General features: G+C 34.0%; 10 protein-coding genes, 1 long non-coding RNA gene and 5 pseudogenes across 16 annotated transcripts in view; 7 read left to right on the plus strand and 9 right to left on the minus strand.

Annotated features, from left to right (window-relative positions):
• Positions 1 to 2,336: 2,336 nt before the first annotated feature.
• On the minus strand, positions 2,337 to 9,636 carry LOC138333610 (heat shock 70 kDa protein 12B-like; annotated as a pseudogene).
• A 6,174-nt stretch (positions 9,637 to 15,810) lies between these two features.
• Positions 15,811 to 23,057, minus strand: LOC138333611 (heat shock 70 kDa protein 12B-like; annotated as a pseudogene).
• Positions 23,058 to 24,399: 1,342 nt separating this feature from the next.
• Positions 24,400 to 32,514, plus strand: LOC138333612 (heat shock 70 kDa protein 12A-like; annotated as a pseudogene).
• A 2,979-nt stretch (positions 32,515 to 35,493) lies between these two features.
• LOC138333616 (uncharacterized) lies at positions 35,494 to 133,236 on the plus strand. The gene is made up of 19 exons (XM_069282093.1): positions 35,494 to 35,640; positions 46,193 to 47,007; positions 47,532 to 47,618; positions 48,107 to 48,229; positions 49,701 to 49,823; positions 118,657 to 118,728; positions 121,709 to 121,836; positions 122,209 to 122,304; positions 123,123 to 123,212; positions 123,626 to 123,733; positions 124,005 to 124,344; positions 125,937 to 126,731; positions 128,235 to 128,360; positions 128,660 to 128,715; positions 129,210 to 129,229; positions 129,559 to 129,896; positions 130,541 to 130,676; positions 130,802 to 130,875; positions 131,426 to 133,236. Exons 2-19 carry the CDS (start codon positions 46,194 to 46,196, stop codon positions 131,473 to 131,475), a joined length of 3,576 nt encoding a protein of 1,191 aa, XP_069138194.1. The 5' UTR covers positions 35,494 to 35,640; position 46,193; the 3' UTR covers positions 131,476 to 133,236.
• Positions 66,103 to 71,271, minus strand: LOC138332795 (heat shock 70 kDa protein 12B-like). Its single transcript, XM_069280754.1, has 4 exons — positions 70,923 to 71,271; positions 70,103 to 70,318; positions 69,284 to 69,434; positions 66,103 to 68,139 (listed from the first exon to the last, which is right to left on the minus strand). The coding sequence occupies exons 1-4, from the start codon at positions 71,241 to 71,243 to the stop codon at positions 67,049 to 67,051; spliced, it is 1,779 nt and encodes a 592-aa protein (XP_069136855.1). The 5' UTR covers positions 71,244 to 71,271; the 3' UTR covers positions 66,103 to 67,048.
• Positions 78,538 to 90,525, minus strand: LOC138333613 (heat shock 70 kDa protein 12B-like). Of its 2 annotated transcripts, none has more exons than XM_069282091.1 (5): positions 90,419 to 90,525; positions 82,518 to 82,888; positions 81,744 to 81,959; positions 81,235 to 81,385; positions 78,538 to 80,940 (listed from the first exon to the last, which is right to left on the minus strand). In XM_069282091.1, exons 2-5 carry the CDS (start codon positions 82,839 to 82,841, stop codon positions 79,853 to 79,855), a joined length of 1,779 nt encoding a protein of 592 aa, XP_069138192.1. In that variant the 5' UTR covers positions 82,842 to 82,888; positions 90,419 to 90,525; the 3' UTR covers positions 78,538 to 79,852. The 2 variants fall into 2 exon arrangements, with proteins under 2 accessions (XP_069138192.1, XP_069138193.1); XM_069282092.1 differs by having other exon boundaries at positions 90,433 to 90,495.
• Positions 92,071 to 96,874, plus strand: LOC138333614 (heat shock 70 kDa protein 12A-like; annotated as a pseudogene).
• Positions 97,146 to 98,571, plus strand: LOC138333615 (heat shock 70 kDa protein 12A-like; annotated as a pseudogene).
• LOC138334001 (uncharacterized PE-PGRS family protein PE_PGRS20-like) lies at positions 102,768 to 110,246 on the plus strand. Its single transcript, XM_069282726.1, has 3 exons — positions 102,768 to 102,918; positions 109,141 to 109,955; positions 110,242 to 110,246. The coding sequence occupies exons 2-3, from the start codon at positions 109,142 to 109,144 to the stop codon at positions 110,244 to 110,246; spliced, it is 819 nt and encodes a 272-aa protein (XP_069138827.1). The 5' UTR covers positions 102,768 to 102,918; position 109,141.
• A 9,247-nt stretch (positions 133,237 to 142,483) lies between the features above and the next one.
• LOC138333617 (uncharacterized) lies at positions 142,484 to 149,834 on the minus strand. The gene is made up of 2 exons (XM_069282095.1): positions 149,676 to 149,834; positions 142,484 to 146,114 (listed from the first exon to the last, which is right to left on the minus strand). Exon 2 carries the CDS (start codon positions 146,031 to 146,033, stop codon positions 144,933 to 144,935), a length of 1,101 nt encoding a protein of 366 aa, XP_069138196.1. The 5' UTR covers positions 146,034 to 146,114; positions 149,676 to 149,834; the 3' UTR covers positions 142,484 to 144,932.
• A 189-nt stretch (positions 149,835 to 150,023) lies between these two features.
• LOC138333618 (katanin p60 ATPase-containing subunit A-like 2) lies at positions 150,024 to 173,664 on the plus strand. 5 transcript variants are annotated; one of them, XM_069282096.1, is made up of 18 exons: positions 150,024 to 150,177; positions 152,516 to 152,586; positions 154,721 to 154,887; positions 158,230 to 158,278; positions 160,633 to 160,665; positions 161,859 to 161,912; positions 164,870 to 165,035; positions 166,075 to 166,191; positions 166,502 to 166,579; positions 168,266 to 168,343; positions 168,749 to 168,847; positions 169,246 to 169,309; positions 169,572 to 169,690; positions 170,134 to 170,231; positions 170,709 to 170,816; positions 171,223 to 171,391; positions 171,917 to 172,022; positions 172,367 to 173,664. In XM_069282096.1, the coding sequence occupies exons 1-18, from the start codon at positions 150,112 to 150,114 to the stop codon at positions 172,498 to 172,500; spliced, it is 1,776 nt and encodes a 591-aa protein (XP_069138197.1). In that variant the 5' UTR covers positions 150,024 to 150,111; the 3' UTR covers positions 172,501 to 173,664. The 5 variants fall into 5 exon arrangements, with proteins under 5 accessions (XP_069138197.1, XP_069138198.1, XP_069138199.1 ...); XM_069282097.1 differs by lacking the exon at positions 161,859 to 161,912; XM_069282098.1 differs by lacking the exon at positions 161,859 to 161,912 and having other exon boundaries at positions 158,233 to 158,278.
• An 11,402-nt stretch (positions 173,665 to 185,066) lies between these two features.
• On the minus strand, positions 185,067 to 189,958 carry LOC138332796 (uncharacterized). Its single transcript, XM_069280755.1, has 4 exons — positions 189,810 to 189,958; positions 188,574 to 189,365; positions 187,554 to 187,658; positions 185,067 to 185,488 (listed from the first exon to the last, which is right to left on the minus strand). The coding sequence occupies exons 2-4, from the start codon at positions 189,347 to 189,349 to the stop codon at positions 185,344 to 185,346; spliced, it is 1,026 nt and encodes a 341-aa protein (XP_069136856.1). The 5' UTR covers positions 189,350 to 189,365; positions 189,810 to 189,958; the 3' UTR covers positions 185,067 to 185,343.
• Positions 189,959 to 205,005: 15,047 nt separating this feature from the next.
• LOC138332797 (uncharacterized) lies at positions 205,006 to 209,721 on the minus strand. The gene is made up of 4 exons (XM_069280756.1): positions 209,447 to 209,721; positions 208,031 to 208,353; positions 207,611 to 207,715; positions 205,006 to 206,813 (listed from the first exon to the last, which is right to left on the minus strand). The coding sequence occupies exons 2-4, from the start codon at positions 208,351 to 208,353 to the stop codon at positions 206,651 to 206,653; spliced, it is 591 nt and encodes a 196-aa protein (XP_069136857.1). The 5' UTR covers positions 209,447 to 209,721; the 3' UTR covers positions 205,006 to 206,650.
• A 21,172-nt stretch (positions 209,722 to 230,893) lies between these two features.
• On the minus strand, positions 230,894 to 251,828 carry LOC138333619 (arrestin domain-containing protein 2-like). The gene is made up of 7 exons (XM_069282101.1): positions 251,123 to 251,828; positions 243,405 to 243,539; positions 240,483 to 240,727; positions 239,745 to 239,933; positions 237,261 to 237,437; positions 233,764 to 233,866; positions 230,894 to 232,630 (listed from the first exon to the last, which is right to left on the minus strand). The coding sequence occupies exons 1-7, from the start codon at positions 251,235 to 251,237 to the stop codon at positions 232,359 to 232,361; spliced, it is 1,236 nt and encodes a 411-aa protein (XP_069138202.1). The 5' UTR covers positions 251,238 to 251,828; the 3' UTR covers positions 230,894 to 232,358.
• A 29,237-nt stretch (positions 251,829 to 281,065) lies between these two features.
• On the minus strand, positions 281,066 to 285,164 carry LOC138333620 (induced myeloid leukemia cell differentiation protein Mcl-1 homolog). The gene is made up of 2 exons (XM_069282102.1): positions 284,430 to 285,164; positions 281,066 to 283,244 (listed from the first exon to the last, which is right to left on the minus strand). The coding sequence occupies exons 1-2, from the start codon at positions 285,141 to 285,143 to the stop codon at positions 283,128 to 283,130; spliced, it is 831 nt and encodes a 276-aa protein (XP_069138203.1). The 5' UTR covers positions 285,144 to 285,164; the 3' UTR covers positions 281,066 to 283,127.
• LOC138333622 (uncharacterized) overlaps positions 285,145 to 288,358 on the plus strand; it is a 3,713-nt gene continuing 499 nt past the window's right edge. The window contains exons 1-2 of the long non-coding RNA XR_011210005.1: positions 285,145 to 285,420; positions 286,422 to 288,358. The exon at positions 286,422 to 288,358 is cut by the window's right edge and continues 499 nt beyond it. This is a non-coding gene — a long non-coding RNA (uncharacterized lncRNA). The remainder of the gene's footprint in view (positions 285,421 to 286,421) is intronic.

The following is a 288,358-nucleotide window of genomic DNA, read 5'->3' on the forward strand; positions in this document are numbered from 1 at the left end:
GTATGTATGTATGTATGTATGTATGTATGTATATATGTATGTATATATGTATGTATGTGAGGGTGAGGGTGTGTGTATGTGAGGGTGTATGTACGTATTTATGAATGTATGTATGTATGGATTATGTATGTATGTATGTAAGTATGTATATACAGTGTTTTTTGCATGTTTGCTTGCATGTAAACGTATAATAGACAAGTGTTAAAAGTTTATATTGTATATTGTGTAGGTGTATGTGTTTTAGTAGAATAGATAAAATTCAGTTTAAAAAAGGAAAATTTGCTGTCAGCTGTTGGTTAATTGATTCTCTGCTGCTCTGAGTGAAAAGAAAAAAAAAGAAAAGAAAAAAATTATAAATCAATTGTTTCTTTCATGACGTCACTATCGATTGTCTGCCCGGCGCAGTCAATGAAAATTATTTCAGGTCATATTTCACAAGTAACACATGCAAACGTATTACACAGTCGATATTACTGGCTAACATGTAGTTTATGTGTTAAAAGCAGATACTTCTGTTTACTTTCATATAAAAACCTCACCACCACTTATCAAAATCACTGTCATAAAATATTTTGCAATTGTAATCTTTATGAAAATCCAAAGACAACATATCTAATATCATATCATTTACTAAAAAAAGTGTCATTGTTAGCAATACTTACAAACAAAAATCATCATCATCATCATCATCACCATTAATCGTCATCATCATCATCATTACCATCACCATTTATCATCATCACCATTCATCATCACCATTCATCATCATCATCATCACCATTTATCATCATCATCACCATTCATCATCACCATTCATCATCATCATCATCATCATCATCATCATCATCATCATCATCATCATCATCCATCACCACCATCATTCATCATCACCATTTATCATCATCATCATCATCATCCTCTTCAGCAGCAACATTCATAATAGCCATCGTCATTACCATTCTTCATCATATTCATCATCACCATCATCATCATTTACAGTCGCAGTTTCATACACCATCATCATTGTCTGATGCATCAGCTTCATTCATCTACATCATTATTTTTCATCATCATTCATCATCATCATCATCATAATCTGCAGTAGCGGCTTCTATTTACGAACATGATCCTCACTCCCACATCCACACAGACACACATACGCCACACACGCCTACATACACACCCTCGCCCGCAAGTTCTTACAGAAGCACTTCTAAGGAAAAGGGTATGATACATATTAGAGAAGGAGAGAAAGAGGGAGGGAGATCGAGAGAGAGATAGAGAGAGAGGACTAGAGATAGCAACAAGATTTATGTGGTGTTATAAACTCCAGGAGCTCAATGAAGGATAACTAATTTATGTACATGGTAAAAACGTTATAGTACATGATACATAGTTACATGTATATATTGCCATGACATGACTATCATAGATTGTCGCATTAAATAAAGAAACATACAAATAGTTAACTAGTCAGCTAAATCAATAAAGTTTTTACCAATTTTCTCCATTCATTTTCACATTTCCGCTGAGCACCTCCACCTTTACTATTGGCAATATGTTTTTGAGAAATGTAATGTTCTTTAATTAAGTTGAGTAGAGCATGTGGACTTAAAATTTTATGCAAACATCTGGTTTTGTATATGTAATACTTAATAATAATCAAAATTTCATTGTCTACTCTATTTATAGTATGATATCTATTTTGTAAAAACAAACCAAAAAGAAAGCTTTGTTTATTGTATTGAAACGGGATATAGAGTGCATCCAGGAATGTCTCTACGCTTTGCAAAAATCTCTGAGTTTCTCTGCATTCCCAAAGAATATGGACAATGGTTTCTCTTTCAAGATTGCACAAGTTACATATTGGATTATTGGCTAATCCTACTTTACATAAAAACGTGTTTGTTGTTAAAATATTTTTGTACTATCCTATACTGAAACCATTGTAGTTTTGTGTTTTTTGTAACCTTGAAAGGATTATTATATATGTTGACCCAATTTAGTTCAATATCTTCAAATAGATCATCCTATTTTCTTCTACCAGTTGAAATGAGATTATGTTTAACCATAATATTATAAAAATCTTTGTCCCATTTAAATTTTTCATGAAAAGTAAGATATTATTAGGGATATTTGGATAGACTATTTCATGGTTCATATTTACAACATTAAGTCTCGTTAAAAGTCTTTTGATAGATGAGATTATTACCCTGAAATTGAAGGAAATTTATATATTGATATTGTACACATGCATGAATTCTTGATATGTATAGAAAAGAACATGTAGTGGGATCTTTAACTAAATCATTAATTATTGTTACACCTCTATCATACCAGGACTTATAAAAAACTACATTTTCTCCAATAGTTATATCTTTTTTTTTTTATACCATAATGGCTTTGTCTGTGTACATGATAATGTATCTATATTTTCTCTCACCCCATCTACGTCATTGAATTTTTTCCATGCTTTAAAAGTATCTTTCCAGAAATTATTCATGCAATGTGACCTACATTCCTCAATATACTCACTACTGCATATTGATAACTTTTCGCAAATCAGTATGTGATTTAAAAATAATTTGCCACTTGCATGTCTTTTTTAAAAGCCGACCTACCCAAGTACTTTTCAAGGAATCAAGGAATAGTTTTACATTTACCATTCTTAGACCGCCTTCATTAAAATTTTGCACCAAGACATCCCTCTTTATTTTATCTACCTTACTGTTCCATAGAAAGTTAAACAGAATAGTGTTAAGTTCTTGAAGAAATTTTTTTATTAGGATTTGGTAATGAAATAAATAAGTGAATAAATTGAGACAAGAAAAGAGACTTAATTAGGGCTATTCTGCCAATGGGTGTGAGAATTCTTTTGCTCCATGTCTTTATTAGAACTTTAAGTTTAATTTAACTTCTTATCGAAATTTAATTTTGGAATCTCATGCATGTTCACACTAAATTCAATTCCAATCAGTGTAAATTTAGTTTTACCCCATTGTAAATTTAACTCCGGTAACAAGGTATCACCGCTATAACTATTGCTCCCTATCCAAATGACCTGTGTTTTATCAACATTAAGTTTTAACCCAGAGATTTTTGCAAAGGAGTTCAACTCACAAATAGATTCCTTTAACGATACTTCTGAACCATTTAGTATAAGTGTGGTATCATCAGCATATTGGGAAATAAGAATGGGAAAACTACCTACATCTATACCCTTAATCTTTTGTTATTTCTTATCCTGATACCTAGAATTTTAACACACAGAATAAGATGTACGGAGCGATCGGGTCCCCTTGACGGCAGCCTCTTCTGATGTGGAGAAAAGAAGACAGATTCCCACCCCGGTTCACAGCAGCAATAATATTAGTGTTAAACAATTTAACCCATTTTTGAATATCTGGACCAAAATTGAAATATTTCAAAAACAAATTTCCAAGACACAGAATCAAAGGCCTCTTCAAAATTTAACATGAGTAACATACCTGGGATATTTTTTCTTCGGCATATTGCATGATATCGTAGACAAGTCTTGTATTTTCTCCAATATAGCGACCAGTAAGAAATCCTGTTTGATCCTCACTAATTAATTTATCTAGAACTTTTTTAATCCTGCTTGCTATACATCCTGAAGCTATTTTATATGCTATATTTAAAAGAGTAATAGGACGCCAGTTTTTCAAAAATTGCCTGGGTTTATCTCCCTTAGGAATACATGTGATTACACCTTCTCTTTGAGTTACAGACAACATTCCCTTTATATATCAAAATTTCAAAAACTATTAAAACCCCTAACTGCTTCCAGAAACATTTAAAAAATTCCGCAGTGCAACCATCTGTGCCCGGACTTTTATTGCTTTTCATATTTTTCAGAGTTTTAGCTGCCTTATCTAAAGAAATTATCCCTTCCAAACTTCTAGCCTCGTTATTATCTAATTTTGCAACATCATACATACCTAAATAATCTGTTAAGTTAGCATCTTCTGTATCACAGTTTTCATCATATAGCTTTTCATAATAAGAATGAACTTCATTGAGAATATCATCCTGATCAGTAAGTATAATATTATTTTTTTCTATCTTAGGTATAATCTTAGATGTAAAATTCCTATTTTCTAAACTAAAAAAGTATTTTGTTGGTTTCTCACCTTCTTCTTGCCATCTTGCCCTCGATTTTTTTCCAATTCCCTTTTCTTATTCTCTAATTCCTCAATGTCTACCTGATCTTGTTCTTCTAAACTTTGAATAGCTTTCTTGAGATTATCTTCATTTCTATTTAGCTGTTTCTTTTTATATGATGAATAGGAGATGGTTTTACCCCTAATTTCCATAAGCAATGTTTCAAGGAAAAACTGGTCATTAATCAAAAATTCAATATCTGTATCTGAAATATTTCCTATCTCATCCCAATTGTATACTGGTAAGAAGTACTGACTTTTTATATATAAAATAACTTTATTGATTAACTTAAGGCAATCTTCATCATACAATAGGGAAGAGTTAAATTTCCAAAGCCCTTTTCCACGTTTAAAATAATTAAATTTTAAATTAATCATAGAAAAGAATGATTAGATCTATATCCAGCTTCAATTATTGCATTAACCGTACTAGTTAACAAATTATCAGATATCAGATAAAAATCCAGTCTTGCCTGTTTTAATGGTGATTTCTTTCTCCAAGTATAGCGTCTGGCATCAGGGTGAAGATCCCTATAAATATCTACTAGTGACAAATTTCAATAATTTCTAAAACTTTATCTCTTGCCTTGAGGTTATTTATATTTTTGTAGCTACTGTCATAGTCTAGATCTGGGTTGATGACTAGATTGAAATCTCCACATATAATGTACTTATCATTACCAAAATCTTCTAAAGTATTTGAAATAGTATCAAAGAAGGTAGGTGTATCAATGTTAGGACCATACAGTGTTATCAATGTCATTTTAGAGCCCTCCGCTACAATATCTAGCGCCAAAAAAAATCCCAGACAAATCTCTTTTTTTTTCTTTTACAACACTGATTTTACAATTACTGTTAAACAAGATTGCAACCCCTCCAGAATTAGACTTAAAAGAACTAAAATAACAGTCAAAACCCCACTCACTTCTTATAATGTTATGATAATCTTCTGTAAAATGGGTGTCCTGTAAACAATAGATACTGCAATTTTTTGCCCTCAAGTAAGAGAAAACATCTTTTCTTTTCATTTTATCCCTGAGCCCCTGACAGTTTCCCGACAGGATTGATATACACTTCATCATCTTATACTGTAATTAAGTAGATTAAGTATCACAAACATAGTCTCTAGTCCAGAAAAAGAAGAGGGAAGAGAAAGTAGAAGATTAGGAGAATAAAACATTACAAAAAAAAAACTTGAAGAAATAGTACAATAGCAGCCTAATAAAATCGGTGATTCTTCAATCCGGATCCCTTTCTGTTCCGGTTTAATTGAAATTCGGCATGTCTATACAAAAATTATGTTAGTGTGTGTTATTCAGAAGAACGCTACACACTTTATGAGACAACACATCGTGATGTTGTCGTCACTCCCGTCCTCGCTGTAGATTGGGGAACGTATGGAATTTCCTTTTCTACCAGCAAATCAAACTTGTATTCATATTCTTCTCCAGTGGCATCGTTGTAAACTCGAACATCAAACTCAGTTCTTCCGAAGTAAACTTCCAGGGAGTAGTTGACTGAATTTGGCCATCCAGCGGTGGGTGGTCTGATGGTTATGATACCAATCTGTTGACAGCTTGGACCAGTCGTGTATTCGGGATCGTCTCTCGTTGAGGCAAATATTGGGATTTCCATCTCAAGATGTTTTCTTGTTTCTTTCCAATGTTGAGATACCAGATTCTTCGCTTCGCGTTTATCATTTATCTTGACGATTTCTCCTTTGGAAACAAACTTTTGGAAAATATTTATACAAACGTCCTGCTGGCTGACAACACGACGATACTCAGGTTTATGTTTCTGTGTGGCAAATGGCTTTATGATGCGGATACCATATGTATGCCTGCACATCCGTGCGGACACGGTGTGTGGCTCGAATCCGAACAGAACAGCTCCATCCATGACAGCTACTTCTGCTTGAGATGGAACCCAGACTGAGAGTAACCACCTACCATCATTATCAGCTTGACACCTTCCACTTGTTCCAAGATGTACTTAACATGCGCTATAATCTTATCTTTCGAAGAAAAGAACATTTTGAAATCTTTGTTGGAAATATCCATTTCATAGGAATTCGATAATTTTATACCTAAATTTCCGTCAAGAACTAACACTGTTGGGATATCAACTCGGATGCCATTTTTAGTCGTCTTCTTAAGTGTCCTTTTCTTAGCTTCAAAATTGCTTTCTAGCTTCATCCAATAATATTTCATTGTCTTCCTTAAGTTTTTGGCATCCTTTTCCCCAATTGTTTTGTTGATGAATTTGTTAAAAGCCTGGTCAACATTGGTACCTCCCCAGTCTCCTCCGGATGCCGGGATGATTTCTGTCAGAGTCCCATCTTCAGATATCTCGTGAACAGTGATGTCAACAGTGCCTCCTGGACAATATGCAAGTGATATGCGCATACATAAAATGTGTAATGTTTTCATTCACTTCAATGTTGCTTGAAAAATAGGTTCCCCAACGCATGACTGTTGTTTTGAAAAGACACGAGCTTTAGCTAAACTAACGAGAGTGGAGATAAACATGATAAATAACAGTCATGCGTTGGGGAACTTATTTATCCCATAATTTTAACTTTATATTCATACCGCGGTGATCATTTTCTCGTCTTTATTCAGGGAGACTTATCACCATACAATGTGTAATGATATCTTTCCGCCATTAGATATAGTGCCTTAATAGAGAACCGGTATTCTATTGTTTAATACTTTGAATAAGCAACTAACTATTATACAGTAAATACAATGCTATTTAAAAGAAAGTGCGCTATGAAAAGTAGCCTAAAGTTGAAATAAAATAGGAATCAAGAGATCTTGGAATTGACCAATTAGAGACGCCATATGTGTTTACATACCAGAGTGTAAAAAAATGGTAACCAACCACTATGAAATTTATCACATGGCTTTTCTATTGTGAAACATGCATAGTTATGGGATAAATACACTTTCAAATATATCGTATAGTCTGTAACGTTCGCATATGTATCATATTTCTTGTTTCGTTTTCGTGGGTATTTGTTTTGGTCGCGAAAATTTCATTCGCAAGATAATATAATAATAGTATGTAAACCTTATGCACTTTTCTAAGCAGATCGTGAGGTTTTTAACCGTCGTTGGAATTGAATTTTGTCATTTTTTGTGCCCGTTGTACCGGCTATCATACAAGGCAAGCGTTGAAAATAAAATTGAAATAGAGAATATAGAGTTGGAGTTCTCTCATACCTACCATGGTAATACTGGTGTACAAGCGATAATGCATGCGTCTGAGGTTGTATTACATGGCGGCTACTCGTGCAATACAGCCTTTTGACATCATGGCGTCATCAAAAATGCTGTTTTGGTTTTCGTTATAATAACGTCGATGCATGAGAAAAAATACCCTTTCGTATAATGATAGGAAATATAGGGATTGTCTGGCTTTGGGATCACAAAATGCCTCAGGCAATAAGCAACAGAAAGCATATCTTACCTCCCATATCTAGGATCATATATCGACTACCAACGGAGAGAAATTCCCCTTTATTGATATCCTTTAAAGTCCCATGTTTGAGAGTACTGCAGTAAATGGCCGCAGCTTCCGGTTCTAAAGCCAGCATCAACTGGCTTGCTGGTATACCGGCCTGGGAACAGATCAATTCACAAATAACATACAAATACAATTAATTATAATAAAAGTGATTATAGTAAAACGGTATTATTTTGAATACAGATCAACATAAGATATCATGAATTAATTATAATTTTCAGTTAAAGAACCATGTGAATAAGAGTTGTATGGCGATTATTCTGTATTTACATATTACAGAGTTATCTGCCCTTGCCGGGAGCTATTGATTGTGACGTGTGTTTGTGAGCGTAACGTCATACTTTTCGGGGAAAACGACGTGAATTACGCTCACAAAACAATGACGTAACAATCGATACCTACCCGCAAGGGAGCTAACTCTGTCAATCATGTTATTTTTGTTATGGCGATCATTTGGTGTTTCAGAAATGAATTCAACAATTTTAAAGGATCTTTTGTTGTAGCTTATGATTCCTTTTCTTCATTTTCCTCTTTAGATTAGAGCTGACAATTCATTTGAGATTAAAAAATAAAACGAAATAACATTTTCAAAGATAGTTTGAGACAACCCCCAGTTACGTTAGTACCGTAACGAAGCAAGTGTAGTAGCCATGTACATGTACTTATTTGTCCCCGGCCAATCGTATACTTATTGGAGCAGTAAATTGGTCACAAAATTTCTAATGGCGGTTCATGCAAGAAACATTTTTTTCACAACCTTACTTTTCTTGCTGCGTCTCTCATGAATTGTTTGGCAGGTTCAGTCCAGATAGCAGGAACTGTGAGCACCCATTGTATGTCCTCTTCGTGAACAGGGTTTCTGTCTTTCAATTCGTTGAGTGCTGCTTTCTTAATAAACCGTATGCTTTCTGAAAACACGATAAGAGCTTGACATGTGCGTCCCTCTTGATCCTGGATTTCAAATTCTCTTGTGAGAGTCTGAAACAGATAATATAAGGTTTTCTTATAGATTAGACACCATTTGCTATCGGTTATCGTCATATAATTACCAGTTTAATACCATTACAATTTATTTTAAACTAGATACCGGACAAAAAAAAACTAAGATACTCTATTACCTTCAATTGGAACCTAAACTGGGGTGTATTATACAGACATGTGAAGCCCGATTTTTTTTTTCAGTAATCCAAAGACTGAGTAACGAAGAGTATTCTGTATCTCATTTTGAAATCTAGAATAGAAATATCCATGTCGAAAAGAGTAAGGAGATCAATGCGTACTTGACTTAGTTGAATAGGCCTTAAAATAAGTTTTACACAAAGAAACTTCCATCGTCCCTAACAAAGACCATTCAGATTATTGAGAAACATGTCGATTACCAATGGGATATTATACTTAGTACGCATAAATGTAGCTTTGATATTTTCCTTTTGCATTTATTAAATCAATTTTGTCATTGTTCCGTTGTCAGTTGACTCCGTTTATAGGTGCGATGTTTATGGAAATATTGATAATTCGAATGGAGTTGTGTTCAAAATGTAGGAGCTACCCGACATATAATTACCAGATCATTAAAACTTACCATTTTGTTAAAAAGTTGCATTTTAAATCTAGCATAATAGTGCCACGTTTGGTACTCTTTATCGGTGAGTTCAGAATACTTTTCTTCCGCATCATATCCGAAACTGTCAAAGACCCCCTTTGGATTAAAGAGAGCCACAGTAGGAGCCTTCTTGGACAAATTCCCTGCTAGACTGGAATCCCAGCTGTTATGAAATATATCACGGGCATCATCAGATTTTTGGAATTCACTCCTGAAGCTGTAAGCATATCCAGTGTATGTGGTACCAAAGTCGATAGCTACCACTACTGCCGGCAGATTAGAGACACCACCGGCTGCCATTGCTCGAATCTACCTGGATGTTACATGCGCCGATCTTCTTAATGGAAATAAAATGTTATAGTAAAAATTCATGAGGGTTTAATCACTTCAAATAAACTTTATCTGACGGAACATGAAAATATATGCCAATTATTTATAGACAAAAACAAAATATAGGCGATCTTGCTCTTGCCCTGTACTTCAGTTAATATAGAAGTGCCACTCAGTGAATACAGGCAATGCACAACTAGAAATGTTAAAAGACATCAAAATTGGCGTTGAAAATCTTTTAAGATGTCATGTTAAACAAAGGTTGTTTTTCTTTTTTTTTGATATTGTTGTATTTAGGTCCAGAAGCCGAATACACATGACAAATCATTTGAAATGAGGACATATTATTGAGGATAACTTTAAAGTCAGTCTTTTATACAACTTATTATATACCAATATTGTTTCTTCCAATACAAATATTTTGTAATACACATTTATAAATGCGTTATAATAAAGTGATAAACAAAAAGAAATGACCGATAGCATATACTTTGCGAGCTGTCAAGTAGCTAGAACGATAGTGTTATCTTGTTACTAGCTTATAACGATATCATTGACAGGCCAGCACACCACCGAAGTACACATCAAACAGCAGTTATACTTTGAATCAAACATGATGCTTCATTAATAGTAAAACTGGCTAAAATTTGCCGAGTAACAGACACATGTCATCTAAATGTCTTCATTATGTCAGGGAAATACTGATTTTGCATAAGATTATGTTTTTACCTTGAACGATATCTACACAACGTGTGTCTGTTGGATATGGAATTTATTCCACACGAGTGAGTTATTTTCTTAAAGTTACAAAAGACACGAGCTTTAGCAGAAAGACGTAGTTCGGTCAAAGTTCACCGTGTCACCCAATCAGAATGCGTATAGAGTTTACACCACGTGGTATAAACAAATTGTTAACCAACAACTGCATGGTTTATTTGATACACTGAGAGTTGAATAACACTGGCTATTGTGGTAGAAAGAATATGAAACTATCACTCATTTGGTTTAAAACTAGGAGGAGATAATCTAATATAAGAATTTCGCTGAGAAAATCTGATCAATAACTTCGGGTATGGTAGCCAGTCTTTACTTGAAACTAAAGTAACACTTGTTTACAACACCCCAGGTAACATATTCTGTCAGTATTTGTTCATACACAAGTCCTTATTGACCTTGGGAAGCATATGGCTGACGGTTGTGAATTATTTGACACATGTATAGGACATATAGGAAGGCGAAAATGCTTAAATCATCAAACTCGATCATATTATAAACTATTAGGAACGAAGCAAATAAAGCACGTTTTTTTTGGAGAAAAAAACACCAATCGCTATATTTGAGCCAAAACATGCAGATTTGCAGCAAAAAGCTGCAAGTCATGAAATTAATATTTGTTCTTAAAAACAGATGCAACTGTCACATTCATACCAAAGTAAAAAGGACTCAATAATTGCTACAGATTCCGAAATCCATGTATATAATATGTAACAACCGGTACCTCACTAAGTAGTTTGACCAAATATCCTAAGCTGATCAAGTAATAATCCACAAATACTATTTGTAAGATATTATTGTGTAATCAAAAAGGTGGATCAACATTAAAACGAAAGTCCATGGCCATGAGACATCTATGTACATACTAGTTAAAAAACATTCTTATCATCCGAAAATACAAAAAATATCATATGAGTAAATATTATTAATTCATACTAGATATATTGCCACTTTGTTCGCTCAGACTAGTCCTGGCCAGTATTTCTCCAAACGTGGCGGTGTCAGATAGTATCTGCAATCACGAGACACGGTTACGTAAGTCTCCAGCTTAGTGACGGTCAACATAGGTCATCAGCTTTGTTTACATATTATGTCTTTATAAAATATATTTCTGTCACCAAATGCGGTGTATTGCATATGATAAAGGATGTACGATAACAAAGTGACACAGAATTGAAGAAACATGTTGATAAATTACATTCTAAGTGTTTCGTCACTATATGAATCAACCAACTAACGAAAGCAAGTATTTGCTTCTGAAAACACTATGAATACAACGATTCTCGTGCATCGATCAGCTGATTTCAAACATCACGTAAGTTTAACATCAATAAAAATAAGTCCCCCACAATATTTTGATGTATAATCGTTAATGTGTTGTTTCTTATTATGGAATCAACTAAGGTTTACTGTAATAAGCCAATCAAATCTTATTTTAACTGTATTTCTTGTTTATCGTTTGTAATTGGCAAAACAAGGTCGACCGGAAGGCGGAAGCTTGAAAACGCGACGTTGTGGAACGACTTTGTCATCCAGCTGTTCCATTAATCTCGTTTCTCGTTGTATATGGGTGTAATTATTTCAAATGTAATAAACTAACCTTGCAATATGTTTTATTTTCATAAATAATTTTATTGTAAATATATGAATTGAACGTATTTTTCTAATTTTCATAGTGGCTATGAATTGCAGAATCTATCAACATATCTTGTTGTAGATATGTTGATATGTAGATGGCTTCTGCTATTCATAGCCGCTATGAAAATTAGAAAAATACATATATTTACATTAGAATTATCAACATATCTTCCAAATAGCTTCTGCTATTCATAGCCGCTATGAAAATTAGAAAAAATACATTCAATCCCTAAATTTGTTTGTTGATGTAAACAAAACGTTTTGTAATTATTATGTCTGTATGTTCATAAACGTTTGCCAACTTAACTTAAGGGCTATTGGACTTGACTATGTCAGTTCTATACAGGTATATGCAGAATATCTGAAAGAAGACTTTTAACTTAAGAATTCCAATTATTAGCACACTATATGTCTAAAATCAAGTAAAGAACAAAATGGTGTTGTCAATTTAATTTTAAACTTTTAATTCAAATCAAATTCTCGAAGTGTACGAAATTCTAAGACACCACTATATGTTATGGTCTAAAATATCAAAAATTATCCTATCATATCTTCAGTCTATGCGTAATTATTTTTAGAATTTAATAATAACACCATATACTAAAATAACATACCTAAACTTGAACCGAATATCTATCAAAAATGGCTTCACGAGGCAGACATATTGTTTCCGTAAGAATAGTTTGTATGTGGTCATTTAGGGTAAATTGCGTGAGGAAATTATAACAAATAACGATAATCCTACTTTCTGAACTATTAACGATGATGGTATTGATATATGTATTGGGTAAATATATTGCAAAAACAAAAATACCGCTCCCTACATTTTCAACACACAATCATAACCTGTAGTACACCCTTGGAAATGTAAACAACGCACCTGTCACATTTTTGTCATTTTGACGATGAGCTTAACATTTTCTGCTGAATGTTGGGAAATATGGCTTGTGATTGTTTGTTTAATCTATGCATGACAAATATATACTTATAAGTCAATTAGGATGTTACATTATGTCTGACCATTAAAATCCGTTAGACCAAAAATACAATTTGTGAAAATTTTAAAACCGAAAGTACATAAACCGGAAATGGCTGCCCATTATGTCATCGCAAAAATAAGATTATTGTCTTATCCTTAAACACATATCGGGTTGACATTTGATGCTTAAATAATGTTAAGTATAAATAGATAAAAAACAGCACATAAACATATTGCATATTGCAACGTATTTCATTGGATATTTCCCTTTGAAGACTATGCCGTGGCTTAGCATTTTTAATGACATAAACAGCAAGATGGCAAGAAGAAAGTGAAAGTAAAAACCATGCCGACGACAGACACGTAATTGTGGATACCGGCATGTGTTGATTGCAAGGTAATTTACGTTATTTGCTATCGGGAAAACGTCATCCTTTGATATGGCAAAGGATTTATTCGAGGTCGGCATAGTTTCTGTTGTATTAGGTATCAGGAACTCTTTTTCTATAATCATCATTACGCCGTTATATCAGTCAATTGGACGCGACATTATAATTCATTTTAGCGATATAATCGGGTTAAATACGTTTTCTTTCTTCTCCAAAGTCTCTCAAAAAACACACAATAGTACATCAGTCCTCAGAGCTCAGTAGTCAACCCATGATTTGTGGTTACGGGCTCTAGGCGTCGATAGTAATGTCAGAGTTAGTTGTTGTCATGGTCCTTGAATTGCGGCACACAGGTTGAGGTAAGTCGGTCAACTAAAAAAATATCCAAGAATGTCAAGGTCGTTAAAGTTGCTACATTTGATATTTAAACATTCACATGTAACTTGATGATTTAGCTCCCCAAAAGCATATGTCGGCCTATAAGAGAGCCGAAATCTAGGGATCATATATTCCTGGTTTTGAATAAAGCGCCTTCAATCACCGACATGTTCAGTGACTTCGGGTTTTGTCGGATTCCAAATCGTATCACCTAGCTGACGTTCGACACGGCCTGTACGTGGTGAGCCAGATAACTAGCGTAAGCGAATACGTATCAAATGCTGAATAACAACAATTGATGCATGGATTGTGTACGTCACAGAAGGGGGGCATGCACGAAATATACTGCATTTATCTCAATGTAGAAACAAGTTTATAGGGAAATATTAATAAACCAATGGGAAATTACCATTATGAAAACGTTAAAAATCAACATTTTCGCCTGTCACACATAAAGACAAGAAGAATGTAGTTTGTAATTTTTACGATAATACACGACAGTGTGACAGCTAAAGGTTACCAGAAAATCGTCTATTTTTGCTTTTGTCAATTTAGTTCAAACGATTCGAATAACGGTGCAATGTAATAGCTTTGAAGTTGGGAATCGCTCTCTGTCATCTTTTAGGAAGGTTTCTGTATATCTGTAATAGGTCATTTTTTGTCTCCCATATTTTTTTTCAGTTTCACTATGACAGATGTCGGTCCCTCGAATATTTGGTCAATTATTGGCTTTTTTATCATTTCATAGGTGACAATTTCAATATCTATGTGCATTGGTACGACGTAAAATTACAACCAAAACGTATTCTTTGAAACCATAAACAAACCAAAAAATTAGCAAATACCTTGTTAAACCGTCTCAAAGCTTTGCTAAAATTGACAAATGTTTTCTTTTCTTTCTTGCTGTCACCACGCATTGTTCAAACATAATACCATGTTTTATTTCTAAAGGCTGGGAAATCTACTTGCTGTAAGTTTATTGCTATAAAAGTCTGTTTTGTTTTTAGTATACGTTATTGTTATCTTTTTCAGACAATAACACTGACATCGGAAAGAGAAATCCTGTCATATTCCATGGTCCATAAATACAAATTTTACGTTCGAGGGATGAAGTAATTATGTTTAAAAATAGAACAGTAGACAGTCGTATGCCTGTTAAAAGCTTGCTTGTACCACAATTAGAAAAGCTTGTAATCAATGTCATACCATATCCGTTAAAATCTACCATAGTATGGTTTGCTTCTTCATACTTTGGCTTCAAAGAATCATCAGTATGGTTGATGTATATAAGGAACACATGCTTATAATTTAGTAGTTGTATCGTTAATTTTGTTATAAAGAGGGTACAACATTTAGTAGAGGTAATTTGTAGTTACTCAAAGGAATAAGTGAACTTGTGTGTACTTGGCTTGGAATAGTAATTCACACACCATCGTGTGTTCAATATCATTATCCTTCATAACTGCGCGCAATCAAAAAGTATTCATTGAATATTTCTTTAATCGTATAGAATATGAATGCAAGGGATTCATACACAACTAATTTCAGTGAAGTCCGAATAGACTGTTCTTAGAAAGTCTCATTTGTGTATGGACGACGGACGATAACTCCAAGCATGCGATAGGATCGTTCATAGATGTTGAAATAGGTAAATAATTAAATATTTCTTGAAATGATTATGTTATTTGATACTTTTGTAATATCTTGTTGGTAATGATAATTCAGCAAAATGTTCTACGACAATTTACATGCAAATCAAATATTGATTATTTCATCTTGACTTCTCTTTTCCTTCTCTAGTATTTCTTTCTAAGAGGTATAAGTTTGTCGTTGATATCTATGTGACGTAACTTACCCTACATGTGTTTAAAAGTCATTGACCATTTAGTAATAAGTCTTCTTGATAAATTTAGTATTGACAAATAGCTAATAATTTATACAACTCAGAATAATGACAATTAAAAAAGTATTCTTGCGGAATAAATAACATTGAACAGAAATACGCTAGAATTTTTGAACTCATCTTTATTAATTGAATTACATTGTAAGCAACACTATAATAGTTTAGGATAGCGTTTATACAAAAATAAATTTCAGACGTTACAGAAAAATTCACATTTAGAGAATTATATCTGAAAACATTTTCGTCGTCGTCGTAATTTTTGTTTTATATATATATTATTGAGGCTGTTGATTCATGATTCTATATTACTTATGTATCTCTCTATACTGTATGTGTCATGTAAGTAATAGGAAGGGGTCGTATTCTATTTGTTTTATTCAACATTTATCGATTCAGCCTTCACTAGCTCAGTTTATTATCGATGTTTCAACAAGATCAGTAGCATTCGATCATTCGATATTAATTATATTACATCCAGCACTTAACATGACAAAATCGAGTTTGTTTTTCCTTGCAATTATCAGCCAAACGTACGTCTGTAACTATTATGTTGAATATATTAGCTTGCTCTTTCACAATTTATTCATTTTATCAGACTAGAGAAAAAACTAATTACAATTGTATTTCAAATATGAATTCAAAAACACTTGTCCAATTTTGTCTAAGAAGTTTTTATCACAAACTTTGTTACTACAAAAACCTACCATGTACATTTCGGAAAATTTCACGTCAAAATATATCGCGATAATCCAGCGGAGGGCGTCATTTTGTCCCGCTATCCTCCAAATTCTGACATCACTTCATTTTTCCAGACGGCACTTAATTGTTTATGTCATGACGTCACTATGGATTGCATGCCGGACACAGGCAATGATACTTGTTCTAGGTCATATTTCACCAGTGACCTATCCAAGTTGGATATGGAAAAAATGTATATCGGAAAACAACGATACAATGGATATAACTTATGTATTATTGTTTACTAAAATACCACGAGATCTCGATAATAAGCCGCGGCTTATATTCCTTTTTGGTAGGAAATCCCAGGCTTATTTTCAGGACCGGTCTATTTTCGAGTCCGTCTTATTTTTGAAGTCATCTATCCTGTTAGGTATGATAGGCTTACTATCGGCCTGCTTTCGAAACATTTCATCGGTGTTTAACTTAAATATTCAAACTAAAACAAAACAAATATATCAAAAAGTACATGAATTATTCATGATAATTATCAAAACATGCATTAATCTATACATATGTATGTATTTATGCATATAATAAAATAGGTTTTAGATAATTTCCCTTTTTTCTTTGTGCTCAGATATTGGCTCATTACACCTGTATCTAATCTCATTCATATACTTGGATTTTACACATTAGATAATTTCCTTGGAAGGAAACCAAGGGTTATTTTTAAGTGCGGCCTATTTTCGATTCAGGCTTATCATCGAGATGTTTGGGTATTTTCTTTTTTAGCAATACTTACAAACCAAAACAAAAAAGAAATATTACAATAGCAATCTAATATAAACAATTATCGAGGACTGTGTATTATATAACCTGTCAAAACCGATGATTGTTCAATCCGCATCCATATCAATTCCAGTGTAATTGAATCCTACGTAATTCGTAATTTCTATACAAAAAATCCTTAGGTGTGTGCTATTCTGGAGAACGCTACACACTTTACGAGACAACACATCGCGACGTTGTCTTCACCCCTGTCCTCGGAGATTGAGCAACTTCTGGGATTTCCTTTTCTATCAGCAAATCAAACTTTGATTCGTATTCTGCTCCAGTGGCATCGTTGTAGACCCTAATATCAAATTCGGTTCTTCCGAAGTAAACCTCCAGTGAGTAGTTGACTGAATTTGGCCATCCAGCGGTGGGTGGTGTGATGGTTATGATACCAATCTGTTGACAGCTCGGATCAGTTGTATATTCGGGATCGTTTTCCGTAGAAGCAAATATTGGGATTTCCATCTCAAGATATTTTCTTGTTTCTTTCCAATGTTGAGATACCAGATTCTTCGCTTCGCGTTTATCATTTATCTTAACGATTTCTCCCTTGTACACAAACTTTTGGAAAATATTTATACAAACGTCCTGCAGGTTGACATCACGACGATACTCGGGTTTATGTTTCTGTGTGGCAAATGGCTTCATGATGCGTATACCATATGTATGCCTGCACATGCGTGCGGATACGGTGTGTGGCTCGAATCCGAACAGGACAGCTCCATCCATGACAGCTACTTCAGCTTGAGGCGGAATCAGCACAGTGACATTCTGAAAAGTGTCCTTTATCTGACTGGACACGTACCCAGACTGAGAGTATCCACCTACCATCATTATCAACTTGACACCTTTCACCTTGCCCAGGATGTTCTGAACATGCTCTATTATCTTATCTTTCGAAGAAAAGAACATTTTGAAATCTTTGTTGGAAATGTCCATTTTATAGGAATTCGATAAAATTTTATGTCTAATTTGCCTTCAATAATCAGCACTGGCGGGATATCAACCGGACGTCATTTTCTGTCGTCTTCTTAAGTGTCCTTTTCTTAGCTTCAAAATTGCTTTCTAGCTTCATCCAATGCGATTTCCTTGTCTTTCTTAAAGTTTCGGCGTCAGCTTTCCCAATTTTTTCGTTAATGAATTCGTTAAAAGCCTGGTCAACATTGGTACCTCCCCAGTCTCCTCCGGATGATGGGATGATTTCTGTCAGAGTCCCATCTTCAGATATCTCGTGAACAGCGATGTCAACAGTGCCTCCTTACAATATACAAGTGATATGCTCATATGTAAAACATGTAAACATTACCTTCACGTGGATGCTGCTTGAAAAATACACTTTCAAATATTCGTTTAGTCAGTAATTTTCGCATATGCCTCGTTTCGTGGGATTTGTTATGTTCTCGAAAAAAATTGATTCGCGATAATTAAACAGTAAACCTTATGCACTTTTCTGATCAGATCGCGAGATTTTAATCATCGTTGCAATTGCATTTTTGTCATTTTTGTAAAAATCGTGATTTTTTTAATTCGCGAAAATATAAAAAAACCTTACTTTATCCACGTGTAATAAGCAACAAGATTCATATCTTACCTCCCATATCTAGGATCATATATCGACTACCAACGGAGAGAAATTCCTCTTTATTTATATCCTTTAAAGTACCATGTTTGAGTGTCCCGCAGTAAATGGCCGCAGCTTCCGGTTCTAGCGCCAGCACCAACTGGTTTGCTGGGATACCGGCCTGGGAACAGACCAATTTACAAATAACATTACAAACATACAATCAATTAGAATTAAAGTTAAATATAATTTACGCGGTATTATTTTAAATACGTAATTATGATTACGTATTTAAAATCAAGAACCATGTGAATGAGAGGTGTGTATGGTGGTTATTAATCATAAGGCATACTCTTATAATTACCTTCCCGTTAATGTCAAGAGTATTCTACAAATATAAACCCGATACCCTGTTATGCAAATTATGTTTTTTGTTTTTGTTTTGCAGGGCATTAAGTGGTTGCGAAATACATAACACACACACACAATTTCATGCAAGTTTATGAAAGAAACATTTACTTTGACTGCTGCGTCTCGCATGAATTGTTTGGCCAGGTTCATTCCAGATGGCAGGAACTGTGAGCACCCATTGTATGTCCTCTTCTGAACAGGGTTTCTGTCATTAAGTTCATCGAGTGCTGCTTTCTTAAGGAACCGTATGCTTTCTGAAAACACAATAAGAGCTTGACATGTGCGTCCCTCTTGATCCTGGATTTCAAATTCTCTTGTAAGACTCTGAAACATATAAGGTTTTCTTATAGATCATACATTGTTTGCTATCCGCTATCCTCATATAATTATTTTTATTAGTATATGCACAAGAAATCACATAAGAAATTACAATTGATTCTGAACTAGATACCAGACAGAATACAATAATACATTGAAATGTATTTATTCTATATTTGCATATTACATAGTAATCTACCCTTGCGGGTAGGTATTGGTTGAGACGTCATGTGTTTGCGAGTGTAACGTCATTTTTTTCGGAGAAAACGACGAAAAATTGCGACCACAAATAATGACGTCCCAATGGATACCTACCCACAAGTGAGCTAACTCTGTAATATGCAAAAATGGAATAGAAACAAAACCCGATTGATTTAGTAATCCATCGATTGAATGACGACAGGAACAGAATTCAGTTTCTGTTTCCCATGTTGACGTCTAGAATGCGCATTCCCTAGTCGAAAAGTATACCAATATGTACTAGTATCATGATTATGAGTTTATTTGTATATGCCTATAGAAATAGGTGTTACCCAAGGGAGCTTTCTTCACCCTTAACAAAGGTAATCAGGTAATTGTGAAACATGTAAATACCTATATGATATTATTACCTAGTACGCGTACATGTAGCTTTGCTGTTTTCTTTTTGCATTTGTTAAATCATGTTTGCCATTGTCCCGCTGTCAGTTGCCAACGCTTAGATGCGATGTTTCTGGAAATATTGATAATTCGAATGAAATGATATTAGTTATGTAGGAATTACCCGACCTTTAATTATCAGATCACTAAAACTTACCATTTTGTTAAAAAGTTCCATTTTAAATCTTGCATAATAATGCCACGTTTGGTGCTGTTTTTTATCGGTGAGTTCAGAATACTTTTCTTCCGCATCATATCCGAAACTGTCAAAGACCCCATCTGGATCAAAGAGAGCCACAGTGGGAGCCTTCTTGGACAAATTCCCTGCTAGACTGGATTCCCAGCTGTTATGAAATATCTCTCCCGGGCACCATCAGATTTTTGGAATTCACTCCTGAAGCTGTATGCATATCCAGTGTATGTGGTGCCGAAGTCGATAGCTACCACCGCTGCCGGCAGATTAGAGACACCACCGGTCGCCATTGCTCGAATCCAACTGGACCAAGTGTCAGCAATAACTGCTGTTTTCCCTAATACAAAAATGTTTAAGTAATAGTTATAGTATTATTACATAGTTTTTTATAATGTATCTAATTAAGTATAGAGAGAAATAAGATAATTACAAGTAATGGCATTTGTGAATAAACAAAGGTTCAAGAAACAGGCGCACTTGCACTGTACTTTATCTTGCAACTGCTGCACATACTGACAGATTACTACTACCGGATAAACATGTTTTTTATCTTCCATACGATCACATGAATTTGTGCCACATCTGACGGCAGTTTACATCCATTTTGAATGACATTTATAAGAAAATGGTTGCAGGATAAACAGATTACACAGTTAATATCTTACATTAAAATTTTATTTTGGTGCTCGACACGAAAGGCCTCGCACCAAGATAAACCTAATATCACAAAAATGTGTAAAGTGCCACTCACTGACATTTTTTATCAGACATATAGAAAGTTTTTTTGTAAAAATACCTCAAAAATAAATTTTGAACAGTGTTTTTGGAAAATGTGATGAAAAAACCCAGACTTCTGACGCATTTAAGAAGCCAAATACAAGTGATAATTTATAATTTGTAATGTGTTGATTTATTGTTTGGGATAACAAAAGGACAAAAGAGTTGTTTACGCAACTTGCATTACATACCATCAATTGTTCCTTTCAGCAGAAATATTTTGTAATACACATCTAGAAAAGCAATTCAATATAGTGATCAAATAAACAGAGCTGTCCGATACTACAATTACTTTTAGTCAAGTACATACAACGATAATGTGATCTAGTACATGTAATTCGGTTATAACATTAGCGTTATCAGAGGTAAAAAAAGGTACGCCAGCACACCACGAGGTACATATCAAACAGAAGTACGTATCAAACAGCTTAATTTGCGTAGTACGCCGTATAACACCAATGGAGACTTGTTTATAGCTAATATCCCGTGTAACATGCACTACCGACGTTTGTTCAAACACACAGGTGGTAGGCGCGGTACCAGGTCACAGAAACTGGCCATGGTTGTCAGATGAAAAAGGATAACCTTTCCGAATAACCCGTCCATGCCTGTAGTCGTGGGACGGGTTTTATTCGGGAAGGAGTTATTCATTTTCATCTGACAACCATTTTTTGTGACCCGGGACTGCGCCTATAACCTGTGTTCCTACACTATGCAATTTTATTAAAATGATACCTTTCCTAACAACGTCCCATAATAAGGATATGGCAACAGGGTCTCGTTCTGATCACCTTTTGAATAGGCCAATAACAATTTTACTTTTAAAATCTTGAAAGCGTTACTTAGGTACATTGTTAGTAATTGGATTTTTTCTATATATGCCACTTTTACATAATATAAGACTTATAACAGTCATTTGCATGCCGCATAATAAAATACAAACACAAACAAGTAAACAAACTCAACCATAACCCAAAAGTACGGGCAAATACCCAACACAACAAAACAAACCAAACCCAAAACCACCACCAACCCGCAAACACAAGGTAACACAAAATCACTCATGCCTTATGCAAGTCAAATTCCGTCATAACAAAACCTTATAATATCTTACTATAGACATTAGTAAACACATTATGACTGACCGGATGAAACGAAAGTAAATTAACGTATAGATAAACTCTCTGTTTAGAACATAATTGTAATACATCATATATACATGTGGCCGTTTTATGTGTAGGACGTTAATCAATTGGCATTGCAATGAACTCGGTTCCTTCACTTCACCTTCAGGGAATCACCTTCTTACGAATGGTTTTTGGGGGAGTAAAACAACAATAACAATTGGCAATACACAGGCCAACCAGTACCTCCCTCTGTAATTTGGCTAAAATATCCTAAACTTATAAAGTGATTATCCACATACACTATTCGTAGGGTATTATTGTGTAATATAATATTTTTGAAAAGAAAAATGCGGACAAAATGAGTTTCATGAAAACGAAAGTACATGTTTGTATAGACAGCTATGAACATTTAAAGGTGATTGACTGGTGAAAAACATAATTCTTATAATCTGAATAGAATAAACATACCTTATAATTTTATATAAACAAATAGTATTCATACATACTGGATATATAATTACCACATTGTTCGCTCAGACTAGTCCAGTATTTCTCCAAACATGGCGGTGTAAGATAGGATCGGCAATCACGAGACACGGTTACGTAAAGTCCCTAGCTTAGTGACGGTTAACATAGGTCGTCAGCTTTGTTTACATATCATGTGTTTATAAAATATATTTGTGTCACCTTTTATACCAAATGCGATGTATCGTATATGATAAAAAATGTTTGATAGCAAATGACATAGAACCGCAGATATATGCTGATATTTGTCTCATTGGTATAAACAGTACGTTTTGTAAAAGTTGTGTGTTATTTTTTAATTGTACGTTTGCCAAATTTATGCGCATGTACAGTCAAGGAACATAAGAATTCGTCACTGTTGTTTTATTAAGTATATATTTCATACATTTTTACTTGTTTTCAATTAGTCATCTTTTGTTATTTTTCCTTTGATGCTATGCTGTCTGTTCCCAGTTTAAAGAACATTCTTTACGCCATGTTCCTCATTAGAAAGCATTTCAGGCGTAAAGAAAGTTCCTTCACTAAAGATATCGTCTTTAACTTCTGTAATGTTTTCCCATAGAAAATTTAATATATGTAAGACATGAAACATTGATAAAACTAGTGCCTCATATGTTTTATATTTGTTTTGTCAATTGGATTTTCCTTTCATTTCTCATGGGCGCGGTGGGTTATCCTGGTGCTGCAGATGTTGATGGTGGAAACAAAAACAAAAATAAAAACCAACAATTTCAATAAAATGAAAAATGTTATTAAATGTCAATTAGTAATTGAACGTTTTTGGAGTTAAAACTGGGCACATGATGAAAGAAATTGAGATGTTAACATAAGTTTTTATTTATTCAAAGTTATTGTACCGTGTAGCTGACAAATACAAATATACCTAAAACTCCAAATAGCTTAAAATTAGAACAAATAAACAGCGATCATACTGATTGATCATGACCAGTATATCTCCATCGGACACAATGGCATGTTTATCTTTTTTTGTTTTTACTTTTTTTTTGCCAAGATTTAAAGTTCCTTTATGTTATTGATAGCAGGGACAGACATTCGACAATCTAAAAAAATCATTTCATAATTGATCTCAGTTGATAAGTTGATTTTCACGATATAAAGATTATAAGTGTTTTTGATATATTTAGTCTTAAAAATCCTTGTAAAAATAGGCAATGACAATGACAATGACATTGTCATTGTGAAAATAGATGACTATGCAATGTATATCGAGTGTCAACGCCAGCTCGGGATTCCTTGGATATTTCCCGTCTATTAATTACGTAGTCTGACTGCTTGCAACAATTTTTTACATTAACTGACATATCGTCATTAGATCATTAACTTAATCAGTATACAAAATATGGAACTCTTTTAAAATAAAAGCATAACAAAATCCAGGGATGTAGATAGTATATGTACAAAATGGGACTGTATGATAATAATAGTATACCTCTATTAACAGTCGATATACGACTCTGTTAACATTACGTGTGTATATGTACAGTATATATATGGTAAACGAGTCAAGGTTGTAGACGTGTACTAATAATGTCTTTGTATAGGTTTAAAATCCCATGTGTATTGGCAAATGCCTTATAACATAAAGGACATTTAACTTCCTGTTCCATCTGATTGGGTGTTATGTTAAACGTTTCTATTATGTTCGGTATTCTTTTATATCAATACTTCCGTTATTGGTGTATACTCGTTAAATCAAATTACGCCTTGTGTACATGATGGCAGACGTTTCTGACTGCGGGACCAAAGACTCAGTTGGATCAGAGAGTACCTCTACCCGTCATCGTAAACCCTCGGGAACTGACAAACGTATCGTGGCTGCAATAGATTTCGGTACCACTTACTCCGGGTATGCTTTCACATTCAGTAAAGAGTATGAGAAATCTGCTGGAGCACGTGAGATATTCGTTAATAGGTGGTCCCCCAGGACAGGGGCTCATCTCTCGGCCAAGGCTCCACCACCGCCCTGTTTGACCCCGATATGATATTTCATTCCTTTGGGTACGAAGCCGAGGAGAAATACACTGATCTGATACAGATGAAACAGCAACAAGATTGGCACTGCTTCAGGAGATTCAAGATGCAGCTTCATGACAGAATGGTAAGACTGTTATATTTTACAAATATTAATTTGCTTATAAGAATAAGAACAATGTTTCATCTTTAAAAGTATTAATTAGCATACAAACGTCTAGGCCTTCGTATATATGTGTATTGTAGTACGGAATACACAATAGAATAGTAATACTATACATATATCATTTTACAAATTGTTATCGACAATGCACTTGTATAAATGTTTTGATGGAATGATCTTAAGGTCTGGTTAAACAATTGTGAAAACGACACTTCATATTAAGGAATTCAAAGTTCTAGTTGTATTGTAAACCAGCGTTCTTTCGCGACAACTAAATTTCGCGATTTCCATTTCAAAATATTCTCGCGGATGAATATATCTTTAAATTTAATTGTGCAAGAAGTGTCATAGATATCAATTCGCGAAGATAAACTTTCTGGAATTTACCTTGATCGCGAAATTTGCGAAAATAAATCGCAGGCGAAAGGAAGTTGGTTTACAGTAGTCAATATCGGCCTCCATATATGAGAAGTTTTGAGTGTGGTGCATGTATCTTTGTTTTGGGAAATGGGTATGATATGTAAATCCTTGCCCATATCATAGCGCAATCTCACCAACGCATCAAAGGCATTGAACAGCACACAACAATATTCCCAGTCATATCATACTTACAAAGGACACATATTAGTCACCACATTCATTCAATACTGGTAGGAAAAGAAATAACCACGAGTATAGACTATGATTCTCATGGCAAAATCACCGAATTACAAAACGTTCTCACAAGGGCGAACGCTCATGTTCATAGTCAAAATGTGACGATGTCAATGGAAATGTTAGAAGAAAGAATAAAGTCAGTTAGGAAGGAGGGAAAAGATCATATTTCGCTGTTATGCAATGAAAGGAACAATTACAATCATCAACAAATATTAATATGCGATTCGATTCGCTTATTGAGATGTTTACTGCTTTAATTTTTTGTTTTTGCTCATACAGACACTCAAGCGTAAACTGAAAATAACTGATGAGGCAGGTCGCAAGTTTCCTGCCAATGTTGTGTATACTGAGAGCATTAAATATCTACACAAGAAGGCACTGGCCTCGATTGAGACGCAGTGTCATGTAAGTGACATTGGAGCAATTCATTGGGTACTTACGATCCCGGCCATTTGGACAGAACCAGCAAAACAGTTCATGCGTGAGGCGGCCATTGCAGTAAGTAGATATCAACCGTAAGTCATGTAATATCATTTCTTGTGCGCCATGTACTTTGTGTAACCGTTTCTTTCGGTGTTCTTTGGGTAACAATATATTGATTTTCTTTACTTTCTAATAGGACAGATTGAAAAGATTAATCGACTTGGTTAGAATCAAAACATAAATAAAATCATGTAAATTCAATTTACAAAAGTAAAAATACATAGATTACATAGGAGAGATTTACAGTGCGCAAAGATTATTTACGCGGTGGTTCTTTATCACAGCACATGATTTGATGTTTAGTGTGGTCTGTGCCTGTTACAATTGTTTGTGTATCACAGCCGCAATGAGTAGACAGCTTTGAAAACACAAGTGCTGATTTTAAAATTATTGACATTTTTGTTATCATTTGGAAAACAAGAAGCATGCAGATCTGTGCAGTTTTGAAGAATTCAAATAAACAAAAATACAAGTTTATTAAAATCATTTAAATTAGTAATCTTAAAAATTATGAATTAAGGTAGCTACATACTTTTGGGGAAACCAATGTCATTTTTTATCAATTTGTCTTTTTCTCGTTATTTTTATGTAAATTTCAAATATGTAAAGAAAAAATGGCTTCTTTAATTTGTTTTTTTTTATATAGATATCTGTGGCTTTAGATATGCCATGTTTTTTTAAGTCGGGATAATGAAAAAGCAATATGATAAATAAATAATCCCAAAATATGCTTCAATGTTTCACAAGAAAATGTGCTTCCTATATTTTGTGTAACCAACCTACTTGAATTCATCTGTATGCAGGCTGGAATCCCAACAGAAAATCTCCGGATAGCGTTAGAGCCGGAAGCTGCCGCAGTCTACTGTCGTTCTCTCTTAGACGGCACATTGACTGACTCGCATGACAACAGATTAAAGGATGCTTTCAGGCCTGGAGGGTGTTACATAATCGTCGACATGGGAGGTAAATGTATTGTAAACTACTATACTATAGAAAATAGAGTGATTTACACTATAGAAAATAAATAGTGAGTGATTTTTACTATAGAAAATAAATAGAGAGTGGTTTATACTATAGAAAATAAAGTGATTTATACTATAGAAAATAAAGGGGATTTATATTATAGAAAATAAAGTGATTTATAGTATAGAAAATAAAGAGATTTATAGTATAGAAAATAAAGTGATTTATAGTAAAGAAAATAAAGTGATTTATACTATAGAAAATAAAGTGATTTATAGTATAGAAAATAAAGTGGTTTATACTATAGAAAATAAAGTGGTTTATACTATAGAAAATAAAGTGATTTATACTAGAGAAAATAAAGTGGTTTATACTATAGAAAATAAAGTGATTTATACTATAGAAAAATAAAGAGATTTATTTACTATAGAAAATAAAGTGATTTATAGTATAGAAAATAAAGTGATTTATATTATAGAAAATAAAGTGGTTTATACTATAGAAAATAAAGTGATTTATACTATAGAAAATAAAGTGATTTATACTAAAATAAAGATTTATACTATAGAAAATAAAGTGATTTGATACTATAGAAAATAAAGTGATTTGTAGTATAGAAAATAAAGTGATTTATACTATATAGAAAATAAAAAGTGATTTATACTAAAGAAAATAAAGTAGTTTATACTATAGAAAATAAAGTGGTTTATACTATAGAAAATAAAGTGATTTATAGTATAGAAAATAAAGTGATTTATACTATAGAAAATAAAGTGATTTATACTATAGAAAATAAAGTGATTTATACTATAGAAAATAAAGTGATTTATACTATAGAAAATAAAGTGATTTATACTATAGAAAATAAAGTGATTTATACTATAGAAAATAAAGTGATTTATACTAGAGAAAATAAAGTGGTTTATACTATAGAAAATAAAGTGATTTATACTATAGAAAATAAAGTGATTTATACTATAGAAAATAAAGTGGTTTATACTATAGAAAATAAAGTGGTTTATCGTATAGAAAATAAAGTGATTTATACTATAGAAAACAAAGAGATTTATACTATAGAAAATAAAGTGATTTATACTATAAAAAATAAAGTGATTTATACTATAGAAAATAAAGTGGTTTATACTATAGAAAATAAAGTGGTTTATACTATAGAAAATAAAGTGGTTTATACTAGAGAAAATAAAGTGGTTTATACTATAGAAAATAAAGTGGTTTATACTATAGAAAATAAAGTGGTTTATACTAGAGAAAATAAAGTGGTTTATACTATAGAAAATAAAGTGGTTTATACGATAGAAAATAATGTTTTTGCAATGTATCCCTACCAAGATAAAATAACAATTGCATTGACATATGATTAAGATGATATGTATCGGTATCAATCTGAAATTATTATTTATTCAAAGATATTTCTTTTTTATTTAATATCATATTTTCTTTATTCGAAAGCTTTCAACGGTGTTGTTGTAGAGGTGTAAATATTCTATATTTGCATGTTACATATGTATCTACCCTATTCCATCAAATTTTTGTGAGCATAACGTCATTTTTCTGATCACAAACTAACGACGCCACCATCTATTCCTACCCACAAGAGCATAAAACTGTTTAATTGATATTTTCTTAAACTCCTATATCTGTTTTGTCGAAGAGAAATCTTGGCTTCAATATAATATTTTGTAAGAATTACACCTTAAAAGGTACACTGTCATCGTTTGTTTAAAGTGAATAGTCGGGCAAAGAATACCAGTCTAAATGCGTTCATTGGCCTTCCAAAAGTTCTCATATATTAATACGACGGTCAAGTTCTGCTTACGTTTCCCAGTTCTGACCATTAAAAGAAAGAAAAGTTGAAAGCATTGAAAGCGAGGCTGCGTGGAAATGTAACCACGGACATAGTCAGCCGGGAGGACGTTTTAGGATTCCTATACTTTAAATTAATTTCTTCGTACGCAGATAGATTCTGACGAGAGATTTTATTTTTCTATTTCATAAGAAATTATACTGGATACATTCACACCATTTTTACCGACTTTAGCCATAAAAGGTACACTGTCATCGCTTGTTTAAGGTATGACTTATCAAGGTAATGAGACATATCTTGAATTCTTGCTATATTGATTTACGTCTACAGGAGGCACTGTGGACACAACTGTACACGAGGTAGCCGAGAATGGTACTCTGATGGAGGTTCGTCGAGCGTCGGGCGGACCCTGGGGAGGAACATCTATTGACGATACCTTCTACGACTACATAGCCGGAAAATTTGGTAAAGAATTCATTGACAACTTCAGAGTTACCAGAGCATCGGACTGGATGATGTTGTCAAGAGAATTTGAGACACAAAAAAGGAAACTAGGTCGTGATGATAATTCAAAAATCAAAATTCAGATTCCTGCAAGACTTATAGCGGAAAGCAAATCTATACAGAACTTTCAAAATCTGGTAACTGAGGAAAACATTTCGCTCGACAAAGAGGAATTGGAAAAGTTCTTCCGCCCATCTACGGATGATATTGTTGCTCACATCCGGTCTATCTTATCGGAGGTGAGCATGGTGGACCTGATTTTACTAGTTGGCGGATTTGCCACTTCCGGTTTTGTTAGTCGCGCAATCAAAAAAGCGTTTCCGGAACAGCGGGTCCTGGTTCCTCTCCAGGCGGAAGTGGCAGTTTTACTTGGTGCTGTGCTGTTCGGATTTGAACCTTTAACCATTTCTGCTCGCGTGTGTAAACACACATATGGAATCGACAGTTTAGAAAAATTCTGCAAGGACAAGCACCGAGTTGATTACAAAGTTATGATTGATGGCGAGCCACATTGTGACAATGTGTTTGGTATAATTGTGGCAAAAGGTGAGAGACTGAGCACTTCTGAGATACGGTCACATGCCTATTCTTCCACACATAAAGAGGACCACAGGAAACACACAGTTATGATCGTCCCCATCTTTGCCTCCACCGATAACTACCCTGAATACACCACAGAAAGCTCCTGTGTTGAGCTCGGCTGCATCCGTGTGGAACCCCCAACAGATGGCTGGCCACAGAAAGTACATTATAATATCGAAATGTACTTCGGACACACGGAATTCGACGTCGTCGTAAGAGACGATTTTACGGGACAAATTTACAAATCCGTTTTTGACTTCTTGAAGTGAGAAATTTCGTTTTATCAAGACATGAGATACATACTATAGAGAGAGTGTACTATATAATATCTCATGAACTTGAATATTTATAGTCTTGATATTCAACCAAACATTAACTTTTCAATTGATTTTAAGACATGACAGTTATTAATCAAATATGGTGGCTGCTTTCTGACATTTCGATGTTTCGCTCTGTCGCCTCAACAGAACGATATTTTCGTCTTTTCTCGGCGATTTAACGAAAAGATGCAATGATCTAAGACGAAAGAACGATAACGGTATTATAGCAATCAGACACCATCATTTTCTTTTCGCCTGCAAATTTGTCAGTGGTGCAGTTACCAAATGATATACCGGTAATTGGAGGAATCTCAATCCAAACTGCTGAACCTTGTGTTGCAATTTTTGGATTGCGAAAAATAATAAATACACAATTCTTCTGATTGATTGATATATAGCATAACTTATAATGACAATATATAATGGTTTACAATAAAGTAGAAAACTTTCTCCTCTGGTGTAAGCCACAGACCCACTTAGACAATCCACATGTATTTAGATAAAGTGACACCGGTAAATGATCAACTATACATGTACCTGAATAACAAAAAAAAAAAAAAAAAAAAAGGAAAATTGATAACATAATGTATCATCATCCTCATTTTGTTGTTTTGTTAATTTATTTATTTTGTTAAACTTTTATTTGAAGATAAGCACTGTTATATTGTACTTTTATGTTTCAATCAAAATTAACGCTATAAAGAAAAAAAAAAGAAACACACCAGCATATACATATATATTTTTGGTTTGTCCATCTTGGCGTTCAAAACATTAGTATATATATTGATCAGAAGTCACTAGTACCTCTACCTAATGAGAAAGTCATGTTTTTGTAATCTGTCTCTGTACTGTTATATATGTGGAAAATGAAAATAAAAATTGTTTCAAATGAAAAATACGTACCCCTTTCAGAAAAGAAGCTGTATTTACAAGACAATTCCAACCTCTATCCAGAAAACATCTTTAATTTATTCCAGATGCATTGCTTCGGTAAGATAACACTATAAAAAGGGCACGAGTTCCAGCATCAAGATGAAATTTATATAGCCTTTTCGAAGGCATTCAATAAGGTGTCAATTACAAATAAACGGTTTTGAAAGACTGGGACAGGAAATGGAATTAGTCAAAACTTTGTTACATCAAATTGGATAGAAGAATGTAAGTAATAGATGTCAGCGTGTTACTGAAAACGGCGAAACATCAGTATTCAGCGGTATTCCACAAGGAAGTGTTCATGGACCAATTTTATTTGTAATACACATCAATGACCTCCCAGAACTATCATCGTCTTCATTGTGCTACATGTATTAAAAAATGGTACAAAATGTATTATACAGGCAGATAAAATGTGATAAAGATATATTAAAGCACTTCAACAAGACCTGGATAAACGTCGAATATTGTCAGATATGTTTTTTTTTTTATATTATCATTATTAGATACACTGTATTCATCCCAATCGATTTTTATGTTATATAAAATAAAGACAGGACAATGAGGAACTAGGATTAAATTGTGAAATGTTCCATAGGATATTGCCATAACTATTAATGGAATTGTAAGAAGAAGATCGTTTGCATATCTTGATGAGTCGATGTTTTAATTGTTGTAAAATCACCTGTTCATGGCTTGTTCGTTACCTCCCTTGTATGTTATTTTAAAAATATATTGTACTTAGGTGTATATATAATGCAACACGATTCAAGACTTTGTTTCGACAAACACAAATCTCAGTTGAACTATGGCGTCATGTGTCGTAAACTTTTAAAACTGTGTCATTTGTACGACTCAGTTTTGATATATTTTACAACGAGGCAGTATCAAGTCCAAATAAATACTGAAAATCGGGATTGCTGTCTCTGCATTCTTAGACACTTTTCCTACTGTCGACTGTACATTCATAATGATTCGTACAACTTACAACTGGTCTTTAGTCTAATCAAGTGAAAAAAAATATAATAAATATAAAACGTGATATATTTGTAAAATAACTAATACAATAATTCCTAACGACAGTAATAATAATTATTTTAAATTTCTCTACTCATCCACTCTCTATCATATTCGTCTCTAACAACCATGCCATCCATATCCTCTCCCGCCAGATTTATAGTCATGGAACAACGAATGGGGAATAGGTGCCTACCAAGAAAGCAATCATTGTAGTCGTAGAAGTCCCCTACCATTGGTTTAGTAGGGAACTCTACCACAACATAAGGAAACTTGCAAACGTAGAGGTAAGTGTAGTACTTGTACACTGTAAGTGTAGTACTTGTACACTGTATCTCTCAATATTTGCACTATTGAAACACACGGACAGGCCAGTCAGGGTTTAGGGGAGCTTTGATTACACGCTGGTACGTTATGCACCTGTGTTTGAAATAACGAATGCAAGCATCGGCCGATTTTAACATCATAACATATAACAACTAAAAGTCGATCAGCCGAACTATTCAAATTTATATTATGTTTTATTAGCTATTATTACTCAAAATCTATATCTAAATATTTAAACAGAAAATATATGATTAAGTTTAAAGGGACAATTCATTCTACGAGAACATTAAAATTTGTATATATATCGGAAACCCCCCAGTTCTTATGCAAATTAGATCAGTCGGTTTTACTGTGATATGTCAGAAAATCCCATGGTGGTGAAATGCGTGTGAAATGTTCAAACTCACTCGCTGTCCGCCATTACACATTGTGGTCGAATATCTTGTATGCCGAACCCAGTCCCTTGCTCGTAGATTAATGCTACTTTTGTCTAGAACAGCTCAAATCGCTCTGACAGAAGTGTGTTTACCTTATTAGGTGAATTGTCTTGCCTAAAAAATCATTATATCACCGCCACAGTGGTTATGTAGTTCATTTGTTTAACGTGCGTGACTTTGGCTCGGATATTGGTACAGCGTACATATTGTACCTGCTTAATCGTATTGATCAACGATTTGTAATTACAACGGCATCAATTAAAATACTAAACAATGACGTGGAATTTGTCAATATCTTATGTTATATGTTTCATAAGAAATGTAGAACAATACATTTATGCCACATTTTGCTTCTTGGTTATGTAAAAGAATTAGCGTGAGTGAATTGTCCCTTTAAAACATTTATAAATTAACTTGAAATAATAGAGTTACTTAATTACAACGTGGAAGCTTTGTTTCATTATATTATATTTCTTTGTGAAGACAATTCCGATAACTCTGATTTCTTCTTTTTATACCTACATACATAAAGTGGAGAATTTAGATCTAGAGTTAATCCCCTTGATCAGTGATTACTACTACATTTAAATTTACTGCCGACTAAACGCGTTCATAACAGATAGTTTTACCAGAGATTTAAATAGTATATTTAAACATCTGGTTTCACTTGTTTAAGTATGTCTTTATGTCTAATATTGTCTTGTACAATTGTACATGTACAAACACAAAACGCCACACTAAGAAATATATATGACAAGATACATCCTCGATACTCCAGGGGTTCCGATCACTTTCTATCTCTGTGATCGGAACCCCTGGAATATCGAGGATGACAAGATACGAATTATTATCTATATTTTAGTAGACGATGAAATATTTACAATAAAACTCCTGGGAACCAGGTCAATAGTTCGAGGAATACAGGGTACATGCATGTATTCGAGTCATGTAGATGTTGGTCATCGACAGTCAGAAATAGGTATTAATGCTCACAATCTTTGACAAAACTTGCATGTCAAATGACGATTTGTTTTCCAGTTTTAGAAATATTTATGAAAGTGATTTGCAATTTTAATGTTAATAAAAATGCACGTTGTAAAATGCTTAGATAATTTGAAGTGTGTGTAGGTCATATAGATTTTGTATACAATATGTATATGCACATCTAGGAGATCACATCAATACTGTTAAAGGTATGGCAGAAATAATTATTCTAGAAATACGTTATTTTAGGGGCGTAGCTATCCATAGACTCCTGTGCATCTACATCATTTTTCTGTTCATTTTAGAATAAATACAGATTACTTTTATACACAATATTTTAAAAGAACTAATTTTTTTATTTGTATCTCAAACTATTCTCTTTTAGAAATCGTAAATAAATGTATGTCTTCAACTCTGTGTGAAGTTTTACGTGAATGTTGCAGTTAGATGATATATACATGTATATATATGTAATGTTTTATTATCTATAGATCTAAGTGATTCTTATTTTGATACATACATAATGTAATCTTCGCGAGGTATTTGTGTACATGTATGTATCTGAGACATTCTACAGAAATGTCTCACTTTCAGTTTTAAAAATCTTGTAAAATGACTATGAGAATATGACACATATTTTTATTTTTATTTATTGGACAATTATCACAGATCAATATGTCAAGTCTGAACATTTGAAAAAAACCCTGTTGCGTTTGATCACCATGGCAATGTTTAAAGTTTAAGCATGTCATTCCTGTAACCAAGGACATATATATATAAATAAATCCTTGCTGTAACAAACAATGTTTTTGTTATAAAAATTATTTTTGACTTATGCGACACATTTATCGTACTTAAAATGGACTGTTTAAAAAAATTCTTATATAACAATACCACAATGTAGCAATTGCACAAAAGCGCAAGAAAATGTTAGATATAAAGGTAACATTTTCATTTTAACAATTAAGTCAAAACTATATTTTATGGATTTGTCATCACTATATCACTGAAGGGATTGACCACAGGTCTTTGGCTCTAATCCGAGTATATAATGTGACACAGTCTATATATATAGTCTACATATATAGAGAGAAAAATGTCTTTAGAGCCAAACGCCTGTGGATTGACCAGTACGGAAGGACCGACGACGAACGAAAAGCGATTGGAGTAGCCCACCATATGATCAATATAACACAAAGAAGACTATATGTGGCATAAAACGGCCTTATAAACAATGTACTGAATGGCATAGTCTACTTGCCTTTTGTCAGACAAATCGATTTATTGTAAAATGTTCAGACTAGGAATATTATTTCCAGTTACAAAGATCTCATTTTATCTTACCCATGTAAACTATTTTACTTTAAATATTAGACTGAAATAAGTCATATTTCTCTAAATTATTTAATACAAATTCACTGATTAAATCGGTTTAACCGTCTAATCTAGCCTATACGGGGATCGGCTGCTCTCGGCTAAATCCGTAGAATTCGTTTGTTTTTCATTCCTAAATATGTATATACCTACTTTCGGTTTCAGAAATAAATAGCAATGGGGTTTTCACTGAATGAAGAATTTCCATTATGTTGCTTATTTTAATTGAAGCCATGGGAATATCAACTCATATATGAAGGAACTAGCTGTTGATTAAGCACAATGTAACAATTACTTAAAGTGAAATAAGGTATGTATATCCCTAATTTCGAAGTCGATAGGTTGTCTGGCATGTCATGATCAGCTCACAATCAACAATCACAATCTTTCAAAATTCAGTTGTTCGTATTTCACGTTAAGTTCTGTTAGATTTACAAATGTAATCTTATTTAGAGTAAATGATGGTTTAGAGAAAATAAGGTTGACACGAATTCCTCTAATTATGGCAGATCTTGCTGAAACTAGACTAAAATGTAAGTTTCCATGCATAAGCTTAGATATATATGCCATTATCATGGTGTTTCTTCTAGAGTTTGACCTTCATTACTGCGTACAGTTGATCCACCGGGCCTCGTTACTAATGATGATATATATAAGATAGGTCAAGCCTGTATGTAAATAGACGAGGCCCTGTGGTTGATCATACATAGTTAAAACACATACAATGCCTATATATATTTAGTACTCGGGTATTTTTGATGTTTTTAAATCTATACTAGATCTATGTGTACATATGCATATTATTTTGAAGCTAATGATGGAATGAATTGATTAGGGTCCAAATATACCATAATGGAACATTAATTAATTGTCATTTACTACATTGTAGCTTTCTTTATAGTAAACTATTACTTTTATTTCATTTCCATTATTTTAATCTGTATACAACGTTAGTCGTTACGTACATTTTCTCTTACCCCAGACAGGGATAGCCATAGTATTACCGGTGTGAGATTTTTCTATCTCAATCTAGGGTAAAGACAAGCTATACAAGATCATTGCACGTGCTCAACAATTGTATGACGTCACAACAACAGTATCATGATGTCGCGGTAATAGCAGTACGTCACGAAAACAATGAAATGACGTCACAAAGACGGCGAAGACAACGATTCATTGAGTTTACATCATCCTCGCTTGCATAAGTGACACGTTTATTAGAGACACAAAGTGATACATTGGTTAAGACAAAAAGGATCATTTACCCTCTTTGGGATGAGACAGGCAATTTCAACCCATGGGATAAGATTCTTAAGCTGTCAAACACTCGGCAAAGCCTCGTTTTTGACAACTTGAGGGGTAAGATTCTTGTGTCTCTTCCCAAAGGGGGTGAAATATTCTATTAATCTCTCATCCTCATGGAATTGTATCGACTGACCATCAGGCCACAAGTTGTTAATAAGAAGTTCATGTAACTCATCTGGATTCTAATATTACATTAGATTAATTACCATACTTTGTATGTCCTCCTTACAATGTATATATACCAGTTTTAAATTTGAAGCTAAAATTGAACATGCCCGATCTTGAAATTGTTTAGCAATTACCAGGGTATGTTAATATTTTTAAAGTTATTGACAAATCTATCATAATTAAAAGATCAGAGACATAATGAATTCACATCCAAATTAAAGTATAAAAGGACATCAGTCTAAGAGTATATTAAAATTTGCACATATATCGGAAACAAACCAGTTCTAATAGAAATTAGATTAGTTGGTTTTACTGGGATATGCCAGAAATGCCCACTGTAGTCAAATATTCGCTTTCGCTTAAACTGTCCCCCATAACAATAGTGGTCGGATGTCTTGTATGATGAACCGTGGCCCTATTGAATCAAGCCCAGTGTAGTAGAAATTTTACCTTTATATTAGATGCATGCTCTTGTCTAAAAATAATTTCATCAACTCCTCAGTGGTTATATGTATTGCATTTGTTTATCGTGCGTGAAGTTAGCTCAGACATGGGTACAGCGTGCCTTAGCAGACCAGAGGGCTGCAATGTTGTTATCCTTGGCAGCTCTGATTCTGTTGTAGGGGCCCGTAGATATGAGTGGCAAAGACGCAAATCTGACATTCTGGCAGTGTCGACCTCTGGTGTACATTTTGTACCTACTTGATTGTATTGATCAATGATTTGGAATTTCAATGGTTTCAATCAAAATACTTAACAATGTCTTGAAATTTGTCAATATTTCTTATTACATGTTTCATAAAGAATGTAGAACAATACATTTACGCCATATTTTGCTTCATGGTTATGTAACAGAATTAGCCTCACTGAATTGTCTCTTAAACCCAAATGCATGTATACATGTGTATACATGTATATATATATTTGGCTGGATATTCTTCACATAAACAGACAACCAGAATATACTGACTCTTTAATTACAGCTCCAGTAAAGTCCTTCAGGCAACTAAGTCACTATTTTTAGCAAGTGATAAAAATGTACAATTTGAGCCCAACAATAAGGAAAATCTCCAGCAATACATTTGATAGGGGGAAAAAACGTAGATTTGAGGAATTTTCAGTCCTCAAGTCATCGATGATCTACTATACTTCAAGTTCTTTTTTCTTTAATTCTTCTAGTCCTAAAGTTTAACTACTCTCAAGTATCCTACTGTATCCCCCTACATGTACTATTATACTAACCATGCATACACTAAGTTTTAAATGCTGAAAATACCAGGGCTGGCAAGCTCACCAACTTCATAACAGTAGAAGAGAAGATGTAGAGGCTAGATATATAGCGGTTTGAGCCCATGACCTCCAAACATTAGCCAGATGGTCTGATAATCAAGCCACCAGTGTAGCATCTACAATTTTTGACAAACTGATATTACCGTATTTGGCCCAATAAGGACCCAGGGCGTTTAGAAAATTGAAAAAAAATGAAAAGATGCTTATACTAAGACGAAATTATTGCAAAAACAAAGTAATACAGTTTTGATAGTTTTAGTCTTTATTTATGCCTGGGCAGTCGAAATTGAGGAATCAAAAGGGGGAGGGAGGCTAATAGGGATATGGGCGGTTATTGGATCGAATAAAATAAGTGAATTAGTGTTAAGTTCCTGTGGAGATCGAAATATTCATATAGCTTCACACAATATAAATTGACCAATTAGTATACGTTTATACAGTGCATGACCACAACTAAGTATTTTTCATATGTAATGAATCTTAATATATCAAAAAATCAATATATATCAGACCCTGCTGTTTATTTTTAAAACACATGTATATATACACACAGTGTATATAATTTTTATATTGATGGCTAACATATTTCCTGGTGTATAGGGCAAGGTACATGTATAACCAAAGCTTGGAAGTGGAAATAATATTATCAACGAGTTTCATGCCATAGCACAATTTCCCCATCATTATCTTCATGAGTGCTATTAACTGAAGTCAGATATTGAACAAATACATCCATGAGTCTATACGATTTGTAGTTTTAGAGGACTGCCATTGTCTGGACTTGAAATGATTGTAACGTCTATTTGTATTTTACAAAATATAACCAGTTCATGGCTTCCCGGTTTATCATAAGAAATTAGAAATAGTTAAATTTTATGAACTCTAGATCTTGAAGCCAAGAAGTGATATTTTTAATCTCTAAAATTAAATTTTTGACTTTAAGTTAAAGACTAAAAGTGTTGCTTGCTTCTTTTTGAAAAATAAACCATTAGAGCTATTATAATAGTAGATTAAATCAAATATTATTATAAATATTAATTAATAATAGCAATTATTATGACCGTTTATTCCGTATGAAAATTATCCAGATAAAATAACACCAAGACACTGGCAGAGTGGTTAAGGTGTTGCAGCTGACATATTACCACTAGCCGGCATCCACCTCTGGATTTAGAGTTAGAATCCCATTTTAGACATTTGTTACTGCAGGTCAGTGCTTTTTCTCAGGGTACTCTGGCTTTCCTCCACCACCTAAACCTGGCACTTCCTTAAATGGCTTGGCCTGGCTTTTAATAGAATGTTACAGTAAAATAAAAACAAATTGCAAAATCAAAATTTAGATGCAGTAAAGTTACCATTTGTTGAAAAATTGTAATTGTTAATGAATAAAGTTAGGGTAATAGCACTTAATTTAATTAATTTTAATCAATTTTGTGTCCCTTAACTTTATCAAAATGTTGGGATGTAAATACCAGTGAAGCACATTTAGAAAATAATTTGACTTACTGTTAATTAAAGTATTTGATTATTCAGTGTTTGAATCATTAGTGTGAGAAAAAAAAATATCTGCGGCCTAACAAAACATTTGACTTATCTGATGTATATTAGATTCAAGCATGTTTAAAACAATTGAATTTTACCATACATTGAATTAGTTAATCAGATAATAAAATTGGCAATATTATGTAGATTTATCTTTGTTTAGTACATGTACTAATAAAACTAAATGTTTTAGTAGATGTAGAGTACTGTCGAAGTCTTCTTCCTCAATCTACACTTTCAGTTATTGTCAACTTCCTGTATGTATTTCAGATATATGTAAAAATGCACGAAGAATAAGTGAGGTAAAATTATAATAACTTATTGTATATATAGTAAGTTATTGAATATGTATGTAATGCTAAGGAATGTACAGCTGGATGTAATTTTAACATAATGTTATATAAACATTTCATCAGTGTGGAAAGGTCTGATATCGTATAGATTGAAGTACATATTATTGCGGGAGAGATATATTCGTTATCTTGCGGAGAGTGACATTATACACAGATAATGTAATGGTTGCAAATGTTTGACCTGAGCAATTAGAAGGTATTAGATTAACTTCATACTGATTAATTATAAAAACTCTCATTATGTCAGCAGGTAAGGATATTTTTTATTTGTTCAGTAATTTTTGGCGAGGGTCACCTCGCCATTGTGATCGTGGTTGCAAAATTCTCTTACAGTCAATTTCCTCAATATGATTGGCTTAGAAATTGCTCGCAGATACTAGCGCTCCTAGCGGCAGTGTATTCAACAACTTTGATTTTACCGGGAATTTTAAATAGCAAATTTTGAATATGAAAGTTACCGATATAAGCGTATCTGTAACGTTGAAATAGGAATAGTATATTACGGCTTTTATATCCTTATTATATACACTATCCAAAAGATCTTCTGTTTGAAAATTTTCACCTGAATTGTTTACAAAGTATCTAGACTTTTCGTTCCCAAAATGGTGTTTACAATGAATGAAGACGTTTCGTCCCAAAAATGCTTCGCTCCGAAGCTGGTTCCCCCCAGTCGTTTACTCCCTATTAGTGACAGTTATCCCGCAACGGAAAAAAATGAAATCAATATTTCACCTCGAACATCAAAATTGATACCTTAATGAATTTTGTAATTTGAATCAAATTTGTCTCGGAGCAAATACATTTCATGGCGAAATGGAGATGCATTTATCACGGCTGTGTTATGGTACATGGCCTTCATCCGGAACTACAATGGAAGAAAGACAACTCTAACAAAATTTTGGACAAACTTGGTCTAATGATAAAATAGTACGTGACAGACGGTGAACATTTTGTAGATGTCCAAGGTGGCGTAATCTTAAAACTAACGGCAGTTAATAAGGTATGAATATTTACCACATCCATAATTATCGATAATTTTATAAGCACATGTATAAATATCAGATTATATCTATATACTAAAGCACGTTAAGAGATTACCACTAAACCATACTTTTAAAACATTTTTGTTATTTTCACCACAGGAGCTTGACGTTCTGATCATATACATACAGCATATTCATTAAACTAGGTAATACGAAGTACATTTTTGACCGAAAGACATAAATCATATATGGAATGTTCATATATAACTCGAAGTGATATTTTTTGGACTACTAGATCGACGAAAATGCCGATTTCTTTTTCATAATTCTTCCGTAAAACGGCACTTAAAAAGCTATTTCAATCTGTAACAAATGTAGAGAAAACTGTTAATTGTTTAGCAATTATCCTGAGTTTATATTTTACCAACAAGCATCAGAGATTAGCAATTAAAACTTACATAAACATATTCCCGACTCTCACTTGCATTGTGTGATCACTCGAGCGGAACTAATCTCTACCACCTGGCACAGTCTTACAAATGCAATCGCACAAAAGCCCACATGATCACTGTTTTTAGTGCGATTACACCTTAGGGTGTGAACAATGTTAGTTTTTTAACTTTTTACTCAACAAAATAGACTTTACGCTTTTCATGATCAGCACCATGATTTTCTGTATAACTTATTAATTTACCACTGTACCCATGCATACGTGTGTATTTATACTTCTTTGTGCACATTATATAACAACTGCTATAGACTGTATATTACAATCAATTTATGAAGGACAAAACTCTTACATGTTAGAACAGGAGGACTGAAGAACAGCGGGAATAAACTTCAATAATATTTCCTCTATGCTGGTATTGGTATTTATGATTAAAATGTTTAATTATATGATATTAGCCTTTTCAGTAATTAATCTGTTAACACATTTATTGTTTCCTTATGTTTTACAGAATGTCAGCATGCATGTATCATTTCAACTGGAAACAGCCTAGGAGAAGAATTGTGTGAACAAAAAGAAGTAATTTTCAACTGTGGAAGCTTAATATTGTAATCATTTTCAACCCGAAAAAATTACTATCATTATCTTCAAATTCCTTATTGTGAATTTAACTGTAATATGATTTAAGCATATACTTGATATTTGTTTATATCTATGACATGTACATGCTTGAAATGAAATGAAATGAAATAAATAAAAGATTATTTAAATTTAAAACACAATATGACATTAGCTGTTTATATTTTTTGTCAAAAAACATATTAAGCTTATCGTTCATAAACACACTAATCATCACCTTCGAGACAATTTAATGAAAATCAATTCAACATTAATTTGTATAACACAGGTCGTCTTATGTTTTCCCCGCCTTGACTATCAATGTATTGATTTTACCTTTTTTTTCGGTCACCACATGAACTGCCTTTAAATCAATCACACCAATGAGACATACATTTACTGCATTCATTATAACACTGTAAGGCAATTCTGCAAGATCAGCGAACATTGTTGATTTACCTTGAATATCTACATGCACAGTATGGTACCATATGTAACAGGATAGGAGAAAATGTAGCGGCAAGACCGGGACTCTCCGAACACTAGCTGAGTGCTCTACCGTGCTCTACCTGGTCATCGATAATCGACGCAGTCCAGTCCCGCTACACTCCTTCCTCCTTTTTTGAATACATACGAGACCCTTTCAAACACCACAACCGTTGGTTATTTAGTTGGGTGTCAATTCTGTAACAGGAGAGAGAAGAAAATGTAGCTCTTCTGACTGAGCTACCTGATCACCGATAATCAACCCAGTCTGATCCCGCTACAAATATTTATCTGGTTATTTTATCTCCCTTCCTATTTTCAATCTACCTTTATTACTTAGAATCTTTCCTGGTGGAAAAGAATATTTTGTCTTACAAATCTCAACAAATCATGCACACTCTGACTGTTGCAAGCTAAACTACGTATCCGCTAGCTGATTACTGTTGATTGTTAATGATCTCAAACACACTTATTACTTATTGTGCCAATGTAAATATATTCTACTCTTTTCAAATATTCATGATTACTATTCATGTGTAATATCTCAAAGCATTGACATGTGCACGGAGTACGGCGGACCAGACAGCCGATGTTTTGGACATCTGCTAGATATTTCAGTTTCAGGTTACGGTGGCCAATAAAAGAAAACAAACACAATGCGGTTTTCCTATGTTATTTCTTCTAAATACAACACTTTTTGTGCAAGTTGTCAAGCATTTATGGGGAACATTTTGCATTGAAATTGTCACCTTCATACATCGGTTTTGTGACTCCCTGGACATTGTATTTCCCCATTTTTTGATGCGCAAAATATACTGATAGTAGATTTTTTAAGCATTTTTAGCCCTAAAAAGTACCTGCGCAAATTATACCAGTTTTTACGGTATATGATATTGGAATGTATCCCAAACTTTTTATCATATTATTTGCCAATAACACTGTTATGATATCAGAAATATCTGATGGTCTACAACAAATGTTACATGAATTTTAAAGATGCTCCACCGCCGAGAAATGGTATTTTTTCACTATCAAGATTAGGAGACGACTGTTAAGTATTTTTCTTCATTTACAAAAGTTACTTACTTTACACCAATACCACCATTGAAAAGTTTGAGCTTCTAATTTTACTTCAAGTCAAAAATATGAAAAATAATTAATTGCATCCCGAAAAAATTCCGTGGCACTATATCCTAAATGGAATGAACTACTGATTGCGTATGCACCAAAGGCAAAACAAATTATTTCATATTATTTTTTATGTAAATTAGACATATATACACATGATAATACACCAATCATTGTTCAAATAATGAATATCATTTATGCTTTGTCGGCGGTGGAGCATCTTTAACAATATTGCATAACATGGAAATTAGAACTTAATATCAGAAAGATAAAAATTGTGATATTCTCAAGACGTAAATCGGTACAACAACACCAGTTGATGTTATGGAATACAGAATTAGATTTATAAGAATTGTTTACATATCTAGGTACAGAAAATAATGTTAACGGTAGCGTTTTTAAAGAAAGGGGAAAAAAACCTGCTGAACAAACAATTAAATCGGTGTTTGCTATTTATAAGAAATAAAGGAATGTATCTCTTCCTGTGCATCTTAAACTGAAAATATTTGATTCACTTGTAATGACAGTTTTAGTATACTCATCAGAGGTATGAGGATTTGAAAATAAAAAATGTTGTTGAAAAATTCAGTTGTAATTTTGTAAAACAATCCTGAAGTTAAGAAAGTGTACAAACAATTTCATGGTCTATGGTGAGCTAACAAGTTATCCGGTTTGAATTGAAGTTCGGATACAATGTATATCAATCAACTTGCTGTTTTACAAAAGAATAATTACAAAACTTGTAAAAAGTAGACAATTTGACCAATTTATTAAAAAATCACGTGGTGATATTGATAAGTCTTCTAGAGGACAGACATATTCTATATTTAAGACATTTTGGCATAGAAAAGTATGCCTCTTGTCTTTCTCTGCTGCAAAACAATACTTGTTAACTGATACTGTGGTCCCAGGAACTTGATGACAATAGTCATTAAGAATGGATATTTTCATTAACATCAAATTAACAAGGAAAATGCTGAATGTGTTATAAAATCATTTGACATATAACATCATTGGAAATATTAGAATGGGCTTCCAAGATTTTAGTATGTGTCTCTTATTTTACACCTTGGTGTCCAAGGAATCCTCAAAAGTCCAAACTGGAAGGAACACCAGCCAAATTTATTTCTTATTGTACAAAACTACAGTAGTATTGAGCTTAGAAATATATTCCTCCTATCGTCAAGACCGAGCCATTTAGTACTTTCAGTACTTTGATTTTTTAATTAGATGTCTTTTCCTTTTAAACTTTATGATTGATTGATTTTCATGTTTATCGTTAACAGATTAAAGAGATCAACACATATACTACATACATTCAGTAAAACACAGTTATAACAAATATCTGGAAATGGACAAAAAATCACTTCGTTATAATCATAGTACGTTATACATATAACAGACATTATTATATAAGGAACCTTGATGGGGGAATGAAATAAACATGTTATACTGTATTGACACATGGAATTAAATGTTTTAGTGTCAGTATCAGCTTGCAAGCATGAGTTGAGGTTTAACATGGTGAACATATAAACAAAGAAACACTATTATATAACAACACATCATAAGATGTAGGAATCTTTTTAAGGAAGAAAACACATTTATACAGCATCTTGAAAATTTGAAGAGGATCAAATGGAGTTGAAATAATGCTTCCTTATCGACCAAAATTTTACACTGACATAGGATTATGGGCATTTATTTTAAAGCAGAAAATATTTTGGGGAAAAAAAATCAAGAGGCCCAATTGGCTAAAATGTACTTGCCATTGGTTAGTTTAAACTTTATTTTATTTGAAATAAAAATTCAAGTGGTAAACAGCATATCAGAAATTAAGGATTCGAAAAAAAGTATTTACACTTTTAAATATAACTAGCGGGCAGCATACTTATCAAAAAGGAAGAAAAGAAAGAAATGGAAAGGTCTTTGGGATGAGAGAGGAATGGGTTAAATTCTTGTTAGTAAAGCTAGGCTGAATGAGAGACAAGCTCTATATTTATACTTGTTCTCACACAGCTCTTGTTTGGATGTTTTATCTGAGCTCTAAATGTATAATTATTGAACCAATATATCTGTCACTCAGCTATAACTAGCTATAAGGAACCCCGCCATTTTATCAAAGCCCAGAGATGGAGGTCAGTAGTGGTCCGTTAATGTTAAAAGACTGTTTTACTTGGCCACTATAGATGTATTAATGTTTACTAAAAAATGAAATTAAAGATTGATGTCCAAAGTTTTAATAGTTATGAAAATACATAAGAAATCTTTTTAATGGATCCTGGATAATTTCAAAGTTTATAATGCCAATTTGTCTAAACTTTTACTTGTCACTGTAGCATTAAATCAATGAAAAGATATTCAATAAAGTAACATTTCCACTTTAATGTACAGTACATATTGTATATTTCTAAAAGAACCCAGTCTCTGAAAGTGACTGTGGAATTTCCATAGGCAATCTGTCTACAGAGAAATAAAATTCTATGGACCCAGTCATATTTTAATCAATGAGTGTAATTAATTTTGCCTTTTCTTTTAAAGAATGGCTTTTAACGGTTTTGGACAAGGCCCTGGAGCCCCTCCTGGAGGAATGAGTGGAATTCCTGGAATGTCAGGACAACAACAGGGAATAGGTAATCTGCCTCCTGAGTATGCTGGCTTGGCTAACTTAAGTGAAGAGGACAGAAATGCTGCATTAGAAGCCATGCTGGGTAAGGAGGGTTTGCGACAACTTCAGCAACAGCAGATAGGACAGAGCAGTCTGCCAGGCGGTCCAGCTGGGTACGGTAATCCAGGAATGGGTCTAGGCCACGGCATGAATAATCTTCCGCCAGGAATGAATGGTTATGGTGGAGAGGACATGGCAAATTCAGGAAACATGGGAAATATGTTCGGTGGTGGTGACTTTGCAAATTCAAGGAGTTTTGCTGGATTGAATAGGCCAGGTAGTGCTAACGGATTACCAGGATATCCGAGCTCCGGAGCTGGTGGCAGCATGAGAGCACCCCCAACAGGCATGGGTGGCGGTGGGATGGATTTCGGCAGTAGAACTATGGGGCCATCCGCAGGTGGAGGTGCAAACTTTGGGGGACCTGGTATGAGGGCCATGAATGGTGGTGACAGTGGGAATATGTACGGTGGTGGCGTCGGTGGGAATATGTACGGTGGTGGCGTCAGTGGGAATATGTACGGTGGTGGCGACGTCGCGAATATGTATAGTGGTGGCGACGGTGGGAATATGTATGGTGGTGGCGACCAAAATAGACAGATGTTTAACACGCCACAGAATTTCATGGGACAAGGAGGATTGGCGGCTCAGTATGGAGGGGAGTCACAACTACCTCCAGCAATGTCAGGTAAGTCTACATTGACCTGCCACTGCCTGTAAATCAATACAGAAAATACGTTTATAATGAACACACTGGCAACAAAATGGTTATAATGTAATTTTCACTCCCTGCCAAGGTTCTTATTTGTGTACCTTATTCGCCGTAATTAGCGCCCCTCCCCATAAGCGCCCTAAGAGTTAAAAAAAAAGTTGTAGTGGAATGTGCCACTTTAACAAATCAATGGTAAATCTTACTTTGTCCATGTTGTTTTGAAGTCTGGAAATAGATGTATTGAAATATTCTTATTGCAGATTGAGAAATGTTGAATTTTATAGTTGATATATAGTTCATTATCAAAGGGTCATCTCGGATCCTTAAAACTGGAAATTAAATAACATTATTAATAATTATTAATAATGAATTGAATAATGCTTCTATTTGTTATTGGTTACCTAGGTAACAGCTGAGGTAATAATGCTTCTATTTGTTATTGGTTACTAGCTAGGTAACAGCTGAAGTAATAATGCTTCTATTTGTTATTGGTTACCTAGGTAACAGCGGAGGTAATGGAGCTGGTAATGATCAGGCCAGCAGTCAGGACCCTGCTCAACAACTCATTGGCTATGTCCGAGCCACAGGTACGCTTGATATATAATAAATCTGATGTGATCAATTTAAATGCGGTATGTTGACTTATTTCGAAATAAAATGTCTACTGGGGTTGATAAGTATTTTATTAACTCATTCACCCTGAAATGTCATAATGGACTTGTCTATTCTTTGATTTAGAAGAACTTATCTAAATGTGTTTTCGGGAGTGAATAAGTTAAAGACGAAAATATATACACCAGTGTCCAGGCCTATATATAGTATGTTGATATCAGGTGTATGCAAAATAACTAAAAGGTTCAGAGACATAATATTGGACCTGTAGAATGCTGAAATGAATGGTGACTAAGTTTATGCAAATTTATATGACCTTGATTTTCATTCAAGGTTAAATGGATCAAAAAGGCTTGCAAAGACTTCTTCTGAATGGCTTCATAGAAGCAAAGGGTGTATTGACATACACATGTATTGATTTTGCTATTATGTGGTTCTATTATTTTGATGTTAATTATTACAGCTGCAAGTTGTACAGACCCGATAGCACAGGGGATGAACACTATTCTGATCTTAGATACCTCAAGGAGTATGCAGGGTGAGGGCATACAGCAGGCCAAGGCTGCCATAGAGGATATAATTACAGGTCAGTATACAAATTAAAGGTCAAGGATGTTATATAGGTCAGGGGTCAGTCTAAAACAGGCTAAGGCTGCCATAGAGGATAAACTTACAGGTCAGTATACAAACTAAAGGTCAAGGATGTTATATAGGTCAGGGGTCAGTCTAAAACAGGCTAAGGCAGCTGCCATAGAGGATATACTTACAGGTCAGTATACAAACTAAAGGTCAAGGATGTTATATAGGTCAGGGGTCAGTCTAAAACAGGCTAAGGCTGCCATAGAGGATATACGTACAGGTCAGTATACAAACTAAAGTTCAAGGATGTTATATAGGTCAGGGGTCAGTCTAAAACAGGCAAAGGCTGCCATAGAGGATATACTTACAGGTCAGTATACAAACTAAAGGTCAAGGATGTTATATAGGTCAGGGGTCAGTCTAAAACAGGCTAAGGCTGCCATAGAGGATATACTTACAGGTCAGTATACAAACTAAAGGTCAAGGATGTTATATAGGTCAGGGTCAGTCTAAAACAGGCTAAGGCTGCCATAGAGGATATACTTACAGGTCAGTATACAAACTAAAGGTCAATGATGTTATATAGGTCAGGGGTCAGTCTAAAACAGGCTAAGGCAGCTGCCATAGAGGATATACTTACAGGTCAGTATACAAACTAAAGGTCAAGGATGTTATATAGGTCAAGGGTCAGTCTAAAACAGGCTAAGGCTGTCATAGAGGATATACTTACAGGTCAGTATACAATGTAAAGGTCAAGGATGTTTTATAGGTCAGGGGTCAGTCTAAAACAGGCAAAGACTGCCATAGAGGATATACTTACAGGTCAGTATACAAACTAAAGGTCAAGGATGTTTTATAGGTCAAGGGTCAGTCTAAAACAGGCTAAGGCTGCCATAGAGGATAAAGGTACAGGTCAGTATACAAACTAAAGGTCAATGATGTTATATAGACCAGGTGTCAGTTTGCAACGGGCCAAAGCTGACATATAGAGGATATAGTTAAAGGTCAAGGATGTTATATAGGTCAGAGGTCAGCCTTAAACAGGCTAAGGCTGCCATAGAGGATATAGCTAAAGTTCAAGGATGTGATAGAGGTCAGACGTCAGTCTAAAACCGGTCAAGGTTGCCATAGAGGACATAACTAAAGGTCAGGGATGTTTTAGAGGTCAAAGGTCAGTAGATACAGGCCAAGGCTGCTACAGAGGTCAGTATACAGTCATGTACATTAAACGAAAGGCCACAGGATGTTACAGAGGTCAGGGGTCAGTCTATAATAGACCAAAATTATCTAGGTCAACAATATGCATAGGCTGTTTAATATTTATTTTATCATCAGAATTATTTATTGCTATGGTTACATGTTAAGTAAATAATCTAGTTTAATTATTTTGAATTTAGTGTCAGAAGGTTTGAGCATCCAGTATTGTTCTCTTGTTAATTTGTAAAACTGTAACAAAATTACCTTTTGAATACATGTAGGTATTGAAGAAGGAGCGATGGACAATGGCTTGGAGGAAAATATGGCTCTTATAGTGTTTGGGAAGGAGTCCAAAGTGGTCCAACACCTCACCAATGACTACACGAAACTCAGGGATTCCTTAGGTCAGTCATTTATACAAAACTCAGGGAGTCCTTAGGTCAGTCATTTATACAAAACTCAGGGAGTCCTTAGGTCAGTCATTTATACAAAACTCAGGGAGTCCTTAGGTCAGTCATTTATACAAAACCCAGGGAGTCCTTAGGTCAGTCATTTATACAAAACTCAGGGAGTCCTTAGGTCAGTCATTTATACAAAACTCAGGGAGTCCTTAGGTCAGTCATTTATACAAAACTCAGGGAGTCCTTAGGTCAGTCATTTATACAAAACTCAGGGAGTCCTTAGGTCAGTCATTTATACAAAACTCAGGGAGTCCTTAGGTCAGTCATTTATACAAAACTCAGGGAGTCCTTAGGTCAGTCATTTATACAAAACTCGGGGAGTCCTTAGGTCAGTCATTTATACAAAACTCAGGGAGTCCTTAGGTCAGTCATTTATACAAAACTCAGGGAGTCCTTAGGTCAGTCATTTATACAAAACTCAGGGAGTCCTTAGGTCAGTCATTTATACAAAACTCAGGGAGTCCTTAGGTCAGTCATTTATACAAAACTCAGGGAGTCCTTAGGTCAGTCATTTATACAAAACTCAGGGAGTCCTTAGGTCAGTCATTTATACAAAACTCAGGGAGTCCTTAGGTCAGTCATTTATACAAAACTCGGGGAGTCCTTAGGTCAGTCATTTATACAAAACTCAGGGAGTCCTTAGGTCAGTCATTTATACAAAACTCAGGGAGTCCTTAGGTCAGTCATTTATACAAAACTCAGGGAGTCCTTAATCAGGTCAGTCATTTATACAAAACTCAGGGAGTCCTTAGGTGAGTCATTTATACAAAACTCAGGGAGTCCTTAGGTCAGTCATTTACACAAAACTCATGGAGTCCTTAGGTCAGTCATTTATACAAAACTCAGGGAGTCCTTAGGTCAGTCATTTATATACAAAACTCAGGGAGTCCTTAGGTCAGTCATTTATACAAAACTCAGGGAGTCCTTAGGTCAGTCATTTATACAAAACTCAGGGAGTCCTTAGGTCAGTCATTTATGTAAAACTCAGAGAGTCCTTAGGTCAGTCATTTACACAAAACTCAGGGAGTCCTTAGGTCAGTCGTTTATACAAAACTCAGGGAGTCCTTAGGTCAGTCATTTACACAAAACTCAGGGAGTCCTTAGGTCAGTCATTTATACAAAACTCAGGGAGTCCTTAGGTCAGTCATTTATACAAAACTCAGGGAGTCCTTAGGTCAGTCATTTATACAAAACCCAGGGAGTCCTTATAGGCCATGGGCTAGGAGGGTCCCACATGCACCCCCTCCCCAAACCTCCGAACCAATATTTTTCTGAACCCTTATGACCCACTGATCACAAATCCAAATGTTAACATTGCATAAGTTGGGATGAACTTCCGGTTATGATGTCATCAAGATGGCCGCCATCTCAAATTTCACTAAAAATTGAAAAATAGTCATAACATTAACATTTTTCAACCGAAGTAGACAAATGAGGTATCAAAATGACCACAATAGAACAAAAAATACATATCAGGACCAAAAAATCCAATTTATGTAGTGATTTCTGCGCAGGAAAGGAAAAAGTCGGATTTAAAGCTCAAAAATGGTGATTTTTTCAGCAAATTTTTCATATTTTGTTTGACGCAGCAAAAATGTTTCCCAACAGCAATCTATTATTTCTAATAAGTTTTTTGACCACTTGTCAATCAGTTTAAGCAACAAAAACAACCAACATCGTTTAGGTTCTGGTTATGACGTCATCAAGATGGCCACCATCTCGAATTTCACTGAAAAATAGTCATAACATTGACATTTTTCAACTGAAGTAGACAAATGACCACAATAGAACAACAAATACATGTCAGGACCAAATAAGCCAATATATGTAGTGATTTGAACGCAGGAAATTAAAAAAATTAAGATTTTAAGCTCAAAAATGGTAATTTTTCAGCATTTTTTCATATTTGGCTTGACGCAGCAAAATTGTTTCCCAACAACAAATTATTATTCACAATCAGTTATTTGACCTCTTATCAATCTGTTAAAACAACAACAACGAAAATATATAGAAATGCAAAAGAGAATTGTTAAACCATCATTTGGTTTACAAAACATCACCTGATTCGGCATATGAGTTATTTTATTCCCAAACCGCTGACACTACAGTTTCCTGGTGTCTTGGAATTTCCTGAATATAACATTGGCTATTGACGATTTATATCTTAACAAAGAATTTAAAGTTGGCTGACTATCTAAGTGGGACTTCAAAATAATCCATTTTCATGTTCGAAATTTTGTAGACTAGTAGCCTCTCAAACTGAATTATTACAGCAAAACGCTAACTAATAGCTATAGGGTATCAAATTAAAGTTCCGTAAATACCATGACACTTTTCGAAACATACTGTGTCTTTTAGAATGAACACATCCATTGTTTATTTCCTGTGTATAACGCAAGGAAATATAAGATGGTTACTACAGTGTTACATATTTCTTTCACTAGTTCTTAATGCTAATCATTTTCGTTGTGCGTGCTTTCTCGCCAGAGTGTCGTCTTCGACCTCGGTGACCTGATGTGACATTACATTACCGGGTTACCATCGTGGTTCTAACTTGTCAACTGTCCATGGTCAGAGTTAAGATCGGAAACATCGGCTTCAGGGATCTGGGAGCTCTTCCTGTTTCCAACCTAGTTTCACCTAGATTCACATATCGTATATGATGTTCCAGACTTTCCCGGCATGATGGAAAAGACACCATTCTGCGGAGGGTTGAGTTGGTTCTCCTTAATTCGTATGAAGCACAATTCCTCATTCTTGTGAACCTCAGTGACCATAGGTGGCACAGGTGGATTCTTTGAGGTCATAAATGAGGTTGGCAGTGAAGTTTCACTCTTTGCCAAGTCTGGAAAGCACTTTAGAAAACTTTTTACTGGAGAGTCTTCAATGGTCTCTTTGCGCATACAACAGATGTGACACAACCAGCACCTTCAAGGGAGTGGGAAAAGTCAGACCAATGAAAAACATTTAACATTTATGCCCTCATTAATGACCTCGATGATATCACCTGTGGCATTTATGGTTGCACGAGGGTCCACAAGATTAATGAATAGTACTTCATACGAATTATGGAGTTATGTGCTAAAGAGAACCAATTCCACCATTGGAAGAATGTGCATCTGGTGTAATTTCCATTATGCCGGAAAAGTCTGAAACAGCATATACGTACGATATGTTAGAATCTGAAAGAGATCCCACATCCCTGAACCTGTTGTTCCTGATATGAACTCTGGTCATGGATGGGTAATAAAAGGCTAGAACAACACTGGTAATGCAGTGTCACATGAGCTCATCGACATCGAAGACGTCGATCTGGCTTTCGACGAATTGGATACTGATATCTCGAGTACTCTGATTCGGACTGCATGTACCAGCTACCAGATAAGCCGAGTCTCTTCAGTGGATAGGTCAGTGAGGCGAGAAAGCACGCACAATGATAATGGTTATCATTGAGAACCAGTGAAAGACATATTAGTGACATTGTAGTAACCATATGACATTTTGCTTATGCTATGCATAGAAAATAAACAATGAATGTGCTCATTTTCAAAGACACAAACGCTTTGGGAACTGTTAATGATATTAACGGAAACACAGGCTTAGCTTAGGTTACATTTGTTACGCTATCAGTAGGTGTTGTGTTATTTTTGAGACGCTGCTAATCTACAAAATTGAGGGTATAACAATAATTCTTTTTTTGCATTTCTATATATTTTTGTTGTTGTTTTTGTTTTTACTGATTGATAGGAGTTTAAATAACTGATTACGAGTAATAATTTGTTGTTGGGAAACATTTCTGCTGCGTCAAGCCAAGTATGAAAAAAATTGCTGAAAAATCACCATTTTTGAGCTTAAAAGCTTATTTTTTTATTTCTTCCGTACAAATCACTACACATATTGGATTATTTGGTCCTGATATGTATTTGTCGTTCTATTGTGGTCATTTTGATACCACATTTGTCTACTTTAGTTGAAAAATATTAGTGTTATGACTATTTTTCATTTTTCAGTGAAATTCGAGATAATGGCCATCTTGATGACGTAATAACCGGAACCTATACCATGTTAACATTGGTTTTTATGGAGGCGCAGCCTGCCATCATGTAATCACTCTGGTTTTCAATTATCACCGGAACACTATACCTTGGTAATCCTATCGACAGTTTCCGGAACTACGGGAGATAACTTTACACTGTGTATTGCAACGTACGTTTGTGTATTATACATGTTTCAGTCACATTATAATTTCCCACTTAATTACTTTAGACTTATTTTCAATGTTACAATTAGTTATTAGTTATTCTCACCGAAAGTGTGTCTCAATATCGGTACTTATACTAGTGAGTGCGCTGCATCTAGATCTGTTAGCCTTACTAACCTACGGCAGACTAACTTGCAAACCGCGAATCTAACAGTAATTGCATATTAACTTGTTTGTAAGTAAAAATAATTCAACTGACAATAAATGCCTTTTCAACTACGTGTATTTAATCGAATATTGATAGGCCTATCCACTAATATTTTATAAAAAATGAACTAGAATTCCCCAAACTAACGAACATGTCAACAAGAACAGTCCATACAAAGGGAGACAACTGTTACAAACTCTGCCGACGCACTCCAATGCAGAGTGTAAAATCACACATGTGTTCACTGCTTCACTCATGTTACCGGGGACGCCATCATGGCTTCAGCTGTTGATATTACGGTATATATTTGTAATTATAAGTACGATGTCATGATATTTAAATATCACAGGCCTAAAAGGATATAATCTGACAATGATTTTGACGATTTTTTATTCAATTTGACCGAACGAAAATCTGACGTACATGAAAAACGGCGAGGTCCCGTACTATCGCCATTACCTGACGCCGTGTTGGTCCTGGAATGGCTGGCGAGTTTTACAGCCGTGAGTGTTGATAATTTTGTTAAAAACTTGCTGTCAAAACTTCAATAATCCTATTATATGTTTCATTTACAGTTGATCAGATCATTTTCGTGCATTTTTCAACGGCAAATAATGTACTAACATCCTACAATAAACACATTACTCGGAACGATAGAAAGTGAAAGAAGCGGTGAACGGACGGGTATCCTCTTGAAACGATACAAATTTGTTAAAAATATTGAGCCTGAATATATTCTATCAAAAGTTTACCCTCTCTATTCAAAGCATTTAACGCTTCAATATCAGTTGAAAAACCAAGCTCAGAAATTTGTAGATATTCCACTCGTATTCTCGACTGTAGTTCCATAATATTTAGATGCATATTATCACCATAGGTCATCGTCTTACGTTCACTAAATTTGCCAACATTTTTGTATGCCTAAATTAAATGTATTCTCTTTCTTTGCTATGAAAAGAAACTGTGTGGAATATAGACCTATCATTCCTTCCCAAGAAAAAAAACCCCATCGAACTATTGACTGTCGTCGGTATAACGTATTTGAGTTCTGCTTTCTCATAATTAAGGTCACGACCTCTGTTGTATATGCCAATTCATTTGCATGAGATAATGTATTGCATTACCTTGAAGGCAGCTGTAAAACTCTACCATGTGGTAACTCTTGTGTGAAAGGACATGAAAGTAAACTGATGCTGATGCTTGGACTTCAATAAACACAAATCAAATACAGTCAATGTTACCAGCAAGCACACACATCATGCTTGTGTTGTTTCAAAAAAACCCACAGCAGTACGTTGGTCCCAGGAGCTCTCATGTAGTCACTCCATGATTTGTTGTTACAGGCTCTAGGCGTCGATAGCAATGTCAGAGTTAGTTGTTGTCATGGTCCTTAAAATTGTGGCAGGACAGGGTTGAGGTTTCAGTCGGCACTATAATTCAAACATATCCAAGAATATGAAGGTCATCAAGGTCGTTTTTACAGGGATACGTCTATAATGTTTTACTGCTGGGTTTTTTTTCTTTGTCTAAAGATACTGAACCAGTCTATAAACCTAATAGCAGTCTGTAATGTAGAACTCAATCAATCACAGATGATGTTACAAAAAGTGTTCCATTGATTGATTACTGACAAGTCATTTGCTTGTAGCTATTATTATATTTCAAATGCCCGCCACCTTCTGCTCCCGTGATCATGAGGCACATATAAAGAAAGTCTTAAGGACGTTCCGAATTAGTGATCGAATGCGCCATTCGTTCGGACTTCCTCGGATCACATGAGTGCATTCGGAACTGCACATGAAAATACTCTTTTGTGACTATTGATTATGAAGATTCATAGCGATCTCTATATGTTATCGTCTAACGATATCTTACACTTTGTAAACGTTTAAATCAGTATATTAATAGGCGATATAAAACACGGCGACGGAATTAGTCGAATTACAGTACTTAATATCGGTTTTCCGAATGCTTGTTACGGGTGAAAAATCAATGTTTGGACGGTAGGTTGTTCGGACCTAGTTTCGAACAAATTAGAAAAAATTAGATATTGTCAGATTCTTTGAATTTGGCTAGAGTAATATATAACATGGCAGCTATATGTACATGTATCTCTGAGTAGAAGCAAATTACCCCCCAATAAGTCATTCAAACGAATACCTGATATACATGTATATGACCGTATCGGTCTTGTACTGAATAAAATATAGATTTCATAACATATAATGTGATTAAAACAATTTTTCTGTTCAACTCCGTTAAATCTGTGATTATTTGACCACTTGAATATACATGTGTTTTAGGGAGATAGATGCATAATTTAACGTCAAGATATTCCAATTTTGCCGATTAATCACTCTAGTATAAAACTACTGATACATTCGATATTATTTTTATCTTCTGCATTCCCCACCCCTGCTTTTCGTTCAATTTGTACATGCCGGTATCTATTTCATGATTATTGCGTATGGTAGATGTCTACATTGTATTTTGTTCAAGCTGGAAAGTTATATGATCTTCAATAAGTACTAACTTTCATATTCGGGAAACAAGACTTTATTTACTGTTTACATGTACGATGAGACATAACTATTGTACAGTAAATAGATGATGCATGTATTTCTGTTTTGAGAAAATGCATGGAAGTACTCTGATTCAGTTGATCAAGTACTAGGCTATTCTTACGAAAAAGCACATGTAAGCTAGTGTCAAATATCAACAGCATTATATTTATTTGTGATATAGAAACTAAACATGAAGATCTAATGTAGGCATATACTAAAAGGTATTTTCCTGTCTTCAGTAATCAGCTGAACGTAGATCGAGGATTCAGAATAAGATATTTTTTTCTTAGGCATACACTTATAGTACAGGTACTTTAATCTTGAGGATCCAAAAATCCCTAAAAATTTGTTTTAGTTTACTTCGGATAATGAATATATATCATCTACATGTATTAGATATGCAGATATCTCCTTAACAAACATACAAAAAACAAACATGTACAGTTGTGTATGATGATATCGATTTTTATCGAATTTTTTGTGATCAAGTTGAAGTTATCAACTTCGATCATTGTCACGTAGACGCTTTTCATGGCTACAAATTCAAAAATTTATGCTTGAATAGGCTGCCTCAAAACGACTATTGAAGCTAAGATATCTTGACGACGGAAAGATCGATTTTAATAAAACGATTTTTACGCTAAAACAATATAAAATCATGGATTGTCTAAAGGGTATTTGAAGTCGAATCTTTACACGGAATTTTTTTCTCCTATATATCATTTTTCAGAATTTTCCATTAAAAATAATGGTTTTTTCAGATTTGTAAGCATTTCCAGCATCAAAATATGGGCATGTGACATAAAATTAATAGCTATAATATTTTATTTGACCATTTCACTTTATAATGCTGAATATATATGAGTACTTAATTTCTTAGTTAACAATCCTAATCGGTCATCGCATTTCTCAAGTGACATAAAATTTAATTTTACTCAAACCAATGTTATATTATATGGTCAAAACTATTAAACGTTACAATTTGTTGAAATTATGTATAAATGTCATAAAAATGATGTACTCTACGCTCATTTATACGCGTAAAACCAATTCACAATTTTTGTGTTTAAGAGTAAAACAGCATGACATTGAGGTCATTTAGCCATATACACTTACTATTAGGATAAAAAAATGGGTCAATGAAATTTTCAGGGTTTACTATCTTTTTAAGTGTGTTATTTGACTTTGAGAAAAACAGACTGTAAAGTCGTAGATTTATGTGCTGACAATCTCCAAAACCGCTCTGTCCAAATTAAATTTTATAAAAGACACCAATTTTTTGAAATTATGTAAAAATATTTAAGTTGAATCAAATATACCGCAACCCACTTAAAAATGGCCCATTTGCAAAACACCTAATTTTCAATCATTCGCGTATGTCACGTAATTCACAATTAATGTGTTTCTCCTATGTATTTCGGTTAAGAGTATGAATACGTCGGGTCCCACGAGTATTTTTGTCGATTGATAGACTGCCTTCTACAAACACTTACATTGGTGACATTTTCAGATAAAAACGGACGTAAAATTACGACCTAGTTTCTTTTGAAAGATTATTTAGTTAAAATTAATAGCATATACATTGTCTTTAAAGGCATTTGCTATAATTGAATGTTTTCAAATCTGTCTAGCCTGTTTACCATGCTTTGTCAATTTGAGTAATTAAAAAATGCTATGATATCTAAATGCAGACGTAATGTAGATGTTCGCATTGTTAGTGTATGTTCACATAAACATTGACATCGTCAGAAAAGACCTGTCAATATTTTCATTTACAAAGTTCTTTGATAAATTAGTTATATTTCAAAATCTTTTTCGTGAGCAGTAGACCTATTTTTATAAAAATATATTAATGGAATTCCGAATTTATTAGCGCCTATACCATCTGTGAAAATCGAACTACCTGTGAATTGTTTTTTACCTTCGCTAGTTTAGGATTATGGTGCATGTTCATTAAAATCTTCAATTTTCATGTATGTTATGTAAGAATTAGGTCATATGTTTCTCCTATGTATTTTCAGTTTTACTAAATCAGGAATATTCAACTGTCGGTAAACCTCGCGGAATATTTTGTCGATTGTTATTGCCTAATCTTCATAACCCCGTAAAAATATTTTAATCCATTGGTGACAATTGCAAATAGTTCAAGTATGGAATTCAGGTACGACCGTAAAATTTCGACCAAGTGAGAATAAAACTTTGAATTGTCTCATTTGTGAAAATAGACAATAAAAAAACTAGCAAGCTATACATTGTTAAAATGTGAGTATAAAATAATTAATGATTTGCTAAACAAAAATTGAACATAACGGTACTTTTCCGAATATCTTGTCTAATGTCATGCATAAAATTTTCTTCCATGATTTCCATAACAATATACTCGTATTTGATATTTCTGTTCTCCAAAACAATCCGTATTCTTTCTCTTGGCCGTTAACTTGCTTTAAGAGTTTAACGTTTGGGATTGTAATGTTAGTGAAGAATGCATTAAATTATAAGTCCACCTTTTTAGTAATAAAGCCTCTTGTTAAAGTTCGGTACTGAAACATCAGCTAATAACATTTAACATCAGATAGAACCTGTATTATTCCATTTATACAAGACGTGAATATTATTTGAGGAAAAAAAGAAACTTTGAATCGTTACGTTACAACAAGTACGCTAGAATGTGGAACATCTTTATTATTGTTTTATAAGTCAGCCATATGAAAATTTCAAACATTCATAAAATTTAATACAGTCGTAACATATTTGCTTTTGCTAAATTATTGAGGACTGATGGTTCAACTTAACTTTATAAGTAAATATATCTTCTAGATACCATTTTCATCGTGTGAAAAATCAACTATGGTACTGATTTGCTTCGTTCATTACCTATCGCTACAAATGTATACGCTCTAGGTCTTATGGTATATGTTCATTAGGGACTTAATAAATGCAGTATTATATTGTAATTTACTTAATTTTCTCTGTTTGTTGTCATCGTTCTAGTTAATTCAGTATGAATCGTTGATTTGTCGAGGATTCAGGGAACAACATTTAGCATAGTTCATTTACGCGAGATCTTGTAACTTTTGTTGTTACTCAAAGGAATAACTCAACTTGTGTTTGTACTTCGGCTTGGAATAATAATTTACACACCACCGTGTTTTGAATATCTTTTATCCCCTTCATAACCGTTCTAAATCAATAACGTAACATATCCATTGTGTATGTCTTTATTATTGCTCATAGAATCTCTATACTGTATTCAAGCAAGTTAATTCTTAAGTGGGACATACCATATACTAATTTCAGTTCTGAAGTGAGAATTGTACTGCTCTTCAGAATCAGTCTCATTTGTGGAATGGACTTAAGGACGAATAACTCCAAGCATGCGATAGGGAGCGTTCATAAATGTTGTAATAATGTTTGAAATAAAATATGTATTTTATATTTGGTTAACAAATCTATAACTATGTTATCCGGTACTTTTGCTAATATCTTGTTAGTAATGGTAATTCAGCAAAAATTTTCTTCCGGTGATTTCCATGTATGCAAATTAATATAAGTACTTCGACGCATATGTATGTATGTATGTTTCTCATATGGTGTCTGTTCTCCTCAAACACCCGTATTATTTTCTCTTGCATATATTGCTCTAAGAGGTTTAACGTTTGGGATGAAATCTTAGTGAAGAAACTTGCATTACATATATAAGTCTCATCACCTATTTATAATAAAGCGTCTTGATATAAAGTTGGTACTGACAAAAAGCTAATAAATTTTACAACCCAGAGAATGATACATTTATAAACAGATTGAAGTATATTTGAGGAAAAATAAACTTTGACCACAAGTACGCTAGAATTTTGGAACTCATCTTTATTAATTGATATACATTATAAGCCATACGAAAATAGCTTAGGATAACATTCATAAAAAATTAATACATATTAGACATTACAGAAAAAAATATTTCTTAATGCCTTTTCGTCGTCATATTTTATATTATTGAGACTGTTGGTTCATAATTTCTTTCTATATTACTTAATATATCTCTCTGTACTGTATTTGTCATCGTTTCTATATTACTTAATATATCTCTCTGTACTGTATTTGTCATCGTTCTATATTACTTAATATATCTCTGTATACCTGTAATTTGTCATCGTTCTATATTACTTAAATATATCTCTGTTTACTGTATTTGTTCATCGTTCTATATTAACTTAATATATCTCTCTATACTGTATTTGTCATCGTTTCTATATTACTTATTTATCTCTGTATTACTGTATTTGTCATCGTTCTATATTACTTAATATATCTCTCTATACTGTATTTGTCATCGTTCTATATTACTTAATATATCTCTCTATACTGTATTTGTCATCGTTCTATATTACTTAATTATATCTCTCTATACTGTATTTGTCATCGTTCTATATTACTTAATATATCTCTCTATACTGTATTTGTCATCGTTCTATATTACTTAATTTATCTCTCTATACTGTATTTGTCATGTTCTATATTACTTAATATATCTCTCTATACTGTATTTGTCATCGTTCATATATGTAATTTAGTATTTGTATACTGATAGTATTTGTCATCGTTCTATATTACTGGTCGATATCTCTGTGCTGTATACATGTATCTATTATTATTGTGACATTGGCATTCAATATATGTTTATATTGATCATGGTTGTTCGATTAAAATGTTAACAAATTACGATGTCTAGTATGTATGTCTTGAAACCATGTAATGTATGACACAAAAAATGTATGTAATGTATGTATGTAGTTTATGTAAAACAGTCTTAAAGCTTGCTATATGATGTATGTAGTATGTATTATGTAATGTTGTATTTATAGCCTGTATGTACCATGTATTTGTCATGTAATGTATGTATGTTTATGTATGTATGTATTATTTTATGTATGTATGTGTATGTATGTATGTATGTACTAATGTATGTATGTATGTAGTATGTATGTAAATTTTGTTTTGTATGTATGTATGTATGTTTGATGTATGCAGTTTTTTTTATACGTTGTATTGTCATCAGGGTTTTCAATGATTACATGTAGTATTTCATGATTGTGTATGGATATCATTCATGTTTGAAGAAGATACATGTTTTTTGACATTATATTTGAGGAATGGTGCCTAAATACAAAATTTCATCGTACTGTAGGGATGATTCTTAATATTTGTTATAAAATAGAACAGTTTGCATCGTTAGACCTATTACTAAAAATATTGTAAAATAATGAAATCATCGTTCTATATTACCAATATATCATTGTATACTGTATTTTCATCTTTCTATATTACTTCTTCATATATCGCCTACCTAATGTACTGTATTGGATCGTTTATTAGGGACTTAATAATCTCTCTATACTGTATTTGTCATCGTTCTATGTTACTTAAAATATCTCTGATACTGTATTTGTCATCGTTCTATATTACAATATTTCTAGATACTGTATTTGTCATCGTTCTAATTTGTTTTCTTTACTCAAAGGACGTTATATTACTTAATATACTGTATTTGTCATCGTTCTATATTAAATATATCTCTCTATACTGTGGCTTTGTCATCGTTCTAATTTACACACCATGTAAATATCTCTCTATACTGTATTTGTCATCGTTCTATATTACTTAATATATCAAACTCTATACTGTATTTGTCATCGTTCTATATTACTTAAATATATCTCTCTATAGCTGTTATTTTCATCCTATATTACTTAATATATCTCTCTGATACTGTATTTGTCATGAGAATAGAATATTACTCTTACATGGCAGTATCTCCATTTTATGTATTTGAACCCTGATTGTTCATATTGTTAACTTAATCAAATGTGTATGTACAATGTATGTATGTAATGTAATGTCATCTTGTAAGGATCGTTATGTCATAAAAATATGTATAATGTATGTATGCGAGGGTGACTTATTTGTCATCGTTGTAAACTTATTTTCATGAATATATCCGATTATGTTTTCATGTATTATGTAAGTCATGTTTTAGTGTTTTGGTCATATCTCAACCAACTATATTTTCTTCGGTGATTTTTCAAATTACGTTAATTTCTCTCTTAATGCATATTTGATATCCAATGTCTGTATCTCCACAAACACCCGTATTAACTTTTCATCTTGCATTTATTTCTAGCCATAAGAGGTTAAACGTTTGGGATATTGCCTTTATATAACTCATCTTGGATTTTGTTTGTTCATATAAATACTTGCAATATATCTTCTGTATATTAAGTCATCGTTCTATAAAATAAAATATAATCGTCTTGATAAATGTTGTCAGGTTTGGTATAAAAGCTTTACTATAAAATATTCTCTGTACAACTGCATTTGTCATCTTTCTATATTACTTACTTATCTCTGTTTACTGTTATTTGTCATCGTTCTATATTACTTCAATATATATCCCTGTATTGTATTTGTCATGGTTCATAATTTCTTTCTATATTACTTAATATCTCTCTCTCTGTACTGTATTTGTCATCGTTCTATATTACTTAAATATATTTCTCTGTACTGTATTTGTCATCGTTCTATATTACTTTATATATCTCTCTATACTGTATTTGTCATGCAAATAATAGGAAGGGTTACACAGTGGCATAACCATGTTTATGTAATATTCAGAACCTGATTGTTCATTAAAATTGTTAACAATTAATCAAATGTGTATGTACAATGTATGTATATGTATGTATGTATGTATGTATGTATGTATGTATGTATGTATGTATGTATGTATATATGTATGTATATATGTATGTATGTGAGGGTGAGGGTGTGTGTATGTGAGGGTGTATGTACGTATTTATGAATGTATGTATGTATGGATTATGTATGTATGTATGTAAGTATGTATATACAGTGTTTTTGCATGTTTGCTTGCATGTAAACGTATAATAGACAAGTGTTAAAAGTTTATATTGTATATTGTGTAGGTGTATGTGTTTTAGTAGAATAGATAAAATTCAGTTTAAAAAAGGAAAATTTGCTGTCAGCTGTTGGTTAATTGATTCTCTGCTGCTCTGAGTGAAAAGAAAAAAAAAGAAAAGAAAAAAATTATAAATCAATTGTTTCTTTCATGACGTCACTATCGATTGTCTGCCCGGCGCAGTCAATGAAAATTATTTCAGGTCATATTTCACAAGTAACACATGCAAACGTATTACACAGTCGATATTACTGGCTAACATGTAGTTTATGTGTTAAAAGCAGATACTTCTGTTTACTTTCATATAAAAACCTCACCACCACTTATCAAAATCACTGTCATAAAATATTTTGCAATTGTAATCTTTATGAAAATCCAAAGACAACATATCTAATATCATATCATTTACTAAAAAAAGTGTCATTGTTAGCAATACTTACAAACAAAAATCATCATCATCATCATCATCACCATTCATCGTCATCATCATCATCATTACCATCACCATTTTATCATCATCATCACCATTCATCATCACCATATCATCATCATCATCATCATCATCATCATCATCATCATCATCATCATCATCATCATCATCATCCATCACCACCATCATTCATCATCACCATTTATCATCATCATCATCATCATCATCCTCTTCAGCAGCAACATTCATAATAGCCATCGTCATTACCATTCTTCATCATATTCATCATCACCATCACCATCATTTACAGTCGCAGTTTCATACACCATCATCATTGTCTGATGCATCAGCTTCATTCATCTACATCATTATTTGTCATCATCATTCATCATCATCATCATCATCTGCAGTAGCGGCTTCTATTTACGAACATGGTCCTCACTCCCACATCCACACAGACACACATACGCCACACACGCCTACATACACACCCTCGCACGCAAGTTCTTACACAAGCACTCTAAGGAAAAGGGTATGATACATATTAGAGGAGGAGAGAAAGAGGGAGGGAGATCGAGAGAGAGATAGAGAGAGAGGACTAGAGATCGCAACAAGATTTATGTGGTGTTATAAACTCCAGGAGCTCAATGAAGGATAACTAATTTATGTACATGGTAAAAACGTTATAGTACATGATACATAGTTACATGTATATATTGCCATGACATGACTATCATAGATTGTCGCATTAAATAAAGAAACATACAAATAGTTAACTAGTCAGCTAAATCAATAAGTTTTTACCATTTTCTCCATTCATTTTCACATTTCTGCTGAGCACCTCCACCTTTACAATTGGCAATATGTTCTTGAGAAATGTAATGTTCTTTAATTAAGTTGAGTAGAGCATGTGGACTTAAAATTGTATGCAAACATCTGGTTTTGTATATGTAATACTTAATAATAATCAAATTTCATTGTCTACTCTGTTTATAGTATGATATCTATTTTGTAAAAACAAACCAAAAAGAAAGCTTTGTTTATTGTATTGAAACGGGATATAGAGTGCATCCAGGAATGTCTCTACGCTTTGCAAAAATCTCTGAGTTTCTCTGCATTCCCAAAGAATATGGACAATGGTTTCTCTTTCAAGATTGCACAAGTTACATATTGGATTATTGGTTAATCCTACTTAACATAAAAACGTGTTTGTTGTTAAAATATTTTGTACTATCCTATACTGAAACCATTGTAGTTTTGTGTTTTTAGGAACCTTGAAAGGATTATTATATATGTTGACCCAATTTAGTTCAATATCTTCAAATAGATCATCCCATTTTCTTCTACCAGTTGAAATGAGATTATTTTTAACCATAATATTATAAAAAATCTCACCTTCTTCTTGCCATCTTGCCCTCGATCGAATAACACTGCCTTTATTTTTTTAACTCTGATTTTTTCCAATTCCCCTTTCTTATTCTCTAATTCCTCAATGTCTACCTGATCTTGTTCTTCTAAACTTTGAATAGCTTTCTTGAGATTATCTTCATTTCTATTTAGCTGTTTCTTTTTATATGATGAATAGGAGATAGTTTTACCCCTAATTTCCATAAGCAATGTTTCAAGGAAAAGCTGGTCATTAATCAAAAATTCAATATCTGTATCTGAAATATTTCCTATCTCATCCCAATTGTATACTGGTAAGAAGTACTGACTTTTTATATATAAAATAACTTTATTAATTAACTTAAGGCAATCTTCATCATACAATAGCGAGGAGTTAAATCTCCAAAGCCCTTTTCCACGTTTAAAATACATAATTTTTAAATTAATCATAGGAAAAGAATGATCAGATCTATATCCTGCTTCAATTATTGCATTAACCGTACTAGTTAACAAATTATCAGATATCAGATAAAAATCCAGTCTTGCCTGTTTTAATGGTGATTTCTTTCTCCAAGTATAGCGTCTGGCATCAGGGTGAAGATCACTATTGATATCTACTAGTGACAAATTTTCAATAATTTCTAAAACTTTATCTCTTGCCTTGGGGTTATTTATATTTTTGTAGCTATTGTCATAGTCTAGATCTGGGTTGATGACTAGATTGAAATCTCCACATATAATGAACTTATCATTACCAAAATCTTCTAAAGTATTTGAAATAGTATCAAAGAATGTAGGTGTATCAATGTTAGGACCATACAGTGTTATCAATGTCATTTTAGAGCCCTCCGCTACAATATCTAGCGCCAAAAAAATCCCAGACAAATCTTTTTTTTTCTTTTACAACACTGATTTCACAATTACTGTTAAACAAGATTGCAACCCCTCCAGAATTAGACTTAAAAGAACTAAAATAACAGTCAAAACCCCACTCACTTTTTATAATGTTATGATAATCTTCTGTAAAATGGGTGTCCTGTAAACAATTGATACTGCAATTTTTTGCCCTCAAGTAAGAGAAAACATCTTTTCTTTTCATTTTATCTCTGAGCCCCTGACAGTTTGCCGACAGGATTGATATACACTCCATCATCTTATACTGTAATTAAGTAGATTAAGTATCACAAACATGATCTCTAGTCCAGAAAAAGAAGAGGGAAGAGAAAGTAGAAGATTAGGAGAATAAAACATTACAAAAAAAAACTTGAAGAAATAGTACAATAGCAGCCTAATAAAAATCGGTGATTCTTCAATCCGGATCCCTTTCTGTTCCGGTTTAATTGAAATTCGGCATGTCTATACAAAAATCATGTTAGTGTGTGTTATGCTGAAGAACGCTACACACTTTATGAGACAACACATCGTGATGTTGTCGTCACTCCCGTCCTCGCTGTAGATTGGGGAACGTATGGAATTTCCTTTTCTACCAGCAAATCAAACTTGTATTCATATTCTTCTCCAGTGGCATCGTTGTAAACCCGAACATCAAACTCAGTTCTTCCGAAGTAAACTTCCAGGGAGTAGTTGACTGAATTTGGCCATCCAGCGGTGGGTGGTCTGATGGTTATGATACCAATCTGTTGACAGCTTGGACCAGTCGTGTATTCGGGATCGTCTCTCGTTGAGGCAAATATTGGGATTTCCATCTCAAGATTTTTTGTTGTTTCTTTCCAATGTTGAGATACCAGATTCTTTGCTTCGCGTTTATCATTTATCTTGACGATTTCTCCTTTGGACACAAACTTTTGGAAAATATTTATACAAACGTCCTGCTGGTTGACATCACGACGATACTCAGGTTTATGTTTCTGTGTGGCAAATGGCTTCATGATGCGGATACCATATGTATGCCTGCACATCCGTGCGGACACGGTGTGTGGCTCAAATCCGAACAGAACAGCTCCATCCATGACAGCTACTTCGGCTTGAGGCGGAATCAGCACATTGACATCCTGAAATGCGTCCTTTATCTGACTGGACACGTACCCAGACTGTGAGTAACCACCTACCATCATTATCAACTTGACACCTTCCACTTGTTCCAAGATGTACTTAACATGCGCTATAATCTTATCTTTCGAAGAACAGAACATTTTGAAATCTTTGTTGGAAATATCCATTTCATAGGAATTCGATAATTTTATACCTAAATTTCCGTCAAGAACTAACACTGTTGGGATATCAACTCGGATGCCATTTTTAGTCGTCTTCTTAAGTGTCCTTTTCTTAGCTTCAAAATTGTTTTCTAGCTTCATCCAATGATATTTCATTGTCTTCCTTAAGTTTTTGGCATCCTTTTCCCCAATTTTTTTGTTGATGAATTTGTTAAAAGCCTGGTCAACATTGGTACCTCCCCTGTCTCCTCCGGATGCCGGGATGATTTCTGTCAGAGTCCCATCTTCAGATATCTCGTGAACAGCGATGTCAACAGTGCCTCCTGGACAATATGCAAGTGATATGCGCATACATAAAATATGTAATGTTTTCATTCACTTCAATGCTGCTTGAAAAATAGAGGTTCCCCAACGCATGACTGTTGCTTATCATGTTTATCAAACTCGAGTTAGTTAATTTTCAAATTTTGAAAAGACACGAGCTTTAGCTAAACTAACGAGCTAAACGAGTGGAGATAAACATGATAAATAACAGTCATGCGTTGGGGAACTTATTTATCCCATAATTTTAACTCTATATTTATACCGCGGTGATCATTTTCTCGTCTTTATTCAGGGAGACTTATCACCATACAATGTGTAATGATATCTTTCCGCCATTAGATATAGTGCCTTAATAGAGAACCGGTATTCTATTGTTTAATACTTTGAATAAGCAACTAACTATTATACAGTAAATACAATGCTATTTAAAAGAAAGTGCGCTATGAAAAGTAGCCTAAAGTTGAAATAAAATAGGAATCAAGAGATCTTGGAATTGACCAATTAGAGACGCCATATGTGTTTACATACCAGAGTGTAAAAAAATGGTAACCAACCACTATGAAATTTATCACATGGCTTTTCTATTGTGAAACATGCATAGTTATGGGATAAATACACTTTCAAATATATCGTATAGTCTGTAACGTTCGCATATGTATCATATTTCTTGTTTCGTTTTCGTGGGTATTTGTTTTGGTCGCGAAAATTTCATTCGCAAGATAATATAATAATAGTATGTAAACCTTATGCACTTTTCTAAGCAGATCGTGAGGTTTTTAACCGTCGTTGGAATTGAATTTTGTCATTTTTTGTGTCCGTTGTACCGGCTATCATACAAGGCAAGCGTTGAAAATAAAATTGAAATAGAGAATATAGAGTTGGAGTTCTCTCATACCTACCATGGTAATACTGGTGTACAAGCGATAATGCATGTCGTCTGAGGTTGTATTACATGGCGGCTACTCGTGCAATACAGCCTTTTGACATCATGGCGTCATCAAAAATACTGTTTTGGTTTTCGTTATAATAACGTCGATGCATGAGAAAAAATACCCTTTCGTATAATGATAGGAAATATAGGGATTGTCTGGCTTCGGGATCACAAAATGCCTCGGGCAATAAGCAACAGAAAGCATATCTTACCTCCCATATCTAGGATCATATATCGACTACCAACGGAGAGAACTTCCTCTTTATTTATGTCCTTGAAAGTCCCATGTTTGAGAGTACTGCAGTAAATGGCCGCAGCTTCCGGTTCTAAAGCCAGCATCAACTGGTTTGCTGGTATACCGTCCTGGGAACAGATCAATTCACAAATAACATACAAATACAATTAATTATAATAAAAGTGATTATAGTAAAACGGTATTATTTTGAATACAGATCAACATAAAATATCATGAATTAATTATAATTTTCAGTTAAAGAACCATGTGAATAACAGTTGTATGGCGATTATTCTGTATTTACATATTACAGAGTTATCTGCCCTTGTCGGGAGCTATTGATTGTGACGTGTGTTTGTGAGCGTAACGTCATACTTTTCGGGGAAAACTACGTAAATTACGCTCACAAAATAATGACGTAACAATCGATACCTAACCACAAGGGAGCTAACTCTGTCGATCATGTTATTGTTGTGATGGCGATCATTTGGTGTTTCAGAAATGAATTCAACAATTTTAAAGGATCTTTTGTTGTAGCTTATGATTCCTTTTCTTCATTTTCCTCTTTAGATTAGAGCTGACAATTCATTTGAGATTAAAAAATAAAACGAAATAACATTTTCAAAGATAGTTTGAGACAACCCCCAGTTACGTTAGTACCGTAACGAAGCAAGTGTAGTAGCCATGTACATGTATACATTTGTCCCCGGCCAATCGTATACTTATTGGAGCAGTAAATTGGTCACAAAATTTCTAATGGCGGTTCATGCAAGAAACATTTTTTTCACAACCTTACTTTTCTTGCTGCGTCTCTCATGAATTGTTTGGCAGGTTCAGTCCAGATAGCAGGAACTGTGAGCACCCATTGTATGTCCTCTTCGTGAACAGGGTTTCTGTCATTAAGTTCATCGAGTGCTGCTTTCTTAAGGAACCGTATGCTTTCTGAAAACACGATAAGAGCTTGACATGTGCGTCCCTCTTGATCCTGGATTTCAAATTCTCTTGTGAGAGTCTGAAACAGATAATATAAGGTTTTCTTATAGATTAGACACCATTTGCTATCGGTTATCGTCATATAATTACCAGTTTAATACCATTACAATTTATTTTAAACTAGATACCGGACAAAAAAAAACTAAGATACTCTATTACCTTCAATTGGAACCTAAACTGGGGTGTATTATACAGACATGTGAAGCCCGATTTTTTTTTTCAGTAATCCAAAGACTGAGTAACGAAGAGTATTCTGTATCTCATTTTGAAATTTAGAATAGAAATATCCATGTCGAAAAGAGTAAGGAGATCAATGCGTACTTGACTTAGTTGAATAGGCCTTAAAATAAGTTTTACACAAAGAAACTTCCATCGTCCCTAACAAAAACCATTCAGATTATTGAGAAACATGTCGATTACCAATGGGATATTATACTTAGTACGCATAAATGTAGGTTTGATATTTTCCTTTTGCATTTATTCAATCAATTTTGTCATTGTTCCGTTGTCAGTTGACTCCGTTTATAGGTGCGATGTTTATGGAAATATTGATAATTCGAATGGAATTGTATTCAAAATGTAGGAGCTACCCGACATATAATTACCAGATCATTAAAACTTACCATTTTGTTAAAAAGTTGCATTTTAAATCTAGCATAATAGTGCCACGTTTGGTGCACTTTATCGGTGAGTTCAGAATACTTTTCTTCCGCATCATATCCGAAACTGTCAAAGACCCCCTTTGGATTAAAGAGAGCCACAGTAGGAGCCTTCTTGGACAAATTCCCTGCTAGACTGGAATCCCAGCTGTTATGAAATATATCACGGGCATCATCAGATTTTTGGAATTCATTCCTGAAGCTGTAAGCATATCCAGTGTATGTGGTACCAAAGTCGATAGCTACCACTACTGCCGGCAGATTAGAGACACCACCGGCTGCCATTGCTCGAATCTACCTGGATGTTACATACGCCGATCTTCTTAATGGAAATAAAATGTTATAGTAAAAATTCATGAGGGTTTAATCACTTCAAATAAACTTTATCTGACGGAACATGAAAATATATGCCAATTATTTATAGACAAAAACAAAATATAGGCGATCTTGCTCTTGCCCTGTACTTCAGTTAATATAGAAGTGCCACTCAGTGAATACAGGCAATGCACAACTAGAAATGTTAAAAGACATCAAAATTGGCGTTGAAAATCTTTTAAGATGTCATGTTAAACAAAGGTTGTTTTTCTTTTTTTTTGATATTGTTGTATTTAGGTCCAGAAGCCGAATACACATGACAAATCATTTGAAATGAGGACATATTATTGAGGATAACTTTAAAGTCAGTCTTTTATACACCTTATTATATACCAATATTGTTTCTTCCAATACAAATATTTTGTAATACACATTTATAAATGCGTTATAATAAAGTGATAAACAAAAAGAAATGACCGATAGCATATACTTTGCGAGCTGTCAAGTAGCTAGAACGATAGTGTTATCTTGTTACTAGCTTATAACGATATCATTGACAGGCCAGCACACCACCGAAGTACACATCAAACAGCAGTTATACTTTGAATCAAACATGATGCTTCATTGATAGTAAAACTGGCTAAAATTTGCCGAGTAACAGACAACATGTCATCTAAATGTCTTCATTATGTCGGGGAAATACTGATTTTTGGATAAGATTATGTTTTTACCTTGAAAGATATCTAAACTAGCAGCCAGTATATATAGAGGTTACACAACGTGTGTCTGTTGGATATGGAATTTATTCCACACGAGTGAGTTATTTTTTTAAAGTTACGAAAGACACGAGCTTTAGCGATAGAAATACACGAGCTTTAGCATAAAGACGTAGTTTTGTTCGCGTCAAAGTTCACCGTGTCAACCAGACATGCGACATCAGAATGTTCGTATAGAGTTTACACATCGTGGTATAAACAAATTGTTAACCACAATGCATGGTTATTTGATACACTGAGAGTTGAATAACACTGGCTATTGTGGTAGAAAGAATATGAAACTATCACTCATTTGGTTTAAAACTAGGAGGAGATAATCTAATATAAGAATTTCGCTGAGAAAATCTGATCAATAACTTCGGGTATGGTAGCCAGTCTTTACTTGAAACTAAAGTAACACTTGTTTACAGCACCCCAGGTAACATATTCTGTCAGTATTTGTTCATACACAAGTCCTTTTTGACCTTGGGAAGCATATGGCTGACGGTTTTGAATTATTTGACACATGTATAGGGCATATAGGAAGGCGAAAATGCTTAAATCATCAAACTCGATCATATTATAAACTATTAGGAACAAAGCAAATAAAGCACGTTTTTTTGGAGAAAAAAAACCCAATCGCTATATTTGAGCCAAAACATGCAGATTTGCAGCAAAAAGCTGCAAGTCATGAAATTAATATTTGTTCTTAAAAACAGATGCAACTGTCACATTCATACCAAAGTAAAAAGGACTCAATAACTGCTACAGATTCCGAAATCCATGTATATAATATGTAACAACCGGTACCTCACTAAGTAGTTTGACCAAATATCCAAAACCGATCAAGTAATAATCCACAAATACTATTTGTAAGATATTATTGTGTGATCAAAAAGGTGGATCAACATTAAAACGAAAGTCCACGGCCATGAGACATCTATGTACATACTAGTTAAAAAACATTCTTATCATCCGAAAATACAACAAAAATTTTCATATGAGTAAATATCATTAATACATACTAGATATATTGCCACTTTGTTCGCTCAGACTAGTCCAGTATTTCTCCAAACGTGGCGGTGTCAGATAGTATCTGCAATCACGAGACACGGTTACGTAAGTCTCCAGCTTAGTGACGGTCAACATAGGTCATCAGCTTTGTTTACATATTATGTCTTTATAAAAATATATTTCTGTCACCAAATGCGGTGTATTGCATATGATAAAGGATGTACGATAACAAAGTGACACAGAATTGAAGATACATGTTGATAAATTACATTCTAAGTGTTTCGTCACTATATGAATCAACCAACTAACGAAAGCAAGTATTTGCTTCTGAAAACACTATGAATACAACGATTCTCGTGCATCGATCAGCTGATTTCAAACATCACGCAAGTTTAACATCAATAAAAATTAGTCCCCCACAATATTTTGATGTATAATCGTTAATGTGTTGTTTCTTATTATGGAATCAACTAAGGTTTACTGTAATAAGTCAATCAAATCTTATTTTAACTGTATTTCTTGTTTATCGTTTGTAATTGGCAAAACAAGGTCGACCGGAAGGCGGAAGCTTGAAAACGCGACGTTGTGGAACGACTTTGTCATCCAGCTGTTCCATTAATCTCGTTTCTCGTTGTATATGGGTGTCATTATTTCAAATGTAATAAACTAACCTTTCAATATGTTTTATTTTCATAAATAATTCTATTGTAAATATATGAATTGAACGTATTTTTCTAATTTTCATAGTGGCTATGAATTGCAGAATCTATCAACATATCTTGTTGTAGATATGTTGATATGTAGATGGCTTCTGCTATTCATAGCCGCTATGAAAATTAGAAAAATACATATATTTACATTAGAATTATCAACATATCTTCCAAATAGCTTGTGCTATTCATAGCCGCTATGAAAATTAGAAAAAATACATTCAATCCCTAAATTTGTTTGTTGATGTAAACAAAACGTTTTGTAATTATTATGTCTGTATGTTCATAAACGTTTGCCAACTTAACTTAAGGGCTATTGGACTTGACTATGTCAGTTCTATACAGGTATATGCAGAATATCTGAAAGAAGACTTTTAACTTAAGAATTCCAATTATTAGCACACTATATGTCTAAAATCAAGTAAAGAACAAAATGGTGTTGTCAATTTAATTTTAAACTTAATTCAAATCAAATTCTAGAAGCGTACGAAATTCTAAGACACCACTATATGTTATGGTCAATGATTGGACAGGAAACCAATTCTTTAGGTTGTTTTGTCTTTGCCAATAATACTTCGTTACGGATGTAAGACGTTATGGATGTTAGAATATACATGCTCCTTTGAGAATCATTCGAGATATTTCTGATCAAGAGTCATGTTTTTGTTATGATTTTTTTCCTTTACCATAACATGATTCGAAAATATGAGCAACCGATACAAACCCGTTTTAATTTTATCAAAAAACATGTTACGGAGGTAAGCGTCTTAAATACGACACTCAAACTTGAAGACGATTTGGACAAATACTTTTTAAATAGTCATTCTGACTCTAAATTTGGGATTGGTTCATATCCTTTAAATACTAATTAAAGAGAAAAGTACATATAACCATAATATTTTTGCATTTATATTTTATATTTTGTTCTCCTTAATTCTAGTTACGGATGTTATGTGGAGTACGGCGACATTTTGAAATATGCAATATAAAAAAAGTGTATTCGACGGTCCTTTTTAAACAAAAAGTATCAGTTTTTATACATATGTCAAAGTCTTGCCACCACCAAAAATCAATATTTACCAAAGAGAATATTGAAATGTACTAGCTATTAACTGTACTGTAAGGAAAGCGACATCGATAAAGGCGATTTTCAAGCTTATTCTAAGCAACAGAGACAAGAGATGGGTGGCTGAAATAACCACATTCTTATTTTTTCATGTAGCCTAAGACCGTGGTCTTACATTTGGCACAACAAATTACATACAGCAGGCAACATAATTGTGAAATCCGCAAGCGACATCTGCTAAAAATTTTGAAAAAAAGTGGGACCAATTTTCGGGAATGGCTGATTTACGTTATTTGCTATCGGGAAAACGTCATCCTTTGATATGGCAAAGGATTTATTCGAGGTCGGCATAGTTTCTGTTGTATTAGGTATCAGGAACTCTTTTTCTATAAAATCATTACGCCGTTATATCAGTCAATTGGACGCGACATTAGAATTCATTTTAGCGATATAATCGGGTTAAATACGTTTTCTTTCTTCTCCAAAGTCTCTCAAAAACACACAATAGTACATCAGTCCTCAGAGCTCAGTAGTCAACCCATGATTTGTGGTTACGGGCTCTAGGCGTCGATAGTAATGTCAGAGTTAGTTGTTGTCATGGTCCTTGAATTGCGGCACACAGGTTGAGGTAAGTCGGTCAACTAAAAAAATATCCAAGAATGTCAAGGTCGTTAAAGTTGCTACATTTGATATTTAAACATTCACATGTAACTTGATGATTTAGCTCCCCAAAAGCATATGTCGGCCTATAAGAGAGCCGAAATCTAGGGATCATATATTCCTGGTTTTGAATAAAGCGCCTTCAATCACCGACATGTTCAGTGACTTCGGGTTTTGTCGGATTCCAAATCGTATCACCTAGCTGACGTTCGACACGGCCTGTACGTGGTGAGCCAGATAACTAGCGTAAGCGCACATGTGTTTGTTTACGTTTTAATATTGTGTATCAAATATTGTAATGTGCGAGCATTATTTTCTTTGTAGATAGAGTCTACTGAGGTCGACCAAATGTTGACATTTTCTCTTGGTTTCAAAGCTCTCGTTTGACTTCGAGGTTGTCGCGACGATGTTCGGAAGAGTTCGGAATGATTTGGCATCTTTCGAGCCTCTTTTTCACGTGTTCACGTTAAAAAGAGTTTTTACTTTTATAATTAAAATACTTCCAGTGCTGCAACTTTATAAAAAGTGGTAAAATTAGAAAGTTTAAAACTCAGACAGACGGAGAAAAATATGTATAACACTTGAACAGTTTTTACTATGACAAAAAGAGCGAAAGTTATAGACCATACATCTTTAAGGTCACTTTCCAGGGTACGTCTATCATGTTTAATTGCTGTGTCTTTCTTGGTCTAAGATCCTGAGTCTTCAGCCTAATGCAGTCTCTAGATTTAGCCAATCACATATGACTTTACAAAAAGTTCTCCGTTAACTGGTCAAGCAAACGCTTTCGTATCTGCTAGTCATTTGGCTGTTCGACGATATCCGTAATACATGTTTTATTAGATACATCATAGAAAAGCCATGTAAAGTCATTGGTGTCATTGCTGAAGTCTCCAGAAAAACGTATTTCCTTGATTATTTGCACTTTAGTTTGTAACATAATTATAGTTGATTGATTCTTGTTTCATGCAGGCTACTTTCATAATGTGGTAGGCCATTTAGGTTTTGTAGGTGCTTTCTTACAATTTGCCAATAACCTTCCAAAAACTAGAACTCTTCAAAGATTGTGAAATAATCTTAAAACTAAATTATCAAAATTTGTAAAATGATAAATTTAGGACAATTTTTTTTATAGTTTATGAATATTCGTTGTATGTCCGAAAACGTATCAAATGCTGAATAACAACAATTGATGCATGGATTGTGTACGTCACAGAAGGGGGGCATGCACGAAATATACTGCATTTATCTCAATGTAGAAACAAGTTTATAGGGAAATATTAATAAACCAATGGGAAACTACCATTATGAAAATGTTAAAAATCAACATTTTGTGACAGCTAAAGGTTACCAGAAAATCGTCTATTTTTGCTTTTGTCAATTTAGTTCAAACGAATCGAATAACGGTGCAATGTAATAGCTTTGAAGTTGGGAATCGCTCTCTGTCATCTTTTAGGAAGGTTTCTGTATATCTGTAATAGGTCATTTTTTTGTCTCCCATATTTTTTTTCAGTTTCACTATGACAGATGTCGGTCCCTCGAATATTTGGTCAATTATTGGCTTTTTTATTATTTCATAGGTGACAATTTCAATATCTATGTGCTTTGGTACGACGTAAAATTACAACCAAAACGTATTCTTTGAAACCATAAACAAACCAAAAAAATAGCAAATACCTTGTTAAACCGTCTCAAAGCTTTGCTAAAATTGACAAATGTTTTCTTTTTCTTTCTAGCTGTCACCACGCATTGTTCAAACATAATACCGTGTTTTATTTCTAAAGGCTGGGAAATCTACTTGCTGTAAGTTTATTGCTATAAAAGTCTGTATTGTTTTTATTATACGTTATTGTTATCTTTTTCAGACAACAACACTGACATCGGAAGGAGAAACCCTGTCATATTCCATGGTCCATAAATACAACTTTTACGTTCGAGGGATGAAGCAATTATGTTTAAAAATAGAACAGTAGACAGTCGTATGCCTATTTAAAGCTCATTAAGAGAAGCTTTTTAATCAATGTCATACCATATCCGTTAAAATCTACCTTAGCATGGCTTGCTTCTTCATACTTTGGCTACAAAGAATCATCAGTATGGTTGATGTATATAAGGTAACACATGCTTATAATTTATTTTTAGCTGTATCGTTAATTTTGTTATAAAAGAGGGTACAACATTTTGTAGAGGTAATTTGTATTTTACTCAAAGGAAATAAGTGAACTTGTGTGTACTTGGCTTGGAATAGTAATTCACTCACCACATGTGTGTTTCAATTACACATTAGCTTAATAAACTTGCTGCGCAATCAAAAAAGTATTCAATGAATTGTTCTTTAATCGTATAGATTATGAATTGCTAAGCGGATTCTTACACATACTCGACTATTTTCAAGTGAAGTACGAATAGAATGTTCTTAGAACAGTCTCATCTTGGGTTTGGACGAAGGACGTTAACTCACAAAGGTATGCGATAGGATCGTTCATAAATGTTGAAATAGGTATTATTAATGTAGATATTTGTTGAAATGAAGTCTGTTATTTAATTACTTTTGTAATTATCTTGTTTGTTAATGATTATTCAGCAAATAGTTCATCGACAATTTTCAAAGCTAATTAAATATTGATTTATTTCTATCTTGACACTATCTTTTCATTCTCTAGTATTTCTTTCTAAGAGGTATAAGTTTGTCGGTGATATCTATGTGACGTAACTTACACTACATGTGTTTAAAAGTCATTGACCATTTAGTAATAAGTCTTCTTGATTAAATTTAGTATTGACAAATAGCTAATAATTGTATACAACTCAGAATAATGACAATTAAAAAAGTATTCTTGCGGATATAAATAACATTGAACAGAAATTGGCTAGAATTTTTGAAACTCATCTTTATTAATTGAATTACATTTGTAAGCAACACTATAATAGATTAGGATAGCGTGGTAGAACAAAAATAATTATTTCAGACGTTACAGAAAAATTCACATTTAGAGAATTTATAATCTGAAAACCTTTTCGTCGTCAGTCGTAATTTTTGTTATAATATATAGTATTATTGAGGCTGTTGACTCATGATTCTTTCTATATTACTTATGTATCTCTCTATACTGTATGTGTCATGTAAATAATAGGAGGGGGTCGTATTCTATTTGTTTTATTCATCATTTATCGATTCAGCCTTCAATAGCTCAGTTTATTATCGATGTTTCAACAAAATCAGTAGCATTCGATCATTCGATATTAATTATATTACATCCAGCACTTAACATGACAAAATCGAGTTTGTTTTTCCTTGCAATTATCAGCCAAACGTACGTCTGTAACTATTATGTTGAATATATTAGCTTGCTCTTTCACAATCTATTCATTTTATCAGACTAAAAAAAAAACTAATTATTTCAAATATGTATTCAAAAACACTTATTCAATTTTGTCTAAGAAGTTTTTATCACATACTTTGTTACTACAAAAACCTACCATGTACATTTCGGAAAATTTCACGTCAAAATATATCGCGATAATCCAGCGGAGGGCGTCATTTTGTCCCGCTATCCTCCAAATTCTGACATCACGTCATTTTTCCAGACGGCACTTAATTGTTTATGTCATGACGTCACTATGGATTGCATGCCGAACACAGGCAATGATACTTGTTCCAGGTCATATTTCATCAGTGACCTATCCAAGTTGAATATGGAAAAAATGTATATCGGAAAACAACGATACAATGGATATAACTTATGTATTATTGTTTACTAAAATACCACGAGATCTCGATAATAAGCCGCGGCTTATATTACTTTTTTGGTAGGAAATCCCAAGCTTATTTTCAGGACGGGTGTATTTTCGAGTCCGTCTTATTTTTGAAGTCATCTATCCTGTTAGGTATGATAGGCTTACTATCGGCCTGCTTTCGAAACATTTCATCGGTGTTTAACTTAAATATTCAAAACTAAAACAAAACAAATATATCAAAAAGTACATGAATTATTCATGATAATTATCAAAACATGCATTAATCTATACATATGTATGTATTTATGCATATAATAAAATAGGTTTTAGATAATTTCCTTGGATGGAAACCAAGGGTTATTTTTGAGTGCGGCCTATTTTCGATTCAGGCTTATCATCGAGATGTTTGGGTATTTTCTTTTTTAGCAATACTTACAAACCAAAACAAAAAAGAAATATTACAATAGCAATCTAATATAAACAATTATCGAGGACTGTGTATTATATAACCTGTCAAAACCGATGATTGTTCAATCCGCATCCATATCAATTCCAGTGTAATTGAATCCTACGTAATTCGTAATTTCTATACAAAAAATCCTTAGGTGTGTGCTATTCTGGAGAACGCTACACACTTTACGAGACAACACATCGCGACGTTGTCTTCACCCCTGTCCTCGGAGATTGAGCAACTTCTGGGATTTCCTTTTCTATCAGCAAATCAAACTTTGATTCGTATTCTGCTCCAGTGGCATCGTTGTAGACCCTAATATCAAATTCGGTTCTTCCGAAGTAAACCTCCAGTGAGTAGTTGACTGAATTTGGCCATCCAGCGGTGGGTGGTGTGATGGTTATGATACCAATCTGTTGACAGCTCGGATCAGTTGTATATTCGGGATCGTTTTCCGTAGAAGCAAATATTGGGATTTCCATCTCAAGATATTTTCTTGTTTCTTTCCAATGTTGAGATACCAGATTCTTCGCTTCGCGTTTATCATTTATCTTAACGATTTCTCCCTTGTACACAAACTTTTGGAAAATATTTATACAAACGTCCTGCAGGTTGACATCACGACGATACTCGGGTTTATGTTTCTGTGTGGCAAATGGCTTCATGATGCGTATACCATATGTATGCCTGCACATGCGTGCGGATACGGTGTGTGGCTCGAATCCGAACAGGACAGCTCCATCCATGACAGCTACTTCAGCTTGAGGCGGAATCAGCACAGTGACATTCTGAAAAGTGTCCTTTATCTGACTGGACACGTACCCAGACTGAGAGTATCCACCTACCATCATTATCAACTTGACACCTTTCACCTTGCCCAGGATGTTCTGAACATGCTCTATTATCTTATCTTTCGAAGAAAAGAACATTTTGAAATCTTTGTTGGAAATGTCCATTTTATAGGAATTCGAAAATGTTATGTCTAATTTGCCTTCAATAATCAGCACTGGCGGGATATCAACCCGGACGTCCTTTTCAGTCGTCTTCTTAAGTGTCCTTTTCTTAGCTTCAAAATTGCTTTCTAGCTTCATCCAATGCGATTTCCTTGTCTTTCTTAAAGTTTCGGCGTCAGCTTTACCAATTTTTTCGTTAATGAATTCGTTAAAAGCCTGGTCAACATTGGTACCTCCCCAGTCTCCTCCGGATGATGGGATGATTTCTGTCAGAGTCCCATCTTCAGATATCTCGTGAACAGCGATGTCAACAGTGCCTCCTTCACAATATACAAGTGATATGCTCATATGTAAAACATGTAACATTACCCTTCACGTGGATCCTGCTTGAAGAATACACTTTCAAATATATCGTATAGTCAGTAATTTTCGCATATGCATCGTTTTGGTCGGGTAACCCTAAACAGACATTTTTTGGCTAGAATGCGAAATCTTAACCATCGTTGGAATTGATTTTTGTCATTTTTATAAAAATCGTGATTTTTTTAATTCGCGAAAATATGAAAGAACCTTACTTTATCCACGTGTAATAAGCAACATGATTTATATCTTACCTCCCATATCTAGGATCATATATCGACTACCAACGGAGAGAAATTCTTCTTTATTTATATCCTTTAAAGTACCATGTTTGAGTGTCCCGCAGTAAATGGCCGCAGCTTCCGGTTCTAGCGCCAGCACCAACTGGTTTGCTGGGATACCGGCCTGGGAACAGACCAATTTACAAATAACATTACAAACATACAATCAATTAGAATTAAAGTTAAATATAATTTACGCGGTATTATTTTAAATACGTTATTATGATTACGTATTTAAAATTAAGAACCATGTGAATGAGAGGTGTGTATAGTGGTTATTAATCATAAGGCATACTCTTACCTTCCCGTTAATGTCAAGAGTATTCTACAAATATAAACCCGATATCTTGTTATGCAAATTGTGTTGTTTTTTTTTTTTTTTTTTTTTTTTTTTTTTTGCAGGGCATTAAGTGGTTGCGAAATACAAAACACACACACACAATTTCATGCAAGTTTATGAAAGAAACATTTAACAAACTGACTTTGACTGCTGCGTCTCTCATGAATTGTTTGGCAGGTTCATTCCAGATGGCAGGAACTGTGAGCACCCACTGTATTTCCTCTTCGTGAACAGGGTTTCTGTCATTAAGTTCATCGAGTGCTGCTTTCTTAAGGAACCGTATGCTTTCTGAAAACACGATAATAGCTTGGCATGTGCGCCCCTCTTGGTCCTGGATTTCAAATTCTCTTGTGAGAGTCTGCAACAGAATAAATCTTACATGGATCTGTGAAGTGGACAGGGATATCTAAACCCGAGTGAAAAAAACAACTTCTCCTATACTTAGTAGAAAAAATGATGGAATATCAAATGGCTTCCAGCTTTTTCATCGCGCCATTATCGCAGGAACGTCGTCATGCGTCAAAATTGATGACGTCATCTACAATGTCATGTTATCATGTTGACGTCTGGAATGCTTATTCCTTAGTCGAAAAGTGTACTAAGTAAGTAGGGCAATATGTACTAGTATCATGATTATGAGTTTATTTGTATATGCCTATAGAGATAGATGTTAGAGCTTTCATCACCCTTAACAAAGACCAATCAGGTAATTGAGAAACATGTGAAATGCCTATATGATATTATTCTTAGTACACGTACATGTAGTTTTGCTGTTTTCTTTTTGCATTTGTAAAATCATGTTTGCCATTGTCCCGCTGTCAGTTGCCAACGCTTAGATGCGATGTTTCTGGAAATATTGATAATTCGAATGAAATGATATTAGTTATGTAGGAATTACCCGATCACTAAAACTTACCATTTTGTTAAAAAGTTGCATTTTAAATCTTGCATAATAATGCCACGTTTGGTGCTGTTTTTTATCGGTGAGTTCAGAATACTTTTCTTCCGCATCGTATCCGAAACTGTCAAAGACCCCATCTGGATCAAAGAGAGCCACAGTAGGAGCCTTCTTGGACAAATTCCCTGCTAGACTGGATTCCCAGCTGTTATGAAATATCTCCCGGGCACCATCAGATTTTTGGAATTCACTCCTGTAGCTGTATGCATATCCAGTGTATGTGGTGCCGAAGTCGATAGCTACCACCGCTGCCGGCAGATTAGAGACACCACCGGTCGCCATTGCTCGAATCCAACTGGACCAAGTGTCAGCAATAACTGCTGTTTTCCCTAATACAAAAATGTTTAAGTAATAGTTATAGTATTATTATATAGTTTTTATAATGTATCTAATTAAGTATAGAGAGAAATAAGATAATTACAAGTAATGGCATTTGTGAATAAACAAAGGTTCAAGAAACAGGCGCACTTGCACTGTACTTTATCTTGCAACTGCTGCACATACTGACAGATTACTACTACCGGATAAACATGTTTTTTATCTTCCATACGATCACATGAATTGGTGCCACATCTGACGGCAGTTTACATCCATTTTGAATGACATTTATAAGAAAATAGAGCTATAGATTTTTTTATTATTGTTAATTTGAAACCTGGAAGGATCAAGGATTATACCAGGACATTCGCATACAGATAAGTAACACTTTAAATCATCGTATTACTCTTGCACCACCACCAATTACTTTAGATATTGTAAACCATCTCTGTATAATATTGTATATATAATTAAATTGCGTTTTGAATTTAGCTGCTGGTTTCTCATTTGTGTTATTCGTTCATGTAACAGGAATTGGGGGCTCGTCCGGGATCGATATTTAATTTGTGAAATCTAACTTTGAAAAATTAATTAAGAAATTTTGTGTACAAACTTTGAGTTTACATTTGAAACCAACAGCTAAATAAACATGACTACTATGCAGGTAAAACAGTTTGTTAAAGCGCCATCCCTGGATGTTCTTTTGCAAGTTAGTAAGAAGGATTTACTGTTATTGGGTAAACATTTAGGCCTTACTATCAAAACTTATTTGAGGACAGCTGAAATTAGGAATGTAATTATAAGATATTTTGTTGACAATGACAAATTTGACTCTAGTGCATTAGATTGTATAGAGGAAACAGTCAGTTCAGAAATTCAAATTAGACAAACGGAACTTGAACATGAAATGAAACTAAGACAAATGGAAATAGACAAAGAAAAGGAAATGAGAAAAAGAGAAATAGAAAAGGAGTTAAGAGAAAAAGAAATAGACAAAGAAAGAGAGTTAAGAGAAAAAGAAATTGAAAGAGAATTAAAAGAAAAAGAGATTAAGAGAGATCAGATGTTAGAGCTAGAGAAGCAAAAAATTCAAGCTGAAACAGAACTTAGAATGAAAGAATTAGAACTAGCTTCTCAAGACGGTTCAAGTAATTCAACTTTTAGGAGTTTACAAGGAAACAGGGGTTTTGATGTCAGTAGAAACATTAGGTTAGTTCCTCCTTTTCAAGAGAAAGAAGTTGACAAATATTTTCTGCATTTTGAGAAAATAGCTGATAGTATGAAACGGCCCGAAGATAAGCTTACAATGCTTCTTCAGAGTGTCTTGATTGGTAAAGCTAGAGACAAATTTCCTTCTTTGTCTGTAGATGAGATTTCAAATTACCAAGTAGTCAAGAAAGCTATTTTGAAAGCTTATGAGTTAGTTCCTGAGGCTTACCGCCAGAAATTTCGAAACTCGAGAAAGAGAGATGAACAAACTCATGTAGAATTTGCCAGAGAAAAAGAACAATTGTTTAATAGGTGGGTGTGATTCTAAAGAAATTGATGAGGATTTCGGTAAATTGAGGCAATTATTGTTGATAGAGGAGTTTAAACGTTGTGTCCACATAAACATAAAAACTCATTTAGATGAGAGAAAGGATGAAACACTCAGTGAAGCAGCTACAATGGCTGATGATTACGCTCTCACCCACAAAGGCTCATTTGTTAAAAACAGTTCTCAAAACAAAAACAGTACCACAGGTACTAGTAAATTTGGTCAGCCTAGGGACCCAACCTTTAGTGTCCCTTCTAGACTAAGTCTGATTCTAAAACAGATTATAGGGCAGGTGTGGGGTCTCCTTCTGGTCCTGTTTGTAATTACTGCAAGAAAGTAGGGCATACAATGTCTGAATGTTATTCTCTCCAGCGTAAGGAGCAAAGGCGTAAACAGTCAGTTCCTTCTGTGTTAGCTATGTCAAAGCCTAGTCAGAAACTTAGTGATATTGTGGAAGATTCTAAAGTGTCTGTTGAGATTAAGAGCTCAGAGTCTAATAGCGTCTTGGAGAAGTACTTGTTTCACTTACTAGTGATATTGCCAACTTGAAACCTGTGAAGATTTTGAGAGATACTGGGGCTTCTCATTCTTTGATATTAGATGGCGTAGTGCCTTTGTCTGAGGAGACCTCATCTGGTAGTAGTGTTTTCAATGTGTAGAGTTAGGTTTTGTTAATGTGCCTCTCCATTGTGTTTATTTAAAGTCAGACTTAGTAACTGGGCCTGTCACCATTGGTGTTAGACCGGAACTTACGATAGAGGGCGTGTCGCTCATTTTAGGCAATGACTTGGCTGGAGAGAAAGTTAGGGTAGATCTCTTAGTGTCCAGTATCCCTGATAAAACAGGTGATGCTGAGACTATTCAACAGGAATTTCCTGGTATTTTCCCTTCTTGTGCTGTAACTCGTTCAATGAGTAAGAAGGTTTCTGATGTTGCAGTAGTTGAGGATCATTATAGTCCAGGGTTAGGTGACACTTTCTTGGCTCATGATATAGAGGATATCGGGGGCAAGTGTGATTTTTTGAGCAATCCTGTAGACTTTGATAGTGATAGAGTTGTTCCTAACAAGGATACTTCTTTGGCTGACATGATGAGTAAATCATCTTTGTCTAGAGAGGAGCTTATAGTAGAACAGGAAAAAGATCCTGAAATCTCCTTATTGTGTAATCGGGCTTTGAGTGAGGAAGAGGCTGAGAAAGTCCCGGTTCGTTACTTCCGTCGGTCAGGTGTGTTGATGCGCAAGTGGCGCCCCCCTGATGTGTCTCCCGAGGAAGACTAGAAGGTTGTCAATCAAATAGTTGTCCCACCGAGGTATAGGCAAGATATTCTGAGTTTGTCTCATGATGTACCTATGGCAGGGCATTTAGGTGTGACCAAGACTTATAACAGGATCTTAGATCACTTCTTTTGGCCCAAGTTGAAACGGGATGTGGCTGATTTTTGTAGGTCTTGTCATACTTGTCAGGTGGTAGGGAAACCTAATCAGAAAATCCCTGTTCCACATTTGCATTCCATTCCAGCATTTGAGGAACCATTTAGTAGAGTCATTATAGACTGTGTAGGTCCTCTACCCAAAACTAAGTCTGGGAATGAGTATCTTTTAACTATTATGTGTGCTTCCACACGCTTTCCTGAAGCCATTCCACTCAGAAATATCAAGGCCCCTAACATAGTCAAGGCTTTGGTTAAATTCTTTACATTGGTTGGTCTTCCAAAAGCTGTCTAATCGGACCAAGGTTCAAATTTCATGTCTGGTATTTTTCAACAAGTCATGTACCAGCACCAGATCAAGCAGTATAAGTCTAGTGCTTATCATCCAGAGTCTCAGGGTGCTTTAGAACGTTTTCATCAGACATTGAAGAATATGATGAGATCTTATTGTTTTGAAAACAAAAGAGATTGGGACGAAGGTATACACATGTTGTTGTTTGGCGTTAGAGAATCTGTACAAGAATCTCTTGGCTTCAGTCCCTTTGAACTTGTGTTTGGACACACTGTACGTGGTCCTTTGAAAATTTTGAAAGACAAAATTTTGGACGAAGATTCTAAAGTGAATCTCTTAGAGTATGTGTGTAACTTTAAGCAAAGGTTGACAAGGGCATGTGAATTGGCAAAAGAAAATTTGGCCCTTACTCAAACCAAAATGAAAACATGGTATGATAAAGATGCCCGTGCAAGAAGTTTTGATCCAGGTGACAAAATTTTGGCTCTATTACCAATACCGAGTCAGCCTTTGCATGCTAGATATTTTGGACCTTATGTTGTTGAGAAAAAGGTCGATGATGTTAACTACATTGTACAAACTCCAGGGAGGCGCAAGAAAACTCAATTATGTCATGTTAATATGCTTAAGAAATATGTAGATAGAGAAGAGAGCAAGACCTCTCAACCTATTGCTACTTTGGCCTCTGTACCATCACAAAGTGAAAGTACAGCTGATATTTGTAAATTAGACTTAGATGGTGGTGTACAAGATGGAGGTTAAGACTGTGGTGTTCAGTTACGGAACTCAGATGTGCTCGCGAACTTGGACAAGAAACTATGTCATCTATCAGAAACGGAACGCAATGAAATGAAAGATGTGATACTTGAGTATAAACGTTTGTTTCCGGATACACCAGGCAAAACAGATGCTATCTATCATGACGTGGATGTAGGCGATGCGCCACCTGTCAAGCAACATCCTTACCGTGTCAATCCTTTGAAAGAAGAACATTTAAAGAAAGAAATTCAATACATGTTGGACAATGATATTATTGAACCAAGCAAAAGTGAATGGAGCTCTCCATGTGTTCTGGTACCAAAGCCAGACAAGACATACCGATTCTGTACTGACTTCAGAAAAGTAAACTCTGTCAGTAAAACAGACTCTTATCCAATTCCAAGGATTGACTCATGTATTGACAAAGTTGGCAAAGCCAAGTACGTAAGCAAGTTTGACCTGTTGAAAGGATATTGGCAGGTGCCATTAACAGAAAGAGCTAAAGAAGTGTCGGCATTTGTAACCTCACAAGGTTTGTACCAGTACAAAGTTATGCCGTTTGGTATGAAGAATGCCCCGGCAACATTTCAACGTCTTCTTAACAGTGTAATATCAGACCTTGAAGGCTGCGATGGATACATTGATGACGTCATCAACTACCACGACACGTGGGAAGACCATCTACGCGGGATTCGTGAATTCTTCGAAAGACTCACTACCATGAAATTGACTGTAAACTTATTGAAATGTGAATTTTGTCATGCAACTGTTGAATTTTTAGGTCATGTTGTAGGACAGGGGCAGGTTAAACCTGTTCAGGCCAAAGTAGAATCAATTATAGATTTTCCAACTCCTGGAAGCAAGAGAGAGCTGATGAGATTTCTTGGTATGGCTGGATATTACAGAAAATTTTGTCAAAATTTCTTTGTTATAACAGCTCCACTTACTGCTTTGTTAAAGAAAAATGTCAAATTTGTCTGGTCAGACGAATGTAAGTTGCCTTTGAGAAATTGAAAGCCATATTATCAAACTCACCAGTTCTGACTACTCCAGATTTTAATAAACAGTTTAAACTGTTTGTTGACGCCAGCGATGTAGGTGTTGGTGCTGTTTTGATGCAAGAAGGTACTGAACAAATTGACTATCCAATTTGTTATTTCTCGAAAAAGTTTGACAAACACCAGAGAAATTATTCCACCATTGAGAAAGAATGTTTAGCGTTGATTTTGGCCTTGAACCAATTTGATGTGTATCTCTGCACTACAGTTGTGCCTGTGTTGGTCTTCACCGACCACAACCCTTTAACATTCATTGGGAAAATGAAAAACAAAAATCAAAGAATTCTCAGGTGGAGTTTGACTTTGCAAGAGTACAATCTTGACATCAAACATATCAAAGGGAAAGACAATATTCTGGCTGATGCTTTATTAAGGATTTAAATATGACTTAATATTTCAAGAAAGTTTCCTTTTCAAGAAAACTTTCTTTTTTTTAAGGAGGGGTGTGTTATGTATGACACTAAATACATGTAGTTATGAGATAAGGGAGATAACTCCTATAGCTTTATTATCAATACATCCTATAAAGTCCATATCATTGATTTAGGTTATAGAACTTTCTAGAATATCATCATGTATAAACAAATATGTTTGTAAACATGTTGATTATAAGTAGAGATCTAGAATGATCTATTTCCAGAAAGTTCTGTGTGTTTATTTGTTTACTGTTTTTAGTTAGATATTTCTAGAAGTAAAAGGTTCTCCAATATTCTTGAATTAGGGTTTAGCTATATATACTCCAACTGTCCAAAGCTAATCAGAACTGTAATGAGACCTGTAATGAGACATATCAAGAATACTGTACAGTGCCATATTATATTCTATTGGGAGAGCTATTGTGACTTTATCTGTGGATTATTACAACTCTTTGTGTGGATTTATTCATATTGCCTGGAACTTTACAAATCATCTGTGGACATTCATTTTCCTCGTAGATTTTTTTATTATTGTTAATTTGAAACCTGGAAGGATCAAGGATTATACCAGGACATTCGCACACAGATAAGTAACACTTTAAATCATCGTATTACTCTTGTACCACCACCAATTACTTTAGATATTGTAAACCATCTTTGTATAATATTGTATATATAATTAAATTGTGTTTTGAATTTAGCTGCTGGTTTCTCATTTCTGTTATTCGTTCATGTAACAATAGTGATCAAATAAACAGAGCTGTCCGATACTACAATTACTTTTAGTCAAGTACATACAACGGTAGTGTTATCTAGTACATAAGTAATTCGGTTATAACATTAGCGTTATCAGAGGTAAAAAAAAGGTACGCCAGCACACCACCGAAGTACTATCAAACAGATAGCATACGCCGAACCAATGGAGACATTCAGTTCATTAGTAGTAAAACAGGCTTTAATTTGCGTAGTAATTGACAGTATAACACCTGATTGTATGAGTGAAAACCTATAATTGCCTTATCAGGCATGAAACTAAATTATCACAGCACCCCATGTAACAAGCACTACCGACGTTTGTTCATACACACAAGTGGTAGGCGTGGTACCAGGTCACAGAAACTGGCCATGGTTGTCAGATGAAAAGGATAACCCTTTCCGAATAACCCGTCCCATGCCTGTAGTCATGGGACGGGTTATATTCGGGAAGGGCTATCATTTTCATCTGACAACCATTTTTGCGACCCGGTTTGTGACCCGGGACTGCGCCTATTACCTGTGTTCCTACACTATGCAATTTTATTAAAATGCATACCTTTCCTAACACTCCGTTTAATAAAGGATATGGCAACAGGGGTCTCGTTCTGGTCACCTTTTGAATAGGCCAATAAAAATTTTACTTTTAAAATCTTGAAAGCGTTACTTAGGTACATTGTTAGCAATTGGAATTTTTCTATATATGCCACTTTTACATAATATAAGACTTATAACAGTCATTTGCATGCCAAGGTAAACAAATCACTTCATGCCTTTTGCAAAGTCAAATCCGGTCATACAAACGCTTATAGTATCTACTATAGACATTAGTAAACATTATGACTGACCGAGTGAAACGAAAGTAATTAAAGTATAGATAACTCTGTTAGATCATAATTGTAATGACATGCATATATACATGTGCCGTTTATGTGACGTTAATCAATTGCATGCAATGAACCGGTTCCTTCATGGAATCACTTCTTACTATTGGTTTTGAGAAACAATAACATGCAATAACGCCACCAGTACCTCCCTCTGTAATTTGGCTAAAATATCCTAAACTTATAAAGTGATTATCCACATACACTATTCGTAGGGTATTATTGTGTAATATAATATTTTTGAAAAGAAAAATGCGGACAAAATGAGTTTTATGAAAACGAAAGTACATGTTTGTATAGACAGCTATGAACATTTAAAAGTGATTGACTGGTGAAAAACATAATTCTTATAATCTGAATAGAATAAACATACCTTATAATTTTATATAAACAAATAGTATTCATACATACTGGATATATATTACCACATTGTTCGCTCAGACTAGTCCAGTATTTCTCCAAACATGGCGGTGTAAGATAGGACCTGCAATCACGAGACACGGTTACGTAAAGTCCCTAGCTTAGTGACGTTCAACATAGGTCGTCAGCTTTGTTTACATATCATGTGTTTATAAAATATATTTGTGTCACCTTTTATACTAAATGCGATGTATCATATATGATAAAAATGTTTGGTAGCAAATGACATAGAACCGCTGATATATGCTGATATTTGTCTTATTGGTGTAAACAGTACGTTTTGTAAAAGTTGTGTGTTATTTTTTAATTGTACGTTTGCCAAATTTATGCGCATGTACAGTCAAGGGACATAAGTATTTGTCACTGTTGTTTTATTAAGTATATATTTCATACATTTTTATTTGTTTTCAATTAGTCATCTTTTGTTATTTTTCCTTTGATGTTATGCTGTCTGTTCCCAGTTTAAAGAACATTCTTTACGCCATGTTCCTCATTAGAAAGCATTACAGACGTAAAGAAAGTTCCTTCACTAAAGATATCGTCTTTAACTTCTGTTATGTTTTCCCATAGAAAATTTATGATATGTAAGACATGGAGCATTGATAAAACTAGTGCCTCGTATGTTTTATATTTGTTTTGCCAATTGGATTTTCCTTTCATTTCTCATGGGCGCGGTGGGTTATCCTGGTGTTGCAAATGTTGATGGTGGAAATTCAAACAAAAACCAACAATTTCAATAAAATGAAAAATGTTTTTAAATTTCAATTAGTAATTGAACGTTTTTGGAGTTAAAACTGGGCACATGATGAAAGAAATTGAGATGTTAACATAATTTTTTACTTATTCAAAGTTATTGTACCGTGTAGCTGACTTTTACAAATATACCTAAAACTCCAAAAAGCTTAAGATTAGAACAAAAACAGCGATCATACTGATTGATCATGTCCAGTATATCTCCATCGGACACAATGGCATGTTTATATTTTTTGTTTTTACTTTTTTATGCCAAGGTTTAAAGTTCCTTTATGTTATTGATAGCAGGGACAGACGTTAGACAATCTAAAAAAAACAATTCCTAATTGATCTCAGTTGATAAGTTGATTTTCACGATATAAAGATTTTAAGTGTTTTTGATATATTTAGTCTTTAAAATCCTTGTAAAAATAGGCAATGACAATGACATTGTCATTGTGAAAATAGATTAATATGCAATGTATATCGAGTGTCAACGCCAGCTCGGGATTCCTTGGATATTTCCCGTCTATTAATTACGTAGTCTGACTGCTTGCAATAACAATTTTTTTTCATTAACTGACATATCGTCATTAGATCATTAACTTAATCAGTATACAAAATATGGAACTCTTTTAAAATAAAAGCATAACAAAATCCAGGGATGTAGATAGTATATGTACAAAATGGGACTGTATGATAATAATAGTATACCTCTATTAACAGTCGATATACGACTCTGTTAACATTACGTGTGTATATGTACAGTATATATATGGTAAACGAGTCAAGGTTGTAGACGTGTACTAATAATGTCTTTGTATAGGTTTAAAATCCCATGTGTATTGGCAAATGCCTTATAACATAAAAGACATTTAACTTCCTGTTCCATCTGATTGGGTGCTATGTTAAACGTCTCTATTATGTTCGGTATTCTTTTATATCAATACTTCCGTTATTGGTGTATACTCGTTAAATCAAATTACGCCTTGTGTACATGATGGCAGACGTTTCTGACTGCGGGACCAAAGACTCAGTTGGATCAGAGAGTACCTCTACCCGTCATCGTAAACCCTCGGGAACTGACAAACGTATCGTGGCTGCAATAGATTTCGGTACCACTTACTCCGGGTATGCTTTCACATTCAGTAAAGAGTATGAGAAATCTGCTGGAGCACGTGAGATATTCGTTAATAGATGGTCCCCCAGGACAGGGGCTCATCTCTCGGCCAAGGCTCCCACCACCGCCCTGTTTGACCCCGATATGATATTTCATTCCTTTGGGTACGAAGCCGAGGAGAAATACACTGATCTGATCCAGATGAAACAGCAACAAGATTGGCACTGCTTCAGGAGATTCAAGATGCAGCTTCATGACAGAATGGTAAGACTGTTACATTTTACAAATATTAATTGGCTTATTAGAATAGAACAATGTTTCATTTTAAAAGTATCAATTAGCATACAAACGTATAGGCCTACGTATATATGTGTATTGTACTACGGAATACACAATAGAATAGTAATACTAGACATGTATCATTTTACAAATTGTTATCGACAATGCACTTGTATAAATGTTTTGATGGAATGATCTTAAGGTCTGGTTAAACAATTGTGAAAACGACACTTCATATTAAGGAATTCAAAGTTCTAGTTGTATTGTAAACCAGCGTTCTTTCTCGACAACTAAATTTCGCGATTTCAATTTGAAAATATTTAATGAATATATCTTTAAATTTCATTGTGCAAGAATTGTCATAGATATCAATTCGCGAAGATAAACTTTCTCGAATTAACCTTGATCGCGAAATTCGCGAAAATAAATCGCAGGCGAAAGAAAGTTGGTTTACAGTAGTCAATATCGGCCTCCATATATGAGAAGTTTTGAGTGTGGTGCATGTATCTTTGTTTTGGGAAATGGGTATGATATGTAAATCCTTGCCCATATCATAGCGCAATCTCACCAACGCATCAAAGGCATTGAACAGCACACAACAATATTCCCAGTCATATCATACTTACAAAGGACACATATTAGTCACCACATTCATTCAATACTGGTAGGAAAAGAAATAACCACGAGTATAGACTATGATTCTCATGGCAAAATCACCGAATTACAAAACGTTCTCACAAGGGCGAACGCTCATGTTCATAGTCAAAATGTGACGATGTCAATGGAAATGTTAGAAGAAAGAATAAAGTCAGTTAGGAAGGAGGGAAAAGATCATATTTCGCTGTTATGCAATGAAAGGAACAATTACAATCATCAACAAATATTAATATGCGATTCGATTCGCTTATTGAGATGTTTACTGCTTTAATTCGATTTTTGTTTTTGCTCATACAGACACTCAAGCGTAAACTGAAAATAACTGATGAGGCAGGTCGCAAATTTCCTGCCAATATTGTGTATACTGAGAGCATTAAATATCTACACAAGAAGGCACTGGCCTCGATTGAGACGCAGTGTCATGTAAGTGACATTGGAGCAATTCATTGGGTACTTACGATCCCGGCCATTTGGACAGAACCAGCAAAACAGTTCATGCGTGAGGCGGCCATTGCAGTAAGTAGATATCAACCGTAAGTCATTTACTTGTACTATAAGGCGAGACACCAGTTTTTCTGCACTGTTAATTTTCGTTCTATATTCAATCTAATTTTACTTTTTTTTTCATTGTTTTCTTTTAATTTCATTTTAACTCAATTCTACATACAGATGTGGAAGTGTTTTCCCTTTAAGATAATATTTGTATATTTTCCTATGTTTCTTCTTCATACATGTAATATCATTTCTTGTGCGCCATGTACTTTGTGTAACCGTTTCTTTCGGTGTTCTTTGGGTAACAATATATTGATTTTCTTTAACTACTAATAGGACAGATTGAAAAGATTAATCGACTTGGTTAGAATCAAAACATAAACAAAATCATGTAAATTCAATTTACAAAAGTAAAAATACATAGATTACATAGGATAGATTTACAGTGCGCAAAGATTATTTACGCGGTGGTTCTTTATCACAGCACATGATTTGATGTTTAGTGTGGTCTGTGCCTGTTACAATTGTTTGTGTGTCACAGCTGCAATGAGTAGACAGCTTTGAAAACACAAGTGCTGATTTTAAAATTATTGACATTTTTGTTATCATTTGGAAAACAAGAAGCATGCAGATCTGTGCAGTTTTGAAGAATTCAAATAAACAAAAATACAAGTTTATTAAAATCATTTAAATTAGTAATCTTAAAAATTATGAATTAAGGTAGCTACATACTTTTGGGGAAACCAATGTCATTTTTTATCAATTTGTCTTTTTCTCGTTATTTTTATGTAAATTTCAAATATGTAAAGAAAAAATGGCTTCTTTAATTTGTTTTTTTTTATATAGATATCTGTGGCTTTAGATATGCCATGTTTTTTTAAGTCGGGATAATGAAAAAGCAATATGATAAATAAATAATCCCAAAATATGCTTCAATGTTTCACAAGAAAATGTGCTTCCTATATTTTGTGTAACCAACCTACTTGAATTCATCTGTATGCAGGCTGGAATCCCAACAGAAAATCTCCGGATAGCGTTAGAGCCGGAAGCTGCCGCAGTCTACTGTCGTTCTCTCTTAGACGGCACATTGACTGACTCGCATGACAACAGATTAAAGGATGCTTTCAGGCCTGGAGGGTGTTACATAATCGTCGACATGGGAGGTAAATGTATTGTAAACTACTATACTATAGAAAATAGAGTGATTTACACTATAGAAAATAAATAGAGAGTGGTTTATACTATAGAAAATAAAGGGATTTATATTATAGAAAATAAAGTGATTTATAGTATAGAAAATAAAGAGATTTATAGTATAGAAAATAAAGTGATTTATAGTAAAGAAAATAAAGTGATTTATAGTATAGAAAATAAAGTGATTTATAGTATAGAAAATAAAGTGGTTTATAGTAGAGAAAATAAAGTGGTTTATAGTAAGAAAATAAAGTGGTTTATACTATAGAAAATAAAGTGGTTTATACAATAGAAAATAATGTTTTTGCAATGTATCTCTACCAAGATAAAATAACAATTGCGTTGACATATGATTAAGATGATATGTATCGGTATCAATCTGAAATTATTATTTATTCAAAAATATTTCTTTTTTTATTTAATATCATATTTTCTTTATTCGAAATCTTTCAACGGTGTTGTTGTAGAGGTATAAATATTCTATATTTACATGTTACATATGTATCTACCCTAACAGGGAGATTGGAATATTCCGTCAAATGTTTGTGAGCATAACGTCATTTTCACAAACAAACGACGCCACAATCTATTCCTACCCACAAGAGCATAAAACTGTTTTATTGATTTATTTATTTTAACTCCTATATCTTGTTTGTGTCGAAGAGAAAATCTTGGCTTCAATATAATATTTTGTAAGAATTACACCTTAAAAGGTACAATGTCATCGCTTGTTTAACGTATGACTTATCAAGGTAATGAGACATATCTTGAATTCTTGCTATATTGATTTACGTCTACAGGAGGCACTGTGGACACAACTGTACACGAGGTAGCCGAGAATGGTACTCTGATGGAGGTTCGTCGAGCGTCGGGCGGACCCTGGGGAGGAACATCTATTGACGATACCTTCTACGACTACATAGCCGGAAAATTTGGTAAAGAATTCATTGACAACTTCAGAGTTACCAGAGCATCGGGACTGGATGATGTTGTCAAGAGAATTTGAGACACAAAAAAGGAAATTAGGTCGTGATGATAATTCAAAAATCAAAATTCAGATTCCTGCAAGACTTATAAGCGGAAAGCAAATCTATACAGAGCTTTCAAAATCTGGTAACTGAGGAAAACATTTCGCTCGACAAAGAGGAATTGGAAAAGTTCTTCCGCCCATCTACGGATGATATTGTTGCTCACAATCCGGTCTATCTTATCGGAGGTGAGCATGGTGGACCTGATTTTACTAGTTGGCGGATTTGCCACTTCCGGTTTTGTTAGTCGCGCAATCAAAAAAGCGTTTCCGGAACAGCGGGTCCTGGTTCCTCTCCAGGCGGAAGTGGCAGTTTTACTTGGTGCTGTGCTGTTCGGATTTGAACCTTTAACCATTTCTGCTCGCGTGTGTAAGCACACATATGGAATCGACAGTTTAGAAAAATTCTGCAAGGACAAGCACCGAGTTGATTACAAAGTTATGATTGATGGCGAGCCACATTGTGACAATGTGTTTTGGTATAATTGTGGCAAAAGGTGAGAGGCTGAGCACTTCTGAGATACGGTCACATGCCTATTCTTCCACACATAAAGAGGACCACAGGAAACACACAGTTATGATCGTCCCCATCTTTGCCTCCACCGATAACTACCCTGAATACACCACAGAAAGCTCCTGTGTTGAGCTCGGCTGCATCCGTGTGGAACCCCCAACAGATGGCTGGCCACAGAAAGTACACTATAATATCGAAATGTACTTCGGACACACAGGGAATTCGACGTCGTCGTAAGAGACGATTTTACGGGACAAATTTACAAATCCGTTTTTGACTTTTTGAAGTGAGAAATTTCGTTTTATCAAGACAAGAGATACATACTATAGAGAGTGTGTACTACATAGTATCTCATGAACTTGAATATTTATAGTCTTGATATTCTAACCAAACATTAACTTTTCAATTCATTTTAAGACATGGCAGTTATTAATCAAAATATGGTGGCTGCTTTCTATATTATATTAATACGACGGTCATCGCTTACGTTTGTTTGACCATTAAACGTAGTTGACTTATTCGAAGGTAATGAGACATATCTTGAATTCTATGCTTTAAATATTGATTTACGTCTACAGGAGGCACTGTGGATACAATCACACATTTTAACTGTACATCCTTGCCCGAGGTACTTTAACGTAGACTTATGGTAATACTATCTTGATTCTTGCTATATTGATTTACGTCTGCAGGAGGCACTTCGATGGAGGTTCGTCGAGCGTCGGGCGGACCCTGGGGAGGAACACATCTATTGACGATACCTTCTACGACTACATAGCCGGAAAATTTGGTAAAGAATTCATTGACAACTTCAGAGTTACCAGAGCATCGGACTGGATGATGTTGTCAAGAGAATTTGAGACACAAAAAAGGAAAACTAGGTCGTGATGATAATTCAAAAATCAAAATTCAGATTCCTGCAAGACTTATAGCGGAAAGCAAATCTATACAGAACTTTCAAAATCTGGTAACTGAGGAAAACATTTGGCTCGACAAAGAGGAATTGGAAAAGTTCTTCCGCCCATCTACGGATGATATTGTTGCTCACATCCGGTCTATCTTATCGGAGGTGAGCATGGTGGACCTGATTTTACTAGTTGGCGGATTTGCCACTTCCGGTTTTGTTAGTCGCGCAATCAAAAAAGCGTTTCCGGAACAGCGGGTCCTGGTTCCTCTCCAGGCGGAAGTGGCAGTTTTACTTGGTGCTGTGCTGTTCGGATTTGAACCTTTAACCATTTCTGCTCGCGTGTGTAAACACACATATGGAATCGACAGTTTAGAAAAATTCTGCAAGGACAAGCACCGAGTTGATTACAAAGTTATGATTGATGGCGAGCCACATTGTGACAATGTGTTTGGTATAATTGTGGCAAAAGGTGAGAGACTGAGCACTTCTGAGATACGGTCACATGCCTATTCTTCCACACATAAAGAGGACCACAGGAAACACACAGTTATGATCGTCCCCATCTTTGCCTCCACCGATAACTACCCTGAATACACCACAGAAAGCTCCTGTGTTGAGCTCGGCTGCATCCGTGTGGAACCCCCAACAGATGGCTGGCCACAGAAAGTACATTATAATATCGAAATGTACTTCGGACACACGGAATTCGACGTCGTCGTAAGAGACGATTTTACGGGACAAATTTACAAATCCGTTTTTGACTTCTTGAAGTGAAAAATTTCGTTTTATCAAGACATGAGATACATACTATAGAGAGAGTGTACTGTATTGTATCTCATGAACTTGAATATTTATAGTCTTGATATTTAACCAAACATTAACTTTTCAATTGATTTTAAGACATGACAGTTATTAATCAAATATGGTGGCTGCTTTCTGACATTTCGATGTTTCGCTCTGTCGCCTCAACAGAACGATATTTTCGTCTTTTCTCGGCGATTTAACGAAAAGATGCAATGATCTAAGACGAAAGAACGATAACGGTATTATACCAATCAGACACCATCATTTCTTTTTGCCTGAAAATTTGTCAGTGGTGCAGTTACCAAATGATATACCGGTAATTGGAGGAATCTCAATCCAAACTGCTGAACATGTTTTGCAATATTTTGGATTGCGAAAAATAATAAATACACAATTATTCTGATTGATTGAAATATAGCATAACTTATAATGACAATATATAATGGTTTACAATAAAGTAGAAAACTTTCTCCTCTGATGTAAGCCACAGACCCACTCAGACAATTCACATGTATTTAGATAAAGTGACACCGGTAAATGATCAACTATACACATGTACCTGAATAACAAAAAAAGGAAAATTGATAACATAATGTATCATCATCCTCATTTTGTTGTTTTGTTAATTTATTTATTTTGTTAAACTTTTATTTGAAGATAAGTACTGTTATATTGTACTTTTATGTTTCAAGCAAAATTAACGCTATAAAGAAAAAAAAGAAACACACCAACATATACATATTATATTTTTGGTTTGTCCATCTTGGCGTTCAAAACATTAGTATATATATTGATCAGAAGTCACTAGTACCTCTACCTAGTGAGAAAGTCATGTTTTTTGTAATCTGTCTCTGTACTGTTATATATGTGGAAAATGAAAATAAAAATTGTTTCAAATGAAAAATACGTACCCCTTTAAGAAAAGAAGCTGTATTTACAAGACAATTACAACCTCTATCCAGAAAACATCTTTAATTTATTCCAGATGCATTGCTTCGGTAAGATAACACTATAAAAAGGGCACGAGTTCCAACATCAAGATGAAATTTATATAGCCTTTACGAAGGCATTCAATAAGGTACCAATTACAAATAAACGGTTTTGAAAGACTGGGACAGGAAATGGAATTAGTCAAAACTTTGTTACATTAAATTGGATAGAAGAATGTAAGTAATAGATGTCAGCGTGTTACTGAAAATGGCGAAACATCAGTATTCAGCGGTATTCCACAAGGAAGTGTTCTTGGACCAATTTTATTTGTAATACACATCAATGACCTCCCAGAACTATCACCGTCTTCATTGTGCTATTATTAAAAAATGGTACAAAATGTATTATACAGGCAGATAAAATGTGATAAAGATATATTAAAGCACTTCAACAAGACCTGGATAAACGTCGAATATTGTCAGATATGTTTTTTTATTATCATTATTAGATACACTGTATTCATCCCAATATATTTTTATGTTATATAAAACAAAGACAGGACAATGAGGAACTAGGATATTAAATTGTGAAATGTTCCATAGGATATTGCCATAACTATTAATGGGATTGTAAGAAGAAGATCGTTTGCATATCTTGATGAGTCGATGTTTTAATTGTTGTAAAATCACCTGTTCATGGCTTGTTCGTTACCTCCCTTGTATGTTATTTAAAAAATATATTGTACTTAGGTGTATATATAATGCAACACGATTCAAGACTTTGTTTCGACAAACACAAATCTCAGTTGAACTATGGCGTCATGTGTCGTAAACTTTTAAAACTGTGTCATTTGTACGACTCAGTTTTGATATATTTTACAACGAGGCAGTATCAAGTCCAAATAAATACTGAAAATCGGGATTGCTCTGTCTCTGCATTCTTAGACACTTTTAGTACTGTCGATTGTACATTCATAATGATTCGTACAACTTACAACTGGTCTTTAGTCTAATCAAGTGAAAAAAAAATTATAATAAATATAAAACGTGATATAATTGTAAAATAACTGATACAATAATTCCTAACGACAGTAATAATAGTTATTTTAAATTTCTCGACTCATCCACTCTCTATCATATTCGTCTCTCTAACAACCATGCCATCCATATCCTCTCCCGCCAGATTTATAGTCATGGAACAACGAATGGGGAATAGGTGCCTACCAAGAAAGCAATCGTTGTTGTCGTAGGAGAAGTCCCCTACCATTGGTTTTAGTAGGGACCTCTACCACAACATAAGGAAACATGCAAACGTAGAGGTAAGTGTAGTACTTGTACACTGTATCTCTCAATATTTGCACTATTGAAACACACGGACAGGCCAGTCAGGGTTTAGGGGAGCTTTGATTACACGCTGGTACGTTATGCACCTGTGCTTGAAAAAACGAATGCAAACATCGGCCGACTTTAACATCATAATATATAACAACTAAAAGTCGATCAGCTGAACTATTCATTTTTATTATGTTTTATTAGCTATTTTTACTGAAGATATATATTAAATAATATTTAAACAGAAAATATATGATTAAGTTTAAAACATTTATAAATCAACTTGAAATAATAGAGTTACTTAATTACAATTGGAAGCTTGTATCATTATATTATATTTCTTTGTGAAGACAATTCCGATAACTCTGATTTCTTCTTTTTATACCTACATACATAAAGTGGAGAATTTAGATCTAGAGTTAATCCCCTTGATCAGTGATTACTACTGTACATTTAAATTTATTGCCGACTAAACGCGTTCATAATAGATAGTTTTACCAGAGATTTAAATAGTATATTTAAACATCTGGTTTCACTTGTTTAAGTATTGTCTTTATGTCTAATATTGTCTTGTACAATTGTACATGTACATACACAAAACGCCACACTAAGAAATATATCTGACAAGATACATCCTCGATACTCCAGGGGTTCCGATCACTTTCTATCTCTGTGATCGGAACCCCTGGAATATCGAGGATGACAAGATACGAATTATTATCTATATTTTAGTAGACGATGAAATATTTACAATAAAACTCCTGGGAACCAGGTCAATAGTTCGAGGAATACAGGGTACATGCATGTATTCGAGTCATGTAGATGTTGGTCATCGACAGTCAGAAATAGGTATTAATGCTCACAATCTTTGACAAAACTTGCATGTCAAATGACGATTTGTTTTCCAGTTTTAGAAATATTTATGAAAGTGATTTGCAATTTTAATGTTAATAAAAATGCACGTTGTAAAATGCTTAGATAATTTGAAGTGTGTGTAGGTCATATAGATTTTGTATACAATATGTATATGCACATCTAGGAGATCACATCAATACTGTTAAAGGTATGGCAGAAATAATTATTCTAGAAATACGTTATTTTAGGGGCGTAGCTATCCATAGACTCCTGTGCATCTACATCATTTTTCTGTTCATTTTAGAATAAATACAGATTACTTTTATACACAATATTTTAAAAGAACTAATTTTTTTATTTGTATCTCAAACTATTCTCTTTTAGAAATCGTAAATAAATGTATGTCTTCAACTCTGTGTGAAGTTTTACGTGAATGTTGCAGTTAGATGATATAAACATGTATATATATGTAATGTTTTATTACCTATAGATCTAAGTGATTTTTATTTTGATACATACATAATGTAATCTTCGCGAGGTATTTGTGTACATGTATGTATCTGAGACATTCTACAGAAATGTCTCACTTTCAGTTTTAAAAATCTTGTAAAATGACTATGAGAATATGACACATATTTTTATTTTTATTTATTGGACAATTATCACAGATCAATATGTCAAGTCTGAACATTTGAAAAAAACCCTGTTGTGTTTGATCACCATGGCAATGTTTAAAGTTTAAGCATGTCATTCCTGTAACAAAACAATGTTTTTTGTTATAAAAAATTATTTTTTGACTTAGGTGACACTTTATCGTACTTAAAATGGACTGTTTAAAAAAATTCTTATATAACAATACCACAATGTAGCAATTGCACAAAAGCGCAAGAAAATGTTAGATATAAAGGTAACATTTTCATTTTAACAATTAAGTCAAAACTATATTTTATGGATTTGTCATCACTATATCACTGAAGGGATTGACCACAGGTCTTTGGCTCTAATCCGAGTATATAATGTGACACAGTCTATATATATAGTCTACATATATAGAGAGAAAAATGTCTTTAGAGCCAAACGCCTGTGGATTGACCAGTACGGAAGGACCGACGACGAACGAAAAGCGATTGGAGTAGCCCACCATATGATCAATATAACACAAAGAAGACTATATGTGGCATAAAACGGCCTTATAAACAATGTACTGAATGGCATAGTCTACTTGCCTTTTGTCAGACAAATCGATTTATTGTAAAATGTTCAGACTAGGAATATTATTTCCAGTTACAAAGATCTCATTTTATCTTACCCATGTAAACTATTTTACTTTAAATATTAGACTGAAATAAGTCATATTTCTCTAAATTATTTAATACAAATTCACTGATTAAATCGGTTTAACCGTCTAATCTAGCCTATACGGGGATCGGCTGCTCTCGGCTAAATCCGTAGAATTCGTTTGTTTTTCATTCCTAAATATGTATATACCTACTTTCGGTTTCAGAAATAAATAGCAATGGGGTTTTCACTGAATGAAGAATTTCCATTATGTTGCTTATTTTAATTGAAGCCATGGGAATATCAACTCATATATGAAGGAACTAGCTGTTGATTAAGCACAATGTAACAATTACTTAAAGTGAAATAAGGTATGTATATCCCTAATTTCGAAGTCGATAGGTTGTCTGGCATGTCATGATCAGCTCACAATCAACAATCACAATCTTTCAAAATTCAGTTGTTCGTATTTCACGTTAAGTTCTGTTAGATTTACAAATGTAATCTTATTTAGAGTAAATGATGGTTTAGAGAAAATAAGGTTGACACGAATTCCTCTAATTATGGCAGATCTAGCCGAAACTAGACTAAAATGTAAGTTTCCATGCATAGATATATATGCCATTATCATGGTGTTTCTTCTAGAGTTTGATCTTCATTACTGCGTACAGTTGATCCACCGGGCCTCGTTACTAATGATGATATATATAAGATAGGTCAAGCCTGTATGTAAATAGACGTGACCTATCTTATATATATCATCATTAGTAACGAGGCCCTGTGGTTGATCATACATAGTTAAAACACATACAATGCCTATATATATTTAGTACTCGGGTATTTTTGATGTTTTTAAATCTATACTAGATCTATGTGTACATATGCATATTATTTTGAAGCTAATGATGGAATGAATTGATTAGGGTCCAAATATACCATAATGGAACATTAATTAATTGTCATTTACTACATTGTAGCTTTCTTTATAGTAAACTATTACTTTTATTTCATTTCCATTATTTTAATCTGTATACAACGTTAGTCGTTACGTACATTTTCTCTTACCCCAGACAGGGATAGCCATAGTATTACCGGTGTGAGATTTTTCTATCTCAATCTAGGGTAAAGACAAGCTATACAAGATCATTGCACGTGCTCAACAATTGTATGACGTCACAACAACAGTATCATGATGTCGCGGTAATAGCAGTACGTCACGAAAACAATGAAATGACGTCACAAAGACGGCGAAGACAACGATTCATTGAGTTTACATCATCCTCGCTTGCATAAGTGACACGTTTATTAGAGACACAAAGTGATACATTGGTTAAGACAAAAAGGATCATTTACCCTCTTTGGGATGAGACAGGCAATTTCAACCCATGGGATAAGATTCTTAAGCTGTCAAACACTCGGCAAAGCCTCGTTTTTGACAACTTGAGGGGTAAGATTCTTGTGTCTCTTCCCAAAGGGGGTGAAATATTCTATTAATCTCTCATCCTCATGGAATTGTATCGACTGACCATCAGGCCACAAGTTGTTAATAAGAAGTTCATGTAACTCATCTGGATTCTAATATTACATTAGATTAATTACCATAATTTGTATGTCCTCCTTACAATGTATATATACCAGTTTTAAATTTGAAGCTAAAATTGAACATGTCTGATCTTGAAATTTTTTAGCAATTACCAGGGTATGTTAATATTCTAAAGTTATTGACAAATCTATCATAATTAAAAGATCAGAGACATAATGAATTCACATCCAAATTAAAGTATAAAAGGACATCAGTCTAAGAGTATATTAAAATTTGCACATATATCGGAAACAAACCAGTTCTAATAGAAATTAGATTAGTTGGTTTTACTGGGATATGCCAGAAATGCCCACTGTAGTCAAATATTCGCTTAAACTGTCCCCCATAACAATAGTGGTCGGATGTCTTGTATGATGAACCGTGGCCCTATTGAATCAAGCCCAGTGTAGTAGAAATTTTACCTTTATATTAGATGCATGCTCTTGTCTAAAAATAATTTCATCAACTCCTCAGTGGTTATATGTATTGCATTTGTTTATCGTGCGTGAAGTTAGCTCAGACATGGGTACAGCGTGCCTTAGCAGACCAGAGGGCTGCAATGTTGTTATCCTTGGCAGCTCTGATTCTGTTGTAGGGGCCCGTAGAAATGAGAGGCAAAGATGCGAGGAGTATACAATGTAGGAGGTCTGGAGGATTTACCTCTTGGGAAAATTTCAATTTCTATATTCGATTTCCTGCATTCTAGTGAATTTTGGTACTGAAATTGCAGATCTCAAAGCATACACTTTTCCTTCCTGAACTTAACTTGAACATGTCTTAAATATAACAGACAATCTCTGCAGAGCTACTGCAATCTGACATTCTGGCTGTGTCGACCTCTGGTGTACATTTTGTACCTGTTTAATTGTATTGATCAACGATTTGGAATTTCAATGGTTTCAATCCAAATACTTAACAATGTCTTGAAATTTGTCAATATTTTTTATTACATGTTTCATAAAGAATGTAGAACAATACATTTACGCCATATTTTGCTTCATGGTTATGTAACAGAATTAGCCTCACTGAATTGTCTCTTAAACCCAAATGCATGTATACATGTGTATACATGTATATATATATTTGGCTGGATATTCTTCACATAAACAGACAACCAGAATATACTGACTCTTTAATTACAGCTCCAGTAAAGTCCTTCAGGCAACTAAGTCACTATTTTTAGCAAGTGATAAAAATGTACAATTTGAGCCCTGAACATCTCAACAATAAGGAAAATCTCCAGCAATACATTTGATAGGGGGAAAAAACGTAGATTTGAGGAATTTTCAGTCCTCAAGTCATCGATGATCTACTATACTTCAAGTTCTTTTTTCTTTAATTCTTCTAGTCCTAAAGTTTAACTACTCTCAAGTATCCTACTGTATCCCCCTACATGTACTATTATACTAACCATGCATACACTAAGTTTTAAATGCTGAAAATACCAGGGCTGGCAAGCTCACCAACTTCATAACAGTAGAAGAGAAGATGTAGAGGCTAGATATATAGCGGTTTGAGCCCATGACCTCCAAACATAATCAAGCCTGATTATCAAGCCACCAGTGTAGCATCTACAATTTTTGACAAACTGATATTACCGTATTCGACCCAATAACGACCCAGGGCGTTTAGAAAATTGAAAAAAAATGAAAAGATGCTTATACTAAGACGAAATTATTGCAAAAACAAAGTAATACAGTTTTGATAGTTTTAGTCTTTATTTATGCCTGGGCAGTCGAAATTGAGGAATCAAAAGGGGGAGGGAGGCTAATAGGGATATGGGCGGTTATTGGATCGAATAAAATAAGTGAATAAGTGTTAAATTCCTGTGGAGATCGAAATATTCATATAGCTTCACAATATAAATTGACCAATTAGTATACGTTTATACAGTGCATGACCACAACTAAGTATTTTTCATATGTAATGAATCTTAATATATCAAAAAATCAATATATATCAGACCCTGCTGTTTATTTTTAAAACACATGTATATATACACACAGTGTATATAATTTTTATATTGATGGCTAACATATTTCCTGGTGTATAGGGCAAGGTACATGTATAACCAAAGCTTGGAAGTGGAAATAATATTATCAACGAGTTTCATGCCATAGCACAATTTCCCCATCATTATCTTCATGAGTGCTATTAACTGAAGTCAGATATTGAACAAATACATCCATGAGTCTATACGATTTGTAGTTTTAGAGGACTGCCATTGTCTTGACTTGAAATGATTGTAACGTCTATTTGTATTTTACAAAATATAACCAGTTCATGGTTTCCCGGTTTATCATAAGAAATTAGAAATAGTTAAATTTTATGTACTCTAGATCTTGAAGCCAAGAAGTGATATTTTTAATCTCTAAAATTAAATTTTTGACTTTAAGTTAAAGACTAAAAGTGTTGCTTGCTTCTTTTTGAAAAATAAACCATTAGAGCTATTATAATAGTAGATTAAATCAAATATTATTATAAATATTAATTAATAATAGCAATTATTATGACCGTTTATTCCGTATGAAAATTATCCAGATAAAATAAAATCAAGACACTGGCAGAGTGGTTAAGGTGTTGCAGCTGACATATTACCACTAGCCGGCATCCACCTCTGGATTTAGAGTTAGAATCCCATGTTAGGCATTTGTTACTGCAGGTCAGTGCTTTTTCTCGGGGTACTCTGGCTTTCCTCCACCTCCTAAACCTGGCACTTCCTTAAATGGCTTGGCCTGGCTTTTAATAGAATGTTACAGTAAAATAAAAACAAATTACAAAATCAAAATTTAGATGCAGTAAAGTTACCATTTGTTGAAAAATTGTAATTGTTAATGAATAAAGTTAGGGTAATAGGTTTTATTTAATTAATTTTAATCAAATTTGTGTCCCTTAACTTTATCAAAATGTTGGGATGTAAATACCAGTGAAGCACATTTAGAAAATAATTTGACTTACTGCTAATTAAATTTTTATTTTGTTATTGATGTTTTAAGAAACCTTTAAATTTTCCTCCGGAAAGGTAGTGGGCCTTTAAAGTATTTGATTATTCAGTGTTTGAATCATTAGTGTGAGAAAAAAAAAATCTGCGGCCTAACAAAACATTCGACTTATCTGATGTATATTAGATTCAAGCATGTTTAAAACAATTGAATTTTACCATACATTGAATTAGTTAATCAGATAATAAAATTGGCAATATTATGTAGATTTATCTTTGTTTAGTACATGTACTAATAAAACTAAATGTTTTAGTAGATGTAGAGTACTGTCGAAGTCTTCTTCCTCAATCTACACTTTCAGTTATTGTCAACTTCCTGTATGTATTTCAGATATATGTAAAAATGCACGAAGAATAAGTGAGGTAAAATTATAATAACTTATTGTATATATAGTAAGTTATTGAATATGTATGTAATGTTAAGGAATGTACAGCTGGATGTAATTTTAACATAATGTTATATAAACATTTCATCAATGTGGAAAGGTCTGATATCGCATAGATTGAAGTACATATTATTGCAGGAGAGATATATTCGTTATCTTGCGTAGAGTGACATTATACACAGATAATGTAATGGTTGCAAATGTTTGACCTGAGCAATTAGAAGGTATTAAATTAACTTCATACTGATTAATTATAAAAACTCTCATTATGTCAGCAGGTAAGGATTTTTTTTAAAATTTTTTTAAATAGATGTCTTTTCCTTTTAAACTTTATGATTGATTGATTTTCATGTTTATCTTAAACAGATTAAAGAGATCAACACATATACTACATACATTCAGTAAAACACAGTTATAACAAATATCTGGAAATGGACAAAAAAATCACTTCGTTATAATCATAGTACGTTATACATATAACAGACATATTATTGTATAAGGAACCTTGATGGGGGAATGAAATAAACATGTTTTACTGTATTGACACATGGAATTAATTATTTTAGTGTCAGTATCAGCTTGCAAGCATGAGTTGAGGTTTAACATGGTGAACATATAAACAAAGAAACACTGTTATATAACAATACATCATAAGATGTAGGAATCTTTTTAAGGAAGAAAACACATTTATACAGCATCTTGAAAATTTGAAGAGGATCAAATGGAGTTGAAATAATGCTTCCTTATCGACCAAAATTTTACACTGACATAGGATTATGGGCATTTATTTTAAAGCAGAAAATATTTTGGGGAAAAAAAATCAAGAGGCCCAATTGGCTAAAATGTACTTGCCATTGGTTAGTTTAAACTTTATTTTATTTGAAATAAAAATTCAAGTGGTAAACAGCATATCAGAAATTAAGGATTCGAAAAAAAGTATTTACACTTTTAAATATAACTAGCGGGCAGCATACTTATCAAAAAGGAAGAAAAGAAAGAAATGGAAAGGTCTTTGGGATGAGAGAGGAATGGGTTAAATTCTTGTTAGTAAAGCTAGGCTGAATGAGAGACAAGCTCTATATTTATACTTGTTCTCACACAGCTCTTGTTTGGATGTTTTATCTGAGCTCTAAATGTATAATTATTGAACCAATATATCTGTCACTCAGCTATAACTAGCTATAAGGAACCCCGCCATTTTATCAAAGCCCAGAGATGGAGGTCAGTAGTGGTCCGTTAATGTTAAAAGACTGTTTTACTTGGCCACTATAGATGTATTAATGTTTACTAAAAAATGAAATTAAAGATTGATGTCCAAAGTTTTAATAGTTATGAAAATACATAAGAAATCTTTTTAATGGATCCTGGATAATTTCAAAGTTTATAATGCCAATTTGTCTAAACTTTTACTTGTCACTGTAGCATTAAATCAATGAAAAGATATTCAATAAAGTAACATTTTCACTTTAATGTACAGTACATATTGTATATTTCTAAAAGAACCCAATCTCTTAAAGTGACTGTGGAATTTCCATAGGCAATCCGTCCACAGAGAAATAAAATTCTATGGACCCTGTCATATTTTAATTAATGAGTGTAATTAATGTTGCCTTTTCTTTTAAAGAATGGCTTTTAACGGTTTTGGACAAGGCCCTGGAGCCCCTCCTGGAGGAATGAGTGGAATTCCTGGAATGTCAGGACAACAACAGGGAATAGGTAATCTGCCTCCTGAGTATGCTGGCTTGGCTAACTTAAGTGAAGAGGACAGAAATGCTGCATTAGAAGCCATGCTGGGTAAGGAGGGTTTGCGACAACTTCAGCAACAGCAGATAGGACAGAGCAGTCTGCCAGGCGGTCCAGCTGGGTACGGTAATCCAGGAATGGGTCTAGGCCACGGCATGAATAATCTTCCGCCAGGAATGAATGGTTATGGTGGAGAGGACATGGCAAATTCAGGAAACATGGGAAATTTGTTCGGTGGTGGTGACTTGGCAAATTCAAGGAGTTTTGCTGGATTGAATAGGCCAGGTAGTGCTAACGGATTACCAGGATATCCGAGCTCCGGAGCTGGTGGCAGCATGAGAGCACCCCCAACAGGCAGGGGTGGCGGTGGGATGGATTTCGGCAGTAGAACTATGGGGCCATCCGCAGGTGGAGGTGCAAACTTTGGGGGACCTGGTATGAGGGCCATGAATGGTGGTGACAGTGGGAATATGTACGGTGGTGGCGTCAGTGGGAATATGTACGGTGGTGGCATCAGTGGGAATATGTACTGTGGTGGCGACGTCGGGAATATGTATAGTGGTGGCAACGGTGGGAATATGTATGGTGGTGGCGACCAAAATAGACGGATGTTTAACACGCCACAGAATTTCATGGGACAAGGAGGATTGGCGGCTCAGTATGGAGGGGAGTCACAACTACCTCCAGCAATGTCAGGTAAGTCTACATTGACCTGCCACTGCCTGTAAATCAATACAGAAAATACGTTTATAATGAACACACTGGCAACAAAATGGTTATAATGTAATTTTCACTCCCTGCCAAGGTTCCAGTTTGTGTACCTTATTCGCCGTAATTAGTGCCCCTCCCCATAAGCGCCCTAAGAGTTAAAAAATAAAAGTTGTAGTGGAATGTGCCACTTTAACAAATCAATGGTAAATCTTACTTTGTCCATGTTGTTTTGAAGTCTGGAAATAGATGTATTGAAATATTCTTATTGCAGATTGAGAAATGTTGAATTTTATAGTTGATATATAGTTCATTATCAAAGGGTCATCTCGGATCCTTAAAACTGGAAATTAAATAACATTATTAATAAATCATTAATAATGAATTGAATAATGCTTCTATTTGTTATTGGTTACCTAGGTAACAGCTGAAGTAATAATGCTTCTATTTGTTATTGGTTACCTAGGTAACAGCTGAGGTAATAATGCTTCTACCTAGGTAACAGCTGAGGTAATAATGCTTCTATTTGTTATTGGTTACCTAGGTAACAGCTGAAGTAATAATGCTTCTATTTGTTATTGGTTACCAGCAGCTGAGGTAATAATGCTTCTATTTGTTATTGGTTACCTAGGTAACAGCTGAAGTAATAATGCTTCTATTTGTTATTGGTTACCTAGCAGAGGTAATGGAGCTGGTAATGATCAGGCCAGCAGTCAGGACCCTGCTCAACAACTCATTGGCTATGTCCGAGCCACAGGTACGCTTGATATATAATAAATCTGATGTGATCAATTTAAATGCTACCGGTATGTTGACTTATTTCGAAATAAAATGTCTACTGGGGTTGATAAGTATTTTATTAACTCATTCACCCCTGAAATGTCATAATGGACTTGTCTATTCTTTGATTTAGAAGAACTTATCTAAATGCGTTTTCGGGAGTGAATAAGTTAAAGACGAAAATATATACATAACTAGTTCGCTTTTAGCTCAGCAGTGTCCAGGCCTATATATAGTATGTTGATATCAGGTGTATGCAAAATAACTAAAAGGTTCAGAGACATAATATTGGACCTGTAGAATGCTGAAATGAATGTTGACTACGTTTGTGCAAATGTATATGACCTTGATTTTCATTCAAGGTCACATAGATCAAAAAGGCTTGCAAAGACTTCTTCTGAATGGCTTCATACAAGCAATGTGTGTATTGACATACACATGTATTGATTTTGCTATTATGTGGTTCTATTATTTCGATGTTAATTATTACAGCTGCAAGTTGTACAGACCCGATAGCACAGGGGATGAACACTATTCTGATCCTAGATACCTCAAGGAGTATGCAGGGTGAGGGCATACAGCAGGCCAAGGCTGCCATAGAGGATATAATTACAGGTCAGTATACAAATTAAAGGTCAAGGATGTTATATAGGTCAGGGGTCAGTCTAAAACAGGCTAAGGCTGCCATAGAGGATATACTTACAGGTCAGTATACAAACTAAAGGTCAAGGATGTTATATAGGTCAGGGGTCAGTCTAAAACAGGCTAAGGCAGCTGCCATAGAGGATATACTTACAGGTCAGTATACAAACTAAAGGTCAAGGATGTTTATATAGGTCAGGGGTCAGTCTAAAACAGGCTAAGGCAGCTGCCATAGAGGATATACTTACAGGTCAGTATACAAACTAAAGGTCAAGGATGTTATATAGGTCAGGGGTCAGTCTAAAACAGGCTAAGGCTGCCATAGAGGATATACTTACAGGTCAGTATACAAACTAAAGGTCAAGGATGTTATATAGGTCAGGGGTCAGTCTAAAACAGGCAAAGGCTTGCCATAGAGGATATACTTACAGGTCAGTATACAAACTAAAGGTCAAGGATGTTATATAGGTCAGGGGTCAGTCTAAAACAGGCTAAGGCTGCCATAGAGGATATACTTACAGGTCAGTATACAAACTAAAGGTCAAGGATGTTATATAGGTCAGGGGTCAGTCTAAAACAGGCTAAGGCTGCCATAGAGGATATACTTACAGGTCAGTATACAAACTAAAGGTCAAGGATGTTATATAGGTCAGGGTCAGTCTAAAACAGGCTAAGGCTGCCATAGAGGATATACTTACAGGTCAGTATACAAACTAAAGGTCAAGGATGTTATATATAGGTCAGGGGTCAGTCCTAAAACAGGCTAAGGCTGCCATAGAGGATATACTTACAGGTCAGTATACAAACTAAAGGTCAAGGATGTTATATAGGTCAAGGGTCAGTCTAAAACAGGCTAAGGCTGTCATAGAGGTTATACTTACAGGTCAGTATACAAACTAAAGGTCAAGGATGTTATATATAGGTCAGGGGTCAGTCTCTAAAACAGGCTAAGGCTGCATAGAGGATATACTTTACAGGTCAGTATACAAACCATAGAGGTCATACTTACAGAACAGCTATACATTAGAGGATATACTTACAGGTCAGTATACAAACTAAAGGTCAATTGATGTTATATAGGTCAGGGGTCAGTCTAAAACAGGCTAAGGCAAGCTGCCATAGAGGATATACTTACAGGTCAGTATACAACTAAAGGTCAAGGATGTTATAGGTCATAAAACAGGCAAAGGCTGCCAAGAGGATATACAAGGTCAGACATTTAAAGGTCAAGGATGTTATATAGGTCAGGGTCAGTCTAAAACAGGCTAAGGCTGCCATAGAGGATATACTTACAGGTCAGTATACAAACTAAAGGTCAAGGATGTTATATAGGTCAGGGGTCAGTCTAAAACAGGCTAAGGCTGCCATAGAGGTGTATACCTTACAGGTTCAGGATCAAATAATTACAGGGGTCAGTCTAAAACAGGCTAAGGCAGCTGCCATAGTGGAAACTACCAGGTTCAGGTCAAGGTGATGTTATATAGGTCAGGGGTCAGTCTAAAACAGGCTAAGGCAGTAATGCGCATAGAGGATATACTTACAGGTCAGTATACCAAACTAAAGGTCAAGGATGTTTATATAGGTCAGGGGTCAGTCTAAAACAGCTAAGGCTGCCATAGAGGATATACTTACAGGTCAGTATACAAACTAAAGGTCAAGGATGTTTTATAGGTCAGGGGTCAGTCTAAAACAGGCTAAGGCAGCTGCCATAGAGGATATACTTACAGGTCAGTATACAAACTAAAGGTCAATGATGTTTATATAGGTCAGGGGTCAGTCTAAAACAGGCTAAGGCAGCTGCCATAGAGGATATACTTACAGGTCAGTATACAAACTAAAGGTCAAGGATGTTTTATAGGTCAAGGGTCAGTCTAAAACAGGCTAAGGCTGCCATAGAGGATAAAGGTACAGGTCAGTATACAAACTAAAGGTCAAGGGATGTTTTATAGGTCAGGGGTAAGTCTATCAACAGGACTAAGGCAGCTGCCATAGAGGATATATACTTACAGGTCAGTATACAAAACTAAAGGTCAATGATGTTATATAGGTCAGGGGTCAGTCTAAACAGGCTAAGGCAGCTGCCATAGAGGATTATACTTACAGGTCAGTATACAAACTAAAGGTCAATGATGTTATATAGGTCAGGGGTCAGTCTAAAACAGGCTAAGGCTGCTGCCATAGAGGATATACTTACAGCGTTCAGCTTACAAACTAAGGTCAATGATGTTATATAGGTCAGGGTCAGTCTAAAACAGGCTAAGGGCTGCCATAGAGGGATAATCTACAGGTCTAGGTATACAAACGAGAAGGTCAAGGATGTTTTATAGGGTCAGGGGCCTAGTCCTAAAAAGGCTAAGGCAGCTGCCATAGAAGGAGGTCAGCTTTACAAACTAATGGTAGGTCTGTCAGTATAAATAGGCTTATAACAAAGGATATACGTCTAAGGTTTACAAAATAAGGTCGAGGATGTTTTATAGCGTAAGGTCAGCTTTAGAGGATATACTTACTGGTCAGTATCATCAAGGGGATGTTATATTAGGTCAAGGTCATCGTCTAAAAAACAGGCTAGGGCTGCATAGACCATAAAGGTTAAGTCATTATAAACTTTAGGGAATGATTGATATATAGACCAGATCAGTTTGCAACGGGGCCAAAGCTGAACTATTTAGTGTATAGTTAAAGATTGATGTCCAGAGGTCAAGCCTTAAAACAGGCTAAGGCTGCCAGTGAGATATTAGTAAACGTTCAAGGGATGAGATAAGGTCAGAAAGTCTACCGTGTTTTGAATACATTACTAAAGTATATGAAGAAGGTTCAGTAGATGGGCAATGGCTTGGAGGACTATATAATGGCATTAATCTTATAGTGTTTACAGGGAAGGAGTGTCAGTCTATAACTAGACCAATGGTCTATCTAGGTCAACAATCATGCATAGGCTGTTTATTATTTATTTTATCATCAGATTATTTATTGCTATGGTTACATGTTAAGTAAATAATCTAGTTTATTATTTTGAATTTTGTGTCAGTAGGTTTGAGCATTCCAGTATTGTTCTCTTAGTTAATTTGTAAAATCTGTAACAAAATTACCTTTGAATACATGTAGGTTATTGAAGAAGGAGCGAAGGACAATGGGCTTGGAGGAAAATTGCTCTTATTGTGTTTGGGAAGAGAGTCAGTGGCTAACCCTCACCAATTACTACACGAACTCAGGATTCCAGGGATCCTCTAGGAGTTCCAGAGTCAGTCAATTTATACAAACCCCTCAGGGAGTCCTTAGGTCAGTCATGTATACAAAAACTCAGGGTCGAGTCCTTTTATAAGGTACATTTATACAAAACTCAGGGGAGTCCTTAGGTCAGTCATTTACATTGATACAAAACTCAGGGAAGTCCTTAAGTTCAAACTCAGGGATTTATACCAAAAAGTCATTTATACAAAACTCAGGGAGTCCTTAGGTCAGTCATTTATACAAAACTCAGGGTGTCCTTAGGTCAGTCCATTTATACAAAACTCAGGGAGTCCTTAGGTCAGTCATTTATACAAAACTCAGGGAGTCCTTAGGTCAGTCATTTATACAAAACTCAGGGAGTCCTTAGGTCAGTCATTTATACAAAACTCAGGGAGTCCTTAGGTCAGTCATTTATACAAAAAACTCAGGAGTCCTTAGGTCAGTCATTTATACAAAAGTCATTTATCAAAACTCAGGGAGTCCTTAGGTCAGTCATTTATACAAAACTCAGGGAGTCCTTAGGTCAGTCATTTATTACAAAACTCAGGGAGTCCTTAGGTCAGTCATTTATACAAAACTCAGGGAGTCCTTAGGTCAGTCATTTATACAAAACTCAGGGAGTCCTTAGGTCAGTCATTTATACAAAAACTCAGGGAGTCCTTAGGTCAGTCATTTATACAAAATCAGGGCAGTCCTTAGGTCAGTCATTTATACAAAACTCAGGGAGTCCTTAGGTCAGTCATTTATACAAAACTCAGGGAGTCCTTAGGTCAGTCATTTTATACAAAACTCAGGGAGTCCTTAGGTCAGTCATTTATACAAAACTCAGGGAGTCCTTAGGTCAGTCATTTACACAAAACTCAGGGAGTCCTTAGGTCAGTCATTTATACAAAACTCAGGGAGTCCTTTAGGTCAGTCATTTATACAAAAAACTCAGGGAGTCCTTAGGTCAGTCATTTTACAAAACTCAGGGAGTCCTTAGGTCAGTCATTTATACAAAACTCAGGGAGTCCTTAGGTCAGTCATTTATACAAAACTCAGGGAGTCCTTAGGTCAGTCATTTATACAAAACTCAGGGAGTCCTTAGGTCAGTCATTTATACAAAACTCAGGGAGTCCTTTAGGTCAGTCATTTATACAAAAACTCAGGGAGTCCTTAGGTCAGTCATTTACACAAAACTCAGGGAGTCCTTAGGTCAGTCATTTATACAAAACTCAGGGAGTCCTTAGGTCAGTCATTTATACAAAACTCAGGGAGTCCTTAGGTCAGTCATTTACAAAACTCAGGGAGTCCTTAGGTCAGTCATTTATACAAAACTCAGGGAGTCCTTAGGTCAGTCATTTATACAAAACTCAGGGAGTCCTTAGGTCAGTCATTTATACAAAACTCAGGGAGTCCTTAGGTCAGTCATTTATACAAAACTCAGGGAGTCCTTAGGTCAGTCATTTATACAAAACTCAGGGAGTCCTTAGGTCAGTCATTTATACTTCAGGGAGTCTTAGGTCAGTCATTTATACAAAAACTCAGGGAGTCCTTAGGTCAGTCATTTATACAAAACTCAGGGAGTCCTTAGGTCAGTCATTTATACAAAACTCAGGGAGTCCTTAGGTCAGTCATTTATACAAAACTCAGGGAGTCCAGGTCAGTCATTTTACAAAACTCAGGGAGTCCTTAGGTCAGTCATTTATACAAAACTCAGGGAGTCCTTAGGTCAGTCATTTATACAAAACTCAGGGAGTCCTTAGGTCAGTCATTTACACAAAACTCAGGGAGTCCTTAGGTCAGTCATTTACACAAAACTCAGGGAGTCCTTAGGTCAGTCATTTACACAAAACTCAGGGAGTCCTTAGGTCAGTCATTTATACAAAACTCAGGGAGTCCATAGGGTCAGTCATTTACACAAAACTCAGGGAGTCCTTAGGTCAGTCATTTATACAAAACTCAGGGAGTCCTTAGGTCAGTCATTTATACAAAACTCAGGGAGTCCTTAGGTCAGTCATTTATACAAAAACTCAGGGAGTCCTTAGGTCAGTCATTTATACACAAAACTCAGGGAGTCCTTAGGTCAGTCATTTATACAAAACTCAGGGAGTCCTTAGGTCAGTCATTTACACAAAACTCAGGGAGTCCTTAGGTCAGTCATTTATACAAAACTCAGGGAGTCCTTAGGTCAGTCATTTACACAAAACTCAGGGAGTCCTTAGGTCAGTCATTTATACAAAACTCAGGGAGTCCTTAGGTCAGTCATTTATACAAAACTCAGGGAGTCCTTAGGTCAGTCATTTATACAAAACTCAGGGAGTCCTTAGGTCAGTCATTTATACAAAACTCAGGGAGTCCTTAGGTCAGTCATTTATACAAAACTCAGGGAGTCCTTAGGTCAGTCATTTATACAAAACTCAGGGAGTCCTTAGGTCAGTCATTTATACAAAACTCAGGGAGTCCTTAGGTCAGTCATTTATACAAAACTCAGGGAGTCCTTAGGTCAGTCATTTATACAAAACTCAGGGAGTCCTTAGGTCAGTCATTTTACAAAACTCAGGGAGTCCTTAGGTCAGTCATTTATACAAAACTCAGGTGAGTCTGTAGGTCAGTCATTTGTTAGTGTCATTATGCTCCATTTATAAAACTCAGGGAGTCCTGTAGGTCAGTCATTTGCTACAAAACTCAGGGAGTCCTTAGGTCAGTCATTTTACACAAAACTCAGGGAGTCCTTAGGTCAGTCATTTATACAAAACTCAGGGAGTCCTTAGGTCAGTCATTTATACAAAACTCAGGGAGTCCTTAGGTCAGTCATTTATACAAAACTCAGGGAGTCCTTAGGTCAGTCATTTATACAAAACTCAGGGAGTCCTTAGGTCAGTCATTTATACAAAACTCAGGGAGTCCTTAGGTCAGTCATTTATACAAAACTCAGGGAGTCCTTAGGTCAGTCATTTATACAAAACTCAGGGAGTCCTTAGGTCAGTCATTTATACAAAACTCAGGGAGTCCTTAGGTCAGTCATTTATACAAAACTCAGGGAGTCCTTAGGTCAGTCATTTATACAAAACTCAGGGAGTCCTTAGGTCAGTCATTTATACAAAACTCAGGGAGTCCTTAGGTCAGTCATTTATACAAAACTCAGGGAGTCCTTAGGTCAGTCATTTATACAAAAAACTCAGGGAGTCCTTAGGTCAGTCATTTATACAAAACTCAGGGAGTCCATAGGTCAGTCATTTATACAAAACCCAGGGAGTCCTTAGGTCAGTCATTTATACAAAACTCAGGGAGTCCTTAGGTCAGTCATTTATACAAAACTTAGGGAGTCTGTAGGTCAGTCATTTGTACAAACGTTCATTAATGACTACATAAAACTCAGGGAATCCTTAGGTCAGTCATTTACACAAAACTCAGGGAGTCCTTAGGTCAGTCATTTATACAAAACTCAGGGAGTCCTTAGGTCAGTCATTTATACAAAACTCAGGGAGTCCTTAGGTCAGTCATTTATACAAAACTTAGGGAGTCTGTAGGTCAGTCATTTGTACAAAACGTTCATTAATGATACATAAAACTCAGGGAGTCCTTAGGTCAGTCATTTATACAAAATCTCATATAAAGTTGTGACTTTAGACAGTTGCATACATGTATATTGTTAATACCAGCCAATTAGTATTTTTGTCTTCCTACAACAGATTAATTTTTTGACTGTATTTCTTGCTTGATACTTTTAGAATATCACCGTATAGAATTATTAATATACATATACTCGCCTACCATTATTTTCAGCTATTTTGTATATTACGGAATTATCTGCTCTAATGGGAATGTTCTGTTTGATATGTCATGATGTCATGAGTATAATGTCATATTTTTAGAGAAAACAACATTATATTTGCTCACAAAGTAATGACGTTACAATCGATACCTATACCCACAAGGGAGATAACTCTATGCTTTGTCAAAATAAAATGCATATATCTTATGGCATTGCCTAGCATTTACCATTTCATCAAAAGCATTAGGTTGATGAATATTTACTATTTATTGTTTGTAGATACCCTACACACAGAAGGACCGTCAACCATCGCTGACAGTCTGATCATGTCCCTGGGCATGACTGACCGAGGTATGTATCTAGTATGTAAACTTGATGTATGTAGCATCATTATCGCTGAAAAAATGATTTTTTAGGTCATCCATATTTGGTGTGAAACATCATTTAGGGCGGACAATCATATTTTATATAAATCAGCCTGGTTCGACCCCTAGGGGCTGAGGGGTGGGGCCCCAAAAAGGCAAATTTTCTTAATTTTAGCTTTAAAATCCTACTCCTCCTTCATCCTTGGATGGATTTTCATCCATATTTGGTGTGAAACATTATTGGGGACGGACAATCATATTTCATATTAATGAGCCTGGTCTGACCCCTAGGGGCTGAGGGGTGGGGCCCCAAAAGGGTAAATTTTCTTAATTTTGGCTTTAAAATCCTACTCCTCCTCCATCCTTGGATGAATTTTATCCATATTTGGTGTGAAACATCATTGGGGAAGGACAATCATATTATAAATGAGCCTGGTCGGACCCCTAGGGGCTGAGGGGTGGGACCCCAAATGGGGAAATTTTCTTAATTTTGGCTTTAAAATCCTACTCCTCCTCCATCCTTGGATGAATTTTATCCATATTTGGTGTAAAACATCATTGGGGAAACACAATTATATTTTATATAAATGAGTCTGGTCTGAACCCTAGGAACTGAGGGGTGGGGCCCCAAAAGGGCAAATTTTCTTAATTTTAGCTGGCCCACTTCCTGTTTTAAGGTTTCAGTCTCCGATCTCAATGAAAATTGGTTTATAGGGGTTTTAATTGATGCCAAACAACATGCAAACATTTTCGTAAAGATTTTGGTAATTCCAAGATGGCCGCTGGCCCACTTCCTGTTTTAAGGTTTCAGTCTCCGATCTCAATGAAAATAGGTCTATTAATAGAGGTTTTAATTGATGCCGAACAACATGCAAACATTTTCGTAAAGATTTTAATATTCCAAGATGGTCGCTGGCCCACTTCCTCTTTTAAGGTTTCAGTCTACGATCTCAATGAAAATTGGTCTATAGTGGTTTTAATTGATTCAGAAGGGGGTACTTTAGGTAAGGACAATCATATTTTATAAAGGACCGAGGTAAGACCCATGGGGATAGTATGACTTAGGTCTAAAATGGGAGCTTTGCTGAAATTTGGCTTTAAAATCTGACTCCTCCTTATATTAATCCTTGAATGGGTTTCGACCATATTTGGATGAAGGGCTACCAAGTTTGTTCAACAAATAACATTTACCTTTTTCAGAAACTTACATATTTAAGTAAGGAGTTCCTTGTATTGTTTATATTAATCATTAACCAATACTTTATACTGTGACTTTATTGTTTTGTGCCACATTGAGTCAGATGACCGTTAAGGCCCATGGGCCTCTTGTCTTATTTTAAGCTTTAAAATCCTACTCCTCCTTCATCCTTGGATTGATTTCATCCATATTTGGTATGAAACATTATTGGGGAAGGACAATCATATTTAATATCAATAAGCCTGGTCTGACCCCTAGGGGCTGAGGGGTGGGGCCCCAAAAGGACAAATTTTCTTATTTTAAACTTTAAAATCCTACTCCTCCTTCATCCTTGGATGGATTTCATCCATATTTGGTGTGAAACATCATTGGGGAAGGACAATCATATCTTATATAAATGAGCCTGGTCTGACCCCTAGGGGCTGAGGGGTGGGGCCCCAAAAGGGCAAATTTTCTTATTTTAAGCTTTAAAATCCTACTCCTCTTTCATCCTTGGATTGATTTCATCCATATTTGGTATGAAACATCATTGGGGAAGGACAATCATATTTTATATAAATGAGCCTGGTCCGACCCCTAGGGGCTGGGTGGGGCCCCGAAAGGGCAAATTTTCTTATTTTAAGCTTTAAAATTCTACTCCTCTTTCATCCTTGGATTGATTTTATCCATATTTGGTATGATACATCATTGGGGAAAGACAATCATTTTTTTTATGTAAATGTGATAGGTATGACCCCTAGGGGCAGAGGTGCGGGGCCCCAAAAGGGCAAATTTTCTTAATTTAAGCTTTAAAATCTTAGTCCTACTTCATCCTTGGATGGATTTCATCCATATTTGGTGTGAAACATCATTTGGGAAGGACAATCATATTTTATATGAAGGAGTTAGGTCTGACCCCAGGGGACAGAGGGATGGGGCTCAGAAGGGGGAACTTCAATGAAATTTATCTTTCAAATCCTACTCCTTAACTCTTGAGTGGTTTTTTTCCATATTTGGTTTAAAACATCATTAGGGAAGGACAATCATATTTTATATAAAGATTTTGGTTATCCAAGATGGCCACTGGCCCACTTCATGTTTTCAGGTTTCGGTCTCTGATCTCAACGAAAATTGATCTATAGGGGTTTCAAGGGATGGCAAACAGCACGCAAACATGGGGGTCCAAAATGGGAGCTTTGCTGAAATTTGGCTTTGAAATCTTACTCCGCCATAATCCTTGAATGGGTTACAACTATAAATGGATGAAGGGCTACCAAGTTTGTTCAACAAATGACCTTTACCTATTTCAGAAACTTAAATATTCAACAAAGGAGTTCCTTGTATTGCTAATATATATTAATTATTAACCACTACTTTATACTCTGACTTTGTTGTTTTGTGCCATGAGTCAGAAGACCGTTAAGGCCCATGGGCCTCTTGTTTATCATAAATATCCCAAACTAAAGGGAGATAATCTTAATGGCAAAGATGTTCAGACAACTGATATAGGCATAAATCTTGTTGGTATGTTCATTTAAATTATTTCTTTCAAAAACATCTATTCAAGGTCATAGGGGTTAACTATATCATGTGCTAAGATTTGTTGTCATTCTATGTTCAGTTATATAGTATATAAGGCCTCTAATGTCACCTGATATTGCTCCTGTTGTATCTTGTGGTTTGGAGCAACCAGTTTTCTTTTCTCAATGAAAACTTTTGTTTGGTGGTTCTCAATCAAGACTTTTGTTTGGTGGTTCTCAATCAAGACTTTTATTTGGTGTTTCATCAGGTGGCCACATAGACCTGGGCGGACATATTGCCAAGTCTCGAATCATCATCCTGTCTGATGCACAATTTACACAAAATGATCCGTCGTCAACGTTTAATGATATGGTCGACCCTAGATATGCTGACCAGGTATTTTCAATAGTTTATGAAAGTTATTTTTATCTCTCCTGTATGTAAACACCAAATGACCAATTTAATACAGCCATATTATTGATGAGGTCAGAGCACTATTTTGCCAGCTTGATTTAGCCATTGTTCAGACGATATTTAAAACGTTTATTAAGTAAGGTTTCCAGCTGAGTTGATGTTTTCATCAAGTTGGTTCCAGTCTCTTAATTGTGTTCAATTAAAATTTGAATCTATATCATTCTAATGGACTTTTGTTCATTTAATGCTATGAAAATCTAAAAAAAATTGCATCACAAATTAGAACACAAAAAATTATATTTATTGATTAATTCCCGTACAGATATTATTTTTTTTGCTTTTTGATGATTTCAGATGGCCAATGAGGTGTCCCAGATTGCCCATAAAGTGACTGATGCTTCAGGACTACGTCTGTATTTTGTACCTGTTGGCAATGCTACATGTAATGATGTGAGTATTTACCAATTCGAGAGTAAAACTTTTAATTACCAATAGGTAAAAATTGAAGTTGTGAGACTTAGTAATAAATTAATGTACATTTTAAAAATCTACTCTTTAAATGAGTAAATATCTATTTGAAATTAGTTATTATATCATAATTATTAGTATTATTTTATGTACTAAATTATTTTTAGAGGCCTACTACCTTTCTGAAATGGCTTTTAATTTTTAAAATGGGAATGTAAAACGAGATGAATAATTTTGTAGAGTCACAAAAGATATTATCTCACTGTTAATACTACACATATCATCACCTTCTGAACAATTTGCTTAAAGTAAATAAAATGTTTATCTTCATAATGTGGGTCGTCTTTTGTTTCCTGTCGTCATCCTAAATACCATGGGGTAGTTGACTATCTCTGCGTCAGAAGGCAAAACAGCGAAATGACTCTCCATTGTTATCATATATTATGCAGGAAATCTTACATATGTTTGGTGTTGTAACCTCGCCTTAGGCCATTGAAAATTATTTTTTGACATTATTAATAATGTTTATCAGAAACCTTTATGTTTTGCTCCAGACAGGTAGTGGGCCTTAAGTGGGCTGGTTAAATATACAGACTGATTGTTTGTAATTAAATTAAAAGTCGTAAATTGTATAGGTTATTGTGCAAGCTGTGATTGGTGTTTTGTTGTTGGTTCAAATTTATTCAATGATTTTATTGGTTATTGTACATATACATGTATTGAGTTTAATACGATTATGCATGATTTTATAGATAATTGTAAATATATTGAGTTTAATATGATTATACATGATTGTATAGGTTATTGTGCAAGCTGTGGTTGGAGCGACTGGTGGCAGTACTTGTCCAGCTACTGATGCTAAGTTTCTTAGTAAGGGATATCTACATCATGTAAGTAATAAAAAATAACAGATGTAATATTTAAAGTTATTGTCTATAAATGCCTATATATTTCAGAAGAAAAGCTGTTTTGTGTGTGAAACTCCAATCATTTTCCTTGTTAAATATGACATTAATAATAAACTTATTTTTATTCTGATTTAATTTTGTAATTTAGACTGTCACATATGGTTTTACTGCATATTTGATAAAAAAAAAATTGCGGCAATGAATTTTATCGAATTTCAAGCCATTGCAAAATATGTTAAATTGAATTGTACATGGGAATAAGTTAGTGTACAGTACATTATGTATGTTGATACTTTATGTACAAAATTCTGAACGTCATCATCTACATGTAAATCATTTTAGACCATATCCCTGATACATGATTTTGTTATTCTGAATCCTGATGCATATTGCAGGTAATAGCTGGGAGTATTTTAACAGAGTCACAAGGCCGTGTGCCAGACCGGGCCCTGATAGCCATGGCGGCCCGAGACAAGTACCAAGGGGTTGAGGACAGAGACATTGTAAGTCTGTGTTCCAACTTTCCCAAAATTTCTCAAAATACATTATCCTTATAAGCGCTCTGTTCAATTACAGAAGATCTGACAATATCCCATAAGGGGTCATGTTCAGATGACATTTATCCCACCTGTTTTTCAGATCAAATGCATTTTCTATACCTTACTACATCATTTGAAAACAACTTTTCATCCCAGTAAACATGCATATATTGAAAACACAAATAGGAATATAGTTTAAGGGATATATGTCAGTTGATTCCTTGTGATTTTACAGGATGCTGTTATCAGCTTAATCGATGAGGACAAGAACCTGCAGAGTCAGGGCCAAGGCCGTGCCCAAGGTCAAGGTCAGAGCCAAATGCAAGGCCAAGGTCAGAAACAGGGCATGAGTTTAGGTCTGGCCCAACAGTTAAGTCAAGGCCAGGGACTTGGTCCGCAACAGCTAGGTCAAGGTCATGGTTGGGGTCAAGGCCAGGGAATCCGTGACGACCAAATGAGTGGACAGAGATCGGGAACTGATTCTAGATTGTATGCATCACAGTTCCCAAGCACAGAATTCGGAGCTCCCCCTGGTAGTCTACCACCTGGCATATTTAATGGGGATCCTACCGCAGGTAATAATATTAAATATTCTTATCTTTAAATATAGTCAACATTATATTGTTTTTGAATTACTCATTGCTTTTTTGGGTTTTTTTAAAGACGAAGTCTCAAGTGACCTTTTCTTATCGCCTTTTGTCCGTTTTCATCTGTCGTGCGTCGTCTGTCTTATGTCCGTTAACAATTAATTAATTATAACATTTTCAACTTCTTTTCCAAAACTGCTGAATCAATTTCCATTTCTAAGGTAAAGGCCACTCAAATTGTGAATTATATGGTCCCCACCCCCCTAGAGGCTGTGGGAGGGGCTAAAAGGGGCACAATTGTCTGAAATTTCAAAAATTTTCTTCTCCACTATCAGATGTGGTAGAATCAAATACTAGATAGAAAGGTGTAAAGGTCCTTTACAAAAATTGTGAACTATGTGACCCTGGGATCTCTCATTTCCCCTGGGGAGGGAGTTAAGTTTACTATAGTTTATATTGGGAAAACACATTTTTGAACATTATTTGGTCATTTGTAATAGGAAATTAGTCAAATGTTGTCAGAATTATCAGTATGAGATGACCATTGAAACCTACAATGCATTAACAAATTTTCCATGACTGACCCCAAGGGGCCTTAGGGGCGGGGTCAAAAGGGTTCAAATAGGCTAAAACTTCTAAAAATCTTCTTATGAAATTATGGAAATGTTAGAATCAAATACTTTTAATAGATGGAAAGGTCTTAAGGTCCTTTACAAAAACTGTGAATTATATGACCCTTAGATCAAGTTTACTTAGCTTATATAGGAAAAACACATTTATAAACATTATTTGCTCAATTTTCAAAGGAAATGAGTCACACTTGATTAGAATGATTATTTATTAGCCTGAGATATAATATTTTAACATCCATATCAGTCCCCACTGACCCCCTGGGGGACCAGAAAGGTGGGGCCAAATAGGGTCAAAATGACCAAAATTTTAAAAAATCTTCTGAGTTCTCAGGTTATCTTCTTCTGAGTTCTCAGGTTCGATGGAAGCAAATACTCTTCACATATCAAAAAGTCAGATCTATAAAATAACTGACCGACTTCAAGGGCCAGTATATAGTGTTTGTATCTGGTCTCTTTGTTTCATTCTATATCCGAACTCAGGTGACCGTTAAGGCCCATGGGCCTCTTGGTATGTTTTTTTTTTAATTTTTTGGTGTAATATCAATGATTTTGTGGATCTAGATATATAATCATGGGCTTTTACTTTTTCAATTGGACTCGTGAAAATTTTGAAGGTCCAATTCATCTCTAATGAATATGTATAGCTGATATTTTTTAATTTTTTGTTTTGGTTGTTTTGGAATATTAAAGAGGCTACAAAAATTCTGTGTATTTAGTACTACACATATTATCAGATATTGAAAAATAAAATTTGTGAATGTTTATCTGGAAAGTAATTTTTGTTGAATTAAGCCATAATCACAAAACTTTTTACCTGTGGAAATAATCAGTTGTAGAGTAATTCTGTAATTAAAATGTTTTGAATTTGTATTTTAGACTGTGGATAAAAAAAATAAATGAAAATATTTTAATATTTTAACTATACATTTACGTTGTATTTTTATACAGTGCATCTAAATCCAAAGAAGATTGACCCTGCTGAAGCCATGAATCCAAGACGTTCGCAACAAGACAATATGTTTCCTGGCTTAGAGTTGTTTGGGAAAAAACTACCAAAACTGCCAGAACCCACAAAGTTTTGTGAGATAGCAGGGGAAAAATACCCTATATATGACATCAGTGGCCCACTGCCAGAAAACTTCCCTCCTGAATTGATTGGTGGAGAGGGTGCTAGGAGACAAGAAGTGGACCCAGAATTAGCACTGAGGGCCAAAATTCTAGAAGAGATGCCGGTTTCACCGGAACTAGAAGAAACAAGAAAGCGGACTAGGACACTCACTGAGGACATTCTTGAGGAAATAAAAAGAGATCTTGCTGCTGGAAAAGACGCTCCAAAGCCTTGGGAGTCTCCATGTCTGCAGAAATTTTTGCTCATCAGAAAAGATGGGACGAAAATCGAGGTGGGCAGTGACGGTCTGGCGATAGGGGATGACGAAGAAGCAGTTTTGCGAAGAGAAGAACAGATCAAAAGAAAAAAGTTATGGGAAGAATATAAACATGCGTGTGATACTCATCCTGATCTCCAACATCCCGACGACGATGATGATATAGGAGAAATAACAGAGGAAAGAGTTGAGGAGTTATTAGAGGATTTTGGAGGTGGCCCTTCAGCGGTTGACAATCTTCCCAATATGCCTCGCCTTGGACTGAAAGTGAAGCCAGGGCCAGATTGGATGTGGAGATGTAACGGTGTTGGTATCTTTGAGACAGGAGAAGTGATCGGAATAGATAAGGAAGATGTAGGTTAGTATCCGATGTCTGTGTTTGCAAATTACTGAGTTACTTCCCTTGCAGATAGGTACCCATTACAACATCATATTATTGTGCACTCGCAAACACATATTTGTACAGTCAATACCTACCCACAAGGGTAGACAACTCTGTAGTTTCAACACAATAAGCATCTCCACTTCTAAAGATTTCAAGATTGTACCTAAGAATTTACTACCAAATCTGAATTAAATGCAAACTAAAAATGTGCGTGTCGCTGGAGGTAAAAAGAAGACCAAAAACTTTCACCATATTTGATACCCTTGGCTCAGAAGGAATTGAATAAGGTGTAACCCAATATTTGATACCCTTGGCTAAGAATTGAATAAGGTGTAACCCAATATTTGATACCCTTGGCTGGGAATTGAATTAGGTGTAACCCAATATTTGATACCCTTGGCTAAGAATTGAATTAGGTGTAACCCAATATTTGATACCCTTTGCTAGGAATTGAATTAGGTGTAACCCAATATTTGATACCCTTTGCTAGGAATTGAATTAGGTGTAACCCAATATTTGATACCCTTGGCTGGGAATTGAATTAGGTGTAACCCAATATTTGATACCCTTGGCTAAGAATTGAATAAGGTGTAACGCAATATTTGATACCCTTGGCAAGGAATTGAATTAGGTGTAATCCTATATTTGATACCCTTGGCTAAGAATTGAATTAGGTGTAACCCAATATTTGATACCCTTGGCTAAGAATTGAATTAGGTGTAACCCAATATTTGATACCCTTGGCTGGGAATTGAATTAGGTGTAACCCAATATTTGATACCCTTGGCTGGGAATTGAATTAGGTGTAACCCAATATTTGATACCCTTGGCTGGGAATTGAATTAGGTGTAACCCAATATTTGATACCCTTTGCTAGGAATTGAATTAAGTGTTACCTTATATTTGATACCCTTGGCTAGAAATTGAATATGGTTGATCCCAAATATTTGATACCCTTGGCTAGGAATTGAATATGGTTTAAACAAAATATTTGATACCCTTGACTAGGAATTGAATTAGGGTAATTCAAGAATTAGGTGTAGCCTTATATTTTATACCCTTAGCTAGGAATGAATTAGGCATAACTATATATTTGATATCCATCCATACTATCTGGGGGTATTGAATAAGGTGTACAATGTACCCCGATTCCAATCCTTGATACTACAGGGGTTCCGATCACTTACGATCTCTACACCCCTGGACTATCTAATAGTGAAATTGGAGGCAGCTCAGCGGAAAACATCTGATCAATCATAGGCTAGCAAAGATTTCCTTTTAAGTCTACCGAGGGAGCGACGCCTAACATCTAAGCCACACAGTCGACCACAGTGTACCGTTTAATGCCTCTTTTGATGTACACCAAATGACTAAATTACCAGTTATATTCTGTTGCCTCCAGTTTTACTATGAGATAGTCCAGGGGTGTAGATATCGTAAGTGATTGGAACCCCTAGACTAGTGATTCTGTTGTAGGATGGATTCGTGTAAAATGGGATAAAAATGCATTTGAAGAGGATTATCGCTGGGGGTTAGACTACGAGTTTGATGTTGAACCTGTTGAGGGTGGGATGGATGCTGTCATCTGGCCAGAGGGCAAAGGTATTGTCAACTGTTTATTAACAATGAAACTTATCCTATGGAAATATCAAGTGTATCTTTCTCCTTTAATTTGATGTCTTTTATGAATTATCCAGATTGACATGAGTATAAGTAAGAACAAACTAAAGGTATATGTATACATATCGGTATTTGGAAAATTTGAGATTTGGTGAAAATCATAATTAAAATGAATAGATATTTTTTCAACCAAATCATTAGCATGAGAATAATAAAACCATTGGAGAATATTATTTTTAAGTAATTTTGAAATCATTTTAATTTCATTAATTTGTCTTCAGAGAGAATTATCAAAACCACCCAGGATATTGCAGATGAATTTGGTCCTAAGCAAGTGGTATGTAAAGTGTTACATGTATGTAGGGATATTCTATGACAATTCAGTGGTCATGATCAAAAATGATGAACACATTCAAAAGATTTTAAAATTCTAATTTTCATATTAACCTTTTCCTTATTTATAACTTTCAGAGAAAAAGTATTTATGTTAGTTATTTGCTTGTTACAAAATTTGAATTCACTTTGGTAGGCTGAATTTATATAGTCTTATTTAAGCATATTTTCATATTTATTATATTATATGACACACATACATGCATATATTAATTCTTAGAATTATAGTCATGATATACATGTTAATGCAAAATATTTGAAAGGCACAGCTGATTTTATTTTAACAAGGTATATAAAATTACGAAATGCACATCATATAGGCAAGTCTGTAACTTAAATATATTTCATGTGTTATTGTGTACTTTTTTATAGCTAGCAATGTTTATAAACATCAGCATATTACACTTTATAAAGTTTCCTTTTATTTTATTTTTTCAGAAAGAAAGACTACGCAGATTGTAAGTTTATTAGCTAAATTCATTTTATGGTTGAACTTTCTGATAAATTCTAAATGATCAATAACAACTAAAAAATATACATTTTATAATTTCCTTCTGAATTCATATTACTATCTGATACTGAAGTCTGAACTGAATATATCAAAATTTGTAAGTAAACTCAATTGTGAAAGATTTAGTTTGGCTTACATTTCGATTGTAATTTTATTTTTTCTCCTTTAGAATGATATCAAATCTTTATTTAGTTTTAATTCTGTTCAATTTGATTTATCTTCTCATTCAGAATGATATCAAAACTTATTTTCCATAAAAATAATTATGTTTATTAGGGCTAGGGCTAAGAAGGAGAGAGAAAAGGCTGAAGCTGCTGCTACAGCGGCCAGGCAAGGGACACAGAATAAACCCAAACCTACTCCAGTTCACCAGAATGTTAGTTCATTAAACCAACAAAACAGTGAACACAGTCAACTGCCCAGTCAACAGACCGATCAACCGAGCTCCCTACTCCCTCCTCGTGTACCCTCGGTAACATCCTCAGCAGCCGTATCCACGGCAACAACGACAATCACCACAGCAGCCACAGCTGATCAGACGACACCCATAGGCAACAGCCAGTCTGGGACAAACATACCTACAGCAGCTCCTTCTGCTGCCAAATCAAGTGAAAGTAATTATGTTATTATTTTTTTTTTTGATTGGTGAAGAAATAAGATTTATTTCTAACATTCAGAAGGTCTCTACTAGTACTGTACACTTAGCCGTTCACACAATTAAAATTTTCATATTAATTAAAATTACAGAAAAATTAAAAGACATGTTCTTTTAATCTTTTTCTGTTGCAGAAGAATATGATCATCTCGTTTGAATGAACAAATTTAGAGGTCTCAAAGAAAACAAATGTTGATATCAAGCACACTTTATAAATATTTTAAATTGTATCGTCTTTCAGAAATGATGTCTCATCTATATTTGTCATTGCGTTTATGAAATGAGACCTAATGGTAGGATGTTTTTGGAGTAAAAAATAATCATAATTTCCAGTTGAATAAGCAATAACATCGATCATGTCCCCTTTCTACTGATTACTGATAGAGGACAGATACTTTATAATTATATAAATTATATGAATCATGCACCTGACTAATTATAATTGTATAACAGGTTATTTTCATGGGACAGTTCCATGGTTGCCCGAAAAAAAAAAATTGAGAAATGGATTGATAATATATATCCTTATATCTGTACAAATCGCGAAAATTTTGGCTTACGAAATTAATTGGCTATACAGTAATGATAATGTTATGTTTGCAGGCTGTTTTGTATGGCAGTATTTCAACGAACAAGGGGACTGGAAGAATTACCCGCCCGAAATACAAAAAAAGCTGGAGGAGACGTACCAGAAACGGCCTGAGAAGGGGACAGTGATGATCACCATCAATGAACAACAGTTAGTATTGATGTTTATAGCCAAAGTGTCAGCCTGCTCTGATATATCGAACAGAAGTCTTTTTGAATACCATTTTAGAAGTGGATCATAGATTGTATAATTTCTGTGGATATCTTTCTTTTCAGTGAACGAGTTGTATTCCAATGTATGGAACAAAGAAACACCAAAAAAAAGAAAGTTAAGAAAGTTCGCAGAATTGGTAAGTACTGTAATTCACCATCAAATAAGCCCCCCGTCTCTCAGCAATAAGCCCCCCTCTCAGCAATAAGCCCTTTCAACATTAAGTCCCTATTGGAAATAAGCAGCCCTAATAGCAAAAAGCCTTATCTCAGCTGAAGCCTCCTCTCCTCTATCAAACCATGATCATGATGATGAATAATGTTTTAGATTCTCATGTCATTTTTGAGAATATAGAAAGAAGATATATCAATAATAAGATTTGTAGATTATTTCATCAGAAAAAGGACTTGACTTTAACATATCTTTAAGATTTTACTTTTAAACTGATATATCTCCAGCTGTTTCCTTGCACAAACCCAATGTTTCATTACCCATACAATTTTGCAATTTGGTCCATGTATTTTAAAATTTCAAAGCTATTGAATCGGTGCTTAAGGTTCCATCACCCAATCAACATGAGTAACCGACGCTGCTGTATAATGAGAATTTTTATTTATTCTATTTAGATATATGAATTGAAATGTATATTTTTTAACAATCTCTTCCAAGTAATTTTTGTGATGTTACAGAGGCTGATGCAGAAAGTCTCCGAGAACTTCAAGAAATGTGGGCCAAATAAAATAATCTACAAGCCAGCTTTGCTTAAACAATGAATGCAATATGCATGCATATACCCGGTTTTGACATAGAAAAATCTCTTGTTTTAACTTCCTTGGACATTGTCTTTAGGATCTGTGGAATTTTATACATTATTTCTATTTAGTATGGGTAATATGTCTCCCATAACATGTTAGTCAATTGGTCATGCTGCCCCTTTTTTATCTGATAATTTGCTGACTGTTGACACTGTTAGACACGACGTAATGATCAAAAGTGTCTCGGCATGCTATACCTCTAACATTATTGGAGTAGGGTACTGTCTGTTTGTCTGTATACATGACTTAATTTGTCCAACAAACTCCTCCTAAACTGCTTGACAGATTTTCATATAATTTAGTACACAGGACCCTAACATAAAGCGGAGTTGAGTAAACTATATAGGGTTCTACAATGTCCCCTATTAATGGAGTTACTACTTATTTTGTGGGGGTGTTATTCCTCCACTCTAACGACAGTTATAGTTTACCATGTTACAAGGAATACTTATACATTGTATTTTTAAAAATATTATTTTCATTATTAAAAAATGATTAAAATATAATCTAACATGAGTGACTGTCATCAACAGAGATTTTTTACTCCAGACTTCAATTTCAATGATGAAATTTCAGTTGTTGAAGAATTTTCACTGTGACGCAACAGTAAATAAAAATTGCTGACAATGTATACAATCTAATTAAAATGAGACTTGTAATTCCGCTCTCACAATGATACTTTACATTATGCTTCACGGCATGATTGCAATGAATGTACATTTGTATTGACAATATTGTTAAATTGTTTAGCATGACATATTGACAAGTTATGCTTTCTTCAATTTTATGTGTAAGATAGAGATGTCTTTTCCTTTTAATGATCTGTTTATATTTAGTATGTATGATACGTCTTGAAATTTGCTCGTATGTGTAAGATAGAGTTGTCTTTTCCTTAGCAATCATGGAAAAAGTTATTCTTTTTTCAATTGCAAAAGTTATATCCGTACCAAAACAAAAAATAGCACATATATCTGTGATATTGCCTGCATTATCTACCTCCTGCAGGGTAAAATAAAAATATGTTTCTGACAGTTTGTGCAGAGGTACATCAATATTTAACAAGTAGTAAAATGATGGGACCATTTTCACAGAATCAGATTGATTTTTTTGTAATATTAATCTAAAGACGCTCCACCGCTGACAATTGGTATTTTTTCATTATCAAAACAGGAACAGACGATTTAGTATTTTTCTCCAGTTACAAAAGTTACTTACTTTACACCATTACCACCATTGAAAAGTTTGAGCTTCTAATTTTACTTCAAGTTAAAAATATGAAAAATAATTAATTGCATCCCGAAAAAAATCCATGTCACTAAATCCTATATGAAAAGAATACTGATTGCGCATGCACCTAAGGCAAAATAAATTATTTTATATAATTTTTGTGTTAGTTAGACATATATATATATACATTATCAAACACCAATTATTGTTCAACTAATGAATATCATTTATGCTTTGTCGGCGATGGAGCATCTTTTAATTGGCATACTGATACGTAATTACACATACAAATGACAAATTGTTATCTTTGAAGAATGGCTTGAAATATAAAAAAGGAAAAGAAATGATAGCTATGAAACATTTTTATAATAATGTGATATATTATCTTTCAAATAACCAACTGTCCAATGTATCATGTAAGAAATGAATGTGTATATATAGTACATGTATATTGAATTCCTAAGTTACTTCATATTTATCAGTTACTTCATTCAAATTCATATTCTGCAGATATTGCCTTTAACTGCTAAATTAAGTGTTCGTCTAAGATTTATAGAATTCACTGAGTGCCTTTATCTCCTGCTGTACAAAATCAAGATATTAAGTTAACAACGTTTTATGTAAGCGGATGTTCTTAAAGGGGCAATTCACTAAGGCTAATTCTTTTACATAACCAAGAAGCAAAATATGGCATAAATGTATTGTCCTACATTTCTAATGAAACATATAACACATTGCGATATTTACAAATTCCACGCCACTGTTTAGTATTTTAATTGATACTGTTATAATTACAAACCATTGTAATTACAAATTGTTGATCAATACGATTAAGCAGGTACAATATGTACGCTGTACCCATATACCCGAGCCAAAGTCACGCACGTTAAACAAATGAACTACATAACCACTGAGAAGGTGATAGAATGATTTTTTACAAAAGACAATTCACCTAAAAAGGTTAACGTACTACTGTCAGAGCGATTTGAGCAGTTCTAGACAAAAGTTTGTTTACTCTACGACCAAGGGACAGGGTTGGGCATACAAGATATTTGACCACAATGTGTAATGGCGGACAACGAGTGAGTTTGAACATTTCATACGCATTTCACCAGCATAGGCTTTTCTTGCATATCACAGTAAGACCGTCTGATCAAATTTCCATTAGAACTGAGTTTTTCCGATATATGTACAAATTTTAATGTTCTCTTAGACTGAATTGTCCCTTTAAGTGACTGAATTGTCCCTTTAAGTGACTGAATTGTCCCTTTAAGTGACTGAATTGTCCTTTTAATTGTTTGAATTGTCCTTTTAATTGTTTGATCAACATAATTATTCTGAACATTTACAAAATGGTATTTTAGGTTAGAAATCTAGCAGGGACTTACAGATGAATGTAAATCAAAGTACTGAAAGTACTGAGAGCTTAAGGCAAGTGAAGAAATTTAATTTGCAGGTATTCAGACGAGTAGACATAAAAAACAAGTGTTAGCTTCCCAAAAAGCTAAGAAGGCTACCATACAGTACTGTAATTAGGAAGCAATGATAGGAAAGCTTGACAAATTGTTCTTTTCACAGTTACCTAGGGTAGCTGCCATAGTTCTTATTCTCATTTTTGAATAATGATACAGTCAAACCTCGATGATTCGAACTTCGATGAATCGAATTTCTCGCTGTATCGAACTTTTTGTCTGGTCCCGAATTTCTTCACTATATAACATTACTAACTAACCCATGTATGAATCGAAGTTTTATGAATCGAAGTTCTCGATGTATCGAACTTTTTTCATGGACCATTTGTTATAGAATTATAGGTAACTGACACTCGATGATTCGAATAAAAGTTTACCTGTACAGGTCAGGTGTTCGCCGATACCCCGCGGCATGCTGTCACACCTGTCTCGCGACAACGAGATAATTAATATCACTGATCAGGCCGATACCTGATGCTTTGTTTTTACAAGCTGCATTATCAAATCATTAGTACGGCAAAGATACAGTTAGTCATGTTTTTTATGTTCGCCGCCGCCATTGGTAGCGGTTTGTAGAATTTACGGAACGGTAAATAGCGAGCCACATTATTAGTAACTCATCCTCAAAACTTTTACATTGCAAAACTTTGGCATACATACTGGAGCAAATCGATCATTCTAAATCAAAGTATTTTGTAGGTGTTGTAGCGCTTTCGGTTCCCCCTTTTTAGTTTTGTTTTTACAATGTGTTTTCGTTTTTATAATCATTCCGTAATATCAACCATCGCTTAACTAGTCAACAAACGTGCACATGTACATGGCTTAGGCCTAGTACACGTAAGTCTTGTTTATAATATACATATATTGCTAACGATAACAATACGTGTGATTAAATTGCATACTTCGTTTTTATTTTGTTTTGGTTGTGGTAAATACAGTGATTATAAAGTTTACGAAACGGAGACGACATGTACACAACTAGGCTACCACAGTTGGTCATGGTAAAAAAATTGGTCTAATTTCAACCATGAATAATTCGAAGTCTCGATGTTTCGAAGTTTTTCTGACGATCCCTTGAACTTCGATACATCGAGGTTTGACTGTAATTCAAATGCTTTCACATTCAATGTAAAAGATTATCAACTTCATGATATTCATGAAAGGGCCACTAGGCTAAAAAAAAATTAAAAATCTTTTTATAACAATTATAATATAATAAATTGAAGTTTTGCCGTGTGACGCAGAAATGGTCAACTAACCCATTGTAATTATGACGACGCCAGGAACATAATACAACCTGCGATATGAAACTTAACCTTTTATTTATTTCAATAAAGTTGTTCATAATGTGAAGAGGGCCTTTTCCTTATGCTAACAAGTTTTCCGTCAAATATACACTATACTGATATACATTTACATGTACTTGGAAAAGTTGGTGAAATACATAGTATACAAGCATAACTTTTCGGTTAAAACTGTACTTTACTTTGGCACATACAGTTCCACAAATATCCCCTAAGTAAAGCCTAACTTTGTTTCAGCATCTCCCATGTACGGACAGTTTTTACAAGTAGGTCATGACCATCAAGCGTTCAGTACCAGTTAGGCTATATCTAGATGCCTCCACGCGCTCCCGGCAATGTTTCTATTCAGTACGTGTAGCGACGCCTTATGTGATTTCTGAAAATAATGTCCAACAACCAGAAAAAACATTCAGACTTCTCTGGGTTTATCTAATGATAATTTGTTTGCAATGATTTCCCCACTGGTACCCCTTACACACATGAAATCTTCAACAACAAGTAACCAATTTTTTGTTTGCCCTGCAGGTAGGGCGTTAGAATTGTACCTGCTGCCCTTATTGCATGATCGTAAAAGGCGACTAAATTTAGGATCTTATCTTTTCTATTCTTCCTAACTTACTTTATCTTTCCTAATGCCTCCATTGGCACTGCCTCACTTTTGGCCTTGAGATGAGCGTTCGCCCCTGTTAGGAAGGCTCTGGGTTCTGTCCCCTGGCCAAGACAGACCAAAGTCTATAAAAGTTGTAGTTTCTGCTCCTGCGTAGCGTTCAGCATAAGGGGAGTGGGACGACTCGTTTGCCCGTTGTCAGTATAATGTGACCGGGTGGGGAGTGTTGTTTGGTGTCTTCAGTTGCATGCTTCAGTGATATAGCACTATAAAAAGGGCAACAGTTCCACTATACAAGAAGACACAACATGAATTTACTGCAGTCTCTCAAAACACGCACCTCGCACAACATTCACGCAACACACCGCATACATAGGAGGCCGTCCTTTCATGACCATAGCTGTTGATAGGACGTTAATTAATCAAACAAATTAACACATGTAAATCATTTGGGCAAGCCAATCAAAGTGCATTGATAGGGAAGGCCACGCGCCCTGCGCCATACGCGCATTTGTTGGATAAATGACGCATCAAAAAACATACTTAGACATTTTGATTGATCATCGGTAAGATATTATGGTTTTTGAGACGGACCCCGGTTTCTAAACATGATGATGTAAGGTCTTTTTTTATTGGTTCCCCGCCCGCTGATTTGTCAGATGTATACAGAGGTTATATGACGCGTATTACAAACCACTAATGCATTGAAATATCGAGTTTTGTTTATCATTTTTTTAAGTAAATGTAACTATATATCGTGTTCTGCCTTAGAGTGTAAGCGATTTTCATCTAAATAAGCGACTTGTCACATGACACTCAGCAATGGTATAAGCGGTCCGATGTAAACAAAGATGTCATAACGCAAAATCTGATACTGTTCAGAGAGTTCCCTGCGTTAGAACCTAGATGTAAATCTGATACTGTACTTGCTGATCGAAATCATCTATGAGAGATAATTTCCATTCTTTTCACTCAACAGCTTGAAAGCGACAGAGACAATTTCTTTAGCATCCCCCCGATGTGGTCGATCACATTCATGTAAAACTTTATCTGAAGAACACCTGAACAAGTCAACCACATGCATTACGCTAGTAATCTTCAACATCCCTTCCGTATTTGGAGACAGAAACAGTAAAATTCGTAAGCGTTCATTTCGTTTTGTTTCTACATTAAATAAATTGGTCTTTGGGTCGGTATATGAACTACATACCACTTATGTTTCTGATTTTGTATTTGACAAACAATGACGCATGAAGTGAACTAGGTAACATGTCTGTGTATTTCTGCTAACATACATATAATCAATGTTTTGTTTTACAACAAGAAAAAAAAAGTTTAATATTACTTCAAATTTTGAAGCAGTTTCTGGTTAAATTATCAGTTAACTAATTCATCTGCTAGCATTATTTACTTATTTGCTGAATCAACAATGTTAATTTTTGTTTTTGCCTCAATGTCCCTAGAAAATGTTGTTTTGGCGCATGGTCTGATCAAATGTCCCATCGAAATTTTATTTCAAGGGGACATAGTCGCATAGTAACAAATCTCCTTCCCTATCACTGAAGTGAACTGTGTTTAATTATGTTTATTCAAAAATACTTGAATAAAATAACATAGCATAACATAACAAAACATTATTTTTATTTTACTCTTTAGTGATACATGTCCATCTGAACGTATGCATTTTGATATGTTTTTACATACCCTAAATCTGTTCAATTGCAAATTTACTTGAAACCTGCAGTCATCATTAGATGTTTTGCAACACTGCGGTCAATTAGACAGAATTGTAACCCTAGATCTGACGACAAAGTTGTCTAGAGCTTTATATATCTGCCATTGCAGCTAGTTAATATATGCCCTGTATTATTTCACTGCTTCTTGATAATCTCAATTCTTCAACATTTTGAGTCTGCTGTGGATGACTAGCAAATATTGGGTCCTGTTATTTTAGAATTTAACAAAATATGCAATAATTTCAATAAAAAGTTATAGAGTCCTCTAACATAAACTTAAAGAATCAAGTTCAAGTCAGTTGTGGAGTCTTGTATACAAGTAATTTGAGTTAATATATTAGCATCATTTTTAATCTTTTTATTTTTAATTTTTATCAATATTTTAAGCTCATGTTTCCAGTTTTCAAATAAGAGATAATAATTGTCTTAATAAAATCTAGCCTTATTAGTGATTACACTTGTCTCTTAAACTTCATATATACACATGTATATTATGTACAAATGTATTGTGTATGCATGATTGTGTAACAGGAGAGCAGAAAATATAGCGGCCAGACCGGGATTCGAACCCGGGACCCTCAGAACACTAGCTGACTGCTCTACCGACTGAGCTACCTGGTCTCCGATGATCGACCCAGTCCAATCCCGCTACACTCCTCCCTCCTTTCTCAAAGTCTTCGCCCTTGAAGACATACGAAAATCTTCCAAATACCACCAACGTGGGTTATTTAGTTGGGCGACAATTTTGTAATAGGAGAGGAGAAAATGTAGCGGCCGACCGGGATTCAAATCCGGGACCCTCAGAACACTAGCCGAGTGCTCTACCGACTGAGCTACTTGGTCACCGATGATCGACCCAGTCCAATCCTGCTACAATTGTATCTCTATATTGATAAGCTACTGTTGTAGCGGAAAAGATATCACCTTTTGACTGAAAGTCAGTCAGAAGGTGATATATTTTCCTCTACAACAGTAGCTATATATTAATTGATTACATCAATATGCTATATAATTCATTGTCATGTATGTTACACACTATGCAAAATCCTACATACCATTATGTTTTGTGACGTGACACTCCATTACCACGGTATCCATATGGACAATTTGGCAAATTAAATCTGTTACACCTACTGAATTAAATGCATTAAATTGTATGTCATAAAATTAGAAAATAATGCTAGCAGTTAATTTTTGTCAACTTCGAATTTGAAAAGGAAACTGCTCCAAAATATAAAGTAATGTTCTTGTAATAAAATAAAACATCTATATCACATACGTTAGCAGAAATACACAGTGACACGTAAGTTAACTTCATGTGTAATTTATTTACTGTAGACAGGTATAAGCAAAACGAAATGAACACTTACGATTTTTGCTGTTTCTGTGTCCAAATACGAATGGAATGTTGTAGGCCTTGATTATTGCCACACGGGTCGTGTTGGGGAAGTACCCGGGTACCCGTCAAAATACACGTAGGAAACATGTGTAGGCTTCCCGGCCGGGCATCCGTCAAAATAGGAAACATACTGAGTGTTAGATGTCTGTGTAAACGTAAAATTCAGTAACAGGAAGTACAAAAATAGCACTCTTTTGTTCTATTTTACTAACAAAGGATGACACTTCATCTGCTAACGACATGTTCACAAGCAACATTGTTGCAATTCTTATTTCCCATGATCGGAGAAATGAACATGAATGGCGCACATGTTTACTTTCACTATCGGTATGCTGTATACGATAACACCAGAGGCTATCCGAATGGGCCCATCCGAATGAAGACTACGTCACTCTTTTGTACTTCCTGTTGCGCATGTGCGGTAAACAACATCTGTCACGGACATTCTGGGCTCTGTCAGCTTGTTACATTACGATTGTATGATGTTACCGATTGATATTAAATTGATATACCAATGCCATTTGCAGTATTGGAGAATAAATCTCTCACATTTCATTATGATTACATTGAAATTTGCTCCATCTGCAGATCGCCCCAAACAACATCGGTAAATTGTACCACTAAGCTAACTCACGAAGTTGATACGTTCACATAGGAATACGTTCACATACTGTAGGAATTCATGTCGAGTATCTAGGTTACGGATCGGATACTCAAATTCGGGTACACGAGGACAAAATTTAGTACCCATACCAACCCTATTTATACATACTTAAATCCTGTCAATTCCTTTATTTAGTGTTATCTAAACTAGAAGTTCATCCTATATGCAAATGATTGGCGAGAATTTAGGTCATCGATCGCTAGGCATTCATGCAAATTATTCTCAATATTTTCCATTAATAGACAATGATATTATAGCTTTGGACACATTTTTTGAAACTATAACACTTAAGGAAATACTACAGATTTTTTTCATGCAATCATAATTACACCATGACAGCATATTTGCTTTAGAAAGCGGATATTTTGGACCTGAGGTGTAGTACTTTTTCACGCTAGGTGGTGTCGTAGTCGAAAAGGCATTTCCAGTATTTCCGGTCCGCAGGCAATGACAATACGCTGTAAGGCTATATAGCCTTAAGCGTAAAAATCTCGTGTTCAGTATTTCATTCAATTGTTCATCAGATTCACATTGATATTGCTCCTAAAAGTCTGTGATGTGTACATATAAAGTTGGATATAATGTTTTTATGCTTTACTAATTTGTATAGTTTTAATTCCACTTTGACCTGTTTTAGGCTATAAATGTGCAATTTATTGTTTACAATACTTCTGAGCAATGTGAAAAGAAGTGCTTGGCAATCAGATGTTTGATTCTATGGTCTAGTTTATTGTCGGTTACCCAGGTTAATGAGCCTACGGTCTAAACTCTGTTTAGACACTGGGTATCTGAGGATGGATCTAGTTATTCTAGATTGTCATGTTTTTATGAAATTATGAAATAAAAATGTGTACAGTACTTGAGTGTACAATCAAACCTCTATGACTATATACATAACATTGTATATGACGACGCCCAGGAGACAATTAAGGATATAATGTGGTTTCTATAGCCAATAAATGGTCTTTATACAGAGGTCATTTAACTTCTGTTGTTAAATTAATGGCTAATTGGCCACTATAATAAATTGGTCTTATTAAGTAAGTGGTCTTTATACAGATCAAAGAACAATTATGTACGTATTTGTTTAATTTTACATTCGATATCATCCTTATTGAAGTTATTGTATTATTATAAGATGTTTATCATTATACAATGTATCTTGGTATATCAGAATAATGTAATACATTTTATTATTTTAAGTTCTGTCAAAAGTACTTTTTATTCAATTTAATTCAATTGAGAATGATTTTCTGTTTGACTCCAGGCATTTGACGGTTTCGATTTTCCAAAGCATATAATATATATGCATTTTCATATATTATTATACTAAGTATATATATATTAGATTCACATATTCTTGAGATATCTTAATTTCTTTAAGCACTCACCTGTTTTAGATAGAATTCTTTATAAATGTGCATATATACATAATAAATGTTACATGAAATATGACCTTGAATGTGTGTATTTTTAAATAAATGATTCAGGAAAGCTACATGTCTTACAATTTTATGATAATATTGGCTTAATCCTTATTGTACAATTCCTCCGATAACTCTTTTCTAAGACGCCAGTCAGCTACGTTAGTCAATATCAGATACAATTATGGGATGTGTTGTTTTGTTTTTGTTTTCATCAGTGTGTTTTTAAAATACTGTTGCCTGCAAGATTTGGTTTTCATTTTTCCTGGAACTGGCACTTCAAATGGAATTCAGGAACCAATTATGTCTTAAAGATACACTGTTGAATTGCATTGATTTAGGCTTTTTGGGACCTTGATCATGAGAAGTGATCTTATTAAGCAGGTGAACTCTATATAGAGGGGTCGCTAATGTCAGGTTTTACTGTATTATTATTATGCAATCTATAAAATTGGGTATTTTGTTGTTTATTATTATTTTACCATGTTGTCTTTCATGCAGTTTCTGTCCATCATGACTGCATGTGATTAAGCCACTATACCTGCAGTATGGTGGGTCTACATCGTTATGGATAAAGCTCATTATTTTATGTTTAATAAATCATACTTACACTACCGGGTATTATTGACTTTATCTACCATTAAACACATGTATATGACAGTAAGTGGTTGTTTTCTTTGTTTTTTAGCGCACCATCATCAGATGGTGGGCTATTTGAATTGCCTTTCGTCCCTCTATCTGTCCATCCTTCCATCCGTTAATTCTTGTAACCTTTATTTCGTAGAAAGTATTGAAAGGATCTTACTGAAATTTCTTTTGTAGGTTCCCCTAGAGCCCTAGTTGTGCATATTGCATTTGGGACCATTTGGTCAACAAGATGGCTGACCAGCCATGGCCACCATTTAGGATTTCAATAGTAAAAAAGTTTATTACCGCTATATATATTTTTCAGAAAGTACTGAAGGGATCTTTCTGAAGTTTTATTTGTAGGAGGGCTCTAGGGGTCAACAATGTAATCAGAAAAATAAAGCTTTGGACAAATTAGTTATCTTTACATTAAAATTTATAACAGAAAAAAAAATTCTAACTGTATTTTATTTTACATATATCTGTTTTATTTATTGAAAATTTAATTTTCACATACTTAATTCTACAATGTCATAATAAAGTTACATGAAAGTAAATGTACAGTGTAGAACAAAAAGGTTTTTACATCATAATTTGACAATTAATAAATCAAATAAAAATGATACAAAATTGGGACTGTACTTATATTGTACTAAAAAGATTTAGTAGGATATATCTTACTGTTACTAAAAATAAATAAGTAAACAATACTGATTTTGTTCGCTAATGCAATACATAGCAATATGTAATGACTTTGTCTTGATCTTTTGATACCAAAATAGTTAATATATATGGCAGGAATAGCTATGAAATGCAATGAAATGTAATGAACAGATCTAGAGTGGGATTATATATATGGACTCGATCCCGACACATTTGTACTAAATAACCCCCAGATCTACCACTGGGTATATATATAGTGGGTGCCAGGTATAATAAATCTACAAAATCCCAAGTCCTATCGATTGTACCAATGTAAGTAATATTTATAAATAAATCCTATTTGACATTACTAAATGAAGGTTAACGTCATTGCATCAACCTTTGTTCCAGCATACTGCGGACATATACACACTAAATTCAATGTACCTTATAGATATTGAGCTGTAGCTATAGCATTTAAGCAATGCTATGCTTATAGTCATTTGACATTAAATTTGACTCCTGTCACCTTGCAGGAAGGTCAAGTATTCATTTGAACAAACTTATTAATTAGTAATCCTTCATCCCACTTATTCCCAGCATGCATATAAATATATCACAAACCAAATAATACTGACGAGAAGTCCTAGCATGCTACAAGGTTAGGCTCTTGGCCATGGCTTCTCACTACGAATATAAATATTTAAGCCTATTTGATCAATGTAATTTTGAATGAAGCTCTATTTCTACGAATATAGGTCGATGTTATTGAGTTGAACAAAGTTTAAATTTGTCACACTTCTTCCTGAAGGTATGGATATGGGTACCATTTTAATTGCTAGACCCTTGGACCTTCAATTTGATAATGAAAACTTTACAATCATACAGACAGCGGAAAGCACACCAACTAAAACAGCATTGTAAACATACTAGTATGTTGAAAAATTATTTTTTACATTTATTGACAAATAAATGTATTAAACAATCATGGTTTTTTTAAGATAAGATAAATAAATATACATGTCATATAAATATAACTTTGTATCATGAAACTTCATTTAAAAACAATGTTTGTGTAAAACCAATTAATTTTGATAAAGCAAAACAGTTTTGCAATCGATAAATAAAATAAGATCAAAATTAAAATTATGGGTCTTCAAAATCTCTCAATTCTGTGATTTTCAATTTCCTAATGCATGTATTTTATTGACAAAAAGACTTTAAATCTCAATGGGAATGGAAATATAAAAGTACAAACAAACATTTAATGAAAGTAATTAATTTAAGGGGAGGTAACTCCCTGATGAGAAAGATATTTATCAATAATTTTAATATTGTAACTCTTTAAATCTTTTTTTTTCTCAGTCATGTGTTTCCCAAATTAACAGTGATTGACATAATTCTAAATATACTTGCATCAATAATATTAATGAACACTGTTTTGTCTGTGACACTTTTACATAAAGATGCCAGCACCATATGCATCAACAGAGTGAAATTGGTAGTTATTATATTTGGCCAATACATCAACATGTACCATGCATGTAATCGTAATGAGTTTTATAACTAACACCAGCTAAAATCAATGAAATAAGGCTGAATCTTTGTTTTACAGACTTTGACGACATATACATACGTACAGCATTCAATTACTGTGGATTGACCCTTAATAAACCAAACGCACACGGCCCCATCCCAAACTGTCCGGATTGTGAAATTTCATACTGCAATTAAGCTAGATTAATATTTCCCATACTCATAATATTTTGTAATTTGATGGATTCTGAGTACTTTGATTAAGAAATAATTTCATTGGTCCCCATGCCATATTTAGATTGAGGTTCAATAAAACCGTATCTTACGTACACATATTCAAAAATTAAATACACACCTTAAAGACAGTTTTGAACTTACTTAATTTTAATCAGCTGCAAAAAGTAGTGTTGGACAAATTCTCGATTAGTAAATATAGGTTGTCCAAAACCGATCATTGATTATTATTGACAATTCCCGACACTAGCTAAAAGATAGAGAAAAAATCTAAAAGTATAGAGCTCTATATAATAAAAATAAATAATAGTCAACATATATGTACACATACATTTGTAATGTATGTAATATAAATACCTACTGCAACCGGAAAATCATAAAATGAAGACCAACTCTTACATACACATTACACAAACTATACTGGCAAATTAAACCCAATCTTCAAATATACATTAAACCTCAGCAAGAAAAGGCAGTTCTTCCCTACTAGAATATTGCACGTATACATGCTATGACATGTCCCGCTGCAGGGCTAAACCCTGTGATGAAATTGCCATAGACACAGCCTGGTCAAGGAGATCTGAACTGGACATCGACACAGTTGTTGCCCCTGACGTATGGGCAAAACTTAAATTTGGATCAAGAATGATGTCCCTTGTTTCTGCCAAGCAATCTGGCTGAAAACGACGTTCAGAGAAAACCATGTCTGATAAGTGTGGGACTTGGGACAGCAAGGGTGCAAGTGTAGCACTGTACACGGCCTGGTGTTGGGAGACAATAACTTGACTCCCTAGATTTTGATGCTGGGGAATGAGGCCCTGACTCTGTATAGCTTGGGATATCCCAGCATCCTCTACATTACACTTTCCCGTCACAAAGTTATCAGCGTTGGTGTCTGGAGACACACCCATGTCCTCTAGTGTTTTATTGATAGCATTGTCTACAACCGCTTTAGCTATATGACTGTTTTGGCGCTTGGCTAGGAAACTGTTAAACTCATTTGAATTTGATGAACTTGTTGAAGAGTGAGGATTGTATTCGCTTCTGTGACCATTCGAAGGTACACTTGCAGAAGACGATCCAAAAAAAGCACTTTCTGAATTTAGATCACCACCTGGTGGATCTGCGAAATGGAATTCAGGTACAAGGTGATTGCTACCTCTTTGTATATGTTCACATGTCTCTATTGGTTTGTTAGTCCCTTCAACACCAGTAACTTTAGATTTGATGGTTCCATAAAAGTCTGCATTTTGTCCGTTGAATCTTGTATTTACTTTCTCACTTGAGAATGAACCTTGTGGTGAAAGCTCTGGGTCATCAACATTTTCAGCTTCGTTTTCATATGTCGCTGCTCTGGCACTTACTGTTGAATTGATGTGTTGTGAAGACGGTGCGTCCTCTTGAAGATTGCTGTGTGCCACATGCACAGGATCTGACCTTTGTAAAATTGGCAAAAGGTCACAGTTTTGACGTTTATTTCCCTTGCTAGATTCGCCCTTAATCTGCCAATCATGTCGTGCTTTTTTAAAAGCACTGTTAGCACCACTAGATTCTTCGCTCTGGGCTTTACGTTTTGATTCGTAAGAGGCTGAAGGAAGTTTCATTTCCATTTCTTCTAGACTTAAAAGGTGAACTTATGAAAGTCAAGAAGGTTTACTCATCACACCGCAGTTCATTGTAATTCCTTTTGTCTGCAACATAAAGCAAATCAATTAATTAACTAGGTATCTGAATTTGTAATGAGGAAAAAAAAAAGAGAGAGAAAAAAACCCAGGAGTACTTAATATACAAAAACATATATATATAGTGTATTTCAGTTATAAAGTACGTTAATCTACATGTATAATAAATACAATGTATCCTTTTTGGATATATGTTGAGCTAGATTTTCTTGAAAACGCCCCATATATATATGCCACATACATATATAGGTGTAACATATATCCAAGATCATAAATGCATCAACTGTCACATAGCTCAGAAATCTCTTAGCTTTTTGCTCAACATGCATGGAAGTAGATATATGTACAAGTACAGGACGCTAGTAGTCCGACTTACCATAGCCCTGATAATCACACCAGGCTTAACAATAACAATTTGATAAATCAGATGTAATGAAGATCAAAATAAATGTACATGCACCCTTGATACTCCAGGGGTTAATTTCAATTTCGTTTATCCACCCATGGACTAGCTATGCTAAAACTGGAGGCAGTTCAGGAGGAAAAAAACTGACCAATCACGTGCACAGACCCTGCAGGTGATCAGGTAGTTTAATCTCTGCAGGCCTGTGATTGGTCAGTTTTTTTCTGCTGATTAACTGATGATTCAATTCTTTTGATGAACATTTGTACATCAAAAGAATTGAATCATAAGCCCATCAGCAGAAAAAAAAGACCAATCAAGCCTGCAAAGATTTACTTTGAAGATTATGCAGCCAGCAACGCCCAACTTCAAAGCAAGATAGTCACATAAGTGTAATGCTATTCGCTTATTTTGTTGTACATCAGAGGAAATTGCTGCAGGTCCCAGCCTATATGATTGGTTACTGTTTTATTGTCCTCTACTACTGCTTTCAATTTGACTATGAGATAGCCCAGGGCACAGGTGTCTGCTTCTAGTTTTGGAAAAAAAAATATAAAAACCTACCCCTTAGTAGGGCCAGGGGACAGGCATTTATTTTATTTTTTCTCCAAAAGTACCATTGAAGCGGTGGATATGACGTCAGTGATAATAACCCATGGCGTATCGAAGATGGTGTAACCCTGACTACATGCACAGAGAGTGGTAATGTACAAATTAGAAAGCCTTCATGTACATTTAGATTTTCAAACACGCATGTCTGCAATTGCATTGGCCTAGCTACCAGGCTAAAACCACAGAGTCTCGATTGCGAGAAAATCTTATAAAAAAAATAAACAAGAGGCCCAAAGGGCCTTAACGGTCATCTGACTACCTTGGCAATAGTAAAATTAATTTCATATGGTGTCACTTTGTCAGGACCATGTCAGGATCATTTTCAATTTCAATAAATTTTATTTCAAACAAGAGGCCAAAGGGCCCTAACATGAAGGAAATTAATTAGATATAGTGTCATGGTAGCCATCTTCTATTTGTGATCAACCAGAGATGTAACAATACTTTGTCGGGACCATGTCAGGATCATTTCGTGCAAGTTTCAGCCAAATAGCACCGGTAGAATTTGAGAAGAAGTTCAAAATGTGTTTTCAAGATGGCGGCTGTGGCGGGCCATCTTGGATTTCAGATCGACCCGAAAAATAACAACACTTTGTCGGACCATGTCAGGATCATTTCATACAAGTTTCAGCCAAATCGCAGCGGTAGAACTTGAGAAGAAGTTCAAAATGTGTTTTCAAGATGGCGGCTGTGGCGGCCATCTTGGATTTCAGATCGACCCGAAAAATAACAACACTTTGTCGGACCATGTCAGGATCATTTCATACAAGTTTCAGCCAAATCGCAGCGGTAGAACTTGAGAAGAAGTTCAAAATGTGTTTTCAAGATGGCGGCTGTGGCAGCCATCTTGGATTTCAGATCGACCCGAAAAATAACAACACTTTGTCGGGACCATGTCAGGATCATTTCATGCAAGTTTCAGCCTAATCGCACCGGTAGAACTTGAGAAGAAGTTCAAAATGTGTTTTCAAGATGGCGGCTGTGGCGGCCATCTTGGATTTCGGATCGACCCGAAAAATAACAACACTTTGTCTGGACCATGTCAGGATCATTTCATGCAAGTTTCAGCCTAATCGCAACGGTAGAACTTGAGAAGAAGTTCAAAATGTATTTTCAAGATGGCGGCTGTGGCGGCCATCTTGGATTTCGGATCGACCCGAAAAATAACAACACTTTGTCGGGACCATGTCAGGATCATTTCATGCAAGTTTCAGCCAAATCGCACCAGAAGAACTTGAGAAGAAGTTCAAAATGTATTTTCAAGATGGCGGCTGTGGCGGCCATCTTGGATTACGAATCGACCCGAAAAATAACAACACTTTGTCTGGACCATGTCAGGATTATTTCATGCAAATTTCAGCCTAATCGCACAGGTAGGAACTTGAGAAGAAGTTCAAAATGTGTTTTCAAGATGGCGGCTGTGGCAGCCATCTTGGATTTCAGATCGACCCGAAAAATAACAACACTTTGTTGGGACCATGTCAGGATCATTTCATGCAAGTTTCAGCCAAATCGCACTGGTAGAACTTGAGAAGAAGTTCAAAATGTGTTTTCAAGATGGCGACTGTGGCGGCCATCTTGGATTTCAGATCGACCCGAAAAATAACAACACTTTGTCGGGACCATGTCAGGATCATTTCATGCAAGTTTCAGCCAAATCGCACTGGTAGAACTTGAGAAGAAGTTCAAAATGTGTTTTCAAGATGGCGGCTGTGGCGGCCATCTTGGATTTCAGATCGACCCGAAAAATAACAACACTTTGTCGGGACCATGTCAGGATCATTTCATGCAAGTTTCAGCCAAATCGCACTGGTAGAACTTGAGAAGAAGTTCAAAGTGTGAAAAGTTAACGCACGGCGTACGGCGGACGGCGGACGACGACGGACGAAACATGACGACTATAGGTCATCCTGACCCTTCGGGTCAGATGACCTAAAAAAGGTATCGATAATATATATAAAAAATTTTTTTTATATATATTTGATACTATTTTTATTTTTTTTTTTTATAAGAGCGCAGCTTTCTGCGCGGCCGAAGGCCGCGTAGAGATAAGCTCTATACTAACCATAACACGTGTGTGGGCATATAAATGTAGTTGTCCAATATATAGGTATGTGTATGTTCTCAAGCGCACGGCACCGTCAGCAGTGACGTCACAAAACCTGACGCCAAAGATGACGGTACAGATTCGCGCTAATTTTCGATAGCATGGCATGTTGCCAAATTTTCTCTGCATCTGATAAAAACAAGATTGAAGTATATTGAACTATTCCATTTGGATTGTTTTGAATTCTTTCTAACTATCGATAGTATTTGCATGTCAGTGAAATATTTTATTGTTAATCTCGTAGAAAAATATAGACAATATAGAGTTATGATGTTATAATCTTTTACATGTAGCTGCGCTCTTCTGAGGCTTTGCCTTAAATTTTTTATAGGATTTTCTCGCAACCGAGACACTGTGGCTAAAACCAGCTTCTGCAATTCAGCTGTTACACAATGTTAGACTTGATTTCTATTGTTTCGATTATTCTGGCCAATATACACCTACTTACCAATACGTCTTCGTTCTTATTTTGAAGACATCCTCACTCAACAATCTAAATAAATGGTTTGTTACATAGGTTGAACAGGATAATCAGCTGATAATCTTCGAAGTCTAATCATGTTTAGCTGCAGACTATTTTTTATGCTAATCAGTGTCACTTAAAAGCTTTAAGCACAATGAATCATTTCCGTTATTTTTAAACGTTTTGCTGTCATCACTTGTCTGAAATATTTCTATAATTTTATTTCTCGTTTATTTTTTTCTATTTGATAGGTGATGGATTACTAATAAAAGAAAAATATATATTTAAAGCTAACATAGATTTTGAATGGTAGCTTAAAATATTTGGCTGATCCTGTTTAGGCGAACGCGAGATCTAACGAGACTTGTCAGCCATATTTGTTTTCTCTAGCGACTGGGCCAACATGTACGGGTAAAATGTTATGAATCCTCCGATGACGGAACTAAGTTATCAAGCTATCCGCACAGCCAACCAGGCTCGGGAGGCGGTAGGTATTTTATTTAATGACACCATGTTGTCAATTAAATTCTTGTATGTTGATAGTTTTTTCATAAAGGACACCTGTTGTTACAGACACCGCTAAGTCTATTTCAGTTCAACCAAAGGGCCATGTATAGTCTCTTTATGAAAAAATAGTCAGAAATACATATACAGTGTTATTTAAATGTATTTCTGGCTATTTTTTCATATAAAGACTATACATGGCCCTGTGGTTCAACAGTTGGCCGATTTCTATCTGACGTTATTTTGGCATTTTTGCTAACGACGTCATGATTCATAATATTGTTGGAGTAGTTGGACAGGTGAAGCATGAGTTTTTGAATTAAAATTATATATAGTAGTTGATTTGCTACCGTTGTCACAATTAAGGCTAGCTACTGTTGAAGCAGAAAAGATATCACCTTCTGACTGACTCAGAAGGTGATATCTTTTCCGCTACAACAGTAGCTAAATGAAGGCTTGTGCCCGTAGCCCGAGATACTCTTGTTCTGACACCAGACTTAGACATTATGACACATAGATGTCTGGTTTAGGGCCAGAGCGCACTGCTATATCAAAACGTGGAATAAGCGGACACTGTTTGGTATACGGCAGGTTCCGTCAGTGACCACAGAGAAGACACTAACTTATTATCAACAATGAATTATCTCTCAAAGGCATCCGTCAGATAAAAGTGGTTGCAACAGAGAAAATGACGACACGAAGGGATTTAAAGCGGAAAAGAAACTACTGTTTGGAAATGAATATACGGATTCCACTTCAGGACTTTCTCTCATCAGGGTGATATCTTTTCCGCTACAACAGTAGCTAAATGAAGGCTTGTGCCCGTAGCCCGAGATACTCTTGTTCTGACACCAGACTTAGACATTATGACACATAGATGTCTGGTTTAGGGCCAGAGCGCACTGCTATATCAAAACGTGGAATAATTAAGCGGACACTGTTTGGTATACGGCCAGGTCATCTCCGATTCAGACTGACCACAGAGAAGCACCACTAACCTTAGTCTATTCAACAAATGAATATTATATCTGCTCAAATATGGCAATCCGTCAAAATAAAAGGTGATTTGCATACTACGAGAAAATGACGACGACGACGAGGGAAATTTAAAGTTGCGGAAAATAAACTACGGTGTTGACACGGTAGAACGTGCATGCGTGATGAAATGAATGGCTATGAGTAGATAAATTATTCATTTGTTGAAAAGATCAAGGTAAGTGATGACGCTGCTGGTAATATTTTGTAAGTAGTCTGAATTAGAGATGACCTGGGCTGATACCAAATGATGTCGGCTTATTCCACGTTTTGATAAAGCAGTTCGCTCTGGCCCTGAACCAGACATCTATGTGTCATAATGCCTAAGTCTGGTGTAAGGGCCAGAGTATCTCGGGCTACCCTTGTAGTTCCTACCAAATACATGACTTTAGGCAATATAGAGGAGGTAAATTTGGTACAGTACTGTATGCACTATGTTGTACGCATGTAAAAGGATTGAATCAGTGTGTCTAAACAGATATGATCTCTGCCTGCATATTTGTCTTGGTTGATAGAGCCATTGACCCAGGTTTGATTCCTTGTCAGGATATTAATGACTGAGTTTAAATTCTGGAAAACCTCTGCAGTGAGAAGAGTTACAGATGATCCAGTCCATAAAATGTTTACATTGTATGTCTGTAGCAGGATAGGACTTGGCTGATCATTGGTGACCAAGTAGACCAGTCAGTAGAGCACTTGTGTTCATATAGATCTCAGGTTCGAATTCTGTTCTGGCCGCTGGCTGCTACACTTTCTCCTTTCTTGTTGCAAAATTGGCGCCTACCTAAAATACCTGCAGTGGTTGTATAACGATCTTGAATGTCTATGAGAGCAAAGACTTTGAAAAAAAAGAGGGAGTATAGTGTATACATATATATATAGTGGGATTGGACTGGGTCGATCATTATGTCATGGTGCAAACATTTCTTCATAATTATGTAATTTCAATACTTACTTGACTTCAAAACGTAATTTGGCTATAGTAAGTTTCAGAAAAATACGAAACTAAAAGCAAGATGACTATAGTCTGTTTCAGAAAAAAAACATCTAAAAATGGTCTCAAATAACGGCGCCCCCCTAGGCCATTTACCCGCGCCCGGCGCCCTCATTAGGGAAAATACGGTATATATAGTGGGATTGGACTGGGTCGATCATTATGTCAGACCATATGTATGCAGTAGCTCTGACAGTAGAATTAACATTTTGGACTAGTGTAGATTTCTTTGTCATTGCTTTTTAAATTCTATTTAGACTCTTTAAAATTAATTGTAAACTTATTTTTCCAGGATGAGCTTAGGACTGAAAGTAGAAAAAAGAACTTACTGATTTTGGTCCTGAATTACATGCATGAAGAAGGGTAAGTATACTGAGTGTTATCCATTTTCATTAATTGCCAAACCTCAGTTCTCATACAGTAAGTTAAAATAATCATTTGTTTACTTACCAGTATAATAGGGCTGAAACGATTATTCGAATAATCGGAGGCAATTAGATTAATGAAACTAATCGCTAATAATCAATTAAAGAGTTTATTAATCATTAATCGTAACATGCATAGAAAGTACATTGTAAGCTGAATAAACACATTGACAGATTGACAAATTTTCACTATCGGAGCCTTGTTGTTACGTCAGGGAGGCCTAATCGCCGCCGGGACGCTCGGGAGCGGAAGGAGCAGTAGTCTTGAACATTTTAATTAAATTACTGTTGCATGTGTTTATCATATAAAAGTATATTTTGGTCATATTATAATTGAAGATAAGAATTGTTGATTTATTTTATTTTTTTGATCACGAAAATAAAAAAGTTCATTGATGAAAATTTGGTCATGTCGCTCTGTGGCGATCCAGATTTGGTTGATTAGTTGTACGTGTGAAGGTCTCGTCAAAACAGCGGGTTAGCAGACTGGATTTAAACAATGTTACAGAAGATGATACAGGAACAGAATTCAGAGCTTATTTGGGATAAAATAAGTTTGTTTTGTCAATAAATCTATTCTTATTTATTGGTAGACTTATATTATATAAGGCATGTCCTCTGTCATATCGTATGGTAGGTGTTATTATTAGTTGATGCCAAAACATGGCGGAAGTTTTCAGTATAGTCAGTAGTGAGACAATATAGTTGCCTTCAATTCAAGTGATTAATCGATCAGTAATCGATTACATGTGACCGAATAATCGAATACAAAAATTACTAATCCCTACAGTATACCCAATTCATTTACTTGATCTACAGGTAAAATGGGTTAAATGATACAAAAGATGTGCATCATTGAATTTAGTTATAAATAAACTGAAAAGAAATGAAAAGTTAAAAACCACATTTAATTACTTATATTTGATATAATTGACAGTATTACAGAGACGAGAAAAGATCAGCTGATATCAATGTTTTGTCAGAATGATAAAATTAACTTTACAGAGTGAAAAATGCCATTTTTGTGCACGATCGAGGCACACTTAAATTCCTGTGATTCACTTACAGGCAATATTCAGGACATCCTTGAACTTGCAATAAATTATAGATAAGAAATTGAAATTTGTTCTCAACATATAATGATATAATCTTCAGATCATTTTCAATGCATGCAGCGAACAATATGGGTGGTCAGTTGCATAGCTTGACCAGGAAAATACTCCTCTAAAAATAGAGCAAAGTCAAGCTTTACATAGAACATGACATTATTTTTTTCCAAAACAAGGCTGCATCAACAAACTGAAGCGTACAACAGAATGTCAAATAGCAGTGACAGTTTGCCACGGCATGTTTAGTTAAGATACAGCAACAGCAAATCGAAGTACGATTTATTGTTTATACATATCATATATGATCTAAAACATTTCGTGTTACTTACATACCCTCGCTAGCTTAGTACACCAAACATATATCTAGTAAGTCTGTCGCTGTATGTGCGCTAGCATATGTGTTGAAATTTAACTCACCACATGCAACACAAGTTCCAACAGATTCAGGCAAGTTCCGCTTGAGATGTGGCTTCTGTTTCTTCTATTGCTACATGCTATCTCTGAATTTCATTCCCTAGAGATATCCTAGGGTGCTACTGATTCCATTCTAATTTCCTCCTCTTTGTTGTCAATTCAGATACATGTTTTTTTCTCACACACTTTCGTTCAGCCATTTTGTTTACTTTTAGTGCATAACAATGCGCATGCGCAAAAACTTCAACAACACAATCAATCGCAGCTTCATTTGCATACTATCCTGTCTGGCTGACATCGTAATAAATCAAGGATTTCCTTCAATTTTGTATTCAGGACACATTTGTTCAATCTCATATGCATACAAAAATTAAATTGAGGTATTTTTATTATGTTTTTTCATCTTTCCTTCTGTTTAACAGATTTTACAAAAAAATATTTATTTGGTTGGGTGAAACCTACCTTTAAAAGGAAGTTACAATTTGCCATTACATAAGTGTTAAGAACATTGGATATTTTTCATGGTTGATGTTACTCTTTGTGTTCCAGCTACCTAGATTCTGCACAAAGCTTAGCCAAGGAAACCAACATCGACCTGAGTAAATATGAAGTTTGTGATAATATTGACCTTGAGACGATTCTCATGGAGTATGAGTCGTACTATTATGTCAAGTTTGCGAAATATCCAAAGATTACAAAGAAACTCACACAGAGTGGTAAGTTGACAAGAAGCTGTTTTACTCTTTGCTTGACAAAGAAGACATTTTCAAAAGCTTTAACAAGACTATCTTTTATAATTAGCTGTTGGACTGGAAATAGAATTTTTGTCACGGTTAGATTGTTGTCAATCTATTAGATGTTCTCTGTTTTCTTTTAGATTGCATTTTAGTTTCCCTTACAGCTACACCATTTTCAATTAAAGTTAATAAAAATATCAATTTTTGAAATATCATCATTGACCGATAAATTAAGAACTGATCATGATAACACCAAATAAACCCATATTCTAATGATAATTGTCAGGGGAGATAATCAAATTAAGAGAGGTAGAGAGGAACATTCCGCCCATAATAACTTTTTTCACTTTTGTAATCTTTAAGAGAGCAATCATTTAAATTAACCAATTTCCTGATTTTGTATAAATATCAGCAATGCCTGTAGAATCAGGTAAATAAACTATTATGTATTAAGGATTTTAACTGTAACTATAATTGAATCAGAAGTTATTGATATCATATTACCATACAATGTAAAATATTACTGACAAACAGCTTAAAATACCGAATGACTTCCTTTGTCCTACTGATAACATTGGGTCTGAGCTTCCAAGAGAATTTTATTCTTTATTACTCTTTATTAAAACACTGATGATTAAAATGATTTTCATCTTAAAGTTTATACTTTTTAGTCAGAGCCCAGTGTCTCTACAATAAACATGTGTAGTTGTACAATTTTTGGGAAAATCATTGAATGAAAAGTTGAAATTTGGAGACATCTTTTAAATTTATTAGTTAGAATGGTATTACTTTTTAAGGATGATGAAATTTTCTGTCATAATTTATGCATGCATGCTTGTGTATTTAGTATTAGAATTATCCCCTAGATTTGTTCTAATTGAAGGTCTTGCCTAAAGCCATCCATTACATAATTATAACAGCTAAATCATGTCCCGTGCTGATATGCCACCTTTATTGACAGATCGCCAGCTGTCGATAAAACCGTACGGATACTGCACATGACTTTGTATTTTGTATTTTATAAGATAGACCATTTGCTCTGTCCATAGGTACAGATACATTTGCAATCGACATGAAGCATGGCTATACATACTGCCTGGCGGTCTGTCAATTGTGACATTAATCCTGACACAGGCTTTTGTAGTAAAAGTAACCAATTATAATAATTATTATAATACTGAATTTGTAATAGGAATTTTGCATGATCCTTATTGAGCTTGCTTGTTTCCATAGTAACAATATCCTAGTATATGTTGTATTTTTTTTTTTTTTTTTTTTTAATGGCTATGTTTATATGTAATTCCTATAATATAACTCTGACCTACATTTTTTTCCACAGGACATCCAGGTAGATCATCATGTGAAACACTGTTTGGCCTGAGTTATCCCCCCTTATCAATACTAACCCACATAGCTTTAAGAGTGACTACCAGAAATAAAATGACAGTTGTTGCATTTTTTCTCATATTTCACTTGCACAAATTCTGAGTCATTAATGTTTTTATAATAATGTACATGCTTACATGAATATTCATTTGAATCCATAATTAAAATAGTTTTTTTCAACTGTTGTATTGTTTCTGGTATCCAATTATTTTCTGAAGACTTTTGAGATTGATTTTTTTTTAAACCTAACATTTTCGCTTCATTAAAAAATCTGACATTGATTAACAGCTGTTTGCAGTGTTTTATTTTGCGTGGTTATATTAAGCAAGTATATAATCAAAGTGAATTAATAATGCATAACTCAAAAGTTACCAAATTGATATTTAATTTCAGAAAAAAATTAAACTTATTCAGGGTAAACACTCCGCTGTAAACCAAGTAAATTATTGTGTGTGAAGAAATATTGTGTATTTTGCTAGTGAATATAGAAATCGCAAAAAAACGTGTTAAAGCATATAGTACAGTAGTTTTGACCTTGTATCTCTATGAATCACAAATGAAATGAGTAGCTTATTAGCTACATGTAAATCAGTAGCTTAGAAAAATAAAGATGGAAAATAAAAACATGAAAATATATTGGTGTACTATAAAATTAAGTAAGTTTTCTGTCTTAGCATATTACAGAATTAAATTACCTCCCTTGCAGATAGATATTTATTGTGACGTCATCGTAATTGCAATCGTTTATGACGTCACAATACTCGCAATAACAGAAAGCTCTGTAATATGCAAATATATTATAATACCCAGGTAATGATTTTGAACTTTAAATTATGTGAGTGTATATATAAATATATGTATTGGTGATGGATGCTGAGTGAATTTAAAAAAGTCCCCAACTGATGTTTGATTCATATATATATACTGTACTGTGTGATGTGATAATATATCTACCATTAATTTGATATATTTTATACTTTTATGATTTAATATTGCATTATTCATATCTATATGTACAACATTTCAGCCAATTAACTAAATTTTCAAATTCTGTTATCACATTCAAGTTTCATATGAGATCAACTCCAATTTTATTAAAAATAGAGTCGTAATTCCACTCCACTCACTACAATGCTCTATGATTCGCTCCAATACAAGATCTAACAACTCTCTGTTCGGGGTCACCTCAGCATGACCCCTGGCCTAAAATTGTAACATATCTGAATGTTCTATAAGTCTTAGGAGAGAATCAAACACATCAAAGATTTGATAGGTGAAACACTGATTGGCTAACCATAGGGGTCATGCTGATGTGACCCCAAACAAGGAGTTGTTAGATCTTGTATCGGATCGTGTCGTAGAGCACCGTAGTGGAGCGGAATTATAAGTCTAATTTTAAATAGACTTGGACAAGTCATACCAGTCCTATAACTAAAATATTTGTAAAGACACATGCTCATTTAATTTACTGTATACATGTTTGTCCATATCCAATGTAATATAGCTGTTAGAAATTCAATGATTTTATTGCTTTTATCATTGTTTTTCACAGAGCCGTAATGTAATCCTAAAATAAAAATTGTCTAGTGTGATATATGTTACTTATTAAAAGCTTTTCCCACATAAAATACCAATATTGTGTGTAACTACACATTATGCATTACCTTTTAATTACCAGATACTCCAAAAAATGCTTTCTATTTAGATTGACATGCATGGCATATTCAGTTTTGTTTACATTATTACATTTATATCATAATCCTGACCCCAAAATCATTTACATGTATGCCTATGAAGCATAGGAAAATGGTGACCATGCAAAGAATGCATAAGATATATAATTGTGTATTAAATTATTTCCATTAATTTGCACAACTGACTGGACCATGAGTTAAAAATCACTGTATGTCAATATATAATTTGTTTTTCTTCCAGCAGGTGACGGTCGAGGGAGGGCACCACACAAGATGACAAGAACAAACAGGTAAGTCAATAAATATTATATTAATTTGTTTGTTTTTTACAAGATTCTCCTTTTAATTATGCCACATACCATATACCAGTTGTTTATGAAGTACATGTATTCCCGAATCTTGGATGAAAATTATATAAACACACAGTATGGGTACCCAAAATTAAAAATTGCAATTTTGAAATACCAGAACTTTGTGTTTTATCTTTTTATATTATAGGATATTGTGATACACTTGTAATCATTTACATGTAAAGTGTTTCTAAAGCTGACAGAAGTCTCCCTGGCCTAAATCTGAACTAAAACGGCGGCCATTTTGATGCACCTTGTGTATAATTTGTGTGTTACCTTTTTAACTAGAAACAATAAAGAAAGGTAATAAAAACTGTGTGATTGACTGTCAGTGTAAATAATTCTACTTCGTCTTGTTTCCTTGTCGGTGTGATAGTTGATTGAGATACCCTTTGGTATCTATGGCAGTGAGAAATCACAGGCTCTTGATTTCTAAAAAAGCTTGAAAAATATTTACAAAGTAAAGAGATTTACACGGCTCAAACTGAGTAAAGTACCAAATGGCTGCTATTTGCAATTCAACTAGGTCCAAACATGACCTATTTTTACGAAGTTTTCTTCATCAAATTAAAGTAATGATCATGGCTTGATCATTAGATTGCAAATGGCAAAGTGTAAGCCAGGTGATTTTAAATGAAGTATTAATTCAATTTATAATTCATTAGATAATCTATTGTCTTCATCAATATTTTAAAGCTTTAATTTGAAATATCAAGTGAGTTTGTGAAGAATAGGCATTTCAGTCGACTTGTAATAAAGCCATAATATATAAGTTAAAATTCAATTGATTGATTATAATGAAACATATTTGTAAGACAACTTTGATGTCTTGTCTAACCTTGAGTGCAGTGATATTGTTATCAAAAAGACAACAACAAAAATTTTAAATGACTGTGCTGCAATTCCTTATCTTTTAAAAATTCTGATTTTTGAAAAATTGAAAGTTTTAACCAGTTTTAAGTTGGCAAAAATATGGATTCGTTATTAATAGCTTCAAACATTTTTTTATTAATAGGGTAAAAAATTTGATAGAAAAAATATGATATTTTAATAAGATCAACATTTTTCTTTTGATAAATTAATGTAATAAAATGTGGGCAAAAGAGAAAAACTGAAATGCAGATTCATGTTAACTTCTATAGACCTTTAATTGTTTCCCGACTGAGTGAATGTGATGAATGATTAACCCTCTCTGTGAATATGTATTACTATATTTAGAAAATGGCCTCTCACCGGTGTGTTTTAAATCAACTTACCCAATTTTGTTTCTTACATTGACATGAACATTCTTTCACAAATTATATCTCATATAATATACAGTAGAACCTCACCTTTCTTCAATAATTTATATTAATGAATTTGTCTCTCTTTCTGAAAAAGTTCTGTGTAAAAATATTCAATTTTACTGTAGTAAAATCACAGCTAGCTTTAACTCACTCGCTCCTGAAGATATATCAAGAATCTTCTGAATCAAAAGACTAGACCAGTTCATTATGAAATTTCAGGGATGAATGAGTTATTTCTCACCATATTTAATTTCAAGTTTTGTGTTTTTCTAAGCCACTACTAAGAAACAACCTTTCTCCCTCCCTAATTTGTCTTTCACTATGAATCAATATCTATAGTTCATACAGATTTCTAAAAAAAAAAATGAAAAAAAAAAATGGAAAAGGACATCTTCCACTTCCATTAAAGAGTCTAGAATACTTTTCACTTTTAACACATGTACATGCATTTTAACTATGGGTTAGTGGTTGTATCCAATACAGTTGCTAAAAGTTACCATAAGTGTACATCATATGTTCTGTAAGAATGAATTATCTCCCTTGTACAAAATATATAGATATATTATCACTAGATTTAATCAATATTTATAGTTTTTAATGCTCCCATCATAAAATTAGAGAGCACAAACAGTATTATCATTTATTACAACTATCCCAAACATGTTCTGATTCCATAGATTTATCCAGGAATCAAATGCATTAATTATAATCTAGTTCTATGATACAATAATGCATATTCTTAGCATTCTTTTCAGCTTCAATTACAGATTCAAAATAAAAATTGTGATAGTAAATATATCATGCTAACAACCTTATATTTATTTTAATATTTGTGGGTATATATATGTAGAGCTACATAAAACTTATATCTAGCCTATAGCTGTCAATATAATCTTCAATATTAGTTATATGTATATCCTACCAACATGGTACGTGGATGTTGTCTGGGAAGGCTAATACTGTGAGTAGAGGTATAGACATGTGTTTATGGCCTGTTACATGTTGTAGCATTAGACGACGGACTGAGTCAGGTCACTCGGGGTACGTATCGATAGAGCACTGACTTGTTTGCATTGTTTATCTGGCATTACAACTCTGTTTTGTTTGTTGTATTCCATTTCTTGTTTCCATATATATGTCATGCAAAGTTTGGAAAAAAATCTACCTGTATTATTTGTCTTGCAGTTGTATATTATTTATACAAAATATGAAAATATTTATTTCATTTATCAAATAGATTAATTATTATATAATCATAGTATTTACATTTATGTCATGCTGATCTATGGAATATAGTATTACATATTTTTACCAGGTTATAATATACAAGGGACACATTACAATTTTCAAATTATGAATTATTACATTTTCACTTATATATGTGACTTGCTACAGTTATTATACACACATAGCTCTGTTAAAAATATTGACATATTCTACTATAAGATACAAATTGACTTTAAATTGGGACTGCTACAAATATGTACCAGGGTAGTCTTTTATTATACCCAACAACAGGAAACAGAGTTGAGGGGGTATACAGGATTTAGTCTGTGTGTTAAGACACAACTACTGAAGTGAAACATTGTGGCAATAATCCTTATACAGTACACATATAAATGTGTGGAATAAGATACCTCTACCTTTTCAGAGTTATGCCCCTTTGTTACAAAAGGGAGTGTGTGGGGAACAGGGATAATTCATTACATGCAATTAAATATACATCAAGATCCTGGTACATGAACCTTATAAGAGGTTTTAGCAGGTATTGAATATTTATATTAAACATTGTACAGTCTATATTATATTGATAATAAAACAAAAATGTAGTTGTCATCGTTTCATTTGTTACCGTAATTGTTTGATGTACGTTCTTTATCTGTAAATTTGTACATGTCCAGTGTTGTCCTGGATTGCCATTGGTTAACTGGGATGGGTCCTGCTTGTTGATTGGTTTATAACCCAGCTTGTTGGACTTGAAAAGTGATCAATTTCACATGTGTAAGGAAAATGCTGAAACACCTTATTTACTTACAATCCTTTCAGAAATGTTAGAATGTCATTCATATTTATTTCTCTGCAGTTGAAATTTTTTTAATTTTTTTTTTATTTTGGCTGACAGTTTATATTTATACTGGATAAATATCTATACGGTGATGAAGAAATTTACATGTAATTTGTAATTATCTATAATTGTAATAAAAGTTGAAGACATGTTTTCTTGGTATCATCAGTTCCTCTCGGTCCTCACATCATAGTTGTAAAGTGGACCTTCACGTACACGGTCGGTAGGTAGTACACGGTGTAAGGGGAGGGTGACGGCAGAGCCGGTAGGTACCAGGGCCGTGTGATTATACGGGAGTGTGTCGTCGGTGGCAGCTTCGTATTAATCCGGTGTGATTGGAGCCGTGATGATTAATTGCTAGCTGTAAAGAGTTAGAGCTATACTTATATGTCCGTGTTGTAGTTCGTCACTGTCTCTTGGTCAATGTATGATGTTTTGTTTTGAAAATACATTTCAAGAACTCTAAATCTTAATGGAACAGCCAAAACAGTTTAATTTATAACTAGTATGTACAATTCACTTTTTGTATAATTAGCACAATTTAGACTGTATTTTACATAGTATTGCAGTATTTCTCCTGGAATTTCATGTTTTCATCCATGGATATAATTTTTGTCTTGGATGATATGCTTCAACAAGATTTTAGGGAAAATCGAATTCATTCCATAACATCAAACAACTGGACTGTACTTGACTTAATTCTGTAATTTAGATTAATGATATTTACTCTACCAGGTAATGTTTAAGGAATTTAGGTTCTAATAATTGCAATATTAATTAGCTTAATGTCATAGACAATTAGGCTACAGATCTTCACTATATGATAACAAGCATGCAGATGGTTGGGAAAATTGTAATACTGGATATACAGTTTATATAGAATAGCAAGGATATTAACACAAGTATTATATAATCAGACCACAGTTTAGAATTTAAGGGAGACTATCTACTGGACGGGCCTATTAACTCATTAACCCCTGTATATTCATAATGAACTCTTCCTACCTTTGAAGTAGAAGAGGTCATTAGCGTCTTCAGGGATTATGAGTTAAAGGTAAGTGTCCGGTAAAAAAATTTGAACTGTAAACCAAATTCCTTTTGCGAATTTTGCAATCCAAACAAATTTGCGAATGTTTATCTCCGCTAATCGATTTAATCTTATATTGAAAGGGATTCCTCTTCAATTCTGAGTTAGTGATAGTTCATCTCCGTAAAATATAGATTTGAAATAGAAATCGCAAAATTAAGTAACCACAAAAAAAAATTGGTTTAAAAGTTGAGTATTCAAATGGTCAGTGAGATGACATCGGATCCCGGATAAGTTGATTAATTTGTATGATCAAAATTTGTCTCCCTTGTACCTACAAGAAGTGTGCTACAACTGTAATTACCCACACATCACATTGCAACAAAACACACATTAAATATACACCAAGTTATAACATTCAGATTGTTAGTACGTAGTATCCGCAGCAGATAGAGCAAGGCCTTCATATAAATTGCACCAAGTTTCTTGATAAGCTCGCGTAAGCCTGCGCCTGCTCTGCTGATCCATTGAAAATTTATCACATAGAATATTTGTTTTTGCTAGATAATATTGATTTTTCCATAAATGTTTTTTCCCAATAGGTAGCAAAAAATATCATTTTTTCCATGCAGACTTTGGAAAAAAAAAACTAGTTCTGCAGAATCTAATTGATTTTGAGGAAGGGAGGGAAGAGTCATAGTGTCCTTTTGATCTGTAGAAGCTGGTTTGCTTATTGAACTATCTAGCCATCATGTCCTAGATATTTTGTAGGTTAAAAAGCACATTTGACAGCTTCATGCACTTTCTAAATCAATAGATCCTGAAATTGTTGATAACTAGAATATAATGATCAAATTATCAAAATCTGTCAAAAATCCTGTATTTTTGAGAGTGCTAGATTAGTCAAACTTTGAGTTGATTATTTTACAAGGCTGCCAAACCACACAAATGTTCATAGCATTCCTTCATAATAGGATTATTTAGATTGTTTCACCGAGTGGTCATAGATTGTCTTAAATGCACTCATAGCACTCTCTTAACATTTCATCAGTCGATGAGTCGATAAAAGATGTTTCTGCTAGATTAATTTGTCATTTCTGTCTCTTACAAAGCATATAATGTGCATGTCTTTTTCTCTATTCACACAAATGTGTGGTGTAAAATCAAAATCATTGATACTGTTTCAATTAATTTAAAAAGTGTTTTAAGGAGTATTTGCACATCTTCGGTAATGATAATCAATAATTATATTATAATTTGTCATTGTATGGGCGTTGATCAAAATGTAGAATATTTAACTGTGTGAATATATATCCTATATATATTAAGTGATATTGCTTTTAATTACACATATATTTAGTTTTAATATAATATTATATGGTTGATATAGACAGAATATCTAACCAGTTATCTGTGTTGGACACATATGGTGGTGCTGGGGATAATATATAGACAAAAAGATTAATGATTGATTGTCCATTTTATATATAAGCTTAATCATATTTAATTTCAGATAATAATAAAGAAGAATCCAAACTCAAATTACGGGAAAGAAAAATTTGGGCAAATTTTAATGTTATTTATGTTGCAATTCAAAAACTTGAAGCATTCGAATTTGACAGTTTTGCAATCTTCAAATCATTAAATATAATTATTAGGTATTTAACAATTATTTTTAATTAGAATTACCTGTAATATATTTTGTCTAATTCATTTTTTTAACTGATTATAAATACCAAACTGATTTAGCAGCAACATGACATTATATACATGTATCACATATATGTATATATATATGTTTATTTATTATTATTTTTTATTAAATAGTCATATTGATTAAAAGTTACGTCGACTCTATAGTGTATTCCATCTTTGCATATTACGGAGTTACCTCCCTTTGGGATAGGTTTCCATTTTAACATTATTTTCTCTGAAAAGTATGACGTTACTCTCGAAAACATGTCACAATTAATACCTACTGGTAAGGGCAGATAACTCATGTTATATGCAAATACAGAATATGGTTCACGGTGATTCCTTTAGAATTTACAGAAAGACATTAATCTTGTTTTTCCTACTTCATGTTTTGGTTAGTCTGATAGCATACCATTCCTTCTTTGTAAAATTTTCATGTTTATTATTCTGTTGTACAGTAACAAATCGGCCTCCACTACACCGTCCCTTCCCAGAATTCCACAGAATGCCCGTCCACCAAGCCCACCGACATCTGGACGTCCAAAATCAGGGGCGAATAGACAGCGAGCTGTACAATCATCAACAAGGCCACGAGCTAATGGACATGATCGTTCAGACAAGGCCGTATGTAATATCTGTACACTTAACTTGTCTTATCAAAAGACAAAATGTAATTAACAGTTGTTGGGAATGGAAAATACAAATTGTTCTGTCGTGTTATTAGATTTTTAAAATGACATTGAGCCAATGATATAATTCCATGGCCAAGAAGTGCAAATTTAAAACTCAAATATTTTATTTATCATTGGGTGTGAATTGGGGCATTTCAAAAAAAGACTGTAACTGAGAACCATTTGCTGCTTAAATTGATATCATGATCATTGTTACCCATCCCTCACGCCCCTTTCTCCTACTGCCTTGCAGGTAGGGCGTTAGAATTGTACCTGCTGCTCCTATTGCATGATCGTATTGCAGGCGACTAAATTTAGGATCTTATTTTTCTCTTCTCCCTAACTGCAGACTTTATCCTTCCTAATGTCTCCCTTGGCACACGCCTTACTTTTGGCCTTCTTTTGAGCGCTCGCCCCTGTGAGGAAGGCTCTGGGTTCTGTCCCCTGGCCGAGGCACACCAAAGTCTATAATACTGGTAGTTTCTGCTCCTGCTTAGCGCTCAGTATACGGGGAGTGGGGCGACTGGTTGGCTCGTTGTCAGTATAATGTGACCGGGTGGGGGGTGTTGCTTGGTGTCTTCGGCAGCATGCTTCAGTGATATAGCACTATAAAAAGGGCAACAGTTCCACTATACAAGAAGTCACAACACAAAAATACTGCAGTCTCCTAAAAAATGCATCATGCACTACATACACGCTACACACCGCATACATGGGAGGCTGTCCTTACGTGATCCTGGCTGTTAATAGGACGTTAATTTATCAAACAAACAAAAAAGCAAAAAAAAAAAGAAAAGAAAAACATTTCTCCTAAACTACTGGAGGGATTTCAATAAAACTTGGTAGCCATAATCCTTATTCACTGTACGTAGTTCCTTCTAATTTTGGTCATGAATCATCATCATTTTCAAATTTATGCACTGTTTTTTGGTATGACTATAGTTTGTCAACTAGCATGATGGCTAATTATAATGTACATTTTTTGTTTCCAGGTGAACGGAATGGCTAATGGAGACATGGGCCTAGCATTACAAGGTCTGACAGTCCAGGGATCTAATAGTAACCCCGATAACAGGATTGTCGAGGAACCGTCCAAAAAAATGAGAGCGGTAAGTCTTGTCGGAATAATATTAATACCATTAATCCAACAATTTGACAGTGATAATAATTGTCATATTGTCATATTGTAACGTCTTTATTTATGATAAAGTTATTTCCCATGCAGGTAAGTATCAAATGTAGTATGGTATTTTGTAGAAGAAAATAGCATAAACAAATTTTTTCTGTCCATTAATTTTTACCTGTATGTTAATTGAGTTTAGATAAATAAAATTTTTGAAGTTATTTCAAGAATCCGTCGCATAAAGTCACAATCCTCCCAATTTCTGTTATGTAAAATGCTTCATATTGATGTTACAGCCTGGTCAAATTATAGACATCCGGTCGATGATAAACGAGGCAACGCGGATGAATGCTGAGGAAGGCACTGACCAGAACGTAAGTCGTTATGAAATGATGATTTAGGTAAAATCCTATCTAAACCAGTGATATGATCAGTTATTCATGTTTGAACTCTTTCACCCCTGAAGACACATTTGAGCTCTTCTAATTCAAAGATTGGAACAGTTCATTATGAATTTTCAGGGGAGAATGAGTTAAAAGTGTTACTACAGAATTATCTAGTAATATATCGTGGAAGCTTCTGTCGTAGAATTAGTCATATTTATAGACCATTTACTATCTAAACTCAAAGATAGTAACTTGGGAAAAGATAATGAATTTCAAAGTTGACCATTTTAGATATATGTACTCCCAAATACCCAAAATAGACACCAATTTATCAATAACTTCAGGTTCTATTTTATATCTATAGATAATGAAGTGGAATGCAATTTTAATACACTGTTTAAAGCACTACATATTGCTTTTTAGGGGTCATGTTCAATTTGTAAAAGAAAAAAAAATATACAAGGAAAGTCATGGAATGATATTAAAGTTTCCAATTGACCAAACCTTGAACAGTTGATTTTACTTTTATTAATTACCCATGCAAATCATTTTATGAATAAATATATTAAGTTATTACAATTACTTTTACATAATCAAAAGGGTTATTAATATGTGCTGTTGTTTTATCTATAATCTAATGTACAAATACCTAGATTTGACAGCATCAGAATAATGTTAATTGAAGTAATTGAATGTAATGTGTTCGTGTTTGACAGTCACATAGGGTAAGTTTGTTGATGATAATTTATTACAAGAGTGTGATCCTGCGAAGCTAGAGCTACGTTAGATAGATGATATTTTTATCAACAGGCTATAAATGATTTTTCGAAATTCTTTTCTATTTTTTATTTTTTTTTAACTACTAACAAATTTGAATGAACAATATCACTATACCAAAAGATATTGTAGGTACATCTTCAGTTGATGATAGTTATATCTGTTTGGGATGAATTAATACAAATTAAAATATCAACAATTTATATAAATTATCTGCCTTGAGAGTCGATATCAAACATTTAGATTGTTTTTTTAAACAATGACCCAGCTTGTTACTCAAACATACAGTCAATAATTTTGTATATTTTGTATATCTTGTATGTATAACTATAAAAGATCAAAAGCTGAATGTACATGTGTATCCATAGCCAATTACTGCACATTTATTTTTATTATATAATATAGATTCACCACCAGCCTCTAGTCAGAAATATTTAAATGATCACTAATTAAATTTTGGCTTGATGAACTTCTAGTTTCAACATAAGGGGAGAAATCTAGTATAGAAATCATCTTAGTTTAATTCTTATTATCAACTAGGGTCTGGTGGCCAGTCTAACTTATGACATTAACTCACTGCATTTAGTGCTACTTGCAGTCATTGATATATACTACACAAAGCCTGCAATTAAATAAAATGCTGTCAGATTTCTCTTATGTACTTGATATATACCTTTGGTATGCCTTTTCATCACTTGTATCTGCTTCTGATAATCATCAGAAATATACATCATGTGCATATAACTCAAAGTATTAGCTAGCATACCACCTATAATTATATATTATCCACTGCACTTTTAGAGTAATACTAAAGTATAAATTATTTACAATTTGTAATAGTTTAGTTTGTATACATTTTTGTATGTTACTTGATTTGTTTGTATTGTCTTTTGACAGGATCGGTTACTGAAGCCGCTCGGAGGTTACGTAGGGTACAACTCTGAATGGAGGGAACTGGCACAAGTTATAAGTAGGGTAGGTCTGCTAATGTATTCTATAACACATTCATCCCTTAAATTTCATACTGGACTCTTCCATCGTTAATATTTGAACAGCTCTAACTAGCTCTAAATATATCTTTAGGGGTGATTGAGATATTGGTCAGTCAGTTTTAATTTCTGTTGCTGCTCCATTTTCATTTATTGACACAATTTCGAAAACTCATGCGTTTAGGTCTTCATTTAAGTAGATATCTGTGTGGGTTAGACGCCATTTATATACAGTCAATTTTAATTTCTGTTGCTGCTGCTTCCATTTATTGACATAACCTAAAAAACTCATTCATTCATGAGAAGTCTTAACTGACAAGTATACTAATCTAGCTCTAAATTGTTGTTGTGTAGCTTCATCAATTTAAATTCAATAATTCATTTTCTACAGGATATTTATTCACAAGATCCGAATGTGAAGTGGGATGATATTATAGGTCTAGATGAAGCCAAGCGGTTATCTAAAGAAGCTGTAGTATATCCCATTAAGGTACGATATTTACTTCTGTTATGTGATAAATAATATCAGTTGTATTGTTATGTAAATATTGCCAATTAAAACTCTTCATAATTCTATTACACACATGTCACTATCAACTGTTATTGAATGATCTTCCGTATAGTGCCTTTAAAATGCATATGTAGTGAAAATAAAAACACTGCAATATTTCTCTCTGTATACAGTTATATTTTAATAACCAAATTTAATTTTCAAAATTCAAATCTACTCATTACTGTATTGCTGAAGCGATCCCCTCCCCCTCCCCCCCTACCCATCTCAGTACTTTTTTGTCAACAAAAATTAAAAAGTAAAAACGAAATTTAAAATCTTATGGAGAGGAAAAACCATGATCTCATGATTAATAAAGGGAAAACTTTTTGTTGCAGTATCCACAATTATTCAAAGGAATACTGTCTCCATGGAAAGGACTTTTGCTATATGGTCCCCCGGGTAGGTATATATATATATATATCAATATTCATACACTCGATCTAATCCTGTGTTATATATGCCTTTTTGTCTCCTCATGAACTCCTGTTAAAAACAATTTGTTCTGTATTCCTGATGAACACTCAGCCAATCAATACCAAACAATGTCATTTGGTGCTAGTCTGTTCCTCATTAACTGCGCCAATTGATCTACTATATGTATATCTATTACCTAGTGAGTAAATTCTAATAATTCTAATAAATTGTAAATGATATGTTTCAGGGACAGGAAAGACTTTATTAGCAAAGGCGATAGCCACAGAGTGCAAGACAACTTTTTTCAACATATCCGCATCGACTATAGTCAGCAAGTGGAGAGGTGACTCAGAGAAGCTAGTCAGGGTTCGTATATCAACGACTTTTTGATCATTCAACAAATTTAAAAAATAAATGTGTATAATTGGCAGGACCTTTTTTGAACACATCTTTCATTCAACAAAATGACATATATGCACTGTCAGATACATATAGTTTTATCAGGCTTAATGAGAGAAATGACTACATGTATGAAAAAAAATCGTGACAGCTCTGCAAAATATTTTTTCCTCTGAAATTTACCATTAAGAAATTTAGATGTAGTTGTTTAATAGATCAATCCAAAAGGTCATCAGAACTTGACCACTAGCATGTTATCAGATGAAATAAAATGAGGATTAAGTTTGTATTTAAATCAGATTATGCATATTAGCCTTTACCATTTTGAAATTGAGTTTGCTGGAGACTATCAGGCAATAGTAATGATATTTAACATTGAATTCATAACATTTGTTTTCTGTTCCCAACAGGTGCTATTTGAAATGGCTAGGTACTATGCGCCCTCCACGATATTCCTGGATGAATTAGAGGCTATAATGAGCCAGCGTGGTTCTAGTGGTGGCGGCGGGTAAATATACAAAATTTACAATAATTTTAAAATTCATTAATAAAGAATGGGAGGTAACTCTTTCTGTAATTTATAGAAAGTCTATGATTTTATTCTGTTACAGTTTTAATTAAGAATTAATTGAAACATTAATGAGGAGCTACGCTTTCGGTTTTCAGTGATATGTAAAAAAAAGGTCAGGATTTAATTATTGCTTCCTAATTAATTAATTCATCAATGGCAAAACAAAAAACTATATAGTTATTGTAATATTTCTAATAAAATTAATTTTTAAAATACCTCTGGTAACACTTGGAAATTGCCATTATTCAAAGTTTTCATAAATGCATTAAATTTTAGATCATTGAAATAAACATAAAGGGAAGCAATTCTATCTTTTTTTCAATAGGAAGCTTATGATGTCATTAATAATACAATTTAAAAGGGAAGTGCAATTAAGATATTATCTTAATTTACCTGATCTTGGGTTTTTTCCAGGGAACATGAGGGTAGTAGACGAATGAAGACAGAATTATTGGTGCAGATGGACGGTCTGGCTAAGACTGATGATCTAGTTTTCTTGCTGGCTGCTTCCAATTTACCTTGGTAAAAATGAGTCAATTCCAATTCTGAGTAGCACATCTTCCCATTTTGAATCTAACTTCAATGAACTGTTAAATATAGATTTATTTGGTCTGGCTGCATAGTGTAAACAAACCTATTTTTGTGGTGAGTTTTTTTGCCCAACAACTTTTTCACTCTGCGACACTATTGGAACTGTATATAGTTTGAAACGTCAATCAACTTATCAGAAAGACTTAATTTCCTTGAAATTTTCTCTTAAAAAATTCAAACTTGGACTTAAAAGCTTGAAGACCCAACAAAATAACAGCCTGTTTGGCCAGCTCTAAGTTTTAACTGTTGTATAATGTGCATTGAATTGTCAAATACCATGATAACACAGATTACAATTTTAACTTTTTCGATAAAAATAATTTGTTTATATGTTCAGGGAGTTGGACCAAGCCATGCTGAGGCGATTGGAGAAGAGAATTATTGTTGATCTGCCAACATATGAGGCACGGAAAGCTATGTTTAGATATTATCTACCCCATGTTGTTTGTCCTAAGGAAGGTGGATTGGAGCTTCTATCACACCTCGACTACGATCTACTGGCAAATGTATGTGCAAACGAAAGATTAATGTTTTGTAGAAAGTCTTAAACACGACTCTAGAAAGAGTTGGGATGACAGTATTCAAGTCTATCTATCACCATAAAGGAATGAAGTCTTTAATTACTGCACCTTTATAGTTTTTGAGCATAGATTTATTCATCTTACAAAATTGATCTTTGAATATCCAAGGATGTGATTCTGCCTCTGTTTTGAGGTTTGCCACTTATTGATCAAAATTTAGGTGAAACAAAATTAAATCATGTCTGATGTGATCTGAAATATCAAAAGTCCTTGTTAATAGGGTCAATCACATCTCTGAATATTAGAAATATAAATAAAGAAAGCTAGGCTACATAAGTGTTGGTATATTACAGTATTATGATAAGTTCCGAAGTTTGTAACAAGGGGAGATAATCAGTACTCATCAAGGATTTATTTGAGAAAACGCAGGTCTGGTGATCTATTTTGAATACTGTTTACCTTATTAATGATTTTTCTTTTTTAATTTTGATAAATAACTCTTCATTACAGAAAACAGAGAGTTATTCTGGCTCAGACTTGAGACTTGTGTGTAAAGAGGCTGCCATGAGACCTGTCAGAAAAATATTTGATGCTCTGGAGAAAAATGACAAAGATGGTAATTAATTAGCTCTTAATCAAGTTACTTACAAAATAATGGAATTGTTTTTGATTCATTTCATTTTATGTGGTAGTTTTAATTCTTCAAGAAATTTTTATTAATTATTTTCTTCAAGAAATTTGTATTTTCATAATTTTTGTCTTGAACAGAAATTCAGCAAAGGATATACAATGTCTGCCATTGGAGCAATTGTATATAAATCATGTGTTAAGAAGATCATTTCACATTTCATTATGGAAGCTCCTTGATTATATTATACACTGTCAAAAATTTACATTTTCTATTTTGTTTTGACTAGTCATTGTTGATTTCGTTGTACCCGATATTAATTATGATTACAGGTGACCAGCTCCATTTCCGGTTAGACACAATAACAACATCAGATGTACTGAAGGCTGTTGATAGGACTAAACCCTCTGCCTCCAAACTAAAGGAGAAATATAGTGCCTGGCAGAGAGAGTATGAATCTGTGTGATACATGGACGAGGCGGTGGGGTTACACTATAGTCAGCGATGGAATTACACTTTTCAAAGGTGTGCTAACTATACATCATGTGTGCTACAGGCTACATCAGGAGCTAGTACTGTTCACAGTTTCACAAGTTTTATTTTGTGTATGTGCAAATCAATGGGATGAAAATTCAGATTGAGACCGTTCAATATAATTTCACTTGCATAACCGGTGGTAAGAGACGTAATGCATCCCTTGTGGTTGTGTGTTAAGCTTACATCCAAGTCTTATTGGAGTAACAAATGTGAGCATTACCTGACCTTATGTTTTACCTGTTATATGATAAAGACTACAGACTTACAAAGCAACTTAAAATTTAAATACTGTATTCGACCCAATAAGCGCCCAAGGCGCTTAAAAATTGATAAAAATGAAAAGGTGCTAATAAGTCAAAATTATTGCAAATTTATACCGTTTTATGTAGTTTTGGTCCTTATTTATGCCTGGGCAATTGAAAATGAGGCCTCAAAAAGGGGGAGGGGCGCTTATGGGGAGGGCGCTTATAGGGACATGGGCACTTATTGGGTCGAATACGGTATGGTAACTTTTATAATAATAGTGATATGGTGGTCTGTGAAGTACACAATGTTAAACTCAGATCTGTTTTATGTGATAGATATAACTTACTATACAGGTTATGATTAATATGTACATGTGATAGAAATTTTCAAGCTTACCTTTAGTCTCAATCATTACCTTGTTATGACCTTAATGCATTTGTTGTTCTATACGCAAATGTCTAATTTATTGCTTCATAATATCATTCTTTCATTTCGAGTGCTTGAGTAAAAAAGAAAGATAAAAATTTACAATATGAGTGATAGATGCTTTTTAATAAGGTTTTAAAAAATTTTCTTCTAATGAGTTATGACTAGTATTTAAATCTTTTACATGTTTATCAGCCGTCCATTTAGTGATTTTTAACATTTAAATTTGACTTTGTAAATTATAAACTGCCATTAGATAATTTCTTCACCCTTTCCGCTTGCATGTCTGTGTGATGTGACTACATGTACAATGAACATTATTGTTCTCATATTGATAATTGACTGAAGTTAATTGATAAATTATATGATTACAGTTTAATAATTATTATCAATAATCAACATTCTTAAGCTAGTCAGTAGAATTTTTAGCATTTCTTATTTAGTATTTCATTGAAGCAATTGTGAATTATTATACAAAATAAAACATTCTACAAGAATTTATTAATAATATTATGGAGGGTTAGTTTATTTTGTCACTATTATTAATAGTTTATGAACTTTAAATTTTATTTTCATTACGTACAAAGTGCATTTTTGTATGTAAATTTCATTTAGATCTGTCAATACTCTGTGATAGCTTACAAAAACTGCTGTATAGTATATATAATGAAAAACAAAAAAATTGCCTCATGCTCTAATTAGACATATTATAGAAGTTATCTGATTTTAGCACTTTGTCAAATTTTTGAAAAAATATATGATGGCACTAAATTCAGTTTTAGTGTTACAAATATTAATGCAATTTTTTCAGATCAAGTTTTATACTAAAATTTGATTGTATCCGATTTTTAAAGTATGACACATTCATTCCGTCCAGATATATAATATAAATAATTTATAGAGAATTGAAAATTTAATATATATTTAATGAATTTTATTTTGATAATTTAATATCCGTCCATAGTGTTTGTGTTACTATAATAATAAGTGTTATGTGTTATTATAAACCTGATGGCTATTCCAGTATTACCTGTGTTATTTTCATATAGTAATTTATTGAGTGTCCATATACAGCTCGTTATGCTATTATTCATCTATTATACTCATTTCTTTGTTATTGATAAAGATAAACACTTAAACAAAGTGATACAGATACAATGCCTGTATAAAGGATCTGAAAGTTTTTGAAAAGATCCTGACATTTTCTTCAATGTCATTATTCACAATTTGACATCAGTTTGCTGCATTTATTTGGCACAATGTTAAGTTTAGATTATTTTATATGTAAATGATGAAATATTTTTGTTCATTTTATGTTCATTTGCTGCTTGTAATATATTATGTGATGTTATGTAAATTATAGCTGCTACACTACTGGTATTTTAAGAAATATTTGATTTGATATACAACAGATTTTTTTTTTTTTTTTTTTTTTTTTTTTTGGAAAGTACATCTGTCTGACCATATGATACACATATTTTTTACTATTTTAATCTTTTTGAAATATCAATACTTTTTGGGGGAAAATATAAGACTCAACATTAATAAACAGTTTGAAGTTGCAGTCCAATTATAATTAATTTATTGATCGTTAATTAAGAGTGATAAAGTTCCTTTATTTTCTTGTATATTCACACTGGAGAGATTGTTTCTGTTGTTTGGGATTTTGGGGGAAGGCATATATAGTGTGACTTTACAGGTGTGAGTTTTGATACCAGGGCAAAAGGTAATAACAAAAACGAAATGTTTGTCTGTGCTTAAATTCGTTTAATTTTTAGGAGTGTATGACGTGTAGAAGGCAAGAAAATATTTTGGATGTATCTAATTAATAACTTTGTTTAGATAGGTTTATCTCAATTAGAGTAGAGTTGTCTTTCCTTTGTACCTTTCATGACCTATATAACTTTGTTTACTTGTGACGGTGTTCATTTAAAGGAGTGGCCATGATGGATGTTGCAGTACTTTGTCAAACAAACAATCAACTTCTAAGATGTACTGATCAAGTACTTTTCTAATCATTAAACTGTTCACTTACACGTCTGGTTTATATGAAACCATGCGTGATATCTATATCTGTCTTTTTCGCTTTTAATTTTTTCAGTTCCCTTCATGGCTAGATCAATCAGTATGTTCTTCCTTATTTGATCCTCCTTCTCATCAGATATTTCATGATTTCCTTTTGTTTTTGTTGCATATATTCTATATGCTATTGATAAAGCTCAAAATGACACTGCTGTATTCTGCAATTTTTGTGTTCCAAACTAGCATAGAATGTAGGTCAGTGATGTAGAAAATCTCCCGTAGGAAAACTTGCATGATCTATATCTATTGACACACATGCATTTGTAAACATTGTATTGCATTTTCCAAAATGCATGAGTTGAGGGGTATACATTTGTTTTGTAGGGAATAGAAGAACGTACTAGACAGTAAGTATTTAGGAATTAATTACAATATATAATTCATGAGTGCATGGATCCAGAAACATTTTCCTGTGTTTGTTTGATGACCTTCATCAGCATCAAACTAATACTTTAAGTCTGCTCTATAATATTAGTAGTAAAATGATTTTTAAGCACTAGACAAAATGTAAAAGCTTGTAATTGTGTTGCTAAGTTTTGGTAAATTTCAGTTAAACTTATTTAAAATAAAAGTCTTGGTAGGAATCTGTATCTTTCATGCACCACAAGACATTCCACTGAACTATGCCTAAATTATGTCTCTTTATTTTTGCGCTGTAAATTTCATTTTCACTGTATAATATTATACAGTGGAACTCGGTTAATACGAGTCATTCTGACCAAGAATTTACTTGATATTATCCGAGTCCTTCGATTTTTCCGAATTTGAATTATCAGAGTTCTTTATACAAAGAAAAAGAGGGAATTCGGCCGGGACCGTCAAAGTACTTCGTATTAAGCCAGGTTGTGGAATTATCCGAGTTCGTAACAACCAAGTTCCAGTGTACATGCATTGCTGATGTATTTTCATTTAATCTTACATTAATGTGTTGAATTGTTGTAAGTAATACATGGTTTGTTGTTTATTTTTTTACTGTTAGTAACAGTGTTAGTCATTTGTGCTGTGAATGTTAAATCTGTCTAACAGATAAGGTCGTGAAAAAAAATCGGCCACCATGCACTATTTTTGCCCAATAAGTACCTAAATAATAATGTCAATGCTCTTTATGTAGCATTAGGCTTGCAAATATTAGTTATTGTTGGTGAATATGTCAAAACAATGTGGTTTGGTATTACCTTGAATGAATTCTTTGTGTTGATTACTGTCATTTTTATGGGGGACATAATCTTTATGCAAGTACTGTCAGGTCGATGATAGGGGACATAACTCTACATGCTGGTAATGTCAGATCAAAGTTAGGGGACATAAATCTACTTGCAAATATCTACATTTACTTGTCACTTCTACTATATAAACTAACCAAGGTAAAGTGAAGTATATGACGGCATAACTGACACCCAAAACATGACCATTATGACGTCAACTGATCACCGTCAAAATGGCTGTTCCATCTTGTGGATTAAATCGTCGTTGATAAACGGGTTTCCTGGTCTAGCTTAAACAATGTTAATGCAGAGACCCTAAAATGAGTTGATAATGTAAATTTAAGCATAAAACTTCTTTCTTCATATGGCATCTATGGTCTATATATATGCCAAAGCTTTGCAGACAATCATCTCATAATGAGCTAGCGAGCATTATAAAGATTGTCTGCAAAGCTCTGGCATCTATATAGACCATAGATGCCATAGGAAGATAGTTTAATGCTTAAGAAATGTCAATGTTAGGGGACATAACTCTACGTGTAAGTAATGTCAATATACGGGATATAACTCTACATGCAACTAATGTAAATATTAGGGGACATAACTCTTCATACAAGTACTGTCATGTCTGTCATGGGACATCACTCCATTTTCAATTACTGGTAAAGCAGAGACATAACTCTACTTAAAAGAACTATCAGGTTTTTGTAAGTTACATATCTCCACATTCAATAGTCTGTCAGGTCTTTATCATGGGACAGTTATCTCCATATGCAAATGTTGGTTCAATTGTGAAACTTTAATCAGGGAAAGAAAATGATAGCTGCAAGAACTGTGTGAAAATCCATGAAAATAAATACAAAACATCTCTTAACTCTGATCAGCAGAATGAATCTGACTTGACTTAAAAATACCCATACTGGAGGACCTAAAATATAAAAAAGTGATCTGCATGTATAGTATATGACCCACTTATAATTCTTTATAATCTAATTGCTACTGTTGTCTGTCCCATCCCATCCTGTTTAGTTGTGTACTATCCTGATTTTGATAAATGAAGAGAGGGTATTCATATCTTACAAATTTTTCCTGTCTTATTAAAAAAAAAAAAATTATTAAGCTACACGTAAGTGAAGTTTTATATTTAACCTGTGTATGTAACTACAACATCCTATTCTCTAATTAAAGCTGCCCACATTTCGGTTGCTATACATAGAGAACATCTGTCAGGCAGTGTACAAGCACCTGTACTTGTGACGTCTGCTAATGCATCACTACTAACCACACACTCTTTCTCAATAGAATCATCGGCAGTACTTAAAACAATGTCTGTTTTATAGAAATATGAATATACTTTTTGTCCCATGACAGTCCAATATATGCGTTTCCCTAACAGTTTACCTACAGTTGCCCTCTGTGACATCAATCATTGTAATATACAGACCACAGTCATTGTTGTATACACACCACAACAACAACAAACCCATGTTAAATGTTTACATACTGTAAACCAACTAAGTTTTGTGTGCAATCAAATTTTGCGTACGTGTATCATGCTGGTAACTAGAAATCACCATGACAAAAAGTGTCCAACATCGGTACAGAAAACCCTAATGACTCTCAATTGTCAAATGTTTACTACTCATCCACCCCTGCAATTTTATAATGAACTGTTCCATTCTTTTGCATTAGAAGAGTTCAAATGTGTCTCCAGGGGTGATGCAATTAAATTGTGTGAAAAAGTAGTTACTGTAGGCAAAAGCAAAATTAAGTCGCCGCAAAATATAGTTGGTGTGCAGTAGTATCCAAATTTTTATCTCCATACCAGATACCTATAGAAAAGGAGTTGTGGAGGAATCTACTTCTTATGATTATACTAAGTTTGTGATCTTAGATACTGAATTCTAATTCATTATGGAGAAATGTTGAATGTTAATTGATTTTTTCTGTGATAATTGTATTTTGTTTGTCTGTTAGTTAAAATGACTTTGTGATACAAGTACACAACAACAGCTAAATTAAAAGTAACAATAATAAGTTAAGATAGAAAAGTGGAACCATAGAGTAATAAAACATATAATAAATTGACATATTAATGAAGATCTATACATGTGGTACAAATTTTAAAATGAGGAAATAAAAGTAACTTTCTACAGAATTTTTCGTCTGTCATCAGCTCTCAAATGGGTTGATAAATAATTAATGTCTTTTCCCACATTTTTACTTTGACGCTTTCCTTTGAGACTACATTTTTATTCACAAGTTTCTTTACTTGAACACTCTGTCCATTGGGACATTATAGTATGATGAACACAGGCTTCAAACCAATGGGAAAGGGCCAAGTATGTGATGTATTTTAGAGCTATGTAATGTTGATTTTAAATGCACAGAATAAAGAATGAAATATGTATAAATACAATAAAATATGTATAAATACAATAAAATGTCTAAAAACAGTGACTGTTTTGTTTCTTTTCTGTTCGTGATTAACCTACATGTACTTATTTTAGCGCAACACGATTTAGCGCTAAATTTAAAAATTGGTTTTGAAAATATTGATCCAATGTTGGATTCATCCAATCAAAGTAGTAAGTATTTTAAAATCATGTAGAAAATGCATGTTTTAGCTTTAAATGTATCTAAATTTTATCTTAACCATTTAATTGCTTGCACTTTTTATAGTGCTTAGTTTCTCTTATTTTGTTAAAGGCAGCATCCCACCAGTTCCATGAGAACAGCCCACCAGTCGCCCTACTCCCTCGATAATGAGTTCTAATGAGCAAAAACAGACACGACCTTTGTATACAATAGTGTGTATCTCGACGAGGGTACATAATTAACCCAAAGTCTGCCCTGTCAGTTGTGAGCGGTCAACTAGAATATTGTCGAGCGAGAAGAAAAGAAAACATAATATCCCAAATTAAGTCGCCTTTTACGCATCTGTGAGGTCAGACGATACTGCAGGAGTTGCTATCAATGTCATTGTATCCATCATAGCAAAACCGGAGGCAGTCCAGAAGAAATAAAATCTGACCAATCATAGGCCTCCAGAGACTTCCTCTAAAGATTTCCAGTGAGCGACGCTCAACTTAAAAGCCATACAATGCAAATATATAGTTTGATTCTTTTGCTGTGCAAAAAAGACCAAAGGACCAAAATGCATAGCCTAAGGACCAAAATGCATAGCCTAAGGACCAAAATGCATAGCCTAAGTAATCGGGGTGTTTTATCCCAGACTTATGGACACATGTATATCTGGTCCATCTACCACCAAAAAGGAAGGTAAAACTTTATCAGCAAGGTTCGCTTGTCGTGGATGACATTATTTTGATGGCAGATATATTACTTTTCATCTAACCTCTATCACAACTATATTATTACGATGGCTGTCATTGCAGTTCTCAATCTATTGAGCGTTCATCAAGCTTCCATTTATTTTCGGAATCGGAAACTCATTCGGCACCCAATTTCGATAAGATACTGGCTTTATCATTGTCAGTTGTGCAATAACCTATGGGTCTTCGACGATGTGGCTTCATATAGTGGATAAATGTGAGGGTATACATCTATGACAAAATGGCGAGAAAATTTTGTTGAAAAAAAAACCAATGCGAAATATCTGACAAAAATGAATCAGATACCTGATAAAAGGAAATTCTGTTGAAAAAAAAAACATGCATCATGGCAGATACTAATAATAGCAAAAATAATGAAAAACATTGCACAATTTCTGACAAAAGTCAAACGATTTAACTTAAAGAAAATGTTGTTGAAAAGAAGGCTATGTATCGCTGACAAAAGTGATTTGATACTATCAAAAGAGAACTTTGATGAAAAACAATGCAATATCTCTGAGACTCTGAGATAAGATACCAATAAAAGGAAAGTTTGTTGAAAATCAATGCAATATTTATGACCAAAGAAATCTGATGGTAATAAAAGAAAATTCTGTTTAAAAAAAGCAATGCACCATGTGTGCCAAAAGGCAAACTCTTTAATGAGCTATGATGATAGTTTAATTTTAACCTTGAGGCTGATAACTTATTAATCATTCTCCGTATACAAACCATCTCGTTACACAGGATGATGCATTGCTGTCGGCAAACAGAAAATATCCACAAACCAATGCATTAAATGACACCCACGAAATTGCCTCATTAACATTTACTTTACACATGTTAATTAAATCAATACCACCATCGCCATAGCAGTAATTTATGTTTAGAACTAGACGAGATACTCAGAGTCAAAATTTGTTTTCATTTTTAGTGCATGTCATGTTTAAACATTTTCATATAGTGTTCTTTAAAAAGTATCCATAATATGCAATGTAGGCTTACTTTTTTCTGTCTTGTTTATCTCTATTCCTTTTGTATAGTAAATACCAATACCAACGAGACTATGACGAATTTAATGATGTGCACTGTCTCTTCGTGTTGACTTTTCCATTGTCCAGTTGGCATTCAAACTCCCACAATTACTGATTGAATGCTGTTCAATGTTTATGATTACATTTGCGAACAATTTTATTTCATTAACAAAATATCTATTTTGCTTGCTTATGAACATGGATGAATTTATTATCGCGATGGACGGAACAGCAATTTTAACAGCCATCTTCCATGATCGCTGGCATGACGATGGTAGTGGATATCGGTTTGTGTACTCAATAACACCCACTGCGTTTGGTAAGGCAACATATATATATTGGGGTTGCACTTAAAATGTAACTATATTCGTATACGTGGTACAGTAAAGTAATGATTGTGCACCAGGAAATACATGTTTTAAAGCATTTTTTCACCTTTAAATCTTGTTATATCTATCTCGCGTAGCTTTTGTTCGTGTTATAGTGTTCAATTGTTTTAAAATTATAAAAACACCGAATTTAAATAAAATGTGTAAACGATAGGAGAACAGTGATATATTGCATAATTAGTATTGATTCCATTATAATGATTTTGTGGATGATGAGGCACTTTACAAGACCAATAGAAAAAGGCAGTGACAAATGAGCGGTTGCGGTTAATCCGTGCATTTCTAGTTTTGATATATCTATATTGCATAATAATATCGAAATAATACAGTTTTAGTCGAGCGTATATAATGCATGAAAGTGTTTTTCCAATCTGGCTTTATAAATGTATTATACAACCGATGATTTTTGCTGGGACGACATTCTCGTGATTTCGTAGGATATTAGTCCCAAAAATAATAAAACTGATAATCCACAAATATTGTCCTCTTGAAGTAAGATAGCCAACTTTTGATTCGTTAGAATTTGATTTGTTATTCTCGTTTTATTCAAATTGTAAAACAAATACCAAAGTCCACGAAAATAACCGGGAACAAAAATTTTAATACAATATTTATGAATAAATCTATCAATGGCGTATTAATGTATCAATGGCGTATTGATATATACATATATAAATTTTATATGATGCCATAAATATTAAAAGAATACACACACAGCTGCTTCATCCCCCAGGACTCACCAGAGATGTAAGGTATACTTCAGCAGTTGAGAGTAATTCATCTTCACAGTTTGTTGTTTATTTGCCCGAGGCATGAAGTGAAATGGTGCGTTTAAAATGTATGAGATGTGATAATCGACTCATGCTTGGTGTTTTCCTGGAATGAGAAAAGCCTAGGGTGAAACACAAAATATAAATTGTCCTGACCATTTTGCTGGGAACGTGTGCTGTATTTGCTTAAGTGCTGGTAACCTTCGATCCGCAGCTAAATACGACATTATCATTAGTAAATATGCAAACCACACATCCCCCTACTCATTCAGCACAATGTCGAACATGTGGTTTTTTTTTTTTTTTTTTTTTTTTTTACTTTGGTTTGAACAAGTTAACGTCCCATAACCATCCGGAGTCATTTAAAGATGCTCCACCGCCGACAGAGCTTAAATGATATTCATCATGTGAACAATAATTGGTGTTTAATCCTGTATATATATGTCTAAGTAACACGAAAAATCAAATAAAAAAAGATTATTTTGCCTTTGGTGCAGTCGCAATCAGTACTTCATTCCATACAGGATATAGTGCCATGGATTTTTTTCGGGATGCAATTAATTATTTTTCATATCTTTAACTTGAAGTAAAAATTAGAAGCTGAAACTTCTCAATGTTGGTAATGGTGTAAAGTAAGTAACTTTTGTAACTGAAGAAAAATACTAAATCCTCTGCTACTGTTTTTGATAGTGAAAAAACACTATTTATCAGCGGTGGAGCATCTTTAAGGACGTGCCATGCTTAAAAAGGGGAAAAACTTACAAGTGATCAGATCACTATTAGATTTACCCAAGATGAGACAGTTTTAAATATCACTTATACTTTTGGTTCGTTATATTACTGAGGATTCTTCGATGAAACAATCCGTTATAGTCACAACTTACCAAACGCCGTTTGTGTTATGTTGTATCTCCCTACATGCGATTCTTTGTAGCTTCGGTTACGAGCTAGGGTTTTTAGGTAAGTGCTGTCCATGAAATATTAGCCACAACAAGAAAATAATGTTAAGTATGTCTGCTATATGGAATTGTTATGGTTATCATATAATATATATGGAATATTGTATACATGAACGATCGTTCTATACCTCTATCGATAATATTGCAGTCAATAAAACGAATATTGCTTGATTTTAGTAAGGTACCTCAAGAATGCGAATATGGCCGTGTGCTAAACTAGCCATCAAAATGATTTTATGTGACAATTTCGCTATCGTTATTTTTTCTTGAATTCGAGATGAACATTTCATCAGGTCTGCTTAGTATTTGAATAAATATGAAACACAATTTTTTTTGTTATATGGTAATCATACTTCTATTGGTATAAGTCGAAACCATGCCGTTTTACTCATAGAGTGAGTTTTGCAATATAAGTTTATCATCATCACTGTACCTTGTTTACACATTTATATGTTATTAGAACTGAATTTAAAATGTATTTATTTTTTATCATTGACCAAATGATATTTTAAGTATTTTTTTTTATAAAACAGTACCAGGGTTAATAACAATACTTTTTATTTTCGTTATTTGGATAAAGCCTATGTTGTCAAAGCGTCTTAATTTTGTAATTGTATGGTATTATGTAAGTTCGTCATCAGGGCAAGGAAGTGTACACCGTTTTATTTCTGAAATTATTTGTATTTAAGGAAAATCCCAATGACAATGTAGTTGTTCATCTCTATTAATCTAGTGAGTCAGTATAGTACAAGTGATAGCTGAAATTTTAATATTTTAATTTGTTTGTGTATGTGATTCATCTGTTTCATTTAACCTTGTGCAAGAGACCAACGCAGAACAGCAAACGTTGACTTTCATATCTTATCTTATATCCTGCTTGTTACTTTAGTATTTCCGATTACATATAGGTCATTATTCCGGCCTCAGTTACTGTTTTGTATTCGAAAATACAGTGTTAAACAAAGAACAATGTTACATCAAATGGATGCGTACGTTGTAGGAAATGTGGTATGATTTTTGCTTGGTCTTCTATTAAAAATGAAACAATTGTCCCGTTTTAATTTGCTAAATTGACTAATTAGCACTCCAATCTCATTCTAGTCATATTATACTGACAAATAAGTTGTCCCCTTTATGCTAAGCAGAAACTACTACTTTATGGGCTATGCTATGTCGCGGCCAGGGGATCGAACCTAGACTCTTCCGATCAAGGCCAAATCTGAGGCGGTATCAAGGGATGGAAGTCAGTTAGAAAGAATAGAAAAGATAGATTCCAAATTTAGTCGCCTTTCATTATTGCAATGGGGTAGTAAGTAAAAAAACTCTACCTACAAGGCAAATAAACAATAAGGTTAATCCAAATTAGGAAGTAATCTGCCGTACGAGATTTCAAGCTGAAGAGTTTTATGTTGTTCATACATTTTCTGACAATATTATCTGGTAGATTATCGTCACAAAGTCCCTTGCATAGTCAAGCCAAAAACATTGCATATGAGATAAAGCAATGAACATTTCTCAGGATTCACGATTAAATAATAATGTCAAACAAAATGTGTAATCGCAGTTATGCAAATCTACGGAATAAAGCTCTTATATTCATCATGTATGTTGCTATGTAAATCTAGGCATTTTTTCGTATTTCCCGATGTCGACATCTTCGTGCCATTATTAGCCTTCATCAAACTAGTGTACATTTATTCTCTTTTATTATCCTAACATTTTATAGGTTATGAAATGAAAATCCCAAAATGGTTTCATAGAGACAATTTATTATCAAGAATAATCGCTGAGATTTTAAATACATGTATTTCTAGAATTGCCAAATCAATGGAAGTATTAGACCATTTGGCGGTTTAAACAATGCACGATGGATACAAAGTTTATGTTTTGCATTCATATCTTATCGCATATAAACCAACATAATCTATGTATATTTAATCATATAATTATAGGTCTCCATGCATGATCGTTTCTGCCATCAATTTGTAAAATCAACGAAGGACGAGTTGTAAGCAATTGATATCGTAAATGATGACACAGAACAAAACGACAAAAATAAAGCTTTAATGTATCACAGATAGATTAACACCAATGAGGTGAGTGTGAAAGGACCGGAAGCCATCGGTAGCCTTCAGTCAGGGTCGTCATTTGTTGGCATGATGACACCGTCGAAGTGGGCGTGACCTTATACCGACACGAGTCACGTGGCCGTGGACCAATAACACCTGGAGGACGTCTCGCAGGCGATCACGTGTCAATGAGATTTACGTACGTAGGTGAGACCTTACAGCGCTTATAACCTTTGTGACGAAGGGTGTTACAACCTTTATCCAATCCATGAACAGTGTGACGGGAATTCATGTGGTGTTAGGTCAACTGGAGGCCAGTAATCCACTGTGATGTTCCAAATCACGATGAATTGGGTTGAGTAATGCTGGAAACAGCTTCCAAACGCACATGTGTTCCTCTCCCTATAGAACGCAAAGAAGGCAAACATTAGTTTAATTACCATCAAATCAGAACAACCAAAACCACAAACTGCGATTTAACCAGCCATCAGACTAGTTACCACCTAACAAACTGATGTAGTAAAACTATGAAACTTCAATCATGATTCGGTCTTTCCCTGCGTCGACATGCAGCCCTTGAGGCTACTGTACTTGGTATCTTTAGATGTATATAAAACATATCTTATTTATTTTGTTAGTCGATTCGTCAAAAAGTTTGTGTCAGTGTAACGTGTCATTATCCCCTTTACAAAAACAACTTTCACTTGATATATCGCGAACAGTGGGTGGAGGCTTTCACTGTTGTGATATGTCGCAACCTTAAGTTGGATGTAAAATGAGGTAGTTTACTGAATATGTCACAAACTTATAATGATGCGAAATTATGTCTCTCATGAAATTTTGCTCGCATACATGCCAACCCTCCCTATTTTGGAGGGAGACTCCCGATTTTAGAAACCCCATTTTAGGCCATTTTAGCAAGTCCAAATTCTTTAATATTCAAAATGTATGTGCTCGTATAGTGAATACTGTAAACGTAATGATATTGGCACAGCCAAAGTTTTGTGACAAAAAGATGTAAATACTGATTTATTGGCTCGGATGTAAATTAGCGTAATTGGCTGGTTCAATACCAGAGATATTTTCTTACATAATTTAGGACTGTACATGAATTAGCGCTTCAAAGACGCGATCAAGAGGATATCAATGATGATCCACTGCCAACAGAGCATAAATGATATTAATCACTTGAACGATAATTGGTGTTCAATCGTGTATGTATATGTCTAATTAACCCAGAAATAATATAAAATGATTTATTTTGCCTTTGGTGCATGCGTAATCAGTACTTAATTCCTTATAGGATATAGTGCCACGAATTTTTTTTTCAGGATGCAATTAATCATTTTTTGTAACTTTAACTTGAAGTAAAATCAGAAGCTTAAACTTCCCAATGGTGGTAATGATGTAAAGTAACAAGTAACTTTTGTAACTGAAGAAAATACTAAATCGTCTGCTCGTGGTTATGATAGTGAAGCGATGGAACATTTTAAGTCTCAATCACGACTCGAAGAATTCTCTATCATTGACGTGTGTACAATGTGTATGTATACAGGGGAAAAAAACCCACTAATGTCTGTCTGATTTACACATCACATCATTCAATCAAATGTCGCGAAAACGCAGAAAAAAACGTGCGGTGTCTGTATGGTTACGTGGAATGATAGAGCGTGCCGTCCCAGACCAAGTGTGTATTAGACGTGACGTCAGAGCTCGTGATTAATGTCGCCACATCAGGTCAAATCTATTCCCTGACCCTTCTAAAGGACACCACAGGCCAGTCACTCGATATTGGAAAAACATAAAACCATCTCTTTGTCACCTTATATACCGACGGTATAATGCGTAGCAAGAATAAATAGATACTACATAATTAGACATCATAGGGTTGTGGATATTTACGGTCGGCGTATGTCGATTACTGATTCAAGCCATTCCGCGATTTTTTAGGATGCCGTGCAGTTCTATATTAATATATAATATTATTATCCGATTCAGTTTCCCAGTCGTTTACTACTATTGTCGTTCTTAAGTATAATTTCATAATAAGATCTTCATTAATATTATTTCATACATTGAAATAACTATATTTTGGAACATATATTCTCATACATAAAACATTATTCCATGAAAAAGCATGTTCCTAATGCACCCTTTTTAAACTTGAAATATATTATAATTCATCCAGTTTAAAATGCATTAAAATGGATCGTTTTCGTTGGGAAAACACTATTGATCAAAAAATTGATACCACAATTACTTAAGCCATATTAATAATCACTCAACGATCTAAATGAAATATACATAATTAAGTAATAGAACTTCAAAGGGAAGTAAATTTAAGAATCAATAAACTTTGATCCCCCTTCAGTCATAAACGATTATGAAGATTGATTACTTCATAAATATGTCAATTTTACTAATTACGCCCACTTTTTGATAAGTTGTACCTAATAATGAAACTTACGGACAGAATCCGACGCTCACGAACTGCTTCTCCTCTTCGAGGTTGATGACTGAATAGGTCTCGCCTTTGATAGTTACGTTTTCATACACAACATGTAGTCTTTCCCTGTAACAGAGAGGAAAATAAAGATTAATTTTTATTTGGGACAAGTTGATTAGATCAACGTCCTATTGTCAGAGTCATTTAAGGACGATCTCCTGTGTATTCAGTGTGTTACGTGTATGGTGTGCGAATGTGTGTTTTGGGAGAGAGCGGTATGTTCGTGTCGTGCCTCTGTGTAATACTGGGACTTTTGGACGTTTTATAGTGCAATCTTACTGAAGCATGCCACTAGAGAAACGGAATAGGGATATATCCTACCAGGTCAGATTTGTAATGTAATACTAATCCAAAGTATGTGTGGAAGTTTTTTTAAGATGTTCTTTAATTTAGTACGAAGATTTATTCCTTAGAATAGTTAACTTTCATTTTTAAGTTCATATAAATCAGCTAGTTATTAAAATATTTTTATCATTATCTCATTCTCACAAGATAAATAACTACCACAATTTGACGTAGATTATACCTTATCTTACAAGCTGAATAGATACGAAACTTTGATGAAGAATTAATATAAATTGGTTATCATTTTCACTGATAAATTAATTACCCCGAGGAAACGTATGATACATTAATCATTTGCTTGTAAAACAATACCAAAGTAGTTTAAAGATGTGGTTGGTCGGTAGGTTGAAATTTATCCATTATCCATTACAGCTACAGAGTAACCTGATCTATTAAATCTACCAATCAAAATATTACATTAATACAAACATTTTCTAATCGAATTATTTTGGTTATGGAATGTCATATTTTTGGATTGATGTCAATTAAAGACAGTGGTTGAAAAGACGACCTTATAAGAAAATGATGTGGCTCGTTTCCAGGCTAAGATTGCACATTGATCAAATGTAGAAATCTAAGGCAATGACATTTTCTTATTCATGTTCATTAATAAAATTATAAATATTTTTCACTTACGTTTCGCAGCAGGTTGGTTCACATCTGAATGCTCTCGGGTCGTTAGGGCGGTTTGCCTGTGCAGCAGAAGCTTGCGGGGTGACAGGTAGGTCGGTCAAATCATTAGTCGAAGACGACAATATGTTAGAATCCTTGTTGCGTATGATATTAGTATCCAGGATTTGACTGTTGGAGAAAGCTTGTCGTGGTACCTCTACAGTGTTACCATCCAGTCTCAACGCTTCAGCGTCCGATAACATGCTTGTATCTCGGATCTTCGTGGCTGGGTTAAACTCCCATTGTTCGTCCCTGCGTTGTTGGCGTCTTCTGTGCCTTCGCTCCTCGTCCGAATGTCGGATGCTTCTCTCTGACATAAATCTCCCGGGGAACAATTTTGTTATCTCGGACAACATCGTGTTAATACCATACTGTCTATCACAGAAGCCGTACTGTCTCTGTTGCCGTCCACGAGGGAATCTCTTTACTACCCAATCAGGTAGGTAGTCCATGCCTTTCTTGATTCTCATATTACTCGGCTTTTGGGGACCCAAATGAATATTGTTGGTCAGTCTCGGGATGTAGGTATGGGAATGACCATGCGTGTAGATGGACTTGGAGTTTGGTCGTTGGTTGAATTGGCGTCTTAGAAGAGGGTGCTGGAAAGTACCTCTTGAAAATTGTTGGCGTCGTAACTCTTGGTTAAATCTATTAGGTCCCCTAACGGTAACAGTAAGTAGTACTTCAGATACCATCACGGACAATAGACATACAACACGGTAGACTATAGATGACTTCATTCTAGTGGTTCGTTTTCTGAAAAATAAAGAAAATACGCTTAGAATTAAAACAAACATCGAATGTCAATATGTAAATATTTGTAAATATTTGAAAAATGATTTCATTTTTGTCACATTTTCTCTGAAGAACTTAATGTCCAATTATATAAAAACTGCTAAAAAATCTACCTTATCTCAGATATAGGATAGATATGTATGTAATAATGACGAAATGGTTTTCTTTGATTGCCTAAATTGCGTTAAGTTTTCCTAGGGTTTGAAACCTCTTAATGATTTGGACATGTGCTTCCGCATTTATATACGGGCGTACAAAAGAAAACGCCGACCTCGGATGACAAGACATTTTTATCTACAATATTTATAATTATTTATAACGCTTATGATAAATATACGTAAGAATTTCATCTAACAATAGACTTTTCAACGCCAACGTTCTATGACAAATTTCATCAAAACTCACCTTTAGCGGGCACTAAAAAGTAACCAATTGTGTGTTCTAAACCGCAAACTGATGTTCTCACTTATCTTAGTATTCCAACAATCACAGATGTATATATACATTGTAGATATATCGGGACCTACCTACGTAAGTATGTGTATAAAAACATGCCATCAGTGGTTGTAAGCTACCGGCGTCACAGCCTGATTGACAGAGTAGCCTCACTGGGCCAATGTACAGTTACCTGTTCGCTACGTCCAAAGTGTTGTCATTGGTTGTTAGGGGCGGTGACGAAACCACAGGTAAATCGACAACAAACTGATGATTGTGTTAAAATTGTGTTTGCCATTATTTTTCGATGATTCAACTAATGTGCTTTTCTAATAAACAATACTACACTTTTATATAATAATAGATCATTTTGATATCTACAATCGTTGTTTTATAGTAAAAAAAGAGTGAATCACATATGGTTCGATATGAAGAAGACTACTTCTAATGGTAATATATTTACACCTTAACTTCCCCCGCAGTCGTTAATGATGCTACATTCTTGTAAATACCTAATTAACATTCACTGTAATAATGAACGCCTATTTATTTGTATTCAAAATCTTTTGCTCGGACTTATAGGCCATGTAGTCATCGCAAATTAATGCCTTAATTAGATATAATTGACGCAACGTACTAAATGAACCAGGTATTATAAGTAAGCATTTAATATGGACTCGCAATTAAAAAATGATTTTAAAATGTGAAGTGATATCATGCTATGAATGTACATATCATCGTATAATTAATGAATTTTGCAAGCGTTGTAGGTTTCAAAGTTATTCAAAATATTTTTTCTTTACTTCAAGTGTATATTATATGAAATAATCAAACATTTTGAATGTTTAAAGAAAGACACATTACAATTGCTGCTCAAAATGTTTTGTACGTTTTATTCTGTATGAGTTTGATTACATAAAGTTTTTTTAAGAACATTATTTATATAATATACAATGAACATTTTAAAGGCAATTTTAAAAGCATATGACAAACTGAAACTAAAAAATGAAAACAACGAAAAAAATAATACATAAAACAAAACAAAAAACCATAAACAATTCAAACATATCGAAGTTTGGTAAAAAGACACAAAACAAATGGATAAATATGTTCCTAAAACATCGCCTCTACATTAGTCAATGTTTCTGCAGTCAAATAAATTGATGCACACCATGTGAGCATTTAAAATATTAAATTCCGTGTACTAGCGAAGATTAGAAATTATTTTTGCATAAAGATCATGAATTAACAAAAATACAAAAACACACACTTTTAATATTTAGTCATAGTTTCATGAACTATAGTTAAAATAGCTTTTTGATGACTACAGAAATCTGAGTACGCTTTCGTTTCAAAATTTAATATTTTAATTACCTTTTTGCTTATAAATTATGTGAGATAATGAATCACATTGCATGGTTGTAGAATTAAAAAAAATTACAGAATTACGTAAGGTAATTTTGTTATATTTACCGGTAATTAAGCGAGTCAGAATTTCTGCGATTTAGATTAGAACGAGAAAATTATATTTTTGGCTGGGTTTTTTTCTGCGGATCAAATTGTCGCGATTGTAAATAAAAAATATCACCCTCGTGAACATGATTGGCTGAAAAGTATACACATTTATATTTATTTATTTTATTTGTTTCGATTTTTGTATGGTTTTATTTAAAGATACTCCATCGCCGACAGAGCAGAAACGAAAGTAATCATTTTAATTTTAATTGGTGTTTACTCATGTAAGTGTATGTCTAATTAAAACAAAAATAATATAAAAAGTTGTCATCTGTGGATGCGTAATCAGTAGTTCATTTCAAATCGGGCATATTGCCGTGTTTCTCATCAGTTTCTCATCAGTTCTACATCATTGGGAAGCTAAAAAAAAGGCTTGTAAAGATATATAGTGATATTTACAATAAGGTAAGGACTTTGCCATGGACTTTGTATGGGACGCAATTTATTATATAGTTTTATCTTGAAGAAAACTAAGACGCTCACTTTTAATGGTCGTAATGGTGTTAAGTAAGTACCTATTGTAACTAAATAAAAATACTAATTTATCTGCTCCTGCATTTAATAGATAAAAAAAACCCATTAGCCAGCGCTGTAGCATCTTTAATGGATAAATTAACACATTTTTTGGTGCTCGATATTGTATTGTAATTTATTTATATGATAAATGCTTAATAATTGTTATTTTAAAACACTCGCTCATTCCTATTGATTTTTAAATGTGTTTACTTCATGTAATTGCTCTATGTCATTGTATACAGATTTCTGCTGCTTTTGTTTTACAGATATTTGTTGAGGTCAAATAGTAATATATGTTATGCGGATATGTAATGTATTCCCGCATAATAAAAATGATCGCTATCGTACACCAAATATTAATCTAATACCGTAAAAAAGCCATTATTTTCCTGTCAAAAATGTGTTTCTTATCAAATAAAACACCTTACTTACGTTGTCATGATGCTATTTATAGCCGTGACAGGTGATTTACTACCACAGGTGACAAATCTCAGTCAGACATCCGGGCAATAATAGTTAAGTAACATCGTTCTTTTATAATTTTGTTAGAAAGTTAATACTTTCCTCAATCCTCTGTTGTTGTTTCCTGTGACATTTCCCTCTATTATGTATGAGCTCCTGTTAAACGTCTGATTTTTTACATAATTCTGTATGTTTATTTCGCCCTTTTGTCATTTATAAATGTTACTTAACTAAAGAAGTAGCTAGAGAAAGTAAAAAAAAAATCAAATCTAGCCTTCATTTTAATCATTGTGACAAATGAACGAAAACAATCTTGGATATGACAGAAGATACCATTGAAGGACAAGACATAACGACAGTAAAAAAAACGTTTAATGAACAGAAGAAAAAGTCCATCAGACGATAAAAAAGGGCCAGGAAACGAACATGTTATCGAGAAGTAAGATTGTAGATATGAACGCCCACAGTTGCTGCAGAAGAAAGCAAGCTGTGCAAAACACCTTTGTCTTTAACAGAAATGAACGGTAACAATTAGAACGAAAAACACCGGCAAAACGTTTTAGAAAATACGAATTAATTTGGGTTCTTATTAATTAGAGTATTCGCAACAACAAGAACATACTGCAGTTTCCCAAAACACGAACAATTTTCATACACGCAACAAATCGCCGTCCTTAATTGACCCGGGCTGTTTTCATTTTTCATTTAAGAATAATTTATAGTGGAGCGGCTAAGCATGAAAATCGTTCAAAGTTTGAAGAAAGCATGAAGCTTTGCATATGGCTTCTTCAGGACATAAGGTTTAAGGATAAAAATGGACCCCAAAAAATCAGAGCCCCTGCGGCCGCCATATTGGTTTTCAAAATGGCCACCAAAAACTCATGTGACCCATAACTCACGTTCTATTCCAGCTAAACCCTAACTTTAAACGTCTACACCTATATTATTGATACTTGAACATTGAACATTCTGGTAGTGTTAAACTTCATGTAGAAGGACCGCCATTTTGTATTTCAAGATGGTTAGAAAATGCTATGGTGAGATGCAAGAAAGATATGCTATATGATAAACTGTAGAGAGCAGAGCAAATGTTTCCTTAAAAACAATTGAGGATCATCTCCTTTTTTAAAAGTGGAATGTAAGATATTATTTGCCAGAAGAATGGAAATATTCATGGCGGCTAACGGATATATTTTGGTTAAAGCAAGAAGGAATTCAAGGCTTCAAATGGTTTATTATGACTGCAACTACATTTATTTAATGCATATGGATAATATCACACCTCTATTCCTGACCACGGCAAGGGATTTATCAGAAAATATTTAACCGAAATCACTTTTTCATCCGAGAGATACTTTTTGTGATGGAGAAATATCAGACCTGCAGGAAGAAGTACTAAATGCAAGAATATGATTTTGGATTCGTCTTCCAAAGGAGGCTTCATGGATGAGATGGTCGCACTTATATTGCATAACCACGTTCATGCCCGGCCGTCAACCGTATCTTAGGCAATTTGATGTGGATTCGGGGGAAGACATTCCCTCTATCGTTAATAATCAGAAAAGATGGAAATTGGTTCGATGTAATCCCAAACGACTCCAACATCAGGAGACTCCACTTAAGGAAGGACTCCGAGTAAGTTCATAGCAAAGCTTGGATGTCTACCTCGTCTGACATAACCTCTTGTGGTACGTCTGTCAGTTTGACAGTGGTGGCACTAGAATTAACCACAAACAAGTCCTTGCGAAGATAGCCATAAGTACCTTAAATCAAAACTTAACAAATGTTAGCTGAACCTCCGAGCTAGAACTCCGAATCTCATTACTGGAGATGAAGGTGCGAAGGCAAGACAGATGATGGTGTTGAATTAAGAACAGATATGAAGCGCTATGCTAGCAGTGCAGTATATGCAAACTAAATCCACCTAAAACGCATAGCCACCGTCAGTAAAACATGCATACGGCACCAAGTACTGGGTGAAAATATATTGCAGCGATGTAGAACAAAAGAACAATAAGCCTTCAAACTAAGTGCAAACAATGGATATGATAGAGAGTATAAACAATATTAGGACCACATAGACAGCAAACTAACTTAGATATTGGTCATCTGGACAGCAAACTCAGATATTGGTCATCTGGAACCTTGCCGAATTTAGTTCTGGTTGACGTCGAATTATGACAAAAAGTGTGACCGATAGTGCAGGCTGCAGATTGTGCCACCAAGAACTCTGTGGCGTTCTACAACCCCAGTTCCTTAAAATAGGTATAGCGGTTGCCACGAGAAGACGCTAAGTAAATTGATAGACATCATGAAAAGATAAGAAAGAAAAGAAGCCCTAGCCACTAAAAGAAAACACTTTCATCAACTTTGCTAAACGCAGATATGGATGACAGACGTCTGTATGATCTAAAGAAGGAATTTATACATACACATGATAAATAAGGTGGATTGTGTTCTCAGAAACCATAAGGTGAAATGTGTGTCTATATTTTCTTAAGGAGTTACGGATGACTTGACAGTTCCATAAGAGTTACACTATGAGGAAGGATTTGAAAGGAGGAAGACGAAGTATTAAGGTTTGGTAGAAGATACCAATACCCTAGAATGTAGGAATGGGTGTTCCTGTGTCCTGCACGTTCAACTTAAAAGCTATTGCCAACATTGAAAGTAATGGGTAGTGACAAGAAATCAACTGAATTTACTGTCAAAAACAGAAGAGAATACGCCCTATTGATCACAGTAGAAGTGACAAGGTGTGAGTTAGGTGTTGTCTGCAAATTGGCAATGATTTGGTCAATCGCTGTCGACTTTGAGGATGTTCTAGTTGAGAATTCGATAAAGCCCATGAAAGATGATCCTCTGATGACGCATGAAGAGTTGCAATTTAAGCCATTTCATATATATCAACATTTTCAGAGTGGTAACTTGATTTTTTGCTCGATCACTTACAGAGTGAAATTCGGAAACAACTTTAACTTAAACGGCCATCTTGGATTTCAAAATGGCGGTCATGTTGAGATAAAATTAAGAATCAAATTATTTATGAAACATAACACAAATATAAGTATATATAAAGTTATAGCCCGCAAAGTTGGCGGCCATCTTGAAATACAAAATGGCGGTCGTTCTACACGAAGTTTAAAATTACCAGAATGTTCCTAAGTATCAATGAAATGGATGTAGACGTTTAAAGTTAGGGTTTAGCTGGTATAGAACGTGAGTTATGGGTCACAAAAGGTGGTTTTGGTGGCCATTTTGAAAACCAATATGGCGGCCGCTAGGGGCTCTGATCATTTGGGTCCATTTTTATCCTGAAACCTTATGTTCTAAAGAAGCCGTATGCAGAGTTTCATGCTTTCTTTAAACTTTGAAAGATTTTGCCGAAAAATCGACCTTAGCCGCTCCACTATTATTGTAATAATACAATGGGGATTGGGCAAGAAACAATGCCTATATTAGCCATCTTCCGGTAAATACATGAATAACAGTACAATACATAAAATCCATCAATAGAAAATAGTAATAACATATCGTCGACGAAAATGACAAAACAATTTAAGAGAGTTGAAAATAAAGCATAAAGGACTTTTGTCAGACAAGAAATCAAAATTGTAATTATATGTTAAAGATGCCCTACCACCGACAAAGAATAATTAAGTCTCAATATTTGAACAATAATTAGCGTTTACTGATGTAAATACATGTATAGCCTAATTAACACAAAAATGATGTAAAGTAATTTACCATACATTTGGTGAAGGGCACAGTGGCATAGACATTTTTCGGTATGCAATAATTTTGCAATAAAGTTCAGACTTCCCAATGTTATTAATGGTGTTAACTAAGTAACATTTGGAACTGAATAAAAATACTAATTCGTCTCCTGCTGTATTTGATGGGTTAACAATGGTGTCATATATTCAATAATTCTTATTAGTTGTCTGTGTAACAATGAAAAGTAGTTGAATCTTTAGGCAAACCCTATATATTCAATAATTGAAAAGTAGTTGAATCTTTAGGCAAACCCTTGATTGATGTTTTTGAAATTTTATTATTCTATTATATTAAACATGTATTTGAAAACATTTTTTCTAGTATTTTACTAAAATTAGAGGTTACAGAGATTGATCGAAAATTCAATGGATTAGATCGTAGACCTTAAATTGGAGTGACATTGGAATGTTTCCATACATTTGGAAGAGTACCGGTAGCAATAGACCTGTTAAATATTATGTGAAATGGTTCAATATGGGAATAAGAAACAACAACAGGATGTAATTTAACTCCTTATTTATAACCAATGGGGCAACAGTTTCGTTTTTTGGATTTTAGATTCATAACTGATTTGGCGAAACGTTTTTTTTTAAATGCTTTTTCAGAAATCTAAAATTTAGCTCTGTAGTTACTAGACAATGATCACTACAAGAGGGACTGTGTACCGAGGTATTAGAGACAAGAATAGTGTCATTCGTTATAGTAACATCTTTCAGCTTTGCAGAAAGAGAAGTAATTCTAGTGGGTTCCGAAACGGTATTTTCTAATACATGTTTTGATAAAATTCTATGAAAATGAGAATGTAGATTCAGATTAATCATACTCTGGCTGTTAATAGAACGTTAATCTAATCGCTTAAAACAATCTCCGGATACTTTTATGACAGTGGGATATTTCGAATGTGTTGCAGAAGGCAACATATATAGATGAAAATGGAAATGATCTGTTGAACAGATACATGTAACAGATTACATGAAATAATATACATGCACATGTATTAAGAAACGGAAAGTTTGTAAATTAGAAATAAAACATATGAAGTAGAGAGGAACTGATAACATAGACTACCTACAAGTGTTAGAAGAAGACGATGGAAGAAAAACAATCCTACCATCAAAGAAGAAATAACAATTTTAAATCGGTGGAAAATAGTCGACTCTGTTAAGTCTCATCCATGTTTACCATGTTGGGGACAAGAATTATAGTTTAAAACTAAAATTAGTTCACTCCTGAGGCACCAGGCTCCGATTTCTCGAAACAAACGTGCAGACTTAAGTCAAAACTGAAGTTTTTCTCATTATGTAACGTATAAAAAAACTTCAGACCTAAGTCAGTTTTGGAATTAAGTGGGTAGGTTGACTTCCCTGGTGTTAATTTCCACTGGGAGTTCTTGTTAACCATTGAAAAAATCATATTTTATATGATTTACACAGGGGACAGCAACAGATTAATAAATGGAATATCTCTTTAATGTGAAATATATATTTAGATACAAGGCTGATATGCACAGTGCTGACATGCACAAAATGGCAGTGCATCAACTGGATTGTCGTATGATTGCTCTCACTCAAAATTGCTTTAGGGGATATGAGACCAAAATGCAAAAAAAATGGAAAGGGGGAAAATTAGATGTACTTAATGGGTAACTTTATCTAACATTTGTATTATGATTTTTACAGAAAGCATTTTCAAGCCTGCTTGAGTTGATGAAAGATAGCTAAATTACTATAAGCCTATAAATACACTTCGGGGGCCGAATGTTCTAGTTGGTTCAAATGTCCCATCTTATAACCCCCACCCCCTCCCCCACACCCCATCCCCCCTCCACCTCTGATTCCCGAGTACCATATGGGGTGGTTGTCAAATACTGATCGTTGTCGGTGGATTTTCCCCAGATACTCCGTCTTTCCTCCACCATGTAAACCTGATAGGCCCTTAAAGTACCATGTCGATACCGTAGAACATAAAACCAAACCAAAAGACATACGTTATATAACAACAAAGTAGGTTTGAATAATTAAAAGTGAAAATAAATAATATATTTCTTTATTATACTGTTTGTAATATCCTTATTAAAACCATATCCTCATTGTTAAGTGATTACAATTAATAGTAAATTGGAAGTGGTAATACATTTTACTCGCCATATGAAAAATACATCCTATCACAATCCATGAAAACCATGGAAATTCCCACGAAATTCCATAACCTGAAATCCGTAAGCTGAGTTACTTAGGTTATTTCCTAAACGAATTTCCTAAGATTAAAGTTATGAAACAAAGGTGAAACAAGGGAGATAAATGGAAATTGTGGAATGCGTCAGAGTTGCGGTTTATATGATAAAATATGAGCTGGTTTATGCACACAGCCTTAGATCATTGCTATGTTTTAAGACGTCTATATTTAGCCTGAAATACGCAACTGCACCGTCTATCACATTAAACAACCGTCTATGACGTTTGCATTTTTTGTATTTATTTGGTAATAATGTTATGATATACTATGTAGATATTTGCATACGTGTGATATTTTCTGTAAGTCAATGTGAAATTCATTTATTTGAATTGCCTTGTTTGTTCTTTTAAGGGAACAGCATTGTACTGAATTTGTTCTAAATTTAATTTTAATTGAATTCAATCGTTACCGATGTATAACAATTATGTACAAATAACCCCTCCCCCCAAAAAAAAAAAACCAAAAAAAAAAACTAGCAAAATAATTCACATTAAATAAAATATGTAAGAGTGGTATTGTAATAACCTGTAATGTAGAATCAATTTTTTTGTAACATGTAGAAACCATGAATTGATAAAGAACATATTTGTTTTCAATATTATTGTCGTACATTTGTATATAGACCAGTTAGCTATGATCACATCATCATATTTCTAAACATCGGCTTGTACATTAATGTAACGGCAGAACTACCTTTAAGTTGCCTCCCATTTTCGGACCTGATTCTGATTTCATGTGCACGATAATTATTAAATTGGTATTCAATGTCGTATTTAGAATATGAAAGATGTTAATGTCAGTATTCATGGCGCCTGTATTAGACGCGCCAAATCACCTTTATATATATATTTAGGGAACACCGTGATTAAGACATCTTTAGAAAAAACATATAAAATCTTTCACAAAATACCTTTATGAGTTAATAGAATCCTCGAAACAGCACCATATTATCTAGACTTCTTTTTTTTAAAGAGCATGCCTTATATGAAATGTATGTTCCATTTTGTTGTTTTCACGATTTGACTATATCTTTTTACATTAAAGGTGTTTTTTTTTGTTTTTTTTTGTATTGTTTTGTAAACCTAATGAGTTTATCAATATTTGTGTAGGTTGCATCAAATATCATGTCCTTCATTTTAAACTGTCACTTGTAACGTAAGACTGTTTCTTTTAAAGATGCTCCACCGCCGACAGAGCAAAAACGATACTTATCACTTACACAATAATTGGTGTATAATCGTACATAAATGTTGTCTAATTAACAAAAAAATAATATAAAATGATTTATTTTGCCTTTGGTGCATGCACAATCAGTACTTCATTCCAAAAGTGTCACGGAATTTTTTCGAGATGTAGTTGATTGTTTTTTTATTTTTATTTTTTTTTTAACTTTAAGTAAAATAAGAAGCATAAACATTTTAATGGTGGCAATTGTGTAAGGTAAGTAACCTTTCTTACTGAAGAAAAATACTAATTCGTCTACTCCTGTTTTCTTTTATAGAGGAAAAACACCGTATGTCAGCTGTGGAGCATCTTTAAAAGAAAGAGAATAAGCTTTAAATATAAGGAAACTGTTGTTTTCGTTTTAACATCTGTTTATCGGAATAATTAAGTGAAGGATCGAATACCTTTGTTTGATAACTTGATTAATTAATCCGCCTACATTAGCGTGATAACAAATCGAACAAATAGATACGTCATCTTTATAACTGACCTGTTGCAGATGATTATGTATTCAACCCTAACCGAACGCGCCTATTTTACCACCTGTTACCTGTTTCATTTGTCTTATTTGACAAGGTTTTAGCATTATCATAGTACTAAATCATAATTGTGTTGTTGTCATACAAATACAGAATGTTCTAGGTGCCTATATCACTCGTTTTGATTAACATCAAATATCATGTCCTTCATTTTAAACTGTCACTTGTAACTTAAGACTGTTTCTTTTAAAGATGCTCCACCGCCGACAGAGCAAAAACGATACTTATCACTTAACAATAATTGGTGTATAATCGTACATAAATGTTGTCTAATTAACAAAAAAATAATATAAAATGTTTTATTTTGCCTTTGGTGCATGCACAATCAGTACTTCGTTCCAAAAGTGTCACGGAATTTTTTCGAGATTTGGTTGATCATTTTTTTATTATTTTATTTTTTTAAAACTTTAAGTAAAATAAGAAGCATACACATTTTAATGGTGGCAATTGTGTAAGATAAGTAACTTTTCTTACCGAAGAAAAATACTAATTCGTCTGCTGCTGTTTTCTTTTATATAGAAAAAACACCGTATGTCAGCGGTGGAGCATCTTTAAAAGAAAGAAAATAAGCTTTAAATATAAGGAAACTGTTGTGGGTTTTTTTCATCTATAATTACAAAATATTGAATTATTCATTGTCTGTTCACCATATACTGAAAACGTGGATACATTCGGGTGGATGTTTTTTTTTTTTTTTTTTTTTTTTCAGTCAGCTGCGAACTGTTCAAAGTGTACCAATATTTGCGTTGTGCAACTATGGTCAATTTATTCTTATACTTGTTTTACTTTGCTATTATGTGCGCGCCAAAAAAAAATCTCTTTTACGGTAACCTTACCAAAATAAGTTACATTTAGTTATACCCCGTGTTATGAAGTCTTTTTACTATCCTTATCCTGTATCACACTATCATTAAATGTATTGATTTGCTAAATTTGCTTGTCTGCTTATTTATTTACTGTGCGTCCTAAGTCTTAATTAAAACTGTTGGTGTATTCACGTGTTCATATATTTTGTTAGAGCGATCATTGTCAAGAGGATATCCAAAAGAAAAATGTATGACGTTTATGTTTGATTGTGACAAAACTTCGGGGCTAAAGGAAAACGAAACCATCAATCTTTGTATTTTTGTCTGATTTTTTTTTTTTTTTTTTTTTTTTTTTGTGTTATTTTATTATTATTATTCATGGCATGATAAGCTAAAGTTAAAACAACCCCAAACTAATGACTTAAAACATAGCAGGGGATACAACTCTAGCTATCTTAGAATAGAATGCATAATGTAAACTGCCAGGCGACATTTTGTTTAGGGAATATTTCTAATACATTTATGTGGTGATATTTTAACTCATTGGCTTGTTCGGTTTCATATCAATTAGGGGCCATTTCATATTTATATTTCTGTCATAGGTGTTCCCATGCAACATTGGTAACAATTATGCTATCCCAGTGTAGCATAGCAGCCAATACACAGGACAGCATATCTCATCTGCTCACATTATACTGACAACGGAAAAAACATGCCTATCTCTCTATAGTTACTGAAAGCTTATCAGGAGCAGAAACTACCATTTTTTACCGACTTTTTTGTGTCTCGGGTTGAGGACAAAATCCAAAACCTTAATCATAGGAACAAGCAAGAAATTTTCAAATGGGAAACTTTAGGAAGAAGAAAGTCATTAAGCTAATATTGCAAAATTTTAGCTTAATAATCATGTAATGTTCTCATATTCTTCAATTCCATCAGCCTTCCTATATGATTAGTAACTCTATCCATGAAATAGGCATCAAATTCACCTGTATGAAACAATCAAATTAGAACGTATCAACGTTTATTACATTTTTCACAGTGAAGTATAAGGTTTTACGGTGAACAGAAAAAAAACATATATTTCACTTTTCCAGTAAAAATATCAAGTTTGTGATATCTCAACTCGCTTTTAATGAAAATGCAGCATTGACAGAGAAAATATCATATTGATTGTTACGCCATTAGCTTTTGTTAAAAAAATGACGTCATATTTTTGTGTAGAAATGTAATGCTCACAAAATGACGACGTAATAATCGTAAGGGGAAATAACTTTGTAAAAAAAAACCAATTGCCCCTTGGCGGAATTAGTAATGGTGTTTTTATGTAAATGGAAGCGAGAAAACAAATGTTATAAATAGAATATTCCTTGTTTCTTGATGAATACCGAAAATATTTAGTGAGTTGGCACCATTTCTATTATATATTCAAATATTATAATTTTCCATCGTGTTCGATAAAAATAACTGGTATTTATGAAGAAATCAGGAATATCCTCTATATATAATGAGGCTGAAATGTTGACCTGTAATAAGTCTACTTTACTCTACCTTAAGTGTATATATCAAATGTTTCTGTAATTGATGTTGGTGAATTGGTTTATAAGGTGTGAGAAGACATATGTATGTAATGTTTATGTCCTGGTTTATATATAGTGGCTATCCATCAAATCGCTGACCTACTTTTCCGGGATATGTACTCATTATATATGTCAGTGACTGATCACCATATTATCGACAAAACTTAGTTTACACAGAACTAAAAACCTAATTTATTTTCGTGGGGAAGTAATTTCGCGTTTTAAAAAATACAAAGATTTCCTGTAAACCAATTAATTTCAGGTTCGATTAAATTCAACGTATTTTACGGCCAATGAGAAATCGCGATTTTTTTCAAATACCGAGAAAGTAGAACCAAAGAGGTACATATCGCTTAAAAATGCAAAATTAAGTTGGGTTACAATCATCACGCGTTTTGCAATTTAACAGTATACTATACTTGAAGTTGGAACATCTTCGCAGTTATATATTTTCTCGTATACATTTCGTCTGCGAAATTTACTTGCACGCGAAAGTAAGTTGGTTTATATTATTACCTTTATGGCTTTACGAGTGAGATATATTGTTCAGATTAGTATTCTGTAATAACAGAATAGAATCCATATAAACACGGCTATGTTGTTAACCGTTCTGGACAACAGTCCCGAAGATGGTGCTTTTTAATCAATTTGACATTTTGGTGTCATTAGTGAATAAAATGACAATTGTAGCATGAATTCATTACTGGATATAGCATCATAATCATATCATGCTATTGTAGCAAATAAAACCTTGCATGTCCGTTTCCAATGAACCAAATATGCTTACAGATGTGCTAAGAATGAACCAAATATGCTTACAGATGTGCTAAGAATTGTTAAATGTTTTTTTCGCGTATATATATTTCCCGTATCATGTTTAATTGCATTATTATTGTATGTTCTGTATTGAGTACATTACAATAAGTATATACAGTATGAAAACGATAATGTCATATGTATACTGCAGATGCGAAGAGATCAAAGAAAAATATAAAAAGACAAATAAGATAATTCAAAATTTATTTTCTGTAGCAGTAGTCGTTGATCACAAACAACTTTATTTGTATTAATATATTTAAATTTGCAATATGACACAGCTCATTATAAGTAAGTTTTCATTCACATAAAATGTAACAATGTTATACAATGTACATTAAAATGTATAATGTTTATCAAATATTCTGTTTTACACAACTACATTTCATAAAAACACGTATTTATCAAGAAACATGGTTGCTATAGAATATGCTGAAATTATTCTAGTTCAGATGGTATGCTGGCAATATTTAGGTAAGATTAAGTGTTTTGGCAACGGTAAAGTTAAGAATTCTGTCAATTCAGTAAAACAATTTTGGGGAAATGCTGACCTTGCATGCGCTAATTAAAATAAAGAGTGAGATAGACTAACAGTTCTAACAATTCAGAATACCAAATATGTAGATGCAAATCATGTATATAATACATAAGCTAGAAATATATATATGCTGGCATCATTTAAGATTTGGTGATAAAGTTATACAACTTGAAAAAGAAATTTAAAAGCATATGTAATTTGTAGTTTATCATTAAGATTTCATAAGGCTAGAACTTACTTAGAAGTTACAAAAAGTTATTGCCTGGTTTAATTTAGAAAATTGTTTATGTTGTGTATGATCTCTTATACTGTCGAAATCTAAAACAAAATGTGATGATAATAATCAGATTAAGATGGATGACAAACCACGCCCCTTCCTCTGTTGTACATGGAGCAGCTCAAAGCTCGTATATCATGGAGATATGTTACGTCAAATATTTATCACAATGGGCTTTTATTCTCTCCGTAACGCGAAGTCATCATATCTAGTATCAACACAATGTACAATACACACATAATCATCAATTATACATAATGATAATTGATGGAGCCGTGGCAATTATTCATAAGCAGACTTTCATCTAATACATATGTTAAGACGATTTTTTTAAAATATGCAAAAATATTGAGTGGATATTTAACAATATAATTGAAGAAGTTTTTGAGATTGTTTTTTTCGTATAGCAAGAAAAAATTGAAAACAACACCAGGATATGATTTTTTTGACAACAGGATTTATGTATGACGTCAAAACATATGTATGGGCCACGAAATATTACATCATAATTTATTCACTAAATCTGACCAATCAAAATTCAGCATATTTAATTTATCATCCTTATTGCAACAATATAATGAAACATGTAATTTCCCAATTTTGATATTTTATCATAAACATTTGGAATAATAATCGTTCATATGTACACGTGTCTACATTTTTCAAAGTGAAATTATCGATGACGCACACTATTTGAATATATTGTAATTCCTATACTAGTAAATGAAGATACATTGAAATTGCGAATTATCGTTCTAGTTTTGATTTGATAGTGATAAAAGAAATCACAAATGTTTACGAAGAAAGTAAGTTAATATTATAGATATTATAGCTTTACGCACATTTGAAGCCAAAAACCAAAAGATTTAAATTAAGCGAACCAACAGAAATGAAAATCGAATATATAAAAAATGTACTTAAGGGAGTATAACTTATTAAACTAGTGATAATTTGTATGTCTATAAATTACCTTTTTGATACAGCTAGCAGAACGAAATTGAGCAGCAAAAATATGTATACATTATGGCTAACCTTAGGTATTACTATTGCCACGTACAGTAAATTGTTGTGTAGCTTATGCATTTTGACAAAATATGCGAAAATAATGTACTTTTTAAAAAGAAAAAATCTCTATGATCGGACCATATTTCGGTCTCCAAATAACCATGTCATTACGGTTACTGGTTGGTGACGTTTTTACTGGATTTGTCTTTACCAGAGCATACAAATAGTCCTTTTTAACCTTGGTTAGTCATGATGCATAAACACTTTTTAACATTTTCATTATGTTCAAGTGCACCTAGGAAGAGATATATAGACATACAAATTTCACAGAGTTAGGGTGATACTGTAATTGCTTGAGACCACCTGCAGACAAAAGGGTATTGTTAGCACACTGCAGGAGGTGTCACGACAAAGTCTGAAAAAGGAAAGCCAAGATGATTCAGTCAAAAATATTGCTTGAACTTCTTAAACCCATCGTAATAACCATTATATCGAGTTAATTATGTACGTTTGTGACGTTAGGCGGTGCACTTTAGATGCAAATACGCAATGTACTTATACATGCATATTTTTCAATTCTTATTGTATGGATGACAAACATATGATAAGCATGTAAGTTTCATTAGAGGACAAATAAATTATATCGCTTCTAACAAAAAGCATTATACTTGTACAAATTATTTTTTAAGTTATTACAACGTGATATCTAACACTTTTACCTAACATAATGTAACTACAAGCTTTGCACCAATTTTACACATTCAAACATTCAGCATGAAACTTTAAAATGATCAAATAGTGTGCCACAATATTCAGTTACAACTTAAAATAGATGAAATATGCATTACAATGTACAGCATTACGATAATAGGACTGAGTTATATACAAAAATAATGGAATTCGCAGTTGCCTTAAAATTATGTTACAAGCGGCTTAACATCATTCATAGTTTATAATTATCATGCTTAAAGTAAGAATGCGTAATTCTTTTTTGCAGACAGATATCAATACAATTTAAAAGTATGTCTTTCTGCAGATAATCGAAATACATCACTGTAATAAAGTGTCCGTTAAGAGATCTATTGACAATAATACACCGGATCAAATCTACTTTCCGTGATTCCCGCAGTCAAAAACCTTTCCACATTACGTCCATCTTGGATATATTCAAATGTATACTAATATACTGTAGTCGATAACATTATATCACACATTTCCCACTGTTCATCTTTGATATCAGTTCATGGTTTTGTGACGTTTGGGTAATACGATCAACTCAAAACACACTTTCCGTTCATAAAGTGCTTTTATATTGCATACATTTGTATATCTGTTATGTGCATCATTGCCATGTTTGCACACAGTCATGCAATCAGTGCATTCGCCATAAGGAAGTCTTCGAAAACTAATTAATCGGAAGACATGCATTTTATAATATGCTTTTACCTCGGCGGTAATGTAGACACTTGTTGGTGCTGATTACACAAAAATTGTTGACGTCATCATTCAATGTGTTTACGATCACGACGTGCTCCTCCCCACGTTGACGCACTCACAATGGGACGGTACCTCTACAGGAAGGAATGTGACCGGAGGATAATGAGGCAGGTTATCATCCCAAACCAACATCCAATGATGCCGATACATTTGTAAACATTGTCCTACTCCACAACTCACATTAGACCTGAAAATGAAAATGCAATGAAATATTGTTATTGGTTTTCCCCAATTATTTAAACTTTTTTACAAAAAGGGAGAGCCTGGATTACATCTAAAGTACTAGATTCCTTTATATTGTTATATTTTGCTATTCAGGGTTGTGAAACGGTAGCTTTCTCGTTGGTAGAGTTTACTGCATTATACCTAAATGCTATCTCAAAGTAATGTTTTAGTGGGTTTTTTTCTTTGTATCTATTTTCATTCTAATGCTAAAAGGTTCTTTATTCAAAACATTTCTTATAAAAAAACGGATAAACTTCAAGGAAAATTTGAAAATGATAAAAAAATTATCTGGGAATTCAAAAAAACAAAAATAATAGAACAAAATGGCGAATCTAGAGTATCACATTCATGTACTTGATATTTAGATTTCCTATCTACTTAGAGTAGTCAAACTGTAATTATTGGTCTGTACATTGGTCTGGTTTATCACAGTTATCTCCTATTAACAGTCAGGGTCATCTTAGGACGGTCTCCCATGTGCTCAATGTGTGATGGCGGTGTGTTAATCGCTGTGTTTTGGGGGGCTACGGTATATTCGTGTAATAGTGGAACTCTTGTGCTATCTGTACCAGGGAGACTTGTGAATAGTATCTAGGCAAAAGAAGTATATCATTGGCACAACACAAGATTGCATCAGAGAAACATTTCTCATTATTAAGAAGTATAGAAAGGGTAAAGGATCCACGATATGATGGCAATAACTGTTATTTGATCATGGTATAATAGTCAAATAGTTCTTAAAATACTACTCATACGTACGCACAGCGTCCAGTCGGCACAAATTGGAAAGCGTTTTTAAAGTGAACAACATTCAACTGGAAGTTCGAGCTTACTGTAGTATTAAATACTTCGTAAGCATAATCCCTGAAACAAGTAAACAAAAAATAAATAGTTTCCATATAAAACATTTTTCTACTCAGTTTTCTTCCAGATGGAGAAATCGTACAATGAAATCAATAGAATATCTCTTTTGCAAATATAAGGCCTCTTAATCTTCTTTTCGCCAATAATTATTTTTTCTAATGATAAATAAAACAAATATTATGTGCTGCATGTGGTACATTAGATGTCTTAAAGTATTGATGGATATGTGACTGAGTTTTCTAAAGAAAAAAGATAAAGCAGATTTTCAAATTGAATAAATGATCATATTTAAACAATAAAGCCCGAGATACTCACGTATAACAACATGAATTTCTGTTGTTCGGAACAGGTCCGGGTCTTGGTCTTATTCCATCTACGTAAGAATTCAATCCATGACCTCTTACTCCTTCCGGTTTGATGACCGGAAGTTGACGAAGGTCACGAGGATTCATGAATAATCCACGGTACATGCTAAGAACACTGTCTCTAAAACTTTTCCGGAACTGCCATTTGGACCAGTTTCTACAGTGACAGCCTAATAAGTACCACCTTTGATGTCGGCCGTCAGCATGGATAAGAAACACGGCGATGAGGAGAAGGAATCTGAGCACACTCTTTATACTTTTATACGACACCATCTGAAAAGGAAAACAATAAACTGTAAATAAATTCGTATTGTATTGATACCTGTTGTATGGAATATATGTTAAATAAATTTCTCCGATACGTACACGTGTAATACTAGCTGGTCCAGGGCAATCAATACACTCATGTCGCATGAAGCTGTATTGCATGGCTACCAAATGCAATAGTCTCGTGATTTACTACTTTCTCGGTATAATTTTAACATATTTTCAGAAATTATGCTGTATTTACTTTAAAAAATACAAACAATAGAATTTGCGTTGAAAATATCACGCAATTATCATGTATGGAGAAATTATTTGCATTCCGCTTTTTCGAATTCATTTCATAATAGCGGAAAGTCGTTGTAGTTTAATTGCAATTAACGCCGAAGTGTGAGAGAAAAATACTCCTTCATACGTGGATATGAAGGATAGGGATACTTTACCCTCGGCAAGCCTCGAGTTAAACAAAATTGTGTGACCATCGGGTAGAATATCCCTTTCCTTCATAACCGCATATGAAAAAGTCTTATAATATTTCACAGCAATAATATATGTGTAATACTATGCAAGGAATAGTGAATGTTAAACATTAATCACTTCGCCACTCGAATATTCTGTATTTGTATGCGAGTAATTATTGATGCTGACGTCATTTGTTTGCGATAGTTTTCAGTGAAAAAGACGAGTGTTTCGAATACCAAACAATGACGTCACAATCAACAACTATCCACAATGCAGGTAACTTATTAATACGCAAAGATGATTTAGAAGAAATAAATTTCGCTAAATGAATAAAAAAGAGTTTAGCGTAAGGATTTTCTTAAAAGTAGTTATTTAAGGCCTGCTTTATGAATACTTAAATGTATTTGTTACAATGCTTTGAAATAATATGGCGTGCTAGACGTTCGGCTTCATATGACTACCGCACATTTGCACAAGTAGACGATTACGCTTAAATTTTCATACTTTAAATGTTGCCAAATAGCACAATAGTATAAATTACTCAAGTTTTCTTTAATAAATCTACTAAAAAGATCACTTTTTCAATTAAAGACCTAGAATACAAATAAAAAATATGATATCAAAATAATAATAAACTTACCTTGTAATATAATAAATATCGTAAAAACAATGGATTTCCTATTATCTGATCACGAACAGCGGCACACAAACACACTCAGGATTCTTGATTTGATATCTGATGTTTGTCCATCATGTTCATTGTCAAAATAGTCCTATTATCCTAAATCGCCCATCTGGAATAAATGAAGAATCCGCCAATGAACTTTCCTTCGGAAACACAATTAATATATAAAAAGTGTAAGATTAAGAAAACAAATGTTAAATACACATCCTTATAGTAGTGAAAAGAGTCCGTGTTCCATTCACCGCGCCTTTAACCTGTTACCACAGAATTTTAACTACTCCTTTTCCGCTCCGTTGTTCATAGTATTCTAATTAGTTTTAGGTGAATCCGGTACGATTAAGCTTCAGAACACCTGGCCATATATACAGGTAAGCATGTCTAATTTATGCTGAAGCTAGTAGTATAAACTAAAACGTCTCTTCCTCTCTACTCATCCAACTGCTTTAATATCGAATAATTTCGATTGTATTATTTGAAGTTTAAATGATAATTGCTACAGTTTAGAGTAACAAATCAGACGCAACAAGAAGGCTAATATATTTGGGTGTTGTATCGGCTGTCTGTCAGGTAAAAACCATAAATCCGTCACACCTTGATCGATCGATCCAATCAACATAATCATAGTCAATTAAAAACATCTAAGATAAAGCCAATTAGACAAATATTAACGATTGTAGATATACAACAATTCAAGGTTACACAAATTTATACAAGCTCTACGTAACTAAAGTAACTACGTCCACAGACTAGCAACACTTTTATCTAAGTTGTGTATTAACTTATGCAGCCATTTATAAGCATTTAGCGTTTATTATATGTATCATGACATCTATCATTTTCATTTCATAGAAGATTATATTTACATCGCAATTAAGAGTAATTTGGAGGTGATACAGTAACGAGATGGTACGTCTACAATAAGGAGCTGTCAGATGACTGGTTTCACCTTAATCATTCAGAACATGCCACAGACGCCGTTAATTCACGGCACATAATATTTAACATAGATACCGGGAATGTTTATTTAAACGTTGTTACATAAGGCATCGACCTACAATATAAGCTATATAGGTTAAACGCACAAATTCTTAAAGCGTTTCAATAATACTGTGAAATCTGATAACATTTTTTTAATTACACAATTCAAATTAAGAATTAATTGTAAACTAACCAGCAATGAGGTAATGATGATACTTATTATATAAATGCAGGTCGGTTGGTTTAATTATTGCGTTTAATTGCATTTTATCATCTAAATTTACTACTGAGAATAAAATGTTAATTTCTGTAGCATTTTGATAAAATTTCATTATTTCGTAAGCACAACTAGCACCAGGTTTTTTTTAAAGTTAGCATTAATGCATGCTGTATTAAAAAAAAGAAAATTAAAAGAAGCATTAATATTTCTATATAAAACTATGGTTAGTATTAATATTATATGGCTGGTATTGCCATCTAGAACTCGCCAGTGGACAATACTAAAGACTATGAGAGACAACGAAAAACTGTAGTGTGGACATCCATATGAGATGGTTCAATTCGACCAAACTTTTATAGCTTTTAAAATTGCAGCTTAAGCTGTTATAAATTTAAAAAAAATAATCGTGCAAATTCTGAAAACATGAACTTGTATGTCCCTAATTTAAAGATGCTCCACCGCCGACGACAAATGCGTTTTTCTCTTAAATTGAATCAGGAATAGACGATTTGTTGTTTTATTTCAGTTACAAAAAACACTTACTTTACACCATTACCACCATTGAAAAGTTTGAGCTTCTAATTTTAACGACAAGATAAAAATACAAAAAATAATGAATTGCATCCCGAAAAAAATCCGTGTTACTATGTCCTATATGGAATGAAATACTGATTGCGAATGCGTCAAATAATGAGTATCGTTTATGCTCTGTCGGCGGTGGAGCATCTTTAAATAAATCAGTATGTATGAAAAAACATGAAATGTAAACGATTAGTATTAAGTTCTTGTGTGAAAAAACAATATGCATCTAGTACTGAATAACTCTCTGTTAGATGACTGTATATGAATTGCTTAATTAAAAAGAATGCCAATTAAATATAATTGGTAACATTTTAAGTAAGTACGTACAGAATGTAATTTGAATTAAGTCATACTTATAAACAAATAAACAAAACAAGAAATGCTCTTTGGCAAACCTGTCTGACAGTTTGTTTTAAAATTAGTATAATGTTTATATGCTAGATATCGATAATCTTCGTTAAGACAGATTGTGATCGGTTGTAAGCACCTGATGTAGTTAAAGCGAAATGACGAGTATCTTAAGTAAGCTCCATATTCAAATAACACTGCATAAACAAAAGCAAGAAATGTTATTTTACAAACCTGTCTGACAGTTGTTATCTTCAAAATGGTATGTATTTTGGGAAGAAACAGGAAACGCTAAGTATATAGATAATGATTGTTCCTCCATAACGGTAGCAAGGAGCGGATGTAAGCAACAATACAAGATATGTTTATGACAAAGTTATTGCAATTAAATAGCACAATGTGCCTGTGAGTCACTATACGTGTTTTAACCTCAGGTCTCTGTCGGGTCTCTATACCTGTCATAGGTCACGGAAGTCTGTCGACATGTCGGAACACTTTGTCCGTGCTGTTACGAGCGCGGACATTATTAACGGTGACCTTAGACTAGTATGTCAGTTTGTTTACATCGTCTATTCCACCTATCATGCATTAACACATACTGTGTGAATTAGCCATCCACAAAATTATGCATGTTATTAATTACAACTCGGAGTGACGAAAGATTTTAAGTAAAAGTAACAGATAAAACATCTCCAGATTTTATTATCCCACGCGAAAAGATAAATATTATGCGGAAAAAACTAAGCACAGCTTTCATTAGTGACAAATAGATTGAATTGAGTAAAAACAAAGTGCAGGGACACTTAGAGATTGGCGTATTCCGTGTAGACTAGACATGTCTAATTTCGCTTGGTTTTTTAACTTCCCTTAAAATTAATGATAGAGTCAAATCAATGTCCGGATATCCGTCCGCCTCCTGGTAAATATGGAAGTACACATTTCTTACATTAACAAGGGCACAAAAATCGTATGGTGCCATTTATTTTACATTAAGGTATTTGTAATATACATTCTCCAGTTATGCAACAGAGGCAGTTGAAATAAAAACTGAATACGTCTGCTTCTAGCAATTGCAATTCAGCAATTCAACTACCTACACAGGGGTCGAACTCCACTGTATGAGCTGAAACTGTACGTTATATCCAGGCAGTCAGTATGATTTTCTTACATAGCTTTGAAACACAATTTTCTTATTAGTGTCATCCACTACTTTAAAAAAATATTTATGGTTAAAAAGCGTCTATTGTGTATGAAATGCTATGAGTTTTATGCTTTACATTTGAGTAATTTATGCCGTTACAACATATATGCTGTACTTTTATGCAATACATAATAATTCGGCGTGGATTTCGCATCCAAATTATAGCCAACTAAATACTGACCCTACCTTTTAATATCTATATTTAGATATCCAATGTTTTCGTAAGAAGTTCATTTTCTCCTAAATTGTCTTCAATATTACTATAAACATAGTATCGAGATGGATATTACAACAGTGATAGTAACCCCTGGAGTATCCAGGATGAAGTGACAACGAAACGAACTTAACATTGCAGACATGCACCAATAGATCATTTAAATGAAATGGTAGGTTAATTTTATTGAATGACATTTCAAGTTAAAGATAGCCATACTGCTTTGATATGCGACATTTTTAAACATGTTCGTGCATGACAGAAATCTTTTGAACGACACACATTCTTCAAGTCTACGTGTGGGTCAGGTGGTATCGCATTGTGTTTGCGTCAAACCATGTCCTTAATTCTGTCAGTGAAATATTTATATATAAGATTTATTGACAACCATCTAGAGAATCTATATTTGGACTCTGTTGATGACAGTAACAGTAAAATGCCATGTGTATGAACCTTAAAACAAAGCAAAGGTAATTAGCAATAGCTATGACTAACGATGGATGCGCCAGGTCTATAGAAAATTTCTGGCTGGGGTTGGTTACAACACGTGATATTCTGGAATCACGTTTAAATATTTATTTTTGGTTAATGTAAAAGAAGCATTTATGTGATTTTGTTTTAAATATGTCTCGGGCAACGAACTCATAATCCCTCTCAATGGGTCGAACATTTATCTCAAGGACAAAAAATGAGGCATTGTCAAGAACAACTTTAGAGACGAAGAAGAAAGCTATCGGGAATACAATACAATACAAAACCATCTTTCACTCTATGTTAACGTTGACAGCAGGTACACTTTTAATGTCATGTCTGGACAACTATTACTGCCGTGGTAGCTATTTTTTGTTTGTAGCTTTTAGTCTTTAAACACAAAACAAAACTATAGAATACTCGGAAGCTCGATACAATGCTATATTTCTAGACTATAACCAGTATTGAAGACTCTGCACAGTGGCATCGATTTCAGATTAAAACTACACATCCCAATAAAACTTCTGATAAAATGATACTAAATGGTTTTTCTATGTTGTATAAGATGGATTTAAAAATAAGTATCAATACCCACAGATGAGGCAAACGTGTAGTAGACTGTTCACAGAATAGCAGGTACAATTTTATGCTGCATTTTGATTGTTTTCCGGATGCATACTAGTAAAAGGTGACTAATTAGGGACTTTTGTATTTCTTTTCCAGACCTTCTTCGTTTTAGAGTCTCCCTTGACCCCTGCGACTTTTGATCTTTTTCATCGTTCAAGAAAGGATTTGAGTTCTGTCCAACGCAGCCATTTCAAATGTGGCAGCTTCTTCTCTCGGTTAAGGAAAGGGATGTCTAGTTTCACAGTTGTCAGTATAATCTGACCGATGTAACTGTGCAGTTCGATGTTTTTTGTAGAATTCCGCATTTAGATAATACTATTAAATGTGGAAGAGTTAGATGGCCGTCGCTATTAATAAGGCCTTAAGCGACATCGCCAAACCTAATTAGGAAGAGGAGGTACCGATGTGTCAAAACGATACAACATAACAGTTATTTGTAATCTAAAAAGCGTTTCTTGATCTCTAAGATGACTAGATGTGAACAAAAAAATTTAATGAACATCATAGTACTGAAATAAGATGTTAAATGGATTGAATTGACCTGACGGAAATAGCATACCACTTACTGGTCCCATTGGCCATTTAGTATTCATCATTGCTCATAAATGTCGAAGGAATGAATCGCCGTATGTAAACGGGGCTAAACAATTCAAATTTGACACCTGTTTAATTAATTAAGTGGATCAGTTAATGTTATGTATAAAATGTGTTTTATTTTTACAAGATATCAAATATCTGATGGAGTATTCTTTATGACAGGCATTGTTTGGTATATAGATATATAATCACCGTGACATGACGCATTCTGAGTTTATCTCATAGTAAACCTATGTTTAGTACAAACCAGTAACCACACAATGTTTTATTAATTGAGAACATCTGAAATCGCTAACGACTTATTTATCATCGGCGTTACAGCATAGTCTTCCATTATGATGAAATGTTGACTGAAGGTATTGAATGTTGTCGTGTTTACATTTCAGTGTTGCTACTAGTGGGCTTATAATCTAAAAAAATCATAACGGTAAATGTGGGATCAAACATTTCGCCTCCTGTTGACTAACAGAGGTATGCTATAGAGAGCAACAACATAATTCCTTTCCATAGACCACAGTGTTAAATGTCTTACAATGTATAATTAAATCAGGTGAATGATAACTTATTATTATTTATTGTGTTATATAAACTCTAGGGACTCATAACTCTAGATAGAAGAAAGATGGTGGAGTTCTTCAAACTTCAGTCATTAGTCGTGAATTAAGGTGAATTTTGCACTGAAAATGTCGAAATTCTAATAGTTGTACCTATTGTTATAAAAATTGATATTTTGAACCTAAATTTAAATCTACCTGGGGATAATTACCTGTCAGAAAACATTTTGTTTTGAAATTCTTTATTAACCAGCCTGCCAGTGGCCGGTTCAAAATTCTATCCAGGACTGAATCTTCTAAACACAGTAGCCATTTCGAAGGTCTATTTTTTTTTTATTTAGCTGGCGGTTTCCTTTAGCGACTTTAGCGAAAACGAAATGAACCACGTGATCATTTTGGCGTTGATGAAATTGGTTTGAAATTGTTAAATTTAGTAGCCGCAAAGAAAAAGATAATTCGATAATGTTCGTTGTATTTTCATTATGGCAGTATACAGTTTACGAGATAGCACGGAGAGGTGAGTGTACAAGAGTTTCTATTAAAAAACTATTCCTTCTTAGTTCATCGGTTGTTTTGTGTAAACAGTTTGGCTGCAGCTACAAAATGGATGTACAACAATAGAACAGTATTAATTCGATTGGTGGAATGGAAAGTGTGCAACTTTCGGTTTTTATTTTTTCTACTTTTCCTATAAAACAGTCAGTAACGCTACTAAGACATTAAATATCAAACTCACCAGCCAAAGTTGATGAATACCTAAACCACTTATCCAAATTCTCCTGTAGGAAATTTTTTTTTAAATGTTTTGAAATCATTTTTTTAAATCAGTGTAACCTGTCAAAACCTGATGTCTGTCACTGGGACCATATGTGACCGTTATAGCCAGGTTTCCGGATTATACAGGTTTAAATTACTATAGATCATGAATGGGAAATGCCGGAACAGACAATTATCCGAATAAGATAAGGGCTCATTTGACAAGTTATACAGTACTAAACCCATGTTTTTCAGATGAATTACTACAACTAACGATAACGTAAAGTAATGAATCGCCTCATAACTATCAAAATTATCACAAAGGCTTGGTTTTCTGTATTACATAAATACATTATATCCCTCACGAGACATATCTCTGTATTACATAAATACATTATCTCCCTCACGAGACATATCTCTGTATTACATAAATACATTATCTCCCTCACGAGACATATCTCTGTTGCACATAAATACATTATCTCCCTCACGAGACATATCTCTGTATTACATAAATACATTATCTCCCTCACGAGACATATCTCTGTATTACATAAATACATTATCTCCCTCACGAGACATATCTACACCTGATTACCTCGAACCTTTGATACACTCTCCCTAAATCATACAACACTCGAGGACATAGTGGTACAGACTCTTCTAAGTCCGGCATTTACACATCATCACATCCATTTGTCGATCAAGTTATTTTTTGAGAGTCATGTTCTCTATTTACATGTCATATCTACTTTCTACGTGAGTTTTGTCGACTGTAGACAGCTGCGCCATCAGCATAACGTTGTCAAATATGACAGCTGAGCCCCTGGCTATTGTTTTGTGTTAAACATTTCAAAAGTGGATAATGTTTCAACTCAGGTTACCGCTTATCATTTGTCAGACGACCCTCACGCTCTGATTATTTTGACGATTAAACATTCTCTTAAAGTAACTAATTCGTCTGATAATAATATCTAATTTGGCATAAGGTACATTAACAAACGTCTCTCATCGCTTGTGTATGGTATGGAGGATCAGCCGTGAACATCTAATCTGCTTAATGTTGAGAAATCGCCTCGAAGTAACGCGACCGACCCACCAACAAGAGCTTCGCAACTTCAGCAAATTCTTCTTCAACATGACTACTATTTGTCTGCCATATAGAAGTATACCTGTCCCCCCACTGCATGGTCAGATTGAGACATATCCATCAACCACTTTATGATAAGTATTTTCTGCTACTGGCTTAGCGCTTAAACCAAAGGTGTGTGGCGCTTCAGAATAATGTGATACTGGGATGGCAGGTTTTGCTTATATAGACTACACAGTTCCATATCGTTTGCGGCATACTTCAGTGAGATCGCGCTAAAAAATGGCAAGATGTCCAATAGTAAAACGAGACACAACACGAATATACCGCAGCTTTCCAAAGCATACAGACATTCAAATACTCAACACATAGTACGGCGTCCATGTATGACATAGAAAAGCAAATTTAAATGGCAGCCATTACTGGAGCCCAAGCTATGAACAGTTTATGCAGGGCTGTATGGTTTACAACCTATCGGTTGTAACATTTGAGGTACAAATATGGTTGCCGGCTTGAAGATGGAAGTTTTAACGACCCTTTATGCCTATCAAAGACTGAAATTATGTTTGGTAGCGAACGCCGTGTGTACGAAAAGATCACTCGTAAAGCGTGATTTTGAAGCCACAACTCGGATAATACGGTGACAAAATAAAGACATGCCGTTTTATTTTATGTGTTTCGTTATTCATTTATTGATATTTAGCATTGTTTTATTACTAAGAAATGGCCTGTACTTAACCTATTTCAAATTAGACCTATACATTTACGTTCGGTTTTCGAATCGAGTCAGTCGGATTATCGCCCGAAGTAACCCGGGTATTTGATGTGTTTATGAATAAAATACGGTTCAATTACTTGGTAGAAATCCTACTGAAAGTAAGTATGTATACTTGCATTGTGATTTTAATAGTTTTGAAGCTATGTATTGTGAGAAAACACCTTCAAATCGATTTTTCATGTTCCGAGATTAATCCGTCAAAACTGGTTACACGGCAACATTACCTACGACTTGCCAGCGAGAATATGTTGTAAAAATAACAAATATTAAAATATGAACACAAACCACGGAAAATATTGACACAATTATTTCCTAAATAATGCATGGCATTAAATATATGAATATCAAATAGCAGGTCTGTTTTGCATAAATATAATTCTGTTTTATTTACTGGCTCGCTGGTTGGCACGAAAGCCCAACCTGTCTATAAAGACAAACTGTCTATTATGACCGTTTTTCTGTCTCCCCTTCAGTGGTCGTTATAGACAGGTTTGACTGTAGTTAGTCATGAAGTTACCACTAAATGACCTTAATATCACACACACAAGGATTGTTCCGTAGAGGTTTCCGTATTCAGCAATTGGGCATAATAACAAGAGGTCCATGGGCCTTAACGGTCATCTGACTATTAGCACAATACAACATAGTCGTTTAAAGATTTTAGCCAATTTGACCCTTGTGACCTTGATTGAAGATCAAGGTTATTCATTTTAACAACCATGATAGCCCTTCATCCCAGCATGTCACAAGCCCAATATCAGGTCTCTGGGCCTCCTAGTTATTCTCAAAAAGTCGTTTAAAGATTTTAACCTGTTTTACCCCTTTGACCTTGAATGAAGGTCAATGTAGTTCATTTCAACAAGCTTGGTAGCCCTTCATCCCAGCATGCTGCAGGCCCTATGAGTATCCTGGGCCTTCTGGTCCTGAGAAGAAGTCTTTTAAAGATTTTAACCTATTTGACCCCCATGACCTTGAATGAAGGTCAAGCTAATTCATTTCAACTAACTTGGTAGTCCTTCATCCCAGCAAGCTGCAGTTCCAATATGAGTATCCTGGACTTTTCGGTTCTTGAGAAGTTTAAAGGATTTAAGGCTGTTTGACCCATGTGACCTTGAATGAAGGTCAAGGTCAATCATTTGACCAAACTTGGTAGCCCTTCATCCCAGCATGTCACAGACCAAATATCAGGTCTCTTGGTCTCCTGGTTATTCTCAAACAATCGTTTAAAGATTTTAACCTATTTGACCTCTGTGACCTTAAATGAAGTTCAAGGTCATTCATTTGAACAAACTTGGTAGCCCATTAATTCCAGCATGCTGCAGGCCCAGTATGAGTAGCCTAAGTCTTCTGGGTCTTGATAAGAAGTTTTTTTAAAAGATTTTAGGCTTCTTGACCCCTGTGACTTTGAATGAATATCAGGTCATTCCTTTTAACAAACCTGGCAGCCCTTCATCCCAGCATGCTACAGGCTTAATTGCCGTTCCCTGGGACTTCTCGGTCTTGAGAAGAGGTTGTTTAAAATTTTTAGCGTTTTTGAACCCTATTACCTTGAATGAAGGTCAATGTCATTTGTTTGAACAAACTAGGTAGCCCTTTATCCCAGCATGCTACAGGCCAAAATATCAGTACCCTTGGCCTTTCGGGGTTTTTTTTTGCGCACGGCGCAAACGCCCTTCGGGTCAGATGACCTAAAAATCCTATTTTAATGTTAATTATCACTTCTTATAGATGTCAGTGTTCGTCTTGATAGTATTAACTATATTAGACTCAAATAAGACTATAAAATAAAATACAACTACAAGAAGGAAGTCTGAACAGAGTAAACGGTCCGAATGCAGAACTTCGCAAAAACATGTAAAATCTCATTTTCATAATGCTTGACAGTGAACATATCACGACAGTATCAGAATATATTCGTATATGCCTTATAATGTGATGGCTACATTTTAGTACAAAAAGGTAGAAAAGAAATTAACAGACCACCCAGGTCGTAAATACAAAAAGATAATTTTTTTATTATTATTATTATGCTTTTTTGCTTAGAGTCTTGTCAACAGCTAATTGGATTTTAAGATAACCGCTTAGCAAGTGTTGAGCTTGGTAAGTGCCAACAACCTCACAAAACATACACGTATTCGCCACTCACTTAATACAAAACAACACAGCATCAACAAACTTCGTAGTGACTTAATCTATAAGACAAGAGTGAAAAATAGGAAGTCGTAGCTAGCCAGAGACTTAATGTAAATTGTTAAGTTGACCGAAGAAAATATCAGTAATGAATTACAGAGCGTGTTAAAGTAATTCTATGTTTTGCTAAGTCAGCGGTTTATCTTCAAAGACAATAAAAACTTCATTTCACATGACGTGGTCCAAACTCGTATAATATCCTAGCTTATGACCTCTTGCACACGCCATGTTAACAATGTGTATAGCTATCATCACCAGACACCTTGATGGGGTTGTGTGTTGAACGCGGTCACGCTGTGAACGTGCAGTAGTCATGTAAGAACGAAAAACAAAAAAAACTAGTCAAATTCTAAGAAAATAATCCAGTCTTATGTATGATGAAATTGATTTTACTGACTCATCCTTTGACAATAGGATTGAGTAATTAGTGAATATCATTATTATGAAACTTATTCAATATTCATATATAAAATAACAATTGTGAAAATTGTTCGTTTATATTTCATGTGCGTTATGGTTATGCATTGTAATTCCCATTGACTTTTTATATTCGATGTGTCAATTTAGCAGAGTGGTTAGGGTCGATTTCAAACTTGAAAAAAGTAAGATATATTTAGTGTTTAGAAAATCAAATTTACTGCTCAAATCAATTATTTTATCATTATTGTTTTGCCTCACAAACCATCTCAGCTACTGAGCTATAGCTTTTGTTTGTTTGATTTATCTGTAAGGATGACCTCACATGTGGCATTACAGTTTGATTTATCTGTAAGGATGACCTCACATGTGGCATTATGTAGTGTGCGATGCGTGTTTTGGGAGACTGTGGTATACTAGTGTTGTGTCTTGTTGTATAGAGCAAACGGTTCCCTTTTTTAATAATGCTATATCACTGAAGCATGCAACCGAAGACACCAAGTAGCACACCCCATACGGTCACATTATACTGACAACGGGCGAACCAGTCGTCCCACTCCCTGTATGCTAAGCGCTAAGCAGGGGCAGAAATGACCATTTTTAAACTTTGGTGTGTCCCGGCCAGGGTACAGAACCCAGAGCCTACCTAAAAGGAGCAATCGCTCAACAGAATGGCAAAAGTGAGGCGGTGTCATGTGAGACGTTAGGAAAACAACGTTAATTAGGAACTTAGTTATTGCTGTCAAACACAAATGTTATGCTGCGATACACCTGAAGTATTTTTTTCGAAACAAATACTGATTAGATTAACTGTAACCTGTTTGTCACACTTTCGTTTGTTCTAGCACTGGCCTGATACGATTGATTATATACAATATATATGCTAAAAATGATTTATCAAAATACATTTCTTAAATTATTGGTACATTTCACTTTTTCGTCTATTCTATAAGCATTTTGGCTTATCATATGTAAAATTGATAACGACAATAACCATGGCTTAATAACCTACGAAGAATTTATGTTAAAAAGAATCATTTTTATTTGTCCCATGGGGGGAGTTATTTTAGAATTTTACTCTGTCCCCGGGCGCAGACACACCATAGTCTATAAAAGCAATAGCTTCTGCTCCTGTTTAGCGCTTATCGCAAAGGAAGTAGGCGACTGGTTCACCCGTTGTCAGTATAATGCGACCGGGTAGGATATATCACTATACAATAGGCACTAAATTCCAATTAGAGATACAACACGAACATACCCCGCAGGTTTTCAAAATATACAGACATTCAGACAAACACATTACATACAGTGTATCGTACTTTAATGACCCTAGCTGTTACTATGGCGTAAATAGCTGTTTTAGCCCTTAACATCATTTACGAATCCTAAAAGATGTTGCATAAGTATATGACAACTTCAAAAATATGTTTTCTTGGCCGATCATCTGGCTAGTGTTCCTAGTTCTCAGGTTCCAGACCTAATTATTGTACTATCAGCGCAAGTACTTTGGTCAGAAGAATCGTCAAGACGCAAGTAATGCATATAAGTGACCAATAAATCACCTCGTTGTAAGACAAATTGTTTACATGGTTTGTTTATAGGTTTCTAATAGTAGCGCGCCTTTCTTCGTTCGTAAGAAACCGTTATTATTGTTTAATTTATAATAGTAATTGTTAACGTTGTAATGCTACATGTACTTTATCTACTTAAAGTGAGTATATTTATCTTCTGTCGTTTATACTGTTGTAATGTAATATACCGCCATGCGTACCTGTAAAATGCTGAGTCCGGCATAGACAACACAATTAATCAGCAAAACCCACTGTAAACAAAGTCTTCTTTTACAGAGGCACACATTTTTGACATTCGGTAAATACAAAATACCGTATAGCAAGCAGGGTTTTAGGGAATTCTATTTTCGCTAATCTGCGCAAAGTATTGGTTTACGATGGAGGTTTTCAGCAATATAATGAATAATCTTAAATTATTTACGCAGCAAACAATTATAATTTCATTGATATTACACTGGGCAAAATTTTATAACAAGGAGACACACCAAGAACATACTACAGTCTCCCAAAACACACAGACATCCATACACAACACTGGGCAAAGTTTTATAACAAGGAGACACACCAAGACCATACTACAGTCTCCCAAAACACACAGACATCCATACAAACACTGGGCAAAGTTTTATAACAAGGAGACACACCAAGAACATACTACAGTCATCTCACAAACAAACACACACAGACATCCATACAAACACTGGGCAAAGTTTTATAACAAGGAGACACACCAAGAACATACTACAGTCTCCCAAAACACACAGACATCCATACAAACACTGGGCAAAGTTTTATAACAAGGAGACACACCAAGACCATACTATAGTCTCCCAAAACACACAGACATCCATACACACAATGTATACTGGGGGCGTGTTTTGATGACATTTTTTCGTTAAAAGGACTTTAAACATAATAAAACAACCAATCATCTGTCTTGGAATGTGTCTATAAATACAATCGTGTAACACTTTAAGTTCTCATACCTGACAATTTTACAAGTAATATGCGATTTTAACCCTGGAGTATCGAAACAATATTTGATCCTTGTTTCACTAAAGTATGGAGGATGTAAATATATAAAAATAGATATCCACGGTTCTTAATTGGTAACTTACGTAACAGCGAATTGAATTTGTTGCTAACGAATTGCATCAACCATTTTATGGGCAAAACACCATATCCAAACCTTTCATGCAGTTACTTCAGAATAAGTTTTTCCCCTTAAATGTTACCCCCATTCGGATTGATACGACCGACAAATCTAATGCTGGTAAAAAGTTTCACATGTAAGAAGACACCAATAAAGCATATTTCGTACAGTAAAACTCATTTATGTCGAACACGGTTGAATCGAATACATCGGATGAGTCGAATGTTTAAAAGGTCCAGATTTTTTTTCTATTAGAAGATACTGCACAATTTATATTTAAAACTTTCCCGATCAAAATACATGTGTAACAAGACAAGCAGTCGAAAGTCGAAACCTACATATTAATACTAATAAAACAAATTAATGTTACCTTACCTGCGTCTGATGCAGAAGTCTCATACAAATAAATCAATCATTGGAATCCTCAATACCATTCCTGATTAACTCGCAGTCATTGTATGATAAGCCCCGAACTGTATCCGGTGATTTTATCATACCACGATATCCTAAAGTAGAGAGAAGAGGTATTCCGCACGGCAGTCTCGCCGGGACACACTCCCAGACTCTGCCCTGAGGGGAGAACTCTGACGGTTCAAGTGAAGTCAAGCGTGCATGAATGAGATATTATTCATCTTAATATATCTACTTGTCAAAATTATACATAAATTGAAGTTATTTGAATTTTATTGAGTTTTGTTGCAGTTGACAGTAATTATGATACACGGTAATAAATATCATCGTCAGAGCTACCTATGGTATTGTCTTAGGTAACACACAATTACTGATGAATCATTTTTATGTAATGCAAGTCTTTACTGTGTATTATAGCTACTTAACGTATGAAATTAAAATTAAAATCCCTCTCGCTAACTGCTACACACCAGTTTATTTTTTCAAGCTATATCAATTTACATACTTGATGATTAAAAAAAATTGTAATTAAGCGTAACCAAAAGATATTTAATTATGTAAATACAGACCTGTTGATTATATTTTACTGTACACAATACTTCACTTATGTAACCTAAATGGCAGCTCTGTGATATGTTAATATGAAAGATCAATATGTACCATATTGATATTGTGCAATTTCTTGTAAGGTGAAAGATAAAGTTTCAATCTAATATCTTAACCCCTTTTGAAAATTGACATCATACAAAAATGTTGAAATTCTATTTGTAAAATCAGAATTGCAAAGTTGTGTATACACCATTCATTTATTGGTGTAGGAAATTTATCAATATCAACAGTTATTGTTTTATTTTTGAATAAATGATACTCCGGGGTAAATTAATTTTCGTGCATCAATCTGGTATTGATGATGAGAAAATACTTTTCAAGGTTAAGAAATAATTAGTTTTTTTACCCCAGACTATAAAACCATATAACATGCGCGGAGGAGTGTCCCTTTAATGCAGTAAAAAGAAAGAAAAAATGGCTGAAGTTTTCTTCCGGTATCACACATGATTCTACATCAAGCAAGCGGAAGTTCACTGACATCTTACAACTTGTATGAAACCAACATCAAAAACTAACACTGTGTATATGTCAAAGTGAAATAAACGATTGTCTTTGATATATAAATGGTATCTTCTTTATATGACAAAGCATCAAATATTTGAAATAACAGGAATAACTAGTCACTTCTCTGATACCATCGTAGGAAGATATAATATCCTTTCAAAAACTCTTAAAAATAAATAAAAAATCACTGCAACAAAGATCAACCAAAAAATGATGTTTTATCTTGATATATGACTTGTTGCCATGGTTCTTTTCATGTCTGTATAATGTCTTCAAACTACTATTAAAGAAATTTAGCTGATTTTCCATTGCTTTGATGTCCTCGATGTTAACTTTCAACAGATGTGTTTCCTTCTCTCGAAGTGTCGTCTGTTCGAAGCATCATATGGTGTCGTTTAAACTAATAGGAATACGAGATTCTTGTTCTATTACGACAAAAGTCCATTGGGACGACATTATATGGACAATGATATGAATGACAGTGGGCCAATACAATGATAATCTATTTTGAATCGGCCGAAATGTCTTTAGGAATAGGATACGAATTCTTTTACATTTCTTTTGTAAATCAGACATTATGTAACTTTTTGATCAATTATTTTTCCTCATACATTATCCTAGAAATAAAAATAATCTCACATTATTCTATATTTACTACAATGCAGAGAAGTATGTATTAATGCGAGTATTGGTATACATCTGTATCACAATTACCATAGTCGGTTTGGTTTGCTGAATCCTCAAATCTTCACCAAGGATATGCATCATTTAAACATATGCTTCAACCGATTATTAAAAGATGTGCAATTTCCAATATCTGGAGGATTCTGATAAAGCATTCACCAATTCATTTTCGTGAACACTTAATTATAAGTTTTCCTGCTTAACTTTTTTTCGTGGCGTTTTCTTTTCTCGATTAGAAGTTAGATGGGTACATTGATGCTTTTTGACAATTTTAAGCGGCGGTATTAATTTTCACGATCTTTAAAACACGCGACAATAAGAAAGCAATCATGTTTGATGTGACTTAAAACTACGGATATCCTCTAAAACTCGCTTTATTCTAAGGATTAAGCTCAAAAGGCAAATGAAAAAGAAACTGCAGAAGCACATATCTATCTATCTATTTGTATATCACTGCCATGGCACTATAAGAATGTTGTAATATATCTCAGCAGGTGGCCTTTATACAGAGGTAATCACTAATGTGCCCATACAGTAAAACCTTCCTTAGCGACCATCACTGTACAAAGGCCAACTGTTGAGATTGTCAAACGAATTTCAACATGGTTTGAACTATAACATATATCGACCGCTAGGCTATTGAGACCAATTTTCTTCGTCTTTTAATTGATCTCTATAGATCCGCTTTATTATTTAATTTCTAGCATGACTGATGCTTTTTCCGCCGTATTTCATTATAAGTGATATTTGTTATTACTAGTTTTAATATTTAATGCCAATGTATCTTAGTGTTTCTGGTCTCTACAAATAATTAGATTTAAGGGCATTGAAGCATCATTGATGTGACTGTGGACAAATGATTCATCTATCTATTGTATATATAAATATGGTGTAATTGGCAATCCCTCTTACAGATCGTTTTTGTTTTATACAAAGCCGAGGATGTACTAATGTAAAACGATGAAATCTGCCCTATTTACTATATAAAGGTATAAAGATCACGTGTTTTCTAAGACCATTATTCAACAATCCTTTGTATAAAGGTCACTTGTCTATGACAACCCCTTGATGGTCTTTAGAGACAGATTTGACTGTAATTGTGGACAAATACTTAAAAGACAAAACAAAACAACAAACAGCTGTAATTGATACATATAACTTTATATAAACATTTTTTCGTTGAGATTGACTCACAATACGATATACATTTGACATAAAGGTGTGAAATGATTATACGACAGACTTGAGCAACAGATCACTACTTCAGGGGAAAATGTCGTTTTGGCAAGAACGGCGACATTCATGGTTTTATGGAGAATGTAGTTAAATCGGGAACATAAATAATTGGTAACAAAATATACATTTCTTTGGAGGTACATACTTTTTGTCACCTAAACTAAAATGTTTTGTTTTATTAAATGATGACAAATTTTAACAAATAGTAAGGAATCTAAAACTACCTGATTTTAAGTAGAACTATTGCAGTCAAACCTGATATAAAAGAGACACTATTCAACTCCATTTGGTGCATTGATTACATAATTTGTCTCTGTATAAAGGACGCCAGTCCAAAAAGGACGAATCCCTGTCCCTTCGGTGTCCTTTATAGACAGGATTGACTTCTTTATTTTTTGTTTCATTTGATATTAATGACTACTAGACTGATATTTGTCAGGAAATGACTATCAACTTTAGTAGTTTTGGCTGATTTAAAAGGATGTGAATGGTTGTTGATACATATCATGATTCAATGGGAAATAAGATAAATATATTACGATAAAATAAATGACGCGTTTGTGTTGCTTAAGATAATATGTCTCATAACTGAGCGAAACATTTCAAAATTTTGGCAGTAATACCAAAATCAATTTCTAATTATTATTTGAATTTGTAAAATTATAACCTGCGAATTGTAAATATTGTAATTCTCAAAATGTTGGTAACTTTTGGTGGTGAATATCATATTAACAACTCTTTGCTATTTGTGAGTATGGAAATTAAAACACATATAACATTAATAGTATTACCAGTACGATAAGATTACATTTTGTTTGCATGTGATATAATCACTTATGTTCATTTCAGAACGTGCATTGTCAAGGTGACGAAAAGCCGACATACAGAGTACCTGAGGAGTTTCATGAGCTGTCCTTGGCGACTGTTCCACGTGGCTGTCTAGACACAGCGGGTAAGTGCAAAACCTTCTATATTAAATATGCAGTAAATTATTACCCTAAACGCACAGACATTGCGTATATGCTTTAAACATTTCCATTCAACTTAATTTCATAATATTTGTTATGGTTGGTTTTGTTTGAGACCGCGCCTTCTTCTCACATTACAATCACGTTACTGGTTGTGTCTTACACTAATTACGACATCTTTATGTAACTCTAAAAATTGGAATATGAAAGCTGTGCTTACGTAACATATGTTACTTCTTTTAATGCCGGCATCTTAACTGTAACGGAAAACTTTCATCGTGTGTAGTTAACTCTAAAAATTTGAATATGAAAGCTGTGCTTACGTAACATATGTTACTTCTTTTAATGCCGGCATCTTAACTGTAACGGAAAACTTTCATCGTGTGTAGTTCAGTCGGCTGCTGAGTGTTGAACATTCAGATATATTGAATATGAAAGCTATGCTTACGTAACATATGTTACTTCTTTTAATGCCGGCATCTTAACTGTAACGGAAAACTTTCATCGCGTGTAGTTCAGTCGGCTGCTGAGTTGAACATTCAGATATATTATTGATTTTATATAAATCATTATTTAAGGTGATACCGACCAATAGCAGTTTAATGTATTAAAACAGGGCAGACATATTGGCATTATTCTTCAGTAACAATTGTTACTTATTTTACACTATTACCATCAATGAAAGGCAAATAAAATTTATAAACATTTGTATGATTATGTTGGTTTTTTTTGTGTTAATTAGGCACATATATACGCAAATTAAACAGGAATTAAGCATTGGGAAATCAAGGATAAAGCATTGTTATATTCAAAATGTTTGATAAATAAAAATTAAAAAGCCAAACAGTACTTAGAGCTGTTACTCTTTGATACAGTTTTATCATTCATATACACTTTACAGATTTCACTATGGAATCTTAAAACAAAATCAGAATCAATTACTTATTAAATGATTCATGCATGAAAACTGCCACCAACTCATGTACAAGACGTTATGGTTTTGAATTATTACCTACCTTATAATAGTATGTTTGATTTATAAATTGTAAGAATGGCCTCGAGGCAAATGCACCTTTACAAATGGTGCATTACACACGGCTGTACTGTCCGCCAATTAAACGATGGTAAGTAGAGAACTGTGTCACTACAATCGTTCACTCTCAAATTAAAGAACTCTTCTCAATAAGAAATCAATTTAAGAGGATTATGTTTAAGACAAATTATTGAAATGAAAAATTAACGTTTCAGCATAATAACGAGATGAAAATGTTGTGGTTCGTTTCTGCCATCAATACCAAAATAACAATTGGAATGTACATCAAAATGTTTCAAAAATTACATTTATAGCATATTTGAATGGGATAATAAATTACAATATTTGGAATTGTTTTCCATAGAATGCAATTCTAGTGAATATGATATTATGCTCTGGATATTTGGGAAAATATAGATATATATTCATTAATGGCAAATACAGTGTGTAACATAATTCAAACCAAAACCATTGCCATCTATTGGCACGTCAAAAGGATATTACACATGCACTGTAAACTGTTTTACACTTTGTAAACCAGTGTTTAGGTCTTCTAATGCCCCAATTATCAACAAACCAGATGTTCAGAAAATAATCACCATCACAAGAACATATTGTCCAATCGATGAATTAGGCATTAGAAAATAAGAATAAATATTCAATAATACTGTTCTAAGGTTGTTCAATTATCAAGGATAAGATCGTTTTAACCACATTGTTAAAAAGAATATGTCTTTTGTGAAAATCGTTGCTAAACTTATCTAAATTTGGGGTTTAGCTGTTTGGTAATCAAAATTTGAAATGTATGATTTTTAGGCTTCGCGGAGATGAAATGCTGGTGCTTTAGGGTGCTGTATTAAACAAAATATTGAACTTTGAAAGTGTAATAAAATCGTGTACTTCATAAAAGCAGTCATTGTTACGTAATTCTATTTCGCATTGGTGTAAAATTGAAATTTGTAAACAACCAAAGGGAGTTAACTCCTTTTGCCAAAAAGACCAACTGTTTAAACTAGATGTCCTGTTCCTGTGAAATTCCATAAATATGAATTTATTCTAATCATAAAGAATATGATCTTATTGTACATTTTTGTGACATTGATCTTTTCAAGAGAAAGATACTGAAAACGACAAAAATATAATAGATTACTGAGCAAAGATAAAAGTAACGTACTGTGTTTTTTTTCAAAATCGTTTGTCTCAACGACGCTTCTTTGGATTTTATTCTATACATCCACAATGTTATGGAACATACCAGGTGTAAAGATTGAAATCATTTACAGGGCAAAAGATCCACTAGTATGTAGACGTTTTCATGTACAAAGATAGTTGGAATAAATTACTATACTGCATATTCAACCATTCGTCATACACGTTTAAATTAATATGCACATTTGCAACTTTATAAATAATTTTGATTTCGATACATCTTATAAATAAACTTTTCCTTTGTGTGTTAAATAATCAAAAATATGCACGTCGACTTCAATTTATCAAAATGAAATTAAAATCCAGCAAAAAGTGAAATAGAGTAACAATATAAGATGATTAATTCTAAGCACATTTGAATACCGTTTCTCTTTTAGATCTACTTTATGAAAGAGCTTTTAAAAATATCTGATAAGCGTTGATCAGGATTTCTGTCTGGCAGTGTTACAACAATTTGACCAATATATGCTCAATAATTTTAAAACCAATTTTCATATGTTTCAATCGTCTTAAGAGCGCGTTCTTAAATTTCATGGTTTATTGTTGTTTCACAAAAAATATTCATAAATCTTTTTGATTATACATTTGTTAGATAGCATTTTACAGGAAATATACTGAAATCTACTCATTTTAGCGAGGGATTATCAATGGCGAAAGTAAATCGTCATGTGCAATAATACCATACTTGTTTGAATCGCACGATATAATCACCGTTAAAAAGCAGTTTTTTATGTATACGAAAACGAGAATATAGTCAACATGAAAATAGATTGGTTTATATATATGATGAATGTATATGTAGCTTTGACAACATATGATAAATAATAAAAGAATGTACTATAAATGAATAATTATATGGTAAACAATATTTTGATGTTTTATAAAACATATGATTAAACAATAAATACATATATAACGATTTAAAAACATGTTCATATGATAAATTATATTATATGGTTTAAGATATAAACAAATATGAATAATAAATGGATTATCGTGTGATAAATACTGATTAATGATAAATAATAATTTATGACATATGATATATGACATATGATAAATGTATCTATAAGGTTTATTGATATAGTACGCGCTGTGATATAACAATATATACTAAATTGTATATAATAAACAATATAACGAGGTATATACGATGAATAATAACTGGTTGTCGTGGATGCTGAAAGAAACGAACGCCTTGACAATAGGAATTATAAATAATCAATCAAATAACGATAGAAAGATAATAGTAATGTGAACCAATTTTGTTTTCGTGTGCGATAAAAATCGCGAAATTAAAACGCTGCGAAAATCCACCAAACATAGGCACATTTAAACCATACTCATGTATTCTCTCGTGAAATATCGAGGTGATTTTAAGCAGGAACACATTCGAGAGAAGAGCAAAATTAGACAGATTTCTAACAAGAGTTCGTAGTCATAACGATATCAGTAATACCGCATAGTTGGTTATTTTTGGAGCGATAATTATTTTGTTATTATTTTCGCGATTTCCAAGTACATTACAATACTCGCGAAAAAATTGGCCATGGAAATTTAAAAAAAGTGAATGAATTATAGAAACCCTTCTTTCGAGATAACAAAATTTTAACACACAACACAAAAAATGCTGAAAATTGATTTCTTAGTTTTAGGTCAAATTCGCGAAAATAATAATATTTAATGAGTTTTAAGACATTAATGAGTTTTAACACAAACGTTAGTGTGGGGGTGATGAAATTTTACTATATTACAACATATATGATATTAACACACATCGTACCGGTCAACGATACACACTCTGACGTCATCATTATGAATGACGTAATGATTATGACGTTCATTCAACCCCGAGCCTGCTGGGTTGAAATACTCTTATCATACTGTACGAGACAGTACGCCTGTCTATTTGATGAAGAAATGAAGTACACATATTAGATACAGAGGTTTCAAAGCTAGAAATACGTTAACCCATCACAATATGGATGAAGTATGGCGTCATAATAGTTATCTTTGTACAACGAATTTCAAGTTATCCATTTGAAGTATGTGGGACTGCAATCAGACAACGAATTTACTCTTTGTTGGCAATGTTACTGCCTTAACAAGGTATATTCTAATGCGTCTCGTCGTATCCCGTCTTAACATTCTACATAGTTACCTACCTTGTTCGTAGGTTCACATATGACACCACAACAAATATATTATCCGCAAGGACAGATAACTGTGTAATATGCAAATAGAGAATGGGTTCAGAAAACAAATGCTTTCACGTCATTTCATTCTTAAATAAAGCATTGCGCAAGTACATTAAACGCAACTCCCGTCAATTTTTATACTAGAATGATATTGATATGATGGATCACTCAGATATTGACATCTCATGTTCGGCGGTTCGCGAGTCTCCTCAAAACATGCATGCCATGTGATCATAGGACCTACATTTATATTTGACATATGGGCATTTTATGCTTGCGACGCTGAAGTCACTTCATCCCCTTTTAATTTCACACATGGTCTACTACTTTCACCTTTTGTCTTATCTTTATCCTTTCTGCGTTTTATCCCAGGACTTTGACGTAATTTTAACAGAACGTCTTTTTCCCTCCGTATATCTCTCAAATCTTCAAAATATTTGTACTTTGGTTTGAATTCCTCCTCCTCCGTTTCAGCCCTGGTGCAACCGTATATGTAGCAGTCTGTGACCGCATCGTCCGTCATAAGGGGAGGCGCACCATCTGTTATAGAATTAGAAGAGTGTTGACAAATCATTTCACCACGTCGCCATGTCATTTAGTCTTAAGCTAGAATGACTTCCAATATTGCTTTGATGATGAAATTCTGTTAGTCGTCTGAATTACTTCAGAATTACATCAGAAATGAAAAGAATTTTCTTTAAATTATGTGCATCGAAGTAATAATCTATATCCTTCTCTTATCCCTTGGGTTTGGTATCGAATGTATAGTCTACAAATTGACAACTTTTTGTTATTAAAGCTACAAATGTGGATATTTTCACGAGTGTATTATTTCGCGGTTAATTTTTAAACAACTATCGCAGTGGTGTTGTTTATTATAGATATATACATTAATAGATTCATACGTTTAATAACACATTTCATACATTTACAAAACTAAATTTTAAAAAAAATGGGCGGGAAATTTTCGCAATCGAGCGATCTTCGCATAATATTAGCGTAAATGTCAACGTTTAGAGTATAAGTATATCAATCTGTTGAAATACACACTGATTTATCAAACATACTGTATTCCAGGAAGTAAAACCAAGAAAAGAGACTCTTATTCCAGGGCATACTTATGTAATGTAGATAAAACAATTTATGGTGAAAAAAATAATCGAAAAACCACAAATCACTAAGAACGAATAGTTTCTTGGCACAATTTCCTGCACATATGAAAATTATTCGACAGAGAAACGATGTCTACTTTCAATACATTCCTGCGTCTATATACTTCTATATGTATGAACATCATTATTAAAAAAAGTTTATGAAATAAATAAAACTTCAATATGCATAATTTTTTCAGAAAAGACACTGTGAACAAACCATTAGTGTGGATGTAATGGAATAAAATATCAATCGAATAATAATTACCTCGGGAAATCTAGCAAACAAGAAATACTTTTAACTGCGTAGTTACTCTACGGTAAGTGTTTTCACGACTACCGTCTTTTTGCTTCACAATATAGGGAAACCCACAATCGATAACTTGGACTTCAATAACGATGCCGACACGCCTTCTCTACGGTCTTAACCTGTGGCCTTAGGAACGTGTCAATTCCTTATAGTGCAGATCTAAACCTATAAAACCAATATTAAGAAATCGTCACCTTCCATGGACAACTTACATTTATACGACCATTTAGTACACTCGAAGTCATTATCTGGCACCGTTGCTATGGTAACTGGCACAGCAGCGTATAGCACCGTGTCGGCAAAACTGGCCTCAACCTACAATACAAAGAAGAAAATCAGAATATTTAAATATGGAGAGTTGGTCGCACGGAATATTGCATGAGTCACATAGGATCTTGATTTTTTTATCATTTAACCTCAACTCATCGATGATCAAACGGGTGAATGTTTTAGGTAAATTGTTATTACAGATCCGTATAGTGCTGTCTCACTGAAACGTACCGCCAGAGAAACCGAACACCATTCCCCATTGGGTTACATTGTACTGTTCCACTCTCTTTGTTACATGTATAATATTACAAAGATTCAAAACAGGAACATACTCCCCATACCATACAAGCACTTTGCCGTCCATGAATCATCCTTACCGTTAATGGGAAGTTGATTTAATCAACCTACCAAACAACAGGTCTGTAATTGTATCTAGGCAGCCACTTACTGCTACATACAATGCGTTCCTTACTCAAAATGACCTTGATGTTGCCTGAAGTTCGTTGATTATGCTAAACGTACTGTTAACAGCTATGATGATTTATTAACGACCTCTTCATATGGAATTTTCTGCATGTAATCCATGTGAATCTTGCATCTGGTATTTTGGGAGACTTCGGTATGTTCGTCTTGTGTCTCCTTGCGATAGTTAATTTTCTTGCTGAGTTTCATATAATGCTATCCTACTTAGCAATGTCGTCAAATAACACACCATATCCAATTACATTATACTATCAAAGGACAAAAACATTCGTCTCATTCTTTTAATGATACACGTTAAGGAGGAACAGAAACTGACATCATGATTATAGGCAATGGTGTGTCCCGACAAGGGACTGCACTTTAAGTTTACCTCACAATAGCGAGAGCTCATCTCGAGGCCTAAAATCAGATAGTTTCAAGTAAGATCAAGCAAAGAAAAGTAAGGTAGGGAAAAAATATTACGAATCCGAATGCAATCGACTTTCGTGATCATTACATTTTACCTGCAGCGCAGATAGTGCGAAATGGTATTCATGAAACAAACACTAATAGCTGCATGACACGTGGGTAAAAACAGGAGATGCTTATTTAACACAAAAATTGCAAATTACCTTATTTCCCTAGATGTCAACACATTATGATCGACATGTAGTACTATATATTAATCTCTCGCTACGAAATGGTCAAAATGCTTTCAGCAAAAACTGTTTTAATGCCTAAATAAGAAAATGGGTGTCTAGGGTAATAACTGATTGATACCTCTCCTTTCCTACCTAGATTTATGCGTATGATCCTTTCTGGTGATGTTCTTTGGTCAACCTACAATTAGATCTGTATGGCTTTATATCTAGTGGCAAGATGATACAGCGAATAGTTGTACGGTTTCTCCGGCACGCCTGGCATGCTATACATGTACTAATTAGCAAAATGGAGCATTATCAGCCTAGTAAAATCGCTAACCTTCAAATGTTTATTAATATTACAAAATTAATAAAATTTTGTCACCAGCCCACCGAATTGGCTAAATCATCTCGTAAACAGATATTGGAGCAGCCATTACCAAAACACGAGTCTACGAAAATACATTTTGAGCCGTAATGACAATTTGGCAATGATTTTATGACATATGCTTGTAAACAGCATCAAAATGAAATAGTGCAGTACATATTACACATCTACAATACATATGGTATACTGGTTATATTAAGGAACTGAAGGAAGTCTGTCTTGTATAATAATTTTAAATTTTGTATATTGAAATTAGTTAATTGTTGACTTCATAATTGGGTATCAAATTTAGAACTATTTTGTCTTTTATAAAAGTATCTAGTATTTCTTTTTGATATTAATTTATCATCAGTACATTTAAATAAATCATGGAACTCATCTCCAATTTCGTTTCATTTACACATGCTACAAATTCGATGTTCTCTCGGTATATTACTTCATATGCCACATTCAATGGGTAGTTTAACATTACATGGTCTAAATAAACAATAGGCCTTCCCTAGACATGTACGATGTAGAGGGATAGCTACCAATGAAAGAATCTTTGCACAACTTCTGTTGTTGATAGACGTCATATTCCTCCTCAAACCAAGGAGATTCAACCATCATCGGAATCCCCCTTTGATTGTCACATTTTCTCTCAACATCAATTGGAACATTTGTCGATAGTATTGCGATTGCGTCGTAGCATAACAAGCTTATTTTACTCGCAGATTGTGATAACGCCGCTAAACATTTCATTTGTCTTTATTTTTCATCCGTTTATCAAACATTGTTTGCTAATATGTGAATAAATAGTTTGTCATCTTTTTCTTTAATTTTCTATCTTAAATGACGCAAATACAAATACGCGTATCTTGTTTTGCTTAAAATAAAAACAAAACTTTCAAAACTAGATCAAATCTGATAGACGTCAACTCGAAAGACATTTGAATTATTATTCTAAAAAGGTATACGAAGAATCACAAATGTTATTCCAAAAATATAATGCATGACTTAGCCATTATTAACAAAGCTCATAATTATTTTGATTGACTAAATTTTGAAAATGAGAACGTAGTGTGTACATATCAAATCTGTCAATGACTAACCGACAGAAAAAAAATATACAAACCATTTTCTTTTATCAGGTGTTCACACGAGTTTAAGTAGGGCACTACGCTTTGGCAGTAATCAACGTCCCTATTGTAAAGTCGCGGACTTGGACTGGGTCGATCATCGATGACCAGATAGCTCAGCGGTAGAGCATTTGGTTAGTTTTTGAGGACTCGGATTCGAATCCCGGTCTGGCCGCTACATTTTCTCCACTATGTAATATCGCCATGAACAAATACAAGACTCGTAGGATTACATGACTTCAATATTATTGGTGCGCACAAACTCTAAAGGCAAAATTATTCAATGATGACAGTAGGATTGCAAATAAACAGTCCATCCGGTCATCACGTCAAAGTTTGTCACGGTCAGCTTCGAAATGCACTTTTTAGCGTCACGTGCACAAAGTCTCAGAATTTCTTTTCTAGATGAATTATTTGGCGAAGCTGAAAGGCGCTCACAACTAATCAGAGAATAGTTGTCGTGTTAAAAGGTTATGTTGCAGTGTGAAACCACACTGCAATCTCACGATGAAATGATGTTCAGGTGTCAGCTTTTCCAATGAGCTCAGAGTCTGAAACTGTGAGATCTAATCAGACAATGTTTGGATTGTTAACTACAAGTGAACGACAAACATCACAAGACGTAATCAGTCTGTACGGTTAACCAAAAATCACTCTATTACCGCCATTTTAATGCTCTTTAACAAGTATTATACGTTTTTGTCAGCAATTAATTACAGGTACGGAAGGGAATAAATTCCCAAATAATCTTGAGCATGCAAGCACGTCTTTTTGTAATTGATGATAGTTGAGAGATGATGTAAAAGTGCAACTACCTCTGCAGGACTTACCGCCACGCAGTACCGCAAATCGAGCACCTTACACATGTGTAGCCTGGATGGACATAGTGACGGAACACGGAGTGGGTAATCCCGCCAGTGTCGGTGCTGGCCTGGCCTCAAACTGTCACACACTTTAAGGTCCTTGAGGAGCATGGTCCGCGTGTGTACTCCCCCGTATGATATTATCTGAAAGGTGGAATCAATACATAATGCAATACTGGGATGATCTTATTACTTCTTTGATAAAATTCCTTTTCATTATCATATCAGACATGCAAATGTTATTGACGAATTGGGTTAATAACGTTATCATAAACTTTGTGCAAAATAACACAGACAAGATTGACTAATCACATATACCTGAGCGAGTGAAACTGAAGAAAATCCGATGTTCCGGTTCCAAAAAACAGTGTTTTATTTTCGATCAATTCATAACAGAAGTATTTTATATATAATGATGTAATTTAATTATCATACTTTTAATCACTTACACATTTTACGTGCTAGAACCCTGCATTTTTTATTTTTAGAACTGATAATTGTTATGATATACGCGGGTGAATATAGGTAATTACTAAACTAATAACCCTCCTTTTCGGCAAGGCTGACTTAACGTTTGTGGTGGCGAAAAAAATATTTATAAACGGTTTCTGTAGTTATTTTTACATAGAAATAGCACACAATTATTTTTTTTAAATCCCAATAAAATGGAGAAGGACAAAAAAAGATATCTTTCTTTGGCAAAATTCTCTATAGAATGAAACAAGCACACAATCAACAAGCAAATTGGTTTCACATCTGTACCGATATAGATCACAATATGGAATTGAAAATTGGTACACCAACAGCAAATGGGTTTGAAGATGTCTGTCAGATGATAAACGTTGTCTTATGATAACAATGGTTGTTGCGATATTTTCAAACAATTCAATCAACAGAATAAATGAAATCAATTACACTCGATCCCACTATTGTTGACATCAAGTCTTCTATTGTGGCCCACTTATAGAAAAGGATATGATTAGTTCGAGGGATCCCAAAATGTATCAGTACCTCGGATGTACTTAGAATTTTTTTTATCAAAATTAAATTTTGAATGACTCATTCAAAACGGCAACAAAAACAACCTCGCACTGGTTAACGTAGCCCGTGTTTTGGTCTGATCTATATGGTTTTTGATTCCCATAGATGTAATGTAAAATGTAAAACCTATCACAAACAATGACGCAAAAACGGCTATACACAGCTTGGTACAATGACATTAATGAACTAGCCTGTCGTGCCGAAGGGTCAATCGAGATATTGTTATCACGATCAAACCGCGTCATGTTTCTCGGGAATGCATGTACCTGTATTGATACCATTCCCGCTAACATCCCTCTTTAGGCTATTGTTACAGCCATATTAGCGATCGCATACAAAGATGAAGCTTCAGAATCTTGCTCATTGAATACTCGGCGGCAGTTGACATTATTGATTGTACACCCACATATTTTAACACTAGAGCATGTGTATGCTTCAAAACACCGTCTATCTCTATCGAGGGAACAGGAGGCTTGTGGGTGGATCGAGAAACGATAAATGAACCAGAATGGGAATTGTGATAGGCGGAAAGGAAGAAAAAATGATACGATTGACGAAATGAATGCACATACGAAATTATACTAATTAGGTAACGCAATTATCGGAAGAAGGGGTAAAAGAACGGTTTAGATGTGGTAGACAAATCTGTTTGCAAGGATTTGGATGGAGAAACAGTAAACGAAAACGAGATAATGATCGCTTCATGAGAGAGAAAATGAACGAACAAGGAAGAACACGAAGTGAAAACTGACACGGGGGTAATATATAGTTCAAGCAATTATCGAAAGAGAGATTCAATGTAAAGTCTTTCTGTGTAAATAAAAATACATCATAGCAACAAAGTTCTTACAAAATAGTGTTAATGTATTAACGCTAATCAGTGTAAGACAATGACTCATTATGTTAGTAATAAATGCCATCATCTTAATAAAATGAGAAGACTTATGCGATATAGAAATACTTATTAACCATCTCATTTAGTGGAGTCAACACACTTGTTTAAAGTAAAGATTGAAATAGCAACCACTTATAAAGAATTGATTATTTATGTGGGAAATGACGTGTTATTACAAAAAAAGACAGCTCGATCACCTGTTTGAGGTAGAGGCTTTTGACTTCACACCCCGATAAGACTCTCACGCGTTTGAGTATGACGCTGACGTCACGCTTGCACAAGACACTCACGTGTTTGAGGTATAGATTGACGTCACACTCTTACAAGACACTCACGTGTTTGAGATAGAGGGTGACGTCACACTCGTTCAAGACACTCACGTGTTTGAGTTAGAGATTGACGTCACACTCTTACAAGACACTCACGTGTTTGAGGTAGAGGTTGACGTCACACTCGTACAAGGCACTCACGTGTTTGAGGTAGAGATTGACGACACAACCGCACTAGATACTTACCTGTTTGAGTTGGAGGCTGACGGCGCCCGACTTGCGGATGGACAGATTGTGTACAGTGATTTCCGCCCTGAGGATTTCCCCAGGTACGTAGGCACGTTTAGGTAACGAGATTGAACAAGACACCCGTCCAGGCCGACAACAGAACGTATGGACTGAGCGCTCCGAGTGGTCCTCTAGCGGATGTTGTGTCTGTAGATGAATAAACCCCCGGATAAGTAATATGTGGAAGACGATTTACCTGGTACAAGTGGGACATGGAGAAACTACAATGGTAATACGAAAATGTCAATAAACAAATTCGACTTCGAGGAGACCAAATGGAACAAAATCTTTAACGAATCAGGAAAACAAGTAAGCAAAGGAACCAATTAAAGTATAGTAAATCCGGGTTGTATTGAAATCCTCAAGGTATTGTTAAACTCTTCAAATAACCATGTCCCATTACAACCAAATTGATATTCAAGGCATGTGGGCATGGGCTTTACCGTACTTTTACGAAAAAGTACTTCATTATATCCTAGTTGAAATTAAGGAGGTTCTATTGTAGTTTCTGCTATTGATCGAGACCAAGATTAAATTGTGATTTGTTTTCTATTGATTATCCTCAATACTTCAGGGTTTATTATCACTGACATATTATCCATCCCGGACTATCTCATGTCACTTGATCGGAACTACTTGAAGGTAATACCAGGGTAATCGCTGTAAACAATAAGATTGTAAGAGAAACAACCTTACCGAGTTGGAAGATATGTCACAAGGTTCCTTTTTGGGATCGTAGTCCCGCAGAACGTTGATGATACGCTGCGTCGATATACACTCCCCATTATACCGGATTATGATGCCTTGGACGTTATAACGCACGTGAGCATCCGGGCCCTCAAAGGAACACGGCACGCCCTCTGGTACCTTGTATTGGAACGGAAACATGTGGCGCCCTCTTTGTAGCACTTCTCGGCCTTCCCATCGGCTTTGAGCATTAACTGAAAAAGGACATCCGTGTTTTAAAGACTGACTTGTTGATTAAAACCATTTCAGTGTTTTTGCCTTTTAATGCTTTACATGTTTAATACATTATAGAACTTGCAGTCTCCTTACAGTTTTGAACGGTAATTAATCAGCTTGAAACATAATAAATCATTTTGACTTTGAAAGTAATTCTGATGACAAAATTACCGGTCGTTCCCAATTTTAACTTAACAATATTATTCTGATTCCTAGAGGTAGGCGGATCAGAAACTACTATATATTTAGACTATGGAGTATTAAGGCCAGAGAACAAAACCCAAAGCCCATCTCACAGAAACGAGAGATCAACTCAAAATCAGAAAGATGACGATGTTAAAAGGACTATTTATTTCGTTAAGAAGAAAAGAAAATCTAAGATCCCATATTTAGTCGCCTTGTATGGAAGCAGCAGGTGCAATACTGATGTATATACTCTTGTAGTATAAAAATGCATTAAATGATGCTCTTTGTAAATCACAATTGCTTGCCGGATGTTACTAAATTATACTCGCACAGAATCGAGACAACAAATGATCTATTAGAGTGTAAAAACACATGTAATGCAATTTCTTTACTACTTCAACAACTAATAATGTTTTTAACAGGGCCATTATCATACATCACTTGTTGATCGAACGCACCCATAACTACAAAGCACTTCCGGTTGAGTAGTTTTACTATTGTTCTTTACATAATAGATGCCATAGATTGATTGATGGTAGAGTGGACACATGGTTTACGTATAATTATTTATAAAGACTCCCACGAAAATGTCACCATCATGCAATTATCATGATACCGATGAAACGTTTTCAAAAAATTTATAGAATCGAACATATATGCATTGATACTGTAAAAAAAAATCACATGTACCACAATAAGCGATTTTGTTTCAAAAGAAATACAATAATAATTTAAAACTTAACTGAAATACATGACATCGATGTGAAGTTTCCACAATCTTTATAAAATTTACGGGCATATATCGAGGACAGAGATGCAGTGATTTACAGATTAGTATTAAAACTCAATTTAATAATGAACTACACTGCAATGCAATATAGTCGGAAATAAAACAAAACAGAAAAAAATACAGATGTGTACGCTGGGGTTTGTACTGCGTTGTTACAATGTAGCATGAAACAGAGTCGGGGACAACGGGTTATTGATTTCTTCGTTATATGACTCGATTGATGAGGCAAAAACACGGTTAAGGTACAGTGTAACAGAAGAATCATCAGAAATTATATACAACACGATTACTAGGTACCTCTACTACAGCTACCAACCACAAATCTCGTATCTCCTTATGTAAACCAAACTTCTGTCGCGGCTGTAGAATTTCGCAATTTCCATTAAGAAACATGTTGGGTGAGATTAACATTGGCGGAGTACATTCAATGACATTAAAATTTTCCGTCAATGTGAGTTACATATATCTATTCTCGGTAATTCAGTTCGCGAATTCTATTTCATTGTGAAATTCTTGGAAGTAATTTAGATTATTTTAGAAGATATCAACAATTGTAAACATGAGAATCTATCATTTTGATGCACATTTACCTCATTTTGATTTGATTTGTTTTTGGATTTTGTGTCTTGATTTTTTATTTATTTATTTATTTATTTTTCAAATTGTCATTGAACAAACTTGCAAGGTTTGGGTTTGAAATTTAAATAAATAGCTTTTCGTTGGTTAATTGGTTGTTTTATTCACGTCCTATTAACAGCCAATGCTATTCAAAGAAGACCTCCTCAGGATGCAATGTGCTTTTGTGAAGTTTTATTTCGTCTGCGACATACTCATGTTGCATCTCTTTATAGTTCTATCTTGCTGAAGCATACCGCCAGAGAAACATTAAAGATTTTCTTTCATTTATTTTATTTCAAATAGACTTAGGGACCACACGTTGATAATGGGCATCATGGTAGTGTCATATAAAGAGTCTATACAATCAAAAAAAAAAGAAAAAGAAAAAAAAAAGAAAAAAAACATGTTGGAAATACTTGCATTAAATCATTTTCCTAAATCAAGTTTTGTCATTTGGTATTTTACAAAAAAAATGAAAAAAATAATTCTAAGAATAGATCTTGTTGAGGGAAAGAGAACCCTTGTTATCTCTTCTATCTGAATATAAAGAGCATTTGACATTCTTTGAAAGATCACGTTCTGCAGCAATATCGATCGCATTTTTTATTGGAATAGTCAATATATGCATGACTCGTGTAAATGTCTATACGGGGGCGGTTTAAGGACATTAACCACAATACGAACATCTATATTTGTGTTTGTTCACTGTACTAGAATGTACTGAACTGTCTTGGTTGCCAGGGTCAGACAAGTGTACCAGCAGTTATATTACAAGCATCTGTAATTGTTTTATTGGACCATGAAGCTTAAGCAGACGTCTGCCTCACGAACGTCCCGATCTACAGCCTAATCATTCCATTGTTGTTTAAATATGTAGTAGTTGTTTTTATGAGGTCCCGAGTAGGCCATAACAAATAATCCGTTGTCGAGTCTGGCATAATGGTGAAAGCATCAAAGCATCACTACTTCAAAACAATTTGATTAAGAACAGATTTAATATAATGGTGTTTACGCTAAAGAATTGCAATGAGTGTTTTCAGTCAAGTAATATTTTGTTTTACCTTTTCCCCAGAGACAGAATCTGTCGTCAAAGTAGATTTCCTCCTTTTCATGTTCTATGTCCGTTCGATGGGTACCACTCTGGACTGTCTCACTCCACTTCGCACGTGCGGCACCACGGAAACGGACCTCCACGCCTAGCAACAGAAAAAACGAAACATTTGTTAAGACGCGCGCATCACATGGACAGAAGACTACATGTACATTGAAACGCTAATAACTTGGTCAGAGGTCCTCTCTATGAAAAATATCATTATTGATGGTTTAATGCTGATAGGGCAAATTTTAAAACATTCAACTGAAATTTAAAAAAATATCAATCAGTAAAAAAATTTACAACAAAAATATAAAAACAAATAAGGAGCCGCGAAGCGTGGCATTATCCCTCGCGCCCCGCAGTTGCTATAAAACCCCAAATACATCAAGGTCAAAGTTACAATTATCCAAGTATAACTTTATATGTATGCAAGCTTTGTAAAACTGAAAAAATAACAGCAGGTAAGAAAAAGAAACTGTAATTTGGTATTTTTGACTGAGTGTCCAGATTACAGAAAAAAAACTCCAAACACTTTGAAGATCTGCAACAGCACAAGGCACAACTAGGGCACTTGTCTGATGTATACAGAAAGTTTTAAAGAGCTGCGTTGAACGATTTTTGAGTTATTACCCGGAAAAGAATCTCGGACGGACGGACGGACGGACGGAGCCCAATTTAATATCCCCCGCAAACGTGATCTGCGGGGAATAAAAATTATCTTATATTCGGTATAAGGTACGTAGCCATAACTTTGGAAATGGAGACGTTTTGTATATACATATTGAAATATGAAATATGTTTTCAATTACTAAATGACAGATACCAAGATGTGACATTGTTAAACTGACAGTTCATATCTACATTAATTAGGTAATAACTGTAGAAATAAATAAATAATTGATGGCAGATTGGTGCACAACAATCAGATTAGTGAATCAGTCTTACATATAACTATGTACCCGTCTTAAAAGTCGAAAATATTCTGTCTACAAGGTTAGGATCCGCCTTGTCCCATATTTCCTATTTGAAGTAATTCATATCCTAAAGAAATATGTTTGCAGGGATCCGTTGTTAACCGGAACATACATTCGATATTACTTATATGACACATATTTACCAGTCATACTGTTATGAACCGTCTGCTTTAGCTAATGTCACAGTATACTGAAATAAGTTTATCCAGAAGCAATACGTTTTGATAAACAGCCATCGCAAGCGATTCGAAATGTTTGTAAATTCTGGAACAATTTCTGTAAAACACTTTACCAATAGCAACTTACAGTAAATCTGAACGAAACCACTATTCTAATGTCGTCATGGTGATAACGCAAAGTACGTAGGGGTAAAACTACTCTCGAGATGTCGTGAAGACCATGCTAGTATACATCTGGGACAACAAACGGAAAAATATAAATACTTTCTTTATATAACTTTCTACCTTCTCGCTTGAACATAAGGTTACATTCTGTTAAAAAACATCTCGCGGTCTAACTTAGACTTGGCAGTTCACCTAAGGATATGTCTGATTTAAATGAACAATATCCATATTATACATATGTAGTACGAACGTCTTATATATTTATTAAGAAAGAAAATCCGTCATTGCATGCCACCAAAAAGTCTATAATGTTTTAGAATTCCTATTAAGTCCATACATTAATGCATTATCAACATATTTCAAATTATATCTTAAGCTATTATCATAGTAATCTGAAAAAAAAAAAAAACCTAAACATAGATTTTAGAATCCATGTCACCATGGATTCGTAAGTATTAAAAGTGGCAGTAACTAAATAATATGATTTGTACATGAATATTCTATTTTTTGATAGCAACATTCACGCTTGCATTTTACAATGTTAATTACATCTTTCACGTGATTCGATAAATGCGATATAAAGTTTCTAATATCACGAATAATGCAGCATTTGCCACTGGCACATGTAAATATTAATATCAAAAAGTGTATTCTAAACAGTAATTTTGTTGACTTACTGGAATAGTCTAAGAATAAAACTATATCTGTAAGCAAATGGCTCACTTATACGTCACTGTTACCCCTTATATCAGACACGAGCACATGTAAAACCAAAAAATACATGTTTGGTTTGGTTAAACAGTCCGGGTCATTCAAGGACGGCCCCCGTATACTAGGTGTCTAGGTCCGATGTGCGTGTTTAAAGAATAACAAAAAGATAGATCCTAAATTAGTCGCCTTTTACGATCATGCAATAGGGGCAGCAGGTATAATTCTAACGCGTGATCTGCAGGACAATGGTCACCTCTGTCTGAGTTGGTCGATTGAAAGTTTGCATGTTTAGGTATGCTGTGATATATTCGTGGTATTTCTCTTTATTTGATTCAATTTACGTCCTAATAACAGTCATGGTCATGTAAGGACGGCCTCCCATGTATGCTGTTTGTTGCGTGTATGTAGTGCGTGTTTTGGGAGACTGTAGTTAATCAATGTTGTGTCTTCTTGTATAGTACAACTCTTGACCTTTTTATAGTGCTATATCAATTAAGCATGCTGCAGAAGACACAAAGCAACACGTCCCACCCTATCACATTAGACTAACAACGGGCGAACCAGTCGTCCTACTCCCTGTATCCTGAGCGCTAAACAGGAGCAGAAACTACCACTTTTATAGACTATAGTGTGTCTCGACCAGGGGAAAGACCCCAGTGTCCTACCTCACGAGGCGAGTGCTCAAGAGAAGGCCAAAAGTGAGGCGGTGTCAAGGGAGACTCTTGGAAGAACATAGCCAGTTAGGAAGAAAAGAAAAGATCCTAATTTAGTCGTCTGCTATGATCACCCAATAGGGGCCGCAGGTATGATTTTCTTGCCCTACCTACAGGGCACAGTGTCTTTTTAAAATGATACCATCTCGCCGAAAGGACAACAGTTCCACTATACAAGAAGACACAACATACAGCAGTCTCCCAAAACACGCACCTCGCACTTCACACACGTTACACACTGCATACATGGGATGCCGTCTTTACATGACCATGGCTGTTGATAGGACGTTAAAATAATCAAACAAATAAACAAATAATGCTACATTGCAAGCAATGTACCTTGTATAAATGATACATTGTAAATGATGTACCTTTTATCATGCTACATTTGAACTGGTGTACCTTCTATAATGCTAAATTATAACTAATATACCTTTAATAATGCTACATTGTAATTGAAGTAACTTGTATAATACTACATTGTAACTGATATACCTTTTATAATGACATATGATAGCGGCTACAAATCACAGCGTCAGCTGTGGTTTCCGAACAGATCAAATGACGTCACGAATTGTAGCTTTTACAACATTATTGATTTGGTAGTCTCATCACCGTGTGCTATTTATCTCTCCAACAATAAATATACGCAGATTGATCTGATCATTTCACCTACCACCATATCACCTAATAAACTATCACTCGTCACTGTGGACCATTGTACCATTCGATGGTTAAGTTCGTAAGATTTACCTTGACCACGTATTTAACGAAACGTTAGCATCCACGAATATAAACAGCAACTATAAAGTATGTAACAGATTAGATTTGCTGTTTGAAGCAGCCACATCAACACGTCACATACACTGAGGGCCAATTGCTCAAAATCCATTGTATAGATTATATTAAAGACCCTTATAACGTCTCCAACGCAAACATTAAACGTTTATTAATAACAATTATAATATTAGAGCATCTGTATGTATGGCCTAAAATGATATTTCAACGCCAACAAATACTAGATTCACTTTGTAACTTTATATGATAAAACTTCAACTTTTATATTTTTTTAAATCTTCCTATTGGACTATCGTCCGATCACAAGGTAGAATGTAGCAACGACTCATGCTCCCAAACGAATAAATATACCTATCCAATGTCAGAGCAAACCCTGCAGTAAACACATCACAAAATGCAGCGGTGATTCATTATTCATTAATGGAGATTCATTATCCTTAATGTGACCGGGTGGGTGTGTTGCTTGGTGTCTTCGGTGGCATGATTCAGTGATATCGTACTGTAAAAAGGGTTAGAGTTACACTACATAAGAAGACACAACACGAATATACCGCAGTCTCCTAAAACCCGCACCTCGCACTACATACACGCAACACACCGCATACATGGGAAGCCGTCCTTACATCACCATGGCTGTTAATAGGACTTTGATTAATCAAACAAACAGCATTACCCTTTCACCAACTGATTCCAGATCCATGGACATCTGGTTAAACAATGGATTCAGCCATTATTACAATGGAAAAGGAATGCTCACATTTGATGCAAAAAGGCATTATTATTCCTCGGATTAATGCCTTTATTTCGAGGAAAGATCCCGTTTTATGACTAGATAAGGATGACCAATTTGCTATTTCAGATTCTGCAATGCTAGCTCTCGGTACTTACAACGATGTGATTTGAAACCCAAGCAAATATATTTTATTTCAAGAGCTCCAAGCACGGTGTCAGATCTACTACAGCATCATGTGTAAGGTTATTAAGGAGTACATTGCCGACAATGCGTCGGACATGATGGTCCTTGTAACGACCTCGGCTCAGCTTCCTAATGTGATCACGTTGAGCAGTCGTGGATTAAAGGGATCTGGCCATCTGGAGTAGTTGATTGGTGGGTTTTGCATAACGTCCAAGAGCTGGAGCAATATAAGTACCCATCTCGTGTATGGGATGAGTTGCATGTGTGAAGTCATAAGAAAGTGTGTCTTTGAAAAGACTGCAGTATGTCCATGATGTGGCTCTTTGTGATAGTTGTGTAACTTTTGCCCTTTTTATAGTGCAATCTCGTTGAAGCATGCTGTCAGAGATACCAAAACAGCACACCCCACCCGGTCACATTATACTGTCAACTAACTTGTCAGTTATCCCACTCATTTCTACTGAGAGAGAAATCAGACTTTCTTTTCGTGGGCGAACGCTCAACCAGAAGCCAAAAGTAAAGCGATTTCCAATTTGATTAAAATCATTACTTGATCACCATGCTGTTCCGTAAACTACTCTCAGTTGAAGTAATCAAGTAGCTTACCGAAATGCATAGGGATAAAATGTACATCCAAGGATACCATTTCAATCAGTCAAAGTGGTGCTGGGAAGAAGGAAGGCAGTCAGGAAAAAGAAAGAAAAGTTAAGATTCCAAATTGTGTTGCCTTTTACGATCATGCAATGGGACATCAAGTAACCTTAACGTTATATATGTACGGTAGATTTGTTGTTGACAGTCATGTCGGTATAAAATAGATAGAATTCATTATAACAATGGTCAGCCCGTGTAAGCAAGACTTTGGATCGCCATGAATCTTTACAGATACACATAATATTAGATAGCAATCGTTGCTTCTGCTTCTGCCTAATGTGCCACATATTGGGAGTTGGATGACTGGTTTGTCTGTTTTAGTTAATGCCGGCTGTGTAGTATCTTGCTTTGAGTATGCCTCGGTGAGATACCACTGCAAATTTGTAGAAATTCATGATATCACAAGGAGACACAACATAAATATATCGCTATCTTTCAAAACAATATTCACCACACGCAACACATAGGATACAGAGAAGTCCGTCCTTAAATGACCACCAAACATCACCAAACATCACAAAACATCACCAAATCACCAAAACTCTCCAAACATCACAAAACATCACAAAACATCACAAAACATCACCAAACATAACCAAACATCACAAAACATCACCAAACATCACCAAACATCACAAAACATCACCAAACATCACCAAACATCACCAAACATCTCCAAACATCACTAAACATCACAAAACATCATCAAACATCATCAAACATCACCAAACATCTCAAAACATCATCAAACATCACCAAATCACCAAACATCTGTACATTAACGTTTCTCTTGACGCCGATTTACTTTTGACTATGAGGAATGTGTTGGGTTCTATCTCCAGGCTGAGGCACATTATTGCGTATCAATAGATTCCGGTGAGACTTCCCTTGTCTTTGGCATTGTGCTTCAGTGAAACAGCACTATAGAATGGCCAAATATTCCACTATAAAGAAGTGACAGGGACACAACAATGCTACACATCGTATTCAAAATCTGAGCTTTTAATTCGACGGCAAACAAATACCAATAACAATAAATTACAATAATGCTTCACAGCTTGTCAACCTTAATCGTAGTCGTACATTAAATGTATGTGTGTATGACTCATACAAAAAAAAGAAAACAACTTATAACCAATTCTAAAAGAAAAAAAATCTTAATGAAGTAGTCAGCTGTAAATTTTATATTACATAAATAATTGTCGTTATTACTCTGTATCTGGATGTAATGTTGTGTTGATTACATATATGTCATGAAAATAATTATCAATATTATTTACAAATTATTATAAATAATAGAACAAACAAGTCTGATACACAGGACTTGAGTTTCCTTTCCTACAAGTGGTATTCGACAGACGTGGTTTATTGTATTCTGGTTGATGAAACAATGTTTGATTTGCTATCTGTCTGTCTACTGGCCCGGATTCCTCGCCATTGATAAACGTCATTCTACAGTGGGAAATCCCTCTGTAAGCATCCATAGGCTTAGTGCTCTCGTTTATTGACCGTTTCAGCTTCACTATAATGACACGCTGTCAATACCTTGATCAATTACGAGTGTGGAGGTGAGAAAATGACCAAAGCTTGGGCCGACAATGAGGTTATCAGGGAGATACATCAGCGCGCGCAGCTTAAAATTTCTGTTACCACTTCCGCTTTTTACACGGCAGTCTGTGTAGCGTTAATTATCCTCTTTTAAATCAATGAAATGGAATCATGGATAACACTGAATTTCGACTATGTAATCACAGACACTGAATGCCTGAGGATGGCTTTCGGGTGATGGTTTTTACATGGGCGGCTGACGTGAACTATGTGAAGTGAATACATACGAGCGATCCCATCTGTTTCGTTTAATTTGTAGATTTTCATACTTAGTTCAGTAGATACGTGCTACCCAGCATACCCTAGCGTATTAGGGACCACGTATGTCTTCACATGTACGAACAAAATGCATCCCGGTCAACCCATTTTATTCTAACCTTAAAACATGACCACCCACTTGTAATCGTCTGGCCCTGTTCACATTCGTACATATGAATACCACGTGTACCGGTGAATCCTCAAGCTACGCCCACGTGTATCCATGTCTCATAATATATTACCCACACCTATAAAATTAAATTCCCGCTAGCCATCTTCTTGCCAACGTCCAACTATCACCCCCACCCCTTACCCCCGGTCTGATCCGTGTCCCACCGCCGGCACCAAATTCCCCATCAATAACCACACATCACACTGACACAGGTGCCGCACACCTCCAGTGGTAGCATTTGTCGATAAAACCGTTGGTTGTCACATGACGAGTATACATTTTATAACCAGTATTAAATTACAAACGCTTTCCCTGTATATATTGTCTAACATGTAATGTAAAATATTGATCGACCACCAGATTGTATATTACATCCGCATATATTGTGTCATTCAATTTTTAACAGATTTTTCACACAAAACACTCCATGTATAATGAATACATTATATATGTGTATATATGTGTGTAATTGATACCGAAACAGTCTCGGATACACTACCAAATAGCGTTAGACAGTTACATTGCTTATATTTACCTGCTATAATGACAGGAAGGCCAATGTGAAGCACCAGAGAACCCTTGACCCTCTGTCCCGAGATATACACCTGATTGTCTCCTTCTAGATGCAGATCTATGGAGGTAACAGCCATAATTGTCAAGGTTCATGTATTTAGGTTCTCAAACATATTTCGTCTCCACGAAAAGCACACACAAGGCACAACACAAGCACCGAGCAGAAGGAAACACCCTTCCGCATCACCCTCGTTACTGGTCACCATAGAAACGTGAAATTACAATGACAGGATGGCAGCCTGTTTTTGTTCGCATCCACAAATCATCAAAGGCACAATAAATATTTCCAATATCGAAAGCAAATTTTCGTTTTCGTTGTGTTGCGGCTTATAACCATTACTGGAATGGCTGCCTGCTTGAACACACTACTAGCCGAGAGCTCTGGATCAATAGGACCGTGTTTCCTCTTCGTACCCGCTGTATCTGTTGCAAGGAGTCTCAGTAACTGGCAGGCATACTTCCATTTTTACCACCCAGTCTGTCTACATAGATTTAATTGCATCCATCTTACCTTTGTCTGACAACAAAGCGAATGATGTCACTTGGTGTCGTTACGAGCAGAGACGAGGGAACAGAATCAGAGATAGAGCCTACGTTGTCATTCCATATCTGTGCCTGATGGCAATCGCCCAGACCCGCGAGAGGAGCGAGTAAATAAAAGTATCGCCATTGGGGAGATACTGCGGTGTTAAAACCCAATGATGTAGACTGACAAATGCATTAACCACAAGGACATGAACATCTGTAAATGTATTTATAGGATTCAATTTAAAGTAATGCTGAATTCGTGAAATTTAATCTGAGAAAGGACAATAGGATTTTAAGAATTCCTGTTTCCAAGACAATATCGAGTGTGAGAATGCTGTGGTCAAAGCCTTCACTCAAAGTTATCGTAGACAATCATAATCAATATTTAATTGTGTTCAATTTAAGCAATGCAATTCAATCTGCATCAGTAGATATTGAATTTTAAGAAACACTGCTTACAATACAATATCAAGTGTGATTTAACCTGAAATTCAATATACACTGTTTGCAAGAATGTTTTTTCTTCTTGAATTACCAATTAAATTAATGATGATTTTATTAAATTTAATCTGAATTCTAAGAAACGATATCTGGTTTGCCAAACGTGAGGTCATGTTTTCGCTCACTTTCTGTGTTTTAAACAACGATTAATATTTACCTGCTTCAACAAAATATTCAAGCATTTTTTCATGTGATAATATTGCATCAGCAAAATAAATGAAGATGATTGCAGAAAATAAACGTTAACGTAAATATATTTGATACGTGTCACTTTCGGTACATTGACGTACCTAGGCGGTATAAAAAAAAACCAGCTCGCAATTGCATTCACAACTTCATTTCGCATCTTCTTTGAAATACTGCTTCTCCGATAGACTAGGTCCCTGAAAGTCATTTGACGTACTTGTTTTGTTAGCTATACAATAAACAGGTCTATAAATACCACGAATTCAAAAACACCAATCAGCAAGTTTTCCCAATTGGTGTTCGTGTGGCATGGAATTCAATGAGTAATTACATTGAACTTTCTAAGTGTGCTGAATAGTTGTAAAATGTAACACTCAATTTTTGCATCACGATCCATTTAGTCGCTTTAGTCATAAAACATTGATATTTTTTTCCGTGAAAACATTGCGTCATGGGTTGTTAGGTGCATGTGAAGAATACATTGCTTTGAATACAAGAGACAAAACAGATTGCTTACACCAGGAAAACAATACCAAACAAATAACTGAGTAAGCTCGGTAAGGAATTTTCACGTTTTAAACAGCGTCATTGGCGTCTAAAATTTGTGTTTATGCGTCATCAAGTCTTTTTATGTCTATATCAATATCCCCAGGTAATACCATGTAAAAACTCTAACGGATAGCAGTGACGCTATTGTAGCCAAAGGACGTGATGATGAGGACAACGCTGATATTACATTTACTGCAAAATCAAAATTTTAATGTTTTCAGTCATGGAGTCATGACGTCATGTCACGAGATACAAATGTAAGTTACTGTAAAATCAATTTAAAATCTTGAAGACAACACAAAGCAATATGAGAAGAAGATGGAAGAGATGCTTTTCCGAGACGTGACGGTAGTGATGTTTGGTTTTGGTTGCTTCGTTATAACCATAATAGTTTGTTATTTGAAAACAAATGAAGCTTATGTTAGATTATCTTCCTCTTCCTTCTTTACTTTCTTCCACTTCCCAAAACAATTTCTGATCTTAAGTTTCTAAGGTTGTGTAGTTAGTATGGTGTAATGTTGATATCTACTAAAACAGATTCCACTTAGAGGGAAAAATGTCGTCAACCGAGAGGAAAAAAATGTCGTCAAACAATAACAGATCTATCAAAATATGATATTAATGCAGATAACGAAACCGCTATGGTCGGCATTGAAAATGTATGTGTGGATCGCATATAATTCCTAAATCCTTCCATGTCATACAGAAAGTTTACATAGTAATCGAAGCTTTTTCCTGATTAAATAGAAATACAGTTGCATAATGTGTCAGTATGCATTAAAAAATTCACAGGTAAATAAGTGCACACACTTTTACTTTTAATAATATCTAAACGTAACCAATACGCCATGCTATTAATTAGGTAATTACCATGAACTCACCATACAGAAAATTAAGTTTGATCACACTTTGATCACGAAACTGCATTGTGTTGTAAATGAGTAGCGGGGTCCTTTAGTATAATCATTATTTCATGTTTTAATTCACATAGTGGTGGAATTTTAGTAATACAAAAATGGCACCCTTTTGGTGGCCATTTTTATCTAAGTTTATTGAGTTCTTGATATGTGTGTGGAGGAGCAGAAAGTGTTGGTAACCTTCGGATATGTCTGGCAATGCGAACTTAAACAAACAGCAAAACAATCCATTTTCAAGTAAATAGAAGGTATTTAGCCGAGATATGTACAATGGACTCGCTGATAATACTAATTTCAAGCTAAGTAATGACATTTCTATAACCGTAGAATATATACAGAGAAAATTAAAAAAAAAATACGAAGGTTTTTTTAATCGTTCAGTGATTCATTACGGATGTCAGACGTTAACGTACATGTTTACTTGTTTGTATTTAAAAATATAAGTTTTCTATACTTAATTATAATTCATTTTTGCTTGTTACGAGCATTTTCATTGGCTTAAAAATTTACTTTATCAGCCCATAAAGGAAAAAATGGCGTCGCCGTTTGTAACGTCGCTTCTGATTGGCTGAGATGACGGCGTAATAATTTCATAGACAAAAGAGTCCCAAAATGAATTTTAAATGTTGAAGAGATTATCTTTAGTAAATTGAATTATAAGGATTAATTTGAATAGATTTTTTATGTTATGGAGATATAACACAAAAATCTGAGTGTACTCTCATCATAAACCGCTTCGCGGTTTATTTAGAGTACACTCAGATTTTCGTGTTATATCTCCATAACATAAAAAATCTATTCAAGTTAATCCTTAAGAAAATAAACATTGTTTTTCTGGGGGGTTTTCTGTAGGCTTCACTGATGGTCAATTCTTGTCATCATAACATCAGGCTATTAAATATTCTGAATTAAAATATGCTGACTTCAGTATGCTTTTTAAATTGAAAGGGCTATTCTTATCGAGGTCGATCAGCGCTGCATGCCTACTGTATTTCGATGCACAGTATATTTCCTTTGAAAACTGGACTACATGACATGCCAATCGTGTCTCTCTGGCTGATTCTCAACGTTTCTCTTAGACTCCATATACAAATATGACATTATGATAGTAACTATTGATTAGAAGCAACAGATTCAGTGTAAATGTACTGTTTAGGGCTATCTTTTTGTACTTGATCATTTTAGCGCTATGTTTAATTACCGAAATTACCATAAAAGCAGTATACTTTAGTAAACGATATAGAGAATATACAAATATTGCATTCATATTAGCACAACTTTTCAAGTACGAAAAGCGATAAAATATACACTTTTATTGAATTTCCTATATTGTTATTAGAATACACGGTATTGATCAAAAGATAATTCACTTATCGGTTAATCAGTTTCTGTATAATAAGTATATTTTACTACTTCTGTTGTTTATCATAACTTTTGTTGTATACATATAAATATTAGAAATTCTAGTAAGGATCAAAACAGTGATAAAATCGGTTGTATTTTAGAATCATTTCAAACGTATATTTGTAAGATTCGAATTATCTAAAGTGGTCAATGTGGAGTAAAGAAGTAATTCCATCAACGCTGACAAAATATTGTTACCGACAAAAGGGATTATCCAGATTCAAATCATCATACATTGTGTGAATATATATAAAGAAAACTATTGCTTTCATGTTGAACAATACCAAACGAACACATATAAATATGCATAAATCAGTCCAATGGCTAGTGAAGGAAGTTACGTTTTAGAAATACATTTCCTTTCGACCCGATGGTCACCCCTTGTTTCACGCTGTGTTTCATTCACAACTACATCACATTTATCTGAATGGAAAGCAAATCCACTTTTTAATCTGGATTCACCCAGCATGTAATTCGGCATACTTCAGGACGTTGGACCTGACGGTCTAAATAAGGTAAGGGTCGGTAACCGCGTACTATAAGTCTTTCACGAATAATGCACGTGAAACCCTGTAACCCTCTGACGACCATTCTATCAATTAATTATTTCTGCGTGCGAGCAGATTTCTCAACCGTAAGGATAAGATAGCCATTGTAATAGGAACTACATATGACGACGTAACAGCATTTGATACACTGAGGAAGTATTTTAATTATTCCTGTAGAACGGAGACTGCTTGTGATCCTATTAGCCTGCGCGAGCCTAGCACGCTATGACAAGTCCATCTCGATACTTGACCCGATATTGATTCCAGCAATAATGCCTTAGAAATAAAGGGCCATGTCTTCTCACTAAGCAATGTAGTTATTGATCAGAACCATAAGGTGGCGCGAGGGCGCTGGTACAATCAGTCGTTTTGTCAGCCGTTTTATTCCACAATTGGAAGATGGCTTTCACTCGTCTGTACGATTGAATTAAGTTACCATTCTCGAAAATAATCCTGAATTTTTCTGGTTGCTATTTTTGGAATGTATTGATCAATATTTAGGTCAATCCATCCATCATGTCATTAATCTATGCGATTCTGTCTTATAGCAGATCCTTCGTTTTCATTTGTCGAGGTACAGCACACATGTCTCCACGTCATGTTTCTGAAGATAACGTTTTGAGAACGCGATTAAACCATATATCATTTGTGACGTAAAAGAAGATGCCTAGATACACCGGATATCCTTACAACATCATGACTTCAGGGAGATTACATGCTAGAAATCAAAATCGAAGTGTTTTCTTTGTTCTGGTTTCTGTACAAAAAATAATTTTCGCGTGCTACTTCATTTCGCGGGCGATATAAAATCAATGTCGTTTCGATCGCGAAATAATATCGTGAAAAAATTGGTCATTTTTTAAAACGCGAAATTAAGTCTCCGCGAAAATAAGTCGGTTTACAGTATATTGAACGTTAGTAAATGGTGTGTTTTTTTCTTTTTTATGTATGACATCTATATACATAAATATTAAACCGTCTCCTCTAATGTTAAACTGCTCCACTGTTAGGTCGCCAACGTTAAATATAGCGGCTTTCATAGCCAATTTGTCTTTAATCCTTCCTTTATTTTGGGATTTAAGAATCATAAAGGCGTCTTAAGTAAGGCTATAATATATTTTTCTTTCTCTCGAATGATTCATATATCTATCAAAATGTAGTTGACTTAAGTACCTGTTTCACTTCCACTGTTTTCGTTTTTCAACAATAGGTAAATGACATTATATTGAAGTGTCGTTAAGGTATATGTGCTTCCTAGTGTTCCATTAATGTAATGTCATCATTTATAGAGTTTGAGCTGCTTCAGTCGATGACCTCTAAGTGATCAATTGGTGAACTAATTTTTGTTATCGCCAGGTATTCTATGACCTTTGTTTAAACTTATCGATAAATTGATGAATGAATGTTTTCAATTGTCATCTCCAGTTTACATATGACATTTTTTATTTATTTAGTTAAAGATGCTCCACCGCGACAGACCCTAAATGATACTCATCATTTGAACAACAATTGTTGTTTAATCGTGTATACATATGTCTAATTAACACAAAAAATTATATAAAATAATTTATTTTGCTTTTGGTGCATGCGCAGTCAGAACTTCATTCTATATAGAACATAGTGCCACGGAATTTTTTAGGGATGCAATTAATTATTTCTAATATTTTTATCTTGAAGTAAATTAGAAGCTCAAACTTTTCAGTGGTGGTAATGGTGTAAAGTAAGTAACTTTTGTAACTGAAGAAAAATACCTAATCGTCTGATCCTGTTTTTATAGTGAAAAAATACCATTCGTCAGCGGTGGAGCATCTTTAAACCATTGTTCCTTGTGGTTCACAATGTCAGTTATGGTCTTGTAGCATTCTGTATCCGTGCATGTCAATGTTTGTTGTTCTGTCTACCAGACAAAGAACATAAAACAAAGGGATCAAAGATACAAATTACAGTAACATTACTGTATAATTGCTGCAATTGACATGATGACGATTGAATAATGATGAAGAACAGTCTTGATTCATTTAATTAATTAATGTACGGTCTTATTGTTGTTACCTAATATCTATTACTTATTAATTAAGTTAATATCAACAAAATGTTTAAATCATTGTTTTGGATTGTTAATCTAAATATGATTCTTTATACCATGTCTTTACATTGATTTCATTGCGTGGAGTCAGCTTTCAAACTGGTTACGATTTATTAATTTCCGTGCTGTCTTTAATTCCATTAACCTTACCGCATGTAAAATGTGCACCTGGCAACATCTTCCCATGCAGATATATTTTCGGATTTTTGAAAAGTGAAAATTCCGAAGCCGCGAATTATCCAGCTTTTAATGTATGTTGATTTGATTCCATCATCAATTACAGGTCATTGTGGATATTGGCTTCAACCCAAATTGTGATGTTGGGATACTTTGCATTTCGTTTCCTTATGTTAGGTGTCACAAACAAGTATGCCCAGGTATGTGGTATTTCTGACTGTAAGAATGGTGAGCAATCAAAGACAGTCACCTGTTCTTGCAATACTTTATAGGCGGTTGTGGGGTTACAATACTGTATACATTTTTATACAGCCAACACGTATTGTTGTTTCAATAGCTCTTTAGAGATGAGATAACTAACTGAAATTACAAGACAGTTAAAATGTCTCATTATTCCCAGTGTGCCTGCTGTGCTAACTGTATTGTTCAATTTCGTGGGTGTAAAATTTCGTGATTTACTGGATGGAACTTTTTCGCGAATTATATTTATAGCCTTTAAAATCGTCATTCACTGAAAAAAACATAATTTTGATAATTTTTGCGATACATTAATTTAGACAAATCACGATTTCAGCGAAATTAAAACCCCCGTGAATATGTTGTCTTATATAGACTCCTGTGACACCTCCTCGATTTTGGCTTGACGTTGAGCGTTCGTCCTTAAAAAGGCTCTGTATTCTGTCCCCTGGCTTATGCATCCTCCTTCTCTTCCGTAGACGGTCCCAAGTGTTGTTGAGAATGGAGATAGAATAACCGAGGTTGTAATTTAATGCCAATTAAACCAACCAATTTCCCCTCCTCCTCCTCCTGCTCATCATCATCAGCATCATCATCATCGTCATCATCGTCATCGTCATCGTCATCATTAAATCAACATAATCGTCATCCTTTTGCCACACTCATCATCAAAACACATATATCAAATCTATAATTAAAAGGGCTGATTTTATCTTCACATTAGAAACCATGTACCTACACTTTGTGACGTCATTCGACATCAGAATGACTATTTCAAGATACAACTAAACATTACAAACTTATTGCTAGATTCAATAGGTAATCATCCTGCTTTCTAGCTTTCTAATTTTAGAATATCAACCAATTCCGAGATGATGCGACCTTACTCTAACTTATCGCACGCACTATATAGTAAACTGCACCAGGTACCCGACGGTACACTATTAATAGTACTGATAGATTATGTCAATAAATTAATGATCAATCAATCGTGTGATAATATATAAAACAAAATGTGACGCATGACCTATTTAATCTCAATCAGTGTTACCTTGGTAATCACGATTATCATATGGTTCATTGGTACATTGATACACAAAGTAAACATTGTGGGTTATCTCCCCTTTTGTTATCAGTACGGGCGTGCTGTGGAAATCATGATCTTAAACAAATAATGACATCTATACGACGTTAAATCAATAACACCGTTGAATGAAAAAATTTCAGCTGATATTTATTTGTTTAAACAACAAAGCAAAAATGATATTGAGATAATTTGTCTATTTGCGTTTGCTATAATCGTTGAAGATAAATTGAAATTGATTTGTTGATTTTTTTCTTCATTGGTTGTGTTGATATGCATTTTGTTTAGATCATAAGCTATATAAATTGTAATGCACTTTAATCATAGTATTATATCATTTTGGAAACTGGATCATGCATGTATTTGCGTTTTGTAGGATGTCGTGTGTTCGGCTATATGAGTTTTAAACTTGTTTAATCACATTGGAATCCATTTCACGTTACTTCAAATTATTTATTCAAAGTAACAAAGAATGCATTTATCATATCAAAATGAGGAAATCCGATCGTGTCATCAGTTTTCTGTAACAGGTGACAAACTTTTACAATGATGTACTCGTAGTAGTTGGATATTGATTTTAATGATATTTAGTGTGTATAACTTGATGTATTCAACAAATAAAGCATACAGTCAACCCTTATTCGTTTCAAGTGGACAAAGCCACAGAAACTCTTCTAATTATTCACTTCCTAGAAACCTCCTAGAAGCTCTTCTCATTAAAAGGCAAAAATGTAAAATGTAGTTAATATATTTACACGCTAGAACATCAATAAATTCAGATTCATGACAACCATGGTAAAGATCGCTGGTAAGAAGCATGAGTAAGTTGGAAGGTACAAAGGTGCTATAGCTTTTGTGACATTTTTATAATCCTTTAGTATGAACACTGTTAGTCGCCTTCATCGTAACCATAGGCCACAATTAACTTTGTGGTAGCAATTCATTATTTTATTACTAATTCAATGGTACTAATGAATTTTTCTTTCAGGGCTACTTAATTTCGCGATTTCCATTTTAAAAAAGATGAACATTCGCGGATTTAAAAAAAAACTGGAAATTCCTATTCAGTATAAATGATGTAGATGTTAGTTCGCGGAGATAGACTTTCATTTATTAATTTGGATCGCGAAATTCGCGAAAGAAAGTTTTTCAGTAACACTGTTCACTTGATGATGATATTGAATGAAAATATTTTAGTATATCTAACATTTTCAAAATACTAGAAAAAAATGTAATTTTCTGTTTCATATATGAGTAGAAACATATACTACAATAAAAACATTTTGTTTTATTTCTTTTTATGCACTGATTTTGGTTTTTTGTTTAAGTATTTACTTTGAAAGAAAAATATAAACCTATGCAAAAAATATGTCTTCTAATATTCAATACTTTCTCTTTAAAGTTGTACTTGGTGATATGTCAATGGTTGTTCATAATTATAAAATAAAAGTGACATAATGATACCCCTAGAAAGATAGTTCACATTTAATACAGGTTTTAGGTTTTGATATAAATGTATCTGAATTTTTTTTATTTAGTTTGTAATTAAGATATCAGCTTAGGAATTAAGATGACATCGAGGTTTCTGATTACTTATACGGAGAAAGGCTTGGCCAGCGATGATGAGAGATGCGTGTCTGAATGTAGATCTACTAATACTAGAATCAGATTACATATTCTGTTGTTTTGATTAGAAACGTTTTCATATTTTATGAGGTGACATTTAAGTATGCATACATTAATACTTTTATTAATTTTCTTCATTTTTTTTATTATTTAATCATTATTTTGAATACCAATAAGTTGTTTATAGAATTTGTATCACTTAGGTTTCTGGCCATTATTAGAAAAAAAGAGCGGAGAAGTTAAAAACAATTAAAATTACATATTTTATTTTAAACATTGTGATAACTATATAGTGTTCGGTATTAATTTAAACTAGAGTGAATGACATGCTAAGGTAGAGTTACCTCCCGTTGTCTGTTCATCGCCTAACTACCTTTTCAATATGTATTGCATCATGTCACGTCATATCTTACACGTTGAGGTATTGTGATGAAATTTCGCTAATTAGGTGTGCTATTGTTGGATGTGCTGTATGTTGTGTATTGATGATTTTGCGGTTTTGTTTGGGAGCGGATGGGAGGGGAGGGGGAAACGAGGATTCGTTACAGTAACACATATGTTTGAATTATAAAGTACCCATTGTTTTTCATTGGTTATAAGCAGATAATCATCATAATTATGGATCTAGATTAGCTTCCCCCTTAATTATGACAGACATCGATCTATACTCTATAGATGTTAAATTTCGCGATACTCTTTTGAACTCATTCGCGGGGGTTTATTTTCACGAGTTATCTTAGCCTTTGAAAGCGTCATTGGTACTACAGACTTTAATATATAAAAACACGACTTTGCTAAATTTCTGTGGGTATCAAAATTTAAAGCGAAATTAAAGCTCTCGCGAATATTATCAATTACACATAGAAACAGTAACCAGACATAATCATCTTGTTGAAGGTGGTCATTATGAAGTAGAAGTAGACACAGTACGATATTCACCGTCAATGTTTCACGCCTAGCTGAATAGTGTTATGGATGTCTCCCTGTAATCTGGCTGAGCAGAAAAAGAAATTGTGTTATCAATAAGAAAAATTAATCTATTTGTGTAGTTACAAAGATTCATGAATGTATTTATGTATTATATCTTTATAATCATATCGTTATTATTACTTTCATGATATTTTATTTTTGTCACTATTAATAGAAAGGAAGCTAAAGGTAAACTAGTGTTTTTTTCATTGAAAAGGAATTCATATTTATACAAGATAAGGTAAGTTTCTTATTTTGATATTTACATTTTGCATCTTTAATCACGTGACATGAAGCGTTCCTGACTTAAATCAAATTAAATATATGCAAGCCCATTGTTAGAGGTTTTTTCTCACCGATGATTGCGTAATCTCCCCTAATCTGATTTTATGTGACAGTGAAAGTTTTATTCTAAAATTAGTTGACGTATGTTTTACCACGTGAAAAATAAGTCACGTTGCATCTCAACATTATACACCAACTTATTATTATTCTTTACTTTTTCTCTCTATTTTTATAATTTTCACGTGCAATTTTAAAAATATCACATATCAATGCGAACTCTTCGTATAGTGAAACAACAGGTCGATTTTTTATGTCTATGGTCAGTAGTTCAACTGTTGACTGTCGGATTAATTTTGTCAAGCTGAACTTAAGATTTTATCAGGAATTACCTCCTTAATATATTCAGCCGAGTCATGATCACTTTTTCAGGTGCGTATCAAAGACTTTATAGGTTATATTACTTGACCTAAAACATCACGTGCAAATCCTTCCATCAGAAACCCATCGACCTCGTAGACCATATGTATCCTTGATCCCTATGACACTTAATCTCGTCCCAAAGTTCCTTCAGTTTATTTTCCCTTTCTGACGGAATGTGTATAGAAGTCTTCCTTATTCAGTGATTTCATGTTTTATTAATAGAATAAAGCAGTTGAATGGAACACGACACGTGAATTAGCGGCACGTTTTACTCCTACCAATGGTCCGCTAGCTAATCATTATGAGGAAGTCAAATCATTGAGGAAAAATTAAAAGAAAATAATTTAAAATTTCCGTGTCCCGTTTCTCGTTTTCTCATGGTTTCGTTCACTATTGAATATACCAAAAGAAAATAACTGCACGTACTGTTATAAAAAACCATTTACAGTAGTAAGCCACCACCAGTGCAAAATGTAATCTTTGCCATGCTCTTTTATTTGGTATTACTAATTAAATATATCAAAATGACTTCGGGGACTGAATGGTTAAACATGACAATACCTAACCTTATTTCATGCTTCATTTGATATAATGATATAAACACAATCTGTTCCTCTTTAAAACAATATTTTCTTGAATGACGACACTGTACAACGAATATATCATAAAGGGTTGCATTTGTTATCAAGTACAAAATACTTAATATATTAACCCGACTCCATGTATAGGCATTAGCGATTGTACAGTACTATCAGTGCATACTGTCAAGTACCGGAGCTTGAAAATGAACGGAAATGGGGATTACAATATTAGATAGGTTTGATATATTTTTAAGTTTGAATTGACTCCATTGATGATAACTGATTGCCTTTTTGTATTATTTCTATTTAAATTTATATCAATTCAATATCGACTGGTATCGTCCGACGAGACCACTCTCACTTTAGGAGCATCACCTGGTTTCGTTCTCATTTCTGTTAGTGATTTATAACCGAGTTAAGACAATATTGGTTTATAATATTGATACTTGTGCAGTTTTGCTGATTGCATTATAGCTATGGCATCACTAGTTTTTGTTCCATTGTATTTAAGATTTCTTTGAAGATTCTATATTTATTATTGTGAAGTAAATTTTAAGTGAATTTTAGCCACACAATTTTCAAAAGATAGGTATCTGTATGTTTTCTGCTTATCTACGTAATATTTTCTAACACTCCCAATATTTGAGAAATAAAACTGAAACATCAGCGTATATATTGATTTCATTAAGACACCACGCTAAGATCAATTTTATTCAACTTCCTCATTAGATATCCTGAAATGTGACCTTTAACTTTTTCCATATCTTCATTTTCTCTATCTTCTAATGTTAACATATATCAATAACGGTACATTGTGTAGATTTAATCTAAATGTTCCTACAATACATGTAATCAACTTTGTATTCTATAAAGTGAGAGTGTCATCATCAGGAGCGAGGTCATATCGACTAAGTAAATAGACACCTATGATACACAGCACTTGTACTACATTAAACAGACTGTTACCAACAGATACTGACGTACATGGATAGAGTAATCTCACTAGACAGGTACATGGTAATCGATAGTTTTATATCGGACAGAATGTGTGGGTGTATGAAGTACAGGGTAGAAAGTGTACCGATACGTATTAATATACACCGAGTAGTGATATCACAATTCTGACTTAACACCGCGTTGGTCTATTGTCCACTGATCAAAGTACAGCATGATGTTACACCTCTCATCTCGTTTTGATTTAAATATTATATAATATTTGAAATGATGTTTTACTTTTGAACTGATATGATTCACAAGCAATAACAAAATCAACGAAATGTATTCGTAACAAATACTTATGTTAGCTATATCGTCTATAAACAATAAACAATGGTCGTAAATTGTTAGAATACGAAAAATCGGAGAACTGTATGTATCTTTAAAAAGTAAAAAGTAAAAGCATATAACATATTACGTAATTGTAGACAATATGACAGAAAAAACGTAAAAGCAGACGACAAAAAAGTTTCTAACAGTAGACAAATTACGAAGAAGTTAAAGCAGACGACAAAAACGTTAAAGTATAGAACATATAAATAAACCAATAGTAGACAAGATATAAGTAATAATAACAATCAGACGACACAAAAAATGAAACCAGACGACAGAAAGAAATTGAAAGTAGAAAAAAGTGAAAGTCAAAAAAAAGGTAAATAAGGCAACAGGATAGTGTTTGATTCGTCTAAATACAGTAACACATGTCGTCAAAAAGACACCAAAAGCACATAGCAAAATGTCCATTATGGACAGGTGTTCTCTATAAAGAGATCAACTATATCGTAAAATGACCTAAATACGAGGTAGATAAGTCTGTCATTTATATACAGGGGTCTTTTCCTATAGAGATGTCCATTATAGCAGGTTTGACTATATCTTATTTTCGTTCAGAAAACATACATGCCATTGAAATGTTTAATAGTTATATTTTTTCTCAGTCCCAAATTTACAAAAAAAAAAGTATTTCAAGAAAGGGTTAAATATTTGGATCATTACATAAATGGAAGTATTATTTTGGTTATTACATAAATGGAGGTATTGTTTCAAACAAAACTTACATACTAGTATATAATATTATCTTTTCTATCAAAATTCGCCTTAAAACTCCCCACACCTGTACATACAGATATATTGTCTATGTGTGTATTACACCGTGACATTACAGTCTCGGAATGTCGGTTGCGTCAGTTTCTTGCTATGTACATGTTACTTACCCGTACTGGGTGACTTATTGCTAATCACATATCATACCTACACCGATGTAACATTTGACAAATTGTCAAATATGTCCTTGTATGGTTCGCAAACTGAGATCAGCAGTCCCAGTAACCCACATACCACAACTCTATAGGTCAGTATGTAGTCTTACAGACGTTAAAACAGGATTATCACGACTAATACGCCAGGTTATACTTATATATACTTAGGCACATAAGATGGCATGCCCTTGATTATATGCCCTTGGATCTGGCGTGCAATTCACATGTTAAATCTACATGATTTAATCGTGTTTATAACAAGCATTTTCATCGGCTTAAAACTTACTTTATCATCCCATAAAGGAAACAAATGATTTTTATGTTTGTAAAGGCGTAGTGATTCCATAGACAAAAATAGTACCTCGATGATTTTGAAATTTTATGAAATTATTTGTCCAAGATTGAATTATAAGAATTCATTTTAATAGACTTTTTTATATTATGAAGATACATTGTATACATTGGAATTTATTACGTATCCATACACTTGTTGTTTTTGGTTTATTGAATATTGAATTAAGAAAATGGTAATGTGTAAACATGGTGATCGATAATAATGTCATACTTATTTCTGAAACTGTGTATATGTAAATTTGGTACATTTCAGTGTTTGTAACTTACGTACTTATAGACGCTTTGTCCCTGTAATTTCTGCCACAATCCCAATTACCCTGTATACATTCTAATCCCTATCTTATCCTGCCTCGACCATATTACCTTATAATTACTACTTCGTCCTATTACTTTCTCTAACTCTCTTCTCTCTGCCTTTCATATATTACTTTTTATGATTAACCTTGAACAATATAGATGTACGATTGGTATTTGGAGCCTCAGACTTTGCCACATATCTCTTAAAAGTTCAAAATATACCCCACGTCAATACACAATTAAACTTAAACATGCATATGTTGTTAGCCTTAATTTCATTTTCCTAATTTGCTTGTGTTACTTGTCCTTCCTAATACCTCTATGTGGTGATGTTCACAAAAATCCTGGTCCCGGTAAGTTTGATGATCTGTATATCTGCCATATCAATGCCCATAGTCTCCTTGCTACCACAAACGACAGTAACTATCGTCACTATAAGTTAGACGAAATTGAAAGCGTACTCTGTAACCATTCAATGTTTGACGTTATTGCTATTAGTGAGACATAGTTATGTCCGGAGAAAGATAATTCTATCCTTCTTCTACCTGGCTACCGTCTTTTTAGAAATGATAGAAATAGACATAGTGGAGGTGTAGCAATTTACATTCGTGAAACCATTACCTGTTAAGGTCATTTAGATCTCGAGTCCAATCATATCGAATGTATTATCCTAGAAATATCCCACCAGTCGGGTAATATCTTCCTTGGCACATTATATAGTCCACCTAACCAAGATGCCCAAACTAAAAATGTTTTCCTTACCTATTTTACTGACAACCTTCAAACCATGCAGTCTGAAAATCCGTTAAATATTGTCCTTGTCGGTGACTTTAATGACAGATGTTTATCTTGGAACAGTCAACACACCAATAGTGAAATAGGACAACGTCTGTTAAACATATCTAAACAAAATAACATGCACCAAATAATAGACCAACCAACTCACATTACAAACACCTCTGCCTACATACTTGATCTAATTTTTGTTGATAAACCACATTTTGTTGTAAATCATGGAGTTAATTCCCCGCTCTGCGATCTCGATCATTGTACCATATACTGTAAATTAAAATACAAAGTACCTCGACAACAGTCCTACGAAAGAACTTCAGGGGATTATAAAACAGCAGATATTGCAAGCCTGAATGATGCTTTTATCTCTGCACACAGACATATTTTTTTGGTTTATTTGATCAACTAGATGACATCATAACAAACGTAAATAAATTTATTATTGATACCTGTAAATCATTCATTATAAGTAAAAAAGTTACGATCCGTCCTCGTGATAAACCTTGGCTTACAAACGAAGTCAGGAAAGCATTTCGATGTAGAGACAGGTTTTTAAAGCTTTTTCAGCGGACCAAAAATGATAACGAGAAGTTAAGATATCAAGTGGCCCGAAGAGAAGCAAATCGTCTTAAACGAGAAACATTAAAACGATACAATGAAACAACATTAACTAAACTCACTAGCAGCAACACAAACAAAAGATTCTGGTCGATCACCAAATCTCTTCTCGGGAAAAACTCTGATCACTTAATTCCTCCTTTAAACGAAAACAACATTATGATTAATGACGATAACGAAAAAGCAGAATTATTTGATAAATACTTCTCCGACCAGTGTACAATTCATGACAACCTTGAAAAACCAGTACTACCTTCTAATGATGAAAATGTTGAAATTCTTGTATCACCGATATCGAAACTAATCCAGAAGAAGTGTGTAATATTTTTAAATCCTTGAACACATATAAATCAACTGGTCCTGACGGCATAGTCAATTTTATATTAAAACATTGTTCAGAATCACTGTGTCACATCTGGTCTCATATCTTTAATAGTTCCCTTAGATCGGGTTGCTTTCCAACCATATACATGTAGAAAACAGCCCAGGTGTGTCCTATCCACAAGAAAGGCACCAAACAAGACGTGACAAATTACCGTCCTATATATCACTCTTATCAAAAAAAAATAGTCTATAAACGCATTTTTAACTTTCTCGTGGTAAATAATCTTCTCATTAAGGAAAATCCTGGTTTAAAGAAACGATTCTACAATTAACCAATTATTAAAGATTACTCACAAAATTTACAAAAGCATTGATGACGGAAAAGATGTATGTTCCGTGTTTTCGGACGTTTCCAAGGCATTTGATAAGGTATGGCATGAAGCTCTTATATATAAACTAGAGAATATTGGTATTAATAGAAATCAATTTGTTGTTTTAAATGGTCAATCATCAGAACGTAGATACACCAACTCGGGTGTCCCACAGGGCTCTATACTTGGCCCTTTACTATCTTTGATATATGTTAATGACATTAATGTAGGGATTCTTTCGGACATCAGTTTATTTGCAGACGACACTTCTCTCTCTTCAGAAATTGATAACCCGCACTGTATTAATAAGTTTAATAATGATCTTTCTCCTCTCTCAAATTAGGCAAAGCGTTGGTTAGTAACTTTTAATGCAATAAAAACAGAACTTGTCATATTCACCAAAAAGCGCATTCAAAACCCCCCTGATCTTCAGCTCAATAATAGCACTATCAAACACACACAAACAGCTTGGCATATCATTATCTGGAAACCTAAGCTGGCACGTGCATATAGTGCATATATCTGATATTGTAGTAAAGGCTTATGAAATATTAAAATATTAAATATATTACAGTCATTATTGACATAATACCACGTGTCGGTCTTGAAAAGCTATATAAATCTATGGTAAGATCTATCCTGGAATATGGTTGTATTCTATTTGATAACTGCAATCAGCATGAATCCGACCTTATTGAAAGTGTCCAGCGACGGGCTGCTGTAATCTGTACAGTGGGGTATAAGGTAACAAAATATACAAAACTTTTAACTGAGCTTGGCTGGGAGCTACTAAGTGATAGAAGGAAGTATTTTAGACTTAAAATGCTATTTAAAATTAAACATGATCTCGCCCCTCCATATTTGAAATCGCTCTGTCCACTCCTTTCACATCGCACTCAAAACTACAATCTCAGAAATTCTAATATACTACTTCCAGTTCCTTCCAAAAAACATTCTATCACCAATCTTTCTTTCCAAAAACTATTAGAGACTGGAACGATCTTCCCGAACACATAAGGAATAAACCCACTCTTAACTCCTTTTCACAAGCACTATCAAAACTCTTGACTCCAAAATCAAATCCACTAAATACGTATGGGCATGGAAAAGGTAAAATCAATCATTGTAGATTAAGAATGGGCCTCAGTGCCCTACACAAACATAGATTTGCTTTCAAATTGACACCAAGTAAATATTGTGATTTCCGTGTAGACTCTCCTGAGGATTAAACACACTTCTTTTCATTATGTCCTAGATTTATAATCCCAAGTACAAAACTAATTCAAAATACTTGTGAAGAGCTGGATCCAAATGTCAATCCTGACCTTATCATTAATCTCATACCTGATATCTTTGTCAAAATTTTATTACATGGCTCTGAAGATAATACCGATTCATCAAACAAAATAATTTTTGATTCCGTTTTCGAATATATCATCGACTCCAAAAGATTCTAAATAATTATTTCTTTACACCCCAATCCCCCTCCCCTCTGCATCTGCATCGCTCTCTCCCCTCCTTCGCCTGTCTCTCTTTAAGTCTCATTCTCTTCTCTCTCGATTTCTTTCTCCCTCTCCCATCTCTCTTTTTTTGGTCATGGAATGTATGTCTGAGTGAGAGTGTGTGCGTTATTCTAATGCATTGTCATGTATATATTGTATTGTCATATGTGTCGAGGAGAGCATCTAGTGGCCCTAGGGCTGTGTGCAATCCTCGTTAAAGAAATAAAGAACTAGAACACATTGTATAACACAAAAATTCTAGTAGGTGCTTTAATTTTCTTCAAGTTAGTCCATAAAAGTCCATAAACTGATGAGGAATGGAATGTTTCGTTAGACTATTTGTAGCATTTACTTGTTCACTATTGATTACGAACAGTCGCTGTGTATTACTCATAAATATCCTTATCAAAACTGACACAGTATTAACTTATTTTTGTGTGTTTGTATATTGTGGGAGGCTGTGGTATATTTGTATTGTAATACTGGGACTCTTTTTTCTTGTTTTTTTTTTTTATATATTGGATATCTCACTAAAGCATGCCATCGATGACACCGAACACCACACCACCCGGTCACATTATACTGACAACGGGTAAACCAGTCGTCCCCTTTGTACTTAGCGCTAAGCAAGAATAGTTGTCTTGTTTGTGTACAAATCTATACACAACACGGTATATAATAAATGTAAAATTATATAAAGGCAATCGAAGCTATTCAAATACCCTTGTCAATGGTGAGTGCAGAAAGGATATCAATAATGTAAAGAACTGGACCATTACGCTGTGAACCTCTTTGTAACGCCCAATTGACAATTATTATATCGTTTTGTTATTATAAAAATTGTTTGAGGTAGACGTAAAATAAATATAGTAAATATGTACGAACAATATTTTCTCACGGGTAAATCACGTTTGCGTCTAAATAAAACGCAGTGAAATCTGAAACTATGATCGAAGTAAAATGTCGATATTTGTGTCATGTGAAATAATATTTTTTTTGTATTTGGATGTTACCAAACAGTACATATCAGTCTGGTATAGTTACAAGTTTACAAGTTGCAATACCTAACAGGAAAGCTAAATGCCAATGTCTATACAAACCTTGTATATTTTGATATTGGTATCCGACATCTGCAAATAAAAGTTTATTCTTGATTTTAAATTCATTTAGGTTAATATAATTCAAATTTAAGCCTAATAATTACAATTTGTCAATTGGTTGATTATAATTACTTTTACATATATTAAAAACCTGTTGTAAATGCAATTGATTGGTTGATTACAATGACTTTCAAGTAATATTCTAGGGTCATTCAAGGACGGCCTCTCATGTATGCGGATTGGTGCGTTTGTTATCCCCCTGAAGCACATCCCTTCTGATCACATTATACTGGCCAGGAGCAAACCAGTCATCCCACTCATTTTATTCAGAACGTTAAGCAGAAGTACCACTTTTATCATCCACGATATTTCAGTCAGGGGTTACTTGCATTGTCGTCCCATCCACCCCTTGACTATCTCATAGTAAAATTGAAAGTTGTTCAGGAGAAGAAAACTGACCAATCACAGACCTACGGCGACTTCCTTTGAAAATTACATGGACAGTGATGCCCAGTCACTCAGTCAATTACAGCGTTCTGTTTTATATTAAAGTCTTTTGATGAACATCAAGGAACCAAACTACTAGCTCATGTATTGTCGGACACAAAGCATTCAGTTTCACTATATTCCAGGGGTGGATATCACGACAACGACATTAACCCTTGGAATATCAAGGATGCACTTTTGTAGACTATGGTGTGTCTCGGCTACGAGGACAAAAACACAAAGCCTTCCTCACAAGGCGTAGTAACATAGGTACAAAATTAGGTAACATTTACTTACTTCAATTACATATAAATACACATTTTGAATTTAGTAGAACATGACTTTGTGTGATGTTATTTCAAGGTGTAAAATTGAAACTATTGGGAAAATATGTAGTTTTCAACGACAATGAAAAAAAAAATCTTAACATAAATACTACTTAATTGATTCACCAGGATAAAGGGACAATTCACTCAGGCTAATTCTTTTACATAACCAAGAAGCAAAATAAGGCATAAATGTATTGTTCTACATTTCTTATGAAACATTTAACACAATAAATTCCACGTCATTGTTAAGTATTTTAATTGATACCGTTGTAATTACAAATCTTTGATCAATACGATTAAGCAGGTACAGTATGTACTGTGTACCCATACCCGAGCCAAAGTCACACACGTTAAAGATGCTCCACCGCCGACAGAGAATAAATGGTATTCATCATTTTAACAACAATTGGTGCTTAATCGTGTATATATATGTCTAATTAAAACAAAAAATAATATAAAACAATTTACTTTGCCTTTGGTGCATGCGCAATCAGTACTTTATTCAATATAGAATATAGTGTCACGGATTTTTTTCGGGATGCAATTAATTATTTGTTATATTTTTAACTTGAAGTAAAATTAGACGCTCAAACTTTTAAATGGTGATAATGGTGTAAAGTATATAATTTTGTAACCGAAGAAAAATACTAAACCGTCTGCTGTTGTTTTTGATAGTGAAAAAAGTACCATTTGTCAGCGGTGGAGCATCTTTAAACAAATGAACTACATAACCACTGAAGAGGTAATAAAATGATTTTTAGGCAAGACAATTCACCTTATAAGATAAAACACTACTGTCAGAGCGATTTGAGCAGTTCTAGACAAAAGTTGCATTACTCTACGAGCATGGGACAGGGTTCGGCATAAAAGATGTTCGACCACAATGTGTAATGGCGGACAGCGAGTGAGTTTGAAAGTTTCATACGCATTTCACCAGCATGGTCTTTTCTAGCATATCACAGTAAAACCGACTGATCTAATTTCCATTAGAATTGAGTTTTTCCCGATATATATACAAATTTTAATTTTCTCTTAGATTGAATTGTTCCTTTAACCAAAAGTTCTTAAAAATTGCACTAACTCCTCAAAAATTCATGAATTTGGTCCAAAATATTAATTAATAGTAATTACCGCTAAAACACTGTTAGCCATAATATATGGAATTAACTTTTCAAAATTCATTTTCCTTGTATCTAAACGAAGAAATCTAACTTTAAAGACCTTTTGAACAAAAAATTGATAATATTTTCAATTTTTTGAAAGATGCAGACGTATATTGTTAGCATATTATTATTTATCTGGCTTCATTTGATAGACACTAGTATTGGTATTTTCATATAAGGGTATGATATTCACAGACATGACTCCTATCGTACGATATGGAAATGTTGTAATTTTATCAACAAATTATTCATGCCATCTACTGACAGACACGATTATGTACTTTGTCGTCAGCTTGGAGGGACAATTAAACTTTAATAACAGGGCGACTCATACACACCATGTGTATATGCCTATGTTTATAGGCCGGAGTCCAATCGATGTCTGTATACTTTAAGGGAATTCTATCATGGCTATTTTTAGCATACATGTAAGTCTTTATATAGATCGTGCTTTGAAAACTTTATAATCAATAATGATATTGATTAAATTTCACAGGCCAATGAATAACCTTTTTATATTGGTGCATATTTCTAATTAAAATTCCGGTAAGTTTAAAATAGAAGAACTAATCAAAATATCTAAACATTTCGTTAAAGAGATATTGGGTATTCCTTCTTCATACATATAGAGAGGTTCTTGTTTTCTTAAAGAATACGAAACCAAAAGTGAGGATTTCTGAATGTACCACAAATTCGACAAATATCGATTGTGGATAACGATGATTAATGACTTTTCATAATATGCACAAAATCTGAGTTTTCAAAAGACTAACGGTTTCTGTTATTGCAGTATGAACACCAAACGATGTGCACTCAATTAAGTGCGCATTTATCATCTTTTGAGAAATTCCCCAATAAGTTTTCTCTTGGGATAGCTTTAGCTATTTTCTTGGTTTATACATATATATACGTGTGCTCTAACCATATGGGGTCTTTATCCTCCTATTTGAATCCAAAAAGAAATGTAAGATATTTTGAATTGCTTTTTTGTACAATTAGGTATATCTTTTTGAGGGTGTCCGTCTGTTAACAGATTTGTTTGTGGAATCGCTTGTACACTTGAGTCCCATTAATAGTGACAGTCGTTAGTTATTTGTGGGTATTGTATAATAATACTGCATCCTAATTTTGTACAAGTCACTTAAATGCAGAAATCATAAAGTTATGTAATTACGTTGATAAAATGTCAATCGTGGACCATCAGTATTTTATTCAGAGTTTAGGGTTTCAGCTTTCATGTTTTGGCACTAATATCTCATTCACTAATACCATACATTTGAATGTGGATACCGTTAATATTATATCGAAGGCAGTAGTTCATACAAAAAGCAAAACAAATGATTTTTTATGTAATTTCAATAGAAGAAATTGCCACTCAGGTTAATAGATGAAAAATTTCAATACATGTATTTTGTAAACTGGTAAAGAAACCAAGAGTCCTCGATGTGTGTTAGAATCTTTTTTCGAAAAGCGCCCCGTAAAAGGATGATCGATGAAATGAGGATACTAATTTATAAATGTTGAGAAACTTATGCCTTCTTTTTGCAACACATAACTGTTATACTTGTTCATATGTGAACAGGCGGAGAAAGTTGCTAAGGTGATATATCTGGTAATTTTGGGAATTATGAAAGAAATTGGAATGACATCAAATTTGGAAAAGAGAAGATTGACCTACATTTAACCCAAATATAAATCATTAAAACATGTAAATTACTCTTTGAAAGGTGTATTATATTAAATATTTATTTAGCCAAACATTAAAGGCTTTGAACAATCATTCAGTGTTGACGCCTCCGGCACACTGCGTACATTCATAATTCATTTAACGGGCCCTGGTACACTTACAGTGATCCCATTTCTATATTAGGGAAATGTTTAACGTTAGCGTAGTGTTTTAGGAATATTGACAAGAATTATCCAACTTTACAAAACTGGGCATGATTCTTTATGATAAAACTATACTCCTTAATAAATCATAACACAGTTCAGAATAAAATCGTACTTGGAACAAAAACTGTAGGAAAATTGGTCATTTCCTTTGTTTCATTTTCATCAATGACAGATGTAGCGAAAATGAAAGCGAGGTGAATTTCTTCGGTTCTTCTGAAATGCTGCTAAATGGTTACTTTATAGACTTATCAGTGTCGTAGATTCGCTTTTTAAGTAATCCAAGTTACGAAAATAACACTCAGCCTTTGTAAGACATCAGTGTTTATTATTATCGATTTCGGTCTTCAGGTGGAGAACAGAATATTTCAAAATGGGTGAATTTACGTTATTCTATTTCAGTGATATAGGAAACTGATTCGTCGAAACAAATGTTACTTTTTGTTTTAGAATATTATATTACTCATCCAAAACTTTCATTTATTCGAAATACCATGTTTAGTTTAAACATATTTCAGTAGTACCAAAGGATTGGTCACAAGTAACTACATTAATTAAACTCATATGAAGCCCTCTTCAACACAAAAATACAATCAATTACCAACAATATGATTGGATCACCAAACATGAAGGTTGATATATGCTGAGTGGAATTTATGTATTCAGTTTTTAACATGTATTTGCTATGATATATTACTACCTCGTGAGGTTGAAACGCCATATCATTATACAGATATGCTGTAATTAGTTAATCCCGATAAAGACTTTTTGTCAACAGGTTGTCTAATTGGTAATTACTAAACAACGAAAATAGGTAAAATAAAACAACATTGTATATAGTACTGATGAATACCTATTTTGCTGATATACGACGTAGATAAAACCCCTTCAGAACAACATAAAAACGTAATAACACTGGAACCAATTACATCATTACGTACGTAAGTTATCTAATCGGTATGGAAATTTTAACAAGAATATTTACATTTTGCTACAGCGACTCCCATTACTCTAATGATAATCGTGATCTGCATTATGAGCCAATAAATGCAGCATAGACTTGGTGTAGTTATATCTATATAAATGGATGTGTGTCTTGTTTACTGACACCATGTTAGTCCGCGCGGGGAAATTGACATTGTACTTGAATGAACCAGTATGATGGTTACGAATTTATAAAAAAATCTTTTGAATGTCTGGATAATTGAAAGTAAACTGAAAAGCAACTGAAAAATATTGAAACTTTGTTGTCTTTTCATTTTTATATGGACTATTTTTTATCACATGGAACTTGGCTGTTGAGGTTAAATGGCTGAAGCGGGAAATTCAAATATTCACTCGCATCTAAATCATGTTTTACTTTGAAATAGAAAGTAAACTGTAAATATAACAATTAAAGGATAATTAGGTTGCATTTATTAAAGGTATAAATGCAAATTGGATGGCAGATAAATATTCATAGCGCCCTAACGGATGCTATTCTATTTATCTGCCACCCAGATTGCATTTATATCTCCTATAAATGCAATCTAACTATCTTTTAATTGTTATATATACAAAATAATACGATGGACACTAGATATACTTTTGACAACACATTATCTTTTCAATTGTGTCTGATATTCTTGTTTTAGATATTATTACATTTCATTTGTTATCAACAACCATCTTCAACTCAGCTAGCATACTTTAAATGAATATCGCAGAATACAAAAATTAAATATCTTAAATGATACTTTCCTTTCTTCAGCATTACACACGCACACACTGACAGGCGTTTTAACAAAATTATTGTTGTTTGAGCATGATGTTCGTATGTGATCACCATGTCTTTTAGTGAAATTTGTCTTTTTCTGTGTGTGTATAAAATCGATCGAGCTTCTGCGCTCCACACTGGCACCAGATGAGACAGAGGGTCAGGTCAAATGACGTCACATATACAGTTCATTATACAGTGTAGTTGGCATCGATTGGAAATATACATGTGTGACGTATTCGATCTAAATATAGATTCACCAAACAAAAACCAAAAGCATCTCAAATCCTTCGGAATACATTGAGCATTATGAAGAATATTACAAAATATAATTTAATCGTTTCATCATTAACATAAATTACAAGAATATGTTTGAAGTGACAATAGAGAGAATACATTTATTATAAAATCAATGATCACCCGAGACAATGCTTTGTATAATAGTTTCAACTCAATATTAAGAAATTATTTTTGAAAAAAAAGCAAAGAAGATCGGTTATGAAATCGAAACTATGTAGAACCTGTCATACCTTAGAGTCTGAAAATAACATTCAAGATTTCTGTACGCGTATTTTGAATCCGAACGCGTATTTTGAATCCGAAAGTACTATCAAATTCCATCTACGTTTAGCATTGACCATCAGTGCTTTTCGTTAGAAGTAAAGTCAATCAAAATTTTTACAAATTTTCAGTTGATTGTTTTAGAACTGGCAAAACAAAAGATGATATATAGGGCACATATTAAAGTATTTACGTCAATATTTGATCGATCTAGTATGAGGATTGTAAACACCGACATGCTCTGTTTCCTGCAGACAAAGCTTTAAAACTTACCGTACAGTGACGCGACCATATATCTAAAAATAGGACAATGAAAAACACCCCACCAATACACAATAATGGTGTGACTGATTTAGAGCACGTACTATATTTTACCTTATACAAACAATTTAATAGATACTTAAGGATTAATAAAACAAATAATAGAAATAAACAAAACGATTATCAAACATGTATTAAAGATTGTTTATGTTTTATATATAATTGTTATTCATAAGTTTAATCAGTCAACAATGTTGAAATGTGATAAACAAGTAAATAAGTGATTTTAAATTGTTTGTATAAGGTAAAATATAGTACGTGCTCTAAATCAGTCGCTAGCGCGCTTCATTAAATTTACCTTTCCCCAGTTTGCATTCATATTGCTCATGAATGCCAACTAAAAGCAGTTCAATGCTTAAATGACAGATCAAATAGGAAAACATTAAATAATCATCTACCTCGTTAATTGTAAATCACTTCTGTAAATAAAACTTCAATGTCAACTTACACGGCAACATTCTACAGAGTTCAAAATTAAGATAAAATGTTTGGTGAGATCTGGACATAGTTTCTTAATTCAATATTGCGTAACTAACAAAAGTTCTTATCAACTCTTGGTGTTTATTTTATTCATTTAATTGTATTCGGATGTTAAGCCCAGCTAACCGTTTTTACTAAACCATGTGATACAAAAGTTTCTCACTAAAGACATTTCCTTAACGTCTGTGATGTTTTCTTATAGAGTGCTTTGAAATTAAGGAATGTAACGTCCTCTGAAGCTATAAGGAACACAAATGAAAGTTAGGCCATATACAGTATATTATAACAAACACGCAAAATGAGACGTATTGAAAATAAAAAGAACTGAGTATACGATATAAGACAATGACTCATCATTATGTAAATTACCAGAAAGGATATGATGACATTGACAAGACAATGAGTAAAAGTTACATCCCTAATGATCAGTGTGTTGTTGAAACCTAAAATCACAAAATTGTATGGCTTGTGAGTGTGAGGCTGAGTGTGTATGTGTGTTTACTTTGTATATATATGTGTACTCTGTCATCTTTATATATGTAAAAAAAAGTAAATAAATAAATAAAACAATTCTATAAAATAAATCACAAAATTGCTTAACTAAAAAAATATAGCAGAATGTGAAAGAAGTGAAGAAGCCATCATTCAATTTACAAGAAATATATAGACCAGACTAATGGCTCATTAAAAACAATAAGGGGGATTACTTTAGGAAGGAATTTGTGTATTTATGACAGTAGACAACAAGTTAAACAATACAAACAAGAGCCAAGTCTCAGCTTTTACATCAGACTGAGCATTTTGAAATATATGTACGCTGTAGCCTTGACATCCATGGAGCAACTTGTTACATCACAGAAATATATACATTCTACGATGGATGATGTGAAAGAATTAACAAGGGCTTATATATGACGAATAATAGAATATGCCGTGAGAAAGTAAGTGTGAGAATAACAGAAATGAGACGGAGAACTATGATATATAAGAGGTATGAAGAAGAATAAAATATTTAGGGCCGTTTTGGTAATATCCAAAAGCAGAGATATACTTTCAAATAACAAAGTTAGCAACATTTTTATTCTGAAACCGTCGAGTACAAGATGAACTGAGGAGAAGGAATAGTGATGAAAATGGCAATTAATATGCCGATTTGGCGGTTTAACCGATGACGATGCTATTTCATCATATCGATCGATGCTGCCAGAAGTATTGCGCCATCCACACTCAATACAAGCAGCCGAGATACAGATGCTGAGTGAGCGATGACGTCACATACACATACGGAGAAGGAAGGGGCACAATAAGGGGGAAATAAGAAATATTGTTATATATGTGTTACATAATATGTTAGACAGATTGTTAAACTTGATGTTATTTGAATCAGAGTAAATGTTTTATCTGTATAGATAATTGATCAAATACAACATTGAATTTTCCGAACCACAATTTGCTCGATTACATTCGGATCATATTCTATAATATATGTAAGATTTTTTTTTTACTATGGGTAAATCTACATTTCAAGTAAATGTTATTTCGAAATGAAAACATTTTCTAATTTACACGTTATTGGAAAAAAATTCACATGTTAACACTTTAATTTGACACAGAAAAAAATGTACGTTGGGAGTCGTCGAACTACGGGACGCTTTTTCATGAATTGGTATGCTTGGTTCTAGAACCATCCTTTATAGTGTTATAATGTGCTATTATTGAATGTAAAAAGTAAAATATATTATCTGACTGTAACTTTATCCCACTTACGTATTCAATATACATACAAATAAATGTTTCACAACATTTGTTAGAAGAGATGCGTGTATTTACATCAGAATCATATTTGTATTGATCTGTTTTCTGTGTAAATTGTCAACAAAATACCACAGCCCGGATCACGTTTCTGATCACATGCAGTGTTGACTGAAAAACTATTCATATCTATCTAACGGAACTAATTTATATATAATTGCGTGAGAAGTTTACCTTTCGTTTTTTTTAGAAAAAAAAAGTCAATGGAAATGGCATTGAATTGCTGCACAATTAGCCGACAATAGTGCATAGATGATGTCATCGACTAGCAATGTAGGTCGGCGTTTTGTTAAACACAATCAACATGTGTACCGACCTGCAAGGTATTTAAACCTGTTGATGTAATTTTGACTGCACGTGTTTGAAATACACGTGATTATAGAATTAATGAACGAGGTTATAATATTAATCAATTCAATTCTTTTATTACACTCAGATACACTTTGTGTATAACAAGAGGTCATACATATATAATTCAATTTTAAGGCATTATCATTATTTCCTCTAAGATGATGAGTATACAACCAAGGATTTATAATTGAGACTTATAAATCCTTGATACAACATTGACAATGCATACGGTAATACTATAACAACATTCGCTGTTTATTAAGAGTTTGGTGTTATATCTCCCTAACATAAAAATTCCAGATTCAAGTTAATACTTTAAGAAAAAGAACGAGTTTGTGTTGATAAAAAATCTTATTATTAAGGACGTACGTACCAGGTACACGTATATGTACATGCATGTGCATATGCACGTAATGATCAATAGATGTTGGTTTATTCTTCCGCTTGGTCATGCTTTTCCCATCCGGACAATATCTACATGATGCTATACATATAAGAGTATACGAAGCCTCGTTTCATTTTCTTTAGTTTAATTTGTTTACCGTTACCTTAACTGACACATGCGCATGTGATGCCATTTCGGTCGGTTTTGTAGTAAACATGTTTACGGTTCAAGAACGAGACATTTCAAAATAGTTTTTGTTATTACTTCCGTGTTCCTATAATATAATCACATACAAATATTACGATATCAGTCCACCATGCACATCTTGTGAAGGTACCAACTGACACTGGTCATCAATTTGTGACGTCACACAATTGATCCTTGACCAATGGGCACGGTTAACATTCCTATCACTTCATTTAAAGGTGTACTGTACAACAATTATGCTACCGTGTAACTTTTGCAATTATTTTTTTATTGTCAAGTTATACTTAAAAGCATGCCTGTCAATAATCTGGTGACCTAGGTTATAAAGATTTTGCAAGTGGAATATCTTGAGTAGTTGTTTATGAAGATTGACTTTTATATTGTAGGATCATACTTGTCCAATTTGTTTAGGGTGCCCTGAAATAAAGAAATTAAAACAGACAACTTAAACAGTTTGTAAATTTGCTTTAAAAATTTTATTTTTTTACTTCGAACAATTAATAAATTGTACATTTGCTAAAATATTTCCTAGGATATATCATAAACTGTGAATAAGAAAGTGTAAAATTATTTAAGATTCTAATAAAAATACCATTTATTCCTGGCATGAAACTGTCATCATGTATTTAGTCGTTTCAATTTCATCGACATATGAACCATCAATCTCAAGATTGTTCATCTAACGCTGCATTCATTTTCACATTTTTATACAGACCTAGTCAACATTTAAACTCAAATGTACAATCAAGAAATCATTTCCCCAGTAACTTCAGCATTTATTAAAACAAAACATGGTGAAGTAGCACTGAAAATGATAAAACAATAATTAATACACCAACTTAATCATTAATTATAACATTGTTGAAATGTAGATACTTCTATCATTTTAAACAGAAGTGATTCATTAAAATAACAAAACCAGAAGATCAAAGTTTGAATGGAAAAAATAATGATTTGGTATTGTTTTAGCTACCTGTGAAATTTCAAATCAACTACATAATATACAAGTTGGATATTAAAAGTTTTGACCTTCAGAAAACAATTTCTTTAAAAACATTTGATTGACCGACTTCACTAAATCACCTTTATATTTCTCAGTTTTACATTAGTCAATCGATATATAAATGCAGATTTATATTTTCCTAAGTAGGAACAATATTTAATTTACAGGCCTAATTATATATTACATTGTATATCTGTATGACTGGCTTTGTGTAACGGTATTCGACATATCACTATTGCACATGTCCATAGACCACCATTTGCTACGAAATATTAAGGAATTAGAATAGACCATTCTGTTTACTATAACCAACTCTCTAATTATCATTATACCCTTAAAGATATAAACTGTTGTTCTCAAAACTGTGACATATGATCATCATGACATTACATCTAATTTCTTGAGCTGTAAAATAAATGACATTCAGATCTAGATCATTGGTTTCCAAATTAAAGGATATTGTTTGCTGTCTTGCTTAACATAATCTTCAAGATCTGCATGGAAATTTGACACATCACCAATCTTTCCAACTCAATTTGTCAATTCATGAAGCAAACTACATTTGTATATTTGTATCTAGAAGATTACATATTTCAGTTTTGATTGATTGCCAGTGTTCTCGTTCAGCTTGTTGAATTTCCAAAGGATCTGCCTGTGATTCTGCATATCTCTAATCTGTTTTTGGCATTACATTCAACAATTGTCACAAGATTTAATGTTATGTAATTAATAATCATTTCGAAAAATGAGAGAGAACACTAATCAATCAAATCATATTCACATTGAATATAGTTCACAAATATATATTGCCAATTAATATTCACATTGAATATTGCTATCTCCATGACTTCAACAATTGCTTGAAGATGACTAGCATTGGAAAATAATGTAAATAAAAGTTTTAATTCTGGAAAATTCTTTTGGTGATTAAAACTTTTATCTTGCATGAATCTTAAAATGACATACTCAGACCAAAACAACCAAAAAGTCTAAGACAAGTCAACAAAACATTTATCAAATTCAATAGTCAGAAAATATGCATAATGGCAAAATATACATTGTATGTAATTAGGAGATTAATAAGAAAAAAAAGTTGCCTAATATTTCAAATGATTTCAATCATTTTAGAAATTTTAAGTCAATGAATAAAGAGAATAATGCTAAATATGGACATTATACAATTTGTCAATTGTATATGATCCTCTAGCTATATATAGTTACACAATCAGTGAGCCAGATCATTCGAAATGAGGAGCTAGGGTTACATATATTGTAAGATGTACAGGAACTTCTAAACTATTCAATATCATAGATTCTCTGAATTAATCTTTTAACAAATGTTATGTCAACTAGTCTTTGAACTGAAGGGCTTTGATCCAAACTTCAATCGCACGTTACAGCCATTTCCCTCAAACACCATACTGCCACCACGCTTATCAGTCACTCTCGTTATCATTCTCCAGGTTTCATCAGCATCGCTTCTTTCATTCTTGTTGTCTGTTGTTATTCCGGTCACCTCGTGGCAACCATGGTGGCTAAAGCTCCGAGACCCATGGCAGTATACACAAGTCCTTTCCAAAGTTTGTCTTCCATCGCACCCTGTTCTGGGAAATAATCTGCGAACGCATCCTGAAAATTAAAGAGAATGCCATTTAATACTCGTACAATATTCATAATGTTACAACATCTAAAAACAATGTATTTAATTTAAACAAATGATATTTGACTTCTAGAATGAAAATCAACTTTTTGGTAATGACAATGTTTTAACTAAAATTCAGGGCATCCAGTAGACCTCTGACGTCGACTGAAAGTATGTTTTTGACTCCCAAAAATCAGATTTGACGCTTGGTTTAATTTAAGCATATACACGTACATTTATTTGTCATATGTCTCGACTCTTCAAATTTATGAGAAACAGTGATTTGACTATGAATCTGCTTAAAGTCAAGGGTCAAATGGATGTCCTGAAATTTAATTTGTATTTGTAATGATTTTATGCCATTTCTTGTAATTATCATATGGTTGCTATGCTGATGACTCAGTGTATGTATTACATATAGGAGTGCTGAAGTGCGAAGTATACTTGGTATAAACAGCCAGTTCTGTGTATTTGATCAACCCATCCATTAGACCGGTTTAAACTAGTTGGGAAGTTTGCCAAAGTTTAAATAGTAGACATTCTATGTAAACCACAATCATTTGGTTCATGAATGGGTCTGTTGAATTTCTATAGCAGAGCTTTATTCAAAGGATCAATACCAAATATGGCAAGATGCCAATTTGTTTGATGTACAAAAATAGATTAAATGTGAATTTGGCCAAACATGGTCAAGAATTACCAGGATTAAGATTATTTACCACAAATATTTGGATAGAATTCAAATCTTACAATAAATCAGTCTCCTGGAGTTTTATTATTTCAAATATTTCTTTTGAAATTAATGATCGACAAATAATCTTATAATAATATCAACACCATTGTTTCGAAGTTCTGGCAAAGTTGTATAAAAATGATCTAAAATGTCAAAACTGGTTTATTGTATTCCGTTATTCAAACTGCTTATTTCAAATAAAATATAATTTTCTTATAGGGAACCAGAACTTAACAATACTTTCTATTTTATTTTCTATCCAGATCTTGACTCAACAATAGTCATATTTTACTAGAAATATATAGAATAACGTTATGTAACGTGTTTCTGATTTTACAATTACATGTATAGGCCTATTTAATTTTATTGAACTTTGACAGGTTAAAATAATCAAAAGGCCTTGTAAAATCCTTTTTACTCATAATAAATTGATCCTTACCCATCCATTATTATCAAGAATCCACCTCCCTAGCTTGCTTGCCACATATTTTCCGGCATACAATGCTATTCTTTCATCACAATCGGGTGTACGAGAACGACAATGCAATGCTAACCGAGATGCAAATGTATAAACAGCAACAATTCTACCCCAGTTAATTTGTCCATCTTCAAATATTTCATCCACCACGGATACGAATGTAGGAAAAGCATTTGAATCATCAACATTCAGTTTATTCACCATTCCTTTGAATGCAATGTCATGTCGGTCTGATAATTCACGAACAGTTCTCCGCATTGTTTTACAATATCTATCCACTGGTTTCTTACATTCTTCGAGTCCAAAACTGCTGATAACATCTGTGGCAATTACCTCAGCTTCAAGTCTGATTTTTTCCAATGGAGTTGCACTTCCCGGTGTCTGTGTTTGTTGATCTAACTTACTCATATCCTGGCCTAGCCCTTGAAAACCAGGCATAAGCCCCAGCTGTTTATGAATTTCAGCGAACAAATTTCCTTTAACGGGGTAATTTGTCCCCATTTGAATTCCTTCCGTAGCAGCCATCCTTGATGTTAAGTCCGAATCGTTAGGAATAATGGTCCAAAAAGAGAAACAGTCACCGCTATACCAGCGGTTTGGTTGTTGTTCCCTCAAATACGTCTGTTTGTACGAAGCAAGATGGCTACCAGAGGCTCCGTGCCGATAGCTGTTCATGTGACCCGAGCGTCAGTTTGAACCATTCAGAACGCGTGTTGTGGTTTACATATAAGGACTTCGGGAATACATCATTCTATTTTAAGCGCATAAGTGAAACGTCACAGATCGCTTTTGATTGGCTGAGCCGTTAGGATACCCCTCTGGAACAAGGAAATCCCACAGCCCGTGACCAGATCGAAACCACTTGTCGAGAAATCCACTAGCGGCTGGAAGTGAGGAAGTAATGTAAAACGGGAAATCCTACTGTTTCAAAGTGAATCCTCAAAAGGAAGTGGTAAGTATCACTAAGTAACTGTTTTATCAATTAAGTGTAAATTAACTTGAGAACGACCCGGCATTATTGGTTAAACTGTTCGACCAATCTTATCAACAAAATTCTATTTTTATCAACAATAAACATGGCTGCTGTTAGCATGTAGGTAGGCTTAGCCTACAATGTAATTGAAGATGTGTACCTGAAAAAAAATTATTAATGTGCATTTTGAACATGAATAAACATCTGAAACATAGAAATATATGTTATTCATAGTCTGACTTTGAATAGCAAGCCTTATACAACTGTATTGTTATATTGTACATGTACAAAAGTGCCGCATCAATATTAACATCATTCACATTACAAAGGTACAATTGTAATGATTTGAAGATGCATACATAAATGACAAGTTGGTACATGCATGTATACATGTATCTAATTTGATAATGATTTCACGATAAAGAACACTATAGCTAGCTATAGGGACTAAATAGATATACAATATGCATACTGTATTATTATGATGTCACTAATATTTATTGAAATGAGAGAAAAAATGAGACATTTCACATATACTGCATCATATAATTTTAAGCTCTATGATGAAGGTCAATGTACACTGACTGTATAGGTACATGTAATTATATACACACTAGTGCACTTATCACTGCATGACCATTAACACTTTCAGAGTATCCAGTTTATATTTATTAATTGCGTCACAAAAGCCTTTTATGAAAATTACTGGTAGACAACAGACAAATGACTATAGAGGTCATTAGCAATCTTCTCCCTACAAATTCAATTTATGAACAGCAAATTCAAAAAACATGCTAAGGTCACGAACATTTTATTCATTTGATCCAGTTAATGTTCTTATTTTTATTAAAATTGTAAAAAATTTGACCTGCATTAAAAAACTAATATTACAAAAGCAAGTTCCAACAGTTAGACAAAATATACTGATCTAGTTTCTATAAATAAATATAATTTGATAATTTTATTGATTTTTGTTTCAGAAGTTCACCATGGGTCTCCCATTGGCAGATGAAGACCAGGAAAGACAGGGACATAGCGAGGAAAATGGTCAAGCGCGTCCATTATCAGGGATCGAGTTTAATCAAATAATATCTGACCGCCTACAGCGGACCAGGAATGATAATCGGCGAAACTCTCTACCTCCGGGTATACTGGAACAAAATGTTAAAAGTGCATGTGGCCAAATTCTCCGCTTTATGGGGGATGAACATTTTTCTAAAACTTGTGGCAGACATTTAAGGTGTATGGGGGATGAGATAACACACCTTTACTGGCTAAAGAAAACTGTGGTGGGAACACAACTAACGGACCAAGTCCAGAACCAAGAACGGACACTTTCACATAACTCACATTCTTTACCAGACTTACGGAGTATGAGGTCGGAACAACAACGAAATGCTAGGAATGATAGTTGAATATTTAAATTATCATTAGGAAGGGAAAAAAGAAGAAAAGAAAGGACAAGGGAAGAGAGACAATAGTTTATTATATATTATGCAGAAGACATTGAATGCTTCAAATGCGAATATTAATTAAATTGATTATTTTTTAGGTTTTATCTAAATCAAGTTACTTGACATTGTATCGCTGTAAGTGTATATAGAAAATATAGATTAATAGTACAAATATATTGATGTTATACATTTATAGTGGCATGTTTCACTTATATTTTAGTTAACCCCTAATGATGCTCTTGGACTCTTCTAATTCAAAGACATGAGCAGTTCAGTATTAATGTTAAGGGGGATTACATAAATGTCTTCCGTGTCTAGTATACATGTATATTTTTTTTTACAATTAAGCTCCTAGCTCCTATAACTATTTTGCAAGTTGTAGTATCCTTGGATGTTTAAACCTATGAAAACTTATGAACTAGCTAAATCAGATAAATAAAATTTGTGGTGCGTGCATTTTTAGTATAAATGTAGCATTTAGAATTTCAGTACATATGTACTTTATAATGACCTTTGACCTATAGTGTGACTGCCTAGGTGAGAAACTATTAACATTCCACTAAGATTTAATACCACCCCCTGTTAATGCTACGTTAATTATCATTTGGTTGTTTTTGTTAATGATTTAGTTCCTTTCATTGTATTGTTATCTATTTTATTATAGCTATTATACAATTTTTAAAGTTGTGTAAGTGTGTTTTCCTTTGGGTTGTTATATTTTATGCTCAATATTAACTAAAAGTTATTAAAGATTTACAAGAATGAAGTAAACTGATTAAGTGTAGAATACCTATAGTTGAGTAATAAACACTGATGTAATCAGTATACAAGAAAAGCTATATATTTTAAGCCTTTAATTAATTATTTGTTAATGGCAATTGTTTACAAGTTACAACATTGCCATTTTATTTGAATTTTATATAGATATTTCACAAACAAGAAAATGCTCAGCGTCTTTAGATAAACCAGAGATACATGCAGGTATATGATACTGGAATGTGCTTTCAGGATCCGGTTTCATCAACATTCTATAACTTTCAGGAATTCCTTTACTTAACAATGCTCCATAGGAAAGCATTAAAAAAACTGCAATGCTTCTCTCTGCAGAGAATTTTAAGTTTATGATTTTCTTTGTGGATAGTTGATGAAACTTGGGTCACATTGAGTCAACTAATGAACTGTTGTTATTAATTAACAAGATTTTGACGAGACTAAATCCTGCTTGTGAAGTATATTACTTGATATTGTGATATTTTCCACAGGGACCTGACACGATTGTTTTTAACTAACAGTATATATACATATTTATACTATAATATATATATATGTATATTGTTGGTTAAAAATTTTAGTGCCAGGTCCCTGTGATATTTTCTATGCCAAATAGTGTGCATATAACAATTTATTTTGTAACATTGTTCCCCTGATATTGTAATTTATTTAACAAGTTTAGCACAGTCATA

This window comes from Argopecten irradians, chromosome 10 (assembly GCF_041381155.1).
Source record: "Argopecten irradians isolate NY chromosome 10, Ai_NY, whole genome shotgun sequence".
Classification (NCBI taxonomy): domain Eukaryota; kingdom Metazoa; phylum Mollusca; class Bivalvia; order Pectinida; family Pectinidae; genus Argopecten; species Argopecten irradians.

Coding starts and splice junctions, on each gene's coding strand:
- LOC138333613 (XM_069282091.1), bottom strand. CDS start 82,841: ATGGCGACCGGTGGTGTCTCTAATCTGCCGGCAGCGGTGGTAGCTATC. Junction 81,960..82,517: donor TGCAACTTTTTAACAAAATG/GTAAGTTTTAGT, acceptor ATTCTGTTGCAG/ACTCTCACAAGAGAATTTGA. Junction 81,386..81,743: donor TGAGAGACGCAGCAGTCAAA/GTCAGTTTGTTA, acceptor GTCTGTTCCCAG/GCCGGTATCCCAGCAAACCA.
- LOC138333616 (XM_069282093.1), top strand. CDS start 46,194: ATGGCTTTTAACGGTTTTGGACAAGGCCCTGGAGCCCCTCCTGGAGGA. Junction 49,824..118,656: donor GAAACTCAGGGATTCCTTAG/GTCAGTCATTTA, acceptor TATTGTTTGTAG/ATACCCTACACACAGAAGGA. Junction 123,734..124,004: donor GGGTTGAGGACAGAGACATT/GTAAGTCTGTGT, acceptor GTGATTTTACAG/GATGCTGTTATCAGCTTAAT.
- LOC138332796 (XM_069280755.1), bottom strand. CDS start 189,349: ATGAAGTCATCTATAGTCTACCGTGTTGTATGTCTATTGTCCGTGATG. Junction 187,659..188,573: donor GAACCAACCTGCTGCGAAAC/GTAAGTGAAAAA, acceptor TCTCTGTTACAG/GGAAAGACTACATGTTGTGT. Junction 185,489..187,553: donor GTGAGCGTCGGATTCTGTCC/GTAAGTTTCATT, acceptor TGCGTTCTATAG/GGAGAGGAACACATGTGCGT.
- LOC138333619 (XM_069282101.1), bottom strand. CDS start 251,237: ATGGCTGTTACCTCCATAGATCTGCATCTAGAAGGAGACAATCAGGTG. Junction 243,540..251,122: donor CCTTCCTGTCATTATAGCAG/GTAAATATAAGC, acceptor TTCTGTTGCTAG/GCGTGGAGGTCCGTTTCCGT. Junction 239,934..240,482: donor GTGACATATCTTCCAACTCG/GTAAGGTTGTTT, acceptor ATTCATCTACAG/ACACAACATCCGCTAGAGGA.
- LOC138332795 (XM_069280754.1), bottom strand. CDS start 71,243: ATGGCAGCCGGTGGTGTCTCTAATCTGCCGGCAGTAGTGGTAGCTATC. Junction 69,435..70,102: donor TGAGAGACGCAGCAAGAAAA/GTAAGGTTGTGA, acceptor ATCTGTTCCCAG/GACGGTATACCAGCAAACCA. Junction 68,140..69,283: donor TATGATCCTAGATATGGGAG/GTAAGATATGCT, acceptor CATATTGTCCAG/GAGGCACTGTTGACATCGCT.
- LOC138334001 (XM_069282726.1), top strand. CDS start 109,142: ATGGCTTTTAACGGTTTTGGACAAGGCCCTGGAGCCCCTCCTGGAGGA.
- LOC138333618 (XM_069282096.1), top strand. CDS start 150,112: ATGAATCCTCCGATGACGGAACTAAGTTATCAAGCTATCCGCACAGCC. Junction 154,888..158,229: donor AAAGAAACTCACACAGAGTG/GTAAGTTGACAA, acceptor TTTTTCTTCCAG/CAGGTGACGGTCGAGGGAGG. Junction 169,691..170,133: donor ACTCAGAGAAGCTAGTCAGG/GTTCGTATATCA, acceptor TGTTCCCAACAG/GTGCTATTTGAAATGGCTAG.
- LOC138333617 (XM_069282095.1), bottom strand. CDS start 146,033: ATGGAAATGAAACTTCCTTCAGCCTCTTACGAATCAAAACGTAAAGCC.
- LOC138333620 (XM_069282102.1), bottom strand. CDS start 285,143: ATGAACAGCTATCGGCACGGAGCCTCTGGTAGCCATCTTGCTTCGTAC. Junction 283,245..284,429: donor TTCTTGATAATAATGGATGG/GTAAGGATCAAT, acceptor TTTAATTTTCAG/GATGCGTTCGCAGATTATTT.
- LOC138332797 (XM_069280756.1), bottom strand. CDS start 208,353: ATGGTGTCGTATAAAAGTATAAAGAGTGTGCTCAGATTCCTTCTCCTC. Junction 207,716..208,030: donor AGAAATTCATGTTGTTATAC/GTGAGTATCTCG, acceptor TACTTGTTTCAG/GGATTATGCTTACGAAGTAT. Junction 206,814..207,610: donor GTGCCGACTGGACGCTGTGC/GTACGTATGAGT, acceptor TTTCATTTTCAG/GTCTAATGTGAGTTGTGGAG.